We start from the raw sequence: 288,358 nt of genomic DNA on the forward strand, positions 1-288,358 counted from the left end.
GTAGGTTCATGTAAAAGGAAGCTTACAGAGCTCCACAAACAGAAGCAAAAAAGGGAGTCACCTGCATCACCCCATCAATGCGTTTCAGAAAAACTATTTCATTTGTTCATGTGATAAACATCACAAAAAATCTGAGCCAATTCTCTGTAAATATCTAAAAGAACTCTGAAAGACGAGGTTGGCAATGATTAAAATACAAAATTCTATAAAAAAAGTTGAAAAAAGGCCAGATCTTGATTTTGAACTAGATTACAACTGCATTTTTGAAACAGCAGTTAAAGACCTTATGTACTCAAGAAAAAGAAAAGCCAGGTTTTCCACACATCCCATCTGTCCAGGGATGCATCTAAACCGTGGAATAGGTTGATTGCAGCTCTTGATAAGCTTGGCAGTTCTGCTCTCCTCTCCATCCTCTAGAGCTGCAGTCCTGTTCCTGTGCCTTCACCTTCTTTCAAGGGGGAGTGTGGTCATACATGGTGCCCCCTCTAGGCCTGTCATGAGGTATACAACGATGTGACTAGAGAATGATCCTACATTCAGATAACTTGAATACGGTCTTGGGTCTCCCCACTCTCACAGCATTTAATCAGAGACCCGTTAAAGATTAAGAGGCCAAACTGTACAGAAGGACAGACTATTGACTTGCACACAGATCTGGAAAGGTGGAATAATTAAACTGGAAGCTCCCAGTCCTGGTACTATTGTAACTACGCATCGCAGCCAAGTCACACTTCCCTACATGGATGCATCAATTCAGTGTAGCTGTGGCAGAGAGTCAGATCTCAAAGCACTAAAGCATAACTAATTTGGTCCTACAACGTCATAGTTCATGAATCAGTAACAGAACCTCAAAACAGCTGAGGTTGGAAAGGACCTCTGGAAGTTGCGCTCCGACACCTTTTGAGGGTACTTTGGTGCTGTCACAGGCGCTCTTACAGATCCGACACTCTGACAGAGGGGACTCTGCAGCCCCACTGGGCAACTTGTGCTAGAGCTCTGTCACCCTCACGGTAAAGAAGCCTTTCCTGCTGTTCAGAGGGAAGCTCCAGTGTTTCAGTTTGTGGCCATTGTCTCTCGTCCTTGCACTGAGCACCACTCAAAAGAGCCTGGCTTCATCCTCTGCACCCTCCCTGCAGATGTTGATACACATCGATAAGATCTCTCCTAAGCCTTCTGTTCTCCAGGCTCAACAGCCACAGCTCTCAGACTTTCCTTCCAAGAGAGGTGCTCTAATCCTTTAATCATCTAGGTAGCCCTTCACTTTGCTCTCTCCAGTGTATTTAGGTCTCTCTTGTACTGAGGAGCCCAACACTGGACACAGGACTCAAGGGGCTTCACCACTGCTTAGCACACTGAAAAAAGCCACTACCAGGTCAGTAGTGGCTCTGTGCAGGCAACTTGGACAATGAAGTCAACTTTTTTTTAAATCATTCCAGCATAGAGAACATTTTCTAATACCACAGAACCTGACTGTTGTACCATTTTGCTTAAAAAAATGATCTTTGACCACATTAGTGACCTAGATTTTAAATCATAGAATCATTTGGTTGGAAAAAACCTTTGAGATAGAGACCAACAGCACAATGGGTTTAAAACAAATTGTCCCTTATCTGTTTAGTTAAACCGGTAAAGTGTGAGATAACATAACATGAAGTCTCTTCACAACAAAGGAACTTGTAAGACACTGATTTTTAGTTTGGGTCACATTATTTAAAACAACTAAATGCCATTTAGTAGTCAGAATATGAAGTAGCTGCGTATCTAGAACTACGTCCTAATGTGGAAAGCAGATAGTGAAAAGGTCACCTCAATAAAGTTCATGTAGATTTTGATTATCTAGGGATCTTTTCTTACTGTCACTCACTAAGAAACGCTATTCAATGCACAGATAACGAAACCATATCTACTTTCAAATTGAACTCTTGATGAGGGAGTGCAGGAACAGGGGGAATGGTTTTGAGTTGAAAGGGAGATTTAGGTGAACTATTAGGAAGAAATGTTTTCCTGTGAGGGTGGGGAGGCCCTGGCCCAGGTTGCCCAGAGAGGCCGTGGCTGCCCCATCCCTGGAGGCGTTCAAGGCCAGGTTGGATGGGGCTTGGAGCTGTAACTTTGAGCAGTTACATTGCAATAACGTGTTTGGGTTTTTTTGCAGGGGTGGGGAGAAGCAGGTAAACACAACTCTTAAAAGAAATAGTTCCAAAAATACAGTGCTGGAGCAGTTTCAAAAATCACTTCATCGACTACAGTTTTGCAAAGAGGTGAACCAAAAAGCAAATATAAAATCAGTGAGGCTAATTCCGCATTATGAACAAGGTGTTTATGACACAGGATTTCAGTTTCACTTGAAAAATCCTGATAAGGATCATATACTTCTCTTACAAAAAATTGCAATGACTAAGCAAACCACAGCCTGCTGGGAAGACAGCGTCTGCTACAGCTAGCCTGGTTTATCACATTACTCTTATTACCTTGACTTACTCACTGTTAGGATCGCTTTTCTGTTGTGGAAACTTCAGGCAGCCCCATGCTTAGCATCCTTTAATAAGTATGTGAGTACTAACTCAATACATAATTAAACTTCCAAGTCCAATGCTTTTTTTTTAAACATCCGTAGCAAAGAAAAACAACATATTCACCTTGGGCATATGTAAAGCTAGGTATTCTTACTCATTCTATAAGCTTATTAATTTCTTATTAATCAAACCACTTTGCCTTACAAAATTTCTATGTGATTCTTGCAAACCACTGTTTGTTTTCAGGCTTCTCCTATCAGTACAACAAAAAAATTACAGACCAAAATCTACAATAATCCCAGTAACTTAAGTCTTCATTCACAGACTTCCTTGTAGCACAATAACTTCACAGTTGTGCTCTCCTACTGTTTCACTTCTATTTACAGAATAGCATTCACTCAGCTGTTTTACACTCTTGTGGGGAGGCAAAGCAGCCTTTTATCTGACTTCTCCTCCAGGTTAAGGTGGATCTGTGAAAACTTTGCTTCACAAGAGTGAAAGACAACAGGTAGAAAAATAGTATGATTTGTCCTGATCTTAATTGTTCTTATCACATCAGTTATACCTCTGAAGCTATCTGATGGAAAAACACATTACCACATTACCCAATAGGTTCAACTCCTCCACCCCTATATTTTATTCTGTAATGTTTTTATTGTGTATGTTCCACGTATACCTGATCAACAGGTGTTATGTGACAAAGATGATTCATACTCATCCCATGATAATCCTTAGCATGCATCTGAACCTCATTTATCATCTCCTGTTACCAAAAAACTTCCCTAGTTTATTTGTCACTGGTACAGCACAATTTTAACAGAGTTTAACCTAGTACATGCATTGAGATAAAGTCCAATAGTAATTTTATGCAACTCAAAGTTCATAAAGTTATTGAATAAGAGGACAGGGCACTCAATCTGAGCCAAAATTCAGATGAAGCTCTTCTAATATATTGCTTTTGCGATACTGCCTCATTAGAGGTCCCCAGTTCACCTCTTCTATCTTTTAAGATGCATCTCAAAAGACAGACAACAGTCAGCTTCCTGTACCAAGGCAGACAAGGAAGTATCTATTCTTCCCACAAAAAACGTACCAGGAAATAATATTTTTTGAAAGCTCTCTATAACTTCTTATAGATTACTTAAAGCACTGATGGAGCTGTGATGGTCTGTGGCATTTGTATTTTTATTTTGATGCATAATCTTCACTCCCCAGAAAATCATTGTGTGCTAGAAAGACATTACATACATTTAGCTTCTCTCCCACTGCCCCTAGGTACTCGTGCAAAGAATAAATAGTGGATTTCGATTTCTGCTCTCCAAGCTCTCACAATACTTCACTACACACAAATAGCTTCCCAATTACAGGCTTGAATGCAGTGATCCGCAGGAAGGCTAATGCCTCTTAAGCTGATAATGCTTTAGGGAGATAAGCATCTAGCATAGATGCATATCAGAGATTTACAGGCTTGGCTAGGGGAGAATCCAGCCCAGCCACTGTAAATAGATTAGGATGGCACTGATTGCCCAGGATAATATCAGGCTATAACACGATATGGTGATTTTTGCCTAAGAGTAAGCACGAGATTAAAAAGAAAATTGCCTTCACCAAGCAGTTATTATTATACTATTAATAAGAACTGAACTATTTGTTCAGACCATCCTCAGGATTCAAAGGGAGTTTCTCTACACAGGGGACTAGCAGACTAGACTACTTGGAGGGTTATTTAAAACCCAGAGAAAGTTAACATGGTACCCAATGCCCCATGTCCTCAAATATTGTACAGGAAATCTGAATGCTCAGCACAGTTCACATCACATGAGATTATTACTGTAAGGTAATCTTGTATTCAAGCCTCACTGAAGGCCTTTTGGTATCTCAAATTAAAAACTTAATGGTTCAATGCTTAAATTCTCATCCTAGTTTTACCAGAATGCTTTAGTACAAAGAAGAAAGACTGAACATTCAGGTCCAGATCCATCCTCTCAGTTAAAATTATCTTCTTAAATAAATATTAATACTTACATGTATGATCTATTTATAATTGACAACTGACAGGAATCATAAATAAAACAAGTTAAAATGGAATCAAGTAAAAGGAAGATAGGTAGAAGTGGAAGAAGAATAAAGCAATGAGACCTACTAAAAAGCATGCGACAGAGTAAGCTCTTGTGTAATAAAGAAAAATTGCATGGGAATGGGAAAAAAAAAATCACACCATGGACAATGCTTAGTTTGAGAGTTTGACTTGATACGTTCTTTTGTAAACACAGTTCAGTGTTTCCCTCACAGATGATCTACTTGAAAAAGAACAGATTGAGATTTTTTTTCTCACTTATGCCTAGAAATTACCAACAACTGACTGAAGTGATTCTGAGAAGAATACAAAAAATTCAAAGTCTTGCATGTGGATATAAATACATGCGAGCGTGTCACCACAATGATGTAACGACATCATGGGCCTTCATCTTTACATGCTGAGATGACTATCATTCATAACCTAACATCAATACATCCATTTCGGTGTTCGGTTCCTAATATTACTGCAAAGAGCATTCTCAAACACTTAACCAGCTAGTCCTGCCAAAAAATCTTCAGGTAAAACCTAATAAAATTCCTACAGTAGCATTTGTGCTCTCTGCAAGAATTGCCATGTGCTTGTGAGGCAGTTTTTCATATGGCTTTGGAGCTAGATCATAGCATCTTAGAATCATAGATTCATTAAGGTTGGAAGAGGTCTCCAAGATCATCAAGTCCAAATGTCAACCCAACCCCACCATGCCTACTAAACCATGTCCTGAAGTGCCACATCTACATGTATTTTGAACACGTACAGGGTTGGTGACTCCACACTGCCCTGGGCAGCCTCTGCCAGTGCGTGATCATGCTTTCAGTGAAGAACCTTTTCCCAACATCCAGCCCAAGGAAGTACAAACGGAAAAAGAAAGGATGGATTCAACCATGATTAGGAAATAACATTATTCATCAACCACCACAACACCATGATCCAAGCACCAAGTATTACAAACACTACCTCAGAGATGAAAATCAGCTCAATAACAGATTGCACAAAATCAATTGGCTGACTTGCAAGCCCTCAGAACTGAGGAGAGCAACAGTCATTGCTCCACCTCCATAATTTTTTTTTTTTTTAGGGAGGAGAGGTTGGTTTATTTGGATTAAGGATTTTTGTTTGTGAGTTTTGTTTGTTTCAGTTTGTGTCTTTTAGTATTTCAGGAAGAACAGAATACCAGGACCATTCTTTGAGTTTCAGAGCTAATCGGCATTGCTGCAGGTCCCAAATGAGGTCAAACTTAACCAGGTAAGTAAAACCTCTAAACCCCAAGAGCTTAGTCTACAACAGCGATGTCAGAGCATTAACCGTAGCTTCCCATCTCATATAGTTAGTATATAAATTATTTCTCTAGCACATGATTTAACATTGCAACACTAATAAAACGGGCCTTTAGAAGACTAGTTCTAATAGTACCATATTATATCTTCCAACACTGAGCATTCATTTTTCTAATGGTGTGACTATTTACTCAATGCTTCATTTACTAGACACTGCAGTTTCAGAATAGGAATCAGTATTAATTTCTGGAAGTTTCACGTACTGACGTTTTACTTGTACTGTTCCTGCCTCAGCAACATTTTACGCATAGTGCATTTCCCCAACAGGCTTAGCTTATTTAGCTTTCATCTTCCCTTTTCTTCAGTCCATACATTTTCATTCCGTGTTTCCTTTCATGGCATATTCTGGCATGATAAATTACATGCAGTTGCATCTGATATGTCGTCAATACCTTCAGTTCAATGGTGGTGGTGCTAAACATCACATACACACAAAATAAAGAGAACATTATCAGCAATTCCATCCTCTCTCTAGTCAAAATAGTTGGTCCCTTTAGTTTCAAAGGCGTAAACAAGCCATGCTGCCTGTTTAAAAACACCTTGGCTCTGCTGAGGACAATGTTTTCCTGAAGAGTAAATAACATCACCTACATCGTCAAGAAACAGAGCTTGTTGTTTTCCAAGCCCAAGCAAATTTCCTGGATAGCTGCACTCTGGCAACTGTATGTCAATGATCAAGAACCATCCGAGGACTGTGCTCGCAGACCATTGCTGAGAGGACATAAGAACTAACACAAACGTAGCCTGGATGAATTTCGTAGCTCAAGTCCTCTGGAAAAGAAAACATGCCATTTCGTTCAGTCCCTCTCTAAAAAATGAATAATAAATATGCAATCTAAATTCATCAGAGCTTTAGCATATCTTCATGGTCACTTTTTCTTCATTAGAGCTACAAGAGAACTGAAAAACTTCAATATCCTTCTTGTGAAATAACTGTGATGCTGTCTGTCAGGCCATAGATGGAACATTCTCATCTCCAGTGCATGGCCATCCAAAGATCTACTGGAATACACAGTCTTGTATGTCAGCACTCAAATCTTGCTCAGAACTGTGGCGAAACTATACGGTAGAGTTTTGAAACCAGTATCAGAATGCAACAAAAGTGTCTAAATACATAAGAAGAGTTGCTCTAGAGATGCTCAGAAGGTTTAACAAAATAGATTTTTCACTGGAAAAATGTCCATTTTAAACAAAGCATTTTATGATAACACACTAATATTTTACAACTTACTTTGAAACCTAGAATGAATGGAAGTTTGACTCTGAAAGGCAAACAGAGCACAGATTTTTATTCAAACTTATACCTACAGCCTGGCAACAAAGGCCTTTAAGGAGCCTTAAAGATGCTAGTCCAGAAATCACTGTCAGTTTTTATACACAGTCCTTTATATAATCCCCCATTAGACAAACAAAGTCAATGATGAAAAATGCAAGAGTTAACTGAAATTCCTTTTTCTGCACTTGGAAAGTTTAGTGACCTAGCAAAGCTTGCAATATAATTTTAAAGTAGAGTCTACCACTACAACGCAAAGATTTGTTTGGTGTACACCTAATACTGGCTGTATTAAAAATTGCACAAGGCATCATAGGCACTGTCAATTGTTTAGCTTTAACTCTATTCCAGCTAAAACCAGGACAGCCACTCAGGCACACAAGATCGGGGTAGCCCTATCTGCAAGTATTTCCAGCTAAGTAGAAGAAGAAGAAGAAGAAACTGCAAGAATCTGAAAACCAACAGTCAAGAAACAGAAAACAATGCTTAATGTTTGCACTACTTGCTCAACGCTACATACGTGGTTTGATCACCTTAACCTACGAGCACACTTAAGTCACAGGTAATGCAAGTTTAATTTCATGCGTTTACCATGCAACTTCAAAGCATTTCAGCAAGTCCTGCCTACAACTCACAATTGCAGTTCACTACACAAGCACCGTGTTAATCATCCCGCTGTTTCACAGTTGCCTTAAAGTTTGCGTGATAATTCACACCTAGTTATAGTTAGGAGTCAAGTTTTTGAGAGTTATTTCTAATCAACACTTAAAATGCATCATGGGTTGCAAAAGAATTTGCGTCACTACTAATATCTTGCCTTACTGTAAAGACACCATTTCATTACCTACTTAGCTGATGTGACCTGACTTACTCGAGCACCTTACGCCTCAGTCCCATCTGTTCTGGCAAGGAAGGAGTGGTCCTTTTCAATGGCTAAGCCAAGGATTAAGATCTGGTGATAGCTCAAAGTTTCATGGTGTAAGGATACACCCTCTTTTATGACATGAGAAAACATTTACGAGATTTTTAACCATGGTAGACAAACTCTTGCTATATGTTTTGAAGACAAGTAACTGCACCTTACTTAGACAGGCAGTACCTACATCTTCAATCCTATCTGTCCCTGGAAGATTGATACATGCCAACCCAATTTTCACTGGGTTCTGCCATAATAGTAGAAGTTTTTATGCTAACAACTAATCTTCTGCCCAAGTTAAGATATTTAAATACCTTTGTATTATACTTATTTATAGTTGTGATAGATAAACATAAAACTGAGGAGAGATTTAGCTCCCTATACTTTAGATCTATCGTGCTCAGCATAATAATCAGAAAACAGCGACTTCTTGTTTCATTGCTGATTCTTGATCATACGAGACACATTGTTATCAGTTGGTTCAAAGACAAATGCAGGTTAGGCTGAAAATTATTTCTAGCATGAACAAGGTTAAAGCTATTATTTTAACCTTAGTAATCACATGCCATTTTCCTGGGTGAAAAAAAAAAATGCAGGATTTCAAACTCCTTCCTTTTTAAAGGAGCTCAAGCTCATTTTTTCTCTCCAAAAGCTCAGAAAAGTAGGTCATATCACACTGTAGGACCAGTCTTTCATCAATTACCTCTTAAAATGATCAAGGAGATAGTTCTTAAGTGCATACTTTTAATGAAATTGAAAGACACCTCTGGTACTCCATAATACGTTGACAAAAAGAAGGGAAAGTAGCACTATCCTGGGAAGGAGAGAGAGATTTTCAACAACCCATTAGTCAGAGGAAGTATTTGATCCAGGCAAGACAGCAAGGTGTGACACCATCTGTTCATCACTGTGGTTGTTGATGACGATGAAATTCAGCTGTTCATAAACATTTTCCTCTTTTGTTAGGAAAATCCTATATTTTATTTAAGTACTCAAAGTACCATTCATTTCATTGGGCTGTATGTATTTGTGTTCTATTCAGCAAGCAGAACAAATCAATTATTTGTGCAGACATAACGATGTCCATACTGCTGCAACCAGGTTGTCATGAGTACAATAAAACAACTATTGCCAACCTTATGAACATGTACAAGTCATCTGACAAATTCTTTGATGGCTTGTCCTGACTTCTCGATGAACTCTCCATGCATAAACGCTGCTGCATTCAGCTGCTTCAAATTCACTGACTTCGCATTCATATTATCCATGATTTATTATTCACATAGCACTATTTCTGGCTTTTGGTCCCGTCTTTAAGTAACATGTTGCTTTAGCAATGAGTGTCTGGTGAGTGGTAGAAGCACTCTTTCCTGACGGCCATCCTTACCCTTATTTCACATCCCACTTCACAACTGTGCACACATTGTTTCTCGGAATTAATCCTTCTGGTAGGTGTTTTCGTACTGAGGAGACTGCAATATCCTTTTATGTTTTCTACAACTTTGTGGTATCAAAAATAGCCATAAACTCAAAGAAATCGCCAAACCCAAACAGCTGAAGCTTTCCTCCATCCATCCCTGCTGCAGACTAATCTGCCTCTAGAGCAGATACACGGTTCCATTGGTACAGTGGCATCTACTTATCTAGCTATATTACAGCAATTATCTTTTATACTTCTCATATAATCATGTATCACTTCTTGGTGATCATTCCATTTGACTTCAGCTTCTTGCAAAAAATAAGCAGCATAGAGGTAGGATGCAGCCAATTAGTTTCCAAATGTGAACTGGGCTGGATATGAACCTGGGGAGATGCTTGAGCCTTATTTTTAGCAAAGGAAAAATAAGAGACATTTATCACAGAAAGCAAGCACTAAAGCAGAAAGAATCCTATTTCTAAACCTCCTGGTGAGCATTGACCACTAGATGGTGTATTCAAAAAGAAACAAACCCAAAATACTAGCCAAGGTCAACATGCCAGTACACAACAACAACAAAAAAATCACCACAATTAAAAGTATATGCTGTACACCATTGAACTGCCAGTCCTAAATTCCCTCTATGACTGAGCCACATTGCAGCTCTGCAACAGAGAAAAGAAGCCTTAACACACATAGCCATCATAGCACAGACATGCCAACAACAATGTATTAATAAACACTCCTAGGGTTTAATTGCTTCCAAAAAAACCAATACTGGGGCACAGAAAGAAGAAAAACTAGTGCAGCCTCTGGGCAAGCAGATGTCATTTTGAGATGATAGATGCATTACACTGAAAGTGACCTAAAGCCATCTCCATTACCACCTGTCATATTGCCTCCAAGTATAACACTGGATTACTGGGCTCAATGGCCTGGGAAAAAAGGAAAAAAGTTGGTATTTGTCCTTAGGAAGAGACACAAACTGAGAGCATTGCTGCTCATTTCCATCACTGAGAACTTTATCAAACAGCACACAAAGCTTGGCAATTACCTTTTGAATGATGCTGTACAGACACATAACTTATCTAGTTGGAAGCTTCAAGTCATATTGTCTTGCCTTATGCTTTAAACAGGTAATGAAGAGAACATTGCACAAAAAAATATATGTCTTAACTTCAGCCATTTTTACTGCCTTATTGTTTGTTAAGCCTGTCCAACTGAGACTCCTTGCGCTATACGCCTCTGGTTGCATTCCACTGGAAACAAAGGCATATTTCAGGGAAGTACCTCTCACAAAGAGGTATTGATGAACCAGAAATCAGAGTCTGGACAAATGACCATTTTTTTCTATAAACACAGCTCTATTGTTTCAGCTTTTCTTTTCCTAGGGAATAAATATTTCATTATTCAAAGCAGCGGCTGAAAAGCAAACGACTCCTCCCCATTCTACCAATAATCTTCCCTCAATGCTCGGAAGAAACACGACTCAATGGTTTCTCTGCAATATTTGTATTAGTTTTTTTTACCCTTACCTTGTCAACAAGGAAATTACTGTAGAGTTAACAAGAGTAGTTTCTACTGCTCTCTGACTTAGATCTATAGAGTGATTTCTGTGACCATTTGACCACCACACAGTAGAACCAGTTTGCCCTTTACATTTGCAACATCTATACTTAACTTTTGATCATGCTCTGCTACTACCAGCGCCTTCGTTTTTCACTAATCCTGTCTTGATTCTGTTTTTATTCCACCCCTCAAACTGACTCCTCTGCAATGGGTTCCTTCAGGACTGCTCTCTTAGCTGTTTCATAGCTACAAAATATATCAAAGGGAAGAAACACTTCTGCCTTCTCTCCAGCCTTTGCAGATCTTAGAACACTTGGAGTTGGAAAAGACCTTAAAGATGATCTGATTCCAAGCCCCTGACCTGGGCAGGGATACCACCCACTGGATCAAGTTGCTCAAAGTCTCATCCAACCTGGCCTTGATCACCTCCAGGTGTTCAGAGCTCAGAGGATTTAAATTCAGCCTCCAAACACTGTCCTCCTGGGAATCACAGTTCCTATTTCACACACACCCATCTGCACACATATTTACAAAATAGTCCCAAGCCTTGACTAGGTGTGGAGTGATACTTGCATGCTATCAGCCAAAATCCACGCACAAGCAAAGAGGGAAATAACACAGATGAACAGCTTCTCTAATGCCCCGTATCTCAAAAGAAGGCTGAGGGGAGATCTTGTTAATGTCTTGGACTATCTGATAGGGTGGCATAAAGAAGGAGCCAGGCTCCTTTGGCAAGTGCATGGTGATAATATGAAAGGTCATGGACACAAACATCAACACAGGAAAATCTGATTAGCTATCTACAAAAATTAAACCAAAACCCAAAACCTGTCACCAGGAGGGTGTTCAAACACTGGAAAGCGTTATCCAGATAAGCTGTGAAATCTCCATCTCTGGCCGTGTTCAAAATTCAAGTGGTCAGGTCCTAAGCACCCAAAACTAGTATGATCTGCTCTGGTCAGGGGTTGGACCTCCAGACATACCTTCCAATCTAAATTATTTTATCATTCCCATTCTCCAAGATTTCTCTTATACTAGTTATAACTACTCTGCATACACAGGATTTCCAGGACTTCATTCCCAAACTTCTGCATGGGCAACATCATGCAGCAGACTTCTCTTCTGCAGAGGAGAGATTAGTAAAGGCTTCCAAATACTCAAATCTAAATGTGAAACATAAATGGATTTTGGCACACTGCTCCAGTCACAGCACAGAAACCCAAATATTTCACTTGGTAATCAAACAATGAAAAGAAAAAAAATCCCTCACCACAGCGAAAGCTAAAAATAGATTAACTGCAAACTAACCAAGTTCTCCTATGCTTTATTAATAAAGGAATCAGCATTCCAAAACTGCTGATAGAAACCTAGCGTAGGATAGATTACTCATTAAACAAATGTTCTGCCCTAAACATACACATTTTACTGGCTAGTGCTCAGTCATTCCTACTAGATTAACAGGACAAATCAAAGTGTAACAGGTCACTACTCCAAACATCTCAATCCTCTTGCATATATTGAGCACAACCTTGGAATGAAACTGAGTCAATTTCCTTTAGCAAAAAATTCAATATATTATTTAAGGTCCCCCAGAGAGCTTTAATGTCAATGTACACAGCGAGAGACACTTAATAACCTCAATTAAATCACTGAAGATTCACTAGAGGACAAGGCCCTGCAGAAGAAGAGCATTCATATGAGGCAGAAAATACAGGAAACTTATTAGAGGGCAGCACCAACACAAGACTGCAGAGGAGCTAAAAGATTTCTGTACCAAGAACTGGTGCTTCTGCTCTTCCCTCTATCACAACTCAGGGCCAACACGTCTCTGTCAGCAGTTAATTATCCATGATAGTATTCCTGTCCCATTTCAGCTTCCCTGGTAGTTCATAAGCACAGATAGTGTTACATAATACTAGACTGTTTCTAAGCAGAAATGTCAGTCTTGGGTAGAAAATAAATTCTTCTCATTTCCCATTTCAAGAAAACGAAAATAGAGCTCAGATTTCCCAGTTCCAGATCTTAAAGGACTTCAGCCTGAAAATTCAAGCCTTTTCCCTGCATTTCAATTAATACATCTAGTTAATCTTATTCTTGTATGTAAGGGACAGAAAACGTATGCTCATGGCTTCTTTAGAAAACAAAGATGTAAACCACATTGCTATAGCAGGTTTACCTAAAAGAAAACTAAGGTTACATGGGCACAGCACCTGGCTAGGATTCTCGATTATGCATTTACAACAATGTTTAACTGTGAAGTTATAGGAAAACAACTGCAGTTTAAAGAACATCTTGAGTATTAATGAGCATAGGAGATGTAGAGTCATGCTTGTTAGAAGCGATGAATGAAATTCTCCATAGGTCACACATATAAGCAAACCCCAAGCTAAATCAATAATTTCATATCCACATAACTACACATGAGAATGCATTGATGGAACGACAATGCAAAATAAATATGAGAGGATTCATACAAGACAAGTTTCTTTCTCTCCTGTATGGGAAAAGATATTTCAGTAACAAAAATATTAGTTTAAAAACAACTTTCTAGAGTCAGTTTGTATAGAATGTCAGCAGTGATACACCTGTTCTACTTGTTTATAAATAACTCCCCTTTTCTATCCAGTACTCTTATTTTGATACAGCCTTTTAAAACTACATTATTCAGAACTACATCAAAACTATTAAATGAAACAAGTTCAAAGCTCAATGTCTGGGATAGTCATAAAAAAAGCTTGGATAAATATATATATGATTGCTTAAGATCTTTGCCTGAAAGAAAAATGGCAAGTACACCAACAGTGGGGCAAAAAAAGCCTAGAAATTTCTACTGTCTGTAGATTTATTAGGTATATCATGAACAATATCGATTCTTTTTATAGCCTACCAGAACTCTAACTTGTTATGACTATTCTTTTATAGAGTTTTGAGAGAAATGGGTTCTTGATCATCTCAGATATTTCGTTCCCATCTACCTTCTGATATTCAGTTCACCTCCCGAACATAAGGCAAGAAGGCTACACTGAAAACTCAATTAATAAGAGCATTTTAGAGGGAAAAGGATTTTCGATTTGCTCTGTGTCCAAAGTAGATCCACTTCTCTATATGACTCATCCTGTACACTCAAGTCTAAAAGCTTTTTGGTTGCTTCAAGCCCAGGCATAGCATAAAGTAGGTGGAAGAGGAACAGGGCAAATGCCTAACATGAGGAAATTGCACCAGATACACTCTTAAAAAGAGATAAAGCAGTACAGATTATTTGAATAAGTACATGCTGTATTTGTGGGAAATAGTAGAGCCACTTGTGCTAGAGGAACAATGTAAAATTACAGATCAGGTACTCCAAAAGGGGTAGTTTTAAAAACAAGATACAGTCTTAGTTGTGAATGGCTGTGGTCTGAAAAAAAAATTTTGATCTCTTTTTTGGAATTTGTGGAATTGCAGAGCATGGAGGCATTTCTTAAATGTGAGTAGAAGAAATTACACTCACTGTGCCTGGAGCACATAGATGCGATATCGGAAGAGGGACTGATATTTGGTGCAAGATGAGAAAAGACTTCCGCAGCATTCAGAAGAGAATTTGAGAGAATGCTTCGCTTACCAGGGCTGCTTAAAATCAAGGAAGATGGCATAGAGTTCATAAGACATACAGGAATGCACGAAAATGAAACCAGGACAAGAGAATTCTATGAAGATGACTATTACTGTAGAAACTGAACAACAAAAACAATTAAATGTCTAGAAAGACTACTTCTCTAGATGAAACAAAACGCTAGTCAAATACTTAAAATCGTAGTGATCTCCATAGGCCATTCTAAGAGCACATCATGATGTTTGCAGAAAAAAACAGGTACAAGCAAGGAACTTGTCTGGAATATCTGTCAGGAGAATGTGGTGCTGGCTACCCAGACACTGGGAAACAACACCTCGGGATCTACTACGTGTATAGTGATTTTGGCACTCCTCCCATCAAACCCAGCAGATGAGTAATAACAAGATAAATAGGCACTGCTAGTGAACACCCACAAGGATTTCAGTACTAGAAGTACTGACTAACCAAAGGACAACTACAGAGCTGTTGCAATATGCTCATGGCGTGCAAAATACCACATTCTGCCCTTGCTCTGTGGGCCTGCATCAGTGGCCACAATTTACTACATTAGAAGTCCTGATTAAACATCCTGTTGGGTTTTATATCCTATCAGTTGCTGGCAGTCCCTGTCCCTTGCCTCTCCTAGCTTTGTAAGTAAACAAGATATTTATATTAAATACTCACCTGGCACTCCAGCTTGAACTCAAAATATTTGCCCTGTACCCCTTGTAAGTGTTCCAAAAAAAGTTCTCAAATTTGTTGAAGGATTTAAAGGGGCTACATGAAGAGTGGCTAAAATCACTTGGTTTGTTCAGCCTGGAAAAGAGGAGACTGAGGGGGGACCATATCAGTCTGCAGCTTCTCGACAAAGGGAGGAGTAGGCACTGAGCTCTCCTCTCTGGTGATCAATGATAGGACTTGAGGAAATGGGAGGAACATGTACCGGAGAGGGTTAAGTTGGAGATTAAAAATACATTATTTCTCCAGAGTGTGGTGAAGCACTGGAACAGCTCTCTGAGAAAGCAGTCACAGCATCAATCCTGACAATATTCCAGAAGCATTTGGACAACACCCTAAGACACATGAGGTGAACGTTGGAGTTGTCCTACTCAGGGACAGGAATTGGACTCAATGAGCCTTGTGGGTCCCTTCAACTCAGGGCAACCTATGATTCCAAGAAAAGAAGGCTGAAGAATCCTGTTCTGTATTTTTTTTGTCTTTTATGACAAGGCACAGTGAAGTGGCATTAATAGTTTTAACACTTTTCTATGTCAAGGTACTCTGAGCCTGTGGTCAACAAACACCCAGGACAAAAACCTCCTCAGAAAGTTCCAGCACTGGCAGATAAAGAATAATAAAAGACGAGATCTCACTTCAGTTTGTTTATAAATGATTCCTTCTTCCTTTGCTAATATTTATGCTCAAGGAAACAGAATTTTATGTTTTGTAAACACGTGGGCTGCTCAGAGAACAAATGCAGGTGCATCACAGGATTCTCCTCTAAGTAAAAAACTGATTGAGATGCCCTATCAGTTAAATAGAAATTACCATTTCACACTTGCAAGACCTACAAAAACATAGCATGGTCATGCAGGAGTTATTTTTTTCTTGGGAACCATCATCCGTAGCTGTAATACGCGGTTATGGGAGTCACCTATAGAGGTAGAAATAATGGCACTTCTGTGTTAGTGTTGGTTCTGTGAGATTAAAGCCAACAGTTGCCTACAGCAAAGGCAGACACTTCTGTACAACTTTATTGTCTTTATGGGGATTGATGAACAAGGTCATGGATGTGGGAAGAAGATCTGGAAGAGACGGCTGTCTGGATTTAACGTAGTTAAATTAGGTGATATGCAAGGTCTGACACAAAAGAGCTGACACAAGGGCTCAGTGCTGGGTCCAACCCTGTTCAATGTCTTTATCAATGACCTGGATGAAGGCATCGAGTGCACCCTTAGCAAGTTTGCGGATGACACTAAGCTGGGTGGAAGTGTGGATCTGCTGGAGGGTAGGGAGGCTCCAAAGGGATCTGAACAGGCTGGATCCATGGGCAGAGTCCAATGGCAGGAGGTTTAACAAGGCCAGATGCCGGGTCCTGCACTTGGGGCACAACAACCCTGAGCAGTGCTACAGACTAGGAGAAGTCTGTCTAGAAAGCTGCCTGGAGGAGAGGGACCTGGGTGTGTTGGTTGACAGCCGACTGAACATGAGCCAGCAGTGGCCCAGGTGGCCAAGAAGGTCAATGGCATCTTGGCTTGGATCAGACACGGCGTGACCAGCAGGTCCAGGGAGGTTCTTCTCCCTCTGTACTCGGCACTGGTGAGACCGCTCCTCGAATCCTGTGTTCAGTTCTGGGCCCCTCACCACAAGAAGGATGTTGAGGCTCTGGAGTGAGTCCAGAGAAGAGCAACAAAGCTGGTGAGGGGGCTGGAGAACAGGCCTTATGAGGAGCGGCTGAGAGAGCTGGGGGTGTTTAGCCTGGAGAAGAGGAGGCTGAGGGGAGACCTCATTGCTCTCTACAACTCCCTGAGAGGAGGTTGTGGAGAGGAGGGTGCTGGCCTCTTCTCCCAAGTGACGGGGGACAGGACAAGAGGGAATGGCCTCAAGCTCCGCCAGGGGAGGTTTAGGCTGGACATTAGGAAAAAATTCTTCACAGAAAGGGTCATTGGGCACTGGCAGAGGCTGCCCAGGGAGGGGGTTGAGTCACCTTCCCTGGAGGTGTTTAAGGCACGGGTGGACGAGGTGCTGAGGGACATGGTTTAGTGTTTGATAGGAATGGTTGGACTCGATGATCCGGTGGGTCTCTTCCAACCTGGTTATTCTGTGATTCTATGAAAACAGTCCCCCCCCCCCAACTATTAGTTTGTAGGATTTGAGTATCACCTCCTAAAGCCTAACACCTAATTGAAAGTTAATGAGTTGTCGCATGGTGCATGAGACTGGAGAAACTTTAAGGAATTGTTTTGTATGTGGAAGTGGTGATTATGGACATGGTTTGGTGGTAGAGTTGGCAGCGCGAGGTTTATGGTTGGACTTGATGATCTTGAAAGTCTTTTCCAACCTAAACGATTCTGTGATGTCAGAAATGGAGGAGCTTTTAAAAGGCTCAATAATGAATATCAGGAGATGCACGTCCCAAATAAATTGGATTAATTTGAATGAAAGTAAAGTTTCACTTTCTATTCCAAGCCAACTTTACTAGAATAGAGATCATGCATTTCATTAACTTATTCAAATTTCATCTGCTTTCTTGTTTTGTCTGTTGAAACCTAAATCTTCATTTTTATTAAAGGAGTAAATTTGTCCATCAGATCAGAAAGACTGTCTGAAACTTATTTTCCTTTAAAGTTCATTACAAAATCTTCAATGAAAGAAGCATTTACCTTAGTGAGCTTGTGACATATTTTTGAACTCAAAACAAGCAGGAGAAAAGTTTGGATTTTAAAGTGTTGCCAGGCAAGGGGCAAATGTTATTCTTTCAAAGAAGTTTGCTGTCTGTCAGCTGTGAAATTACACTTTTATTATATAGGGAGTGAATAACAGGAAAAGCCTCCACACCTAAACCACGCACAGGCAAAACTAATTGGAGAATTACTGTCAGTATTTAAATCGTGATGGGTTGTAAGGGTGTTCCTCAGGTAGTGGAGATGAGGAGTGTTACATCCCTTTCATTCAGCCTTTCCTAAGCAGAGACTGAAGGGGCAGGGAGCTGAGTGTTCTTTCATGAAGGAAGAGAATTTAAGGGACCGTCTATCATTCCAGCAGCAGGAATCAATAGGGCAACTTCATTTAGCCCTAATAAAAAGGGGAAGGGTGGGGAAAGGCTCTGGAGTTTACGAGTGATGCTGGTTCTCCCACCTCAATCTGTGGGTAGGGCTGATGATGCCTGATTCTCGCTGCCGGTTGCACCAGTCCTGGGGGTGCTGGGTTCCCCCCTGTAACCTCAGGCAGGACTGGTGGTGGTGCCTCCTTCTCACTCAATATAAGAAGGATATGGAGCTGTTAGAAGGGGGTCCAGAGGAGGCTACAAGGATGATCAGAGGGCTGGAGTTCCTCCCATACGAGGACAAGCTGAGAGAGTTGGGGTTGTTCAGCTGGGAAAAGAGAAGGTTTTGAGATCTTATAGTGACCTTCCAGTGCCTGAAAGCAGCTACAAGAAAGCTGGAGAGGGACTGTTTACAAAGGCTTGTGGTGATAGGATGAGGGGCAATGGGTGTAAACTGAAGAGGGGCAGACTTAGACTAGATGTTAGGAAAAACTTCTTCAGCATAAGAGTGATGAGGCACTGGAACGTGTTGCCCAGGGAAGTTGTGGCTGCCCCATCCCTGGAGGTGTTCAAGGCCAGGTTGGATGAGTCTTGGGCAGCCTGAGCTGGTGGGAGGTGTCCCTGCCCATGGCAGGGGGTGGCACTGGATGATCTTACAGTCTCTTCCAACCCAAACTATTCTATGACTCCCACTCCCAACTGCTCCAGTCCCGGGGGTGCCGGGTCCCCTCCATCTCATCTCTCTCCTTGCCTGGCTGGGACTGGTGGTGCTGGTTCCCCAGCTGCAGGTGGGACTGGGGGTGCCGGATCCCCCCACTCCCTAAATTGAGGGTGATCCTGGTGATGCCCTATTCCTCCTTGCAGTTGCAGGAGATCCTAGTGCTGCAGGTCCCTTTCCCTCCTCAAACTGCGGGCGATCCTGGTGATGCTGGGTTCCCCCTTCCCAAATTGCGGGAGATCCCAGGTCCTTTCCCCCCAGACTGTGGGTGGTCCCAGTGATGCTGGGTCCTTTTGCCCCACTAAGTTGTGGGAGATCCTAGATCCTTTTTCCCCAGATTGTGGATGATCCGATTGATGCTGAATCCTTTTCCACCAAAAATTGCAGGACATCCCAGGTCCTTTTTCCCCAAATTGTGGGTGGTCCCAGCGATGCTAGGTCCTTCCCCCCCCCCCCCCCCCGCAAGTTGCGGGAGACCCCGGGTCCTTTCCCCCCCCAAATCGTGGGAGATGCCAGGTCCTTTCCCCCCCCAGATTGCGGGGGACCCCGGCTCCCTCTCCCCCCCAGATTGCGGGGGACCCCGGCTCCCTCTCCCCCCCAGATTGCGGGGGACCCCGGCTCCCTCTCCCCCCCAGACTGCGGGAGGCCCCGGCTCCCTCTCCCCCCCCAGACTGCGGGAGGCCCCGGCTCCCTCTCCCCCCCCAGATTGCGGGAGGCCCCGGCTCCCTCTCCCCCCCAGACTGCGGGGGATCCCTGTGCCTCGTCCCCCCCCCATCCCGGCCGGTCCCTGTGCCGTGCGTCCCCCCGGTGGTGCGGGCGGTGCCCCGATTGGCGCGGCGGGGGCGGTCGCCACCCTGCGGGGGCGGTGGCCGGGGACCTGCCCCCCTGGGGAGCCGAGCCCGCTGCGCAGCTCTCTCCGACAGCCCCGGGGGACGGAGGGGACACCCCCCCCCCCCCCACCCCGCCCCAGCTCGGGTCCGTGCGCGGAGCCGGGGCAGAGCGGGGTGATGCGAAGGAGCTGAAGGAGGGAGCAGGAGGGAGCGCTCGGCTCGCCCCCCCCCGCGCCGCAGCAGGTGCCGCGCAGCCCGGGCGGAGGGGACGGCGGCTCCGCGGAGCGGCCCCCGGCCCCACCGGGGGAGAAGGAGGAAAGGAGAGGGGCGAAGCGCAGCGCCCCGGATCGGGCTCGCTCCCGGCTTTCGGCTCGGCTACCGCAGGCGGGGAGACGGCCCTGAAGGGAGAGCGGTGAGCGAGCTTCGGGGCGACGCGGGGGGGGCACCACTGGGAAGCGCTGCTTTCACCTTGCGGTTTTTTTTTTTTTTTTCTTCTCAATTATTCTTCTCTTCCTGCTTTTTTCTTTCGATTATTTCTCTTCCCCTGCTTTTTTTTTCTTTTTTCCAATTATTTCTCTCCGCCTGCTTTTTTTTTTTTTTTTTTTTTTTCGTCAATTATTCCTCTCCTCCTGCTTTTTCCGCCCCTTCCTCCTGTAATACTTAGAGGAGGCTCTGGGCGCCCTGCATCACCCCGAGAGGGAGGGGTGGTGGGGCTGGAGGAGGCAGAGCCGGGGGGCTGGGGGGTGTTGCGGGTCATGAGGGGAGTGATGGGGCTTGGGGGGGAGCGAGGGAGCTGGGGGGTGATGGGGTGACTGGGGGGTGATGGGGGGACTGGGAGAGTGAGAGGGCTGGGTGGTAATGGGAGAACTGGGGGGAGTGATGGGGCTGGGGGGGAGTGAGGGAGCTGGGGGGTGATGGGGGGACTGGGGGGAGTGAGAGGGCTGGGGGGTAATGGGAAAACTGGGGGGAGTGATGGGGCTGGGGGGAGCGAGGGAGTTGGGGGGTGATGGGGGGACTGGGGGGAGTGAGGGGGCTGGGGGGTAATAGGGGGACTGGGGGAGTGAGGGGGCTGGGGAGTGATGGGGGATTGGAGGGTGTGAGGGGGCTGGGGGGTAATAGGGGTCTGGAGGGAGTGAGGGGGCTGGGGTGTAATAGGGGGACTGGGGGAGTGATGGGGGATTGGAGGGAGTGAGGGGGCTGGGGAGTGATGGGGGATTGGAGGGAGTGAGGGGGCTGGGGGGTAATAGGGGTCTGGAGGGAGTGAGGGGGCTGGGGGGTAATGGGGGGGCTGGGGGGTAATGGGGGGACTGGGGGAGTGAGGGGGCTGGGGAGTGATGGGGGGACTAGGGAGAGTGATGGGTTTGGAGGGGGGTGATGGGGGAACTGGGGGGAGTGATGTGGTTGGGGTGATGGGGTGCACTGGGAGGGGTGATGGGACTGGGGGTTGATGGAGTTGAGGGGGGTCTGGGGGAGGGATGGGGCTGGGGGGTGGTGGGATCGGGATTGGTAAGGGGATAGAGGGTTGAGGAAAGGGATGGGGAGAAGTATGGGGGAAAGAGATGGACTGATTGGGAAGAAACCGCAGGATACCGGGAATTGGCGGCGATGCGGTGTCCCTGAGCGAGGGGACGGTGTGACCTGAAAGGGGGATGGGGGGGGGAGCGCCGTGTCCTTGCGGGGGTGCTGAGGGTGGAAAGCAAAGGACACCTCGCACACTGCTCTTTACCCTGAGGTCAAGTCGGGGGAGGAGGAGGAGGAGGTTTGGGGGCTGCTCTTCCCTGGGAGAGGGTTCCTTAGGGCACCTGTGAGGAGGAGGAGGAGGCTGGGGCTGCAGCGAAGGCTCCCCAGTGCTGTGCGTCTCCCCCCCAAAAAGTTATGTAAGCCGGGCAGCCTCTCTGGATGCCTTGGGAATGTTTTCCTTGAAGGTGCAATGTGAGGGACCTCTGTGAGTCGCGGTGGTGCTATGCTTGCCCTGAATGTTAACTGAGTTTCCATCAAAACCCTCCTCGCCTGGGCAGGGAGAACATTGCATAAGCGCTGCTGTGCCCTCCCTGTGGGTTGGAAAGGGAGGAAAGAGCTTAAGAGTGAACTTCTCAGGGAATACATCAATAAAGCTGCAGGGTTAGGACGGTTATTAAAGGGTATCTTGTCTTTCGCGACTTGTTTGCGTGCTGGCAATAGGAAATAATGACAAAATACACAGCCTGTTTTGCATGCTCGTCGGAGTTGCCTGGGGATGAGCAGCAGTGGGAAACTTGAATAGTAGAGACTCTTGAATTCCCCTCCCCAGCCGCCTTGAAGGCAGCGGGTTTGGTTTTCATCCTGCGACCGGGTGACTGAGTTTTGGGAATGGTTCAAATAATATCGCTTGTTTCTAGGTATTTATCCTAAAAATTGTCTTGGTGACGTTTCCTGTCTGAAGGTGCCAGCCTGCTTTTCCATGCAATTATCGCACAAGGTCACTTGACATATTTTAGCTGAGCTGGTTTTATAGCACCAACGCGACAGAGTATGCAATTAACCTTTACTTCACATTTCCTCGGTTTTGTTCTTTTGCTTTGGTCCTTGATCCAGGCTGAGCACTGGATACTGCAGTGCCTGGTTTTCCAAAAGTGCTAACCAGTTCGTGCTAGGGTCTTGTGCTCTTTGAGATGGTTTTTATGCTGTTATAGAAATATTTTTTGTTGAAATACAAGGGAATGACTACTTGGCCTCAAATACTCGCATCTTATTTTTGACTTTTGTACAACATTTGTTGTCAGCAGAAGCTCTTTGCAGGAAGCCAGAAAAGAAAATTATTTTTGTCATGTGTGTCCAAGTATACAGGCTGTAAGGTGTGAATTACGTTTGAGGACTTTGTAAACGCCCCTTACATTTCATATTCTTTAGGTGCTGTAAGTGGTTGGCTTGTTCTGAAGCAAGATTTGGATGGAGAAACCTATGGGACTAACCAGGGCTCGAGGAGGGGGCGTTTGAGACAATCCTTGTAGCACCGTCCTGCAGAGTGGTGTCATCTGAGCTCCATCAGCATCCTCTCCTTGCCTGTGCCAGTGGAGTGGAGGATGGTTAACTCACTAAGGAAACGGTAGCGAAGCAGCGGGTTGGTTTTATACACTGGTGGCAACCTCAACTTGGTGAAGAGGAGGCTGAGGGGAGACCTCATTGCTCTCTACAACTACCTGAAAGGAGGTTGTGGAGAGGAGGGTGCTGGCCTCTTCTCCCAAGTGACAGGGGACAGGACAAGAGGGAATGGCCTCAAGCTCCGCCAGGGGAGGTTTAGGCTGGATATTAGGAAAACATTTTTCACAGAAAAGGGTCATTGGGCACTGGAACAGGCTGCCCAGGGAGGTGGTTGAGTCCCCTTCCCTGGAGGGGTTTAAGGGACGGGTGGATGAGGTGCTGAGGGACATGGTTTAGTGTTTGATAGGAATGGTTGGGCTCGATGATCTGGTGAGTCTTTTCCAACCTGGTGATTCTATGATTCTGTGATTCCAACCTGGTGATTCTATGATTCCATGATCCTATGAATGGCTCCTAGCTGTTGTAATTCATTGGTGGCTGTTGCAGCTACAGCTTGGGCTTGGCCTAAGATGAAGGCAGGACTCTTATAACTTCAGTTAGGTTCCCTACAATAAACTTAGCCAGTTTAGTTATTGTTTATAGATATTGAGGGTCATTTAACTATCGTGGATGTGACATTTTAATGCCGTGTTTATTGTATCTAAAATGCTATAGAGGTTGTTATCCTTATCAACCCTTTGGAAGGGTAACTACTGTATTAGACAGTTTGCTTGGAGGAACTGTATTGGGCTGGTAAATGAACACCATCAGTGCTGCAGATCATGACAACGTCCTCGAATTAGTTTGTGAAGAAAAGGTAACAGAACCTGCCATGTTTCTCTGCTGTGTATCGTTTGCTACAGATAAACTTGATTGATTGTAGCAGTATGGTTTATTTCCAGTAAGGCAAAAGAAAAATGTATCCAAGTCTTGTCTTTGTGGTAGGTGTGTGTTACTACATATGCAGACATTGGGTGAGAAGGTGCTATGGTCAGTCTCACTGCCCAGAGAACAGGGCCACTGAGAGTAGCTTTGTGTATGGCGTTCTCTGTACCTGTTGAGACTTGTACAGAGGAATTGTTTTGCTGCAACGCTCCTACCATTTAAAAAATGTTTTGCAATTAATTATAGTAATAACTAACAACAATGCCTATCGTGACTCAGTTAATTTCTATTGATTTTATTGAGCAAGAACAAAATTATTTCTGTCTTTAATTGCTGGTTATTTTATTACCCACACCTATTTTCTTTGTGTTTTCCACTTTGGGATTTTTGAAGCACTTCTTCCCATGGTCTGTTTTAGTCAGGTTGGTTCCTCTAGAGTAGTACCAAGAGTTCATCTCTGTTTACTCCATCTCAACTGAGTCCCTTCTCAGTCAGTTACTTAGTAGAATAAAACCACCTTATGGTACTAAAAGCTATTGAGGCGTTTGTAAGATTGTATTCAAGAGATGCTCAGCAAATGAAACACTTTTTCTGTTCAGATCCTAAACCTTGGTAGAATACTTCTCTTTGTTTTAGTATTATAATATTTATACGGTATTTATGAAGAGTGTTGGATTATATTTGAGAAACGCTGATGCATTAGAAGCAGTTGAAGTCATGCCCTTTGTTTGGTTGGGATTTTTTGTTCTTTGGAAAATCTTCAACACGGATTTCTCTTGGTTTTGTTTGTTTGTTTTAAAAAGTGCCTGAACGCTTTCTGATACAGCACAAAGCCTTTGTGAGCAGGCATTGTAGAGGGTTTTTCCTGTTTTCCAGGAAGTAAAATAATCTTAGAGCCTTTTAATATAGTTCCCTGTCCTGAAATGTTCGCCCAGGATAACTATGTTTAGAGTGAGTTTCCAAAACTTGTGACACGAGGTTTCATTTCTTGAACCCTTTGACAAACTATTTATCATCTTTTATGAAATTTGGGATGCATTTATCTTAAATACTCAGCGTGTGAGGTCCTAGTGATGCTCCTTGTATGGAAGAAGTCCTTGCATTTTCTGTACCTCTGTAAAGAAAACATCTTGGGGATTGATCAGCACTATTTTTCATTGCAAATCCATTAAAATATTTTTATTCATAACGTTTTGTCATCTAATAGGAGTGGAGTTTTCAGCTTTCCTTTTTGCTGCAATTCTTGAATGTTTTATTTTGCTAATTACATGAAAGATTTTGTGCTACAGTTCTTGACTTCAAGCCAGTCTGCTGGAGTAGTAGTGAGTCCTTTCTTCTGGAAGCTTTTGAAATTCTTTATTTTTTTTACATAGTTTTGTGTGTTTACTTAATTCCTAAATATGGGAGGAGTTGATGACATGACCTGTGGTTTTATGGAATCACTTCATTGTTCAGCTGTTAGAAACAGTAAACACCTAATCAACTAAACCTGCAACTGAGGGATATTTACATCCTTGCTACATCTTGAACTATTTGATCAGTAGATGACTCTTTTAGTAAAAGAATAGCTACTAGCCCAGTTCAAAAAGTTGTGTTTTATATGAGAAGAAGTGATAGTAAATGGAAAAAGTACCACCAAATTTTACAAATACAGTTCAGAGAAGTGCAGTAGTAATGATTTAAAGGGTTTGAAAGACAATATAAATAATTGCTTTCTAAATGGTATGGTTTGGAGTTGCAAACAGTAGTGTTAAACGTGATTTATTATGACAATTTCTCTTCAGTAGGACAGTTGTCATGCACATAATTTTATTTGTATAGGGGAACAAATATAGCTTTCTTCTTTGCTCCGTGCTGTTCTTTCCTTCGATGAATGGATGGCTTGGCTTCATGAGAAAAGTGGCTTAAGACTATTTTCCCTTTCTACTCAATAACTCAAGAGAGAGTTAACAGGAAATCTTGGGTCAGCTTCAGATTATGAGTGGAGTTGTAAATGAGCCTTGATGCCCTGATGAAACATGGTGCTTTTTAAAAATAAATAAAAAAAAAAAATCTGAAAGTTGTCTTGCAGTCTCTCTAAGGAGAGGTAGCAGGGTGAATGTGAAAGGCGGAGGACCTTCTGAGTTCATTAAAGGTGCTGTATTCCATTAGAGAAGCTGTTTCGACCCATAGATGAACACAAATCTTTAAAAAAGTTATTTCATAGATTTGTTAAATATGAGGATTGAGTGCATAGCTGTAGCATAGCCTTCAAACATTAAATTCTGATGTTAATTTGAAGACACTGATTAAAATGCAGTTCCGTATGCTGAATCTGATGATCGTTTCCCTCCCCACTTGCAAGTCAGAAGTCATTTGACTTTAGTCAAACCAATAAGGCTCTGTAATTTAATGCCAGGAACACCAATTCATTTAATGAAGGTATTTAAGCAAGAATTGTCAAAACTTTTAACAAAAGTAAAGTACTAGCATTAAAAAAAAACCCCAACATAGACAGTACTCGTGTTGTAACTTACCTTTAGCTTTCTTTTCAGGGCATCATTGGCCTCCCAATTTAATATTTTAAATGAGAATTACTCAAATTCAGAGAAAAATCGGATATTTCCTAGTTTACACCATGAACAGGATTGAAGAAGCATCTGTCTCTGAATGAAATCTGGGTTAGGAACAAGGACTTTGGCTAGAATACTGCTTGAATCATTAGGATAATTTAAATGGCACGTAGATGCACAGCGTGCTTTTGAGGTGAGGTGGGACGTGTTGCTGAGGAGCCTGTTGCTGCTGTCAAACCCAGCAGCACAGTGGGATGTGCTTTCTGCAACATGCAGTGCCTGGAGAGGGAATCTGCTCTTCAGAATGCTGTTGCAAGGTCTCCTCTCGGCTGCTGTCCTTGAACTGACTAAGAATGCAGATTTAGTTATTAATTCGATTCTTTTGTTTCATGGAAAGTAATGTCTTCCCTCCCCTGCTACTATTTGATTACATATTTTTGTGTCAGATAAAAGGTGGGAAATAAACCTAGGAGTAACAATGCAAACATAAGAGGTGTTGTGCCTCATGTATAAACATTTTGTACTGCTGGAAGTTCTATAATGAAATATTATTTCAAGTGAGCACGTGATTTGGCTTCTCCCTTCTTACTTTTAACAACTTTACTGTGCCGTAGTAGTAGTCTTGTATCTGTTCCAGATGAATAAGATTTAGTGCTTTCTTTAAGGGGTTGTTGTTAGAGAATGTAGATGCTATATACGTGTAGGTAAATGTTGGTTTTGTAAGTTTGCTTGGGAAGGTAGTTCTTCCAACTTATCATAATGTAAACAAGGTGCTGAAAAGTGCTTTTTTTTAATAGCATGAGTGCTCTGAGACCTTAAACTTATCTAGTATCTTTCTTGAGGGTGTTCTTGACTAGAAGGTTGTGGCTAGTAAAGAACTTGCAGGTGAGATTTGGTGTTGGCATTACTCAGGGTAGACTGCATGCTGCAGGGGGAACGGAGGGGTTAACCATCTGTGATGCCCATGGAGTCTGTAGATCGGAAGTGTTGGCTAGAAAGTTGTGTGGCTCTCTTTTGTCCCAGTCCTGTACGCATCAAAGGATGATGGTTCCCCATCCTCTCCGGTAACCTTTTCTGGTCCCGATCTTAACTTTTTAACCTGCAATTACTGTTCCTTACACTAATGGCAAAGAGATAGCCAAGGAATGGTTGGACTCGATGATCCGGTGGGTCTCTTCCAACCTGGTTATTCTATGTTTCTATGAATTTTGCTATGGAGCTAAATGGGAAGATCTGACAAGGTGGATTGGGTAAACTGGAAACAAACACATACCCTGATGGCTCCTCTCTTTTTGAAAACCATTGTTTCTATCGGGTTGCTGCCTGGTTGCCAGGTCTGGCCTGTGTCTGTTTGTGATGGTCCTCGGGGCACCAGCTGGAATTGTGTTTATAGCTTCTAGGCTGTAGGTGATGCTGGCTGCGACTGTTCTTGTGGTGTGAGAGGTGGGTCAGTCTTTCATGCAGGAAGCCTGCTGTGCAGCTCCTCTGAAATGAGCCATGGATTGTGGAAATCTTGCTGTGGTTCCACACCTTGCTGGCAAAAAAAGATCTCAGATTTCTTATTTCCAAGTTGAGCGCTTTGTAAAATAGATCCCAGTCTCATGTGCAGCGTGTCGAATTTAATTGTGCAACCTAAAGCTGCCAGATTTCTTCAACCAGTCGTAGTAATGAATCTTTAATTAATCTGCTTTGTGATACTTTGGTAACTGTTTTGCTTATTTATTAATTAGCTTTACATTCCTGAAAGTACAAGAAGACTGGATTATTCCCAATAAATTTAATCTCGGATGACATTTTTTTTTAATAAGCAATCTTGTGTCAAGCTGTTTACTAGTGAAAGAACTTGATAGCCTATAGCAGAACATATTTCTGTTACAAACCCTCACCGAATGTTTGTTATTATATAGTTATAGTGTTCAAAAAGTTCTAGTTGCTTTCCAGAAGTGGAGGGTGACCTTCCTGTCTCCCAGAAAGTGTAATATCAGTGGGCAGGAACAGACACGTGTGCACATGTACAAGCACTTGATACACATCTCGATGGTTTATTGTTGATTTGTTTTGGTCTTACACCCAGACCATCCTCTGTGAATTGCCTTTATCTTGCCCCTCTGCAGCTATTGGATCTCTCTTCCCCCCCTCCAATATTTGTAAAGCAGCAGATTGTACTGAAGTCTCAGATTCTCTTTGAAAATCTGCAAACCCTTTATTTAGACCCTTTCCCTTCTGAAGTTATAATCCAGTCTTAGTCAGCTACTGATTGTGGGAAGTTTGTGTATTTGTCTTCATGCAAACTACTGCAAAAAACCCTGAGTCTTTTCTTAACCCTTACTAGGTGTCGGTAGCACCTCTCAGAAGGTTTTGGAGTTGATTTCTGTCCTCACCCACTCTAAGCCATGAGGTCTTGCTCTTAAAAACCAGAGGCTCAGGACTAAACTACATAGGTAGAAATACTGTTAGAATAAGGATAAAAGTACAGTATTGAACAACCAGATTCTAGCAGAACAGAGTTCAGAGCAGACGCTACAAAACCCAAATCTGGAAGCAAAAGACAATTTGCTTTAAATAAAAAAATCCTACCTGTAAATTCCAAAGCAGAATCTAATGCTGAACAGACTGAACAAGGTGAATGTTGTTGGAGTGTGTGATGTTGCTGCATGGTCTTGAGCAAGTCAGTTATTTTAATTGAGCTGAATAAGAATGAAACGTTAAATCAGCTATTTTAACTTTGAATAAAGTTGTATCTCCCATTACAGAAACAAACCTGCTATAGTGTCTTTTGTGATTCTGTTTGTGTAGTTTGTTAAAATGTAGTTATTTGCTATAGGATGAAGTCAGAAACTGAACAAAGGAACTCATTCAGTGCTTCTAGGTGTCATGTGATGGCGTGACCAGAGAGAGCTTGTACCAAGCTGAAGCCAGCTGTAGTCAAAAACTGAAGCATCCCCCCCAAACAATTCCTAAGTTTAAATAAAATCCCGGTCAAGTGTGTTGAAGTTTAAAACTGATGTTGTTTCAGATCCTGAAGTTCATTCACAAGGCAAAATTCATGCTTGTGTGATGATAGTGTAGAAGTACAGGCTACGTTTGTTACACCAACAGATTTAGCTTACTACAAAGTTGCGCCCTACAATTTCATCCAGCCCCTTTTTGGAGAGTGGTTTTATCAAAGGAGAATCTCTCGCTGATTTAAATGTTTAAAATAAGGCAGAGTTGGGATTTTACTCGTTTCCTTTTCTTTTTTTTTTTTTTTTTTTTTTAATGCTTCATTCATCCTGTGTTTTAACCTGTCTTCTGTCTTTTGATGCTAATGTGAAAGAGAAGGCTTCCTGCACAGCTTCAACCACTCACTGGAGTTGTCTTTGTCCACATCAGCTGCTGTGGCACTAAAGCCTCTCTGCTCTCAGCAAGTGGACGATCTTCCTATTCTTTCTGCACTTATTCCTGTAGCTCCTGGCTGTGCAGCATGAAAAGTTGATGTAAGTTGTTCTGTTATCAGGCTCTTCTGGGCAGTGCAAATGTCACGCAGCAGGCTAGAGCTTGTGAGCCAGTAAGTTACATCTTGCAAAGCACTGCTAAATGTGCAGTAACCTGTTGGCTTCCCTGTGAATACCCCCACTCCTCAATGTCACAGCATTACTTCTTGTTGCATTCTTTTCCAGGGGCTGGAGAACAGGCCTTATGAGGAGCGGCTGAGAGAGCTGGGGGTGTTGAGCCTGGAGAAGAGGAGGCTGAGGAGAGACCTCATTGCTCTCTACAACTACCTGAAAGGAGGTTGTGGAGAGGAGGGTGCTGGCCTCTTCTCCCAAGTGACAGGGGACAGGACAAGAGGCAATGGCCTCAAGCTCCACCAGGGGAGGTTTAGGCTGGAAATTAGGAAAAAATTTTCACAGAAAGGGTCATTGGGCACTGGAACAGGCTGCCCAGGGAGGTGGTTGATTCACCTTCCCTGGAGGTGTTTAAGGGATGGGTGGACGAGGTGCTGAGGGACATGGTTTAGTGTTTGATAGGAATGGTTGGACTTGATGATCCGGTGAGTCTTTTCCAACCTGTTTATTCTATGCTTCTATGATTCTATGAAAATGGTTGTAGCAGGTTGAGAAACATTGCTTTCCTCTAAGTACAGAGGAAGGGTCTCGAGAAGTCAAGAGGACTCTGTCAAGGATATCTTGGTGCCAAAATACCGCATCTTCTAAGTTCACAGTAGCTGTGAGGAAGATGTATAAGTTGTCAGAAAACATGCTTGTGTTGTTTTAGATGATCTAGACAAATCTCTCCACAAGGAATATACGTGTCTCACCTTCAAACAGATGGCTTTTCCACTATGTGTAGTCAGCATTTATCTTTCCGAGGTGCTGGGGGTGCAGTAGGCATGGGCAGCAAGGAAAAGACTTGGATAATAGTGCCAATGCGGAGAAATCTGAGCAGCTCTCATACTGAGTCAGGCTACATTCAGTTGAAGGTCCATAGGTTTTGGAGCAGACTTCTCATTTCTCAGGTTTCTGCACTGGGCTTCCTTTTCATCCCAAGGTCCGGGATGGCACATCAGCTCCATTGCAGCACCATGTGCTTGTGTGGTCAGCTTTGCTCTGGCTTAGGGCCTGAACTGTAATAACAAACACAGTATATATTTTTTTTAACTGAATACTCTTTGCTTGGCTCTTGTGTGTATTTAGAAATGTAAGCTGTGAAGGGAAAAGTACCTTTGCCCTGTTATAATGTACATCATATTATGAAAACGTTTATTTAGACTTTAATCCTTTACCCTCAGGTAAATCTCTTCTTGACTGATGCTGTCAGTACTACGATATCATCATCCCAAAGTATGCGAGTCTTGCTGTGGTTTATAAGTGACTTTGGTTAAAAGATTGATTGTATTACTGCTAATAACTTTAGAAATCTGATATGAATTTAGAAGCTCTTCATAGAACAATAAAGGCAATATTTGTAAACCTTTAATCTTTTTAGATACAGTTAATCTTTTCGAAGTTGTTTTTCATAATCATGAAGACTCATTTCAAGCCGTTCTTTCAGAAAGCCGTTGGCAAAGTGCTAGCATGAATGTTATAATTCGGTCACTTGCCATAAAACCATCTTAATAGGACGTTGTGCCTTGCATGAGAGTTCTGTTCGCACATAAATAATTAAAAAAAATCTATCTACTAGTGTGCCTGTTGCAAATACTATGTGTAAAACCTGTATGTTGAAAGAGAAGCACCTCTTCTTTCCTACTGTGCTACCTTTTGAGTGAGATTTTTAAATCATTTTTCCACAATTCTGAGTACAAAAGCTCAGGTAAAATCCTTCGAGGTTTGATAAAACTTGTTGCACAAATAAGTTTTTACTCAAGGGGCTTTATAACATCTATATCTTTCTTGACTGCCTCTTAACTCCCTTGCTGTTTGCATAACCAACCCAGTAAGTCTCTGCCAGATCGCTACAGCGACATCGTAATCCCTATAAATCTTCCTCTCACTTTTTATCGGTAGCGATGATGTTCCTGCACTTACTGAAATGCTCCAGTCCTTGAACAGAAGGATGTAGTTGTTCAAGAAGCAATACAAAGTAAAAGCAAAAGCCTGCCCTTGCTTTTGCGCATGTGATTTCTTAATAATCATTTCCACTAATTTATTAATTTATTCATTTGGTTGAAACAAGAACCTGTAGTTACAAGCCAAATCTTACTGCTTATCTAAAACGTTGCAACAGAAAATAACAATCATAGCATACACTTCCTCTGCAATTAGTAACAAGATGTGTGATAGGAAAACTTAAGAATATAAATCCAAAGGTTGTGCAATTCCTGTTATCTGAGTCTCCTCCTAGATAATCTAATGGCTTGCTGCTCCAAGACTCTGTGCTTTCAGACATTCCTGATGCTTTCATCTCTTTTACACACGAGGGTTCTTAGTTGCAACCACTTCTTAATCTTCAACTGTGATTTATTGCCTCAAGTCCACTTATGGGCCTGATGCGCTTTAATGCTCGTAAAGGATAATGGAGTAGTATTCCCTATTACCTACGGAATATGTACTGTGCAGCAAGCAGTGTTATAGGTTAAGAACATATTTTACAATTGCCAGCTTAAAGGGTTTGTTGGACTTTTAGCTTGAAGAACATGGTCTTTCGCATTGTTGTTTGTTATGCCACTAATTAAAGACTTCCTGCGTCTGTAATAATTGGATCATCTTCTTAGACTGGCTGTTAGACCTGATCTGGTCAATGCATTTCTTCACGTGGGCTGCATTTTAAGGCACGGGTGGACGAGGTGCTAAGGGGAATGGTTTAGTGTTTGTTAAGAACGGTTGGACTCGATGATCCTGTGGGTCTCTTCCAACCTGGTTATTCTACGATTCTGTGATTTCCTTACTCTGGTGCTGAGCACTGGTGTGGACTGGTATTGAATCTTAAAGACAATGTTGTGAGAGGGACTTGAGAAAATAATTTGTTTGGAGAGATACCTTGGAGGATGTCACAAATTAAGACAGACCTCTTCTTTTCTCTGTTTCTCTAAATTAATGCACTGCGTTCATGCTTGTGTGCATGTATATTTTTGTCTTTATTACCAGCTGCTTGCATGTGGCTGATACATGCAGCTAAGATTTGGCTTGGGTGCATGTATTTTTAACTCTGAATCATCCTGTAAGCAGCGTGAGAGAACCTTTTATTTGTCTTGGAATATTTTCTTCCTCTTTCAGCTTCGCACTTAACTGGAGGCTTGATAAATGCTTTGCTTATGGGGCCTTTGGTCGTGCAACTAGCATTGTAGGGCTTGGTTCTGTGTGTGCTTAACTGAAATATTTACAAGCCTGTGAAGGTTGGATACCATGCTTTATCTGTAAAACTGAGCTTAAGAACAACTAAAGCAAACAGATTTGCACAGAAAAAAGTTAATGTCAGTGGGATTTTGAGTAGGCGGCGCATAACTGGGGCTTCAATAAATCAGGTAACACCATTAGGTAAAAATCTGAGGTCCATGCTCATTTCTTTCTCCTCTTTAACACTTCCTTTTTACTAGGAACAGTAGTAAACCATAGCCTGGAGTTGTTTGTGTGCTTTTCAGATGCAGTTTGTGGTGCTCTTCGTAACCAGTTGTCTTTTGGTCACAGCCTAGCTCAGCATTTTGTTTACCATGTTTTCAACCACATCTCTTCTTAGATGCTTTAAAAGAAGTAAACACGCTCTACATGTTTACCTGTGGTAAATGCTGCTGTTGGGCATAGTAAGGTGGGATTGGATGCTGAAGCGATACTGCGCTGCTTACGGTTCCGATTTCTGACCTCAGACAGAGATATGAGCAGGTGGGGTAACTGATGCTGAATGTGACTTGGAGAAGAAAAAGCAACCGGCCGTGCAGCAGCCTGGCGTGCAGCCCACCGCACGCAGTTGCAGCACAGAACTGCTCGCTAGGCGAGATACACGCTGCATCAGGTTTGCAGCTTCTGATAGAAGTTTAGGTGCTGATAAAACGTAATTTTCACCCCTTTTTGATAATTAGGCTCCTGTGGTGCGCGTTGTTACCTTGCCATTGGGGCATAGTCACACATTTGGGGCTTGCAGAGGCGGAAGCCTAGTTGGTGAGCTTGCTCTTTTCAGTGTGTGCTGGTATCTGTTAAATTGTAATGAGTAATGTGAGCTCATTGGGTAAGGTGAGAGGCATCAGCAGCTAGACAGATTGCTCCTTTGCTGTCAGTACCGTGCTGCGGTTTAGTATGAAGGGCACCTTTCTAGGCAGAGGTCCCAGGCTTCTGACCAAACCGCCTGGGTAAGCTCAACGAACCTTAGTGAATCTAAAGAAGGGCTGAAAGGAGGGGAAGAACTCGAAAAAGGTAATAGCTTCACTTAGCTCTGTAAAACTTCATTTGCTGCTTTAGAAGTCAAAAGCATGAATAATAAGCACTCCGTTGTTACAGTATATGTAAGTGTGTAAGAACTGTTCACTTTTCTAAGTAGCGATAGATGTTCGTGTTGTTTGAATTCAAGCTGTGCTACAAGGTGCTTGAGAACCTCTTTTGCTTCTAGATTTCGCTATGATGGAGAAGAACACTGACAATGGTGTTGCTCGCTTGAAAGTGGCTGTTTCTTTGAGATTTAGAAATAGTAGTTAGGCAGCCAATGAAATACAGTAGGAAAAAACACAGATGTGCCTGTAAGTTTTAGTGATGAGCAAGTGGCTAAGTCTTGACAGTACATCTAATCTTTGATACGTATTCCAGTCCTGTAATTGACTCTTACATAAATTATTAACTGGAATTATTTTAAAACCACTTCTAGGGTTGAAATATAAATTTAGTATTAGTTCAGTTTTAGAATATTAATTTAAACATTAAGTCTTTCTCATTTAATTTATATGACTGTAAATGTCATTTAGTTTCTTTCCATGTTGCACGGTTTTCAAGTGAAAAATGTAGGGAAAGGATTGTCCCCCTTATTTTTTCCTCTGAAAGTCACCCATTTCTGTGTAGTTACACTTCTTGTGCCAGGTCCTGCTTGGTCTTTCTGGGTGAAAGATGCTTACTTAAAAAAAAAAAAAAAAAATCACGATTTAGAACTCTTTTGGTCAATTGAAAACATCCCTCCAGCAGTCTTCTGTCGAAGTACTCGATTTTCTGCAACACACTTTAAAACTCAAACTTTCTCTTTCATTTAAAACAAAAATCCCCAAAACCAAACCAAACATGTAGGTTGTTAACTTTATGAGAAACCATTGGAGTAGGTTTAATGTTTAACCTCTTGGTATTTCTTTAATATTTAACTTTTTCTTGCTGCACTCCAATAGGTGAGTCAGCAGTTGGTTTTACTCATACAAAGCCACTCTGCTTGTTTGTTTGTTTTTTTGGGTTTTTTTTTCCTCCATGCCATTGCTTTTAGGGTTTTTTGTCTGGAAGTAGTAATGGCTTCAATTTGGTGATAATTTAGTGGGGTAGAGGGCTTTGTTGGGGGTTTTTTTGATATAATTTTAGAAAATTTATATTTTTCTTTTCATCCTCTGTTATAAAAAGATATTTTATATTAGCTCAGACACCAAAACCATCTTGTTTAATGCAGGTAAATCCTAAGCAGAAGGACTTTAAACAGAGGTAGAAAATGATTTTATATTGTTAACTGTCTTGGAGAGACATATCCTCTGGCTTTGATTGTTCTTCTTTTCTGTCAGGACACTTGACAATTTTTTTATGCAGCCGGTATTCAGATGTGGGGAGCAGTTGCTTTGGATGTTGATCTTTCTTATTTTGGCAAGTGATGTGTTCTGGTAGTTCACCACCAGAGCATGGCTGCAGGTTATTGTGAGGAGTCCCTGCTGCTCTCATTTTGAAGAGCTGAGCACCAGCTCATGATTTTACTGACCTCTGTACAGACCTTCTTGCTGCTTTCAGAGCTGAGCCAGATCAAGGGTTCCCATTGGAACAGGTGAGACTCTGCTGCTCTCTTCGTTTTGGTGGAAATGCCTGATATGCTGGAGGCATTCGTTCCTGAGGGCAGTCAGAGTGAAGGGGCGTCTGGGACTGAGCCTGGAGCTCAGCTTGCATAGTCACACGTTGTTGCCCTGCTGATGGCACTGAGCAACCACCTCTTCTGCCATCCTGGTCTGCCAAATGGGAATTACGCTCGTGATTAACTGTCTTACAAAGTGCTGTTACGTATTGCCCTGGTTCCTGCTAAATACAAACATTCCAAGAGATGAAATGATGAAGCTTCATCCTGCAGGTTCCTGCCAAAAGTCCAATACATGGTCGATGCCAATTTGCCTAGTAAAAATGTCACTTAATTGGCAATTCTCTATTAGCATCATGTATTTAATATCTCTATGGCTTGGCAGGTCCTGCACACACATTGTGGGAGATGCTTGCATTGAAAATACATTCATAGCATAATGCGTTTTTGAGAAGTCGTTATTTTTTTACAGTTCTGCATGTACCGCAAGGTACCGACCCCAGGGGAGGCATGTTGTGTTGTTTCTGGATGCTGATACGCCTAAAGAAGATAAAAACTTAATGTTTGGTAAATGGCTGATAGTTACATTGACAGATTTTCATGTTGGGTAGGTAGCGCTGTGTAAAGAGTAAGGTTTGTAAAGAGCAAAATATTCAGTGTGATTCTCATTTAAAAGGTTGCTGCTGGGTGGATAGGAAGTGGTGGGGTGGTGCTGTCATCCTCTCAGAGAAGTACAAGCAGTTCCTGTGGCTTTTGGTGGCACGTGTATAACCCTGGCTGTGCTAAACACACCTTGAGGCTAAGGACTGTATCTTCCCGTGCTGTCCTCTGGACTTCTGTTGGGTCAGGAGATCAAAGTACTGCTGCCATCTGGCAACCTGTTGGATCACGACTCATTCTGAGGCTCCTGGTACCTTTGATTTCTACCGCTGATAGAATTGTTTACTGTTTCTTAGCTTCCCAATCCTGCACCTCCATTCACAGGTTTGTAATATTGCTGTTGTGGGCAGGAGCAGTAACTTAATACTGTGGGAATGCTTACAGAATGGGGACATGTAATCAATGTTTTTTTTTCTTAGTTTGATTAATCATTTTTCTTGGGTATTTCATTGATGAACAATTATTTACTTCTCTTTTAATATCCCACCTACTTAAAGAGTACTATCCTCCAGTGGAGCCCTGTTGACTCAATCTGAATGTAGCTTGTTTGTACTGATATTGACTGTGACACCGACCCCATGTACTTTCACACTTGCACAACCCTCTGCTGCGGTTTGGGACGCGCAAGTTTTACAGACAGGAGCAAAGTGGGATGATGAGCGGGGCTCGGTGCTGGCATGTCCTTCCAACGACAGTTTCCAGCATCCTGATTGAAGGAGCTAAGATAACAAATCAGTCTCTCCAGATGTCAGAACCAGTGGTGCAGTATTGTTAAAATCTAATATTATACTGGTAATATTTGCAGCAAGTGATCTCCTTCCTCTTCCCTTGAAGTGTTACTTATCTCTGTAAAACTGAGCTTTGTGCCTAGAAACCATGAAGCCTCAGAGTACTTTGTAGAACACTATCAGCTTGTGAATAGGATGGTGGCAGTGAGGTCTTAAATTCTCCATATTTCAGTTCCTTACTACTTGCCTGTGGGTACTGCAAGGTTTTTCTGTGCATCTTTGGGCTGTGGGCTTTGTCTTGGGAAACAAAAAACCTAAACCCACAACAGCCTTTGTGTCTGCCTGAATACTTTGTGTGTACTCCTGCTGGTGGTAATTAATTTTGATAGGAATGGTTGGACTCGATGATCCGGTGGGTCTCTTCCAACCTGGTTATTCTATGATTCTATGATTCTAATTTAAAATTGATAGAGTTCTCTAAATGATGGCTGGTAACCTCCTTGCAAGTGGCTCACAATCTCTGAAGACAAGCGTGGAGGAGGTTTCAAATCTGGTAAGAAACCCCATGTGAGCAAGTTGATTTAAATAGTCCATGTACCTTGTGGTTGTTTTCCAACTTTACTACTTGGTGCATGATTATGAATGTTTCAAAGTCAAGCCACTTGCAGAAGCTGGAGTAGGAGAAAATTGGGGCATCTTGCAGAAAGCCAAGTATTATGTAGTAGCAATATAAATCTGAGATGCTATGTTGGTGAGCTGGTAACTCACGTAACATTAAAGAATAAATAAATCTAAAGGAAATCTTGAGTGATCTGTTGAAGGAGAATTATAAGACTACACTGAAAGGAAGTAACAAGGAATGAGTAGCAGTATTGCCTGTTTCTGGTGTGCTCATTTACCAAGGACACTGCAACAGAGTTAGGTTTCCACTTAGATCAGTTTGGCACAAGAGAAGAGCAGGTAGCTTAGTTTGGTGTGTACTTGTTCCTCCATCCCAGGAGGGTTAAAGAGACTGAGGAGCTTTCTGACTTGCCCTCACTGTGTTTGTAATACTTTAATCTAGCACATATGACATTTTATAGGCTTTGCGTACTAAAGCATGGGGGAGAAAAGTGTTTTCCCTTTCCTTGGCAGCCTACTACTGTCAGGATCTGTGTGTCTTTAGGGGTAGCAGCGAGGCTTCCAGCAGAATTTAAAAGTATATGCTTGAGTTTGTGCTCCAGCACTGATTTAAATAGATTCATAGAATCAAGTACTTCTAAAAGGGCTTCAGTGGAAGTTGTGATGTTCCTGTGTAGCACTAACTTCTGTTATTTCACTTGTTCTCAAACAGAAAGTGTAATTTTTGAAAGCTCCCAGTAGTTAAGTTGGTTCCTATTTGACAGTAGCATCTCCCTTCTGTGTTTTGACTTTCCACCCTGATGCATCTGATCAATGTTGATACTAAAGAAAAACATTGCATGGGTTTTCATATCGTTTTAGGAGAAAAAAAGTCTTTATCTTGTCTATTCCCATTGGCTTATATGAACTAAAATGGGTAGAAAATGTTATCCTTAAATCAGAGTGGAGAGCTGCAGTTGAAGGAGGACAGCCTGATGGTGGGGGTGACTATGAGACACTATCTTGTGGTAGAAATGGTCCTAGCCATGTTAACAGTAGCGTGAAGTGTGGATCTTGCAAACTACAAAATTAAAATGGAAATACAAGAAGTTCCAGTTGAGGAGGCAAGACTGAGCTGTATTTATGAAAGAGTCACATTATGTCCTCTGCTCTGAAAATCACCAGTGCGTCCTTTGGGTCTCGCATGAATAAATACAGAATTTAAGCCTTTGTGCCTTAGAACATAGCATCTTTCTTATTCATTTAAATTTATTATAGGGTCAATTTTGAAGTCGTGATTTTAAATAAATCCCAAATAGTGTGGATTTCAGCACTGACTTCAAGTTGGAAGTTGGATGACGTGTATAATTCGGAAGTGGTGCACATGGTATCTCCATGGGGGGTGCCAACCTCACTGTCTCAGCTGGTTTTCCAGCCATTTAATGCAGGTGCTATATTGGTGTTGGTGTTGAAAGAATTCTTGTTTACCCGAAATGCCAGATGGGAAGGGAGGGGAAACAGCAGATCTTGCTGGAAACTGAGCACTATCAAATGTGCTCTGAAGCAGAGTGGCTCTTTTGTTCCCCATGACCACTCTAAAGACAACCTCGAAATGGGAAGATGTGATCAGCTTTCATGGGACAGCCATGTAATAACTTCTATTTTAAATTCCAAGGTAGCATAGAAACCTGTTTTCTGTTGATTGTAATGCTTTTATTTCTTGTTTCAGCTATGAAGCCGTACGCTCCAGCTTTCATTCTCCTGTGGAGTTTTGTCGGGATAGCAAGGGCTGCCAAAATCGTTGTTGTGCCGCCAATTATGTTTGAAAGCCATCTTTATATTTTCAAGACTCTGGCCTCAGCCTTGCATGACCAAGGTCACCAGACAGTGTTTCTCCTCTCTGAGGGCAGAGAGATTCCTCCATCTAATCACTATAGACTTCAGCGTTACCCAGGGATCTTTAACAGCAGCACCTCAGATGATTTTCTCCAGTCCAAGATGAGGAGTATCTTCTCTGGGAGACTGACAGCCCTCGAACTGTTTGATATCCTGGATCACTATTCCAAGAACTGCGACATGATCGTTGGCAACCGAAACCTCTTGCATGCTCTGAAACAGGAAAAATTTGACCTGCTCCTGGTAGATCCCAACGAGATGTGTGGATTTGTTATAGCTCATCTTTTAGGGGTGAAATACGCCGTCTTTTCCACGGGCCTCTGGTATCCAGCAGAAGTGGGTGCTCCAGCTCCTCTGTCTTATGTTCCAGAATTTAACTCACTGCTCACAGATCGCATGAGCCTATTTGAGAGGATTAAAAATACAGTTGTTTATATTATTTCAAGATTTGGAGTCAGTTTTTTGGTTCTGCCAAAATATGAAAGGATAATGCAGAAATACAAGGTTCTGCCAGAACGGTCCATGTATGACTTGGTTCATGGATCCAGCCTGTGGATGCTTTGTACTGACGTAGCACTGGAGTTTCCAAGACCTACGCTACCCAACGTTGTTTATGTGGGAGGAATCCTAACCAAGCCGGCCAGCCCTCTGCCAGAAGTAAGGTTTGCTGAGCTTTACAGTAATTTCTGTGGCATCTGGTTGACCTCATATGACGAGTGGCAGCTTTTAAGTGATGAATTTCAAATGGGATTTAGTGTTGTGTGTTGTCGCTTGGTCAAATATACCCTTAAAAGTCACTGGAAGCAGCTTGCGGTAGTGGCGAGGGGAACTATTGGACAGGCTCATCAAAATGAGTCCTTTGTGGTTGCAGGAAGTGTTTTGCTTAATGGTACAAGAGTTAAAACCAGCGCGTGCTATCTTGGAAATTACGTCTGTAACTTCTAACCAGGTGTGGGTTAAAATGGGAAGAAGGGTGAATGGATGAAAACTGCCTACGCTTAAACAAGTCTGCTGATAGGTTTTGTTATCTAATTTCATGGTATTAATGTTTTTTATGGAGAGCTTGCTTTCCTTGGTTTGATAGGTAGAAATGTGTTTAAAACTGGGTGTATATAAGCATGAAGAAACCGTAGGGGCCAGAAAACGGAGATGATGTGAGCTGATATAAACGGCAACACTACCGTACTCGGGTATGAGTTTTTACTATACACTTATTGGCCACCAGGACCTGAACTTGAGACTGAGATCGTTATAGTGACTGGATTGATTCCAGAAATCCTGGCTGCACAGATTAATAATTGAGTTTGATTACTTCAGTGTACCAAGTGATCTTTGATACCCGATATCGATGAATGTGTCTGTCCAGCAACACAGTGGTAACTGACAGGCAGAGCAAAATTTCACAGAAAACCGTGTCGCTTACGCTTCTATTTACACAAATAGATCCTGAATTGGTGATGATTATTAATAGATGCTTCTGGCTGGGTTTTAAATCATAGAATAATAGAATAGTTAGGGTTGGAAGGGACCTTAAATGTCATTTAGTTCCAACCCCTCTGCCATGGGCAGGGACATCCCACTAGATCAGGCTGCCCGAGGGCATAGGTAGGTAGGTAGACCTGCGGTGTTCAACAATTTACTTCCAAAATTGCCTCATTCAGCCTTTGCTTTTTGCATGAAAAGTACTTTTCATCTGTTTTAGCCTGAAAACTTGTCATGGAACGCTGAGGGGGATGTGTGTGTTTTCATTCTTTGCACTATTGGTAGTGTCTTGGCAGTACCTGTTTACATCTACTCGGAAAGCATCAGGAAACTCTCTGATTTGGGCTGCACGATGTGGAATGCTGAGCCAGTTCCCTCAGCTGTTTTTTTTTTCCTTTCTTTTTTTTTCTTCTTTCCCTTCCTGTGTTCAACTTCAAATGCATCTGAGCTGAATGAGAGCAGGCACTCCCATGGCACTCTGAACACGTTTGTGGTTATATCCCAACATTCGCTATTGCCCCTTCTCCAAGGTGTTATCAGAGATGGCCATAGCAATGCTGCTTCTAACTAGTCCTTCCTGTGGGTACATCAATGCATGTGTGTTTAGAATGTGTCAGGCTGCACAGATCTCCTGAGAGGGCAGAGAAAAGGTAGCCTTGTGATGTCTAACAAAGTCCAGCCCTATTCTCTCCAGGACAACCTTGCTGGCTGGATTAAGTTTCAGCTCTTCATTTTTCAAACCAGTGTTTTCTTGTTCCATAGGAAGAAAAACATCTTTGCATGATCAATTTGGGCACTGCGTCAGTGTTGTCTTATTTTTTGTTTCTGTAGGTTGGTCTTTAAGGGAAAAATTGTACTGAAAAGCAGATACTTTCTTTGCTATAAAATGGAGCAGAAGAAAATGAAAGAAGCAGTTTTGTTTCAATGTTTTGCTAAAGGGATATGTGTATGTGTTTGTGTATAGATACATAACATTTCTACATATAAATACTTATTTGGAGCCTTTTGAGAATATATTTCTGCGTACTCCCTAAATTTACTCTGGACCCATAGAGGTTAACGTGTTACAATACCTCACAATGAAAGAAGGTGGAGCAATAAGTAAAATGTTTAATGTAACCAGACAGTGACCTTGAAATAGACTTGTAGGTCCAGTACGTGCTGGCAAATAGTTACTACAGGGGAGGGGGAAAAGCCTGTAATTATTGTTGAACTGAGACATTATTTACCTTCTCTTCAGTTTTATCAAGCAATTCAGTCTTACCGTGTTCCGAGTGTGGGATTTGATTGAATGCAAAAGAGACAAGAGTGCGTTCATCTTTTACTGTGTTATTTGCCCATGTCTAAACTGTTACGCATAATCCACCTAGGTATGTATTGTAGATAAATTATTGGGCAATCAGTTCGGTTTTACTGAACAGTTAGATAAAATTCCTGACTGTCACTTTATTCTGGGAGATTCAAATCGGATAGCTAGTGCTGCGACTGTTTTCAGTTACTGCTGCACCTCTGAGGCAGGAGCCTTTGCTAATTTATTTTCTGCAGCTTTTAGCCTGGTGCATCAAGGTAAGCTGGGAGCAGAGCTTGTACACCGTGCTGGGCTGGAAATGGTGATGCTTCAGGAATTTTCTTGTAAGCTACTATTGCAAGCCATTCAGGTCTGTTACATTTTCCAAAACTGGTTATAACTAACCTAGTCCACTTGCTGTGATAGGTACAAGGCAAAAAAAAAAAAATCTGTGTTGTTTTTTCACCTCTGAAATACCTGCTCAGCACAAAATACCCAAGCACCTCAGCAGTGGCATGGCTGCCTCATCCACAGAGAGAATTTCTTATTTGTGGGAGGGCAGGGGGTGGTGGAAAAGGTAAAAAGTAGTTTGTTTAATCAAATCAGAATTCCTGCATGTAGCTGAAGAGCTCTAGTTTTCTGCTAGTAAGTAAAAACTTGAAAAGAAAAGGCGAAGAGTAATAAATAAACGATGAAAGGAGACAGGTCAAAGCTTTTTTAAAACTGTTATGGGATGGCTGGTTTTTAATTCTAGGGGATGTGGTAGCTCTGTTTTGTGGTTGCTTAGAGCCTGTACCTGTGTTTTCCTTATCTTTAAAGAAAAGTTGGAAAAACACGGCTTTAAAGGTGGCAGGGGGTGTGCTGAATATCCATGTCATAGAATGGAGCCTATATCAGGGGAAACAACCCTGCCTCTTGCTTTTCTCTGTTTTTGTCCCATCAATATTTTGGTTTAGAGCAAAGGGTTGTAAATCCCCCAATGATCCTCACTTACTGCATGCAGGTTTCCTTTATAGAGTATTTTTGGTGCACGCAAAGTAGATTTATTTTGGAGGGTGTTGAGATGAAAGTCTTATTTCACCTGCAAACAAAATGCTTGCTAGTGTTTGGCAGGAGACACAAGGGTTTGTAGCCGCATTTGGCATTTGGGGAGGGCTTTCAGTGACACGCTTTGCAGGGGGGATGCTGAAATCGGGGACCGCAGTATCTATAGCCAAAGGGACGCTGCTGGAGCGTGCACAGTGCGTATGCAGAGGCTCTGCCGTGCTGGCACGGTGCTTGGGTTAGGAACAGGCTGCAGTCCCTGCAGGGACTCTGTGTTAGCTGCGCATCTCGCGCGTCACCTGCAAAGGGAGCTTGGCCTTACTGGAGCACATCCTTACTGCCTTGCACAGCTCAGAAATCAGCAATGGCTGATCGTGCGGTGAGCTCACATGATGGGCATGATTTTTAGCAGCTTCTGAGCTCTAAAGCAATTACAGCTGCAGCGCACAGCACTTGGCTCTGGTATACGAACTGCAAATGTGTCTTTGGGTTGCAGCCTGCCCAGACGCCTCAGGAAGCCTTCGCCAGGCTCCAGTCCTCCTTTTTTTGCTCCCCCTCTAAGGCAGTGCCCTATGTCAGTTTGCACTTGGCGCAGTGTCCCTCGGCCGGGTTGCGTGTGGAGGAGCGGGAGCCAAGAGCCGGCGAGGAGAGCAGCAGGTCCTTTGGAGGTCAACACGCTGCCCGGCTGCCTGCGGCACCCTGCGGCACGGCACGGAGCCTTCTCCTCGGCGTCGCAGGGTTGGTCTTGCCCTTTACAGACACAGTGTGTTAGTCAGTGACTCAAATTCCCAATGATGGCACATTTCCTCCTATTACTTCCATCCCTGCTGCAGGTGGATGAAGCTGAGCACAACTTGTGTCTTCTTCATCGTGGTGGAAAGGCCAACCATCTCTTTTCAAAGCTCAGCGTAGGCAGTAGACACCATGCAGGAGTTGTCTTCTATGGTACTTACCATGCTATTTTCCTTAAAGTTTGTGGATTTAGAAGCTCCTCTTTGCATAAATAGCGTGCTTGGTAAATGACAAGGAGATGGTTAATGTGGCCGCAGGGAATGGCCTCAAGCTCTGCCAGGGGAGGTTTAGGCTGAACATTAGGAAGAAATTTTTCACAGAAAGGGTCATTGGGCACTGGGAGAGGCTGCCCAGGGAGGTGGTTGATTCACCTTCCCTGGAGGGGTTTAAGGCACAAGTGGATGAGGTGCTGAGGGACATGGGTTAGTGTTTGATAGGAATGGTTGGACTTGATGATCCGGTGGGTCTCTTCCAACCTGGTTATTCTATTATTCTATGAAAATCTTACACGCACATGAGGAAGAGTCCAGGGTTTGTATAGTTAACTCTAGACCTGGTGTATTTTTTTTCTAATTGCATAGAGGACAGTGCAAGTAGGATTAGCCTTAAAAGATCAAAAACTAGAGACAGACTGAATATCAAGTCTTTAAGGTCATCATTGACTTAAACTATTAAGTGTACCTGGCAGTGTTTTCCAGATAAGTGGCACTGGCCACTAGGAAAGTAAAAGGCTTCTCTGCCTCTTTCTTGGTACGCTTCTCCAGAGGGATCTTCTGAAGCTCAATGAAGCTGGCTTTTTAAAGCTACACACATTTTAAGGAACAATGGGGAAGCTTCTGCAATGGCATTGATATCTTGAGACCAGTTTGATATGTAGTTAAGCATTAATCAGCCTGATAAGATATGTCCTTGAATCAGCGTAGAAACTGGTGGGGTGCTACAAGCAGCTGCCTTGGGAAATACCTGGTCCCTGGTGAGGAGGGGGCAGAGGTCACAGGCTTCCAGGGAAGGAGTCACGGTACCAAGCCTGACAGTATTCCAGAAGCACTTGGCCAACACCCTCAGCCACAGTGTGAATGTTGGGGTTGTCCTGTGCAGGGACAGGAGTTGGACTCTATGATCCTTGTGGGTCTTTTCCAACTCGGGACATTCTGTGATCCCATGAAAGCTGCTGAACGGTGTTTCCATCAACTATTTAGTAATGTAGGTTCATTTGGATGTTGGTTGGATCCTGCAGTTTGGATGCAGTTGTACTTGAGATAATCTCTATTGGTGTTTACAAACGCCACCACCCACCTTCCCCCCCACCAAACTAAACTGATGCTACCCTGTAGTTTGTAAGTTGAGATGCTGCTTCTTCACAGTTTTTAAAGTTTCATAACTACTGCTGGGTAACACAATGCTCTCTTCAACTTCTTGGGACTCGATGCTATTTGTCCTTGATAAGAAAAGAGAAACAAATGACATGTGGGTGGTTTTGGTTTTTTTTTTTCAATTCTTCCGTAACTGAGTAAACTAAATTTATGCTCTAAAGGAGGCTGTTCACATTTCAGAAGCAGAAGCTGTCCTTTCAGCAATAGCTGTCAACAAATAGCAATTCCAGTAGCTTACTCGCTCCTCCCTGTCGATCTCATATCCAATCCTGTTATGTGGATCTAGATCTGTGTAACAAAATGGTGGCATTGAAATATCTTCACCGAAAAGCTAGGGTGTTTTTCTGAGTCTTGCTAACAGTTGTATGTTTGCTAGGTGTGTGTAGCTGATGCTGGTAGATTAAAATAGGGTGGAAGAATAATTTTATTCCTTAAATCAGATTTTTCTCCTTCATTCAACTTCAAGGACACTGCCTATAAGCACTTGTCGACAGTAGAAGATTATTTTTACGCATGATGCAGCACTATCATTTTATTATTTTTTTAAATTCTGGGGACTAGTTCTTTAGAGACACTTCCAACAGTAAATTTCTGGTGATGTGAAGCAATTGTAGAGCTGTTTGGAAATGCCTGTGATTGTCAGCTGGGGAGGCAAAAAGTCATAGAATCATAGGATGATGGAGATAATGTGGCATGGTGTAAATTCTGTGCTGAACGATGTGATCATGTATTTTGGCCCTGAAATATACACATAAATATATACATAAATATAGACATAAAGCTTGTTCCCTCCCAACAGTTCATCTTTTGCTACCCATGTAAGCCTTGCATGAGCTCTTCAGGTACCCACAGCCGTAAAACTGCCATAGGCGCCTCTCTCGGATGCTCCTGTGCAGCTAGGGTGATGAACCATGTCTGTTCCTGCTGTACTGCTGCATTTTAAATTAAGGAAGATAAGTGACTCAGCATCTACTAGTACAGTATAAGACACAGGGAAAAGGATGCAGGGCTGATGACAGAAAGCAGTGGAGGATCTTGGTCTGGAAGACCCTCCAAGTACCCATGCCAATGGAAGTTGACATCCAGAGATCTGATGAACAAACACCAAAGCTCTTTAACAAGGCTGTACTGTCAATCAAAATGCAACTTGATTTGGCTCATGTATAGTAGTATGAGGTGGTTGGTTGTTGAGCTCAAGTGATTGCATTTTCCATTTCCGGTATACGCACGGTTCAGACCTTGGATGTTGCATAGGTCAAATTGGGAAAGTTAAAAGAAATATAAATTTTTGTACTGTATTTCTTTATTTTCAAAAAAAAATCAAATAGGTTAACATAAGCTACTATTGTAAACAAGTTTTCTGTTTTTAAATATTCTAATTCATCATTTTCATATTGAAACTTGCAAACTGGCCAAGTTTATTTACTTTGGTAATGAGCAGTACTTCAATGGCGAGAGTCACTTGCAAGTTTTTAAGACTGACCTCTATGTAGGACAAAAAATGTTGTTTGGGGTGGTGAGGTGTCTGCGACAGGGCCTCCAGGAGATGGTGGAGGCTTCTGCAGGGGGAATGAACCTGACTAATGGGGAGCAGAAGGGATGTTCCCATGCCTGGCTCCCTGTCCCAGCATTAGCAGCTGGAGGTGGGAGGGCATGGAACCTCTTCTGTGGCTTCAGGCACCTCTTACCTGACCTTTGGGAGAGTGCTGAGAAAACCAGTAAAGCATCTCCAGCTTCTCTGCCTAAAAAAGCATCTGTCTTCCAAATAATGCAGTTCTCGTTAAACGCTTGCCTTCATGGGAGTCATAGGCTCGGGGAGTCAGTTCATGTTTGGCTGAAACCTGATGTGCAGTAATTTTTTCAGGGACTAGGTTCAGAGGATGTACTTTACAGGTGACCTTAAATAGTCTGCTGTTGTATCCTGTCTGAGCAATCCTGACAGTGGGCTGCGTGTAGGTGACAACAGCACCTTGAACAGAAATTTAATTATTATCAAAGTTGTCCTAATGCTTTCATTTATTTGTTTCTTTGGGTTTTTTTTTTCTTACACTTCTGAGTGGAATTAATCGGAGTGGAATTAATTTTTAATGCAGCAATATACCTCTACTTGAATATTAACCTTCACCTGCTGATTTACTGCTGCTCCGTTGCATCTCCTGGTGTTTTCCCAGGCTGTGTGCAGCCTACAGGGGGATGCTGTGGGGCAGCGTGCTGTGCTGGGTCAGATAACCCTGGTCTGATGGAGTCTGGATACCTGGCACCTGCTCAGGGATCCATCCTACCTGCATCCAGACCCCTAAGAGGTGAAAATAGGAGATTGCTCAGCTAGTACTGCTGTGTTGCTTGTTCTCTCTTTATGCTTTTTGCACCAAGGTGAGAAGAGGGCACAGGTAGATGGGGTGCTTCTGAGTGCAGTTCTGGTCACCTGAACCAAGTGGAGGAACAGAAGAGGAGATTAGGGAGGATTTGTGGAAGGATGCGAGATCTTATTGCGTAAACACAGGCTCAGAAGGCAGCTCATTTTAAGCTTGTTAAAGGAGTGGTGATTGACCTGTTTAAAGTACATGAATGTTACATAAAAATCTATGTATAGAGTCTACGTGTGTCTGTGTATATATATATATGAATAAAAAAATAATAAAAAAAAAAGCGAAGAAATGAGGGGTGGGAAGAGAGCTCCAGGGGGAAAGACAAACTATTTAACTTGAAGAGGAAAGGCAAAAGACCTTGCTATTATTAAATCCAAGCTGCAGGTTAGAATTCTATCTCCTACCACCCACAGAGCACAGGTGTCATACTGGAACAGCGAAAGGCAAAATTTCCCACCTAAATCAGTTTATAACATGGATTCATGGAGGTGGCTCTGTGTCAGTGTCTGTAATGCAGAGGTCTGGGCTTAAAATTCAGTTCCTTTAAGTTTTCTTCTTCCTGTTTTTTCTGCAATTTAATATGACCCGATATTCCATGGATGAAATAAGTAAAAACATTCTCCATAGTTTAAAATCAGTTTAACTGTTACTTGTTCAGCGTTTCTACTACATTAGCAGCTACTGCAACTGGAGGAGGGGAATGGGGAAGCTTTGATTTTGATTTGTGTTTAATAATCATAAGCCTTTCTGTGCATGCTTAAAAGTTGTACAACAGGGCTTTGTACTTAGGAAAGAGGAGGAGGTTTTGGTAATTTGAACACAATGTTGTCCCTGTGGTAACGTCAACAAGGTTTTTATGTGAATCCTGGATGTGAGGGTACCTCTGCACCTACTATTCTATGCAGTGATTTTAATAACCTCTCTTGAAGGGCAAGCTTCTTATTTTCTACTACCTTCCATTCATTTGAAAGGCAAGGTTGCTTTCCCAGAGTGCTTGCCAGAGGTCTGGTGAGTAATGGATTTTTGATGGAGAGTGTTGCATCAGGGAAGTACTTGCGCGGCAGTTTTCTGGTTGACCTCTAGTTTTAGGTAGACTGTGTTCTCAGAGGCATCATTGGCTGCGCCTGTAACTCTAGAGAGGGCTGAGATATGGGAAGAAAGACAAAGGCTTGTGGTACTGTATTTCTTGCTTGCATTTTTCAGTCTGAACTAAATTCCTTTCTAAAGTTAAATGGATTTAAAAATTCTGGTGTTGGGTGTTAAACAGGAAAAGGTAGTAGAGGACAGGGAGAAGAAAATGCAACGTTTTAGACATTGGAAAGCTTCATAAAGCTTTAAAGACTTTTTTTCCTCCAGTGCATTTTGATAAGCCAAATATCCACTGCATATATGTGTGTGTGTGTATATATATACACACATATGAAATAATTAGTGAGAGACATAAGTGGAAAAAGCCTCTATTTCAGCAGGGCTGAATCTGTGTCCAATGTTATTGAAGAAGCACTTGATCAACAGCATCGTTAGATTAATATGTGATGACAGTGCACTGAGTGCTTGGGGTCCTAATAGTAAACAGTTCAGATCTTACAGCTTGTTTGGCAGCTGGCTTTAACCAGCAAGAAAACAGGAGTTGAGTTTAATGCCGTAATCTGAATATGCTTTTTTAATACCTACCAATTACTGATTTTGGAATTATTTTACTCTATGCTAATATGAACTACAAAATAAGAAAAAATTATTGTGCCTATTAACTACATGGGCTTTGTTTCTTAGATAGAATTTGATTTATTAGCATCTTAATAGCATGTGGTGCAGGTCAGCCAACACCAGCATATCTGGGGAAGATAAGGTATAAAGCTTTCTGAGACTTTACAAATACCCTGCCTTTTGCGTTTCATTTCTAGAAGTTTCAGGTTAGCTTCAGACAGCAGAGAATACATGAAGGGAGAGGAGGAAGACCAGAAAAAAAAAAAGTTTAGTTAGAAATTCACAACAGCGACTTGTACCTGAGAAACATAATTCAGGGGGAATCGGGTGGGGAGGGATCTTGTGCTGGTTGGGTCCAGCATAGCTGCTGTTAGTTGAACTGATGGAGCTTGATGATATGAAAAGGAACAAATCCTGATAAAAAAGGGATGAGCACATTTGCCTCATGGCCATCGCTTTTAAAAGGCAGGAACTTACTTAGTGGAAAAATAACCTTCAGTGTGTGCCTTAAGCATTTGCCGATGCAGAGATGTTCGGCTGAGCCAGCAGAAAGCAGCTGGATGTGTTGAGTCAGGGAGGTGCGAGCCGTCCTCTGCACGGGGGAGGCAAGTGTTTGCTCTGGTGTCCCATGCCCTTTGCTTGTTAGAGCAAATAAAACCCCACTATTTTTGGTTGTAGACTGATTTAAAAATTCATGGTGAGTAACTACAAGCAGCATACTTTGCCTGAAGTGATGGTGTTTCTCTGGGTTATTTTATAACTTTCAGACTATAGGACCCTGTTTGCTCAGTGACAATAGAGATTGTATAATGGCATCTATATGACCTTGAACTGCCTGTGCTGAAGTGTTGTTGTTTGGTAAAACTTGAAATGAGGTTAAAAATGTATTAATGTAACATTTCAGTGTTTCACATGAGGAAAGTACTATTTAGAAGATGCCAGAAGAGTTAGAGCACTGATAAAAATGGTCTGTGTACCTTTCTGTTTATTTAGCATTGAGCATCTCCTTTCTGAAGATCACTTTATGTAGCTTCTTTTTATTTATTTTGAAATAGATCCGGTTTTGTCTACTCTGAGCATCGTTTGGTAGCAGAAGTTGCATAGCATGCCTGTGCTTTCCGTTGGGGAATGGTGGTTTGCAACCATATTCAAAGAACAGACATTTGTGCTATTACACATTTGAATCGAGCAGCTGAACAGGGAAAGCTTCGGATATTAAACCCGGTTATGTTTGTATTTGTGTACTTTGTTTATCTGAAACAAAGCGCAGTATTAGGCACCACTGGTTACTGCCAGCTGGGTCCTCACTCTATAGTCACAGCTGTGCATTTAGCATCGAAGCCTGCTAAGAATAGCTAATTAGAAAATCAAACAGAACAAAGCTCACATAGTAGGGTCGGCACAATAGCATTCCTGTCTGAGAATGATAAAAAGATTTATTTTATTTTTTTTTTATTTATTCCTCCTCCTCTCATGCCTATAGTGCAGCAGAGATCAATAAGTGCTTATTCTCCTTGCGCAGGCACAGGGAGGACTCAGTAAAAGATCAGTAGGTACTTATAAACCTTCACTTTTCACTTATGTAGTGTCACACTGAAATCGTTCCTCATAGGCAACCAAACTCAGATAAGAGAACAATGCCTAGTCTTGGTGTCTGCTGCTGTAGAATCATAGAATCATAGAATAACCAGGTTGGAAGAGACCCACCGGATCATCGAGTCCAACCATTCCTATCAGACACTAAACCATGTCCCTTAGCAACTCGTCCACCCGTGCCTTAAACACCTCCAGGGAAGGTGACTCAACCCCCTCCCTGGGCAGCCTGTTCCAGTGCCCAGTGACCCTTTCTGTGAAGAATTTTTTCCTAATGTCCAGCCTAAACCTCCCCTGGCGGAGCTTGAGGCCATTCCCTCTTGTCCTGTCCCCTGTCACTTGGGAGAAGAGCCCAGCACCCTCCTCTCTACAACCTCCTTTCAGGTAGTTGTAGAGAGCAATGAGGTCTCCCCAAATGTCTCTATGCCAAGCTAGGCACCCACAATGGAAAAAAAGAGAAGCCTGCTTAGGCAGCCTTTGAACAGTGTATATGACAAAGTCAAGGTAGTGTTTTGAAAGCCAGCATGTAACTTTTGAGAGGGGAGAAAAGACTATGAGGCCAGTCCATTGCCGCATAAAAGCTCCTTGTTTAGGGAAGGAAGGGAATAGGAGCTGTCTGACCACCTTTGCTTGGTCTGTGCAAGTGCCATACCTCTCTGTGAGACCTGTAAGCATGTTAAATTATCATTTATTAAAAGGGTTTAGAAAGCCCATCTGATGGGGAGTATTGCTGAAGATGAATCACTGCCTCCTCTGGGAATCGGTGTACCAGGATCAGTCAGTCAACACAAGTGAAACCAAAGATTTGAATGAACCAGTAGGGAGGTTTGAAAGAAAGTTTTATCATTTCAGTCTCTCAGTCTTCTTCTATTTTGCCCCAAAACCATGCATTTGCACTGAAGTTACCATGAGAACAGGCAGGGGCCTGACAGGGTTTGGCACAGCATTGTAATTTGGACTCCCTTAAATAGTTCATATCTTACTGTGTACAGGTTTTTTTATTTTATTTTAAAATCACTTAAGTGAAAATGGTAATTAATTCATGTCTATATGTGATGATATTTTGTTGGGAAAGTATTTTAAGCTGTGATTGGATGCAAACCAAAATTCGGTTTGAAAATGTAGTTCACAGCTCCTTTCAGAAACCTAACATGTGCTATAGTAGCCTTGATGGGTTTTCTGTTCCTCACATGCGCTAACCCCATCTGAGGTCTTACTGTGCCTCGTGAGGAGGTGGAACCAGGCAAGAAGAGAGGTGATGTGTGTATCTGTAGGTGCTTGGCTTTATCCTTTGGATGAGCCTCTCCACTGACTGTTGAGATGGCCTGGAGAAAACAGGCTCGCTCACTTATGTAATTTTTGCTATTACCTCTCCTATCGTAGACTCTTCAGCTGTAAGGGTCATAAAATTTATGGAAAATCCTGTTATACGTCTGTATATCCAGCCTTAACGTTAGCTTGTTTTCAGTCTGAATTTTGAAAGAAGAATAATGGTAGTTTCAGTGCTTCTTCAACTGCAAGTTATGTGAGTGACTGCTCCAAGTTTTTTTCAGAAAATCTATTGAAAATTTTGCTTTCGAGTTTGCTTTCTCAGTGTTTGGGGGTTGTAATTGTTTGAGGTTTGATTCCTAGTTTGGAAGGGGAAGGCTGGGTCTTAAAAACTGCCCAGCAGCTCAGATAAATTTGTAGGGTAGCCTCAGCGAAGACATGTTACCTGCTGGCTGTGCTAGGACTTTATGTAATTGAGACAAGAGTTTGTCTTTCTACACAACAACACCTGAAAGCACTTAGAGGTGGAAGAAAAAAAGGTGATCAAGTGGTCTATTGCAGTCACCAAAAGAGGTAATCATTACGATGCAGTTGTAAATTTTAATTTAACTCCCAAAGTCAAAGGTGTTGCCTTCTCACTTCTGTGTTTAGCTGAAGTTTGAAGAAGAGTTTGAGGAAGGCTCTACAGTGCGGTTTGCCATGTAATAACCTCCCTGAGCATCATTTAAACTGGAAAACAGGAGGTGGCTTTCCTGCTGCAAGCAAGGAGCTGTAAAATGCTGCCCGAACAGGGAACGCCGCTTATAACAAAGGTGGATTTAATGACTCATACTGACTCAGTGTGTTTTCATACGGTGCGTAATTAGATCAGGAAGGCAGAATGTGCTGGAGGTCACAAGTGTAAGTGGATTTAAGAAAAAAGAATGAGGTGAATTCCTAGGTGTTGGCCATTCACTTGGATTTGCTTTCACTACATCTTGAATTTAGAAAGTCAGTGCTAAAATGCTGTCAGGAGAAATAATTTTAAGTGTTTAAAACAATGTGAGAAAAACAGACTTGTCCATGTCACAAAATCAAGGAACCCTACAAGAAGGCAGCGCAGGTCTCCTGTTCTTCCTTTCCTGCTTTTTAACCAACACTTGCGTTTTTAGCAACTCTTAGTGATCCCATTTAATGAAGGCTGTGTTGTGCCAGGAATTACAGATGTACATACGCAAGGAAACCCCTTGTCCTGACAAGTCTGTAATTCATTTTCTGCAGCCCATGCACAGTGCTGACCTCCAGCACCCTCTGGGGAAGCAGAATGGAATGGGGCTGCAGCTCAGGAGGCAGGCAAGCTATTCCTCTTATTATCAGCATGATGTAAATCTTAAATAAAATTAGGACAAATTTGAGTGGAGAGAAAAAGAACCTTTCAGCTGATGTGAAAACACAGTGAGCCAAGTAGAAGCTTGTCTGGACCTTCTTGAGGTTGGCAGAGGTCAGTTTTGACCGTGACCATGTGAGCAATCAAAATCCTGCGCATCTAATTTAGCATCCTAAATGAAACTCTGAGGAAAACTTGAAGTTCCTTTCAGGCGCACGCTCTCCTGGGTGGAAAACTGGTTGGCTGGAGGGCCCAGAGAGTGGTGGGAAATGGCATTAAATCCAGCTGGAGGCCAGTGACAAGTGGGGTTCCCAGGGCTCAGTGCTGGGTCCAGCCCTGTTCAATGTCTTTATCAATGACCTGGATGAAGGCATCGAGTGCACCCTTAGCAAGTTTGCGGACGACACTAAGCTGGGTGGAAGTGTCGATCTGCTGGAGGGTCGGGAGGCTCCAAAGGGATCTGAACAGGCTGGACCGCTGGGCAGAGTCCAATGGCATGAGGTTTAACAAGGCCAAGTGCCGGGTCCTGCACTTGGGGCACAACAACCCTGTGCAGAGCTGCAGACTGGGAGAAGTCTGTCTAGAAAGCTGCCTGGAGGAGAGGGACCTGGGGGTGTTGGTTGACAGCGACTGATCATGAGCCAGCAGGGGCCCAGGTGGCCAAGAAGGCCAATGGCATCTTGGCTTGGATCAGAAACGGTGTGACCAGCAGGTCCAGGGAGGTTCTTCTCCCTCTGTACTCGGCACTGGTGAGACCGCTCCTCGAATCCTGTGTTCAGTTCTGGGCCCCTCACCACAAGAAGGATGTTGAGGCTCTGGAGCGAGTCCAGAGAAGGGCAACAAAGCTGGTGAGGGGGCTGGAGAACAGGCCTTATGAGGAGCGGCTGAGAGAGCTGGGGGTGTTTAGCCTGGAGAAGAGGAGGCTGAGGGGAGACCTCATTGCTCTCTGCAACTACCTGAAAGGAGGTGCAGATGACCAGCTTGTAGCATGGTAAACCTGATTTCACTTCTGCCTTCCCTGTGTGCCTGATTTCTGAAGTGAATTAAAACCTTTCCACGCTAACTGCTGTTGCTTGAATCCCACTTTGGGAGCTTGTGAGTGTGTGTTTGTGTGTTGCCATGCTTAGAAAGTGGGTCAGGAGGGGGAGCACTCAGATAAAAAGGTTCAGTTTATATAAAACAATTTCTTTTCCATTGATTTATATTTTTTTAATGTAATCCCATTTAATATAGCAAACAAAATCTTCTGAGCCTGATGACAGGATCTTGTCTTGCCTGTCAGGATTTTAAGTTCCTCTTTGTATATGTCACGTTCTACTGAAGCAGTAGGATTGCCTTCAAAGGGAAGGGTTCTGAGAGTTTGGCTATGAAATTGGCCATAATAACACAAAGCAGGTTGCTTTGCTATTGTACAACAATAAAATGCAGAAGCCTTCATGTAGGGTGACTCTAACTCCGTGGTACACATTGAAGTTCCTTTCTTTTTATCACCTAAACAAAATTCTAAGCACTTAATAGCTATTTGTTATTAAACCTGGGGATTTTTGAATGCTGTTTGAGAAATTCCATTATAATGAAATATATTATACCCCCTCTACTTATGCATAGTGATGTATAGTTCTTACTGTGTGAATACATCCGAGTTGTTAAGTCTCACAGAATTTCTAATTAAGCACAGAGGAGAAGTAGCCTTGGGAGCTGTTCCTCAGCTAGAACAGACTGTTCTTGAGCAGCAGAAAACACGTGTCTCAGCAGGCATAAGCAGTCACAGGTAGGACTTCTGATGCCGAATGAGATTAGTGTGTATGAGGTCCAGCAGAGAGTCTCTCCTTGTTGGTTTCTTGAGCCCCAGTGTCATGGTGCTGTCAGACCTCCAGGTTTTTTGCCTCTCCAAAAACCCCTCTCCTGGGTTTTTGATATCACCCAGATATCAGGGTGGGCGAGCTTCCTGGGAAGACCAGAGCCTGAGTGCTGCGTTTCTTCCAGTTGTCGGAAGAAAAGCACCATGTAACTAACAGGTGACTTCAGCTTTCAGAAGGTAATTCAATCAAATGTCACAAATGGGCAGACAGCTGTCGTTTACAGCATGGTATTGATTTCTTTTCAGAATGGTTTGTCCTAGAGCCCACAAAAGGATATTTTCTGAGCTTTAAACAACAGATAGGAAATAGTTTGAGATCTAACTAGTTGAACCATTAAGTAAAAGCAACTCTAATGTAATTACATTTGCAGCATGCCTTAGGTCCTTAAGTAAAATTCAAGGACAAACTTGAAATAAATCACAAAACCGCTTGGAAACTTCCATATCAGAAGTTCAACCCATAATAAATGATTCAGCTTTGAGGCAGGTTGCAGGCCGTTCCCTTCCTTCCCCCTCCCTCTACAAACAGAGGAAAAAAAAAGGGAGAAGAAAGTGCACTGGAAAAGGATGAAGAAAAATGAAAACGTGGATTCTAGAGAAAATGGGAAATCCTTTCTTAACTGTAGAGCAGAGACTTGTGTACAATTCCCAGCGTAGTGTGCGGGTCATCTTTGCGCCTGCTGGGTTTTCTGGTAGCTTTTGTGGTTTTGTGCTCAGATATGATAGCGCAGCGTTACTCTATTACTGTCTGGCTTGCTATTTATTACCCGGACAAGAGGGGCATTATGAGCAGGGCTCTTGGTTTTCGTTTTGCTCATTTCCTATTGCTGTACTGGGGTTGAGCAAGCTTACGCTTAAATTTGGTGAAACCAGGACTACATCCTGGGAAATACCAACTATTCTTCAGCAGACTGACATGTCTGTGTGTCAGTGGCATCATTTTTTAGTTTCCAATGCCAACGGTGGCATTGCAAAAACAGAGTTTAAATCTGTGTTTGCAAAAGCAAAGGTTATGCTGAGGATTTTACCCTTTTTCATTCTATAATTACCCGTGCCTCTGAAGCTGAATTGACACTGTTCTTGTGTCAGGCTTGTTTATCTGGCAGCTCTGCTGTCTCTCAGATGCTAGGAAGGTTTTTTCTCTGACCCTGCAGAGCCCTGCTGTCCTGGTGGTGATCTGTAACGGTGTCTGCTGCCTTGCCTTGTTGCCAGTGACACAAAACCCATTTCTGCAGTTAGCTCCTAATATTTGGGTGTTGTGCTCTTCTTTGCAACTTAATTGTGACTTGCCCAAAGTATCAGTTGTGAAGGAATTGTCTGCGGCTGGACCCAAGGCACTGAGGTGTTCAGCGCAAGGAAACCCTGGACCAGTTGTGGTTGCGCACGGGGTGCTCTCACTAGTGACCAAGTGGGGCTGAGCGTCTCTTGCTGAGGGCCCCAAAGCCTTGTGCAGCAGCAGAAGTGTCACAGGGTGCCCTGCTGCCACCTCCGAACTTGAATCTCACGACGTGGCTGTCAGGTTACCCCCAGGAGAGTGATGATTCTGCTTTTGGAGTGCTTCTGACCACAGCTGGTGCTCCAGACCTCTGCTTTTGGCATAGTTGCTTTCCTTCTCCAAGTTGAGGCAGCCCTTGAGTCAACAGGATGAGCAAAAATTGCGTGGCAAGAGACGCAATTTCAGAGTAATTATGGGAGGAGGGTGGACTTAAGGGCGTAAAGGGCTTAGACCTTTGTTACAGTTGTGATATGCTAGTTACAAAGATTATTATTGTTAAAATAATACTGATAACTGGTATTAATAATATCTTACTAATAACTTGGTGTGCAAGAGGCACACAGGTCTAAGTGAGATCAAGCATGCAGGTCCAAGAAAGCAAGGCATGCACCCTGTACTTGCTGTAGAGATGCAATATTGTTCCTTGCTCCTTTAAATATTGGAGCAGTAGAAACCAATGGAGTGTTTTGAAGTTCTGGTTTCTTTCAAGCTGTGTTTATTATTTTTATATAAGTGAAAGCAAGCCAAGCCTTTTGAAGTAGTCTCGCTTTAAGGCTGGAAATCACACAATTAAGCACCAGACTTCATTCATGTATTTCCTGCGGTCTCCTTCCAGGCTGATACTGCAAGACAGATCTATTTATATTTTACTGAGTTAAAATGTAATGTGTTAACTTGTGAATGTATCAACTGATCGATTAAAAAAACGACAAATTGCCTTACAAAACTTGTTGTTAATACGAAAGCTAAAACAAACCTGGAAGGATTTTGCTGCTTAGACTGTGGGTTCCGAATCATGGACTCATTGCCCTCGGTGATGTCTAAAATGTTTGGCTTTTGAAACTTGTGAAGTAACCTGGGGATCAACAACTGCTCTTCCTGCAATGTGGATTTAATCTCTTTCTGTGGTTTACCTATGCTCAGTATAAATTTTCACTTTAATAGGATCTCCAGATGTGGGTGAATGGTGCTAATGAAAATGGCTTTGTCCTCGTCTCGTTTGGAGCTGGAGTGAAATACCTGTCAGAAGATATAGCAAATAAGTTGGCACATGCTCTGGCCAGGCTGCCTCAGAGAGTTATTTGGAGGTGAGTGCAATGAGAGCTGTACTTGGGGTGATTTAATTCACGCTCATTTCCTGTTGTGCCATCTTCATATAGAGTTGCAGAAACTAAAATTGAGACAGTCTGGGTGACACAGAGGATGAGACTTTTTTGAAAGAGACTCTTTCTGGAAATGTCGTAGTCCCCTGGTAATAAGGAGGAGCAATGGTTTCATGGCAGAATAAGTCAGAGGTTACACTCACAGGCTGGGTTTATATCCTAGAAGGATTGGGGCAGTGAAATCAAAGTCTGAGGTCATAACATTTGTGACACACTGTCATAATTTCTGATAAAGAAGCCACCATAGGGAGCAAGAATGACATCCTGCTGACGTTAATCTTGGGTTTTCTTTCTAATTTATCTTTTTCTCTCTTGTTCAGGCTCCTTCTCCTCTCTGTCTGTAAATATAGCTTTTCATTATTGCTCTTCTCACTTGTCTTTATTTGTGAGAAATTGGAGGAAGAAAAATCTGCAGGAGTGAAAATCAGTAATAAGCTTTCTTGACTCTAAAAACATCTTGAGTGGCTCTCTAAACTTACTGTAAAAATCCAAGGATTGCTTAGTCAGCTCTGCTTCCCATGGAGCGTCACTCTTATACAATTCAGGAGGGTTCGTGTGAACCACTGGTTTCCAAATAATCGTTGTCTTACAGTTTGCTGTCCTTGCTGCTCTTTTGGAGTTGTATTAGCAGTCTAGGGTCCCGTTCCCTGCCACCTCTTAGGGACCATTTTCAACTTTGTGTGTAATTGAAATATTGAACCCCACTAAACAATAGGAAAATGGAAAATCTTCAGGCACAGAACCTTTGGTAGCTGCAGTGAAGATCTCATCCAGTTTTGCTTGGGGTAGGGGCGCTGTATCTTTGTTTCTTATGAGGGCTGCAACAGTGCATGGCTTGTAATTAATTATTAGTCCCAGTTCATCTTACTGTTTTTCTTTTTTTTTTTTTCTGTTATGTTTTCCCTGGAATGTTTTTCTGTAGGAAGCATCCACTAAATAAATACATTTTAATGGATTTTTCTGAGGGATAGTTTTTTAAATTCAAAAGCAACAATTTCAGTGGAAGCCTTTTGTTAAAATTGTTAATTTTTCTTGCTGGCATTTTGTTATCAATGCTTTTTTGTGGGTTTTTTTTTTGTTGTTGTTTTTGTTGTGGTCTGGTTTTGTTACCTACAATCTATTATTTGCTGAGTGGCTTTTTGGGTACGAGAACTACCTCCGGTTTCTGTCTATCATGATTTGTGGAATGGGAAGATGTCCCTGGGACTAGTGTAAGACATGGTCTTTGGGAGAGCTGAGCAAGAGGCTTTCACTCAACCCAGTGGTAATTTGAGATCCATAATCAAATACCTAAATATGAAATGATGAGTCCAACTTGACTTGGATTATTTTTGCTCTTCGAGTCTGTGCTGGACACAAGTGGGTTTTATTTTAGACACTTCTAAAAATTAAGAAGACTGTACTGCTTGGCAGTTCTATGTCACAAAGCCAAATCAAGGAGATCTTTATAGTTCATTATATGCTGTTGATTATGGAGTACTAGTTAGAGCCCAAACCAGTAGCATAGTTCATTTGCTTTTATATAACTTAGCATAAGTAACAGGCTTTTTTTTCAACATACAGAATGTAGAAGCCAGTAGGTTGTTTAACTGGGAGTATTTGAGTGATTCTCTGTGAAGTTACAGTTCTAATGCTCTCTAATAACCAGAATGTTTTTATATGTCACAAACCAGCTCTATTCTCTAGTAATCGCTGGTAATTTTTTCCCTCTTTCTCTTCTGTTTAGAATGTGTTTAACTTTATGCGTGAACTGTATATAAAATTAATACGTAAATCAGTTTGTACTTTGAGCCTGTATTTTATGGCCTCAACTTTTCCAGCAACCTCAGGTGAACAAGAAGTTGCTATTGGGCTTTGGGCAGTTGAGCAAGTAAGAAAAGTAAAGTACTTGTCTCATTCCGATCCCAAACTTTCCATCAGTAGCTCTTTGCCGTTTAAGCTGAGCTGTCAGCCTTTACCTTCCTGATGTTGGTAACTCCCTTTAGAATAAGACTGTGATAGTTGTCAAGAGCTACAGGAAGCCAGCAAGCTGAAAGGGAACGCCTCGGGTTGAAGGTACAGGTGATTATTTGTGTGCTGATGGGAAGTTCTCACTGGAGTTTATCTATTACCAGCCAGAGTTTCCAGTAAAACCATGAAGTTGGAACCATAGAAAGGTTATAAAGCCTCCTGCCGATAACACTGGTAAGAGTTAGATATACTGTGAGAAGGATCTACATTGCAAAGAAACTGAATGATGAAAACATGAATTTGGAAGTCATTACCCACTTACAGCACTTTGGTTGAGTCTGTTTTGTTTCCTTGTAATAGTGAATAAACAGCGTTCCCATGTAGCTGGAAATTGCTTTAGGGCTCGTCGATCATTTGCTTTGATTTTGTGGTTTGAGTTTATTGATTTTGGGGGTCTTGATAACTCAGCTTCCCTTTGATTTTATTGTTTTAGGTTTTCAGGAAATAAACCAAGGAATTTAGGCAACAATACGAAGCTTATAGAATGGTTACCACAAAACGACCTCCTTGGTGAGTATGTTCTGATCATCTGTCACTTACTCTCACTCAAATACAGATTGCTTTTCAGATTCAATGTTCTACCTGAATTAGAATTTTAAAGGTAGAATAATTCATGTCTTGGAAGTCCTAGAACAAGAATACAGAATTTGTCAGAGTTTCAAGATGATGAAAACAAACACCTTTCTGATGTTAGTTGTCTTTCCCTGCTATTAACTTTTTTTTCCCCCTCCTAAGTTAATAATGTGGAAGGACATAATAATTCTGAAAACTATTAGACTGTTGGGCCTAAGAAATCAAAAAAATTGACAAGAGTTTTCTGTACCATTGGAGCTATGGAATTTGAGGAAAATTAATTATTGAAGATAAATAAGTAGGAATTTTCTTGAATATTTTGGGGAATTCATGACTAACTACTAATTTCTGTTACAACAACAAAAAAATCATGGTATGGTGTTCGCTGGTCTCTCCAGGGAAGAGTCAAAAAACTGAGCGTACCAAGTCTGTTCGTGTTGCACCAAAACTGTATATATACACATTTATTTATTTTTTTTCCAAAAACAGCTCGAACAGAACTTGGGCACAGGTTGCAAGCTGATAATAACCTCTCTATTTAACCAATCCGAAGTACTCCAAGTTCTCAGGTGCAGACACAAAACCTCATATTCTTCTATCTCTCAGTAAAGAGATATTAAGTCTAGGTATTTAATTTTTTTCTCTTCATTCCCTGTTGAAGGATAGCTAAATAAATTGCAGATCCAAGGGCCACAGAATATTTATGGCTGTCTCTGGGATACCTGGATGTTTGTAAAAGAGCTCCAGTGCTACAATGGGTGCTGATGAATTCATTTCGCATGTGTGTGCATGACAGCTGGAGTACTTGTCACAATATAGTGATTAGACAAATGACTTTTCAACCAGGTGAATTTGTTCTGCTTACTAAATTGCCCTGAGGCAGTATCATTTCGCATAAGGTTGTTGTCCTTATTGTCAGATCTTGCTAGCCTCAAGTAAGGCATGCGAAGCTTTAGAGAGAATGTAACATCAGTTGTCCTGTCACTAAATAGCTTGTATTTCATATGAGTAATGAGGAAAAATGTGCTCTCCGTGGCTCATTTGTACTGCTAAACTGGTGGCAGTCACCACCTGCAGCTACTCACCAGTAAACAATAAATATTAATTACAACATTAATAATTTCACACAACTCGTAGACGTGAGAATTTTCTCTGTATTGGAGATTGTTTGTCTCTCAGTGTATAAGGAAATCATCTAATGCATGCAAAATTTCAGCAGAGAGGGTTTCAAGAGAACTTCAGAACAAGCTGCATTCGTTTTTGTTTTTCTGAATTGCAGCCACAGAAACACGGTGACAAATGGGTTGAACCCAGTTTCTTCAATGCCTTTACATGGACGTGTGTTTTTTAATCTTGGTGCCTCCTCCCTTTTCAGGTCACTCTAACATTAAGGCTTTCCTCAGTCATGGAGGATTGAACAGCATTTTTGAAACCATGTACCATGGGGTCCCGGTGGTGGGGATTCCCCTTTTTGGAGACCATTATGATACTATGACTCGCGTGCAGGCGAAAGGCATGGGAATATTGTTGAACTGGAAGACCATCACTGAGAACGAATTATATGAAGCCCTAGTAAAAGTCATTAATGATCCCAGGTATGGAATGGTTGGTTGTTTCTTGCTTTCATTTTAAGTTATTGTTACAAGGTAGAAGAGGAGGCTGAGGGGAGACCTCATTGCTCTCTACAACTACCTGAAAGGAGGTTGTAGAGAGGAGGGTGCTGGGCTCTTCTCCCAAGTGACAGGGGACAGGACAAGAGGGAATGGCCTCAAGCTCCGCCAGGGGAGGTTTAGGCTGGACATTAGGAAAAGATTTTTCACAGAAAGGGTCATCGGGCACTGGAACAGGCTGCCCAGGGAGGGGGTTGAGTCCCCTTCCCTGGAGGGGTTTAAGGCATGGGTAGACGAGGTGCTAAGGGGCATGGGTTAGTGTTTGATAGGAATGGTTGGACTCGATGATCCGGTGGGTCTCTTCCAACCTGGTTGTTCTATGATTCTATGATTCATATACAGAACCTTTTATGCGAGGGACAGAACATGTGTTGCGATTTGTGTGTACAGTTGGGGCAAGTCTCTGGATGGTTGTCCCATTTCACAAGATTACTCAATCCATCAGGTTTCTGCATAGGTTCCAAGCTCATTGCTCTGCATACCCAAACTAAATTGTCTCATGTGCCTTTTGCCACAGTCACCATGTGAAGGGCAGAAAGGTTACAGAAACAAACTTGTCCTGACTCATTCCTTATTGCAGACCAACGTCTCCTTTGTGTGTGTCTTGGTTGCTCCATATTTAGCCATCTGTCTGTGCTGCCGAAGGGGCCTGGAGCAAAATCTGTATGGTTGTAGGGTGGCATGTCTGGATTGTAGCTAAAAATATGGATGTGTTCAAAACCACTGACTCTTCTAAAGTCCTATGATATGAGGTTTTTAGGAAAATAAAAAAAAAAATCCTGTTCAGTCTGATAATACCTCTCTTAGGGACAGGAAAGTCATTTGTTTGTAGCAGTGACAATATTCTAACAAATTATTCTGAATATGAGGACTCGAGTCTGTTCTTTGCAATTTTTGTAGTTATTCCGATGGACTATGTGAAAAATCTATGAATTGGATTTTATAACTCTTTCTAATTCCAGCAAACAAATTTATTCAGGGGTATTAATGCATTAGGAGAGTCGCTTTACAACTTCTTCAGAAACAGTTTAAAATATCTGGTGATGTTCAGACTGTTTCCAGATTAAAAATAATGACATGTTAGCTGGTGGTTTGTTGTGTTCGGCTGTAGTTCAACATATATGCTTCTTGTTTTTCATGGGAGCAAAGCCTTTAAGCAGCGCTTGCCTTGGGAAAGGAGAAACCTGTAAGGAGCGAGCAGCAGAACCGCAAAAGGGAATGTCACTGAGGGCATCCCGATAACATCAGTTTCATCACCTTTCCCTTGTGCAATTACCCTTAGTAGAAAGACAAGTCCTGCATAAATAACCTGTTGGCCCTGCAGCTGCCGGGAGAGGGGAGAGGAGGAATTTGACATCATGGGCAGACTGTTGAGAAAAATAAATAGGTTTAGGGTGAACTATGGACCCAAGCAGAAATAGCGCAATCAGAAATGAGTCGGTTACTTTGTTCTGTGTTTCTTCGGTAATTCAGTTGCACAATTACATAAATGAGCAGTGTGTTAGACAGGGACAGGATATGTTGCCACTTCATGGTGAGAAGGGCAAATGTGTCTCACTCAGTAGGATTCATTTTGGATGAGATAAGATTTCCCTTTAGCAGCAGGTCAGCTTGGCTCTTGATGGCTTTGCTGGAGGGTGGATTTCTGCTTTTAGTCTTTCATGGGTCTGCTTTTCTAGTCATGCTTTATTGGTAAGCCGTAACAAGTGATTCAAAGACAGATTATTTGCCATGTCTAGCCCTCCGTGCGCCTGTGGTTGCAAGGGTGCTGGGGCAATGTGCTGTTTGATCTGCAGAGGCTTAAGTATATTTACATCTGCAGCCTTGCACCGCACAGAGCGCTGACAACGATTTTTCCTTTCTTCTCTTTTTCTGCCCCACAGCTACCGGCAGCGGGCCCAGAGGCTGTCTGAGATCCATAAAGACCAACCCGGTCATCCTGTTAACCGGACTGTATACTGGATTAACTACATCCTCCGTCACAACGGAGCCCAACATCTACGTGCCGCTGTTTACAGCATTTCTTTCTATCAGTATTTCTTACTGGATATTGCCTTTGTTGTACTAGTGGGTGCTGCCTTACTTTATTATATTTTGGCCAGGATAACAAAATTTATCTGCAAACAAAGCAAACATATTTGGTCCAACGACAAACATAGCGCTGTTAATGGACATTACCAGAACGGGATACCAAATGGCAAGTATAGAAGAAATGGCCACATTAAGCATGAAAAAAAGGTGAAATGAGCCAACTGCCCCATGTAAAGTAGTAATGAATCAGATCAGTAATCGAATTTTATTGCTGTAACTTAATCTAACAACTACTTAAAACCTCAATAAGCAGTTCTAACACTCCCCTTCAGTATGTAACATTATGTGACAAGATTCTACGGAATTAAGAGAAGTCTTTAAAAGGAAAAAAAAAAAAAGGAAAAGCAAGCACAACCTAAAAAGGAAAATATTTTATTCTTAATACTGATGCAGAGGGGTTATTTTGGCACTGAAGTTTTTAGAAGCCTTAATTCTCTAAAGTTATAAGATGCCGGTATTTATGAATTTTCAGTTTTTAAGAGCTAAATGTGTGTGTCCCAAATGAGGAAAGGTTTCTTTTTATTTGCAGAGGTTTTTTCCTTTTATTTTTTTATTATTTTAATATATCCATCTTTTAGCTGAGAGAACTTTAGCGTTAGCTGTGTTTCCTTTGTTGAAGGTTCAACGCATTGTATATGAATACAGTTTTGAAAAGAATAGTAACTTTTCCCAGTCTTTGTGCAAGAAATAGCAAATTGCGGACTGAGAACACAGACATTTTTGAAAGAACCAACCTTAAAATGAGCACTGAAGAAAAATGGCAAAAATATATACTCCTTTTACTGTTAAGCTGCATGACTCTTCTGCTCACTACCAGTACTTTGGACAAAAGGGTCTAGAGCAAGCTTACAATATGTCTGAATTTTTAATTTATACAAAATTTTATTTGTTGCCTTTCTCTGCATATATAATTTATGCCATGAAAATATTAGGGCATTCTATTTCAGTTTAAAGTGTGGCTGTGTGAGAAGTAGATTTGCAGAACTAAGAAAAATAAATGAAACAAACAAACATACAAACGAAAAAGAAAATCTAGCCCTGTGCTTAATGCAGAAGGTTTCGTAATGGCCCAGAGCTGTGCAGAATCAAACCACTCTTCGGGGTTCGTTTAAAAAAACAAACAGCAACCGTCCCACTCCACCCTGAAGTTGAATGTCCTTCCTATTAATTCTCATTATTATTAAGTTTTTTTTTTCTAAATCGTGGTGTTGTAGATGTTCTCTTTCAATGGTTGTATCTGGAAAAAATAATACCTTCTATTAGTCTGGGCCACGCAATCCATGTTTTGCATAGTTGCCAATAAAAATTCTCCAATGCGGGATGGGAGGCTGCTCTCCGGGGTTGGGTGACCAGCCTTCTTTCCGAGCTCTGACAGGACACGTGGAGCGGAGCCTGGCCACCCCAGTGTGAGGTTTGCAGAGGTGGTCGTCTCCCCCTTCCCTGCTACGGCCCCTCCCTGCAACAATCTCCTTCAATCATTGTCGCCGATGTGGGATGCTGGCGGTGGTGCGCACCGAGGGCAGGGACGCAGGGTGCTGGTCATAAAATCATAACTGCCCCGCGGAACCAGAGTTGGCAACTATGAGTTTATTTCCATGTCATTCTGTTTACTTGGCATTTGCACTACGCACGTCGTGAGTGTATGCTTTATTTATTTGTAGTTTGAAATCCCATGCCTGAAAGAGAAAGGAAAGAAACCCATTTACCTAGTGTTTTTCACTAACATGGGAAGAGTTGTGATGATTACGGGATGCTGAGATCATCTTCATACACAGTGATGCAATATTTCACTATCATTCCATCAGGAGCCTCTATCCTATAGCAATAAATAACAGTACAGATATGTTTCTAATTTACAGTACAGCTACTTGTACTGCTTTCTGAATACTTGAAGAAAATGGTATTATAAATAAGCCTATTAGCTATACCTTTTTACAATCTTGCAGTTTGTGGCAACTAGAGGAGCACACAGAGGCGATGAATGGTGGGATGGTGATAAGACTTCGAGTGTATGAATGACTTGGTTTAAATGGTTTTTTTGGCATTGAAGAAGGTACAAAAGCACTGACCGGATGATTAAGCATAATTTAATCTCCACTGTGATAAAACTTAAGCAATAAACATGGATTTAATAGAGAAATAATGTTGTTGGAAGTACATTTTTATTCAGATGAATGCTGTTCTTTTTGAAGAATCCAGTGTGTGTGAGTGTATGTAACTGGATGCTTATTATGATACACAAATTCTTTTTTCTTTATGCTATGATGTGCAGTACCGGTTTGAAATTGAAAATTGTTGTATTTTGTGAATGTAGATCTATTTCCTGCAGGAGGTTGAATCAGTGGAAGGATGGAATACTTTATCAGATTTCTTCTTTAAGGCAGTTAAACTTTTGTTTATGTAAACATTCCTAGTAAAATGTGTTCTTTTCTATATGGGTTAAGTTACACCCATTTCTCCGAAAGCAAAGCCAAGAGATTTTTCACAGTGATATTAGATGAGATGATTGGTTTCTGAATAGTCTTCTTAGGTATAAATATGCTTCAATTCAGTTGCAAACCCAGGAATTTTCTGCATTACTAATTGTATTTCTAAGCTTCTAGCTGGGTCTGATCCACCAAACCTGTTTGGTTTTGGTTTTTTTTTCCAAAGTTGCTTTCTTGTAGGTTCCAATATGATTGGATATTGAAGTAATTTTTCATTTCACCCCTGTGCAGTAATAGAACCTGTATTAAATTAAGTAGGCGGATGAAGGAGGCCTATAGGAAAGCTGGGAAGAGGCTTTCTGTCATGGAGTGCAGGGATAGGACAAGGGGAACACATTTAAGCTGAAAGAGGTCAGATTTAGAGTAGATAACGGGAAGAAATGTTCTCCTGTGAGGGTGGTGAGGCCCCGGCCCAGGATGCCCAGGGAAGTGGTGGCTACCCCATCCCTGGAGGTGTTCAAGGACAGATTGGATGGGGATTTGAGCAACCTGGTCCAGTGGGAGGTGTCCCTGCCCAAGGCAGGGGTGTGGAACTGAATTATCTTCAGGGTGCCTTCCAACCCAAACCATTCTATGATGGTTTGTTGGGAACACTGCTGGTAAGAATCTGTCACGGGAGGAGGGTAAAACTAGTGTAAAATCAGTCAGTTCATAGCCGTGCCTGGGGTAGGTGTACAGAAGTTGCTACGCAGCACAGAACAGCTGTGTAACCTGCAGCCCTCACACAGTTTTCTACATGGGTTTCACTGCCCTCCCTACTATCTGAGTATAAAGAGAAAGGTAGTTAGAGTAACTGTAATCAACTATTCTTCTGACAAGAAATAGCCACAATAGGAGTTGTAGAAGATGTGCTACTTGAATAAAGGTTTTCAAAGCAGCTTGAGACCCCTGGGCACTGGGCAAAGGTTTTGGCGTTCTCTGCTTCTTGATTTCCTTTGAATAGCTCAATGATTCAAGAGGAAAGCAGCAGTAAGAACAAGATTGTTTAATTTCACCTACAGAAAGATGTTCCAGAGATGGTTACCAGGTATTCGGAGTTTAAGGAAATCGGTGAATGTGCTTGCAGTTTTTTCTTACTACCTAGATTATCAGTTTTTTCATACTGTATTAATATCTTTTTTTGATGCTTCTGAAAGATCCTGCTTTTTGTCAAGTTGATTATGTTCTGATTTCATCCTGCAGCACAGTAATAATGCAGTACTTGCTGTGGTTGGTCTGATCCGTACACCTGAGTTGAAGAGATGCAATTCCAATATTAGCGTGTGCATGCTACAGTCAAGCAAAATTTTGGCCCTCTTATTTCCAGGGTGCCAAATTTTCTCCCTTAATTCGTGTAGGCACCTACAAGTGGGTTTATTTGTGTATGAATTCTCATACATGCGCTCTTCCACGTGGGTAGTGATGAAGCTGTAATTACATAATCCAAGGGCGAACAAAAGACTTCAGGACTTTGGGATGATTGGTGAGGGAATCTGAAGCACAGGTTATTTTTTTTAGCTCTCCCCTTCCAGTTGTGGGCGGTGACATCAGGAGAAAACAGATGGCCCCTGTCTGCTACATGGCTCTGTGGCTGGTGTCACTGGCATAGATGAGGGGTTTTGATAAGAGGGTGGCCAACGCAGCAGCAGGCTTACTGGCATCTGGTGGGATTCATCTTTATCAAAAAAGAGAAAGAGGAGGCTCCTGAGGTAACAGGAGCCAACGGAGGGACACTTCCGAGCGTGTTCCTCTAAGAAGGTGACATGACCAGTATTCCAGTGGAAGCACCTCTACACCAATGTGTGCAGCATGGGCAACAAACGAGGAGCTGGAAGCCAACATGCTGCTACAAAGCTATGACCTTGTTGCCATTACAGAAACTTGGTGGGACAAATCCTGTGATTGGAGCATGGTTAGTCAGCTACAAGCTGTTCAGAAGGGACAGGTGGTGCAGGACGAGTGGAGGTGTTGCCCTCTACATCAAGAAATGGATAGAGCATGAAGAACTGTCTGAAAGATGGACACAAGCATGTTGAAAGCTTATGTGTAAGAATCAGGTGCTGAGGCAATAAAGGGAACACTTGCTTGGTGTCTACTTCAGGCTGCCTGATCAAGGGGAGCCTGTTGATGAAGCCTTCTTACTCCAGACAGAGGAGGTGCCATGCTTGTGGGCTCTTGTCCTGCTGGGGGACTTCAGCCACGCCATCGTCTGCTGGAAAAGTAGCATGGTGAGCTGTAGACAATCCAGGAGACTCCTGGAATGCGTTGAGGATAACTTCGTAAGCCAGGTGATAGACAACCCAACCAGAAGGGAGGTGATACTGGACCTGATGGTCACTAACATAAGTGAGATCATCAGTGACATCAAGATTGGAGGCAGCCTGGGCTGCAGTGACCATGCACTGCTGTTTGCAGGCCTGAGGGTTAGGGGTCAAGTGAAGAGTCAAGTCAGGACCTTTTCAGGAAAACAAACTTCCAGCTCTTCAAGGAATTAGTCAGAAGGAACCCCCTTGGGAAACTGTCCTCAGGGACAAGTATGAAGAAGGGGGCTGGCAGATGTTTAAGGATGATTTCCAGAGAGTGCAAGAGCTGTCGATCTCCAGGTGTAAGAAATCTGGCAAGGAAGGTAAGACTTGCATGGCTGAGTTGAGACCTGCTGGTCAAACTAAAGGGCCAGAAGAAAATACACAGGCAGCAGAAGCTGGGACAGGTTTCCTGGAAAGAGTATAGGGATGCTGCCTGGTTGTGTAGGGAGGGGGTCAGAAAAGACAAGGTGTGGCTGGAGATGAACTTGGCAAGCGATGCAAAGGATAATGAGGTGTTTTATAGGTATGTCAGCCAGAAAAGGAAGGTCAAAGAGAGTGTACCCCCCTGTGTCATGTGCATCCACCCTGGGGAGTTGGTCTAATGGCATGGTACAGGGTAGCGGGTGTCACATCCCCAGGGATGCATAGGTGATGCGTCATTCACAGACAGTGACTTCTGACCCTACCAAAAGACCGTCCCAACCACTGAGAGCCATCATGACCATATATGACCACAAGCTCCAATTTAACTTGGAGCCCTGCTGGAAGACTTTGATCCAGTCTTTCTCAGAGGGGTGGATCTGCCATTGGGGACTCCCCACCTTGAATCAGGACGCCATCCAAGGAGATTCCCCAGGGCTGATTGTCCTTGCATTACAGGTGAGTGTTTCCACATTCTGAGTTACCATTCTAAGCTTAGAGTTAGCTATTAGTTGTGTAGTAATAGTTCTTGACCGACTTCCTGAACTTGTGATTGAGTAATGCTTGTTGAAGTGTTTGTAGAATAACTGTTATTGAAATAGAACCTTTGCTCAAGTTACCCATTATGTATTTGTGACATTAAATTGGCATTTGGAACATATCCTTTGTCTGATTTTCATTGTTAAACCCTTCTGTGACAGCCCCCTGATGAGCAAGACTGGCAAACTGGTAACAACAGTGAGGAGAAGGCTGCGGTTTTCAATAACTTTTATGCCTCAGTCTTCACTAGCAATCTCTCTTTCCATGCTCTCGAATGGATGGACTACAAGATGGGGAATGGGGGAGCAAAGTCAGAGAGAAGATCGGGTTTGTGACTCCCTGAGAATCCTGAAGATACAAAAGTCTGAGACCTGATGACATGTATGCTAGAGTCCCAAGGGCTACTGGCTGATGCAGTTGCCAGTCCGCTCTCTGTGATATTTGAAAAGTCACAGTAGTTATGTGAAGTGACTAGGAGAAGGGAGGCATCATAGCCATTTTTAGAAACATTAGAAATGAGGACCCTGGGAACTACCAACCTGTCAACCTCACATCTGTGCCATGGAAGATAATGGAACAGATCCTCCTAGAAGCAATGTTAAGGCACGTGGAGGACAGGGAGGTAATTCAAGACAGCCAGCATGGCTTCACCAACCTAAGTCCCAAATTTAAGTCCTGCCTAATCAACCTAGTGGCTTTCTATGATGGAGTGACAAAGGAAGAGCTACAGATGTCTATCTGGACTTCTGTAAAGCCTTTGGCGTGGTCCTCCGCAGCTTCCTTCTCTAAATTGGAGAGATGGATTGGGTAGGCGGACTGTTCAGTGGACAAGGAATTGGTTGGATAGTTGCATCCAGAGGATAGTGGTCAGCTGCTCAGTGTCCTGATGGAGGCTGATTGTAAGCGGTGTTCCTCAGGGGTCTGTACTGGTAGCAGTGCTATTCAGTGTCTTCATCCATGACTGCGATCAAGTGCCCCCTCAGCAAGTTTGCAGATGACATCAAGCAGAGTCACGCTGTTGACATGTCTGAGGGTTGAGAAGCCATCCAGAGGGACCTGGATAAGCTTGAAAAGTGGGCCTGTGTGAAACTCCTGAGGTTCAACAAGGCCAAGTGCAAGGTCCTGCAACTGGGTTGGGGCAACACCCAGTATCAATATAGGCTTGAGGATGAAGGGATTGAGAGAGGCCCTGAAGAGAAGGACTTGAGGTTACTACTGGATGAAAAGCCGGACATGAGTCAGCAATGCGTGGCCAACCCTATCCTGGTCTGCATGAAAGAAGCCTGGCCAGCAGGTCGAAGGACATGATTTTGCCCTTCTGCGCTGGTGAGACCTCATCTGGAATACTGTCTCCAGCTCTCAACACAGGAGGGACGTGAACCTGTTGGAATGGGTCCAGAGGAGGGCCAGGAAAACCCCAAACAAAACCAGCAACAATCCCCGCAACCTTCCAATGCTTTGGTGCATATTCCAAATCTGCACTGTGCATAATAATGGGAAAACTTCCTTCTCTTCCATAGCAAGCAAATATTCCTGTTTTTCAACACAAAGAGTCTAGGAGAAGTTGTTGGTGATGCTCAGCCAGTGTTGAAATCAGCCCGATTGTTAAACGAATGTTAAAAAGGCCTGTGTAAAAATACATGTGTAATTCCAGACTGCATACTGAATAACGATACCGAGTCTGAGGTTTTAGTCATCGGTTTGATCAATCCTATTTGTTATGCATTGAACAGAGAAGGCAACCTTAAAAGAAATGGCGTTAATCTTTCGAGGCAGCCTTCTGCCATTGTTTGGAAAATACTGCAGACCAGTTGAGACTTTTTTGCTGTAATGAAAATTATACCTTTCAGTGGTAGAGAACTTATTTATGTGTGGGGGTGGGTGCGTTTGCTCTTTAAAAGAAAAAAAATAAAACCAATGCTAAATTTTATTTCATTGTAAAATAACCCAAATTAGAGCATTGTGCATCTCTGTCTTCTCAGTTATTCTTTAATTTAACAAAAGTTAGTTATAAAAGATTGTATTTCACATAAGTTGAGGGATGGAAGCTTGAACAACAGAAATTGTAAAGTATTTGCTGGATATTACTCTTCTTCTCATGTGTTCCTTGTGGCTAAGAGGATACGTTAGGTTTATATTACTTATAAAGTCTATAGGAGCTAGAAAAATGGAGAGGCAAGGAATAGCAAAACTTTCTTCATAGAACCATAAAATATTTAGGGTTGGAAGGGACCTTAGAGATCATCTAGTTCCAATCCCCCTGTGATGGGCAGGAACGTCCCACTAGATCAGGGTGCCCATCCATTCTTGGAATGTGGTTGTGAGCCAGTTCAGGAACTGCTCCTTAGAAGAACAGTGTTGTACTTTTTAGTATGAACTGGGGAAATTTGGATTGAAGGATCTTGATGAAAGTATGTCAAATTGGTGTTTGAACCACAGAGAGCAGCCTAGATTAGGAGTGCTGTCATGAAAGCACTGGTCTGCGAAACATAGAGACAAAAGCATCAGCTTACAAACAGAGCGTAATTGCGCAGTGAGGAGCATTAATTGGCATTTTAATGATAGGATGATTACATGTTAATGAAATAGTTGTATGTCTAGGCGTAAGGACTGAGGCTGGTGAGGAGGGATTACTAAAGCAAGAAATAACAGGTAAGATTAGTTCTGGGCCCCTCACCACAATAAGGATGTTGAGGCTCTGGAGCGAGTCCAGAGAAGAGCAACGAAGCTGGTGAGGGGGCTGGAGAACAGGCCTTATGAGGAGCGGCTGAGAGAGCTGGGGGTGTTTAGCCTGGAGAAGAGGAGGCTGAGGGGAGACCTCATTGCTCTCTACAGCTACCTGAAAGGAGGTTGTGGAGAGGAGGGTGCTGGGCTCTTCTCCCAAGTGACAGGGGACAGGACAAGAGGGAATGGCCTCAAGCTCCGCCAGGGGAGGTTTAGGCTGGACATTAGGAAAAAATTCTTCACAGAAAGGGTCATTGGGCACTGGCAGAGGCTGCCCAGGGAGGGGGTTGAGTCACCTTCCCTGGAGATGTTTAAGGCACGGGTGGACGAGGTGCTGAGGGACATGGTTTAGTGTTTGATAGGAATGGTTGGACTCGATGATCCGGTGGGTCTCTTCCAACCTGGTTATTCTATGATTCTATGATTCTATGTTTTGCCAGATTATTTCATCAAAGATGTCCTACTGTCTATTGAGTCTCCCGGCAAACAGCCACCTTCATTTTTACAATACACCTCCAGCTCTGCAGTGAGTATCTCTCATTTTTTCAGGATGTGTGCGACATTCAACCCTCCGAGGCGCTGACTGACCACTCAGTCCTTGTTCCCAGTACAACCCCGTCTCACCCTATTGCAAAGGGGGCAATAAAAGACTCTTCGCAAAGTTCTGCCTTCCTCAGAGCATTTCTCTAGAGCAGTTTTGGACACCTTTCACTGATGTAGTGCTTGATAGACCAGTGTATCGAAAATTATTTCTTCTCTGTAAGAAGGTATTTTTGCATGAGGTCCCTCACACCAATTAACATACACAGATGCCTGATTATCTGCTTTGCCAAGCTTAGATTCCCTTGCAGGTGTACAATTTAAACTGTCTTTATTATTTGCTTCTTGTACTTTTCACTGAATGCAACTAAAACAGTTTTAAATGCCATGATATCCATACAGGCTAACCTTTGGGAACAAAGGTCCCATCTAAGCTGTAGATGTAGTCTCAGGTGTGGGATTCCTGTCGCCTTCCTTCGTCCTTTTCTGGATGGGGAGAGTGAACTCCGTCAAAATTCTATATAAGTTAGGATGAAATAAAAAAAAACCCCTGCATATAGAAATTTTTATTCCAGATTAAGAGACTGGAATGCATCTGGCAATTGGTACATCTCACATTTGCTGAGCATTGACACGTTTCCCAGGGGAGTGGTGGAGCCTCCTTTCCTGGAGGCATTCAAAAAACATGTAGATGTGGCATTTTGTGACATGGTTCAACAGGCACAGTGGTGTTGGGCTAGATGATCTTAGAGGTGTCTTCCAACCTTCATAATTCTATGATCTCTGTACCAGTAGTGATGATACAGGCGACAGAGAGGGAGTTGCCCTGGCGTGTGTCAATTCATCTTGTTTTGCTTCTGATTGATGATTGCAATGCAAACCCAAATTTTAACAGAATTTTATATATATAGTTCATTATCTGAATTCTATGGAAGTAAACCTTTTGCTACATTCCTGCATATTTAAGAATCGCCCAGGGCAAACTAAAGGTCAAAATTTTAATTTACTATCTATGTTTCTAGTCTCTGTTATGAAAGAAAATAAAACCTTGGTAGATCTCATAAAACTGTGACTTTACTTCTAAGGGCTGTGAGGTAACGGTGCTAAATACATAGGTTTAGTTTCCTCCTTTATAGAAAGATCTTGCACCATGGAAAAGAAATTGGTGAAGCTGAGATTAGGAAACCATGGAGGGGTGGGGGTGAAAATGTAATGCTTCTTTGGAAATCAGGAAGAATTCCTTGTCACTCTTTGCCTGACGCAGTGTTGCACTTACTGGGCGGAACAGTGTAATAATTAACTTGGGAGAGATATAAGTGGCATTTTGTGCGTTCATCTGTGCTGGTGTTCTAAGAAACTGCATGAGTACATCGGTTGTTCAAAACTAGACAGGGCAAAGGTGATGTAGGAACTCCTGCCCCCAGTAATTTGGGCACAAATGTGAAGCAAGGAGAGAGGAAACTGAGTCTGTGTCTGGTTTGAGATGAGCTGCAAGAGGTTGGTATAAAAATTCAGCAGCCTCTTGGATGTCTTAATGCTCTACCATGATAAATCTGCTGTAATGAAAGGATCTAAAATAATAATACTCAAAACCAAAATTTACCTCTTGCTCTCTCTCTGTCTTTGAACCCTTTTAATGATCTTTGTCCTTCAAAAAAAGTGCATCCTGTAGCCCTCCACCGGCCAAGCTAATTCAGGGTGCAATCTTCAGCAGTGTGAAGTATTTTCCCCATTCTGCTCCACGATGGAAGGGGTTATTTACACCACACACTGGCTGATCTTGGGCAATGTCATGTTCTCTGTAGGGGTCCTCATGGATACCCCTCACGTTCTCCCCTCTCACACCTGCATCACTCCCTTATGGTGTTGACTGTGATCATGTGCTGCCATAGATGTTCTTAACTGCCATTTTTGAGCTATTTAGTGAGTTTTAGACCTGTACCCTTCTGTGCAACATCTTTTGTTTTGGTTATGTGCCTGCAACTTAGCAGCTTGCTGTTCTGCCTCTGTTAAAATGTGATCTTTCTGTGCAATGCCTTGCCAGATGCTTCATTTCTGGGAATTATCAGCTTATTAATTTCCTTATGTTATGAAGAATTATGCTAATGATACTGCCGCATTGCTCCATCTTTCCCCCCAGTCTCATTAGCAGACAGGTCTCTTTGAGGATGATGCAGGAGAAGACAAGTACCCTGTGCTGTGTGGGAGCCCTCAAGCATGACGAGTTGGGACAGCTGGGTTGCAGATACCTGCTGGGAGGAGATATCCCTTTTCTCTTACTGATGGTGGGGAACACAGTTGAAGTCCCAGCGGGGAATAATGGAGTTATGAGTGTCGGTGACGTATGAGCATGACTGGAGACTGCCCAGCAGTTCAGGTCAAGGTAAAAGGAAAATATCATTCACACTGACAGGCTTCAGGAGAGTACTTAGTTAAGCAAAGTATAATTTCTTGTCACTCTCCTATAAGTTTAATTTCCCAAGGCTTTAGCTCTCTGACTGTAGGCTGTCAATTGTAACTATATTCTAGGCTGAATTACCTGAATCGTCACAATCTTTGTAAAAAGAAGGTAAAGTTGTAGGTCCACCTTTGGTGTCCATTGGAATCACAGAATCACCAGGTTGGAAAAGACCCAGAACAATTAGTTCTCAGGCTGAGAGACCTACAAGAACATCATGTCCAGTCCCAGCCAAATGCAAGATCACAAATAAGTACATTGTATATTGTGTTAGACAGATTATTATCTATTTCAAGATACCAGTCATGCAAAATGAACCAGCATACTTTTTATTGACATTTTTTTGGTGTGTGTAAGCTCTATTCAGTTCAGCTGAGGTGAAACCAATATTCCTACAAATACCAAATCATTGCTACCCTCTCCTTGCTGCCTTTATTTTGGTTTTCTCCTCGTACTTGTCCTTACTCCCTAAGGAAATCTGGGGAGAGAGTGATCTCCTAGAAAAGACCCTGCCCAATGCCAATTCACTTTCACCTCCCCAGCACCAATGCCATGAACGTGAATGTGGGGGGAAAAAAAAAATAGAGAGGCTACATATTTGGGAAAGGGGGAAAAATGTGCTGCCTTCATCTGTTAGGTTGTGAAATGAGGTGTTGAATACTGAGCATGCCTTTTGTGCTGTTTGGGTTTTCTGGTTGGATTGCTACAGTGTATGCTTGAGGCTCTGCTTAACAAACCTAAGACCAGATGAGTAGCTGAGGAAGTGCTTGAAGAATATCCAGCTCCCCAAGAAGGACTATGAACAGAGATGCACAAGATAAAATCTTCGAGTTTGATGGAGTCACAGGAGGAAGGAGCTGTCAGGAAATGAACCCTGAAATACTTAGTGAACAAAGGTGGAGGGGGCTGCGTGGACTAGCGGCAAAGCTTGGGGACTTACGGTATCCAAGATATTTATGGGAATTGAGGTTGCTAAGGTCTCAAGGAAGCTTTTCTGCAGAGATTAAGTGGGCTGCAATACAGTCACTTTTAAAGCTGAAGAAGTCATACCTGATGGCAGTTTTGGGTCAAGGTTGCCTTGTTTCTCCCAGCTGCTGCATGTCACCTGCACAGAGTTTGAATGCTGCTGTTTGTTCTAAGGATTGCTCAAACACTCGATCTGGGGCACGGTGATGACCATGGGTCATCTTGTCCCTCTGCTCATCTCACTCGGGGCCAGAAGTCGATGGAGAAGTTGGGCTACCCCTGGCTCTGGGAGAATCTGAGACACGACTTGGCTGGGAACTTGTAACGAGCATTTTGTAAAAGGGAAAAAAGTGAATTTGCTGACACTGAAAGCATCAAATTAAGAAAAGGAGAAGCAAGTGTCCAATCTAGCCATAAGACAAAGGCTAGGAGGAGCTAAGATTATACAGCAGTGTGACTTGGGGAGGTGTTTTAGCCAAGCCATGATGTTGAGGCAAAAACACATAGGTTGAAGTTGGCCAGGAGAATATTTAGGTTGGCAATTTTCTGATTTGATCACACAGGACCAGAATAATCTTCTAAATGGAATTACAGGAGGAAAATGCTTCTTCGTTTCATCCTAAAGGGTGATAAAGGGTGAAGGGGCTGGAGAACAGGCCTTATGAGGAGTGGCTGAGAGAGCTGGGGGTGTTTAGCCTGGAGAAGAGGAGGCTGAGGGGAGACCTCATTGCTCTCTACAACTACCTGAAAGGAGGTTGTAGAGAGGAGGGAGCTGGCCTCTTCTCCCAAGTGACAAGAGGGAATGGCCTCAAGCTCCACCAGGGGAGGTTTAGGCTGGACATTAGGGAAAAAATTCTTCACAGAAAGGGTCATTGGGCACTGGCAGAGGCTGCCCAGGGAGGGGGTTGAGTCACCTTCCCTGGAGGGGTTTAAGGCACATGTGGACGAGGTGCTGAGGGGCATGGGTTAGTGTTTGATAGGAATGGTTGGACTCGATGATCTGGTGAGTCTTTTCCATCCTGGTGGTTCTATGATTCTATGATAAACTTGCAGCCTGCACCTCCTGCCACACATACAGACTGAAAAACCCTTTCCACTTCTTGACTTCTCGGCATTTCTGGGCTGGGAAACAAGTTGGCAAGAAGTTTTAAGTGCTGAAGGAATCTGCTCCCGTATTCCCTTGCATAACCTTTGCTTCTCTCTGCCATCTGTTTCCAAGGACAGCCTTCCTCAGAAATCCATGCTATTTCGCTTCAAAAGGAAATTTTTAAACATTTAAGCCTAAACAAAACATGCTAAGCAGCCTAAGCTGCTCTTTTTCTTTAAACACCCGGTTTATGGCATTTTTTTAAAATTCGTGTTCATTTTGTCATTGAGGAGGAACAACAAATGTCCCTGCATCCGTGTGCTTGTCCCTGCATCCCTGTCCTCTCTGCCAGCCCCTCCACAAGGTACCTGGAGCTGCTCTTTTCAGGGGCTGGAAACACTAGCATCCCACGAAGGGTTTTCCCGCAGGAGGGCTGCATTCCCAGCAGGCAGCCTGTTAGAAACCCATTGCTTTTTTTCCCCCTCTGCCTTTCTTCCTTCCCCGGATCCTTCTATTTTCCTTGGATGCGCTGCCACCTGGCGCTTGCGAGGAAAAGTGCTTTTCTTCTATTGCCTTTAACACCTCCCCTGCCCTCAACAAACAGATTAAAGCCCTTATAGGAGAACAAAACAAACTGAAGTAGAACGACGTGGCTAACATCTCGCAGAAAGCTGGACCTGCCTCATTTGGAGGAGGTTTGTATTAGATTTTATCATGTATTCTTCACTATATGTTATTACTAGTTTGTTCAGTTGGGATTTCAGCACTTCTGCAGTATCCTTCCCCCTTTCTTTCTCCTTCCCCCTTTCTTTCTCCTTCCCCCTTTCTTTCTCCTTCCCCCTTTCCTGTCCCTTTCCCCTTTATCATCTTAGACTCCTTCAAACATCCCATCTGCATCACCCAACTGGTGCCACCCCAGGTTTTAAGGGGTCGAAGCTTGGACCAATTTACATCAACTGGGTTGTGAAGCCTCTGAAAGCAGAATTAGGCTGCTGTCATGCCTGGCTTTGGAGTTGAAGGCTGGCAAAAGATATGGATAATATTTATCTTTCTTTAGCAGAGTTTAAAATGACTTTCTTTCACAAGAAATCTGCCTGGCAAATACTAGCTGCTCTTTTAGGGTCTTCCTGTTTTCAGGGATGGTGCCACATCTCAAAAGAGTGAACAAGCATTTTCCCTCATGTGAAATCCTGGCAGAGCCTTTTTCCTAAGTAGAAACTAGAATCGTGGGATAGTTTGAGGTGGAAGGCACCTTAAAGATCATCTGATTCCAGCCCCCTGCCATGGGCAGGGACACCTCCTGCTGGATCAGGTTGCCCAAAGCCCCGTGCAACCTGGTCTTGAACCCCTCCAGGGATGGAGCAGCCACAGCTTTTCTGGCCAACCTGGGCCAGGGCCCCACCACCCTCACAGGAAAAAAGTTCTTCCTAGTATCAAATCTCAATCTCCCCTGTTTCACCTGAAAACCATTATAGAATCATAGAATAACCAGGTTGGAAGAGAGCCACTGGATCATCGAGTCCAACCATTCCTATCAATTCCTATTATTGCTTGTCCTATCCCTACACTCCCTGATCAAGAGCCTCTTTCACTACTGGGAGGCTGTCTCAGCCTGTGTTCACAGGGGAGGTGCTCCAGCCCTCTGATCATCTTTGTGACCTCCAGTGGAGTTTCTCCAATAGATCCATGTCCTTCCTGTGTTGTAATCAGTAATCCGAGTAATCAGTGCTCAGGGTAAACTTCCAGGGCAGAGGGTTGAATCACACCCGTCTTTCTGAAGCATAAAGTAACAGGATAACTCTCATTTCCAGTCTGCTTCATCCTAAATAATCAACTTCCATCAGCCTGTGGCATCTTGTGACAGACACCATTGAACGGTGCTGTATCCGATTGTGTTTAGAACTGGTGGTACCACCGCTGAAGTGGAAGTTTGGGGACTGAATAACAGTGACTCTGCTCTGCAAAGATTAGAAAGAAATCATTGCTCCCTCTTTCAGCCCTGTACAGGCTTTTTCTTCCCAGTGCACTGGGGAGATGGTCAGAGATGCTGTTTTGCAAAACGCTTGATAATACTGAGTGCTGTCTGTAACGGAATACAAGGCAGTAATTCAGGGAGATGTTTCTGTTGATGCCATAAAACACAAAAGCACAATTCAAATGGAGCAGCCGAATCGTGGGGATGAAATTGCAGCCCATGAATTGTGCTGAGGATGAAGCCTCGTTTTGCTAATCTACTGCAGCTCTGCAGCAGTTCCATTTTAAATCTGAAGAAAAGAAAATCTGGATGTAAATGGAACTGTGAAAACAGTTATTTATTAATGTTACAGCTCTTTGTCATCCATAGCTGGGATATGCAGGCAGAGATTTAATTTGGATGGGGGAATGACATCCATGCATGCAAGCATGAACTGAAGTCTCCAGTTTCTTTTACCTCCCAGGGAAATCATCCTTAAGAAATAAGGGTGAGGAGTGGTGCTGTGCCCTTTGGCAGCTTGATTTTGAGGTTTGCGAGGTTATGTCTTACCCTTTCATTGTGCTGCATCCTTGCTCTCAGAAGGTGTGTGTGCTTTTAAACTATATTGCCACACTTGGTTTTGGTTGTTTGGTTTTGTTTTTTTATTTAATAAAGGAATTCTTCACCTTCTTAGGTGAGAAATGAGCGCATTTTTTTCATTGTGCTCTCCCTTGCTGTCAGATGCAAAAACAGGATGGAGTGTATTGAGTACATTGTATGATCAGGTACTGAACAAAGTTGCCATTTCAAGAGTTCAGTATAGTCCATTCCTCTGTCCTTACTCAGGAAAGATGCAAATGAGTCATGGAGTGGAAGTCACCAAATATTGCCAATAATATTTTGTTCCTGATAAATTTACACAGTAACCTCCTCAAGGCAATGTTGAAGGTTGTTCAAAGCATCGGTGGCATTGTTGAATTGCTTTTCTGTGACATTCATCTTGAACCCATGTGGATTCTGCAATAGTTTAAAAGAGGGAAAAAAGTGATTTAATACTTCAAAGGCTCAAGAGGAAGTCTGCTTGGCTCGACCTTGCTCATTACAAAGTGCCCAGGAATGTTTTATTTCTTAGAAATGCCCTTTTAGAGAGCTGTGGTTTTACACCAAGACAAAACAGATGTAGCAGTTTAGTCATTAGTTCAAAAACAAATTAAGTTGGTAATAAACAGTCAGGGTCTGCTGCATCTCTGAAGGCTGAATCCTGGTGGCTGCTGCTGCAGAGCTTGGCAGGTCTGATGCTGTGCCTGCAAAGCCAAGGGGCTACTTGGGTAGTTCAGGTCAGCAGCCTGTGCTTCAGGCTGGATCTCGACAGCCAGGATTTTGTAAGATCCTCTTATTGAGGCAGAACAGGCAAGATCTTCCATGATTAACCATTCTTCTGAGATTTCAGATGAATTTAAATCCACAAAGTGGGGGGAAAGTACTCCAGGTTTTATAGCTTAAGCGGCACATTGGGTCTTTTATCAGCAGAAATGACTCAGACCATCACAGAAGTGAAGGCTGTTAATTCCATCTTTGTATTTCAGTTTATCCCATACACAAACTGTTGTGCTATATCAACACAGTGTGTTGTGAGACGATTCATGTGGCAGATATGGTTCTCCCCTGGACAGGTCTCCTCCTGATTTTGTTTGTAAATGTGTGGGTTTGTTCTAGCAATGTTTTTTGCCCCAAGCTTCATTAATTCACCAGACCTGGGGGTTCTGGTTGACAGCTGACTGAATATGAGGCAGCAGTGTGCTCAGGTGGCCAAGGTGGCCAACAGCATCCCGGCTTGCATAAAAAAATCTTCTGGCCAGCAGGAACAGGGAGGAGATCGTGTCCCTGTACTCAGTGCTGATGAGAATGCACCTTGAATCCTGTGTTTGGTTTTGGGTCCCTCACTGCAAGAAGGACACTGAGTTGCTGGAGTGCGTCCAGAGGAGGGCGATGAAGTTGGTGAAGGATCTGGAGCACAAATCTTATGAGGAGTGTCTGCAGGAATTGGGATTGTTTAGCCTGGAGAAGAGGAGGCTGAGAGGAAGACATTATTGCTCTCTACAACTACCTGAAAGGAGGTCGTAGTGAGGTGGGTGCTGGTCTCTTCTCCAAAGTAACAAGTGATTGGATAACAGGAAATGCCTTTAAGCTGTGCCAGGGGAGGTTCAGATTGGATATTAGGGAAAATTTCTTTACTGAAAGAGTGGTGAAGCATTGGAACAGGCTGCCCAGGGAAGAAGTGGAGCCTCCTTCCCTGGAGGTGTTCAAAAAACATGTAGATGTGGCCCTTTGGGACGTGGTTTAGCAGGCACGGTGGTGTTGGGCTGACAGTTGGACTGGATGATCTTAGAGGTCTTTTCAAACTTTAAAAAGTCCACAATTCTAATACAATAGGATATTCACCTGTACCAGATGGTGCTATTTAACTGCTTATATAAAGGAAAAAGTAATGCAAAGATGAAAACCCATTCTGTATATAGCCAGAAGTTCTAGGGGCTAACTTCTACTCAGAAATGCCTCTTAGCCTATTAGAAAAGCTGCAGTGCAAAGACAAAAGCTGCAAACATGCAGGTCCATTACTGGTTTTACGCGAGGATAGACAGGTTTGAAAAAAGCACAACACTTAATTCTCCTGCTGCAGTGTTGTTCTGCTGGCCTGGTGGAGGTATTGATATAAGGTGATATTGATATATGAGGTGAATGATATAAGCGAAATCCTCACCCTTCTGAAGTGAATTCAAGCTTCAGAGGTTTTTAGGTGCAGGTGTACTATCCGTGTGTATTAAACCATGGCCACTATATATTTGCTACCTGCTATGAGACTGCATGGGGCCATGCAATTGATGACACAGGTTTTATTAAACTTTTAATAAATTTTGCATTGTCGGTTGGCTTTTTAATAGCTCTGGGCTGGCAGTTTAATGTGTAAAAATATGTGTCAAGTGGCTGATGAGGATAAATTGCTGAACAATATAGGCCTGTGAGGCTGGAGGATGCAGGAGAGAGACATTTCTGTCTTCCGTATTGAGCAACTGGACTGTGAAATTAAGCGCATGGTTTTGCAACCTTGTTATTTTGCCTTTCGTTTCTTGGAGTTCCATTGCTGCAGACATATTCAATTTATTAAGACACCCAAAGAGATAAGAAATCCCTGTGACAAAGACCAAAATGCAAACAAATGAATGGAAAAGCTATAGGAAGGAGGCTAAAGAGTACAGGAGCCTGGTATGGCTCCCCATGTAGGAAAACTCTAAGCTAGGAAAATAGCCCTGCTTACGTTACTTAACTGAAATCTTGACAGCCAAAATAATTTTAGTGGCCAAAGGCTTTGAGAATAATATTTTGTCAAATTCCTGATTATAACAAAGTCGTAGAATAGACACCACTCCTCAATTACAGAAGTAATTTCAATCACTCTTCTACAAAATGACTACTCAGAAAGACAGTTGACATGACTAAATGTAAATGTAAACCAGAGACTTCATGTTGCTTGTGAAATGGGAGCCTATGGCATCTGCAGCTGAAGCACACGAGGGAATACAAAAGTTTTAACGTGGAAAATGTTTTTGGGAACATCCCCATTTACAAAGCATTCTGTCACATTTTGGAGACGGGCCAAATAGATTATCAAGGAAAGGTTCATTTACTCTGGAGGGATGGTGCTTTCTAAAATAAAATGCCATCAGACAGATTTTTATCTGACACAGAAGCTACCTTGTAGACAAGGACTTCGTGATAGATGAATTTGGAGCTCCGAGCCTGAGCAATTTGACAGATTTCCCAAGATGACCAGAATTTCACAAAGCGCAGCTATTTTCTCAGTGCTTCAGCACATTGCACAGCCGCTGTGTGAGTATCTGTGCACCACAAGTGTGTGCCAGGGGTCTGGTGGCTTCACAGTCTGTTTGGGGCCGTTTGCCTAATTATTTTAGTGTAGGTAGGTGAAAAACATGGGAAAATGCATATTCCTCTTCTCTGCCATCTGCTCCTTCGTACCACTAGCACCGCCAGTTAAAGATGACAGAGCTCAAGATCAGTTAGAAAAGAGTTTAGAAAATGTTTCCAACTGTACTGCAGGTTTCTGTGCATTTAAAACGCTAGAAGAAATCATTCAGCCTCCCAAGTGGCAAGTATTGATTCACTGCATGCTTGCCCTCTACCACACTAGTAGTCCCACAGCCTTTATGGGGTGCCTGAGCTCATATTTGCATTTCTTCTTCCCTGAATAGGATCTAAATGCTCATTCTTGTAGGACTAAACCCCCATTTAAGGAAGCTGTGCTACAGTGGCTAGCCTAGTGTAATTGAACTGTTCAGCAATGAGAAAATGCCCAGCATGTTTTTGCTTTTGTGAGGATCACCAATATTGTGTTGGTGTTAATCCAGCTCTTGGTGATAAACTCTGGAAAAGGATTGGGTGGATGGCATTTACTACATATTTTTGCTTTCAGTCGGTCTTAAAATTACCAGGAACTCTTTGTTTTGCATTCTTCCAGTGGTACTTCCTTGGTAGCCCCATCTTCAGTTATGTTTTGGAGGAAAACACAGGAAAACACAAAGGTATGTGTGCCAGTGAGCCTGGGGGCACCTGGGGATCAAATAGTGAGGGACGATAGGATGGAAATAGGTAGGGAGTTGAATGTAGTGATGAATCATAGAATCATAGAACAACCAGGTTGGAAGAGACCCACCGGCTCATTGAGTCCAACCATTCCTATCAAACACTAACCCATGGCCCTCAGCACCTCGTCCACCCGTGCCTTAAACCCCTCCAGGGAAGGGGATTCAACCCCCTCCCTGGGCAGCCTCTGCCAGTGCCCAATGACCCTTTCTGTGATGAATTTTTTCCTAATGTCCAGCCTAAACCTCCCCTGGCGGAGCTTGAGGCCATTCCCTCTTGTCCTGTCCCCTATCACTTGGGAGAAGAGGCCAGCACCCTCCTCTCCACAACCTCCTTTCAGGTAGTTGTAGAGAGCAATGAGGTCTCCCCTCAGCCTCCTCTTCTCCAGGCTCAACACCCCCAGCTCTCTCAGCCGCTCCTCATAAGGCCTGTTCTCCAGCCCCCTCACCAGCTTTGTTGCTCTTCTCTGGACTCGCTCCAGAGCCTCAACATCCTTCTTGTGGTGAGGGGCCCAGAACTGAACACAGGATTCGAGGAGCGGTCTCACCAGTGCCGAGTACAGAGGGAGTAAACTTAAGCACAGTGGCGGGGAGGGAGGGAAGCTTCCTTAAAACTAAGATTTATTTGAGCTCTTAATTTCTTTTTCTCGAAAGCTTGCGGCATTGGTCATTGCTGGGATTCACACTGTGGAGTAGCTGATTGACAGCAGGGATTGACATCTGGTAAGTGTGTTCAGTCAGTGGCTTTATTTGCAGTGTGTACAAAAACGTGAGTCAAAATTCATATATGAATGAGGGCAAACATGCTAAGTGCATCGACCCATGCTTCACGGTTCATTCTCCAGCCTGCCACTTTCTTCTGGAGTGTCATTGCATACATCCTCCTCCCCTGATCATTGCGTGCAAAATGGAGACACTTTTGATATGGATAATAAACCCATATCGAAGATCTGGGATTTGCTGTCAGGTGGAAGGAGGGTGATGCCAGTACTGGCTAGAGAAAGCTGTGCTTTTCATCTGATTTTTGGTTCCCCAGAGGCAGCTGACAGAATAGTGATAGAAAGACGACAGTAGTTTTTATTGCAAAGGGCTACCACTACACTGGGAAAATGAAAAATGCAAAATGAACAAGAGATAGAGTCTGCAGGACACTTCTTACTGTTTTCAATTTATGGAATGTTTACTTGTCAAGAGCCCAACAGGTATTATAATGAAACCCTGTCAAATTATTCTTCTGCAGTAAACTGGGGATGTGGCAGCAAGACTGCCCTAATTGCAAAAATCTCTTCACACGGCAAAAGCCTAATACTTGCAGAGGTGTCTATAGCAGCTGGGTGAACACCAGGTACTCACACAGCAACTATGTCTTCTGGAACGAATCCTTGATGATAGCTTAGCATTAACGCATATTCCTTTACTTAAAAATGCTCAATAACCCAGGGCCTTCCATCTGAACCACCCACCACCTCACGGTCTAGATTCTTCACATCTTTCTAGGAACTACCAGAAGAGAACAAATTACTCCAAAAAGCAAATTTTGGGATTTTCACTTCTTCCATGGTTCTGAGAGAAGTGAGAACAGTGTTAACGTTATTTTTTAAGAATGGCTACACAAGTGGAGAGAAGTAACATTTTTTTCCTTCCTAATGGGTATCCGAATCACTGTCTCTACAAACAAATATTTACAGAAATTGTTAGTTTACAAATAACTACGAAACACAGTAAATGCAAAATAAAATTCATAAATAGTTGCTAAATTAATTGCTGTTTGCTCCCAGTGTAGCAGATGCAATAATTTCTGCTAAAATGTTCTTTCATTGCTCACGGAATATATATGGAAAACATTCAAATCTAGTGATAATGAAAGCTTAACATAGGTTATTCTTTTTTTTCATAGAATCATAGAGTAGTTTGGGTTGTAAGGGACCTTAAAGCCCATCTAGTTTCAACCCCCCCTGCCATGGGCAGGGACACCTCCCACTGGATCAGGGGCTCCAAGCCCCATCCAACCTGGCCTTGAACCCCTCCAGGGATGGGGCAGCAACAACTTCCCTTGGCAACTGGGCCAGCGCCTCACCACTTTCATGGTGAAGAAATTCCTCCTTATGTCTAGTCTAAATCTGCCACTCTCCCATTTAATACCCGTTACCCCTAGTCCTTTCACTCCAAGCCTCTGTAAACAGTCCCTCCCCAGCTTTCTTGTAGCCCCTTCAGGTACTGGAAGGTCCCCTTACTTTGCCCACATTGCTGATGGGAAGGATGAATAACCTTGTTTATTCATTATCCAAAGCACATTCTCATGACAGAGGTCTTTATAATAAATCGCACCAGGAGCTGCACAGTATTTAACCACTCCCTGTAAATACGATGCTACTTTAGTTTGTCTCGTCAATCTTAGATTCACCATCCAGAAAATGACAGAGCCAGGGAGGAGTGATCGTGTAGTCAGAGCTGAGATGGCCAGCAGCACTCACGGATGTCTGCAGAAAGCTTGCTAACATGCTTAGAGAAAAAAAAATCCCCTTGTCATCAGGTACTTTGTGGGAGTTAGGGAATGAAACCCTTTTGCACATCAGTTGCATGCAAAAAAAAAAACCCGCAATCCTAAATAAGATAAAAAAGTTCTTTGCCAAATGCCTGATTCACCCAGTTCAAAGCTAGAGAGATGCTTGCCACTGCAGGCCACAATCTGGACTATGGAGAGTTTGGCCTTGCCAGGTAATTGACAGAAAATCTGTGGTTGTACAGAGGGAAATCTGCCAAGTAATGGTGAAGGAAGGTCCCTGAGCTCCCTGCTGCTCCTGCCCTGTGGGCGAGAAAAGAATTCTTTCAAGAAAAGAATAGGCATTTGCTTGATATTTCTTGACCTTGTCAAGCTTTTAAGTAAAAGCAGCCAAGCCCTACCTGATGAGTCTCAAAATTACTGTCCTGCGTGAGGCTGTCATTACCTCACCCCTGGAACTCTTTCCCTGTCTAATCCACCAGCCCTGAGACCCTGTTGGAGGGGTCCCATGCTTCTGTGGAGGAGAGGGACAGCCCCGGTGCATCAGCATGGCAGCAATACTTCCAGCTGTTATTTCCCTTGTTTCAAAACAGCTCAGAAGTGTATGGCTCTCTACAACTACCTGAAAGGAGGTTGTGGAGAGGAGGGTGCTGGCTTCTTCTCCCAAGTGTCAGGGGCAATGGCCTCAAGCTGTGCCAGGCTAGATATCAGAAAGAAATTTTTCACAGAAAGGGTCATTGGGCACTGGAACAGGCTGCCCAAGGAGGTGGTTGAGTCACCTTCCCTGGAGGGGTTTAAAAGACAAGAAGACGAGGTGCTCAGGGACGTAGTTTAGGGGCAGATAGAATGGTTGGACTCAATGATCCAAGAGGTCTTTTCCAACCTGGTGATTCTATGATTCTACAACTAAAACAGAACAGCACTTTGTCTGCTCAAGGGACTCTCCTGCATTGTTCTGCCTGAAGCTCATACAATCCTCAGGACAACTGGGACCTGGCAAGGCCATGGGTTTTGTACCTGCAGGGATTTTCTCTGTAAACATAGTGAAGGAGCAAAGCGTGTTAAATCTGCCAGCCTCTAACTCCGAGTGCCTGGTGCTGCTGCCCTTGGGATATCGTGGCTGTGTAAAGCCTTCAGTTGCCCTGCAGATAGCCTCAGTTTAGTTCCAGTTCATCCCTTGCTATGAATCATCCTAACGAAGATGGAAAACAAAAGCTGTGGGAGCAAAGGACACAAAGGACAGTGCACTTCTCCTCAAAAAGAAGTTCAAGATGTAACTTAAATTGTTGAAGGAGTTCAAACAAAGAGTGAGAATTTCAACTGATCACCCAGCCTGCAGGTATGTGCCTCAGTGTCAGAGCACTTTCTATCAGGAGAGTAATTTTATCGGTGCGGTCACTAAAACCCCTTACATAAAATAATAACTGCTTTCATATTTCTCATGCACTTACATCTGTTGCAAAGTCTTTATTCTGCAGAAAAACATGTAGCCTGCAAAATCATATCTTCATCTTTACCTGATGATTGAAGTTTTTAGTTTTGGCTCCCTCACTTGCTATTTATTCCCACATCCTCCTGGAGGGGCTGTTTTATCTGTAAAGGAAAAATATTCAATGCGTTTCAAATAACCTGCATGAAATTAGAAGCTGAGTGGGAAATGTTCCCACAAATGTTCCTTGGAATTCATAAAAGCTGGACATCAAAAATTATGAAATTATTTAAGGTTTTATTTTCTGTGGCTAGAACAACACCAGATAAATCAGAAATGACATAATGTCTTCCAAGTGTCTGGAACGAAAGCTGTTGCAATTTTGTGTGCATCTGTATACCAGAGACTGGAACTATTTCCCTTTCATTCATATGCAGATTCCTCTTGCAATACGCCAGGAAATGAACACATCTGATATTTAGCGGGTAAACATTTACAGAACAAAGTATTATAGTTCCCAAAATAATTTCAAATTGGCCTAGCTGTAAATTACATTGACTGATGATCATCTGTGGGTCCAATAGGATGCAAGTAACATCCGCCAAAGTCAGCGGAGCTGCAGGGGTGGCTGTGATTAAGTTTGGGGAAGATGCCTGGCCCCATAGAAGGGGAAAGAGGAGATCTAGCATGGGTTTCAATCTGAAAGCCTCCTCCATCTCTTCTAGTGGCTCCTGGGCTTTGGGGTCCTCCCCCCAAGCCCCTTGCAAGCCTGTGGCTGCTGTGCCTGCTAATGACCACTAATTGTTGCATTAGATCCTGGTTATCGACCAGAACACAGGGGAATGGGCACTGCTCAGCCTTTTTCCTAGTGTCCCCTACTGATCAGAGATTTTCAAGTGGCTTTAAAGCCAATTTGGTTAAAGACTTTGTTTTCTCCCACGTGTACCTAGGATTACTGAGTACCCCAGTCTGACAACGTAAGGTAGATCCTTTCTTTTGCCACCAGCAAAAGCGTTGTTTGGCAAGCTGGACACGACAAAATAGGTGAGAAAGAAAGGATTTGTCGGTGGTAGTGATGATGATGAGCCTGTTTACCACAAGCCAAGGTAAGTGGTTTTATTCAGGGAACAATTTAGCCATCTCTTATAATATTTACCTATCCAGCAGGTATGCTGCAGAGATATGGAGGTCTTTTACTATTAATTATGAATAGTAATGGCCAGCTGTTGCCCATCACAAGATACCTTTGCTTCTCCTCAAGAGCTGATGTCTTTGGTTTAGTCATTAATTTTCTGGAACATAGTTTAGTTACGTTCAGACCTTTGTAACTTTTCCCCTGCTGAAGTGTTACTATGAAATGCATACGGTGCTTTCCTGTGCTGGATCTGTTGGTGGAGTCGTTGGAGGGGGGAAGAAGAAGCTCTGAATAATTTGAATCAGGGCTATGACCCCCAAACTAAGAAAAGCCAGTTAAAAATTCAGAAACCTCTTTTTCGAGGAAGTGTTTTATGAGGTGGCAGAATATTGATGAGTATAGCTGATGCTAAGCCATTCTCCCTAGCAATGGCCAAAGCAGATGATGTTTGGATCAGGATCGAAAAAGAGAGCCCCGAGGCTGTGTGGATGGTTCTGTTTCAGCTATAAATCTCCCAGTGCTTGTCGTCATGCTATCGCTTTTATAATTCACATGTACTGTTAAACCGTCAGCACATTTCTTCCTGTTAATAAGAAGTCTAAAATGGGTTTTGTTTTTCATTTCTGAGAGTGGAAGATTTCAGATGATGCTAAAAAAAACAGGTCATGACATTTTTCTCAGAGGAGGACGCCAGACATTGTAATTTTATATTGCAAAGATATATAAAGGAAGGGAGAGAATTAATTACAGGAAAATAAATGTGCAAAACTCAATTCTTTTTCAGAAAAAAAACCAGTTTATTTTCCAGAAGAGATCATGATTCACGCAGACATTTAACCATCTGCCCAAAATTTAAGGGCAGGAATATTCCTCTGTCACATATTCCTTGCTTTAAGCTAGACATGTCCTTAAAAACCTAAGTGCCTTGCTTTGGAAAATGGAGGGAGATAAAAGTTATGTGACTGACTGCATAGGATAAAAAGGTCAGTTTGAAAATCTATGCCCAAGGTCAAACTGCTCAGATTGAAGACCCAGCGACCCTCAAGAGAAAATATGTCCATAGGAAACGTTTCTCCCCATGAAGGCCTGAGGAGAGGATGCTCCTCATGGGGTCATGGGGAGAGAGAAGACAATCGGCTTATAGTAGCAGTGGCCGTAGCAGGGGACAAGGGAGATGTAGCATCTCCCCAGCATCTTTGTGTTTGCTGTGTTGGCAGCATTGCTACAGATAAGGATTGATATGGGGAATTGCAAGGGATGTGAGATTAATAATTTGACTGCAGAGGAAAGGGAAAAAGAGACACAATAAGAGTTCTTTGCTCATAGCAATTTTGTTGACCACTTATTAAATTACATCTATTGTATGATTTGAAAGAACTCCTCCTTTTACCTTGACAGCCGTTGGGATTGAAACAGTAATAAAAGTCTGTTGACAAGTGCCACAAAGGTGACTTTGTTTTCAGAGCCCCTCTTAAATTTCTGCTTGATCAGAAAGCAAATAAACCAAATGAAGTTCTCACTGGGCAATTTTAGGAAGAGGAGGAGTGTTGTAAATGCTCATTTTAGTTTTGGCTGACTCTACTGGAAGACAAAAGGAGTGCTTTAATAGCAGGTTATGTGTATACTCTAAGCCTGCAAAAGCCAGAAGTTGAGGCGGAGAGGTTGATGTACTGATGACAGCTTCATACAGATGACTCAGAGGCTCAGTCTGTTTAACCAGCGCTGCTGAAAGCCCCCATTATTTATGCTTCTTTGGACAAACTTTTTATTGAGGCAAGACATGGGGCTGTGGAGGGAGTCTGCCCTGCTGACTTCTCTGCTCCAGGTGTGTAAGGGTTATTGGACGCTCACAATGGGAGATGCGGGAGCAACCACTTCACATGAAAGAGAAATGCACCGCCTGGTTTCTCTCTAGTGCTGATGAAAAAAAAAGGCGCTGCAATATCACTAGAAATTACATTCTTCATGGATGTTTTTGTTGGCAAAATTTCCTGGGGCTGTGTGTGTGGATCCTCTTATCCTCACACCTTGCTCTACTGATCTCAGTCAACCTTCTCTTCCTGGAGAGTGAAGGAGCAATGGGCTTACCCTCATATCCTGGGATGCTCACCCTGCCGCAGCCACAGGTAGAACCCAGGAGGGATTTCTCCTCAGCTCGTTGCCCTGGCATTGATGCCACATGTGCAATAGCTCAGCTTTGCTGAGGGAGAGGGGCTGCTGGTGTCTTCTTGTCCTTCCTCACCACTGGAACAGAGAAGCGTGCAAGGGCAGGAATACAACAAAGCAAATCAGGCTGTGTGGAACCCTTACTGCAGATATTGGAAATGGTATCTGATAATTTTGAGATTGCCGAGGATAGAGTACATTTAAAATCACAATATTATCAAACTGATAAACTGTTAATCACTGCCTGTCACAGAGGTGAATAAAGACAGCAGAACGAGGGTCACCACATCTTGACACCATCTATATAAACACTCTCTGTACACCTATATGGAGTCACTGGATATTTTATCACATTTTTTGACTCAGTACAAGACATTTTATAATGAGACTAGCAGGTGGCCCTACAGAGCAAAGCCTCCTACCTGGTAGCACATAATTAATACATAAAAAATAAAGTCAGGTTTTCTCTTTGGCAGCTTATAAGTATTCCAGGCACTGCAATTTTATATACTTTATGACCTCTTTGAGCTTAAGTTCAATAAAATTATATCTATATTCAAGAATTTAATTCTAAGCATTTAGAGATGATAAACTCCAAGGGTGAGATTTTCTGCTGCCTTACACCTCGTATGGTGTATGTGAAAAGTAGGTTGCAATCTCTGCCTGTCTGGCACAACAGTGTTTGCTGCCTGTAGAGGGAAATACCGACACCCAAAACAGGGGTGTAAGTGTATAGTAGCTCCTGCAAAATTGATAGAGATGGACCAGGGGAAGGCTAGAAGGACCCAGTTCTGTGGCTTTATGCGACACGATGGGCTGCTACTGCAGCAAGAGCCTGCCACCAGGCTCTGGGAGCAGCTCATCAGTATTCTGCTCCTGGCAATGATCTAAACACCAGCAGATTTCCTAGTTCAGTGACTTCCTGAATCGCTGTTGGAAAGTTCCCAGGAGAAGCCCCAGTGTGGCCTTGTGCAATCTCTTTTTGCCAGGGAAAATGGTCTGTCAGTTGCCTGTTCTTACAGTGCATCAGTGACAGGCCAGGGATCAAGGCTCACACACAATTTGAATTTATTTATGCCTTAAATACTGAATGACCAATTTTTGTTTCTCCTTTATGATGTTAACTCTTACATTCTTGGAGCAGTCATTCAATGGAGGGTTTGGAGCAGAAGTGGACAGTCCTGTCTCTTCCCTGCCCTTCACCGTGGACTAGGGAGCTGGCTTCTCACCCCTGCAAACTATAGCTTCTGGTGATGTGTTTTTGTGCTGATCATTTAGGATACATGCACCTAGAAGTCTCCTGCACACACAGAGCATGGAGACATCCTCAGTGCATCTGGAGCGAGTCCAGGGAAGAGCAACGAAGCTGGTGAAGGGGCTGGAGAACAGGCCTTATGAGGAGCAGCTGAGAGAGCTGGGGGTGTTTAGCCTGGAGAAGAGGAGGCTGAGGGGAGACCTCATTGCTCTCTACAACTACCTGAAAGGAGGTTGGGGAGGAGGGAGCTGGGCTCTTCCCCCAAGTGACAGGGGACAGGACAAGAGGGAATGACCTCAAGCTCCACCAGGGGAGGTTTAGGCTGGACATTAGGGAAAAACGTTTTCACAGAAAGGGTCATTGGGCACTGGCAGAGGCTGCCCAGGGAGGTGGTTGATACACCTTCCCTGGAGGTGTTTAAGAGACGGGTGGACGAGGTGCTAAGGGGCATGGGTTAGTGTTTGATAGGAATGGTTGGACTCGATGATCCAGTGGGTCTCTTCCAACCTGGTTATTCTATGATTCTGTGATCTTTCCCGCTTGCTGCTGATCCTCCTGACTTGTCGATGGCTTTGACATGCCCCTCAGGCCAGCCACTTTCAGGCTTAGTAGGACTGGAGACAGAGATAGGAATAGTTTACAGCTGAGCACTGAAGAGAGCTTGTAGGTTTTGGAAACTTGGTCAGGTGTTGTGGCGCCTCGGTGCCTCTGGGAAATGAGACTCGTTGAACACAGAACATACCACTCAATGCTACCAAGCGCTCACATTCACAACTACCAGTAGTGATTGTGATGCCGTAGCCAAATAATCAGAGAAATTAATCCAGCAATGGGGCAAAGTCCTGCTGTCTTGCTGCACAGCCAGCTGGTGCCATGGGTACGGAGATATTTTTTCTTCTAAGTTCTTTCTTAATACTGAATTTAGATATCAACTGATTCTATCCTAACTATGTGTCTGGTTATAAGAGCGCTTCTGTAGCTCATGAAGACCAACACTGTGAAGGGAGTTTGCCAGTGCTTATTTGACCTCCCTCTTCCTGCACAGGCAAGCTTTGGGCAAATGTAAATCCTGTATTTTCTCAAACATCAGCCACCTCATGTACCGTTTGAAGTACTGATAAAGAGTGGCTATTTTTCCACTTTTTCCTGAAATGGTCACTATCCTTGGCACAATAAGGTGAGTGGAGAGAGGAGAGTCCATGCTGCATGTTATCCAAGACTCTTCTTTGAGTTGTAGTTCATATCCACCATATCCACTGGATTTCTTCCAGAATTTTTCTGCCAAGTTCTTTGAAGCCATATATCCATTTTATAGACAAGAAAGCTGCAGCCCAGGAGGTATTGTTCAGCAGTGGAGATAAGAAAGAAGACCTCAGGGTCTGCTACCCATTTCCTCTGTGCTTGCATGGGAAACGGCAACTCTGGAACAAATGAGCCCAACGCAAACTGTGTGTTAATAGCTGGGGTTTGTTGTGGCTGGATGTGATCCTTCAGATTAAATCAAACCCAAGCTTGTGGTAAGTCAGCATTAAACTTGAGAAGATGCTCTATTATGCTAGTTGGGATTACTTGAAATGATCATGGATATTCAGATGTCATGATTTAGAAAATGAGCTCATTTTGATAGGAATGGTTGGACTCGATGATCTGGTGGGTCTCTTCCAACCTGGTTATTCTATGATGCTATGATTCTCTGAACTCATGATGCATGATTTCCTGTGTAAATGTTTTGAGGTAAAATCTAACTCCTACCCTCATAAGCACTCTGTTTTATTTTTGTTTATTTATTAACCATAAACCACTAGAGAAACAAGGGAAGATTTTGCTGCTTTATTTGTGGGTAGATAACGAGTAGATAGTTAATGAATCTTAATATACGTCCTGAGCACTACAAATGTATCTATCTTGAAGTTCACCAATTTAATGCCATACCATCTAGGAATAGCCTTTCATTAAATAAGTTTCAAGATTTTTACAGCGTTCCTTCTTGTGGAATTTTTCTAAAGGGCATAAAAATGATAGCTATCTTCTCTAGCATTGCCCCAGAGAATTGACCTTCCCACTAAGAGAGCAATCTTTCAGCAGGAAATGTTTGGGCACGTTTTTCCTGCCCTTCAACTTGGTTCTGTTGAGCACATCCACAGAGTCTCAAAGCAAGAACAGATTGTTGCTATTAACCTTATGATGAAACTTGATATTAACATATGTATAAGGAGTATATAAATGATTAACAGATGTTATAAGTCTGTAGTGGCTATGCAGCCTGGAGTGTGTGCATATTCTAGCTGGGTAGGTGCTTTCGAATGGTAAGTATCATGAAGTGCCAGCAACCCTTCCATCACATTTTTGACCTTAATAGATTGTCCTGTCTATTAATCATTTTAAACCTGCTGATTATCATAGAGTCATAGAACGGTTTGAGTTGGAAGGGATCTTAAAGCTCATCCAGTTCCAACCCCCTGCATTGGCAGGGACAACTTCAATTGCATCAGGTCACTTAAAGCCTCGTCCAACCTGGCCTTGAACACCTTCAGGGATGGGGCAGCCATCACTTCTCTGGGCAACCTGGGCCAGGGCCTCCCCACCCTCACAGAAAAAAAAAAATAAAAAATTCTTCCTAATATCTAATCTACATCTCCCCTCTTTCAGCTGAAAACCATTCCCCTCACCCTGTCCTTGTACTCCCTGATCAAGAGCCCCTCCCCAGCTTTCCCGCAGTCTCTCTTTCAGTACTGGGAAGCTGTTCTAAATCCTCCTTGGAGCCTTTTCTTTTCCAGGCTGTACAACCCCAGTTCTCTCAGCCTGTCCTTGTTTGGGAGGTGCTTCAGTCCTCAGATCATATTCATGACTCTCCTTTGGACTTGTGCTATATATATTTCTGCTGAATCTTTCTATACTGTACAGTATAGATAGCATGGTGGGAGCAACACTTGTCTGTTTGTACTGGTTTTGATGGAGAAGATCATAAAGGGAGTGAGGGCTGTAAAGGTCCCAATGGAGAGTCACTTCTCGCACCTCTAAAGGACTCACCTCCGAGCTGTTCCTCCCTCTGTGCCCAGTATGCCTCCAGTACCACAATCGGGGATCCGTTTTGGCTCTTCTGCCTGCTATAACAAATGAAAGGCTGCATCATGCTGGTTTTGTTATCAGCACCCATTCCTGCTACCGGGAACTCTTCCCACTGCTGAGAGCACTTACGCCTTCCCCCTTCTCCTCATGCTTTCCCTTCTGGGAAGACAAAAAGGCCATTTTCATGTAGCAGATAATGAACCCTGCTGAGAATGCAACAGGTCTGGAGCCCTGCTTCAAGGGGGGAGGTTTGAAGCAGTGCAGTGATATTAAGGAATGTTAAGTTGAGACGAAAACTCCCATTGCTTGGTGCTCTGTCGAGGTGAAAATTGCAAGTCTGGCTCGAGTTAGAGGAATAAATGCATTAAAGTTATCTTATTTGCTCCTTTCATGTTTGTGCAGACTCTTTCCCAGCACTAGTTTCTCATTGTTTTAGACTTGTGTTCGTATCACAATAATTTCTGGGAAATGAATTTTCTCTGCTGGAAGCAAAGTTCCTTTTTTCGTATATTATTTCCCTGCTGAGGCAGCAATGCCTCTTCCTGTGGAAAGCTCTTGAGGAGCACAAACTGTGTTCAGGTATCAAGGCAGTTGGCATACTGAATTAAGATCACAAGACAGTGATTTTTTTTGACCTCTGGTATGACTTTTCCCCTGGTACTGTCCCATTTCCCCATGCACAAAATGGAAATACGGTACTTCTGGACTCTGCCTGTACTCAGCAGTGATAGATGTCCTTCAAGGTCTTGTGTCTCCTGGCCTGGGATGTTGCTGAGCACTGCTTGTCCTTGCATGAGCTCTGTGCTTCCCCCCCACACCGAGGAGCAGCAGTTTTGCTGGAGCAGCTTGAATAAGTACCTGCATGTGTTCCTCCATTGTCTCAAGGACTACAGTGATGCTTGTTGCTTTATAAATGCCTCGTTTAAACAGATTATTATTATTACCTGATAGTCTCTTCTCCCAAGTAACAAGTGATAGGACTAGAGAAAATGGCCTCATGTTGCTCCAGGGGAGGTTGATTGGATATTAGGGAAAAATTCTTCACTGAAAGAGAGGTGAAGCATTGGAACAAGCCAGCCAGGGCAGTGGTGGAGTCACCATCCCTGGAGATGTTCAAAAAAACACGTAAATGTGGCATTTCAAGACATGGTTTACTGGGCATGTTAGTAATATGTTGATGGTTGGTCTTGATGATCTTAGAGGTCTTTTCCAGCTTTAGTGATTCTATGAAAATACACGGTGTAGCTGATCCTGCTCCTGTAGCTGACTGGTGCCTGGACAGCTGTCATAGGCCCCCTTCAATGCTGGTTCTTTGATTGCATGTGAGAAAGCTTGGTGACATTTTAATATTTTGTTTTTTGTTCTACACTGGATATTGCTTCTACAGAAAGCTATTTGTAATATCGGTGTCATTGATTTCCTTTGTGCTGCTCTGAATGTGAGTGGTATTGTCTTTCGCATCTCTGTAACACCAAAAACCCATGCAAGGCAATTCTGGATATGTTAATACGTAAGGGCTGGAATGAAATTGTTACTAGGAGTCCTATATAAAACCGGGAAATTCAATGAATGCAATAAATGCTGCACTCAATAAATCCAATAAGCTCCTCTGTGCTGTTTCTACCCATAAATGCCATACTGAATACATACTTGGAGCTCAGCTGAATTATACATCGCTGGTTAGGCACATCGTATGGAGCCCTTTTCTGCTGCTTCCACTTGTAGGCACAGCTTCTACACAGGCTGGACCTAAATCCTGTCTCCCTCTCGTGCGTCGCAGTGGAAAATATTATTTTTCTCTGTTCTTTATGAGACTGAATAACACAGTCTGACCTGTAATTCCTTCACTGCCTTGTGCTACTTCGCTGGGGTTTAATGTTAATCTAGTCTACGCTTTCAGCTTCCCAGGTTTGCATCCTGACGATCTATAGCTGTATGGCAGTGGCTATCGGGGAGGATAGCAGAGGAGATGTTGGAGGCTGGAGGGAGGTGAAAGTCCATAAACCACCACATTTCACACCTGAATAATAAACGGACCCTGCCCGTAATAAGATTTTAGATAATAAACAGTGCACATGGCTGGTCTCCCCTGCTCCCTTGGTTTATATATATATATAAAGTATATAAGTGCCATACTCAGTAGCTCCCTGAGAGTCCCCTAGGTGCTTTTTACCCTCCTTTTTTCACAGGTCAACACAGCTGAAAAACAAATATATGCCTATAACAGGAGATAGGTAGCTCACTGCAGCACCTGAAAGCTTTTATAATCCTGGGAACACCACCCAGGTAATTAATTCCCTGGGCTGCAAGGGGAAAGTTTGTTGTCTGTACTAGGAGGGGTGGTGGAAAGGTAAGTGCTTTTCTTTTTTGTTGGGTTTGTAATTTTAAAGGAATGTTTCTATGTATTGTATGGGGATTGGAGATGGCTATTTCTGAAGGATGTGGTGGCTCATTTAGGAAGGGCAAATCTCCCTTAGAAGTTGGTAGCCTGGATCTGCATGTCCAGGATGCTTATGGGGAAACTGAAGTGGGTCACCTAGCAAAAGGCATAGCAGGTATTTTGCAAGAATAATATCAAGAAAGTTGCCAAGAAGAGAATGGGTTTGTGTAAGTCTAGTTGCTTTGCTGTTAGGAATGAAGATGCTGCACGTGCAAACGTGGCTTCTAGTGTGCCTGGGTGGCCTTCAGAGTTTCTGCTGCTGGCTTTCATAGTATAATCTGTTGCTGGAGGAAGAAGCAGTGGCATTAGCATCTCTAAGCAGGAATGAGAGCAGCAAAATGCTTATGTGCATCTAGACCATATGGATTAATTTATATCTGAATGCTGCTTTTAGGTTAAGCTGCCACTATCAACAATTTTCCCCTCCTTTTGGTGAAGAGCTACATATACCCAGAAGTTATAACAATGCAAAGCTCTAGTCCTAGGGCCATATCTGCCTTCTGAAGGGAGGAAGGCTTCCTGTTTGTGCCTCGCATCAGGATTCATGATGAGACTGAAAGAAAATTATTCAATTCTCCAGGGTCTCTTGCTGCTGCAAAATAAATGGGCAAGGTGGCACTGTGGAGCTTCTTACCCTGGATGCCTGATAGTGAGAGTAGAAGGTATATGTAGCATTTTAGCTATATTTTTCTATTTTGCTTACTGCTACCTCTCTTATTTTACACGAAATATAGCTAAAACACCTCATCAAAAGAGGGGGGAAAGAAAAGGAAGGAAATGCATTTGAACCTGAATAAATTCTAGTAGGAAAGAAGACAGTTATTTGCTGCTGTTCTTAAAGGCGGAGACAGAAGAATTAAGGCCCTTCAATATAAGAAGATGGTTATCTCATGAGCAAGCTAAACTAGCTTTGTAAAGATATAAGCCCAGGCTAGGGAGGTGGGGAAAAAAGTTCTCTTTTGTGGGCATTTTTGCCCTCTGCTTTTCCTTATAGTCGTGGGTAAATTCCTTCTGTTTTCTCATTTCTAATGGAAAAGGACCCTAACCAGCCCTGTGGGAGGAGCAGCTTTAAATACCTGAATTCACAGAGTGGTCTCTTCCTTTCTACCCATGTCTGTGTGTCTGTGAAGCCATATGCCTCTCTCCCTTTTTCTTCTAATGGATCTGCAGTAGGAGAGACTTCCACTCTCTTGTTATTCCTGTGGCTTTTCTGATGCGTTGCGACAAAGCTGTAGCTTCTATGATTTGCTTCAGGCATCCTCTCAAACACTGAGGGTTTAGCTGAATTGTCATCCTGTAGTTTTGAAAAGGAGCAAGGCTTTTTGATCAGTGTTACGTTCAGAGTTAAAACTGCTGGTGTCACATGGGTAGATATTTACCATTAATAGAATATTGGAGATGCACATAGAACGTGTCCATGAAAACCCACGTGGTTGAGTGTGAGCGTAGTCTCATATATTTTAAAGAAAAAAAAAAAATCCAGTGCACATCTGAAGTCACAGATCAGCCAAACACTTCAGTGCAAAACTGCTAGTATTATTTTGTGAGGAGAGAAGATTTTCCACAATTGGAGACAGGTTATATCTCACGCTCCAAAGCGAGCTGGGAGAAGAAAAATCTGTTCGATATTCAGTCAGCTAAAATGAGCCATAGAATTTATTCCCGGAGCTGTCTCTTCCCTAAATATCAGATCTCTGTAAGTATCAGAGGTGCTTCCAACCAAAGTACCATGCCTTCAACATCAATAAAAGACAGGCATCTATGGATAACTCTTCCAAGATGGTTTCATAGTTAGTTAATCAATATATCACAACAGACATATTGCCTTTTATTTTCTGTTTATACACCACCCAGGATCCTTGTATATGGTGTTGACGCCAGCACAAGGATACAAGAGCTTAGAGATCAATATGAAACACTTCTTCAGGTATATTGATTACCAGCTGCTAAGAAAGAGATGACTATAAATTTTTGTATATTACCATTCTGTCTGTGAGCCTGTTAAAAGGAAAGAAATGCCCTGTTTTTCTTTGCTATTTCTCTCTTCTGAGCAGATGAAAAAAAGGTGATGAGAGCTCGGGGATGTTCAGTTTTGGTTGTTTTTTTTGGTTTTTTTTTTTTTTGAGAGTGGGAGAATTCAATATATTTCTTATTTGATTTTTTTGTTGTCTTTTCTGTCTTGGGAGAAGAGAAAACTAGGGTGACAGCTAAAAGGGAAAGAATGCCAAAAGAGAAAAAAAACAAACCCCAAACCTGAAAAGACGACTCCTGAAATTCTTTTATTAATCTAATCAATATTTGGTTTAGTATTGCATTATTGAAAAACGAATTGAATTACTTTTCATTGCCATGGAAAATGGGAGCTATGTACCGCAGACTTGTGTAGCACCAGGATGTAACCTTATTTCTGCAAACACTTGAGACTTTTATTTGGCATGATTTTTCCCACTCCAAATGCAGAGGCTCTCTGAGCGTGGGCTTACTGGGTGTGCTCAGCATATTGCAGAATTAGGTGAGCAGGAAGGCCACCCGCTCAAGGACACTCATCTCCGGTTTATCTCCTGAATTACGCTGCAGAAGCTGGAATTGTTTCCATCAGCAAGCACCTCTTGCACTTCACAGAAGCTCTGTGAAGGACACAAATGAAAGAATCGGAATATTCCGAGCGTGGCGGCTTTAATAAAACTTAGTTATTATAGTTAATTTCAGGTAGTGTGTGGTGGCAATGTTAACACTGAAGTGTTGCATTGCTCTGCACGAACACAACATCCTGAAGTCACAGTGCTGGTTCTCATTGGAGTCAGACAGAAGCCACTTCTGGCTCTTGTTTGAGATGTTCATAGGTGGAAGTAGTGATAGGAGCAGCGTGCGAGTGGGGCATTAGGTCCTTAATATCTGCCCTTTTTTCATATGAGGAAAGAAAACCAGTGAGCTTGCTAAAGGAAATTTATAAAACAAAGCTTGTTCTTCAGATATGCCCCTTGCTTGTCTCAAAGAATTATCATACAAACATTAAAGATTCGGAGTGTGCCACAGCATCTTGCTGTAAAACATCTACAGTTAATGTTGCCTCCTTTTTCTGCTGTTCCAGTACATGTATTGGAAACTGAAAATTATCCAATGATGCATATGTATATGGACATCATAATTTGATTGTTTTGCGAATATTTTCATAGCTCTTTTATTAAGTTGAGCTGTTTGCTTGTTTGTTTTAAATAACTGTTTTGGGATAAGGAAGAGAACCTCAATTCTGTCTGACCCTTTGAATTACCTGTGCTGCCCTGGGGGGCACAAGCAGCCTGGTCCATTCATCCCAAGCCAAGTGTCAGAAACCAAAGTCTCTTTGGAAAAGCAGCCATCTCTCTTGAATGTGGGTTTGGTCATTGCCTATCAAACAGGATTTCATGTCTGGGGATCATAATTCTGCAGCAATACAAATAGTAAATCAGCTGAGAGAGGAGATGGAGCCTAGAGAAGAAAGTGACTTGTCTAGAGAGGTATTAGGAAAGAAAGAGCTGAAGCTTTGTGCCCTGTTTCCTAGTTCCCCATGAAATATTGCCTGTCACTGAAAAGTTCCCCGTGGAAACATGTATGGCAGTGCAGCTCTTCACTGAGTTACATCTGCTAAACTTTTTGCCCCTATGGAGAAAATTATGCTCAGGAAAAATAACTCTGTCTATGACAAGTCGGTGAGCTTCACAGCATCATCCCACAGCAAGTGGAGATCTCTGAGCCAGTGTGCATTTCTGGCCAGAGCAAGCCACATTAATCATCTAAGAAAGTAGCAGTGCACACAATAACTTTCAAGGGTGTTAAAGCAATGTTCTTAAATTTCCTGGCCGCTGGCGCTCAGCCAGAGCATCCCTGCATCCCTGCCCTGACAACTTAGCCTTGTGGTGAGCTCCTCCAGCAGACTGGATGCTGTGGCTGTGCTGCATGGCCTTGAATGAGCCATTTGGGCAAGGAAAGCCAATCACAGCCCAGTTTGGGGAGGGGAGATTGCAGCCAGTTCTTGGCCAGCAACCAAACTTTCTGGCCATTCCATTCATATCATAATCCATATTGCTCCCGTAAGTGTTCACCAATCAGAGTTAGGTAAGAAAAATCATCCCTGCTGGGGCAAAAAAGAGGTTTCTACCTTCTCATAGATTTTGAGTAGAGACTACCAGAGCTATTTTCTGTGAGTCTCTAATAACAAACCTCTCTATCAAGGTCTCTTATAACCTGGTGAAATCACCTGATTTTGATTTTTACATGCGTACAGTGAAAATGGTGAAGTGCTTCGAGGAACTCAGAAATCTGGGTGTATGAGAGGCTGCTCATGAAGCTGAATTAATCACTTTGTTCGACTGAGTTGAAGTTTGGGATTAAAGAAAAAGCTGGAACCAGCCAGGGGGGAGGAAGCGTGTTCCTTCTGTCAAAATCGTCACCTTTGTAATCTGCAATAAACCCAAACCTAAAAAGCCTTCACCAAATCAGCTTTATCCTTCAAAACAGAGGTACTGGTGAATCCCTTCTGTGGTATTTGTGAAGACATGTATGTTGGTGGGTTGCCGCCTGGAAAAAACCCTTTCAGCATGTGCTCTGTGCACCCTGCCTGGCGATCGTGGATTTTTTTCTTGTATTCACTTTCAAAATATGTATTATTCTCTCCTCTCATAAATATCATGTGCCGTAATCTCTGAGTGATGCTAGTGACTGTCCCTGAAGTGAGACGTTATGTGTGTGGTGAGGGAGGTAGAGGGGATGAGGCGCTGCGGTACACGGAGCTCAGCTGACTCGGGGACCTTCCCTCTTCTGCAGATCCTGGGCATGTCTGGTTGTTGAAAGATGTTCATGTTCATACAGGGCTTGGGAAAAATCATGGTGCTCGTTTTGGATGCCGTGGTAATTTCCTGAGTGGTTTTACACCCCTCTGATGTATGATCTATGACCCCATTCTCTGCTAGGGTCACAAATAACCTCTGAATAATGTTCTGTGTTCATTTTAACACCCACCCCACAACCCCACTCACCCTTGGCCCTTGCCTTTTTCATATTATAAATACAGAATAAAAAGGGCAGCTGGTCTTTCATGCCATAGGTGAGTTAGGATGGAGCAGCACAGATCCTTAGGCTGTTAAACCAGGGACAATGGGCTCTGTGCTTTGTCCCAGGCACTTGGCAATCAGCCCCATTGGCGTACCCTGACTCCACGGGCAGGCATCCAATTCATCATAGTCTAATCACACTAGGACAAGGGTCTTGCTGCTCAAATAACAGTGAGGTAATGCTGGGCTGCTGGTGTAAATTATGCAGTTCAATCTCAGGAAGGCTGCGGGAAAGACAGTCTATCAAAATGCCATTACATGGTGTGCACAACTTGCTGCTGCTAGTGGCTGGGCAGGCAGGTAGCTGCAGACTCTGTTTAATGACAAATTTAATGATAGACTCCTGAAGAATTACTGTTGATTACTCTTCTCGTATTCGTTTCAACCTTTCTCCCCGTGGACACAGACTGGCAGACAGCAACCCAGCTTTAAATCACCCTCCAGCCCTGTGTGAAACCACTCTGAGCACCAGCGGGAAATAGTGAGGTGTGGCTTTAAAGAAAAAAAAAGAGGAAATGTATGTATATTAAAGAGCCAGAATGCCTCTCAGGAGAAGGGGATGCATGTGGGGAGTTAGGGCTAAGGATGTCTGACAGATGTAGAGGTGACCATCCCTTTGAGGTCTGGGAGGAAGGAGAGCCCATACGCTGCCCCTGCCTGCCCTAGGGGCATCATTGGGAAAGTCTGGCTTTCCCAGGATGTCAGCCTCAGCATGGGAGAGAGGCATCATAAAGGAGCTAAATAAGTGATTTAGGACAATTCTGGTGAAAAAAGTTGGAGCTTGGGCACAAAATTAATAAGCGTAGAGTTTCCTGTTAATTTATGTCCTAAATTCTCTGCTTCTCAGGCGTTGCCTCAAGTCATCTTTGCAGAAACAAAGTGCTCTGTTGCACCATCCTTGCCTAAGATTTCATCCAAGGCCGGGGAAATGAAAGAGGGTGGGATCACTGGCTCAGAAGGCTGCTTCGTGTCATTTTGAAAATGCATAATGGCAAAGCACATGTACACATATACATATGATAAAGATGTCCATAAAGCCATGTCCATGAGAGAATTGGGAATTTAAGACATTACATTTTAAGTGACAACAACTTGGCTATTAAAAATTAAAGCTTTATTTAATCCCGTAGAATGATAAGCATGTTTTCCTTTATTGAAGAATCCTCCTGGCACGTCTGAATAAACTAATTCTCATTTGCTTTGCACTCTGTGCAAGGCACAGCTTTTGGTGGTACATGAACAGCAATCCAGCTAGAGCCTTAGCCTCCCCTACTCCATTCCAAAAAAAGGATAAGAAATTTATCTAATTTTGTTAAGAGGGTTTGATTCTAGCCAAGGGAGGTAATTGTCTTGCTCTGCTCTGCACTGGTGTTTCCTCACCTTGAGTACTGTGTGCAGTTTTGGATGCCACAGTGTTAAAAGCATCTAAAGCTTCTGGGGATGTCCAGAGAGGGGCACAAAGTTGGTGAAGGGTTTAGAGGGGGAACAGCGTGAGGAGCAGCTGAAGTCACTTGGTCTGTTCAGCCTGGAGAAGAGGAGACCTCACTGCACACTGTGGCTTCCTCACAAGGGGAGAAGGAGGAGGAGGAGCTGAGATTTTCTCCCTGGTGACCAATGATAGGACCCGAGGGAATGATAGGAAGATGTGCTGGTGGAGCTTAGGTTGGATCTAAGGAAAAGATTCTTCCTCCAGAGGGTGGTGGAGCACTGGAAAAGCTCCCTAGAAGAGCAGTCACAGCACGAAGCCTGACAATATTGTAGAAGCATTTGACCAACGTCCTCAGACACACAGTGTGAATGTTTGGGTTGTTCTGTGCAGGGTGAGGAGTTGGGCTTGACGATCCTCGTGATTCCCTTCCAACTGAAGATATTCTATGAATCTATGATCCCCAAAAGCCTCTGGTCTAAGAGCAGCCCACTTGAAATTACATCATCTCCCATCATAGAGTTCCCTTGAAATTTTATCATTGCTGTTCCCAGTGCAAAGTGTTGCTCTTTCATGGCCTCTTTGTGTTCCCCAATCTGACCGCTTCAGCTATTAAAAATGAATTGTCTGTGTTACCAGGGAATAAAAGCAGCAGAAGTATACTGAGAGCTGCTTCAACCCAGAAAAGCATAAAGTTAGAAATTACCTTTTTCAAGAAACATACACAGTTTTGTTACGACCCATTTTGAACCACGTATTCATTAGTTTCAAAACCAACCGCAAATCCTAAAAGCACAATGAGGAAGAGGTGGAGGCAAGGTGAGGTGGGAGGCTTAAGGGATATGGGCTGTAAGGGCTTTCAGGGGGACATCTGATGCTGGGTGAAAGAGGGTAGAGTTGGACCATCAGTTGGGTCTGATCCCATCTTGGTAAGTTCCTAGTGACATAAAACAAACTGGGTGAGGTCTAGGAGCCTGTATTTCACAGCCTCCACCGGGCCAATTGCTCAGGATGACTGGTAACTAGAGATGGATAAATTTAGGCAAATTCATGCTACTTTCCTCCTCGTATCTCATACTAATACATTGAAATTATGATTAAGACACAATTAGCAACATAGATTTCAGCATAACATCATGATTGGTGCTGCCAGGGCTTATCATTTTGGTTGTCGGGGGGTTTTTTTTGTGTAACAAGCTTTTGCTGTAGTGTTGTTTTATGGACTTTTTTGCTTGATTTGCCTGTTTTTTCTAAATGTTTTACAAATGTCGCTGCCATCGTTTCATTCCTTCTGAAAAAGCTTTGTTATTTGAAGAAACTGCAGCATGTCAGATTAAAGTGCAAATACCCACTTCAAGGCTTTAACAAGTTCTGTGCCACTAAAAGCCTTTGATTTCTGCATTTAATTATGTCTCATTGGATTATAATAATCCTATTCCTCCTTGTTTCTTGAACTCAGTTTTCCATACTTGTCTTGCACTCAATTAAAAGTGCCTTTTTCGCTGCTAGGCTGGTAGCTGGTAGTGAAATTAAGGCTGACACATGGGGGAACTTTGCATCTGGAGGGATCTTATTTTTAACTTCTAAACCTCAGCACCTGCAGGGCTCCTGGTGGGTGAACTTTTATTCTAATATTGTGAAATCTGACAAGAAAACGGTCCCTTCTGTGTTGCTGAAAGGTTGGATAAACTTCCCCAGAGACCTGTCCCAGATGGTGCCAACCTTCCGAAGTGTTTCAGAATCCACAGTGCTGTACGTCATTCAATTGGGTTTTGCTCTTCAGGCTTGTAATTGCAGATGTGCCCCAGGGTTGAGAAAATAAGGGAGAGTTGACACTAAGTGGTGAGACCCGGAGGCTGGCAGAGTTCTGGGGTAGAAGAGCCTGGACCACCCGGTCATCCCTGCCAAGGAAGCTGGTGGTGATATAGCAGCCTTTGCTGGTTGTGGTCCCTGTCACAGAAAATAGCCAGACTCTGGGACTGCTGAATCATGGAACGGTTTGGATTGGAAGGAACCTTAAAGATAATCCAGTTCCAACTCCTCTGCTATGAGCAGGGACACCTCCTGCTGCATCAGGTTGCTCAAGGCCCCATCTAACCTGACCTTGAACATCCCTCCAGGGATGGGAAATCCATGACTTCTCTGGGCAATCTGTTCCAGTGCCTCATCACCCTCACAGTAAAAAATCCTTTTCCAAGCATCTGCTCTAAATCTACCCTCTTTTAGCTTAAAGCCAACCTATCCTCATCCGATCACTGTGCTCCCTGATAAAGAACCCCTCACCAGCTTTTCTGTAGCCCCGTATACGGCATCGCTACCTTCACAGTGCTCTGTGCTGGCTGAACGCTCAGGTTTTCTTCTGGCATATCATTTTACTATGTAGCATATTGCCATGTTATTAATCCTAATCAAGTTTTGTTTCCTCATTTTCTTTCTGTAATTGTAAATAACATCTACTTTGTATTAGTATAAAAAAGAGTATAATAACATCGGTCAGTAATTTTATACAATATTATGGATGCAATCAAAACATCTTGAAAGTTGTCTGCTCACAACACATCAGAGACATAGATGGTCTTTAGTTTTCTTTTTTATTTTCTAGTCCTGGGTTTGTTTCTGACATGCCCCTCTCAGCTGTCAATGGATAAAATTTCCCCATCCCTGGAGGTGTTCAAGGCCAGGTTGGATGGGGCGTTGGGCAGCCTGATCTAGTGGGATGTCCCTGCCCATGGCAGGGAGTTTGGAACTAGGTGATTTTTAAGGTCTTTTTCCAGTTGTAATTATTCTATGATACTACGAAATTCTCTATTTTAAGTAGTAGGTATTTAGGTCTCTCCAGAGAAACCAGCTTTTCAGAAATTTGGCATGCTTGCAGCTGCTCACACACACACAAAAAGGATGTTCTTGGGTTTTGGCTCTCCATTTTTTGTTTTCTGGGAGCAAAAATACACATATTTATCCCAGTTTCCATTCTTCCCTTGTGTAAAGAGATACTTATCACAAGTCTAAAAAAGTGAAAGGTTCTTCTGGAAATCTGCTGTTAAACATTTGCAAGATATTTAGAGGTGCAAAGAAAGAAAAAGATGAATATCGTGCTAATTTCTAGCTAAATTTGGCTAAACTCTAGCTAATGTCTTGGCAAAGCTTTCCTCACCTCCCCTTTTTCTTTTAATAGTAGCATTTTATGATTAGTGATGAGTTTGGTTTTGACCTTTTTCTTTGCTATTGAAGAAGCTTCGTAAGCAGAGATGGAAGAAGCAGCAGCACTTGACCCTTTTCTGAAAGCTGGGTGCCTGGGAGAGGAGGGCAGATCTGTGTAAAGCATAAAGAATCAGGTGGGGATAAGAAAAAAAAATTGGAGAAGTAAAAGAATCACAGTGTCCAAACCAATTTTTTTAGGGTAAGGGTGGGAGAAACAGAAAGTGTTTGGTATTCCTGCTGACTGCAGGATGGCTCAGTGAACAAGAAAATCACTATTCCACAAACAGTGGGCTACCTTTATGTATTGTGCATCACTGTTGCAGTCAAGTAGTGTTACAGCAAGGAAAAATTTTACCTAATGCCTAAACTCATTGCTTTGTAGAATCATAGAACCATTAAGGTTGGAAAAGACCTCCAAAATGATCCAGTCCAAGCATCAGCCCAACCCCACCATGCCTACTAAACCATGTCTTGAAGTGCCACATCTTCACACTTTTTGAGATTCCACCACTTCTCTGAGGAGGCTTTTCAATGCTTCACCACTCTTTTGGTAAAGAAATTTTCCTGCTATCCAATATAAATCTTCCCAGGTGGAACTTGAGGCCATTTCCTCTCTCCCCATCACTTATTAATTGCAAGAGGAAAAATTATTATGGAAAATATTGATCGCTATCCATGCTACATAACCCCTGTATGGTGCTACAAAATCTATGACGTTAAATGCAGATGACATGAGCAAAGTAATATGGTTTGTGTGTCTTGTAAATGTACCATTTACAGTGCTTTTGTCCAGACAGTATTCAATGTACGTGAATGAGTGGGAAAGAGCCTGCAGATTTGAGAGGGAGATTTTATTTATTCATTGTAAAAGCTTGTACTCATTTTATATATTTTAGCATTTTGAGTTTCTAGCTGCTTTGAGACACAATATGTGCTTTTGAGGTCTATGTTGCTTATGTCTGAGTTATCTGGTAACTTTCAGCTGAGGCAGGTAGGTAAACTTTTCAAAATTTTACAACTACCTACAGTTCTTTTCAGTTCTAATCACCTTGTTGCAGGTTTATTGGAGTGGATTTTCCTATGTGACCTATGACTCAAGACCCTTGAATCATCTCGGCTTCTCAGGATCAGCTGAAGGATTTTAGGGCATTAGGCTTCTTATCCCTGAAGCAGTGATTTGGGATTTTTGAGATTAATGCGGCTTTTCCCTTTGATCCCTATTTTCTCCTTCCTCTAACACTAGAAATGAAGATATGGATGTGGCCCTCCTCCACCCTAGCTGTACCCACAGCCACGTGGCTGGGTTTTCAGGAGGCTTTTCTAAAGCATTTCTAGCCCAAACCAACCGCTGTGCTGCAGGGATCTGATCATTGTGCTGACAGTCATCTTTGCTCTGGCAGTTAAGGGAGAGCATTTGAACTCTGCCACCGTAACAGGATTAGGCTTTTATACCCTGAATGATTCAGATTTGGAATCCCGTAGGCTCTGATTACTTTGGGAAGCTGATGAGTGATGGTGCGATTCATTGAGCTGTTTACAATGAGGCATACAAACAGGTTTCACACTGGAAGGAGTGGACCTTGTTGGAGAAAACCAGCTTTGGCTTTCCCAGGAAGCCTACAACGACAACAACAAAAAAACCTTGCAAGCTGTCAAATGGGTCAGTGCTCCAGGGTTTTCCCTTCTCTGTGGTGGCTCTGTGGGTGATGCACGTGGTGGACTCCAGGAGCTCCCACAGCAAGGAAAATCCCTGGTGATACTTTACCTGGCTGGTTTTGCTTCCAGCATGCTGGCTCGTGCCTGAAGCCATCTCCCTCCTCCAGCAGTACTAATGCAGTTAATAATATGGAGTATTTAACATGGCAATTGCTCCTCTGATCTAGTCCCTGTAAAAGTACCTCTTAAGGTAGGACATTTAATTCACCTGCCACCGAATTCCCTTTGTTGAAGACTCATACTTCATGCTGCTGCCAATTTTCTCCTACTCTCACTTGCTAAAATAATACATTGCACTCACCTCTTAAATTAGACACAAGCTTAACCGTCTAACAAAGTTCATGAAGCCTGTTTGTTGCAAGGATAGATATGAATATGTTTTTTTGCTTTGGGAAATGGCAGATGTATGGGGTCTGCCAGCTGGCTTTAACGTGAAAATTGTGGGGTTTGATTTTCCTGAGATGTTTTCCTAGGATTCCAGACTTTTTCTTTGCCATGGACAAAATCTCCCCACCCTCTGGGGGAAGAATCTTTCCCCAAGATCCAATCTAAACCTCACATCTTTCTGCCCTTCCCTTGCATCCTGTCATTAGTCGCCAAAGAGCAGAGATCAGGGTCTGCTCCTCCTCCTCCCCTCGTGAGAAGCTGTAGACTCTGATGAGGTCTCCCCTCAGTCTCCTCTTTTCCAGGCTGAAGAGACCAAGTGACTTACACAGAAGAAGGAGCGGTATTTGTCCCAGAATCCAACTTGTCTTTTATTGGAAAAACAATAAAGCTATGAAGGGATATATTATTAAGATAACTAATCAACAGGTGGCAAATGAAAAAGGCAGCCGAAATGAAATTATCTGAGGACAAATGAGTAATTTTAAATTTGTTCTGAGCTTTATAATTGAAGGTGTAAGAGTGCAAAACTTATCATGGAAAGAAAACCAGAAAATGGATGTACTTAAGGCTGTGCATCTATGAAAGTAGTTTTATTGCACATTACTAAATTTCATAATGCCTTCATTGTATCACTGTTAAGTGTCCAGAATTCTTCTTGTTTAATGAGTAAAATAAAAATGTGCTTAATGTGCCAGTATTAAATAGGTCCATAGGAAAGGCAAGTCTGCAAAGGATATTTCTACTTTAGTACTCGATATTTTGTCAGATGATGTTTTATGGAAGACATGGAAATAGAGAGGAAAGAGTGGACTGTTGGTAAATGCTTCAATTCTTTCTCCTTGGAGCTTAATTCTCCAGGGTGGTATTTCTGAAGGAGATCAAAAATTAATTTCTCAATTACAAAGGAACAATGTTATGGCTGCCATGAAGATAGCACGGGCAGGTCCATGTGCAGTTTCATCAGCAATTGACCGCAGGGAGAATGGAGATAAATTTCACAGCATGTATTTTTCTGACAGTTTCTAATAGCTCGAGTTTTCAGACAGGGCAGAGCTGTAAAGCCAGTAAGGTCTTTGTGTAAATTTTATTAAAACAGTTGCAATGTCCAAGAGGACACAGAATTATCTTCTTTAAGGATTCCCCTTTAAAATAAGCATATTTACAAAATTGCCTTCAGAGCACTTTTTCTGATTTCTCCTTCTGCTATAAGCTCGTTTATTTACTCAACCTGTGAACATCACCATTTATGCTGTAGTGGGGGACCAGCTGCAGCTGCTCTGGGCTGTCCTCTGTGCCAGCTCAGGGCATGGACAACTTCATTTTGGGGTTCAAAGAGTGTTTGTGGCTTTCTCTAGTTGCAGCGGGAGGGTGGGTTGAGCCCCAATCCTCTTTTTCCTGTGGGATTGCTGTTTGGCCCCCGTGCACCCCTCCTATGGGGGCCAGAGTGGATGTGGTTATTAGCATGTGATTAGTGTGTGCTTATTAGTGTTGGATCCTGTGATTTTGGACGCTTTCTCTCATTGCACAATTCACCTCATTGCCTAATTCACCTCATTGCCTGCTTAGTAGTTAGCTCCATTGTGTGAACGCACTAAGACTTAAATTAAAGTACTTGGGGCTTATGAAATTGTAGATATTTTCTGGAAAAAACTCTGTGTCGCTACAGAAATGGTGATTTAGGATCTGCACTAAAGCTTTCAGCTGCAAAGCATCTTCCTATGGTCATAAAAATTCTTCCTTATACAGATGTTTTCCACGCCAGAGCAAAATCACTGTGGCAAGATGTCACCATTATAAAACACATCTGTCAATTTTGTTCCTTAGTTTTTTTCCCACATGGGGAAAAAAAATTGCTGCTTCTGAAATGGGCTTTAGAAACACCAAGATAACATGGTCTGTCATACAGCACTTACACTAAAGCTTCCTACAGTGATCCAAGCAACCCTTGAATTAGTTCTTCTTCAGCCAGATGGTCTAACATAGAGGGAAAGAGAAGAGGTGTCTTCCTGGCTGTGCATCTGACCTTTGGAAAAATGAGAGTTTTTTGACTGTTCTGATTGTCCTGGCTGCTTTGGATTGCCTCCCTGTATGTTTCTAAGCTAGCAATGTTTTTATCTGGAGGTATTGGATCATATCTTTTAAGAAGATTGAAGGGAATTATGTCTCCAGGCTCAATGCTCTCCTCTTCCAGGCAGCTGACAAATTTTTGTGTGTTCTGTGTGGCAGTTACTGGAAATAGCTGAAGTCTGCAGAGGATGAACCGGGATCTATAAAAATGTTCTTCCTACTTAAGATGACAATTTATAATTTAACTGCAGCTCCCAACTTAATGATGGCACATTTACACACGATGCTATCCAACTCTGCCTTGCTTTAAAGCTGAGTAGCTTCTCTGGATTGGTGCTGAGCACCTGAACAATGGAAAAAAGTGTGGAAATAATGCAGGAAAGCCAGTAAGAGCCAAAAAACCCTCAGCACGCTCCTAGTACACTTAATTAACTAGGATATTTAAAAGTAATTAAAGTAGGTATGTTTTAGGAAATGAAAGATGATGCTTACTTGGGAGATTGGTGTTTCTTCCTCTGTGAAAGCTAGGAGCACAGGAAATGAGTAGAGAAACAAATTCAGTTGGCACTGAAAGTTAGAGGTAAAATAATTGATCAGGATGGTGGGAAGTAGCCCCAAGGAGGATGGGTAGGTAGAAAGAAATGGAGGGGAATCGAGTTACAGTATAACAAGGAGGGCAGCCTTTTAAGAGGAGAGAAAACTTTCTCCTTAAATAAAAAATTCATGGTCTCTGTATTGCCATACAATAAACAAATATAAGTGAAAACTATTTCAATACATGGTTTTATTTTCCAGTATGAAAAGACCTTGTTTCAGTTCATCTTGGGTTTTATTGCCTGATGCAGTATAGAAGTCTGATGCAACAGTAGAAATAATAACTCTCAGAGATTTCGTAGGCTTTTAATGTCCTCCCCAGCCCTGCAGAGCAAATCAGAGGTCCCCTCGCAGAAGGGAACTCACCTTCACTCCATGAATTTAGACATGAGCATTAAGCAACCGTGCCAGCGACTTTTACTGCTGGGTACTGCACTGGGGATAATCAGACAAGAGAGACATAGACTACTGAATATAGCTGGGACACTAAATTTAGGAACTCTTCAACCACAAGTTTGTGGTGTGCTGTTTTATAGGCACCTCAGGCTGCTGGAAGGCATGACGTCCCTGCCTAGCAGTGAACCAGAGCAATAGCAAGTTTGGCCTGGGGTGGCAATCTGAACGTCTCTCCAGCTACATAGTGCATGGAGGATTTCATATTGATAAGATCACTGGGTTACTCAGTCCCTAGTCATGATGGGTACCCAAAAAGTGATTTTTTTTTTTTTCAACAGAGATTGTTTATGAAATTTTAAGCGCTTCACGTTGCAGTACAATTTTTCTTTGTTTACTTGGCGTGATTACACAAAGCTCTGTAGGAAGTTGTGCTTGTAACTACAGTGCCATTAAACAGCATTTTCTGTTGGTGGGTTTATTCTCTCCTTCATGATTATACTTAATTGTCATTGTTGCTAATGGGAATTGGGTGTCTTTGGAGGACATGCAGACTAATACTGAGATGATTCCCTGGCCTAGGCAAACACAGCGGAAAATAAATATTCAAGGAAAATTCTGTAAATAAGTATTTGCCACACAGTAAGTTCTGCAAAATCCCATCCTCTCATATAGCCAGCTTTTTCTTATAGTTCAGCTCATACTATGGTTAAATTACCCAACAGGGAGTGTGTCTTACAGATAAGTTCTGCAAGACAGCAAAGCGTACACCAGAGTTAAAAAAGTAGTAAGTCCAAAGCCAATTGAATGGCATGCAATTATCTCTCAAATTACAAAGTGCATTTTTGAACTCCCATAGCATTTTATGGAATCGCAAGTTAGATTAAGGAATCCCATTCCCCCTACTGCTGACCTTCCTCTGGCTGAAAATAACCTCTGAAAAAAACCCAGGATGATTCTAACTACTAGCTCATAAAGTCAGTTGACCTTCTGTGAAGAAAGCAGATTTGTGTATTAACATGTCACATTCCTGTTCTCAAAGAAATAGGAGCACTATAAAAGTCGCCTGTTTGATTAGACTTAGCTGTATCAGGACAAACAGCTTTGTAAACCCAACTAAGTGGAAGATATGGGTTTATTTAGGTTTTTTAAATGTTTTTCTCCCCACCCAACATCTGGTTTTCTTTGATTCATCATGAATGGAAATATGACTATAAATTACATGTAGAATTCCTTTCTGTCATGGAATCATGGAATGGTTTGGGTTGGAAGGGACTTAAAGCCCATCCATTTCCACCCCTCTGCCACAGGCAGGGACACCTCCCACTGCACCAGGTTGCTCCAAGCCCCATCCAACCTGACCTTGAACACCTCCAGGGATGGGGCAGCCACAAATTCTCTGAGCAACGTGGGCCAGGTCCTCCCCACCTTCCCAGTAAACAATTTCTTCCTAATATCTCATCTAAATCTCCCCTCTTTCAGCTATAATTCTATAAGTCAATTTCTGACTGGAAGTTGGATATTTACATGCACGAAAAAATGGTCTTCCTCTCCTCTTACAAACTGCATGTAGAAAAAGCTCTTTTTACAGATGGGTAATCTCAGATTTTTTGTTACCAGTGGTCTGGGAGGGAATAGTCTGATTCCAGAAGCTAGAAGGGAAAATGCAAACCTTAATGAACTTAATAGAAGTGGTAAATTTTTTGAAAGACTTAGTCATGCTTCTATGAAATAAAACTCAGGCACGAACCTTGACTGAGCCTGGGAAGATTTCTGGTTTCGACAGAAACCATTCAGGTTCATTGGCAGGTGTCAGCTGTGGTTTCCACATGGCTTCCTTTCCCACACAGGGGATATGAAGGAAACACAAGAGGTGGCCAACAAAGGACACGGATCTGTGAGTGACTGATAAAAACTAGCTGTATTTTTGTTTTTAGTAATCCCTTCACTTAGATGTATAAAGGCATTTGGGTTCCAAAGCAGCAGACAGGTTAATGTCTGTGAGTGCCTGTCTGACTCTCAATTGATAACAATTATGATAGAAAGCTGATGGCTTTTTAGTTTTTAAGGACCTACAAATCATTTTTTTAAAAAAAAAACAGGATATTTTGAAAACCTTACCTACTGCATCTTCCTTGGCTGAAAATGTCAAGCAGATCCAGAAAGAAGCCAAGACTGGTATTAAGATGTCTGTAATGTCACTTCTAATTTGCTTAACGGTAAAGCTCTAGCAAGGCATAATTTACTATTCTGTAAAGTTTGTACTAAGAATCCTTGACTCTGATATGATTTAACCTCATTCTGACACAGATCTGTAAAGCAAATGAATATTTTATAATAAAAAGTGGGAGCATTAAGATATTTTAGGGGAAAAAATCAGTATCTTGTAATTCTGAGCCCACAGTTTAAGCCACCTTCAAGGCAGTTTGCATCAGCTGAAATCAGGTCCTTTTAAGATTCCTCAAGCAGAGCAGAGCAAAAGGCTGGTGGATAGTTAGAGAAAGAGCTTACATGGGGCTGTCTAAATGTCCCCACCCCTCACTGAGTGCAGGCAGGCAACACTTTTGAAAGGTAGACTCATAAATGTGTGTGATGCAGCATACAAAATACGTAAGTGTCAGACTTGCTTGAATTTATGTTCCCTGCCCTGGAGGTAGAGGAGGAAAAGGAGGGAGGCAGAAGATGAGGTCGATGGCATTCCCAGCGCTGGTGCAGCCTGCGCTGTAAATCCCACGGTGGCAGGGTTGCTGTGTTGAGGGCAGGTGAAAGCCTCGAGGAGTTGCAAGAGAAGCTGAGTCAGTGCACGACTTGAAATATACGGCAGAGGTTGTTGAAGAGCAGATTTTGGCTCAGGAAACAGCAAAGAGGATTTAAGGAAAGAAGAAAAGCTCTCTCTATAATATACCATCAGAAGTGTTTATTCTGTGGCAGTGAGAAGAACAAATAATAAGGTCTGTGCACATCAATTATTTAAAACAATCCCAGCAAATACAGACTTTGACCTCCCTCACCACCACCCCCCAACAAAAATACTTTGAGTGATCAAAATTTATTTTGATTCCTTTTTCTTCAACACCAAGTGTGGGATTTTTTGACTGGATTTGCTGTTGCCATGTAGGAGGGGAAAGAAAAAAGGAAAAAAAAAAAGAGCTAGGGCAAGACAGTTAAATTTTTCCTCAGCTCTGTCAAGATGATGTCTTTTGTTTTGAAATACTGCAGAAATGATAAGTCTTATAAAAGTTATCCAGTCACTGGAGCGCTGAACACCTCAGAATCTGTGTCGCTTGCAAATCCTTAATTATTTTTGGTAACTTTTCTAGATAGGATAGTGATGGAGGAATCGAATCCATAGACAGGTCCACGATTTTGCAGTCACGCTAAAAGGATGAACTGGAAGGAAAAGAGAAAATAAAGACAATGTAAGAAATGTTGTCTGACAAGGAAATTCCTGGCCCAAGAACATACACTTAAATGGAAAAAAAAAGTCACCAAAGCAACAAATCCTGTCAGATTTATGCAAAGACGTAGGAGCATATATACATATTTATATAAAATGTTGGACAGATTAATGATCTGATACTGATGACAAAAAATACAGCGAGGTGATCAGATGAGATTTCAGCTCTGTGAGAAAGACACTATGTACTGGTAAGAAAGAGAGAGCACTGCAATCCAAGAGCTAAAGGAGAAGAGCTAAATTGCATGCGCAAAGAGAGCTTCTCCTGACACCAGCAGCCAACTTAATCTTACTTAACTGCAATAAAATTAGACACTTAGCCTCCGCTGATTTATACACCTATGTTGTAGCAGTTTTACACAGCTGTCACACGTTCACACACCTATTATAAACATCAATATTAAACCCATTATAAACATAATTTGCTACTGATGGGAACTAAACGAGGAGTTTGGACTTGATGTCTGACTTGAAGGTGGCCCAGCTGAGGGGAAATGAGCACTCTGCACCCAATTTATTCTCAGCCGATCGTTCTGGAGATGAATAATGTTCCCCTGTCTCACGGGCTCTGCCCGTTGTGTGCTTTTCAGATGTGCTACACTGGCTTAAAATTTAACACAAATGGGAAGGAAAAGGACAAGGAGGATGAAGAAGAGAAAATATTCAGCTTCTGCTTTTCTATTCAGGGCATGTCCCCGCTGCCTTATTATCACATCAGAGAGTTTGGACCCATCAGCGCTTTCATTACGCAACATTTTTCCTCCCCCAAGAATTTAAAATTCTGCCATCTTAATTTGTTTTGGGCACACTTGGCAGTCTGATTCCCTATCAGAGAGAAAATTTGTTTTATTAGAAAACATCTATAAGCAGTTAATCCGGCAACTTTTTTTAGACCTTGGGAGGTCAATGCATAATTTAGAAGGTTTTGGATTCCATTCTGATTGCTTCTTGCTCAAAGACAACCTCTATTATACAAACTCAGTTTTCTGAAGGCTGAAGTCCTGATTTAATTGTCAAACATGCTGCCATGGACCCTGAAGCCATGGTCCATAATGTTTTCTATTTCTCATAGCCAGTGAATCAGGAGGATGGAAAGGAAAAGGACACATGCGGTATGGCGAGACCAGAAATGGTGTAGCTCTATGGGGTGCTGGGGGTGGAGGACAGCTTATAGCTCTAACCATTGCAGAGCACAGACCATGAGAGATGGGGGGAAGAAATCATAATTGGTAGTAGAAATCAAACTAGTGATGGATTTCCAGGAGTGATAGGGTTATGTGATACTTGAAATACAGGGATTATCCCTTGTGAAATGGGCTCCTGGAGATCAGCTGGGTTCTGCTGGAATGAATAGGAAGACTTCTCCTGGTCTCCATAGGCACCTAGGTCAGGTCCTCAGTGCATTAAGGCTCCTTCAAACCTCTGTATTTCCAGAGGAATGGGAGCAAATTAAGCTGCAGCTGCAGCCCTCCAGTAAAACTCCTATTGATTTACAGCCTGCACCACATGAAGGTATTGTGGAGATGTATCCTGTAGTTTATGAATAGGAAATAATGGTCAGTGCTATCTTTCCCAGCTACAGCCACCTTGCCATGAACAAATGTTTCATTTTTATTACATTTGTTTTGCTAGTCTTTAAGAATACCAAAAATTATGCGGTCAGTGATATTAAAGGCATAAAAGAAATCGAGATCATTTACAGCCAGTTCACAAAAGCTCCTCTATAATCCAGTGGTCCAGAGAAATTCTGTGTTGATGGGTTCTATTACAAGTAGAAGAAATGAAACTTTGAAATACCGTTATATGACACGTAATGAAGTCAATTCAAATGTCAGTTTTCAATGGAACATGAGATCTCTCAGAAATTTGATGCCCATTCAAACTTTAAAAATAATAATGGCGTACAGAAATATCTGGTGTGTTTTAAGGACATGATGCTATTACAGAGCTGAGAGTTGGCAAGACTGAATTCTTTTTTTTTCCCCCTAAATGAAAAGCTAAGAATAAGAACTAATTTTCCAGATTTTACCGTATTTGTCTCATTTCCTTGAAAAACTCCTGAAGCCAATTTCATGTTTATTTAGCTTTTAATCAAGAAGTTATGAAGTCATCTTTTAAATAATGGTGAGCCAATTCTAATGTGTTTTACTAGCTAAGATTTTATCAAATGGTTTATTTAGATGGTTATCTCTGACCAAGAATTACTTATCCAAAATTCTTACTAGACTAGGCATCTTTGGCACTGTCAGTGCTATAAGTTAAGAGAGTGAAATTGGAACAAAATACTTAACTGACACCCTCTCACCCTCAAATAGTCAACCCCCTTCACCCCCTCCGAGTTTTCTTTTATTTGACATTTATTTTGCCCTGGCTTATTTTGATGAGTCCTCCTGGTCAAAACATAAGAACTAGAAAAATTACTTTAAGGAAGAAAACAAAATCAAAACCTTCCCTCAGACCCTTCCAGTTCCCTCTCATCTTCAGCAACTATAGCTGTGAGATGAAATACCATCTCCTTTCAGCTCACCTAATTTTAGACCTATACAGCCGAGCTCTTCCTCTGAACAAGTTGTCTATTGTCCTTTTACAATCAATAGAGAGGCAGAGCCAAGATTAATCTCACTCATTTAAGCCTGCTTTGTGATGAGGTGAATAGTCTCCTAGAAGCACTATTTCCCCTCAGCATCTATAAAATTTGGTAGATGTCTCACTTATGTGAGATGAATCCCACTTCAATATTTAAAAGCAAATATGAGACAGCCCCATGGGCTGTGTGTGCAGGACCAAGGAGGGCAGTGCCAGCTCCTTGCACAGGTGAGGTACCTGGACCAGGTCAGTGCCAAGACTGAAAAAAGGCTTGGAACAATGTGGAGGGAAGAAGAAGCCAGGCACATTCAGATGGGCAGTGGTGGAGGAATAAGCTGATGTCGTGGTCTTGGTGGTCAGTCTCGTGATTTAGCAGTTTGGGAATGCTAAGATAGATATCTACATGTATCAACTGGTTTGAAATCTATATTAATTAATTTAAGTGCCCTTGGATACCACAGCCCATGTTGTGCACTGATTATTGTTCCCTGAGGCCACCTCTCACTAGTCTGAATTCATGGTGCAACTCCAGTGTCCAGTTCTGTCTCCTGAACTAGGAGGTAAGGATCAAATTCACAGGGAGGGAAAAGCACAAAGCCTCTGCACCACCTGAAATGGCTTGTACCTAGGAACCAAGAAGGGGAAGTTTGAAAACTAAAACCTACTCCATTTTGTGCTGCATAAAGAAAACGTAGCAAAGCTTTGCCAGCTTTTGTTTTCCTGAGAAAAATTGTTACAAAGCTAAAATGCCTAAATGGTATTTGTTTGCTGAGCTTAAATGTACCAGGGAGTTTCTTCCCAGACTTATGACCTTGCCCACACTGATCTGAGAAAAAGACACAGTTTGTAATATAGTTTTTTGGTAAACAATCCTTTCAGTTATCTGTGGGCACAAAAAGCATGTATTTAAAACTAAGCATATGCCTGTTCTAGATATAGGGTAGGTAGATATGCAGGTATAAAATTATATGCATCGTATATATGTGATATATAGTGAATATGCTTGCCCTTTCAACTCCATTAAAGTTTACTGCAAGACTTTATTCTTCAATAGACTTTTTCTTTTTTCAAAGCCTTAACAAATACTTTGGCCATTAAGTGGGTTTTTTTGTGGTTTTTTTTTTCTGTAGTAGCTTGCAGACTGAGAGCCTAAATGATTAACCCAATCTCTTACTTTGAAAGCTTAAGAGCAAAACCATCAATTTCCAGATAGAAACATAATTGTCAATATTTAATTATAGTCAGTACACTGCTTGCATATCCTGCTTAGATTTTAAAAGGTTTCAATAGTGTTTTAAGGGGCCCTATGGGATTATGACAAAATATTTGATATGATTTCATATCACAGAGCTGTGTCACAAGTGCTCTAGGAACCCAACAGATGTGATGAAAAACTTTGCCAGGGTGGCAAAGTACTAGTATCCAAAAGTCAGGCAATGGATTTCACTGAGATCTGGGAGGATGGCAACCATGCTGCCTTGCACCTCAGCAATCCATTTGACTCCAGTAAATCAGGATATATCTTGTTGTGAAGGGGAGAAGAAACCCAACAGAAGAAAGCGCACAACTTTCATCAGGAAACAGGTTAGGTGAGAATTTAGCCCACTTCTTTCTGCTGAGAAAGCAATGATGGTGCCTTAATACTACATAGATCGTAGAATCATAGAATAACCAGGTTGGAAGAGACCCACCGGATCATCGAGTCCAACCATTCCTATCAAACACTAACCCATGGCCCTCAGCACCTCATCCACCCGTGCCTTAAACCCCTCCAGGGAAGGTGACTCAACCCCGTCCCTGGGCAGCCTGTTCCAGTGCCCAATGACCCTTTCTGTGAAGAATTTTTTCCTAATGTCCAGCCTAAACCTCCCCTGGCGGAGCTTGAGGCCATTCCCTCTTGTCCTGTCCCCCGTCACTTGGGAGAAGAGGCCAGCACCCTCCTCTCTACAACCTCCTTTCAGGTAGTTGTAGAGAGCAATGAGGTCTCCCCTCAGCCTCCTCTTCTCCAGGCTCAACACCCCCAGCTCTCTCAGCCGCTCCTCATAAGGCCTGTTCTCCAGCCCCCTCACCAGCTTTGTTGCTCTTCTCTGGACTCGCTCCAGAGCCTCAACATCCTTCTTGTGGTGAGGGGCCCAGAACTGAACACAGGATTCGAGGAGCGGTCTCACCAGTGCCGAGTACAGAGGGAGAAGAACCTCCCTGGACCTGCTGGTCACGCCGTTTCTGATCCAAGCCAAGATGCCATTGGCCTTCTTGGCCACCTGGGCCCCTGCTGGCTCATATTCAGTCGCTGTCAACCAACACCCCCAGGTCCCTCTCCTCCAGTCAGCTTTCTAGCCAGACTTCTCCTAGTCTGTAGCACTGCACAGGGTTGTTGTGCCCCAAGTGCAGGACCCGGCACTTGGCCTCGTTTAACACAACCATTAGGGATCCTGGCTGCAAAGTCCTGAATACTGCCCTATAAAAGGATAGGCAACTTGCAGGACTGGGGGAAAACCCAGTGAAAACAAGCATGGAAGGACCCCAGCAGGTGACCAACCTCACAGTCCAGCGAGAGATGTTCCCATCCTTTGCTCATGTCCTGACAGACTGCAAGTTGTCACGTACACTGAAGTCAATCCGTCCTACACACAGTTTCTGGTGCTTCCTGGTGAACAGAGGAACTAGGCTATGCACAAATCCTGGTCTGGATAAAGAGTAATGCCACGTAGCTCCATATTATTTCCTGGAAGCTGACAAAAAGGGCCGATGCTAATAACTGTCAGCGCGTGCATATAAACAGTTGTTGGGTTTGGGTTTTTTTCTTCTTTTGTGTTCATTTTATTTTTCTTTTTAATAGAAAGAGTGTTGTTCATGAGGTCCTCTACTGACGATCACAAGTGAGTCGGAGAAGCAAGGGGTTTGACAGTGAAGGAAATTGTCCTTGTTTGGGTCCCCCACCCTTGCCTGCTACCTGACTTTCTGTAGCTCCTGTCTCAGCCAGGAGGGCAGGGGCTGCCCTAGCCTGTGCAGCAGCTTGGACAACTCCACGTTGTGGTCTCTGTAGTAGCTTGATAGAAACGCTCGAGACTGAGAAGGATGAAAAAAACCAACAGTCAAACAAGGAAAACTCATTCGATAGCAGATTTTTGGCTTGTGCTCCTGTCTGGGAGCTAGAGCAATGCTCCCAGAGTGGGGTTCGTAAGAGGGAACAATTCATCTCCTGTCATTCAAAGCTCATTAAAAGTTCCTAATTTTAAAAAATATCGAGCCAGTTAAAATAATAATAGCAAAGAAATCGGCGTGTTTATTTTAGGAGTTAAACACAGCCTCAATATTAAAAAATCTTAACTTAAATCTCTGGAAAGCCCTTACCTCTTGGTCCATTGGTGGGTATTTTCGACCTTTGCTTTTTCCCAGGCACTTTGTTTTCCCTCCTTCCAATAACTGGCACCAAAAGCCTTTCTGAGGGTCAAACCTACAGAGGATTATACTTTTTGAAAGACCTTGCTACAGAAGAATCTCCCAGCTACTAAGATATCAGTGTTAGCCAACAATTATTATTGCACACATGTCTCTAGATAACTGAAATACTAAAGACAGAGTGGGAAATATATTTCCTCTCTTGTGAAAGCTTTAGGAATTTATTTTTTCCACGTTTGCCTTGGGAGTGGCTAAAGACGATAAAGTTTCCACATTGTGCCTTACCTATGCTAGCTAATTTTTGTTCTATTTGTCCAGCATAGAAAGTACAAGTTTTAAGCACATCTGTAGGATGCCAGTCAAGATCCAGAGCCTCACTCTCAAGGCTCTTACATGGCCACACTCCAGACTGTGAATTGTATTTTATTGTCTGGTTCTGGTCAGAGATTTTGTTCATGTCAAACTGTTCTCTGTATCCTTGTGGGATGCTAATGTTTTGATAAATTGGCACTTGAACAAAGAATGTTTTGTTGAAAAAAACCTACTGATCAGCTTTTTTCCTGGAATTAGATGTGCCGTGTTCTCAAGGACATCGTTAACTGTGCTCAAGGAGAGCTCTTCATTTGGCCAGTTGGAGCCAATGCTATTGTAGGTCAGCAGTGCCAGGGTGAGAGGGGTTGAAAAGTGGAAAGGGATTGAGTTGCTAGCTCCAACAAGCATAGGCTCAATCCCTAAGCCTGTTCATATAGAAGAGGCTGTGATTGTTGCATGATTACAAAGCAACGAGAAATATAAGATTTAAGTGTTGTATGTTGATTTTTGAGTGAAAATTTCAGGTCTACTGAAAGAACAACTGTTTGATTGTTGATAATTTAACTGCACCCAAAAAGCTGGATGTTCCATATCATTAGACCTAAATATCGTTTTCATTCCAAAGATGGCATTAGAGCATAAACACTGTCTTAGCAGTCTTATCTGAAATATGCAATTTGATTTTGATGTTTAAAATTCAAAGATACTGGAATTTTAGATTAAGGCTTTAAAACACGTCCTCTGTACGGAATGAACAACATGCAGTGTTCAGTTTTGAATTTATTGCTATGGGACTTGCAGCGTGCATAAAACATTGAAAAGGCTCACATTTCTGCTATTCAGCAGATGTTTGAAAAGGATGAAGTATAATTGGCTGGAACACAGAGTTAATTAGTTACAGACTACCTTTTTGCCCTGGGTCTAGCCACACGACACGGGTGCACCTGCAATTTGCTTCTTTATGTAATTGAGTTGGTTTCTGGAGAAGGGTGAACCTCCTTCACATTTTTTGTCCTGCCCAGCCTATTATTGCAAGCCTGACCCTTGTTTCCTAAATTGTCTCAGCAGCTACAGAATTAAAAATAAATAAATCATTGATTAAATGGATAGATTGATGATAGATTCACTTCTACTTTGCCCTTTTCTATATGCTTGTTGCATGGTGAAGTGCTTTAGCCAGCTTGCACTAATTTCTCAAGGGAGGCAGAAATATAGTGTGCTGGGTGAAAGGAAAACTGAAAAACTATGCTCCAAACAATATTTCTGCCCCAGAAGGATCATAGTGAACATTATTAAGCAAATGTGCAAATTTTGGTAGGGAAAATGAGGGTAAGAGCTCAGGCTGGATTCAACCTGTTGCATTCAGGTGTTACGAAACTCACAGGACTCCTGAAAGCATAATTGGGCACAATAGGAGTGTTTATTTAAAAACAGTGATAGCCTTAAGGCTAAAGTCACAAGTGAGCTTTTTGGAGCAGTCAGCTGAGGAAAAACAAAGGAATTTTCCCCTGTGAGGCTGGATGTAGAGCTGCTTCTGAAAAATAGCGTGGCATGATGAGCTGGGCTGGGGCAAGCAGCATTTTGACTGCCCTTTGCCAAAGCAAAGCTCTGTCCTGCCTCCCTTCTCTGCTGCCTGCTAAGAAAAAAAAAGGAACAAGGGAACCACTGGCCCACGCTATCCCAGACTGTGAGTCATCTGAGGATGTAGGGCACAAAATACATATTCCTAGCAGTCAGTGGAGCTTCAACAGGGTCGATTAAAAGGAAAGGTCTTTTGTAACTTTAGTTCATGTGTCCTAAGTTTCTGTATATTAAGTTCAGGCACTTTGGATTGGAAGGGACCATTAAAGGTCATCTAGTCCAAACACCTGCAGTGAGCAGGGACATCTTCAACTGGATCAGGTTGCTCTGAGCCCTGTCCAACCTGACCTCAGATGTTTCCAGGGATGGGGCATCTACTAACTCTGTGGGCAAGCTGTGTCAGGGTTTCACCACTCTCATCATAAAAAAAAAAGTCGTCTTTATATCTAGTCTGAGTATAGATCCTCTTTGGCAGCGTGTTTAAGAAGCAACAAACTAGTTGCCTGTTTCAGCTGTGGCTCTTACTAACTTGGTGGTGTGTGCAGTTCTCTCCAGATGCCTGAGCCCTGCCTCTGTTTCCCCCCTGCTCTCTTTCCATGGCTCATTTTGCTCTCCTATAAGACATTCACATAATTATTCAGGTTGATGAACATGTTGCTCACTAGTGTTTGCAGGACTGGGGCCTCAGGCTGCTTGGTGACAACGTTAAAAATGTGTGGTATACAGTTATTAGGCAGTAATGACTCGGAATGAACCTATGCAATCTTTTTTACTTTGGCAGTCTTACCATAATGCAAAGACATTGTTTAATGCATTTTTCTCTTCCATCCTAAGTCCATACAGAAATGTGTGCTTCTGCACCATATTTGCATTCTTGGTGCCTCTAAACAGTGGTTGTGTAACTTTATAGATCTGTTTATAATCCATTTTTTCTGTCCAAACAAATATGAGAAGCCAATTTTTTCATGATGTGTGACTCCACTGACTTTAATTTAGTTACAGAAAGGAAGATATATGTATGTGGGTGTGTATTTTTAAAAACCTAGCAGAAGGCACTGCAGATGTGTGGCAGCCGTTGTTTGAACATCAGTAGTTCAGCTGTGTATTCAAATTCCTCCTCCATTTCATCCGCTTTGGAAACCAATGACTTAAAAATTTACATTCTGCTATCCAAATTTTTTCCTTTAGAAAAAGGTTTTGGCAGAGCAAAATTCTTAAGACCCAGAGAACAACAAGCACTCAACTCTCACTGTGTTATATAAGTAATCATAACCCTCCAAGTGAAGGAAACTAACCATAAGCAGAGAGGAGGCAGAGTGGAATAGATGGTCTCTTTTTCCCACAATTCTCCTAGTACCAGCCTGCGTGGAAAGTTAGGCTTTTCTACTTCCCACCCCATGTGCAGGCTCATCCTCTCTGCTTGCACACTGACTAGGAAAAACCGCAAAGCCCCCAGCTCCTCAGCCTACAGATGTCCCAGGGCTCTCCCAGCCCAGTGCTTCTGGCCATAATGAGATGATGCTCCTCATCCAGAAAGGCTCAGTGAAAAAGCTTCTTACAGTTTTCTGCTGGACTAAGAGAGGAGAGAGATTCAGCCCACTCCCACCCCTGCAAGGCTCTGCCTTTCTGCAGGGAACTGAGAAATGTCAAAGAGAGAGTGCCACACAGGCCATTAATCCCCTTTCACAGGGAAAACCTCACCCTCCGGGTAGCAAGAATGAGAAATGTGATCCAGGCTCATGATAGCTGCCTTCGCTAGATCGGAACCAAAGGCTGTGGGAAGTCAATCAAAAGGCTTTCCCTAAGTTCAAGGGACCTTGATTTGGGCTCCTGCAGAGTTCCTGCAGTTTTGGCATTGACACTGCGAGCCATGAACAATCAGGCTTCTAGGTCTTAGGGTTTTGTGCTTTGTAGGCAAATTTGAGCTTCTCCCTGTGCTCCAGGTGCCGTGCTTGAGCCTGGAATTTCCAGCTTAGGGATCTACTGTAAGTAGCTGACAATTTTAACAAATTTAGGGTGTATTGACTAAATTCTTCTGTGCCGTGTGTCTGGTTACTACCAGGTAAAAGGTTGTCAGAATGGCTCGAACATATATGAAAACAGAATAAAAGAATGATATTGTTCAAAGCAAACTATTAAAGAAACTATGTGATCTGATCGATCTTACGATACTGAGTGCTTGTAACCCAATCTCTCTCATTGGACTCCTATATGAATGTGATAAAGACATTGAAGCCAAAGTTTGCACACCCAACACTATGTTGTCTTCAGCTTCTGGAGACTGTCATAAGGTTCAACAGTCTGATGTGCAAATGTGGGATGAGCTTTTACCTGAACAAGCCACATCAACTGAACATACATTTTAAACAGTGCATCAATGAGAGCAAAACTAGATACCCTTAGAAAACAAGCCATGGGCATCTCTGATCAAACGCTCAAACTGAGCAGACAGTTTTTACATGACTCTAGGCTTTTGTTCTGCATCTAATAGAAAATACTGAGCAGTCATTTGTTCTGTGTGTTGTGCAAAGTAGAGTTTTCATGTGGAAATATACACAGTTATGCAGTTAAATTCTGTGGTGTATTATCTATATGCAAGTTAAGGGGAAACTGGATGGGTGTTAAACATGACTATAAGAATACTCCAAGATTTGAAAAAATATCATTATTGTAATTTTTTTTGTTTATTTGTAGTTAATAATCAAGTGATCTTTGTAGGAGGGGGTGTACACCATGATCCCATAGGGCAGATAATAAAGAAACAGACTCACGTTAGAGCTTCAGAGTAATTATAGTGAGGAGAGACTCCAAGAAACTTCTGCACTTCATCCATCACAGTAGCTGGGTCACTTCTTAGCTGCTGTCCATCAATAATAAGCAACTGTAGGGGTAAATATGGTAGTTATTTAGAAACAGGATTAAAGTTAACGAAAGAATAGCATTCTTTCCCTTCTGTGACAACACAGATCTAAGTTAGCGTGTGACTTTGTACAGTGCTAATAACAAACATATGGATGAACTTCTTTTAGAAGTTCTTTTTCAACTTACCACCAGCCTATCAATCATGTAGGCTTGCAAAATTGTTAGCAAAGAGGTTTTAGGGGTTTTTTTTGTTTTGTTTTGTTTTTAATTAAAGATTGATGTGATTGACCTTCACAAGAAAATATTAAGACAATGTATCAGGAGTCTACTGGAGTACCAAGCAGCATTACTAATAACTGTTCTGGGCAGACGTGTTTTATATTTATTGTGAGGCCTTATTATGAATTATTAAGTTTTGGAGTGCACAGACTGAGTGAATGCACATTACCGAGTGCCCATTAGTAAGCACTGTGAGTGCACTCCCTGCGTGCACCTTATTAAGAATGAGTGCATTTTACTGTGTATCTTGTAAAATTAATCACTGTAACTATGAAACATGAGTGGTTACAGGTTTTACAAGAAATATGTCAATGTGTCTCTTGAATGTTTAATAAGAGGGCTGTGCTTACACTTTGCTACAGCAGAAGAAGGGGAAAAATCTTCATGAGAGGGGGAGCAGCCCTGGGCGAGCGTGGAGAAGGAGCATAGGTAACAGGGAATGGGATGTTCAGCACCCTTTGCTTGCTCCAAATTTGCTAGAACAGCCTCTTTTCCTTCAGAGGAACAATTTGGGAGATGGTGGCTGATGAGATGTGTCCTGTTTGCTCCTAGGGCAATACTGCTCAAATGCTTTAGGGATCCTTCCCCATTTATGAGAGAGAGGAAGGACATACAAGAAAGAAGAAACTAAATGATCAACAGAGACTTTTTCTTTTCTCCTGGAAATGGGATTGACCTGCTTCTCTTCTTTGTAGTACAGCTGAGACTGCATAAAAAGAAGAGAGAGGACTGCAGAAAGAGCTTCTATTTGTTTTGGGTTGGTTTTTTTTTTCCCAGGTCCCTGTCTAAACAAGCAATGTTCAGTTCTGCTTCCTTTCAGCAAAATTCTCTCCCACATAGAGCAGTCTCTGGAGACACATGTTCATTAGGCTCATTAAGTACCTCTTACAACTTTTTCCTACAGTAGGTAGACCTCTGAACTAATCTGTGGACTATACCCATAGGTAAAGAGTGCCCATGCATATATTTCTTAGTACCAAAATGTTTGCTTTATCTTTGTATCTATACACGCTTTTTTTTTTTAGTAATGGGAATATTCTTTAGGTCCATGTGTTTATGTAAAATTTTCTTGGGAATGATTGTAAAAGCCAATTCAATGAAACATCTGAATAAGATGAGGCAAAAGAAGGAATTTCTGCTCTGATGTTGAGAAAGGCTAATTCTATATCAGGATTAAAAAAAAAACAACCTGAAATATTCTATGAAAGGGAGTGAGTGGGAAGCAGAATGAAATTTCTTTATAGAAAAGGCCCTGGCATTTTCTAAATGAACTTGCCAAACCTTCCCACAATGTCTCAGTCTGCAGCTGCTTGTTTCTTGGGACCCAGAAGCCCTGACAACCTTGGCTGATGCTGGAAGGAAATCCCAAAGTCCCCCAGCAAGCTCATGTGGCCACAGTTCATAGCATCTTTTCCATTAGAAGACAGAAAAATCAACAGGCTTCTGCCAAATATCCTGATCTTGTCAAATCTGTATTTCCTAACAGCTAAGAGTTCCAGTGGGAAATATTGCATCACCTCTGTTGAAGAGGCCGTGCTTATTTTGAGGATTCCTGAGAGTCAATGAGCTTGGTGAAACAGCAGGTTGGAAATTACCTGTGAAGCAGGGTAATGAGTTAACCATCTTTCAATATGGACAGCGTACCACCCCGGTGTCAGGCATCTCTTCTGGAGAGTCCTTATCTCTGAGGGCGCCCAATGGCTGGACGTAATGACTTCATAAAAATTGAATTTCAGGGCAGCGGGGTCCTCATGGGATCGCTGATGCTGAAGAGAGATATTTAGACAGGTCACAAGAAGGCTGAAGATCAAGCCATAAGCTTTCTGATAGCTGCTAGGAAGGATGCGCTGGCATGGCCAGCCTGGCTGCAGCCACTGCTGCTTCTGTCAGGTAGGAGCAGAGAGAGCAAGGAATCAGGATGGGGCCACTCAAGGACCCCCCTGGGACAGGTGAGGGGTAGCTGAAGGGCTAAATTCTGTCAAAATAGGCACAATTCCTTGTCCTGCTTTCATCTCACGTCAGCGGTTGGAGAAGTGCACATGAGATAGTAAAAAGGATGCAAAATGCAGCCCTAGGCCATGTTTTAGTCCTTGCAGAACTCATAATAAGAGGATCAGAAATGGTGAATTTCATGCCTATTGCAACATCTTCAATTTCTGTCTGATTTAACACTGTTTTTAGTATTTCCTTTATCTGTAATACTACGCCATACTTTAAATGCATGCTTAAATGTCTGTTTAAAAATAGTTTTTTGAAAGAGTGCAGACTTTGTGTGGAAAGATGTGGGCTTAGTTAAAGGCAAGAAAGAGTATCCTAGAGTTCCCTCACGAAAACAACAGGCTTTCTTTTGTTTCCAAGGAGAGAAAAAAAAAAACCCTCTCTAGACACAGCTCTTTTTAACTCCTTGGAAATTTTATAAGACACTGCATATATTTGTACATCACCACATACTGTTTAGCTTACACACTGGTGGATGGTTTGAGGTGCCAGATTCTCAGCATCGAGAGCCCTGATTTTCTAGCTAGACCGTGCTCATTTTCCCCCGTATAACTCCCTGGGCAAGGAGCGCCGATTTTCCTCTATGCAGTGTCAGCTGTAATTGAGATTAAACTGTTTGTTTACAGCGAGTGGCAGCTCTAAGCTGAGAAGTTTCATCATTTATGACACTAGTGTCACAGGTGCCAACTGCAAAAGCTGGCATTCAGCGTCCTTCCACTTCTACGCAGAGCAAATGCTTTGCAATAAATCCCATTCTTGCTCAAGGCCACAAATTCCCACTGATGTTGCCCATCATCCCCTGTCATTGATTTCACAATCTGTGTATTGAAGGCAGGGTGTGTACCTGGTACCACGAATACGCCCGATCAGATGGGTCAATGAGGATGGTGATGATCTTGGCCTTGGGAATGAGAGAAGCAGCTCGCTTAGGGGCTTCCTCAGAATGGAAATAGTTGGCACTTTTCTCAAAGAGGAGGTCGGTGGTGATGTTGGAAGGAGTGGGGAAGAAATCCATGTACCTGGAGGTGAAGAATCTTGTTAGAATTAGTAGCATTACAAAAGGGTCATATCCCTGTGCTGCCCATTTCATGGTAGGTGAAAAGATGAATTTTCAGATATAATGCTCAACAAGCAAATTTGAATTTCCCAGCTCACTCCAGAACTGAAATAGAGGGAACACATCTTGGCTCTTACATGGTGCTGGTAATAGCTAAAACCTCCATGAAGTCAGGTAATTGGGTTTTTCCCTTGATGGATAGGCTTTTTTGCTAATAAGTTCAACGTCAAAAGACTATCTTTCACCAATTTGGGGTGAGTTCAATTTTAGCTGCAGAAAAAAATTGGAAATGCTTCAAAATGTGAACCATTTAATTTTCACATTGTTGAAATATTTCATTTTGGAACTGGCAAAGCTTTCCCTTTAGACGTTTTCAGAATGCAAGATTTGAATTTTGGCTTTGAATGGTCTTTTCTGCCTAAAACTGATTGGAAGTAAAAGTAATTAAAGCAGAAGGTTCAACTGAAATGGTGAAGAAATGAGATGAAGCAAAAGTTGAAGTTAGGAAAAATTTCTTTACTGAAAGAGGGATAAAGCATTGGAACAGGTTGCTCAGGGCAATAGTGGAGTCTCCGTCCTTGGAAGTTCAAAAAACATGAATATGTAGCACTTCAGGACATGGTTTAGTAGGCATGGTAGCTTTGGTCTGACAGTTGGACCTCGATGACTTTGGAGGTCTGTTCCAACCTTAATTATTCTATGATTCTAAGTTGTTTGGGAGGCATTTTTCCATCCCATTTGTTTTCTAAGCTTTTGAGAACTTCCAGTTTTGGTGGGACTAACTGTTTTTCATGTCCCTACTATGGAAATGAAGTATGCGGGACCTCACTCAGCTCACAGGACCCTACTGACTTTTGAGCATACAGGCACCTTCTTCCTCTACATGTTGTGCAAAGGGCTGCAGAGGAGACACCCCCCATCACTGCTCCTTCTTCTCCAAGTGTATTACAGCACATGCTCTACGATGGATACAGCTGATCTCTCTCTTTATGCAGTATGGAAAAACAAGCACCAAACATCGCTTTTCCTTTATTCTTTGTAACAATTTGAGCCAAGAAGCTGGTCTTGTAATTATGGGGACAGGCTGCTTTTATTAGTCAGTCTCATTTGCTCCACACACTCTCCATGCCGTACAGGAGCAAGGAAAACTCATCAAGATTAATCTGTTTCTGTGTAGTGTGATGCTTGTGTTACACTTCAGTTTTCAGGCAAGGATAAGAACTACTATTCCCTGTGGAAATGGAAACCTTACAAAAATGCTTTTCTTAAGCAAAAATAGTAAAAGCAATATTTAAATTTGTGATAGGAACACCAACTGAAATGCTTTACAGCTGTTTTTCTCATGAAGAGATAAATTGAATCTTCCTTCATGAAAAGGTGCTTTTGAAGAAAAAGACTATAATTCAGTATAGATACAGATATGAAAAGTCAGAGATGTTATTCAGCATGAAGACAGACATAACTGAGCTGGCTATTGTATTCAAAACTAAGAAAATTGTTACTGTAATATCTAAACAAAATTAAGGACTTGATTAAATGTCCCATCATTGCAAATTAGTTTCTCCTTCTGTCTGATAATGCATAAAATTCATCCAGTAATTATGTCGATGTCATACATGCTTTTGTAATTGTTCCATTGTGATTTGCCTTGTATTAATAATGAACACTTCTTTTTAGTTATTCTTCCTACCAGTCAATTCCCTTGTGGTAGTTGTTTCCATTGAAGAACTGAACTTCTTCAAAAGTTTTAGGGCTAGGGAGATTACTGATAATGGAAGGATGCATCAGAAGAAATAAATAAAGCGCTGTTGTTCCTACAACAACAAAAAGAGATGTCATTAGGAGATAGAAAAAAAAACCACCTTTGACTTAATTAATTCAAGAAAGCTCTTTAAATCAATGGACATTTAGATATAACATTAAAATTCGATTACCCTTAATAAGAAAGTCACCTATTGATGAAAAGGCTATGAAAGCACAAGGGGCTTTCAAAGGGAGGGGGAAAAATGTGCAGATTGCTCTGCTCATTGAACCTTTCCCAATCCAGACCCCACTCTCTGCTGCAAGCACGGTGTTGCTCTTGATGCCATTGCTTGCAGGAATGTGTCTTTAACCAGTGAGGGCATTTGGCCTGAACGTTTTTGCTTTCAAACTGTTTATATTGCACATAACATTTCAAGAGCACTAATTGTGGGATTATGCTTTTGTTGCTCCCAGAACTGCACCTTTCTCCTGTTTATTTTTCCTGTGGGTCTGCTGTTGAGGAATAAATTGTCTATTTCAATGATAACAAACCTACATGTAATAAGTATGCTTTAAACCCCCAATAATGGTACACTTTTATTATTTGTTTGACAAAAACAACTGGAAATTATTTATGGTGTGAACAAAATCTTGGAAAAAGTGTCTTCAAACATGCTCTTCAACGATTTCATGCTCTACAAGCTGTCCTTGGACAATGAATCAAGACATGCTGTCTCTCTGTCACTGTCATAGAATTTCTATATGAACTGGGATTAGTCATTTATTTCCCTGCCTCAACATCCACTTCTGTACTATGTCTACAGAAGTAATATCTATCTCAAGAGTGGGAATACGTGGCTTAATTCAAATAGTGCCTTGAGACCCTTAGAGGGCCTGCAAGGTGCTGAATGCATTTATTGTCAATTAAGGTCTCCAATAATTTCGAAAAAAATTGGTAAAGATTTTAATAGTGATCTTAACATAGGGCAGCCTTACAGCATGTTTGGGTTTTTTATGGTGAATGAATGCAGTTTTACTATACAAACAGTTGGTCCTTTCTTTTTTGTTCAGTTTCTATCTGAATCCCATATTGATCAGGAATGGACCGTCTCTGTAGCAGGGTGCTGGCTTCGGGGTACAGATCATAAATACGCAGATACAGACCCGAGGGACTAGCTTCCATTACAAATTCATTATCTTTTACCTGTTTTCTGGGGACCTATCACCAGAAATTTGGGTAGGTGGTCACAAGTTTTGTCTCTGGACCAAATATCCCTGTGTCGTTTATCATCACATGGATTCTGAAAAAGAAAATGTGGTTGTGTACGTCACACTGTGGGTATCCTTAATTTTTGCATGCACATGGGTCTTCGAAGGATCTAAATGTTATGCACTAACACCAGAGCCTTACATTAGGTAGTAAAATCCATTTCCCCATAAGAGTTTACTCTTGACAGATACTGAGCACTCTAGTACAGATATACGGAAGCATTCGGGCATAGAGGTACTAAATTCCTAGGTATTCTTCAGGACCAGTCCTTCCAGGGGTCCCAGTGAAGTCAGTAACACTACATAGCTGTGCAAACCCTGGAAGGATTAGTGTCTAAAATCCACAGCCTGTGAGATTACTGCATTCCTTTCTCTCTATTTGTCAGGCTTAGCTCATAAATTCAGGGTCCATAGACACGTAGGTGGGTGTGCGTGAGTTCCATTTGACTAAAATCCAATGTGTACATAATGGTTTTGCATGACTGAGGATTAAGTTCAGTCATTAGGAAAAAAAAAAAGAAAAGAAAAAGAAGAAAAAAAAAAGGATTAAAACATTGATTTAATCAAGTTTTCATTTGAGGTTATACCAGAAACCTCTGAATAGCTTCAAGGCATTACTTTCTTGGGTGACAAAGTGGTTTCAAATGTGTAGGACTTAGTGCCAATTTTAATTTACATAAGAAGCCAAAAGGAAGGACAAAATAGAAATGTGGGATATTATTCATCTTCTTATCTTTGTACTAGGTATGAATACAAAATAAAAATGTGTGAACAAAAGGCCCCACAGAAAAGGTTAGGATTGACTGCTCTTTAAAGCAGTTTTCATATAGATAGGGCTTTTGCATAGTATTGGCTGGTAATAGGAGAAACAGTTTGCTGGTGAATAAAAGTAACAAAATATAATGGAGAAAATCATAAACTGATGTGAATCGCTGCAGCTTCACTAAACTCAATAGAAATATTACAGATTTATAGTTTTTTTACGTCTGGGCCAAAAATAACAGGGCAATTTTCTGCTCCTTTTTGCCAGTGTAAGCCCCAAATGACTGCACAGCTCTCTGTGGTGCCCTTCTGTATTTATGCCTGTATAGCTAAAAGCACAGCATGGCACATTGTATTCTGAATAAGAGAAGAGCCAGATATGTGTAACAATGATTAGAAAATTACAATGTTGAGATTACAAGCAGCACTACTGTGCATTTGAAACAGAGCGAGAAAATAGTCAGGCTGTGCAGGAATCTTTTTCCATTCTTAAAATACCTAAAATAGCTGATACCTACATTTGCTGCACTGACTCCTTCTGCCCTCCCTTTTCCTCACTGTTTCATAGAATCATCGAAAAGTTTAGGTTGGAAGGGACCACAAAACCCATCCAGTTCCAACCCCTGCCATGGGCAGGGAGGCTTTCCACTGGATCAGGTTGCTCAACCTGGCCTTGAACACCTCCAGGGATGGGGCAGCCACAACTTCTCTGGGCAACCTGGGCCAGGACCTCACTGTTCATTTCATTGAAAGTTATTCGGATGCTGGGAAATTCTCCTTGTAGCTGCAGGGATCCAACATTACTGATTCCCCATTAAGGGGTGCAAGGAATCTGCATTGTTTGGCCTTAGAAATCTCTCACGATCCACTGGCTGCAAGCGTTTTACTAATAGTGCAACACAATTAGTTAACACAGTGCAATGCATTGCATGAGGAAAGCTACAAATAGGACGGACTAGAATGGAAGCTTTCTCTCCCATAAATAGCAATTAGATGCTTTTAGTAAGCCTGATTTGTGGCAAGTGGAAGATAATCCATTTCCACTCAAAAGCAGTGGTCTATCAAGGAAATTTAAATAATCTAAGAAGGCATGCCAGAAGAAACATATCTGACTGTCAAGTGGGATTTTTAGATTAAATATTAGGAAGAAATTTTATACTATAAGGGTGGTGAGACATTGGCCCAGGTTGCCCAGAGAAGTCATGGATGTTCCATCCCTGGAAGTGTTCAAGGCCAGGTTGGATGAGGCTTTGAGCAACCTGATCCAGTGGGAGGTGTCCCTACCCTTGACAGGGGGGTTCAACTGGATGATCTATAAGGTCTCTTCCAACCCAAACCATTCCATGATTCTAGGGATTTTTTTTTTTTTTTTTTTACAGGTAATGATTCTTATTTCAACAACAAAATGTAATAAAAGGAGGAAGAGGCTGTAATGTTACCTGCCAAAGAGGGTCCATCTGCTCCGGGAAGAGCTCAAAGTACTTCTGAGCCAGCTGAACTGGGGGTAGCGTCTGCAGTTTTAGGTTAGTTGAGCTCTTAACAAAGTTGGCTAAGTTCGTGAAGGTGTATAAGCCCAGGCGGTCATTCCCATAATTAGACAAATGGGTCATGAAGATGCTGATCTGGAAGGCAAAAGAAACCTTTCAGTTGCAGAACATCAGGAGATGGCAGCACCAGGATGGAAGAGCGGGCTCCTGGGAGCTTTGCTGAATGCTCCCTCCCCCCACCCAAAGCCAAAAGAAGATAATAAAAACATTAAACTATTTGCATTTTCTGTGAGCATCACATCTCCAAACTTGTCATGTATGCATCATTTCTTTAAAATCCCCCTCCTTATCAGGGATGTCTCTCTCATGGGTTCCCCAGGGACTAGGATTCAGGAGATGATCTCAGTGATTTTTTTTTTTTTATTCTTCTGTTTTGACTTCTTTTTACAAACAACATAAAAATTGTTTCTTGCATGCCTCCTGTTTATTTCTCTCTTCCTCATCCCTGGGCAAGTGTCCAGGCAGTGCTGGTGTATGTGACTCTCCAGCACCTCTGAGGGAGCCAGCTCTCTGCTCCTTGGATATGTAGGCAAAGCTAAATTTCTGGGCTGATATTAATGGATTAACTTGAAAATCTGACACACTGTCTCCTCTGAGTGTGGGGTTGGCTAGTTTGTTTAAAGTGGCACAACTTTAAGGAGGTGAATAAATTCTTAATTGTAAATATTTCAATCCTATCACTGTCATTGTTTTTTTTGTTAAAGCTAATATAACTTCTGCGCTTTTATCAGCCTTACTATGGTCCTTCTTTACATGCTTTGTCAACCTCATAATTTTTTTCAGAGGGATAAAGAGAATTTGTAAGAATAATGTGGAGAATAGATTTTCTGCTGTTTACATGAGATGATTATACACAGTTTTGTGGATGAAAATGCATGGTTTATCTGTAGATTGTCATTATTTAGTTTTACAAAGATGCTATTGAACTGGGTGTTGGTATTTGACTGTTTTACTCAATGCATCAGCCTACGATAGGATGCACAGTCATCATAGAATTTCATTACACTGTTATCAAGAAATGACATACTAGTGGTAACTGAACAGGGTGCATTTTTCTTCTGTTTCAGCACCATCTCTGAAGCTGACAATCAATAACTTGCAGTAGATCACAAGTACTAATTAACTAACATGGCCACAGCAACTGGATGAACAGGATGTCAGACAATGCACTTAATAATGATATCATGCTTCAAGGAGGCCCTGATGCGAGCTAAAAAATCATAGAATAACCAGGTTGGAAGAGACCCACCGGATCATCAAGTCCAACCATTCCTATCAAACACTAACCCATGCCCCTTAGCACCTCGTCCACCCATCCCTTAAACACCTCCAGGGAAGGTGACTCAACCCCGTCCCTGGGCAGCCTGTTCCAGTGCCCAATGACCCTTTCTGTGAAGAATTTTTTCCTAATGTCCAGCCTAAACCTCCCCTGGCGGAGCTTGAGGCCATTCCCTCTCGTCCTGTCCCCTGTCACTTGGGAGAAGAGGCCAGCACCCTCCTCTCCACAACCTCCTTTCAGGTAGTTGTAGAGAGCAATGAGGTCTCCCCTCAGCCTCCTCTTCTCCAGGCTAAACACCCCCAGCTCTCTCAGCCGCTCCTCATAACACCTGCTCTCCAGCCCCCTCACCAGCTTTGTTGCTCTTCTCAGTTAATAAGTTGCTCTTCTCAATTAATAAGTATAATTATTTATAATATATAATAATTATATATTAAGTATAATTGGTCACAGCAAACTGCAGAATATGTTGGTGGGAAGTTTGGATATTAGGAAAAATTTCTTTACTGAAAGAGTGGTGAAGCATTGGAACAGGCTTCCCAGGGTAGTGGTGGAATCTCCATTCCTGGATATGTGCAAAGAACATACTGATGTGGTGCTTCAGACATGATTTAGAAGGCATGTTGGTATTGTGTTGATGGTTGGACTTGATGGTCTTGGAAGTCTTTTCCAACCTTAATGGTTCTATAATTCTGTGATTCTAAGTTTAGCAGTTTGCTGTCCTGCCCTTAACGCAGGAAATTTCTGGACGAGGGCAAAAAAAAGCGTTGGTTGTGTGAAAGACAGTGATCAATTCACTTTCAGGCTGAACTGGGTTCAGAATTGGGACAGGCTCAGCACTCTGTCTCCTAGCCTTTTCTGTGCCTTGTTTCCATTAGGTAGCCGGTTCGTAAAGCCTTGGGAGGGCTTGGTGCCTAAAGACTGATGTGAGAAATAGCTAGTCTGCTCAGGCACTTGTGTTACTTGTACCAGCAAGGGTGCAAGCCTTCAGGCAGGGCTGGGGGTTTAAACAATGTGTATTTTGGGATCTGAAGCACCTGATTGTGAAGAGAGTAGTCATCAGGATTGAGGACACCTGATTCACAGGTAAGTTGCTTGCTTTGCAAATATCTATGTCCAGCTGAGTGTCTTTTTGAATGATTAAGGACGGGAACTGACAGCACAGCTTGGAGCTGGGTTTAAGTTTATAAAGTGAAGTGCAGGCAGCAGAGATGGGGCAGTAGGAAAGGGGGTATTTTGAGTGCTTTTTTCCTTTACCAGCTACATTAGGACACCTGGATTTCCAGCAGTCTGGGTACATGCTCAGGTCAGTGAGCCTTTTTTTCTTCTTCCTCCTGTGTCTCAAGGGAAGCTGGATGAATTTTGAGTGACACCTTGCACAACCCAAGTATGGGAGACAATGTTTAGGCTACAGTCCTTTGAAGCGTATATTAGATATGCTGGAGATGTTGAGGTGTGCGTTGTCCTTGCTGGGGGTAGTTTATGGCTGGGAAAGCAGGTTGGCTGTCCTGGCCCTGTGGTCCTTGCACTTCTCAGGCAGGCTGTTATTGCTGATCCTCGTGGCTTGTTCTTGCTCACTATAAAGAGCTTTCCAAAGCAAGCCACTTTTACCCCCTGAAGGCGAAGTTTATTCTTCATTATGTAGCTGCTCTGGGGTTCCAGGCATGAACTCTAGCAGAAGAAAGTGCTGCTGATAGAAATACTGTGTCCATACCACACTGGGCCATAATGACTTTCAAAATAACCACAGCAGAGAAAGCCACAAGCTTTCCACTTTCACCATCTTGCTCTGCCTGTGTGGCACTTCTTTAAGCAACAACCCGCAATGTTTAAAAACATGCACATTAGTTTGCTAAATTATTAATGAGGCTTTTAGTACTTCTATAAGGAGAAGATGGATGGGGCTTAGAGGAAAGTGTCCCTTATGGCCCATCTGCAGGGTGTTTGCACTGTGCCCACTTTATTTCACAAAAGGTAATTTATTCTTCACTTTTATTCTGTTCTGAGCCTCTATTGAGCAAAGATTGGCAACTGTACAAAATCTCTTTTCAGTCAGCTTGACTTTGTGGATTCCTGTGCATTTTAATACTGAGAATGTTTTATGTAACTGGAGTGAACACTAAAATTACTCTGAACTTTGTGCGTGTCTGTATGTGGTACTCCAGTAACTTATAAGCAACATAATGAGTCTTCTTTGGGTTTCCAGTCTAATGAACTTCTCCTCCACCTTCCCCAAAAACCCCAACACAAACATATGCTTTCTAGTTTAGAGTTCAGCTCCTCCAAATGTGACAAGTGCATCCTGCAAACTATTTTGAAATGATGAAAAGGAAAATGCTCATAGGAAATGTTGATTGAGAACATCATCTTGTCTCTGAAGTGCTTTTTCATAAGTGCTAAAGGGTCTTTCAATAGCATTTAATATTGTTGTGGCAGTTTAATGTTATTGCAGCAAATAAACTATGCAAGCAAATCTACTTGCTCTTTTTGCATCTTTTTATGCTTGAATTTGAGGGAGATGGTTTTTTTAGGTAAAAAGATACTTATAGAAGGTGCATATTAGATTATTTTAAGAGTTTCATTAGGCTGCTCTCCAATTCACATGATCCAATTGATCACTCTTTATGGAGTCAAAAGATATTGGATCTTTTTCTTGACTTCCTGTGCTCCATTGATCTTTTCTGAAGTGAAAAAAACCTCTATGTAATGCATTATACATGGGATAAAACCATATCTAATTTTTTGCCATCTATCTCCAAATCACTTGAGACAAAGGAGATGTGTATTAACTTTTCATGTTTACAGCATGGATGGACATGAGAGTGTGTTTTCATGCTGATGCATCAATCCATAGAAAGTGTGATAGTTTAGCGATGTGCTGAGACAGCATAATCATAGAATAACCAGGTTGGAAGAGACCCACCGGATCATCGAGTCCAACCTTTCCTATCAAACACTAAACCATGTCCCTCAGTGCATTGTCCACCCGTGCCTTAAACATCTCCAGGGAAGGTGACTCAACCACCTCCCTGGGCAGCTTCTGCCAGTGCCCAATGACCCTTTCTGTGAAAAATTTTTTCCTAATATCCAGCCTAAATCTCCCCTGGCAGAGCTTGAGGCCGTTCCCTCTTGTCCTGTCCCCTGTCACCTGGGAGAAGAGGCCAGCACCCTCCTCTCCACAACCTCCTTTCAGGTAGTTATAGAGAGCAATGAGGTTTGCTGTCCTGTTTTGGTGGGCACAAAAAGGCTTCAAACTCTGTCTCAAGGATGCGAGTGAGGAAACCACTGAAAACCAAGGAACAACCCTTACCACATTGCTCTGAGCAAAATAGGTGAAGAAAAGAGAAAGAGCTTTGTTTTCATACTTTCTGTGACAAAACATAAGCTACGGCACACAGACTGACACTAACCAGCAGGCAGCACTTCATCAAGGTAGAGATAATGCTTTTAGGAGGGAGGCAGGAGGCCGCTCTGTGCAATGATGTGGTACAAAGGCAATAAATTGTTTCAAATTCCTGAGGCTGGGAAGAGGGCTTTGGCTGCATCGCCTTACTCTTAACGTTAAACTAGCATAAGCAATCGGCATTACACAAATGTGCAGAGAGGCACGGAGTAAGTTCCCTTGCTGTCACTACGCAATCTATACCCAACAGGCTATGGGAAATGAGATTGGTTTGTGTTTCTTTGGTGCTGGCTGTGTTCCCCCACTGGTGCCAGAAACAGACACTCTGCAGGACAGCAATGTTCAAGTGATGCTGTGGTTTGTACCGATGCAGTATCTTATTAGCATTATCTTATTAGTTTATTTCCACTTCTGTCCCCATCAATATGATCGGTCATGTTTTGAGAGCTCCAAAGGGCAAAGAATGCTGAAGGTCTAGGTAGTGAAGCTTTCTTTTTATTTTCTTCTGTTTTTCTGCCATCCAACCACTGATATGGATCGTGGTCATTGACTCCCTCCTATACCCTGTTATCAGTTTCCCTTTTCTGTATCCAGGGTTCTTTTCTTATGGAAATACAAATTATATTTTTAATGCCCAGTTTTGTTGTAAGAAGTAAAAAAGAATTAAGCATTTTACATTTTGCTCCTGGCAAAATGTTGCATAGAGGGGTGGTGTGATTTGTGAAGAAATTCCTGGAAAAGGGACCATTAATGCTCTAGCTTCCAGCTGAAATATAACCATATAATATTATAATATTTGATGTTTATGTTCTATTCTATATAGAATAGAATATAAATATAGTCTCAGTGACATACCTGGCCAGTTTCAAGGATGGGCTCTCCAATGTTAGGAATGAAATATCAGCTAATACCTTTTTATGTTGATGTTTGTGACTATGTCTATCTATCAATCTTGCACTTGCAATAAAAAAATCAATTACAAAACTTATATATAAATGTGCTCCATCTCATCCTCTCACCTATTCAATGATTAAATGCGATCAATTCTCCCTTTTAGATCCTTTCCTTGTGCTCATCCTTTGGTCCATTGCTGGAAAGCCCAGGAACAGAGAAAAATCTCACATGTGAATCCTGCTGCTCTAAGAGGAACTCGTTCACTGTCTTTGACAACTTTTTTCCTAGCTTCTACATCTCTTGAATAAAATTTGCAAGAAAGGAAGAATTAATGCATGCAAAATAAACCAGGGATATAGTTCGGTCTTGTGCAAAACAAAGACGTATTGGGAAATAGATGGTGCAGGCGTCCTGTTCTTGTAGAATTGTGGTAGTATGTTTAGTGTTCTTCTCTGCTTCTCTCTTGCATGAACGTTTCCCAGAAAAAATGAATTTTGCTATTCCATCTTTTTCCATTGTGCTCTGAAAATACTGTGCAGTTGCTCCAAGTGCAAACTCTCATAATTGGATCTAGATGGCAGGGTGTTGTATTTCTGAATGTGTAAATGGGATGTCGTTGCTGAGAAATGCAAAACTGTCAAGTGTCCATTTACTAATACCAAGTAGCTCTATGCTAGGCTGACCACAGAAATACCTCTTTTGGTTTCAAGTGTTTAATATATTTTGCATCCTGACAGCCTCCTATTGCAGTTTACAGATTTTCTTGTACCTTATGAGGCAGAGCCCTATTCAATGATAATGAATCCCGGAACAGTTGGGCTCTTTAATGCAGCTGTTTGTGCAGCAGCACAAAAAGAAAGTTGGGAGTGAGATTTTTCTGTTGACAAAGCACTAATTTTAATAATGACAAATTGTTTCTCTAGAATTCAGCACTATTCATATTCATGACCCTCCTGCTACTGAAACAAAATCATTTCTATGCCAGAAAATCGCTGGGGTTTTTTTTATTTTTTCTCTATTTCCACTCTGCACATCTTTTTATATTTTAACACTCTTGACAGGATAATCAAATATTTTCCAAACATGATATATCTAAAGAAAGCAACAAAAAACAGTGTTTAGAAAGAAAAAAAATGTCTTTGATTGAAGGGGAAACAAAAATGTTGAGTGGTGTTTTATTTCCAAAGCCAATATTCATTACAGTGTCTGTATTCCACCCCAAGTCCTTCCAGCAATAGGAGGGGAAGCTGCTGTCACTCGCTGATGGCACAAGGCCTTGGGACAGCTATACAAATGCTGTCATGTATCTATGTTGTTTTAACATTCTCTATTCAAAGAGCAAAATTGTTTCTCATTTACCCAGGAACGCTTTCTCCTTTTCCATTATTTAGTTGGTATGATTAAATGAATTCTTTATTATTGACAGAAAAATCCTGTGCAACGTTCCTTTCCTGATGAGAACGATGTTGCTATGTTTGTTTTTAATTTTCTAAAATCTACCCATGTCTCATCTCTAAAATAAAGTCTATATCATGACCACATTCCAAATAGCAACTGTTTCCCATGTTATATTGTTCTTTGATACCCCTCATGTATTGTCTCCTAGATAAAGGAAACTAGTTAGGATGTCCCTTTCCGTTAGTTATTAATGTATTTTTTTAAGTCCTGAAATTAAAGAAAAAAGGAGGGGTGGGCTGTGTGAGTTTTTTGACTCTTAGAGCATGTTTTCAGAAAAAATAACTGCTCAGCCAATGACTTTAAGCTATCATTGCAGAGCTGCATTAGGACGGGAAAGCTAAATGGATTATTTTGTCTGTTCATTTTTAACACTTGTATAAGTCATCAGCAGTACATCTAATTGTAGCCAAAGTTTAATGAATTCTGTGCAAATGTGGTGCTACCAGTCACATCTGTGGGCCCCATGAAGTTTTCCAGAAGTCTAGAGCAATTCAATCCTCCTGTTTTAAGCAAATATTTACATTTTTAAGTGAAATTCATTATATAGGAGTTGGGTTTGTTTCCATTTGTGTTTTCTCATTAAAAAAAACTTCCTTAGACTACGAACTTCCTCTAAAAAGCCCAAAATCTCGTCAGTTCAGAATCAAGCGTAAACCCAGCTTCAGGTTACACAAATTAACCAGGTGAAAATGGATTTGGGAACGATTGTCTTAAGTCAGATTTGTACAACAACCATTTCTAACAGAATAATAGAAGTATAATCAAAGACACAGCTCTGAGAAGTCTCAGATGATTTTGGTCTTTGGTTCTGAATGATGATGGTGAGGGGGCTGGAGAGCAGGTCTTATGAGGAGCGGCTGAGAGAGCTGGGGGTGTTGAGCCTGGAGAAGAGGAGGCTGAGGGGAGACCTCATTGCTCTCTACAACTACCTGAAAGGAGGTTGTGGAGAGGAGGGGGCTGGCCTCTTCTCCCAAGTGACAGGGGACAGGATGAGAGGGAATGGCCTCAAGCTCCGCCAGAGGAGGTTTAGGCTGGACATTAGGAAAAAATTCTTCACAGAAAGGGTCATTGGGCACTGGAACAGGCTGCCCAGGGACGGGGTTGAGTCACCTTCCCTGGAGGGGTTTAAGGCACGGGTGGATGAGATGCTAAGGGGCATGGTTTAGTGTTTGATAGGAACGGTTGGACTCGATGATCCGGTGGGTCTCTTCCAACCTGGTGATTCTATGAACAAGGGAGTTTTTATAAGGCCATAGCTATCAGTAACCCTTTTTCCTGACCATTAATGTTGCATACACCTTGTTAACTTCTATCAAGCAACTACAAAACACTGGTTGAGGCTGTCAACCTCTTTAGTCATAATCCTCTGCAGATAAAAATGAGTTCAGCTTCAATTATTTTGTGCCAGTGAATAATGTATTACTTGGCCTCAGTTTATGGTACCAAATTATCTCCCACTCTGGCTGCATCCACAGAAAGTCATGAAGCTTACTCTATAACTGCACTGCAATAATGATGGTTCTCTCTCTGTTCTTAATGTAGCAGATGTTGTCCTGACAGTACTGCCATCACTATGTCACAAACTCTGGTCTGCCACATGGAGCAGGGATTTAGAGGGTAAGGGACATCCAGGCAAGGGTTGTGAGTGATGTTAAAACCCTGTTAAACCCTGTTAAGTACTGGGTGGGTGGTGATATTTTGCTCAGCATTGTGTACAGGTGTATGGGGAGATGACATTATATTGGAGCGCTCAGGCTGGAGCCATGACCACCAACCAGCCTGTAAGGCTTTGCTGCTTCTACCCATATCAAGTTTTCCCAACGCTTGGCCTTATTTCTAGGGAAGGCTCAGCTTTGCTCTCTTATTTCTGCATGCTTGTTCATGAATGCTTGATATCTAATTAAATAATGACGTTTCAGTACAGGTAGATATTGCAGATAATCCTGGAGGGATCACTTTTTAGTGTAGATTAACTATCTTTGCAGCAAATCTAATTACATTTCAGAATTTCCCAAATATCTTCTGGGGCCTCTTACTTGTGTGAGTGAAAAATAGAAAATTTCTTCCCATTTGACTTTTATTTTAATGGAAATAACCGTAACTCTCATTACTTTGAAGAAATCGGAATACAATGCTGCTGTTTTAAGCAACATTAAATCTTAGTTATGTAGAGCATGGATGATATGTTGTGATATAATTAAGAGAGAGTTTGCTCTCCACACAGAGCACCTGCATGGCTGTGGTTCCTGGATAAGGGGAGGAGACTTTGCCACTCAGGAATTTGTGTAAACAACTGGACAGCATTCAACCAGGGGAGCCAGCAGTGGCCAGGCTGCCAAACAGCTAATAACAGTGACGATAAATATTTATGGATGCTGCACGTGAGCCAAGCTTTGTGCTTTACTCAAGCCCCTCTGTGTACACACTGCGGGTCACCTGGGAATGCTCTGTCAAATTCCTCTCACCTGTGGTGACCTGGGGTTAAAGTTGGTCATCTCACAGCTTGGAGACCCCCCCAGGATACTCTGACAGGTTCTCGAGAAGGCAATATTTCTGGGCAGGAGGAAACTAGTCCTGAAGTAAACATTGGCTTTTAGGTTGGGGGACTGACCACCTTAAGAAACCAAACATTTGTGTTAGCACTGCAGGTGCATAAAGTGCTTTTTTTTTAAAAAAAATGGATCTTTAGTAATTTTTCTCTCTCCTCTTCTGATCAATGAGTTAAAACAATCCTCTAGCCTAGCTGAACTTTGGGTGAAATGTACTAATCTCTCTGCTGATGGCAAATAGTGGTCAAAATGATTTTTACTTTGGTTAAGCATCTATAAATGGCTGTTTCTCTGACATTTCCCTTTATAGATGCGCTTAGATAAGAGTGAGTTCTAACTGTATTGAAGATGGAATGAATTACGCCTATTGTCATTAATGTAGCACTTCATAGTGTCTAGGCTAAAGAAGGTAAAACCTCTCAGAGCGATACTGGTATTCCCTGTGGGAATTGCTGCCCAGGACACTGCACAGCACACAGTTGTAGAAAACTGTAAATCATCCCATTTAAACTGAGCCCTCTTATAAACATTGAATAAGAATTTTCACCAAGATACATTCTTTAAAAGTGCAGATAGAGAGATGGCAGAGGAGGTGATTTGGATTGAAGATGCAGGAGATTTATCATTTGTTTTTATAACTGTTCTACTGTCATGTTGCTATTCTAGCAGTTTTGTGAAGAGCTGACTGCTCTATGTTGTAGAGTATTCATAAATGATGATTAATTAATCCATTTTGGTGGCCTACTCTGAGCAAACAAACCTCAGAGTTAATTTAATTCTCCACTTTTGGTTTCAAAGGGGAAAAAAAATACAGCATTTTCAGTTCACTAGAGGATATGATATTCTCAAATCAGCCACTTTCCGATTAATTTTGAATGGTGAACACAGCAAGGAAATTTTGTTCCTGTCCATTTACTTCTATTAAGGATTCATTTTCAATAATCAGAATTCTGAGTCAGCTCATTTTTACCTTAAAGCTTCCTCCTGACACTTTAATGAATTAGCGTATGGTGTGTGCTTGAAGGTAACAGATTCTTTTTCTCTTTGCCCAATAACCCTCTTGTTGACACATAGTCATTTATTACTATTTCTGCCATCACCAAACTTGCTGGGAAGTAATTCTGCTAAAGTACCAAAATGCGTGGTATGGGGAATCAGTTTTCATGAAGAAGGAAAATGTCATGAAAGAAAGGAAGGAGATATGTTATCCTTGAAATATTTCCCTCACGCTCTGAGTTTCAAGCTAATTAGTTTCTAAATATGCTGTTCAAGTCTTGAGTTTCATGGGATAATATTTTCCTATACTGTCTCTTTGCAGCTGGTGTAGCCATGTGGGTGAAGGAAAAAAATACGATTTACAGAAGCGAGAAAAGATTCAAAAGCCTGAGCAAGGTTGGAGTGGATTTAGTCATACACCTGGACATGGAAGATAAAAATGGTTTCAACTTTTATGTTTCTTTATAATATTTCTATCATGTTATCAGTTCTTACAGGACTTCTAGTTGCAAAAGGAAATATCTTCAGGGGAAAGGATGATTGTGCTGTAGATACAGGCACTTCTGTACTGTGCTATCTTTCAAAACAAATGTATGTAGGGTGTATTGAACCTTAATACGTGCTGTGGTAGGAAGAAAACAAAAGCGTGTTTGACGGCAAGCATGCATGGGATGCAAGTATCTTTCTGAATAGAGATGAGATGCTATCCTCTTCCTCAAGCAAAAGGTAAGGACTGCATCCTGCAGTTATGCTGCATACCCAGGCAGCTCAGGGTGTGGTGGCCCAGAGATGACAACCCTGTGGCCCTCTCTGCAGGGACAAGCATCTTGCCCCTCTTTTGTGCTTTACTGTAATGTTCACTTAATGAAATAAAATGGTTCTTTACATTATCCTGGACAGGTTAATGGGCCCCTGTAGAGAGAAATGTAAGGCGCAGTTCTTTTTTCCTTTTGATTTGGTATGTCTGAGTTCATTAAGAGAAATTCTGATGTAGCTGGTTAATAGCAAAGCTTCCTTTTAATTTGGTAGAATGCACACCTCCCATTCATCACATTGGATTGGGACATGCCTGTCCCCATAGGTAGTCACCTGCTAATCAGGACTCGACACGTACTGATGTTTTTGAAGTGGGGAGGTTGCTTGCGCTCTGTTTCTGAAATATGCTGAGATGCTTTTTGTTCACAGGGCCCTTAGTAGAACTGCATTATGAATTACTTTTGGATTGCAGTGTTTCCTACAATGCCCAAGGTTATTTTTTATTCTTTCTACAGCAATGCTCAGAGAAACAAAGCAAATAAAAAGAAAAATATTATTAACACTCAAGATGTTTCATAATAACACTCCCAGATCTCTTGTGGAATGTATAAATTAACCCCTCTCTGCATTTACTTTTAATATTCTGAAGCAATAATATCTGATTCTCATCTCTTTTTGAGATGAGTGAGAGCAGGAAATAAGAACAAAATGTTCCAAGTATGGCACTTGTGGGACGTGCAGAATCTAGATCTAACAGACTGGAAATGAACAATAACCCTATAGTTATGGTACTAGTTGGAAAATATAAATGCATCTAAGTGGCCTTCAAAATTAAAAGTGTCCCATGACACTTGCAAAGAATTTGCCTACCTCCACAACATGTGATCATGCCTTATTCGAAGTTAGAATATTAATGTAACTTACTATGGACTGTCTTCTCATGAGTTGAGTTCAAAGTTACCTTTCAATCACAAGCCTGATTTCACTTTCAACAACCAAATTCCCACAAAAGATGATAACCTTCCTCAAATTCCTACACCACAGTTTATCTTCTTCGCAATGCTCGATTGAAGTAGGAAGAGAAATTTTAAGAAGTGTTTAACTTTCCCCTTTTTTTTCTGCTACTTTTCTCTTTTTAAACTTTAAAAATGGCTTGATCCGTCGTCTCCAAATATGCCTTACTTGTTAACCTTGTAGACAAAAAGTGTTCTTAGCAGGGTATGTGTGTGTCTGTAGATAATATATGGTGATGCAGGTACAAATCTAGAGTGAAGAATTTACACGCATCTAAATAAAAAGCAGGAATGGCCTGTGTGAGTTCTTTTCCCAAGTGACAGGGGACAGGACAAGAGGGAATGGCCTCAAGCTCCTCCAGGGGAGATTTAGGCTGAATATTATGAAAGTATTTTCACGCAAAGGGTCATTGGGCACTGGCAGAGGCTGCCCAGGGAGGGGGTTGAGTCACCTTCCCTGGAGGTGTTTAAGGGACGGGTGGATGAGATGCTGAGGGACATGGTTTAGTGTTTGATAGGAATGGTTGGACTCGATGATCCGGTGGGTCTCTTCCAACCTGGTGATTCTATGATTCTATGATTTCTGATGGAACTGTGAAGAGGAGACAGTGGGAGACTGATCCAGTGAAAGGTGCCGTGGGCCATGGCAGGGGGCTTGGAACTGGCTGATCTTTAAGGTCCCTTCCAGCCAAACCGTTCTATCATATAAGTAACAATCTGATCCTTGCCAGAGATCTTTAATTTAGACACCTCTCAAGGGATATTTGGCCTTCACCGTTCAGGCTACAGCAAATCTTATTTTTCTGTGTTCAGCCGTGACCAGGATAGAGATGTGAATATTTTGAGATGGTGGGGGTCTCATACTAGCTCTCATTTTCTGCAAGCTTTTCCAGTGTTTGAATGTGGCCAAAGATTGGGTCATACATCACAAGGGACTTTGCCCTTGCTTACACAGCAAGGTCTACAATTACTATGGTTTCAGCGCTAGCTCACCAGTGTCTCTAAGAAGGAGTTGCTTGATGCAGACCTGAAATGGGGCTAGAGCAGTGCAGAAAACAGGAAAGGAGCCACAGGAAAGCGGGTGGCAGTATTAGGGGTCATCCATTAGGTTTTTGAGGTGAACAGATAATGAGAAAAACATGCACCAGGTGGCCAAAAAATCCAATTAACTGACTTCTCAACTGAGCAAGTGTATCTTGTTGGTTCTTCTCAAAGCCTGATGCACTCATTTTGGCTTTGGTGTTTGACTGAGGTGCTTTTTTTGCTGTCACTTGCTGGCTTAATAAAAAGGTCTCTGGTTTAAAGAGATCTTTATTTTTTTTAGGAGAAATTACTCTCTCACTCTTGTTTGTAGGGGCAATAACATTTAGGGCTGTATTTATTAGCTTATCTTGGCTATTAAATGTTTATGACTGTTCTTTATTGTCTGTGAAGCAGGGGAGTAAAGGAGCCAAACAAGAAAACAGATACTGGAAGACCTTGTGGATGCTGGAGATGTGATATATAGAACAATTTGTAAAAGCATGCTTTAAATATGCCAGAGCCTTTCTCAGGAGACTGAATGAGGGGCAATGGTCAGAGAACATGGACTGAACCCATTTCGTTTTGAGCCTGACATTTGGATGTGGAAAATCCTCCTTAAATTTAAACTCTGACAGAGTTCTCTAACATTTCCGATGAGAAACTTGCTTTTTGCGGCTGGAAGTTATGAACTGTATGCTACCAACGTCTTTTCTTAATTACAAATTTTCATGGTTTACATTTTGAAGCAAAGCAAGGGATTTGCTCTGCTCATCCCATTTGCTCGCTCCACCTCATGCTCCGTGTTTGTTCATGATAGCGGATGATGTGACTGTGCCTTAGAAAATACGTTACTCTGATTGGCACATCAGAGCTGTTGTACCAAAGCTCTCTTTCAAAGAAAGAAAGTACCTTAAAGCAGGTTGATCTTAATGCCAGTTAATTTATCTTTCTCTACCGAGTATGTCAAAGACAGAAGTGCGTGTAAATTTGGTTAGAATATATTTGGGAATTGACGGAATTATTCTAAAGGGTGATTAAGCTAAGTAAATGATGTAAAGTAGAATTAAAGAAAAAATTGCTGAGAATCAAGTGTTGAACTCCTTGAAATGCTGTCAATTTTTTTTACAGTTCTCTAACCCAATGAAGCACACAGTAAAACCAAAGTATCTTTGAAACCTCAAAGCACTTCAAAAATGTTGCAAGGAATTGGCAAGCTTAAAGGAAGAGAGAAAAGAAAATGGTACTGTTTGAAATGGTTTAAAAAGTAAATAAATTTTAAAAAAATCTTAATTTGAATTTGTTATTTCTGTTGAAGCAGTGGAATGCTGTATAACTGCAGAAGACATGAATATTTTTCCACAAGGGATCAGGTTGCTACGATGCTGGTCAAAACCAGAGAATTTTCTGTCTCATTTACGTAGCTGGGGAGTGTTATATTCAGGTTAGGGACATAGTATTGGTTTTGTCTGATGCTCTTAGGTATTAAATTCCTGGCTTTGAAGATACATTTTGAGTAGTGAAGTACTTCCTTGAGTAGTAACGTACTTTCTTGTTTTAATAACTAACTACTGTTAATACAGATATAAGTGCTGTTGCACCACAGTGGAAGTAATCTTCATCTTGCAGAAGTTATTTTACTGTTAAAATTAGATGAGGCAAAAAGCAGTTTTGTAAAATGATTTTTAAATTTTTAAGGAAATTTTATGTGTCTTTCTTACCTATTTCTACTGATTGTGGTGGATTTGCTGCTTTATGTTCAGCACTGACATGGAAGTTCAGATGCTGAGGTTCTGTCCTCATTAGGATTTTGTGAATAACTGATTTTTTGATGTTGTCTGTCAAACCACAAAGTAAATAACATGGATGATGATAATACCATAACACTGAACAGCTAGGTTTGGTCCGGCAAGGGTGAAAAATACATTTCAGTTGAATGTTTTGTTACTTTTCTTGTATCAAAGAGTAAAGGAAAGCTCCAAGGCCACAGTAATATCTCACAGTAGTGAGCTTTGCTTTGAAACATTTATGCAAAGAATAAGTACTCCAAACTTTAGATGTGAGCAGCCTTCTGCTTTAGCTGGATCCTGGAAAAGCCTGGCTGGGATCCTTTTGTAACCCTCATTAAAACTGAAAGGAAATTTTGTTTAATTTCTGTCTGTCTTGGTGGAATTTATGCCTCCTCTGCATACTGCTAAATCATCTCTATGAGACGTGACTCATGTTCAACATTCATAAATTGAAAAGTGAAAATATTTGTGAGCCAAAAAGTATTCAGTAAAAGCCATTTAAAAAAAAATCATTGGAAGATTTCCTGGACAATCTCTCTGCAAACTCTTTATCCTAATGCAGTGTCACTTGGGTATTTTCTAATTTAACCATCTATGTTGCTGCTTCATGGAAGTGTTAAATGTGTTTGGTACACAAGCTTAACATTTGTTTGTAACTTATTTCCTGAAATTGCGAACTCCAGCCTGAGTAATGGATATGATCTCTGTAAACCACTTGCTTTTCAAGGTTCAGGAGGGAAAAAAGAGAATTTGCTGGTAGTCTCTGTTGGTGGCCTGTTTATAGTCAGGGAAGGCTGGCAGATAGTCAGTTCTTGAGTTTCCTCCCATATGAGGACACGTGGGAGAGTTGGGATTGTTTAGCCTTGAAAAGAGAAGGTGTCTGGGAAACCTTAGAGCAGCTTCCAGTACTGAAAGGGGCTGCAGGAAAGCTGGGGAGGGGCTCCTTATCAGAGAGTGCAGGGACAGGATGAGGGGGGAATGTTTTTAAGGTGAAAGAGGGGAGATAGAGATGAGATCTTAGGAAGAAATATTTTCCTGTGATGGAGGTGAGGCATGGGCACAGGTTGCCCGGAGAAGCTGTGGATGCCCCGTCCCTGGAAGTGTTTAAGGCCAGGTTGGAAGAGGCTTGGAGCAATGTGAACTCTTCATGTGTGAAATGCAGGTAGTATAGACTAATGGAAGAAACAGCGTTGCAGTCAATGTACTGCAATGTCAATGTTACTGCTCACCACTGTCATTAAAAGAGTTGCAGTCCCTAAATTAATTGTAAATAAACTCTTCCTATCTAATACGTTATTTCTATTTCGTGAATTTGCTTCCCCATGTTTAATTATTCTTGGAATGTGCTTCAGTAATCAAACTAATTGAAAAAATGTTTAATCAAAACTTGAGTATTTCAGTCGTGTTCCTATTTGCGCTTGTTTGGATGGATGGGATAAAAGATTATAAATAGATGTCATAACGGCCTAAGGAAACATGAACTTCTATGTCCGATCTTTTACAACCCATCCTCACTGCTGAAATCCTGTTAAAAACACAACTACAAATCAAGTTGCTGGTTTTTGCCTGGAAACTCTGGTCTACATCAGCCAGGCGAGGCGCTTTCCCCAAACAAAGCAGGTTCATAGTTCAAATGCCATGGCCATGCAATGAAAAACAACATGATCTATTACTTGTTTTTAAACTCTGCTGTGGGCTGTTTCAGTAAAATGCGATTGACCTGTTCAATGTATTGATGCCAACAGAGAGAGCATTAGGTTGGTGATTATAGGGTTGAAAAGCAGGCAGTAGTCGTCCTGGAAGATGGCCTTGATGTTGACTTTGGTTCTGTTGTGCAGGGGCTGCTATTCATGTTGAAGTTAATTCATCCATTTATTGTGCATGTGGGTCCCTTCATAACAGCTTGGGTCGCCACTTACTCAGACTTCTGTGTTTCTCTTTCCCTGTCCCTAACATCTTAAGGTGGAAAGCCACACGTAGCTGACTTTCAGTTTGTTTTTAGACTACTAAATTACTGTAATCCACAGCAAAATATGGCAATGTGCTGATTTTAATCAGGGCACTGCGATGACTTCTAAATTTTGAAACAGTTGGTGTCAAGGGGGAACTCTTGGACTGGTAAGATGAAGCAAGGAAGCTGGTGAACCAAGCAAGGAAACTGAATCTGTGCACCACCTCTTCACACTTTTTTAGTTAGCATTACTAGTCTGTTTCGTAATGGCAATAGAATCATCTACGTGTCTCTTCAAGAGGGCAAACTGGAGGTGTGAGATGTTTGTGGTTTTAGTGTGATGTCTTACAGCAAGCAATGCATTGTGTATGCGTTGGGGTATGAGATGTGGAGCGTGATACTGTTCTGTATCCACTCAGGGAGTAAGCTCATACCATCAGTTTTCCCACCACATGATGTTTCTGTACACGTGGCTCAAAAATATAATAATTATTTTGTACATCTCTAAGTGTCTGAAATAACCCAAGAACAATGCTGTTGCTTTAGAGGGATATTTTTATGCACAACACCAGTAATGTGTGCTGGATATAAAGCAAAAGAGTGAGAAGATTTAAGGATTGAAAGTGCAGTGGGAATGGTGTTAGAAGTCTGTGGAAAGCAAAAGCTAATGCATCCTTGTCCTGACTGGCTTTTGGGAACTGGCCCTGAAGTAAACCCTCCTAAAAATCCTGGTCCAGGGTTTAGAGCAAATGGACACCAGAGTTGTTTTGGGAAGGTGTCACTGAACTGCAAAGCTCACTTTTTTTTTGGCTTAGAAAGTATATTAGCAATTATCTGTACATTTGTTTTTATAGGGAGAGCATCTAGATTTTTCAAGCATCTAAAGCCAAAATTGGAATTGTTGCCTAGCTGCTATTAGGCTCATCTGCAGAAACACACCGATGTAAAAATTGGATGGTCTTAGAGGTCTTTTCCAACCTTAAAGATCCTATGATTCTAAAGAGACTCAAAAAAAAAAAACAAACCCAAAAAAACCCAACAAAAACCAAAACCCCAGAGAAATAAGATAGACGGGCAACAACCCCCAGGCTTGCTCAGAAACTCTCTTCTGACTTCTAGCCTACTTGGTGATCAAGAAGGCACCTCATAAAATGATAAAACAAAATGGTCATCTGCTGTAGTTCTAGAAAGGGCTCTGCAAAACCAGATATTCTTTCATTTGGTTGGTTTTGTTGTTGTCTCTGTGCTTTTCATCCCAGCCAGGGGTAGTGAATGACACCGTGCACCACAGGGTAGATAACTAGCTGCATAAGGAGATTTCTATCCCAGTCTTGTTCTCTGGAATATGACCTGTTATGGTATCACACACATAATTTGTGTACAACTTCAGTTGTCATGGTGGCCTGGCAGTGCTGTGAGAGTGCACATGCATTCTTTTTCTGCACACACAAGCAGCTTTATACTGTCTTCACCCTCCTGAAGAGCGCACTGCCTACGTGGAAGGGTTCCCTTTTCTCTATGGAGATAACTCCCACTAATGCTGGTTCCAATTGCACAGACCTACTTGGGACCAGATCCTAATGAGCAGGAGACTTGTGCAATCGTATGGCAGTGGAATTAACAGGAACCTCTGTGTTTTTGTGAATCTCCTACACAGCAGGTAAGGGTCTGGCTAGAGATTTTAAAAAGTAAATGAAACGTATTTTTAAACAATGTCAATAGTGCAAATATAAACAACAGTACAGGCAATCCCTTTCCTGCAAAACTTGAAGTAGGATAACTACAAGGATGTGTAAAGCAGCCTGCATGCTAGAAGACAACGGTGCATTCTGAAGGGAGTTGGGTTTTTTTATGGTTGTGGTTTCTATCCATAGACTGCGTTTGGCATTTCATTCAATATAACTCAACAACAATAATATTTTAAATTATAGTTTTGAAAAAGCCTTTACGGTCCAGGCAGTTGCTCTTTTCCATAATCTGTCTGGAGAGCATGTGCTGGTTTATGCGGTACTGCTTGTGGTAAACCCCTGAACTGTGCTCATCATAAAGCCCTGAACTGCACCCGCTGATATTCAAATACTAGGGAAACTTATTAATGAGGTGTATAAGAAGCTTCTAGGATATGAGACAGGAAGTCTCTTGCTGCTATTCCTGTACGTGCTGCTGCCAGATAGGAGAACATATCACATTCAAAGCATATTTTTTTAATTCAACTGAATTTGTGATTGAGCAGTGGAATAGGCACACTATTGATCCTTTTCAGAAGGTACATGATTTTAGGTAGTATACTGTATATTTTTTAAATTAACCACCAAAGCATTACATCTTCTCTTCGGATATAAGAAAGATCATCTAGTTTGTCCACTTGTGTGCTGTCCAAACTTGGTGTTTGAAAACAGAAGTGTATGAATATAGATGATTTTGTTTCCTGCTCACACAAGTTTTCTTCTGAGATAAGGCTGGATTTTGCTTTTACTGTTGTCAGTCAGTGCATATTTCATAGGGTAGTGTACCAACCTGACTTGAATGATGCTAGGGTTTTGTGGTATATCTTACTTCAGCTCACACATGTGATTAAATTATATTTCTTCCTGTCTGAACAAGTACATAATATTGGAACAGATTCATAGTTAACTCAGAGATAGAGAAGTGCACGTCAGTATTTCACTCCTGTTGCTTAGCTCAGTAAAATATCAGTTTTGATGAGGTAAAGATAGAAAATCATATTAGTAGGGGAGGGAGAATCAAACATCAACAGTATAGAAAAGCTGTTCTTTTCTAATCCAGCCCAATAATACATATTGCTCTCTCAAGTTATTGGAACACAGCTTGGTCAAAACAATGACCTCATGTACTGAAGAACAAAGAAAATCTTATTTCCTACCTCTTGTCTTTGGAAGAGAGTCTTCTAACTCTGTCATGAACACTGATGCATGATTAAATCTGGAATGCTTTGCCTGCTGTTACATATTGCCTTCCTAAGAAAGATCCTGTCTCTGTGATATCACTCCTGAAACCTAAAAGGGAAAATCGTAGACTGCTTCTCTCAAGTGTTGTGTGTAGGGCACCAACAGCACCCAGCTGTGCTGCAAGACCTGTCTAGGGAGGGATTTGGCCCTTTTCTATAGGAAAGAATTAGTCCCAGCTAGGGGAATACTCCTTCAGGGCCAGCATAAGCAGCCAGGAGTGTTTAGAACTACCAGAAAAAGATGCTTTAGCACCTCCAAGGTTGGCCCCACTTGGGAGATGCCTGGAGAGCTCAGGTTAATGATTATGGAGAGTGTAAGAAATGGTGGCATGGGTCTAATTGATTTCATTTAGAGATCAATCATGACCTTTAAAATAAGTCTTGGACTAATTGAAGAACTACTCTGCCCCATCGTCTTAGCCTCTCTTTGGGAAAAAAAATTTAGATTTAGTAGTTTAAGAGACCTAAAGTCTGAAATGTCTGGTAAGCAACTGTGAGCTTGTGCCTTCTTGCTTATTTGCTGCTAGTGAGAAGAAAAACCCTGAAACAGGGAAATGGTGAGTTGTGGAGGAGGAAGTCAGAGTGGCCTGATGATGCCCACAGGTTTGGAGACAGTGATTGACTGAAGACTTGGGGCTATTCTAAGCATCTCTTGGGGAGTAAAATCATACTCTGCTACAGACTGCTGCACTGCCTAAAGCTGAAGAAATCTTTAGATAGTGAAAGATGCACAGGTATTGATCAAAGTATGATAAAGCTAAGGATAATGTCCAGCAGCAGAATCCCAAGACAGTGATAAGCTAAGTTGCACTTAAGGAATCTATGGTAAGAAAACCAAAAAAACCAGCCTGACAGAACTGCAGGTAATGGAGAGATGAGATAAAGAACAGGGATAATTTTTTGTTCTCAAATTAGGAGTTGTGTGTACAACACAGAAAAATTCTTAATAGAAATGTCCCTTTTCTTTAAATCCACTCAATCTTTGATTCAGACACCAGCTTAGCTTCTCAGACAAAATTTTCACTTAATTATATAATAGTGAAATTTATATTTAGGTCTCTAAATAAGTGACCTGGATTTCAGAGCTAGCTCCACCTGAAGTTTCTTTACCTCTGCAGAGAAGTCAATGTGTATCGCAATTTAAAACCACTGAAAATTAGGCCAGCTGGCAAGACGCAAGACATTTATCTTGTGAGCAGTATAGATTGTTTGGGTGGAACAGGAAGAAGGGAGAACAAAGGCAGAATTAAGTGATTTATAGGTTTTCCTTGTTGTCCTTCCACCTTCCACCTCTAGGCTGCTGTCTTAAATGGCGAGAGACTTACCCATAGACGAGAGAACTTGGACTTGAAAATATAACATTATCAGTCAGGTAGCTTTCCTCCTTGATCCTTGGCAAACCTAATTATGCCTATTCACCCACTGACGTTATGTTGTTGCGTGTGTGTATATCATAGAAAAACCAGGTTGGAAGAGACCCACTGGATCATCGAGTCCAACCATTCCTATCAAACACTAACCCATGGCCCTGAGCACCTCGTCCACCCGTCCCTTAAACACCTCCAGGGAAGGTGACTCAACCCCCTCCCTGGGCAGCCTCTGCCAGTGCCCAGTGACCCTTTCTGTGAAGAATTTCTTTCCTAATGTCCTGCCTAAACCTCCCCTGGCGGAGCTTGAGGCCATAATATATATATATATGTGTGTGTGTATATATATATCAGCACAGGGTGGTTCAGGCTACTTTAGTAGCTGAGAGACTGAATTGCTGGATAGCAGTGCAAATCATTGTGAAAATCTGTGACACTTTTGACTAAACCATGTGTATGTGTAAGTTTAAACATATCTAAGTTGTTTTTATGTGTACATATACATACATATATATTGTTTATTGTTCATGTAGTGTTAAAAAAGGAGAAGAAACGCAGTCCTGAGCTAAGTTAAAATGTTAATTAGAAAGCTAAATACTGCTTGGGGTATTTTTCAGCTGCATGAAACCTATTTTTGAGCCAGCAGCAGGGGAATAATATCAGGCCTGAGCCCTGGGGTTCCCATTGAGCTGTATTAGAAGTGCCTGAGGAATCAAGCTTGTGGAAAATAGGAAAAGCGGAATAAGATCACACAATTTTCTCTACCCTCGCTGACTTCTTTCAGTCTGCTAGACAAGCCAGTGCACTCTTTTCTCACAGGGACCTGGCTTCAGGGTTGGGAAACAGATTTGGAGCTCAAATGAATGCATTTTCCAGTAACTTGTTGCATATAGTTGTAGTTAGAAATTAGCAGAGGACTTTTTGCTGCATTCTTCATCTTCTTGCTGCCTCTGAGCAAGTGCTCTTGACTCTTGCTTCCCAAATAAATGCAAAGAAAACTGATCTTCCCTTCTGCCCTCTCTCCTCGTGTTAGTCAGCATGCCCATAAAATAGCAAAAGAAGGTACCTACGGGATTCAGGAGAATGGTGAGGAAGAGTTCACCCCCTCGGATACTTTTGTCCAGCTCCTGAGGACCCCCAGGATATTCCTTGTGAAAAATAGTATGAGTGAAAAGGCCACAGGTCTGTCGAGGGAGCACCTGAGAACAAAAAAATAAAAGCTGTTGTGACATTAACTTCTTTCTGCAAACTTACCCTGGCAAAGCCACCCAAATCCCTCCAACAGCTCAAAAAAACTGCAATCCTTTCTGCCTCTGTGTTTATTTATGGGCTTCTTTGTGCCTTCTGTACTCTTGTGGTAAGCAAGCGCAGTCCTGCAGATGTGGGAAATTCCAGATGTCAGCCCTGAAAAGCTGTTGACACACATGCGCTCGGCTTTCATGCAAACGGTTTCATTTAGCTCATACACTCATAAGAAGTGTTCGTTTCCTGGCATTTAGAAGAAGAAGAAACCCAAAAAGCCAAACCTTTCTTCCCTTAGCAAGGTTAGTTTATTAGGAGATAAATAGTGCTTCCTGGCCATCATTGCTAGTCAGGCAATTTATCTTAGTGTTGTTGAGACGTCGGACTGAATTTGTGTTCAAGGCTGTAGACTATGAATGACCCTCAGTCTCAGAGGGTCTCAGATCCTCAGAAAGCCATACTGAGTCCCTCATTCCTGTTTGTCAAACTTTTATGGAATTAGTAGGATGGTCGCATGAGACCAGCCTGAAGTCTGCATCCCATCCCCTCGTAAATCAAGAGGCTGTGTCAGAAACAAGCAGGCTAGCGTGTGTAGTAAAACAAACTCCGAATTCTAGAAAAATGTCATAGTTTGGGTTGGAAGGGACTTTAAAGATCATCTAGTTCCAACACCCCTGCCATGGGCAGGGACACCTCCCACTGGATCAGGGGCTCCAAGCCTCATTGAACCTGTCCTTGAACACCTCCAGGGATGGGGCAGCCACCACTGCTCTGGACAACCTGGGCCAGGGCCTCTTCACCCTCACAGGAAAACATTTTTTCCTAAGATATTATCTCAACCTCCCCTCTTTCAGCTTCAAACTGTTCCCCCTCATCCTATCCCTGCATTCCCTGATAAAGAGACCCTCCCCAGCTTTTATCTTGGGGAACTAGCAGAATAAGTTACATGATATGCTGGGTACTAGCAAACAGTTGTGGTAAAGACAACTGTCAGGGCTTACAGGTATTGCCTAACCCATGCAGAGGTAGAGTTCACCTGGGGAAGGCCTTTTGTTTTCCTTCAGCCAGTATTTTTGCTTTTCTACTCAGTTAAAAGAACAAACAAAACCTACATTCATCAGGGGACTTTAATTCATGTGTAAATGCACTGTGGAATTTGAGTCTATTCCAATAGTAATTGGATTCTCTGCAGCGAATTTGTGGTTTTGATTAAGACACAACTTTTGTCTTGTTTAGGTGATCACAATTTTGACTTTATATGTGCATAAAGAATATTTGAGTCAATTGGGATTTTAAAGCATCCTGGGAACTGCCCTTGAAATATTTCTCACTTCACTCATGCATGCTCATTTTTTGAGTTTCACCCATCTTTAGGGCTTCAGCTGGCTAGTAAGACAGGCCAAATAATTTTCCTGCTCTTTCTCCAGCTGAAATGCCTGTGAGGAACTTTTCTTTCCGCACACAAATATGTGGTCTGGAAGTACCTGGTCCTTGGCTCTGGGAGTTTCAGAAGAAAAGCTCGGATGAAACTTTGGCCTCAGGAAAGTGTCGTAGTTGCTGGAAATTACTTACAGCTGCTCACCTTCCCAGGTGGTGGATTCCTAATCCTTTCATGCATAAAGATGAACCAGAGCTTGAAACATAGGTCTTAGGCAGTTTAATGAATTTCAAAGTATGCATTTGTAACTCGGTTGATAGTTGATGGGACTACGAGTACATTTTGTTTCCGAGGATTACATTTGCAGTTTTGTTTAAAACTGGCTGCATAACAAATACACTATTTTGGCATCCTTACAAATCCTTGATCACAGAGAATTTTAATGGTTGCTGTAAAACTTGGAGCGTTTGATAAAAATAGCTTATTTTTAGTCACTTGAAGTACTATTGCTATGAAGCATGGAAATGCAGTGTACCATGATGCCATTGTGGATGAAGCCCCGTCTGTACCGTGCAGGCTTCAAGTGTGGATATTCTTCTGTGCTGGTCACTCGGATGTGCCAGACCTTCTTCCAGGCCTCGTACAGCTGGATGTGAACCGGGTAAACCCCGGAGTGGTGTGGAGCTACTGCGTACCCCATGTCAGTCGGTATGCCGTGCTCCTGCAACACAGCAGAGGGAGGAATATATTTAGGAACAGGCAAAAAATACGTAATAATTCAAAGTTTATTTTTCCTGCAGACAGCAGCATCTGAGAAACTGTTGGCCTTGGACAGACTTGCATCTAATTGTATATAGTACAAGCTAAAAATGGGGGGGAACATGAGGAGAATGAGAACTGCAGAGTGACAAATAAGCCTCTTGGATTATGTTGTGTTACCCTGATACAGAATAGATTTGCCTGCCTTTTTGTTACATATTTTGTGTATTCTAATACGCATCCTACCTGCTTGGTTCTTTTAAAAATAATCCAGTAAACTGATTCAGCTTATTTACCAAGCTATCAAACTGCATTAGAGTAGGAAAGAGATGGAAAAAATTGTTGCAGTTATGCGAGTGAGATTTTTTGTTTTGTTTTGTTTTATTTCAGATTTCTGGAATAAAAGCAAGATCCTTACTTAATAAATAAATAAATATCCCACATAGCCTCTGTATCTGTTCATATTTTTTTTTCCATGGTATTAAGATTGTTAGCAAAAAGAAGCTGGACTTTGGTCATACTTGTCATTTCATAAATATTTATTTTGCTCCATTTCTATGAGGAAATAGGTTTATTTTCATGAGTATGAGCTATAGGCTATCTTGAAAATGTCTTCTGATGGCACAATGAGATAGTTTATGTGCAGGCAGAAGGAATTAAAGAAGCAGCTTAACTACACGTGTGCTGGGCATGTTCCCTTCACTCCTGATGCTCTCTTGCCTTTGTTCTGCTCCTCATCCCTCCCAACTGTGACAGCATGGGCTGCCTGAAAACTCCATCTGATGACAAGGTGTGATAAGCACATCTATAGACCAGGATACATTTAAAAGAGAGCAGATTATTTGAAATGTAAGCTATACATGTGAAAATGAGGTAATTAGTTCCATTGGTCTGAGTGACTATTCAGAAATGCATTCAGGGTTTAGCATCAGCTGCTGGCTCAAAGAAAGACTGAGCTATGCTGCTTCTCCTGAGTCTTGTTTCCAGCAGGTCCACTAAAAACCCTTTTTAACTCTCCAGGCTGCAGGTTGTCCTGCCACTGTGGCTCTCAATGGATCCCTTCCCACGCTCTGGGTGTTCACTGAGCTGATTTAACTCCTGGTACTACAGGATACATCAGTTCTTTTCTCTTCACACAAAATTGATGTTCAGAGGGAAATAGCAAAAACATGAGACTATTTTTTGTCCTTCCTCTTTGTCACATTAACCAAGAACTGTTAATTAATTCCAAGAACAGGAGGTTTTGCTGCGTGTCTTGAAGGACTTCGCAATGAAAGGCTTTTGGTTCACTGAAAAACCAAGGTTAAACCTCTGAAGAACACTACTTCGTATGTCATGTAATCCAAGCACTTAAAATTATCCATTTCTTATTAGTGAAGATCTTGGGTTACTGACTGATCTAAGAAAAAAGAAACCCAAACTCCCTATTTCATAATGTACTGAGAGCAAAATTTAATTTCTGCTTATTAATGTTGTTACCTACCTGAAAGGCATGAGTGAAAGGCATGTTGTTACCTACCTAAAAGGGTGAAATGTGGAATAACACTATGACAAGTGTTAAATCACTCTCTTTTTCTTGATTTTTTTCTTTTTTTTTGCCATGAACACATATAAATGAAAAGCTATACCTCAAGGTTTCTGAAAAGTCTGCCTGAGTTATCTGCCTGAGTAGTCTATGATGCTTACATTGTCCAATATGCTGTGTTAACTTAAATATACTGTATTAACTTGATCTACAAACCTTCACCAAACCTGTGTTGCGGAGTATAGAGACACATATATGTAAAGCAAACGTAACTTGAGTTAGGTAAAGTATGCTGCTTTGAATTATAAGTCCAAAAGTAGGGATCTAGATGAATACATGCAAAATCCTGTTTATATACTTACTATTTGCTGCTCGTATTGCCATAGCAACAGAATAGTGAAATGGTAATCTGCCAGTCACAAATAAAATAAGACAGCTTTTCATAAGTTTTCAATATAAAAAGCTAATTAGCCTCTGAATAAAACCTGCATGCTACATAGTTCATCACACAAATGTATATTAGTCATTCAAATACCCAATAAGTTTTTAAGAAGAAACAATGGGCAAATAATCAGATTTTCTTTGGTCAGTTTCTCATTTTACTTGGGCAAATTAAATATTTTTGTCCTTTTTTAGTTATTTGTTGCTTTGATTCCTTTTTTCATCTCATTTTGTTAATGAATTCAGTTTGGAATTATGAGCTACTATGTTCAATGAGGAGCACACGTTTGAATCTAAGCTACTGGATAAAATGAGAGATTCTTATAGTAAATGTATCTTCTCATTTATTCTAAGGAACGATTTCCCACGAGGTTTTATTGGGTTATTTTTAAATTCAAGACTTTAATTGATTTTTCTTTTTAAGATTTCTTCAGAAACTTTGTGTGTCTGTCTAGTTGGAAAACCTCTGGCCCTTTTGGGCACTAAGAACAGCAGCATCACATTCCTTTGACACTTAAGCTGGGACCCAAAGGTGTTAATTTTGGGCACAATAAATTTGTATTCCTGTTTAACTTGTGCGTTAAGAGACTTCGAACGCTAATTTAAACGGCAGTGTGAGCTGAAGCTGCAGCAGCAGATAAGCTGAATCACTGTTATAACCTGTCAGATAGGAGGATGATGATTAAAACAGTTACTGCTTTTGGGGAAGAAGATTTTCTGATTTGTTGCTGCTTCTAATGCATTGGTTTGCATCAGGGAGCAGTCTGGGACTGTGCTACCTGCCTTGTTTTGAGGGCTAGACCAGACTATAGGATGTGTTCCAGGAGCACACCTTGTGTCCTCCGGGCACCAGTGGGCACGTGTTTGTGGCTCAGACTACTACCAGCTCAAAATAAACCTCCCTCTGATGCCTGCACATGGCCAGCACGTCTGGCCAGTGGCAGTCACCTCATGTGGTAGAGCCCAGGGAGCTGCTGGCTCATGCTCCTGCTGATGCACCCAAGCCAGAGCAATGGGAATTGGAAACTTCAGTCCTGCCAGTGCAGCGTGGCTCATCTTTGCACTCCCCAAAGTTACCTTGCCTGGAGCCCATGTGCAGGACAAGTACTTCTATGGGTGATCTGAAAGGCTGCAGCAATCTGCTAAAGCTTCTTATCTTTCTCAATTATCAGTTTTGTTCAAGCAAGTGAAGATTTGCTTGAAAATCCTAACCTCTTTTGACCTTCCTATTTGTACAGAAAGGAGCTGTGTTCGCCGTGAGTCAGCATGTGCTGTGTAAGTGAAAAACTCCTCTGTGCCCAAAGGCAGGTGATGCAGGATGCAGACTGCTCTCTAGAAGGAGGTATGTTCTGAACAATTAAGTTTTTATTCTTATAGCAGATTTTCTGTGAGCAGGTGTTGGAACTCTGGATAAAAAAGAGCACCTGGAAGACTGACTATTTATATTACCAGGATCTTGTCCAATATTAAACAAAAACTCCAAAAAATAAAAAAAAAACACCAGATTTTGACTACATCAAATATCCCATTTTCTTGTTAAAATGCAGTAAGAAATAAAATGAAACAAACCTAAAACCTGTTCTTACACAAGCGCCATTCTGATATAGTAAACTAAGTACATTTCAAGAAGTTAACTTCCACAGTTAAAACAGTTACATAAACTTTGCATATTTTTAGTACTGAGATACGGTTTGAAAATTACTGCATGTGGGTGAGGTTTCCTGTAAGAGATTGTATGTTACTATGTCAGTTTAAAATATTTAGTAATTTTTCTCGTATTTAGTAAGTAAATGTGGTATTTTTGCTTGTCGACACTCACAAAAAAGTTCTTGTATTTTATTCCTTATGGGCATATGAGTTTTGTTCTTATACATTTCTGAATAATTTTTTTTAATGAATATTCTGGCTTTCAATTATTTTAGTTCTAGTCTAAACTTGAAAAATACAATTAAAAGTTCTCTAGCTAGAGAAGAAGGCTCAGCAACCAAGAGGTGATTGCTACAGAGATACAGGGGCTCTGTGTGTCGGTATTTGCTTTCACCTTTGTTCATCTCCATGCGGTGCCTCCTTGGATGTGGCTGTACAATGCACCTAGCAGACAGTACAAGCTGGGTTTATGAAGTAGGGTTCGTGGTGCTGGCATCAAATCCAGGATTAACAAGGACATGGGAAAAAGTAAGTTTTCACCCGTCTTACTTAGGAGTCTCCCAGATAGCACCATGACCCCTATCCTAGGCATGCTTTGAGCTGTAGCAGGCTACTAGGAAGCAGAGAAGATGCTGAGATTTAAGATCTTAGGTTTCTAAGGATGCAAAATGAGGAAAGGGAGTCTAGCACTGAGGAAGATAGACGTGACTAGGAAAAGTGTAGGTTCTACATGCGTGTGGTACCAAATAAAGCAGAGAAAGTAGAGGCAGTCTTAAAGATGTACTGTGAAAGCACACTCCTGATATGGACAAAAACAACAATGAAGGTGGGCAATTTCAGAAGGATGTTAAGATTAACTGGAATAAATCTTATTCTGTCTGAAAAGAACAGTGTTATGCTACATATGCAGACCATTTTCAGAACATTTTTAGAGGCGATTTCTAGTGGACATCTCTCCTTCCCAATGTTAACTACAGATATTATAAATGGGGCAAATTAGACTCTATTTTCATCACATGTGTATACTTTGCTTTTGATGCGTGGTCACTGGTCTTTGCATTCTTAGTCTTTAATAGGTATATTAAAAGCTCATGGCTTCTTTGTGGTTTGGGCAGCTCAAAAGTTTTAGGTGGAGGAAGTGCTGATGTGCATCTGTATTTGGTTTATAAATGGGACATGGAAGCCAAGGAGTTACTAGACAGGGTCTGAATTTGTTTGTTTTATATAAGTGTATCTCTGAATCGATGTGCTTGTTTTGTGTATGTCTCTCAATTCTTTATATCAGATCACAGATGCCTTTTTACAGTCGATGATAGTTTTTTGCCCTGTATCTACTGTGCTTTGGGCACAGGTGCTCACAAATGAACACGGAAGATAATCACTGAGCAAATAAATCGTGGGACAAAATAAAGAGCTATAGCTTTAGATTAAATGTATTCTACTTGTTTTTGTTAGATAAGGATGTACAAAAGGGAGGAGGAAAGATGTCTTGTGTTTAAAGATGGCAGTGAAAACTTGCTTTGTTTTGTTTTTGGAAAATGTACTCAGAGAGGCCTCTGCTTGTGAAAGTTGTTTACTACTTTGTGTATCCTTTGCATTGCCTATAAACAAGGAGAATAATACTTGAGATAGTATCAGTTTGCAAAATTTAATCCAAGGCTTAATCCATTAGTGTCTTTAAAGGATTTTGGGTTCCTCTGATAGGAAAAATCCCTACAAAACATGAGTGTCAAACCCAACTGATAATCAAAATAAACGTCATTTGCCATTTCCCTCTCCAGGCTCTGAAGCACACCATCCATATCTACATAAATTAGATGACACTGGGATAGTGAAGTTCTGGGTAGTCTGCAACTTTACCAGTTAAAATCTCTGGCTCTTGTTCCTCTGATGCTGAGGATATCATGAGTGCTTGTGAAGATATTTGGGAATGGGGCAATGGATGGGGGCATCTATGGGGTTCATGCCCAGGCATTCATGGACAAGGACTTTCCAGGCAAAACTTCCCATATTGTCTGAGCAGTGGGGCAATAAGTTATGAAAGATGTGAGAAAGTCTCTTCCTCTCACCAACAAGGCATGAAACAGCAGAAATGATAAACATCTCGGTGACAAAATATAGTAATTTGGAGGGTTCTTGTTAAAGGCAGTCTCCTAGTTCACAAGGAATTCAAACGTAAGGGAAAACTTTGAAGTTTGTTGATTTTACTAAGCTTCAGATACACAGAGGTATGAATATTTGCACTGAAATCAAGGCAATTAGATACCTAATTAGCAATTAGTTGTATGTATACAAAGCTGTTGAGATATCCAATTTCTACGTGTATTTTGTGATACAGCTGTTAGAGGCAGGCAGCAATTGTAAGCCCCCAGTTTACAGAGCTTCATTATGAGGTACGATACATCTGTGTAAAACAGAACAAGGTGTTTTCTCTAGCTGTCAGCTGTAACACCTGTATTTCTTGCCCATGTTCAGAAGACCGTATGTGTACTTGAGCTCCTGCAAACCAAAGGTTATGCATACAGTATAAATACTAGAGTCAATTAAAATTATGCTTATGCACATTCACTAATATCCATGAAATATTTTTTCAAGTGCAATGGTTTGTGTTTACTAAGCTTGACTTTAATTCGCAATACTCAAGAGAAGAAAATTCCTTTAATGAATCCTTTTCCCCAAGTGATCAATGTTAATCCCAACTCTGATATCCTCTTGTGTGGAGAAACTGCTGACTGTGATGGAATTTGGGTGCAGGTTTCTGGATAGTGTGACCTATTTTAGCTTTATTCAAAATTGATAAGGCCAGCAGGAATCCACAGGCCTTGATTAACAGAATTTTTGTTGTGGTCTTTATCATAGAATAACCAGGTTGGAAGAGACCCACCAGATCATCGAGTCCAACCATTCCCATCAAACACTAAACCATGCCCATCTTTAGGATCTTAAAGCAACCTCGACTGTTATTCTAGGGTATCACGATGTGATCTCCCATTCTGAAGACCCTGTCTATCTATCTTCTTGTCCATGTTTAAAAGAATCACAGAATGGTTTGGGTTGGAAGGGATATTAAAGCCCATCCAGTTCCACCCCCTGCCATGGGCAGGGACAGCTCCCACTGGATCACGTTGCTGCAAGCCCCATCCAGACTGGCCTCGAACACCTCCAGGAACGGGGCAGCTACAACTTCTCTGGGCAACCTGGGCCAGTACAAATAAATTCCACATTAGGTGATATGTGATCATGTTTCCAAATTATTATTGTGTCTTTCCTTGCGCAAACTGACATGAAGCGTCCTCTCTACTTGTAGCTAAAACAGGAGCTGGGGATTTAGGAAATGCAAGAGAAGGTGGCATTGGCATCAAGCTGTGTTCTCTTGAGTATAATACTAAATAATGATTTTTAGAACACAAATAAAGCATGTATAACATCCATTTTCTATGTATTGTTCTAGGTCTTTAATTTAAATTTGGATCCACACTGTGAAGCCAAAGAACAGTGAAAAGGGGGTTGCTTTTACTTTGGAGGGCTTGCAGAAGCTGTAGCATAGCGAGTTCCTTTCCCAACTAAGATGTTATGCTGAGGATGGGAAAGCAGGGGAGGATACAAAACTACTCTGAAGTCATGGCTGGGACCTCTCTGATAGCTATCAGGAAGACTGTCATATCAGGAAGATAAATTTCTCCCACAGGGAGGTTTTCACAGGAAGCCTTTTGAAAAGAAATGTTCACATAAGTAAATTGTACAGCTCATATAGATTCAAGGTTAAGAGGTTGGTACAACCCCTGTCCAAATGTTAGCAGGAAATAAAACTGTAATAACAGCAGCCTTTCACTGACATCAGCTCCTTATTTATAGGCACCCTAAGGAGTCTCTACCCTTCAGTGGTGATACGGCAATGAGCTTTATCTTTCTGTAGCTGAAGTTGCAAACAGATTCTATTGCAAGCTCTGCTTTCAGGCTATGCTATAGATTTTACTCCTAGAGGTGGTTTGACCGAGAAGACTTCACATTTCCTGAAAATATTAGGAGAATTTCTCTGTAGGTTTCAAGATGAATGGGGCATGTATTTTTGAGATACAGATTGTATAAAGAATTACTCTTGCATTTAAAATCTCAACTTTGTTTGGGTTTCCATGCCAGGCTGCACAAAAGGCATGAACAGGGCATGCCAGGAATCAAGGCTGTAGAAAGGAAAAGACGGCGTCCAAAATGCCTCCGTACGAACACTCTGCCAAGCAAGAGATGGGAAGGGGGGGAAGGCTGGCAAGAACGGTAAACAGTTAAGCTGTTTTTAAATGAATTTTCATTAAAGTTTGTTAGGAAAGTATTTGTGTAAATAAGGGAATAATTTGCATCCAACTGCTTGTTCAGGCATCTGTCTCTGCTGGTTTCCTGATGCGTCTTGGCTCGTGTGAGGGATGGGAGGAAGGGGCAGCTGCTGGCTGGCTTTTCTGCACTGTGAAGGGCTGAGACTTGTGTTCCCCTAGCAGCAGAGAAAGCCCCATTGTGTCATTCTGCTTTTCTGAGTGGCTCTGGCTGCTCAGCTTTTCTAGGACTTGTCGAAGACCACACGTCTTTTCCAAAGCAAGCAGTTCTAGAGTTCAAGTTTTCTTTGTCATGCTCAATAAGCAAGTAGAATTACCCTGAAAGGTCTCTAAATGGTTTCCACCTGACCTCGAAGCACAAGTACTCTGAGATCAGGGCAATGCTAGAAGGATAGCTCTTGTAAGTTAACAACACAAATGAACAAAAATGAAACATCATTAGAGATAAGTATTAGTGGCAGGTCAGTTACATAAAAGGTGTATTTTCAAGCATAACATCTAAAACAGGCACACTGAAATCTAGCAGCTTCACTTATCTGCTTCATCAGCTTGAGATATCTTAAATGATATCTAATGTTTAGGGTTTGCTGGGACCTTCTCGCTCCCCTATTGAGGATATTTGCACCAGACTTGAGGAAGCTGATAACCCGTATAAACCCCTTCTTAAAGCTTGAAAGGTCAGCCAATATCTGCTGAGATTTCACTGTTTGTGATCCGTATGGTCTCACAAAGTTGCTTGGGTGAAGGGCTGCTACCTCTCCACAAAGCCTGTGTCAGTGAAAAAGGCTAAAAGAAAATTCAGCCCAAGTTTGAGATACAGAAAGGCTTTTCTGGGGGCTGAGTTTCCAATCTTGCTGCCTCGTTTGCCTATCTAGATAAATGTATACTTGTATAATGCAGATAAAAATAAAGCCGTGTTGGAAAGCGCAGATATAATATGCAAAGCTGTCCTAGTGACTGTTTTGGTGGTTTTTACTCACTATTGCAAATTCTTTGTTGAGGATCATCTGCTCCACCAGTGATGACTCATTGTGGAAGAGGTGAGGCTGCATGTGACTCCACATATGGGGAAACCACCAAAACTCATCTACAGATCTCAACAGCAAGTCGTCGCCTTCATCTTCCTCTTCAGTCCCTGCAAAAAACAAAAAAAGTAATGGAAAAACAATAGCAGAAAATACCCATAATTGTTTTTTAAACACAGAAGAGGCTGGCATAAAACCTAATGTCCTTGGCTTGGATGTCTCTCTGTGCTGCAGATGGGCTCTAGCACAGCACAAAATGAGTGAGGTGAATTACCATGAATAGTAGCTATGGTGTTAACTGACAGAAATTCTAACAAGCATTAGTTTTCAGGAGCTGCTTATTGTGCTATGGAATCCACTAAGAGTATCTAGAAGCTCATGGAAGTCGAGATTGGATGGACTTGTACCCAAATGCTTTGGTCTGCTCGGACACTACACAGTTGTAGCTGGTCAAGGAGATATCACAGAGAGCTGTGTGCCAACATCTTACCACCTCACATACTCAAATCATAGCTACCTCATTATTAGCCTCAGTAAATTGTTATCAGATTATTTCCGCTAAAGTGTGAAACAAGTTTAAAATGGTTTCAAAATATTATTAGTTAATATTTAGTTAAAAAATAATTATCATGGAAAACAAGAAGCTGTAATAGCAAAGGAATTCTAAATGTTGTTTCCTGTGGTTCAGTATTCAATTTTCGCTAGGTTTAATCATGAAGGAAAACCAATAAAATCTCCTATGTTAGTGAAGAGTGTCTGCTTCAGGCAGAAGCAAGCACGTATGGTTATTACAAAGAAAACCTTCCATTCAAGATACGATGCTGCTTCTACCATCAACAGACGTATGTCTGCAGTGTTTTTTCAAATTGGAAAGGCAATGTTACATTTCACTATCTTCACCCTCAAATTACTCAGCAGTATTCAGTTTATTAGCAGCCTTCCTTTTTGTTCCTTTACAATTTAAATTCTTTGGTTTAGCTTCAGCAAAAAAAAAAATAATTGTTAAATTCAGTCTACTGATGCAAGCGTAGATATCTTTTCTTCTTACAAGCCTTGCAGTGTTTTGCAAAACTCATTGGAAGGAAATGCTCCATGGTTGTTGTTTATTTTTGTGGTAGGTACATACAGAGGTGGCTGTTTGATGCATGCACTTCAGCTCTTTATTTGTATTTTTCACTTCTGCAGGGGTTTTTTGAAGAATGCTACTACACAAGGGGAGCATTACTTTGAAATTTTCTCCTGGTGTCACTGAATCAGTCTGCTCCCCTCCCTGCAGTACTCTGTAAGTTCTAAAAAAGTTGATCCTGCTGATGGGAGTGCTGCTAGAAAAAAGAAAACAAACTTGTTTTTTAGGTAATTCCTTATTGAAAATAAAGGACTGATGGCTGCTCCTTCTGTGAATGTCTTCTCTTGTGTAGGAAACTTCTGTTACTGCATCTGTTGAGCAACCACTTTCTTGTGTTTTAGAGTCTGTGGTTCACATACCATCACCCAGTCCGTGCAGTGGAAAGGAGATTAGGGGAAGAGTCTTAACATATGCTTTCAAAATAGGACAAAAGAGAAAGGGATGGGTGTTTTTGAAGCTATTGAAGATCTCTTTAGTAACCCAAAGATAGAAAACTGAAGGTAGAGATGAAGAGGAAAAAAGTGGATATTTGAAATATATAAAGATCTACAATCACTGGATGTAAGATTCAGGTCAAAGTATAATTTAGCACCTTATTAACATTTGAAGTAGATTATGGTTCTTGAAATAATTTCATTAGTAAAAACTCTATTTTAAAATCTTATATTTTCTTACTAACTTCTTTGGTACAACTAGTCAAACTTCACACTTTTTTTTAATGTAACAAAACCCAAACAAGATGAAGAGTAACACTTCTCTGTTCAAACAAAAACAATTCCACTCTGTAATGGCAGAGCTGAAACAGAAAGCTTGGAAGTTTAATAGTTGGTGATAGTGTCACTTTTGCAGATAATTTTCTTTACAAGCCTTTAAAAAGTGTTGTTTGATTTTATAATTTCTGAAGTAGTGTTATTTCTAAAATATCTTATGCAAAGGTTTAATAGATCATTTGATAAGTGCTTGTATTGTTAAAATATTTTTGCCCGTTTCCTTATTCGGAGTATTGGAGGCAAAACAAGGGATTTTGAGGCTTTAGTTTCTTGTACAATCAACATTCTTTATATAACTTTCTGTCTTCATTTAACAGGAAATCTGAAAAACGCAGTAGACCCACGATGATGGAGGTGAACAGTCATCTGCTTTGAGATGCAGCATACACTTTACACAGGTAGGTGTAAAATAATTCGAAGTAATTCAAAGTGTGTGCATAATAAATAACCCCATATTTTAAAACCAAAACATAACTTAGAGGTCTCTTGAGCTCAAAACTGAAACTAAGTTTGAAGTTGCTATCAATAATTTAATAAATCTTAAATGCAAATCCTGAGAATGTCTTAATATCTATTGTCAGAGCACGAACAAGCCAAACGTGTTTGCTAAAAGTGTGTAACTAATACAGCCTATGCAGATTTTGCTAATAGCATTACCTCTACAGTGCATAGTTTACCAGTGCCATAGAAGGGACTGATGGTGATGGTGGTGACATGATGAGCACTCAGGCTGATAAGTCATTGCACTTGTGCATGGGCAAACCAACTAGAATTTTTGTTTGTAGTACCACTATCAGCAACATGTTTGGATGAAAATATACTCACTTAATCTGCCAACACGTTCCCATGCTCGTCTCCCTCTTGTAGCTTTAAAATGATCCAAGTTTTGGAAAGGATAGCAGAATCACACATTAAGGAAGTCAATAAGGCACAGAAGTTGCAGTGTGCTGATAAAAAACATTGAATATCTGATACTAAAAGCCTCTCTGGGTAAACAAGCCATGCTTACAGTAATTAAAGAATACCTTTCCGTGTTTTATTTACAATTAGTCAATAAAGCGTATATTGCATGGAGAATACTTTCCACTAAACTGATTTGACAAAACACCATGGCCAACCTGTAAATGAAGTGTTCACCTAAAAACTCGGATGCATCGCTGAGTAAGGGCAGCAGCAGGTCCCTTAATAGAGACAGTGACATGATTCAACTCATTAAGTAGTTCTGTGCTGTTCTTGTAAGCCTTGAGAGCCTTAGGAGGACAGGCATACGTGTGCCTTCTCCTATCTTCCCTCTCTACAGCACTAGCAAGTCTGAAAGTGGTCAGCGCTGTATCAACTGGACAAGAAAATCTGTGACAACTGTATGGGGGCCTTTGGGATGAACGAACAACAAATGTATCAGCGTGTCGGGGGGTTGATTTTGTAGGAAGGCTGCACGTGTTGTGCCAGGCGCTGTTCCGTACATCATAGTATTTGTAACGTTATCTCTTTCTCCACCTCCTCCCCTCTTTGAATTACCTTTCTCTGCAGTGAATGCTGTGATGTCTGATACCAGCCTTACTCTGTAGATGGCTGCAACCGAGCAGCATCCTGCATTAGAGTGGCTTGGAGCCTTGGGCTATTTTTGTTTATTTTGCTGTATTACGTGTGTGTCCAATTAATCTCCAGAAGGAACAACTACACAGACAGGTCAAGATGAAGTGAGGAGAATACTGAAGTTCTGCCTTCATTGTTGCTCTCTAATCACAGGTCTGCCACTGGCTTGTTATATGACTCCAGGCAAGCAATTCCATCTCTCTATGCCTCTCATTTTTCTCAGGCTCTACAGCCTATATCTTTAGCCTGTAAGGTTTCCCGGGCAGCAGTTGCTTAGCATTATGTGCTTGCACACGGGGAAAACAACCTGGACTTCTAAAGCGACAGCACTACAAATACATAGTTTTAGTTTACTCCTCTCTCTTCAACCCTCAAATGCTTCCTCATCTCTTAATCTCCCAGGGACCTCTGCACTCTCCTAAAAAGGGATGAGATTGAGACATAAGAGCTGGGAAAGCTCATCTATTTGGTATTCAAACTCCAGCAATGAAAAGGAGGGAGTACAGCTACACCTACACAGAGAGGGTTAACCTGCCTTATTCCACAGCTACCTCATGACCCATGACGGCTGGGACTGCATCCTTCCTAGCTTTTAAACTTACTCTCCCATCCTCTTGCTGCTGTAATGCCCCCTCCTCCTCTCCAGATAAGCTGCTCAGCTTCACTAGCATCACTCGCTGTGCAACAGCAAATGTGCCTGAACAGATTGAGAGCAGAGGACTTTGGAAATGGTTTTCAAAGATGGGAAAGGTATGTGGTTTGGAATGGAGAAGGAGAGGAGGTGTCTCCTTGGAAGCGAGTTGCTGAATATGTCTTTTCTTTTGGCCTTAGCAGCACTAGGGAGGAGCATGGCTCAGCGGCAGCAGAAGGAAGCCGGAGTGGAGGTGGGGTAAAGTGTTAAGGAGAAGGGAAAAAAATACAATTATGAAGAAAGGGGCATTGTACTGTGGAGAAATGGAGCAAAAGAGAGAATGGAATCAGGAGGAGGAGAAGATGTAAAAGGGCTTTATCTCCCACAGAAATACAGTGCAAGTATGCAACTTGTTACTGCATGGAGTCTGAAAGGAGTGGGGTTTCAATACAAATTTCTTCTCGTTTTTATTTCCTTTTGTCATCCCTCCTGATATACAGGCTGCTGAGATAGATTACCTTTACAGTCATAACAAAATCTTGTGCATCCCATTCAAACACTTCTGCCTCTTCAGAGGTTATGAGGCATGTTTTTTCCAGTCTTTAATATTTCATCATACTTATCATACTGGAAAAACCTTAGCATCTCTTCTGTGCTGTACTGTCTTTTGTGGAGTTACAAAGAGATCTTAGTAGGTAATTTGCCTCTTTTGTAACCCTAAGATTGACTACTATACATCTTTCAGAAAAACCCCAAGGGCATCTGAATGTTCCTGAGAAGCTCAGCTGTAGCGTACATTTACCCCTTTGGATGCTGAATTAGACACTGGATGATAAAATTGTGGAGCATGTATTTCCCTCTGCTCCACTGAGTCAATGTGTTATTTAAAAAGGACATGTTTAAAGCTAGGTTAAAATCCTATCACCTATTTAACTGCAGCTACCTGAGAGCATGAAGTTTCTTCTTACCTGTGTGGTAAAATTTTCCTGAAAATCCAAGGTTGAAGGTAAAATTTGCAACCTGAGTGCGCAGTAAATTTTGAGTCTCTAGCAAAGCCTGAAATAAATAAGAAATTAACATGCATTTAGAAAAACGAATATCAGTTTTTGGAATGCCTCATTTTAAATTATGTGTCCAGCTGAGGAATACAAAAAAAGTTCCTGTTAAATGCTTCACATCTTATTTTGCCCTCATTTTTATAAGACAACTACAGTGAGCTTAATTTGTTCCATCAGAGTTTGATGCGCTAGCAATGCTAGTAATAGTACCTAGGTACAAAAGTAGCTGATGGTTCTTTAGCTTGGACAAAGATACAATAAATGGTTTGTGGTGATCTATGGCTGGACTTGAATCTAGCTGTTCAGAGGCAGCAATATGCTATATCATGAAGTCACCTATGCTTTTTTTTAAAAAATGACACTTGCTAAAATGTGCTTAAAACCCAAAGTGAAATTAGGACTACTACTTGTCATCCAGATGTGGAGGTGCTGAGATTTACTTACCTGCAGAAACATTTTTGATTGTGTCTGAATACCAAATTCTGGCTTAAGTGTGAATGAGCAAAAGTCCAATTTTGACCTATGGTGTCGAAGTAGTGTCCGTGTCAGGAATTAAATCCCTGTTTATTCTCATTGTCTTCTCCAAGCAAAAGGTAAGATAAAGCTAAATTAAGTGGAGGAAAAGAATATTGTTTAAAGAAGAAATAGGTGTTGTCTTGGTCATTTAGGTTTTTTTTTCTTTGACGTATTTTGAGCTGCTTGTGAGAGAGAAAAGATGGTTCAACCTGCATGAGCTATCTACACATACTGGTAGCTGCCAGCTCTGCACTGGTTATGAAGTTAGTCCTTGCTGGACAGATGTCTGTCTAGTTGCAATCACCAGCCCATGTCATTCAGATATGCTACACGTGAAATGGATAGTGCATTTATCTACCTGCTGGTCTTGTCAATGTTGAAAGGGCTCTAAGCTCTATTTTCATCAAATTTCCATGTCTCAGTTACTAGACTCTTGAGAACTTTTCCCATTATCTATTAATAACATTTCTATTGATTGTATGTTCATGTTCTTGCACAGTTAAAAAATAAAATGAACGGAGCAGTTTAGACACAGTTTGAGTCCAGATGTTTCCTTTAATTTGAAAAAAACCCACATTTTGTATCACCATAAGTAATTTCACTTAATATTACAGGAAAACAATTTTAACTTTTTGCTTATCGCACTGGTCTAATATAAAAAACAAGAGCAAACTCTACTTGTGATCGTAAACCAAAAGTCCCATGTAAATGGTGATGACAGGATTTAAGCAGCTGAGATATAGACTGGTGCCCTGGGCAATCCTAGTCCGGAGTGGAGCCAAACTAAGCAGGTCAAGTTTCTGTAAATAATAAAGTAATCTAATGACAGTAAATCTTGTGCTTTAGCATTAAATATTAAGAGAGCAGTACGGTTTCCAGCTTCTCTTGCCAGATGTTTAATAAGTTGATCATTTCAATCCTGTGACAATTCCACATGTGGGACTGTATTTGAATAATATATAACAACTAAACGTTCACTAAAATGTAAAACCTTAGAAATCAACAGCACTGTTAGCTAAGACATGGAGAAAAATCCCCAGGTGGTAAAAACTGGCACTAAATTGACACCATTAAAGTCATGAGCATAAAAACTGAGTCACTTTATTTTAGAACATAATTTTCTGAGCTATTTAGAGCATTTTATATATGTTGAGAAAGACTGATGGGCTGAGAAAAATCAATTAAATTTTCCTTTGAGGAAAGAACATTTTGAGAAATTATAATCACTTAACATATAGTATAAGCAGTGCATGAAACAAACATCATTATATCCCTACATTTTTTCTCTCTAATTTCCCTCACACTCATGTCTAAAAAAAAATGATAGAACTGTGGGAAAAGCAGACGCCTTCCGGCCCAGTGAGGTCTCATTAAAAACACAGAATGAGGATTAAGATGTAAATCCCTTAACCTGTAGTGTGTCAGGCATTTTTCTCTGTATAAAGGGCAAATCTGTTACTCAAATTGGATTTGGCTTGGTCTTAAAGAATTTTTTTTTATTGCAATTTCCATATATGCATGCTAATTTACATAGTGTGGAACTAAACTTAATTTTAATGACCTCACCTAATATTAATATTAAGATTGGCTGCCCTGTCCCTGGAGGTGTTCAAGGCCAAGTTGGATGGGGATTTGAGCAACCTGATCCAGTGGGAGGTACCTCTGGCCATGGCAGGGGAGTAGAACTGGATGAGCTTTAAGGTCTCTTCCAACCCAAATCATTCCATGATCCTATAAGAAATTGTCCATTAAATCAGTCCAGACTTATTTTGTCACTACTTGCCTGTTTGTAGAGAGGATTTACCATCTTCCACATGCTTAATATGGAAAAACAATCTCTGTATTGGTGATTAGGGTCTGCCTTCCCTATTTTTAATAAATACATATTCAAACAAAGTTGCTAATGGCTTATGCTGTCTTCACTGGCAATTGTGCACAGTAAATAATGAGAACTTTTGTCTCCTGCACTAGGTACAAACTTTAACAGCACACAGCACAGAAAAGTACTGTGGCCGGAGAACAGCAGAACAACCTTCTTTCATCACCCTTCTTTTGCTCTCCTAGATGGGTGAACCCCTGTTTGTGGGGATAGCTGCTGGTTGAGCAGATCTCTGGCTCCTGGACAATGCGGAGTGGAGGAGATGGACGCCTCTGGCATCCAGTGCCAGAAACCTTTCCAGGACTTATTCAGATTTTGTATGTGGTGGAAGGTATTTATTTTATTCTCAAGGTGTTTGAAGGATGGAGAAGGGCTACTGAATGTTCACAGCTGGAAATCCTACCTAATGACAGCTGCGAACACAGCCATTCACACTCTGCCATCCACGGCTCCCCTTGGCAGCCTTCCCTCCCTGGGGATTCATGTTTCCCATCCCCAGTGGATGCTGATCTCAGGACTTTGCTGTCTTCACTGAAGGAGAAATGGTAGGGGCTGCTCACAACTTCAGCAGATGGGAAATTCATGTGGATTTTAAAAAAGAATCATAACAAATCTTATTTTGTTGAGATTTTTCTCCTGGATGTTTCATCTGACCACAGCATTTAAGTGTGTTAAAGTAACAGCTGGAATTCACTGTTGTTTTATTTTTGACAGTTAAATAGATCATGCTAAAGAATTGTGATGGGATGAGAGGAAATGGCCTCAAGTTGCACCAGGGGAGGTTTAGATTGGATATTAGGAACAATTTCTTTACTACAAGAGTAGTGAAGCTTTGGAATGGGCTACCAAGGGAATTGGTGGAGTCGTCACTCCTGGAGGTGTTAAAAAAAATGTGTAGATGTGGCACTTTGGGACATGGTTTGGTAAGCTTATTGATGTTTTGTTGATGGTTGGACTTGATGATCTTAGGGCTTTTCTCCACCCTTAACTACTCTGTGATTAGTTGTTGTTCCCCAAGGAAAGAACCATGGTGCACACCTGCACATGGACAAATATTCTTGCCTCAGTGCCAGCCAATGCAAAGGACGCGTTTTTTTTAAGGTAATCCAAGCTGTTCTTTTAAATACAAAACCTTAATTGTCTGCAATTTCCTAGAACTTGTGGATTTCATTTTATTAATTGATTCTTTCCTTTGTTAATGAGGCTTCTGTCTGTGACAGCCACAAGATATGGTTTCTTTTTTTTACGTTGCATTTACATTCAGCAGTCTTTTACATTAATCCATATAATTACCTTTTGTAGATTTGAAGTTGCTGTGTCTTTATTCTTCATAATTGGTGCATCTATTAAGCAGAACTGATATTTTCCTGCTATGTCCTTGTTAATTATAACTCTATACTTCATTTACATAATAAACTTTTTGGGGCAATTTCTGCAGTAACATTTCATGCCTAATAGGAAGCAATTTGCTTTCCTTTATTAAGTACATTAAAACTTCATGCCCCAGACATCATTGACTGTAAACATTTGATTCTGCTCAAATTTAATGCACCGAGGCATTTTGCTCTGCCATATTAGGTTTATTTATGTGCTGTGTTCTGGATTGTTAGCTGCTAATGAGACTTCAGCTCTTATTGCTCTAAGGCCCGAACACTAACCTCATTTTAATGAGTTCATTATTTGCTGCCTTCTGAATGGAAGACAACAAATTTTCCTTTTAATTAAAGGTCAAAACACCTCTGGCTAAGGAAAGTATAGAGGTTATCAAATCCTTTGAGAAGGTAAAAGCATGACTTTTTCTGATTTTGATGCCAAGCATGGGCAAGCCAGGCTGAGATAAAAAATGTTTCTCTAGGGATCAAAGCTCCGCATCTAAGTTAAACAATAACAATGCTAAAACATGCTTTTGGTTTTCCTAAAATATTAAAAAAAAACAAAAACAAAAAAAACCCCAAAACCCAAACCCTGAAAGTCAACCAAAGTAATTAAAGAGGCTTTACTCTTAACCTAAAGGTCTGTGTGGATCAATAGTGCTGCTAAAGCATGGGCCTTTCTTTGCATGTGCAATGATTTATAGGGTGCAGAGGACAGATGCCAGATTAATTGAGCCAACACAAACTAATCTCCTATTTCTCATCATGGAAAGTGAGGCAGAAGTAATCAGAATTGGATGTTGGTTTTAGTGAGATCGAGGTATACGCAATTGTGCATTTATGTGTGTGCAAATGCATGTAAAGGGGATTTTCTTTGAAAATGCAGTGTGGAAACTTTAGTCAAAATGAAAAAAAAAAAAATAGCATTAATTACAGGAGTTAATACGCAGATTCTTGTCCTTTGACTAGCATTTTATACCTGGGCACCATCTTATAGGTAGGCTAACAAACACTGGTTCATGTGCCTCCCATTTGAGAAGCTGCTCACATCGCAGATAATAGTGTACAGGAATGGTATTTGGGAAAGAAGGGACCGGTGTCTCTGAAAACTTAAATTTGGTTTTGGAGGAAAATCCTGTTTGTGAAACACAGACAGTGTTCAGCATGAAAATTGAAATTGTCAAGTATCCTTATTACAGCTCTAAACTTTATTTCTGTAAAACAAACAAATTTCTGATGCTTGCAGCTGTTTTAAGGCATCTTCCCAGAAGTTGCTGAACATGTCTGAGAATATCAGGAGAAGTCTAGGAAAGACCTGTGATTTTCAGAACTCGATATTACCCTAATATGGAGCAGGAAACCCAAAATTTCATTTGAGACCCTGGTCATACATGTGGCCTTCCGCAGGCAGTATTTTGAATGTGAATTTTGGGAAACACAAAAACCTCAAGGTCTTGGACGTTTCTGTCTCTGTAGTAGGGATGTCTGTGGTCACGGTGCTCAGGGTGTTCTGCCTATGGGGAACTCCATTAGGAAGAGCTGCCCAAGGAATCATCATCCTGAGTCACTGCATAACCAGCCCATGAAGACTGCACAATGTGGAGGGCAGATGAAAAAAGATATAGTTCTTCACATAGTCTGGATGGAGATCAAGAGAACGAGAGGAATTTTGTTTTTCAATGTATCCATAATTTGCTGTCATCATGAATTATTTAATTCCCACCGACTCATTCTATAAAGTGCTTTTGGGCAGAAGGATGTACCACTGTCTGGTGTCCCAGGGCTACATGGCCAAGGTTACATTACCCCGTCACTATCTGAAGGATGTGACTGAGAATCTTGTCAAAAATAGGTTAACTTGCCATTACTCAGTGTCATTATTCATCTGGGAATGGAACTTAGTGCTGGGTAGATTCCACTGCTGCAGGTTTTTTTCTTTTGTGTATGTGCACAAAACATATGTGTTCACTATATACACATTACTATTTATTTATAGGTAGTGTAGATACAAAATATGTGCAAATATACAAATGTAGATATTCTTCAGTAACTCTTTCTATACCAGATTTTCTATACAAGCTTATATACACTGCTTAGTAAAGAGGATCTTTTGCTTGGAACAGGTTGCCCAGAGAAGCTGGGGAATCTCTATTCTTTGAGATATGATCTGACATAACTTTGAAATCACATCTTCTTTGAGTAGGTTCTTGGACTACATCACCCGCAGAAATCCCTTCCAACTAAACTAATTTTAACATTTGATAAAAATTTCCTCTGCTTTTTTTCACTTCAAGAGAGTTTTCTCAGGCTTCTGTGGTACATACTTGTTATTGATACCGAGAAGTCTTTTAACTCATTTATTACTTTTTGTTCCTAACATCTGTCCTTAACATTTTCACAGTTACATAGCCCTGAGGTTCATTCCCAAGCTGTTGTGTACAGCAGTTTGTTGGTGGTCTGTGGAAAGTTAGAGGACTACAAAATAGCAGTTCTGCTCTTGATTTCCAGCTGAAAATTCATAGAGAAAACAAGCAAAGAATGCTTTCAACAATGTTTCTTCCCACAGCAAGCAGCTGCTGCCAGGATGTGATTTTTGATCGCTTCCTTCCGTTCTCACTCCCTCCCTGAAACCTATGCTAGGCAAAACTCTGAGAATGCCTGATGTGGTCTTGGCAATCTCCAAAGCCAAGACAATCGTCATAGGACTACAATGAAGTAGTAATAATCACAGTAACCGTCATAAGAATTATGTGAAATAATGATTTACTGTTTTTCTGATAGGAAAACTGAAAAAAAAAAAGTGTTATCTAGCCTGACCTTAGTGACAGTGTCACTGCAAGACCAGGACTTCAGGTTCCTTAGTTTCAGCTTTCAATTTGGAGCACAACTTTCTTCCAAAAGGTGGACAATCAAATGAACTGTATCTGTACTTATTAAAACTTGGTGAGGGATTTATAAACCCAATGAAGCTGAGTCGTTAATTTCTGTGCGATGAGGATTTTGGAGCACTTCACGTGTTTATAATAGAATATTAATCGAAAATTCTTGGATGCTATAATGCAGAAATTAACAAATTCATATTATTGGCTTGCTGGCTAGATTTTTAAAGGAGTTTAGGGGTTAAAATTAGTCTAATCTCTAATGGGAAGTTGAAGTTACCGTGCTATTTACCCTGTGCCAAAACTGATTTGAATAACTGTTAACCAGGTCAATGAGTAACTGTCAGCCCTCACAGATTTACATCCCCTCTTAAGACACTTTTCACCCAGTGCGGTTATACAAACAGCACAATTCCTAATGCTGGCTGCTGATTGTTTGCCACATCCAGTGAGGGGAGCAGGGCTTCAGCCTCTGCCCTGCCCTCCTGAGATATGGAACTTTTTGTATTTCTTCCTGTGAATTGCTATGCTAATCTATAGTGCCATATAAATAATGAATAGGAAGGTCTCTGATGGTACCGAACACAGCCAGCTCTGTCTGCAGATCTATTTTTTATTATAGAGTTATTACTTGAGTCTGTTCAGCGTTTCCCTTGAGCAGCTGCCTTAGTGTGAGGTCTGATATGCAGGTTCATTTGAAGCAAGAAAAAAGTCATGTTTTGCACTCACATTTAATATGTTTATTGCGAACAGAAGAATTTATTTTTCCTTGATGAGTGGAATACACAATTTATCAGAATTATTTCTGCTGCTATTTTATAACTCCATCCTAGAGTCAGAAAACTGGCAGGAGTCTAATTGCATTTAATTCAGCGCAGAGGAATGCATCTGCTCCAGTAAAGGTTCACCTGAGTGAGATGAATGGGGTGATACTGCACCAACTTTACTAGCTGCTCATGACTAACTGGCTAATAACATCATTTGAGAACTCAGAAGGCAGCTTTTGTTTAAGTATTATAGGAAAGATGATCCTGTGACTATGACACAGGCGGCACAGCAGTGAGAGCACCTTGACTACCGAATCATAGAAGGGTTTTACTTGGAAGGGTCCTTAAAGATCATCCAGCTCCAACCCTTCTGCAATAAGCAGGGACACCTCCCACTGGATCAGGCTGCCCAAGCCCCATCCAACCTGGACTTGAACACCTCCAGGGATGGGGCAGCCACAGCTTCTCTGGGCAACCCGTGCCAGTGCCTCACCACTCTCATCGTGAAGAAATTCCTCTTTATTTCTGGTCTAAATCTGCCCCTCTTTGGTTTATAGCCATTAACCAACCACACACACGTGTGGGTGCACATATCTGAATAGCCATGGCAATTATTCCATCTCTCTTCTTGGAAAAAGGAATTCATAACCAACAGTCTTGTACTTATTAGAAGGTCTAGCAACAAAAAGCTTAATGAAGAGCAAGGAGGCAGTTTTAATAGGGCAAAAATTATAAATGAAAAATAAAGAGCATGAAAAAATTGCAGGGTTTATTTTAACCAGGACTACAAAGATGAGTCAATGTATTCTTTCCAGTTCTCCTGCAATATCTGGCTGTGGAAGATCAAAGACGTTAGGCAGGGCAGTGAGCAATCACAGGACCCGCTCCTGGTACTGTTGAAGCAGGTTATGTCTGGAGTGGTTACTTGCTGTCAGCGATTGCAGTTCTGTGTTGGCATTATACACTGAAAAGATTTACAGCCTGTTTGGGAAATCACTGAGCGTCTTTAATATAAATCACTACATATTTTGAAGGATATTTCAGGAATGCTAACGAAATCTGCTCAGAAATCCTGGAAGGGGGAAGAAGCAGCACATGACCAGGCTGAGAGTGAGTGATGATTCCCTGTGGTTGTGGGGAGGGCCCTCTGGGGCTAGACCTACAGCTCACTGAGGTCTCCTTGCAGGTTGCATGCAGCATGGACAGAAGGTGGAGGCACTTACAGCAGAGCAGTGAAGGGACTTAGAGCTTATTTCTTATCAATTCTCTTTTTTAAAAAAGCTTAAGCATTTTCAGCAGAAGAAATCTCTTGAAGAAAGGCTATTCAGGCTTGGGAATCAGGAGGAGATAATCTGCCAGCTGTAGATGATAGATTTTTGGTCCAGTTTTTAAAATAAACAAGATGGTCGGGAATGCTTAGTCTAAATATCTGTCCCATCTTCTGCCATGCCATCTGCCCACTCTCTGGAAAAATGTGGTATTTTGCTCTCTGAATGAGATTACAAGCCAGGTACAAAGACCTTGAAAGGGCATGGCCCCTTCTTCCTTCTTTGTTATGTGACAGAAATATCAATATTGGCAACATCACAACAGTTTATCGTTCAAGCCACAATTTAATGGCCATAGTAATAGCTCAGCTTTCTGGGAAGGAACTGAAGAATCTACATGGTGTCCATCAACCTTTACTCCTCCCGCTGTTGCAGAGCATGCTGGAAAATGTGCTGAAATATGAGACTTCCACACTATCTCTTTCTTTCAATCTGTTCAGCTGCAAAGGTTTGCTTGGCTCCAGGCAGAGCTGATAAAGGCAGCCCTTCATTAAAAGATGCTTGTGTGAAAAGGAGGTTGAATCTGTAATTTTTTCTGCTGGTTCCTTCTCCCCTTGTGCATAAGGGCCTATTTGCCTTGTGCCTGGATCTACCTCTGAGCTGGGGTCCAGTGCTCTCCCATCTCAGGCTTTAAGTTCACAGCTGATCTCAGCAGTGGGATGCTTCATCATTGCTAAGTTGGTTTCTCCTGCACGTAGCCTGAACCCAACACAGATTTGGAATTACAGTTTGGAGAAAGAGATGGTCTATGATTCCCACAGTGTGGAGGCAACAAACCCTGCTGTGTGGTGTGCTGCAAGAGCTTTTCCTCTGCCAGGATGAATGTTCCACCCCTTCACAGAACGGAAAGTCGTTTCTCTTTCTTCTCTCAAGTTATAAGTGATAGAACAAGAAGAAACTGCCTCCAGTTGCACTGGAGGAGGTTTAGAATGGATAAGAGGAAAAATTTCTTCACTGGAAGGGTTGCCAAGAATTGGAACAAGCTGCCCAGGGAAGTGGTGGAGTCACTATTCCTGGTGGTATTTAAAAGACACACAGATGCAGTGCTTAGGGACGTGGCTTAGCGGTGGAGTTGGCGGTGCTTGATTAAGGATTGCACTCTATGATCTTGGAGGTGTTTTTCAACCTAAGCGATTCTATGATTCTTTGCTGTCATAATTCTGGTGGCAGCTGTCTGGGGAGCATCAAGTGCAGCCTTAATGCTATTTTCTGCTGTTTTCTACTTTCAGAGGCTGTGGCATCTCTAAAGAGCAAGAAGTCCCAGCTCCCATACTCCCTATGGCTGCAGCTCTGCTTGGCCACTACAACAGCCACACAGAGGAAAGTGGAGATGTTTCCTGCCCTGTATCTGTGTCTGCACGAGGCAGGTTTGTGTCTTCATTCTATTGGAATGATAACGTGAGGCTAGAAAGACAAAAGCTTTCATCTAGCTCTGATCAATCACAGAAAAAAACTCCAAACACCTAAAATAAGTATTGAACAGGAAAACAATCTCAGGGGTTTAAAGGGACAATGTGGAGATTTAAAATAGTATGTTAATAAAAAATTCATGTTCAGAGATCATGATCCTGTTGCTGCAAACTTTGCTGGTGTTAGTCATTGTGCTGTATGTAACTTATGGTAGAGAGACTGGTATTTACATTTATTCTGAAGTAATGTTTAGGCTGTGCTAAAAAAAGATCAACTTTGGCAAAATACAAATACAGCATAAAGAACAAGTAACATCCACAACTGCAGTTTCTTTTAGTTGTGTGCGTTATCTTTCTTTCTCTTGTTTCTTAGTTGTTCAGAATTGCTTCTTTAAGCAAAAAACCCACAACAACAAAAAAATGACCCTGTTATAGGTGGGCACTCAGTTGTTATAAATTATTTAAAGACTGGACTAATGGCAGGTACCTTATTTATCTCTTTAATTTATGGATTTGGACGGGCTAAGGTTTAATCAGAATGTTTCTCTGTTCCTTTACTGCCCTTGGAAATAATTTACTTGGGTAACTTGTCATAAAAATAAAAATTCCTTAAAATTCTCATCATGGACATTTATCACAGAATTCTGAACTCTTACCAGCAAACTCAAATTTCTACTTTAAATTTACTGCTTAAAAACTAACTGATGTATAAGCTTTGTGGTGGAATTGCACTTTTTTTCAACACACATTCAATCATAAAGGGGAGATTGGAACAGAGGTGATATATTCAAAATTCATGTCTGTCCTTCAGAAAGGGCGTGTTTGCATGATGATGGATATAACTAGTAGCTTTAAGAGGGTGCCTCCATATGTTTAAAGGGCATCTAAAGCTTTTATCCTGGGACGGGGAACAAGGAAACCACATCCTTTGCTAATTTCTCTGTTCCTGTTCCTATTGTCAATGGTAAAAAAAGGGAATGTCTGAAATATCAAAATGCAGAGGGACAGGGCAGAAGCATGACTTGCCCTGGAGCTCTTATATCTGTGAACAGATATTTTTAAACTCATGTGCTCATTGTGCAGACTTTTCTAATTTTCTTGTCTTATTGTTAATTGCTGTTTTTCCTTATAACGCTTCTAAAGTTTGTAATAGGAATCTCAAATAATTCAATCAAATTGTTTCTATACAACTTTCACATCACTCCTAGCACCTACACACCAGCTATGTCTGTGGTCTGTTGCTTCTTTCCCCTTTAAGTCTATTCATTGCCCACTCTTTCTGTAAAAATCAGAAATCAGAGTCTGAGTTAATGGGATACCGAGAAGCACCATAGAGTCCAAAAATTATTTACGTTGGAAAAGACCCTTTACATCATCAACTCCAACCATGAATCCAATGCTGCCACTAAAACATGTGTCAGGGATGCCTTCCACTGGATCAGGTTGATCAAAGCCTTATCAAACCTGGCCTTGAACACCTTTAGGGATGGGGCAACCATGATGTCACTGGGCAACCTACTCCAGTGCCTCAAGTTACAAGTAATGCACTTGTATCACATAGTCTCCTTTGTGTTTACTCTCAATGACCTAAGAAAGCTTTTGGTTTTATGTAAACAAATTGTATTTAATCAATCGATTTGTTTCTTAGGTCCCCTTTTATCCTCAATGGATTGCAACTAGATATCTGACTGCAGTATGTAAAGAATGTAACCGTGCTAGAACAGGAGTCCCTAAAATTGTGTAGGCTCACAGAAATCTGTGCCAGTGCAATGTTTGTCTTTGTTCTCAAAGAAAAGGATGTCTTGCTAGAAAACTCCTATCACCCATCTTTTCCTGGTGGTGCTGTGGAGACTTCTATGTTTGTATCAATTATTCTGAGAACTGGAGTTTGCAAAATCTTGACAGGTAAGGATATTCTTTAAAAATTGCTAGGATTAAGTGCTGCTTTTTAATATTTTTGAGATGTTTGATACTTGTCTAGCAGAGCTTAACTTTTTGACCCTTCTTCCTTCTTCATGACACTGCCTTGCATTATCTGGGGAGCTCACTTCACCATTTTGATTGTGTTTGTTAACTGGAATTGCAAGTTTCTCCAAAATGAAAAGAGAATTGCAAGGCAAATGTTCTTGCCTCACACCATGCTTGTCTCTTTTACCAGAGTTCATACTGCTTCTGCCACTCCTACATGCTTCAAGATTAGAGTGCTGCATATGAAGCCTATTCTGTCCTCGAGGATGCATTCAAAATAATTCTGTCCTAGAAAAATCCTCCTGCTAGCCACTGCTTTATTATCCTTCCCAGCCTGAAGGCAGCATAATGAGTTGTCCAGAGAGGAAGCTGGAAGATCCAAAGCAAAATGGCAATGCCCGTGGTAAGTTTCTACTCAATTCTCTTGAATAGAAACATCAAAGGCCAGTATGTTCTCCAATAAAATCAAGACAGATCACCAAATAAGGCTGAAAAATTTGACATGAGCCATTTCAGAGGTTCCAGTATGTTATTGTTTTGTAAAACTAAGGAATTTAAGTAAAAATGAGAACAAATTTCTATAAGAGCCAGAGGAAATGCTTCAGGTCGTAGATATATGATTAACAAGTATACCATACATTTCCAAAATGTGAAAAAATTATACTCAGAGTAAAACTGAAGTACTCCCTGTCTTCAGATTGCTCTGGATTCGAGACTTGAAAAAGCCTCAGACCAGCACCCTTGAGAAATTCCAGTGGTACAACATAATTGTCAAAAGATATGAAATCTTTCAACCCTTCCAATAACTTCTAGTAACAGGAAGCCCTTCCACCTGGGCAACACAAGCCAAGGCAGGTCCACGAGCAGCAGATAAGTCCAGGCATCTGCTGGCTGAGTCAGACGAAGATAGATACACAGAGCACTGGATGTGTTTCTGCACCTTGTGTTATTTAGAATGTCACACCAAATTATCCCTCTGGTGCCCTCTGGCCTTCCAGCATAACCATCTGTAGGTGCCCATAGCAAGCCAGCCTTGTGAGCAGGTAATAGGACCAGCTGGCTCACTGGGATCAGGAGAAGACCCTGAGGAAAGAAAGTAGCTGCTCCTTTGCCCCTTCAGTGGGAGGCCTGGCAGGGAATTTCAGCCACCAGAGAGCAAAAGTGGTTTTGAGAGGATTTCCTACCGTCTGATGAAGCTCATCCCTTTCTAGATACTACTAAATCATTCTTGACAGAGACAACTTATCCCTAGGGCTTCTGAAATGGCTTCAGACAAATAACCTCTTTTGGTATTTGAATGCATTGAATTTCCGCAAGCATCCTGCATTGGTGAAGTATTTCCTGCTAGAAAGGGATGCTTGCACTCTCTTTGAGCCCCTCATCCTTGATTTTATAAATTACGCAGGATGAATGCTGTGCTTCACCCTAAGTACACAAAGTGAATTATTTGGAAGGGAGAGTAAACATTTCTAGCAAGCATTTTTTAATCAGAGAGTGTTTACTGATGTCTTTTATGACATGTTTTCTTGGCTGCTTAGAAGAGAGTGAGAACATAATTTCGAAATTTCATATTTTTTCCCCAACTTATCATTTCTATGGGAACACATTCCAGAGGTATAAAATATAGAGCCTTCCACAGAGAATAGTTTTTGGAGAATGATTCAGCCCATACCCTAGAAGAAGGATACTTCTTCCAGGCGTAATAATATCTGATGACAATAGAAATACAGTGAAAATCAGTGTATCTCACGTTTGTGATCCTTTCATAAGTTGCACAATAGTTGAACTTTTTGCTTTTTTCTCCCTTATGATGTATTTGAGAGCAGTAGCTGCCCATCTTTAAGGTGAATAAGTTTTGACACTTAGGAGCAGTGAAGAAAGCTAAGCTCACCAGCATGTTAAATGCCTCCATAATATCTCATAAAACAAAAAAATGCAAACAAAGGTTGAGGAGGGAGGAGAGACTTTTTCTTTTGTTTTAATTTAAAAATTATTCTTATTTCAAAACCAGTGTGTGCTTTGATGGCCAGTAAAACAGCATTACTGAGCCAGTTAACTTTTAAATTTAGTTGGTTTTGATCTTAGTCATTATAGGTCATAATTTTCTCTAAAAATATTCCCCTTGGAAACTGTGCAGCTATTTGCAATGTAAAGTATGAATCCATGTAACTTAAGATCATTAAAGTGAGGAAAATACGTTGAGCAAAGTATCAACCTTTTAACTATAGGTGTTACACTAAATTTCCACTCAGTTCTGAAGTGAGAGGTTCTATTACTCTCCTAGCTGTGGTAGAGTGCCGTGATTTTATTTATTAGCTATTTAAAGATAATAAATATGGGATAATTCTGCTAGATTTTACTCAGCTAATTGTCTACCATCCAAATGGGATTGTTTGACAATGTATACATTCAAATCCTTAAAAGAATTTGCAACAGTAAGATGAGAAATATCTAAAAGGAGGTGGTATTTTTCCATTGTGGAAGTCCTACTTATTCCTCAGCCTCTTCTGTGGGTTCTGCATTCCTCATTCTTTGCACCCTCACCCTTCTGCTGGGATTTAGCACCCCTTAAAACTTTGTCGTCTAAGGCTGTAGCACCAGTAAGCAGCCACTGAAATCACTAATCCCAGAATAATTCCTATATGATGAATATCAGCTGGGTTTGATCAGTTTAAGGGTAGAAGATGACAGTTGTACTGTGAGCTTTTTCCAGTCTTCGTGCACGCACGTGGATGTAGAGGCACATAGACATGCCTACATATTGTGATGAACTGTAGCTTTTCGCAATCACAAGCTCATCCTGTCACAATGGCAGAGCACAGAATATTGTCCAATATAACAGTAAAAGAAAGTGGGGGTGGTACTTACGAAAATACAAGATATGGCCGAAAACTTTCCCCAACATGTCTGGTCAGTTAAAGTTTCAAGTTATTTTAATCTTGCACGGTGAGCACTCAAAGTGTGTTCAACCATCGCCACGCTGCCCTGTTGGACCTTCATGCCAATGTATGGACTTTTTATCGCCTTTGGAGAATGAGCAGTGCGATAAACAGGGGCTTGTTGGCCATTCCCCCAACATAAGCCATTACAGTAATGATTAGAGAGTAATAAACTCCCTTTCCTATTTTCTCTTCCCCTATGGCTTAGTCTACTGTAATATCAACTCTCAGCACAAGAGGGAAGAGAAAGGATTTTTGTCTCAGCCTTCACAAAATCTTGTAAGGAGAACAAAGGGTAAACTGAGTGTAGATAATTTTATATCGAAGTCTCAGCTGAGATCAGTCTTTGGAAATTTCTAAACCTCCTCCCTTCAGCATTTTCCAATACTCCTTAAATCAATATGTGTGCCATCAACTCGAAATGTTTCCTGATGTATAGGAAGTTGTCCCTGCCCATGGCAGCAGGGGTTGGATCTGGATAATCTTTAAGGTCCCTTCCAAGCCAAATCATTCTATGATTCTATGGTATTAAGCAAACAATTGACAAGGAGTCACCTGTCTAAGGCTTTGTATCTTGCTGCTGAGCTTTGAGACGTACTTGCTGTCTCAAGGCTGAGAGCAAACCCTCTCTGGTCCTTACCACGGAGATGCTCTGTAACACCCACCTTACAGCAGTGATGGGTAGCTTTTATTTCCTGCTAATGCACTGGCAGCATGTTCCCAGTTACTAGAGAAATAATAGTGAAAGCGTATGGGAAACCGTATTCCCTTTCCTAATAAGAAATACAGTGGAATTACACTTTATAATACCACAGACATTTGTTTATGACGCACATAAATCTTGGGATATGTTACCAGGAAGACACATGCAGAGCTTTTATATTAAAGAATTCACATTCTGCAGCTGAACCTATTTTTTTTTAAAAAAGAAATGCATTATTATTATTATTAACCATACAAAGCGTAGCCTCAGCAGTTCATACTTATGCCTGGAGCTCCATTAAAGATTTCCTAAGTTAATAAGATTATAGAGTATTTAGTCTTTATTAATTATAGATATGTATAGATTAATGCTTATTTATCCACATATACTCAATTAATTTCCAAACATTTGTGCTAATTTGTTGAAAAATCTACAGTAAATATCATTACAAAGGAGGTCTTCAGTCTAACAGCCCTTAGGGATTAAATATCACTGGAAAATGGAGGGAGCATAGCTCTGATCCATGATCCCTTGGATTGTAGCTTTGATCCTCATCCCTTGAGCCTTTCTCCCATGTCCTTCTAGTCTTCAGCAGAATGTTTTTCCCCCAGTACAAACTACTGCCCATGGCATCTCACCACCCATTTCCCATCTAGGATTCCTGACACTTTCTGCTTGCACATTCACAGCAATAGACCAGGCATAGGTAGTGGCTCTGGACTGTCTTCTTTTTTTTTATAGCTGTTTTATCTGTATTGATGACTACTGGAGAGAGGGTCAGGGAGCTCCTAGGGATGACCAGCTGTGGCATCCCTCCTTCCCAAAGCCCTGAGGTCATGGTCAGAGCTGCTCATGCAGACAATATGAAATCAATATCAAAACTTCTATGAATTACAACGATCCTAATCTTGGCTGTATTTACACTGTTAATGAGCAGGCTAATGCACAGACCTAGAGACTTCTGAGAACCCAGGGAATGGAAGATTTACCCTGCTAAAGCAGTTGGACCTCAACCAAAAAAGCACTTGTGCTTTCAAGAATCACTGACAGTTTTAAAAGCCAGTATTTCATGAGTTTGGGGAAGGCAAGCAAATACAGCACACTGTCAAAAACGTGAACTCAAACATTCTTTATACGGCCTTTGCTTGAAGGTCTGATGTTTTGGGGTGCAAATCATAGGTCCTTAAAGCCCACATCTTTGGTTCAGTCTTACTCAGCCAGGGCCGTTCAAGCAAATTATTGAGACAACTTTCAGAAATTGCTTAAATGTTGATATTTTGGATTTAAGATGTCATGTAAAAGTTGTATTAATAATTCTGGGTTTTACATAAAATGAAAAGGCAGTAGAAACCTGAAATATCCATTTCCTGGGATATTCTCATATTAAAAAACTCTCTCAGCAGAGGGTGAATTATTTGCATTTTTTAATTTCTGGAAGATCAGAAAGTCCAAAGCTCCATTTAATTTTGATCTTTTGGAATTATTTTTTTATATTGTTCAAACTGCCCACTTTTTCTTTAGTCTGTCAGAGCAGAAGAGCTGGCAGAATATAATTTTGTTTAAATCACATTCTGGTGGAACATTCTGCGTTTAATAAATGAACATTTTGCCATGGGAAACGATTTCACTGTAGTGTAGTCTGAGTTAACTGAGTAACAAGAACATAAGCTTCATTTTCCCCTACCTTGCCACTTTGCCATTTTGGAAGGATTTTTCACCCATTTAGTCCAAGAATAAATGATCAAACAAGCTGCAAGGAAGGAAAACTAAAATTCTAATCTCTAATTCTTTGAATGTCATGTGCCTGGTGAAGGAACTGGAGCACTGAGATTGTTTAGCCTGAAGCAAAGAAGGCTGAGGGGAGACCTCATCATTGTCTGCATTTACCTGAAAGGAGGCTGCAGCGAGGTAGGTGTTGGTCTCCTAAGTGAAAAGCAATAGGATGAGAAGAAATGATGTCAAATTGCACCAGAGGAGGTTCAGATTAGATATTAGGAAAAATTTCTTCACTGAAAGGGTTATCAGTCACTGGAATGGGATGCCCAGGGAGGTGGCTGGGTCACCATACCTGGAGGTATTTAAAAGATGGGTAGGTGAGGTGCTCAGCAATATAGTTTAGTAGTGGACAGATGTGGTTGAACTCAATGATCTCATAGGTCTTTTCCAACCAAATGATTCTATGACTCTATAAGTTGGCCATAAATTATTGGGAAGTAGGTGCTAGTTTTTAGTGCTGGTATTTTGAAGAAAAAGCAAAAACATAGAAAAGAGTGAAGTTTACAGATATCTAGAGAAACTGTCATGGCTTGGTAAATAGTATTTATACTTTCTGCTCTTGCAGGGGAAAAAATATCATCTGTGCCTTTATTTCCTCAAGAAAATGTATTATCAGAGATTAACATCAGGTGATGTTTTGCTAGTAGAGTATGTTTGAGGAATAAGAAGGTGTTAGTTTCTTCCAGGTGAAAGTTAAAGCACTGGCTCTGCTTCTCTAAAATGAGCCAGAGGCAGGACAACAGCTTTACAGCTCAAATTTTATGGCCGCAGAAAAGAACAGGCTATTCTCACCTTCACTATCTTGTCATAAACCTTACTGTTAATTAAACGAAAAAAAGATCTTTATGTTTTTAAAGGCATCTAGGATTTAGGAGACCCTGTCTCACCAAAAGCAAATTAAGAAAAAAAATAAGAGTTTCACTCAACTTCAAGAGTTTCAGCTTGTTGAAACTACTTTTCTTCTACTTTATACTACCCGTAGAGGAACAGTTAGGAGCTCTATGGACTTGGACAACAGACCTGGGCAAGACAAACTCTGGGGTCTAAACAGACAAAGTTGCTCTTAAAGGAAGTCTTAGATTTGAAGGATACCACATTGCCTCAGCAGTCTTTCTGTGCCAAGCTTAACTGGAAATACAAGAGCTTTTTATTGTATGCTATACTAATCAATAATAAATGCTGGAGTTTTAAACCAAAAAGCTTTAATACATGCACTGTGTAATAATATATCAAATCGTATTGAGGAAAACCCCTGTTCAGAAAACTCCAGTATGTTTTTACTAATACACTGGTTTGCAGGAAATTATGAATAACTTATCCTTTCATTTTCATGTTAATTTTGAAAATGAAATGCTTTTAAGGTTAAAAGAAAAACTTTTTGTTTGTTTTCATCCTGGCATTTCTTAAAAGAAATTCTTAACTTTTTATAAAATATTCTGTATAAAATATTTTAAGTATTGAAATTATAATTTCTCATATTTAATATTTCCATTACAATTTATTCATTTTGTACACACAAAATGATATCTTTAAATCACTAAATAGTCTTACATTATAATTACCCATGAGACAATAATATTGTCCTTTTAAAAAAAATTAATAGCAAACATAATTTTTGTAAGTGTTGTAGAATTAGCAAGGTTTTCTTGCAGTGTCATTGTCAATGAGAATGTGAAAAAAATTATTTTAATAAATGAAAGGACATTTGTACTGTAAGGTCCTACATAGCTGAATATCATAAGCAGTTAGAAACCTTGATTTTACAACCACTGCATACTCTGGCACAGATAGAAGATTAATTATAAAGAGAAGTATTGCTTTATTAGAACAATATTTCCAGAATGAAAAGTTGCCAAGAAAAATTAAATGTAATGCGCGACTTCCTGTCTATGGGTGGTGATGCTATTATGAGTAGTAGTCCTCAAATTACTTTTGTTTCTTATCTCTAAGAAAATCTCTGTAGAAACATTGCCCTGTGCATTTGGCCCATAAGAAACAAAGTGTTATTCCTCTCATCTCCTATATTTATGTAGTAATTGTGTTTGCTGCCTGTAGGAAATGATTACTCTTGGATACAAAGCCATGCTACATCCATGAACGTCACTTGGAAAGGGTATCACTGTGCATTCTGAACAGGCATCGTAAAAGAGACGTGTAGATAGCAGTGCTAATAAATATATAGATAAGACATTAAAGGCCACAACATTAAAATGAAGGCTAAGCTAAAACTGATGTTGCCATCCTGCTACTGAACTGAGAATAGGCTGTCAATAAAGGAGCAAGGGGATTTACTGGAGAACCTTGCTGCTGCTAACCTGTGCAGCAATAAACAAACGGGAGATCTCCTGACCTGACGAATGAATAATCTGTACTGGCAGCAAAAAAAGGAGTGAAAAAAGTGAGATTGTTTCTGTGAGGAAGCCATCTAGGCATGCATGCACCTCAAATACTGTCTTCAGGTTTGGGCCCCTCAGTACAAGAAGGATATTGAGGTTCTGGAGCACGATCACAGAAGAGCAACAACGCGGTTGAAGGATCTGGAGCAAAAGTCTTATGAGGAACAGCTGAGGGAACTGGGGTTGTTTAGCCTGGAGGAGGCTAAGGGGAGACCTGATTGCTCTCTACAACTACCTGAAAGGAGGTTGTGGCAAGGTGGGTGTTGGTGTCTTCTTCCAAGAATCTAGCAATAGGATGAGAAGAAATGGCCTCAAGTTGTGCCAAGGGAGGTTTAGATTGGATATTAGGAAAAATTTCTTTCCTGGAAGCATGATCAAGCATTAGAATAGGCTGTCCAGGGCAGTGGTGGAGTCACCATCCCTGAAGGTATTTAAAAAACACGTAGATATTGCACTCTGGGACATGGCTTAGTAAGCATGATGGTGTTGATCTGACAGCTGGTCTTGATGAACTTCATGGTCTTTTCCAACCTTAATGATTCATTATGGGAGTCTATGGAAAGTGCATATTTTTCAGGAACTTGCCAACGGCGTGGTGTCCACATTTCCACTGTTTTGGTAGTTCATCTTTCATGGGTGCTGCAAACTTTGAAAGCCCTAGTGATACGGCATTGCTACAGGGTCTGGTATAAAGTGAGAGATTTATAGACACCATTCAGTGCCCAAGACTCCCACATGTGTATCTGTTCACACGAGCTGGCCTTACTGTGATGATAGTACCTATGAGATCTTCCCAGGAGATTTGTTAAACACTAGCAAATAATGAAGGGTTTACACATCACCTGCCTCTGGTGCTCTTGGGTCTAAGCTGTACAGGCTTGTTTTACATCTCCTCAAAGGGCTGGAGAGTTGCCATGCTCGTGGTCATAGGTCAAAACCCATCAGGTCTAACTGGCATCTGATAGAAAGTCACAATGCATAATATAGTGTTTTATCACAGCTTGTGCCTCCACAACAAACACTGGATGCTCTGAGCAATTTTATCTTCTTTTGCTTGGCCAGTCCAGATGGACACAGAATATTATCTAGTGACATAAACATGAAAGGCAGGATCATTTTGTTATCAAATTTGATTCTTTGTGTGTGTTCTTATGATCATTGCCAAAAAAAACCTCAATAAACTCTCTGATGCCTAGACATCCCCTTCAGGAATGAAATAACTACATCAAACTGTCAGAAGTTCAAATGTTCAATTAAATATTTTTTTTTTGTTTACTTATTAAAGTAGCTGCACACAGATCGTATGAAATTTCCTAAATAAAATAGTTTCTTGTGAAGTGAATTTCTCCAGATGAATCAATGTGTTTGTATGCAAAACACTGTTCTCCAACAAGCTCTGCTGAAAGCAATATATGACTCATTCTAGCTATTCCAAGCAATGCATGACTCATATTGAACGATGGAGTCAGAAGGTCATTTGTTCTTATGTCTCTGCAAAAGTATTTGGTCTCTGCATATGCCCAGAGGAAAAGGAAACCCTTATGAAAATCGTTCATCCCTTTGGGGAAAGCCTAAATCTTCCTGTAGATGAATACATAGCTCATTAGAAACAGTGGTCACATCCTAGATTTTGACCGAAGCCGTTTTTTTTCTGAAATGAAGTGGGAATTTTAGCTAGAAATTTATCCCATTATCTGGTATCATAATCTGCTTATGAGATACTGGTTTTCAAGTTCCACGTGCTGTGGAGGTTTGGCTTGAGGAGTGATAATTAATAAACAGTGTCCATCTACTAGAAAGCAATTTCGTACTTTAGAGGGACACTAAGCCCGGTGTTTGAGGTACGGCTCTGGGTAGATGCTTATTCTACTCTCTGCCTAGTTTGGAATTTAGTAACTTTTTCTTTAAAGCCCTTACATTTTTCTGCCTGTATGGAAAGAACACAGGTGGTGATGTGTAACATTATGAGTAAATGTATTAGTTGAAGGGGTCTATGGCCACGTTCATAGAACAGACAAAGAGGATCATAAGATTTAATTTGTGTGAGTGTATGTGTATATAGGTCTATGCGTATATTTATATAGTGAGACATAGATATATGTCTCGGAATTTGAAATTGTGTATTGAGGAACATTTATTTTAATACTACATTTTGATACAGAGTTGGGCAGAATATGCCTAGTTAATTATTTTTATGTATTTTTAATTCCAAAGTTCTCCTTTTCTCTTTAGGATTTCCTCTGTTATCTCATGTTTGTCCTTCCTTCCATCTAGTCATCCTCTTTCTGCACATTGCCATTTTCAAATCATTTGAATAATGGTAATGAAACTAAATGGAGCTTTTGTTCTAAGTATTGTTTCTTGGGCTCACATTTGGATGACAAAAGCATCTTTAAGGTTACTTAAGTAACGCTGCTGCTAAAGTAACTGCATTATATATGACGCTCATGGTAACGTGCTTATTGGTGCATCAAGCACTTTTAAAGCAATAATTATGATTCCTCTTTAAATCTGCATTGGCTGGCTTTCCTAGAAAGGTATTTTATCATTTCATGAAGTGTTATTTTGCTATGTAGGAAGCAATTGCTTTTTAACTAATACGCATTGTTTTAAAACTCAGGTTAATGTAGGCCCCTTGAGAGGTTGATATAAAGCAGCCATGGTTTTTTGGCTCCTACGAATTCCCTAAATGTTATGAAAATGCTTTAAATTCAGTTAAATGAAGATAAATTAAATAGAGTACCACGTATATACTGGAAATATACTCCGGTATGAAACAACCTATGACTTCAGAATTATTCGGAAATCAGTACCAATACAGGAAATCAATGGAAGCATAGACAAAGGAATGTGTCACAAGACACTGATGGTAAGCACAGACTGTGAGAACCAGGTGTTTCTGAAGAAGACCAATAATGAAAAAACTTTTCCCTTTCCTTATATTATAAGGTATCATGATGTTTCTTAATTTTTCATAATTGTTAATCTTTTTCAAAATTAAATTCTACCTAGTTCTTACAGCTGGATAAAAGCTGGAAGAATGAAGGATATTTTTCTCTGTTTTTTAATTAATTTGCTTGTCTTCTAAAAGATTAAACTTTTTTCATTGGAAAAAAAATTTGAGATTTGTGATAATTCAGTGGCATACGTACAAACAATATCAAATTGCACTGCTTGCAGTCTTGTAACCCTGCAGACAGAAACCAGTGTGTCCTCTGGGGCAGGAGAACGCTAAGCACAATTACAGGCTGAGTGGAGAATGGATGAGAGCAGCCCTGAAGAGAAGGACTTAGAGGTGTTGGTGGGTGAGAAGCTCAACATGAGTCGGCAACATGCACTTGCAGCCCAGAAAGACAACTGTGTCCCGGCCTGCATCAAAAGGAGTGAGACCAGCTGCTTGAAGAAGATGATTCTCCCCCGCTACTCTGCTCTTGTGAGACCTCACCGGGAGCCCTGCATTCAGTCCTGGAGTCCCCAGCACAGGAAGGACATGGATCTGTTAGTGTCCAAAGGAGGACACAAAGATGCCCATGGCAGGAGTTGGAACTAGATGATCTTTAAGGTCCCTTCCAACCCAAAGTATTCTATGATTCTGTGATCTGAGAGCAGGAGCACCTCCCGTATTAGGACAGGATGGGAGAGTTGGGGTTTTTCAGCCTGGAGAAGAAAAGGCTCCAGGGAGACCATGTAGCAGCCTTGCAGTGATTGCAGTGGGTGTACAGGAAAGCTGGGGAGGGGCTCTTGATCAGGGAATGCAGGAACGGGGTGAGGGGAAACAGCTTTAAGCTGAAAGAGGGGAGATTTGGATTAGATATTAGGAAGAAATATTTTCCTGTGAGAGTGGTGAGGCACTGGCCCAGGTTGCCCAGGGAAGCTGTGGCTGCCCCATCCCTGGAGGTGTTCAGGGCCAGGTTGATGAGGCTTTGAACAACCTGATCCAGTGGGAGGTGTCCCTGCCCATGGCATGGGAGTTGGAACTGGGTGATCTTTAAAGTCCCTTTCGACCCAAACCTTTCTATGAATCTGAGTTTTCAAACATTCAGGAAAATCTTGCTTAGACCATGCGCCAGAGATACCCTTCTACTGTGCGGGACACCTGGCAGGAACACAATGATCTAAACTAAGGACATTAAGGACCTAGAATATTAGAGCCACCAGAATTTGTTTTCTGGAATACTGTATAAGCACTTCCAAGACCTAACGTATCTTCAGTGGAAAACCTGGCAGATGAGAGAACCCCCGATCTTTTATAATTCAATCAAAGTACTTGGATAGACAGTTAATCCCTGCCAAGAAGTAAAAGAAATGTTTTGCTGATGGCAAAAGAATTGTGTTTTTTAACTACATCAGTACTAAAATTCTGAATGAAAGAACAGGCTTATTGAAACAAAAGAAGTATGAAACATGTTGTGTGATCTATCTTGACAAGGTATTTGAGCAGTATTCAACACTTACATTATTGAAGAAAGAGCTGGGTGATTCAAGAGACCTGAACAAGGAAAATATTGAATGAACTGTCATCTCTGCTGAAGTAGAATGGAGTACGTGCTCCTGTTTTTAAAAAGATTGTCTGATTATTAAATTTTTCTTGTAATGCTTTCTCAGCTGCTTTTTAAATTAATTTTTAACATCTTTAAGACCGTCCAAAAGTGGGAACTCCAGAACTTTGCTTCATTGTGTTCCTCACTACCACTCTCAAATATTTTTAAAGGTGGCATAAGGGCAATGTAGCCCATAATGACTAGTGCTTAGCTGTCCCCTTTAGCTTCCTATGCTCATACATCTTCTGTTTTTAGTTTCTCCCTGCATTGTCCATTGGAGTGGTTACTTTTCTAGATGCAGTTTATTACTATAAAAGGCTACGTGGATGTCTATTGTATCTCACAATATCAGCAAGGAAATGATAGCTGTTTTCAGTTTCTGCTGAAGGAAAAGGCCGCAGATGAATGAAAAATAAAATTAAAAAAAGAAAAGTTTTGTTTCTAGTGGTTATTTATAGTACCAGGAGTTCCAAATTTTATTCAGGCACTGGAGACCTTGGAGACGAATATTGAGTACACATGGAAGTAAATGGATGCTGAAAAAGGTATTGGGCTGCTGTAACTTCCATCATAACCTTCCCTACAGTTGAGTGTGAGTGTAGCATGGGTGCAAGAGAATATATGAGCCAGGGAAACTCTTCAGAAACTTGAGTTAGAAATGCAAGCATCCACTGTAATCCCCTCTGCCTCTTAAGTCTGGTCTTGACTGTGGCTGGCAAATTTCTACAGAGCCAGAGGTGCTCCATGACACTAGATGCCAAATTCTATGAAGGGATGCAGCAATACATTCTAATCTATTGTTCCTTATCCACACGCGTGGCTTGAGACAGTGCTACCAACTCCAAACATGCCAAGAGGCAAGGCACCTCAACAGAACTGAGGTGTGAAGAGTCATTGGTCTACAAGAGCTTTATTAAATTCCTTCTTTCCAAGGGCATTTGGACTTTGCATGGACAGGGAGGAGGGTTTGCCCACCCTGTGCCCACCTGCAGCTTCGTAATGACTACCATTCTGCCGTGCCTGGTGATGTGGCCCAAGCATTTCTAATTATTCAATCTGAAATCAATCGTCCTTGCAAAAAGATCAGAAAAAGCATATGCTGGAGAGGTTTAGTTATTGAGCTCAGCCTCCTGCTGAGCCAGTACTCTTTAATTCAGAATTATCAGAAAAGTTGCAACTCCAATGTGAATTCTTGCCTTTAAAATACTGAAATGAGCAAGAAATAATAGCCTTAAAATGCTCAAGGCATTTTAATGATGGTGAAGGTCAAAGACAACGTGCAGACTTGTGGAAGTGAGGAGGTGTCAAGGACTAATGTAATTCTTATTTTCACTGAAGTAAGTGGACTGAAGCTTAGAGTGGAGGGAGGAGGGAGAATGCAGATGGGCTATTCAGTGCTGCAAGGAGAAGGGAGAACTGCAGTCAGCAGTAACACAAAGGACATGCCCAAGTATTGCTCCATCATTTTACAGTATCTCAGAAAGCACAAGGATGCTCCTGCCCTCATGACAGCAATTAGAGGGAATACAGAAAAGGGAAGTGTAGCTTTTACAGAAAGGCCGTTTGTGATAAGATGGTGCTGAGCTGAGTAATTTCTCTTAGATTATCAGCTCCAGCTGGGAGAGTGGGTGAAGAGCAGGAAGCAGGTGGCTCCTGAGAAGGAGCACCTGGCAGAAGGTTATAAAAGTCCTGGAGTTAAGAGGAGAGTAGTGAGAGATTAGGGTTTTGTGTTTTATTTATTGAAAAGTAAGGGGCCTAGCTTATATTGTGATCTTGTGGGGGGGTTGAGTTAATGACAGAGTATTTGTGAAAGGTGTTGAAAAAGCCCTGGTCACTGCATTGAGCTCTTCCTGGGTAAGTAAATATTTTGCTAGTTTATACTATAGCAACAAAAAGAAGAAAGGTTTTTCAAGTTCTTAGTATGTGTTTGGGTAATGAAGCTCCGTTTCTGCTCAGTTAAAAGGAAACTTTAAAGAATTTTTTCCTCTATGACCATCCCAGATACAGTGTAAGCAAATTATTCTGGCTTCTTTTGCTAAATCACTGATGCCAGTGACGCTGTAGTTGTTGTGTGGCTAGGAACCAGTATGACTTGCAAGTACATAAATTCAGTAATTCTGCAAATTAAGTGATGAATTCTTGAGTCTTTTGCCCTCTAGAATCAAGCAGTGAGATAATAATTGGCAGGAGGAAAAGGGAGAAATTCATTTGCAGATGCTTGCTGGGCTCAAGATAGATCTCTGCAAAGCTCGGGAAAATAGCTTTCTGTGGCTCTGCTGAGTTCCTGTTTAATTACTTAGCTAGATATGACCTTGCGTAACTTCTGTATGACAGAGGACCAGGAGATCTTTTGTGGTAAACAGAGCCCTTATTAACTGTTCTCTAATCTCTGTTTCTCTAACCGATGCTACCCTCTATATAACTCTATATATATATATCCCTGAAGCACCTAATTGAGAAATGGCTTTGTGAGGGCATAAAAACCATTTGAGTTGCAGGTAGTATTTACGCAGGAACAGTATTCCTTGTCTTTTTATTGTTACATACAAATACTGTTATCAGAAGCCTTATTTTTAGTCATATGTCCTTTGAGTTGGCAGTTATTATATGTTTGGGCACTGGAAGGAAATGCCAAAGACGTCGGACAGAGTAATGTTGTGTTGTTTTGGGATTTTTTCATAGCATTTGCTGTTTTCTTGCATGCACCTGAGAATGTGCAGTATCCCAAGGGATGTGGGTGTGCATGGCAACTTAAGAGAGCCTAACAGATAGCTCATATAACTCTGCAAAGTGAACCTACGTTATTTGCAGTAACAAATGCCAAGAACAGAAGGAATGGGAGAAGTAATGATATGGCATAATGCAGTGGACTGTACCGTGTTGAGAAATTGTTTCATTACAAGCACTGCTTTGTGTAGTTCTCTTGTTTTCTTGCAGTTTGGAGAGCACTATATAAATAACAAATATTTTCTTTTTTACTGATGATGCAAATGTTTTAAACTTGCATTGTGGGAGACAGGATGAAATTAGGTTTGAGGTGCATAACACTATAAATGTGGACTGAAGGGGTTTGTGGGTTTTTCCCCCCTTTAATTCTTTTCTTTGTTTAGGGGAGGGGTTGGTGCTATGTATACCTGTAATATGCAGATCTAGAGAGAAAGAATCATAGAATCACCAGGTTGGAAAAGACCCACTAGGTCATAGAGTCCAGCCGTTCCTATCAAACACTAAACCATGACCCTGAGCACCTCATCCACCCGTACCTTAAACAACTCCAGGGAAGGTGATTCGACCACCTCCCTCCCTGGGCAGCCTGTTCCAGTGCCCAATGACCCTTTCCGTGGAAAATGTTTTCCTGATATCCAGCCTCAACCTTCCCTGGTGGAGCTTGAGGCCATTCCCTCTTGTCCTGTCCCTTGGGAGAAGAGGCCAGCACCCTCCTCTCTACAACCTCCTTTCAGGTAGTTGTAGAGAGCAATGAGGTCTCCCCTCAGCCTCCTCCAGGCTAAACACCCCCAGCTCCCTCATCCGTTCCCCATAAGGCCTGTTCTCCAGCCCCCTCACCAGGTGATCCATATTCTGCCTCTTTCTTGTTGAACAACATAGAGAACCTGTGCTAATCCATCTGGCTATGGAAGCCACTCATGGTTCCACTCATTTCCTATCCCTGCAGGTCAGACACAGCCCGCACCTCAATCTCCCAGGATCTCCCTGTGTCAGAAATAGCCTCTCACCTGCCAGGAATCCCCAGTCTTTTCTGAGCTGCTGGCCAAAACTGCTGCTTCAAAAAGCATAGCAACGCTTTGACGTTGCTTAAATATCAGCCTCTTAAATATAATCTCCCTTTGTTATTCTTGCCTTTCAAGCAAAGAAGCTGCCCTGCTGTAAGGGGTGAAGGCAGGCCCACTGGTTCTTAATTGCCTCCTTCCCCAAGTGACTTGGAAGATTGTTCTCTAACTGGCTGTAATTACCCTTTACTGTAAACCAACTCAAGTACGCTCTGATTTTGGTGTTATGTTCATCAGCAAGCATCCTGTCTTGAATGTTAATGTATTCTGGGAATGTCCAGTTTATAAGAATGGACTGATGCGTGTAGCAAGTGTTTGTGAAATACCCTGAGGGATGAATTTGTACCGGGTAACTGATTTGAAAGGAAATCCAAGATCATAGAATCGTAGAATCATAGAATAACCAGATTGGAAGAGACCCACCGGATCATCGAGTCCAACCATTCCTATCAAACACTAAACCATTCCCCTCAGCACCTCGTCCACCCGTGCCTTAAACCCCTCCAGGGAAGGGGACTCAACCCCGTCCCTGGGCAGCCTGTTCCAGTGCCCAATGACCCTTTCTGTGAAGAATTTTTTCCTAATGTCCAGCCTAAACCTCCCCTGGCGGAGCTTGAGGCCATTCCCTCTTGTCCTGTCCCCTGTCACTGGGGAGACAGATGTTAAGGACAGAATATCAATGGATGGTCAGGTGGCGGAGTGGATTGGTTTGCGAGGGGTTATGGTCTTAAGCTGAAAGAGGGGAGATTTAGGTTAGATATTGGGAAGAAATTTTTTCTCGTAAGGGTGGTGAGGCACTGGCACAGGTTACCCACAGCAGTGGTGGAATGAAAGTTTCCCTCATACATTAACTTGAACGTAATGCAAAAAACCAAAACTTACCACATTTTCTTTAAAATAAAAATAAAAAAAAAATTAAAAAATGTCTGAATCCTAGCATACACTTTCTCTTGTTATTTTCAAGATGTTCAGCAGTGTGCACTGTCCAGTTTTCAGATGAGTAAATGTGTGCAGCATGTGAAAGGGATATTGAATGCTTTCAACTGCTACAATTCTGCCATCCTGCTCCTGGTTAATCCCCTGGATCTGGAGTTTTCTGCCCTGTCTCTTATAATGAGCAGTGAAGCATGGCTGCTCTGCCAAGCACAGGTGGAAAGGTTTGCCTAGTAATGTTGTCTATAGCTGGATAATAAAGGAGGCGACTTGGGGTTTTTATGCCGAGTGAGATTATTCCGGTAAAAAGCGTGATTTGAATTTCCAAGTGACTGTGTGGACACTCTGCTTAGAGTAATAGGGGGGCTTTAACCAATATAGAGTTACAGACTTCCTTGGTGGAGGAAACCACAGCAGGAAAAGATGCTCTCAGAAATGTGCAGGTGGAAAGCCATTGCTGAAAAATTTGTTCCACAATTGCCTTTTCAGTTAATTTCCTCTTGTGTAGAAGCTCTTTCTGGGAGCATTTTACCATGTATTTTCAGAGAGAGTGCACTTGATCACTGAGCTTGTGCGTAGTGCTTGGATCTCGAGGCACCAGGAGTGCCTGCTGCTAGAAATCAGCTCTGATGAGCATTCATATGCCTGGCTTGGCTAATAGAATTACCTGAAGTGTTCTGGTGTGCAAAATTGGTTTAATTGTATATGAGACTATTGCTTTTGCTGGGTATTTTTGTACCTCTCTTAAGGAGGCTGATGGCTATGGAAGATGTAGAAATAGAAATAAGAATCAGAAGAGAAATCAATGTTTAAAAACAAAAGGCCTTCTAATCGCTCATGAGAGCATTTGCTTATTTACAGGAGGAAAAATGTATAGAATAAAGGCTTTAGAATGTGATGTTGCATGCTTAGGATCTTCAGTTGGTCTCTGAATATGACTGTTCCCACATGTGGAAAATTGCAAGGAAAGAACTGTCATGCTGTTGAATTTTGTCTATACTTTCCAAGTTGCATGCATCTTTGAAAACTACTCTGAATGAATCTAATGGCATCCCTGGATACTACAGCCTATGAAAATAAGTTTAAAAGAGCCCCTGAAGAATAGTCTGTGGGCTTTTCACCAGATTAGATGGTTATGTCACTTGCCAAAGTGTAAGCTATGCTTCCATCCTGTCACTGGCAACTTTAAATGCTTATCTGTTAGTCTGCTAAGAAAAATGATCCTGTGAATTCCTGTAAGTCAAAATGTCACTGTAACTATTTCAGGCTTTCCCCCTACTTTTTGTCCTTTTGTTCTTTTTAAATATAGTGATAATTATGTAAGATTTTGATGACAACCATCTTCTGTTTTTCTATCCGTTTTTCAGAAATAGTAAAAGGGAAATAATACAGAAAATGTCTACAAATGATATTAGGTATATGCTACGTACATATATGTGTATGTCTGTGCACGTGGGAAAACAAATTAATGTAGTGTGAAAATGTGTTGTTATCTAAAAATTCAGATATCTCAGCAGCAAACTTGCTCTAGAAAGAGTGATCACTTTATTTATTTTATAGCAACATCTCTCTTATGTGAGGTATAAGAAATCTTGCATGTTATCCAGGTGTTCTGGGTGAAGCCCTTGAGCAGAATCTATATGATAAAGAAGCAGCCAGTATATTCACTGTATGCATTACTGCACAAGACCATCTCTACATATTGATGTATATATACATACATGCCCACATCTCTGTATGTACGCGGGTAAACAGACTTTTAAAGTAATATTAGCTAATGGTGTCTATATCTGCTAGCTACAATTGTGGTCTTTCAATCTAAGAAATGGATCTTGCCATTGTTTTTAAGCTTTGTCTCTTTTTGAATAACCATTTGCACATGAATTTATTTGGGATGTTATCCTCAATTCTTGCCTTACCTTCACATCGTTGATGTTCATCCTCGTTCCTTCCTTCCCAACGAAGATGTCATCTATGTCAACCAGAATGTACCTATCCAAGGACAGAGTTAGCTTCATTCCCGACAGGAAAGAGATGGCATCGATAAAGATCAATTTGTGCAACCAGAAGGTCAGGTTGTTTCCAAAAAGGACTCTTTGAATCCCATCATGAAGCCCCAAGTCTTGGATGACGGTTGCATACAGAGCAGCCTTTGACAAAGCTGTAGGGGGTGGTCTGGAGGTTTGCAGTTCTGTTAAAAGCACAGGTTGATAGGTGGAATGGTTAAACTGGAAAACTGTCCAGTCTTCGCCGGGGAGAGGACCGTTCTCAACCATTGGTGCTTTGGTAATGCGCAGTAGGGGAGACTGCGGGTTTACCACACAGTCTTTGAGGGCTACGTTATTGTAAAGATGTAATGGTAATCCTTTTAGTTTTGTAGTAGGGGAGCTGTTCTCGTTGGCTTTATGAAAACCAATTATGCTAACACTGTATTCCACACAGTATTTTTCCAGAAGCTCTCTATTCCATGAGTCCATGGATGCATACTTCAAAATATTCTCGTATATAACAATTGTGTATTTTCCTCTTCCATTGTCTGTGAGAGGGGGAATATCCCCCTTAGCTGGCGCAATGACCATGTGGTACTGAAATCTGCTGGACTCAAGGATGGCTATGATGTCTTGTCCCAGCTGGGAGTACTGGCTTTCCACAAACAGGAGGATAGTAGGATCAGTTTTGGATGGATCAATTGGCTTAGCAGTTCTGAGCTCCACAGACCTGTATGGCAGAAGCTTGATGTCTTCACACTCCACTTCTCCAGTGGTTTCCACAAGGGCCATTTCCTGCTTGTAGCCAGTGTAGAGGTAATAGGCAGAAATGATGATACTTGCCAAGCAAAAGGTTGCCAGGAGAATGACCAGTGTTCTGAAACTTCTGCGGAGCTTCACGATTAGATTCATCTTTCACAGGACTTCTAACATCTGTTGGACTTGCTGCTTTTTTGGTTTTCTCTTCCTAAAGTGCCATAGGAACGAGGAGATGCAGAGGTTCTGATTCCTCCCCCAAGATGTTCATGTGACCATTGCAGTGCATTTATGAAGGTGTCGGGGAGGTTATAAAGCTGTTGGAGGGGGAAGTCAAAGGATCTGGAAAGCTAAATTGAAAGATATTTTCTCAGAATACAACAGCTGCCAATAATCAAGGAAGAGGACTCTTAACATTATCTGCAACAAGAAATAAAGGAAGAATAAATAAAATAAAATCCATAAAGCAATTAAACCCACGCATTAATAAAGACAGTGATTGATACTGTTTATCTGAGTTAAAAGGGAAGTTGATGAACAATTCAAGGAGCACTTAGTGTCACTTGCTTTCTTGATGTGCTAAGATAAGCTGCATTAAACAGCTTTCCCATATACTTAGGGTATAAAAATAAAGTCTAAACATAACTTTTGAGGATATTTATCTCTTCATTTATGGGCATTTCTTATCTAAAATGGTTCATTGATATTACAAACGGGTATGACTGAAGAGTGCAGGATGTAGGACAAAATTAGGGCAAAGTAAATATTTGTTAAACAGTGGGGCCATGTTCCATATCAAACTCAAACTACATAAGGATTTTGAAAGGGGTAGCAAGTCCCGTGTTGGACTAAGAAGCTAGTGAAACCAAAGTGAAGCATGCGAGAGGACATAGAGGAAAGGTTTGTAGGACTTTTCCCTCCAGTTTCCATTCTGTACCTCGAGGGATCAGTACTTTACAGTTTTAACCCTCACTGCCTGGCCAGCCCTGAAGTCTTTATACAGTTCTTGATAGTCCTACCTAAATTCAAGAAAAATTACCATCAGTAACAATAAACCATATGACTCAGAGGCAATTAAAACTAACTAAATAAATAGCCCATGCTGCTCTATGGATCTAAATAGGAATTAACATCTTTCTGAATTATTTATATTGTTTACCTATTGGAACAATGTGAGACTGTAAACAACGGATGATTTTTGAACTGCAAGGAAGAAAGAATCTTTCCAGGCAGATACTTGTCTGTTGATGTGCCCTCCTCTGTTAACTCAGATTACACTTTTGAGTTTCATTTTGAAAATTATTAATAAATCTTAAGCTTTACACCTAAAACTGGAAAATCCTTCTAAGAAAGGTATTGAAGAACTTGTCTAGCAGTATGTTTTATGACTGTGCCATGCAGTTCTAAGGAACATCTTGATTGGGTCAGTTCAGGATCTTAAAAATGCAAGAGCAAATTTTTAATTTTGATTTAAATGCTTTGTGTATCCCTCTCCTCGTTTTACAGTGCTCTACTGCTTTAGGGAGCTTATCAAGAAATGAAGAAAATTATGGAATTATAGAATGGTTTGGCTTGGAAGGGACAAAAGTTCATCCAATCTCAACCCCACTGCCATGGGACACCTTCCACTTGATCAGATGTCTGCTTGCTTAAGAGAAGCTTGTTGATACTCATGCAGTTTAGGGAGAGGGAGTTGTTGGTGAGGCTGTTGGGGACTTTGCCAGACTCAGGTATTTATCTGCTTTCCTCTTCTCACTTGGAAGTTTGTTAGGAGATTCTGTATTGTGGGCTGCTTCATCAGTGACCCTGCTGTGCATCACACAGCAGAAGATGAGCAAGGAGGATGATTTGTCCACAAACAGAAGTAAGCAGAAATGAAAAAAACGTTCTGTATTTAGTAATGCCTTGTGTATGAAATAAAGGAATCACTGCTATCACTAGGAAATTAAATTCATCCTGTTAATTCGAGGAGTATTTACCCCCTCTTTGATACTTTCCTTGTTCTGTGGTTCTGTCTGCTTGCTGGGATCTTGCTTCTTATTAAACCCCCAATTAAGATTTTATCAAGAGATAAAACTGGATCAAGCAAAACACTCTCTGTGAGGCTGAGTTCCAGTTTTGGTGACAATGATGAGTCACTCAGCCCCACTCTGAGGGTTCACGGAATCAGCAGAATTGCTTTCTGCGGGATGGGCAGCCTCGCAGCACGAGCAATTTAACTATAAACCAGATAATTGCAACCAGCCTTAGCTTGGTTAGTGAGACAGGCAGGTATTTGGGAAACAATAATCAAAACCCCTCTTGGACTCTGTATCCTCTACTAGCTTTCAGCACTAGAGGGCAATATTTTCTTGCTTTTTAGCAGGCAGCACCTGCTCTCCCCTCAGCTCACAGAGCAGGCAGTCCTGCCTGCAGGAAGGCTCTTTCCAGAAGCCTCTTGGAAATCCTCAGGGCAGGTAAAGCACCTTAATTAAGACTCTTATATTTAAAAATAAACAAAAAACCAGGACTTCTGCTCTAAGAAATCTGCTACTAAATCACACGAAATACTTACCAAATGTCTCAGCCTATACCTGTAGCACAAGGGAATAGCAGGCAAAGAGACCTAAAACTGCATGATTTTTCCTCAGTGTCCTGGCCTGCTGGATCTCTCAGCTGCTGACATTGCAAGCTGTCAAAACAATACACTTCATGAGCAAGATTTGTCCTGCTACTATTGCTTGTATTACTAAAATGTGAGAAGCCTCTGGCTTTAGACTAGGTAAACCAAAAACATGGTCCTCATCTCAAATTATTTGATCCAAATAACATCGGCAAAATCTCTTCCAGTTATAATATTAGTAATTGGATTTACTGTAATGTGGTAGATCTGTGGTATGAGGGTGTTGTGACATGTGTAAGTATTCACACTAGGTGTCTAAGTATTAGAACTGATAAAGAATTTAAGTTTGCATATGGAAAACTGGCATTGGAGCAGATCTTTTTTAGTTTGTGCATTGTGTTTGAACTGCTCTGTTGAACTGATTATACTGCTCAGTTAAAAAAAAAAGTGTGAAGTAATTAAAGTTTATGAAAATAAATCAGCTATATTAGCCATTAGTGGGACATTTTCCAAGGCATAATTGGAAGTTAAGTGCCATTTGTGCCTTTGAAACTCTCTCCCTTAAAGTTCAACAGCTTTATATTCACTCAGGAATTCAAATATCTTTGGAGTATTTCTGTGCTATATTAATTTGAAAAACATGAAAAAAGGTCATATTTCATAATTAGCGTTACTAATGTAGTTTCATTTTAGAAACTGGTGTTTGGGGTCCTGTGTTCCTGTGGTTGCTGGTCAGCATTCATTGATTCTTGAGGGACAAATCCCAAAGCTGGGTAGGTTTAATCAAGGAATCAAGGTTACATTCATCTTGAGTTGGTCCTCTTGCTTTCAGCTGACTTCCTGTACATAGGGGCTCCCTTCCCCAGGAGGAGCAGAACTCTGTAATATAACTCTGTGATGTCATATCCATTTGCAGGAATGGTAATTTTTCTTTAATTCAGGCAGCCAAAGAAAAACAGAGGTTTAAAAATTGCTACCTCCTTTCTAAATAATACTTCCTGCTTCCCTATAAAAATGCAGTTGATTGATGATTAGACCGTAGTGATTTTGAAGATGATTGATTGGGAGATTAGGACTCAACTATTTAAAACCCATAGCACAATAGCGAAGAGAAACAGCTCCTTGTTAATACCATGTGTTGACATTGCATCAGGAATTAAAGCTGATTTTCTTGAGGTCCAGTTCCTATGAGCAGAGCATCTCACAGAGCTTAGTGATTTAATGAGCATCTTGACCAAATTAGATGTACCTAATCAGTGGGGGAGGGATACAGACATAGTAGAAGGCAAATACATATTGCTAAGGTAGCTGGTAATTGCTCATTAAGGGTAGCTGAAACAATGAAGTTGTTGCCTGGGTAAATAGGGAAAGCTCCATTAGGAGTGAGAGTTGCTGGTGAGTACCTGGTGCATGGGCTGCCATCCTGACCACGGGGCTGTAAGCTCCTCTCCTTGTACACTGGCTAAGGATCTCGTATCTAGTTCAGCTTACGGAACGCGGCAATTGCGATGTTAAGCAAATGGTTGTGTTTGTCCATGCCACAGATCAAGCTAATACACTTCATGTTTGCAGCAGGGTAAGAATGTATTGCCAATTACAACGCTGAGGAGAGGAGCAGGACGTTTGTGTCATTGCTGTGTGGTTCTTTCTAGTCTCCTGTCTGCACCAGGGTGCAAGGCTGTGTGAAACACTCTATAGGTATCCATCTGGAGAGAAGCCAGATGTTTCCTCTCATCCTCTTCCAGCACAAATCAGAGGTCAGAATGTCTTTATATATATATATATATATAACTTCCCTTTAGGCAAAAAGATTAATGTAAACTCTTTTCTCTTTTCCTTCCTTTCTAAGCTTGTGTGACTCCTGCCGTTTATTAGCAGCCCAATGATCCATGATGCCTACTTGCTACTCCTTACGTATGACTGCTCATTCGGTACAGAAACAAGCAAACTGATTGGAGTGAAAAATTACTCCTAGCTGGTGACTGTTAGCAGAAGTTCAGGGTTTTTATCCTCTGCAGAGGGAAAAAACAGCTTTTTTTTTTTTTCTCAGAAAAGTTTCCAAGAGACTTCCCCCCCCCCCCCCCCTTCACCAACCTCAGGAAAGTTGGGAGCTAACTATTTTCTTTTTCAAGCTGAACAAAGTTGTAATGTGGGGTTTTTTTTGTTTATAAACATGGCTTTGCCCATGAGGGGTGTTGATGCCAGCTGCTCATAGCTGACCACAAAGAAAACCCTTATCTAGGATAAAGACAGCTTCTCAGCTCATAGAAGACCTGGAACGAGCCCAAAACTTTCATCTCTCTTGTTTGTTTTCAGTGCATTATAATCTTTAAGTTAAAACACCAATCTTTTGGTATTTTTAGCAGTTTCATCAGTCTACATTGTATGTACAATCTTCTGTGATTACAGAAAGCTAAATGATGCCAGAGGTTGAAGTTGATAATCAATGGATATAAAGCAAAATACCTCAACTTGTACACTGAATGAAAGCTGGCATGATCTTACACATGAAACAGTACTTAGAAGCTGGCTATTTGACTCTTTTGACTTCTATCTTTCTTTGGATTTAAACTTTTCCAAATGACTTCAAAGCATGGAGCTTTGAAGAAAAAAGGCTCCCTGGTGGAAGGATGGGTAAAGGCAATTTTGGGGATAGGTTTTACACATATGCATATTCTCATTTGTGTATGCACTCACACACCTTAGAATCATAGAATCACCAGGTTGGAAGAGACCCACCGGATCATCAAGTCCAACCATTCCTATCAAACACTAAACCATATCCCTCAGCACCTCGTCCACCCGTGCCTTAAACCCCTCCAGGGAAGGTGACTCAACCCCCTCCCTGGGCAGCCTGTTCCAGTGCACAATGACCCTTTCTGTGAAAAATTTTTTCCTAATGTCCAGCCTAAACCTCCCCTGGCGGAGCTTGAGGCCATTCCCTCTTGTCCTGTCCCCTGTCACTTGGGAGAAGAGGCCAGCTCCCTCCTCTCTACAACCTCCTTTCAGGTAGTTGTAGAGAGCAATGAGGTCTCCCCTCAGCCTCCTCTTCTCCAGGCTAAACACCCCCAGCTCTCTCAGCTGCTCCTCATAAGGCCTGTTCTCCAGCCCCTTCACCAGCTTTGTTGCTCTTCTCTGGACTCGCTCCAGAGCCTCAACATCCTTCTTGTGGTGAGGGGCCCAGAACTGAACACAGGATTCGAGGAGCGGTCTCACCAGTGCCGAGTACAGAGGGAGAAGAACCTCCCTGGACCTGCTGGTCACGCCGTTTCTGATCCAAGCCAAGATGCCATTGACTTTCTTGGCCACCTGGGCCCCTGCTGGCTCATGTTCAGTCGCTGTCAACCAACACCCCCAGGTCCCTCTCCTCCAGGCAGCTTTCTAGACAGACTTCTCCTAGTCTGTAGCTGCACAGGGATGTTGTGCCCCAAGTGCAGGACCCGGCATTTGGCCTTGTTAAACCTCCTTAAATCTTCTTACTATCTATATAATATAGCTGGGAAAAATGGTGTAAAGGCACTTTAAAAGTGTATAAACTTTTCTCTCTTGGTAAACTCCTAACATGCAATTACTGCAGACAGATGACTGCAAAGTGAATAGTTTCTCTTACTCCAGGACCACCAAAGCCAATCTGTTTTTATCCTGGTTAGTATTGCGAAGTGTGATTTGAAGCAGATTAACAGAGTGATTTTCTTTATTTTCAGTGTTTTACTTGTCTTTCGACTGAGTAGAATAATTGGGATTAGAGGAATCCTTGTAGTAATTATTTGTAATACTGGTAGCCACAGCTGACTTGCTACAAGTCCCACTTTCTAGAACACATGACAGGTGTACTGTCACAACAGAACGTAAGCAGTTTTATTTTGTTCTTTAATTCTCCTTAATTCATATGTGATCTGAAGTTGCTGACTCACCAAGTTTTTTTCTTATTGATGCTTTTAGACAGGTAACCATAAACTTTGCTAATGAGGCCCCCAATCCGAAGATACTGTATGTGAATCAGTGGGATGCTTTTACAAATGTGAACTAATGAGACTATAAGGAAAGTACTGTTCTTTCTGCAAATCTTCTCCGACAAAATTTGCCTCTGATTCTGTAGCCCTTGAGTAACATTTCACATTACTTAACTCCAAGTAGAAATTTATACTAAGGCTTAACCACACCACACTTCTGGTGAATGTTGGCTGATGTTCAGCCTCAACAATTCTTTTTTTGACCCATATATTTCCTCCAATTGGCACAATTGACACAGTCTCCAACACGTAAGTGTTTTTGAATGTAAGTGGTTGTAATATGTCCTCAGAAATATCATTGACTGACCTGATTGTTAGGGGTGGAAGCTCTTAGAAAAAAAAAAAAAAATTCTTGTTTCTTTATAGAGTAGTTCTGGGCACCATTGCAGCTGGTAGGAGTTAATGATGACAGCAGCTCCATATGTGGCAAAGATGTTGTGTAGTGATATGAAAACAACACAACATTTTGATATCATCATGCAAAACCCTTTAGCTTTGTGGTCAGACTTAAAATTATTTCATAAGTATAGTCTAAATGATGTTGCAGATAAATGTGTCCATCTTGCTTAAGTGATGGTAGTAAGATCTATCACTTCTCACCAGTAAATCACCAAAAATTCAAATAAGCTAAGTAGTGCTGTGCTTGGGTATAGGCCTGACTTTTCCAAGGTCTTTTGGCAGACACATAGCTGTGCTGGAAGTGATAGGTGTCTTTACAACCCTCATGACAGCTGTAGAAAAGTAACTGAATTACCAAGGATGAAATGAAGGTTTTGAGAGATGATCTGAGTATCAGAAGCTTACTGCTTAAGCCATTATCAGAGAGTGCTGTGATAGGAAGAGGTGGGGATGGTTTTAAGCTGAAAGAGGGGAGATTTAGATGAGATATCAGGAAGATTTTTTTTTTCTTGCAATGATAGTGAGACACTGGCCCAGGTTGCCAAAGAAGTCATAGCTGCCCAATCCCTGGAGGTGTTCAAGGCCAGGCTCAAAAAGGCTTTGAGCGACCTGATCCAGTGGAAGACATCCCTGCCCATGGCAGGTAGGTTGGAAGTGGATGACCTTTGAGGTTCCTTCTAACCCAAACAATTCCATGGTTCTATAATAACAGAGACAAAACGCCATGGCAGAAAGTAGTGGCTAAAACCACAGTGATTCCCATGGTACAAAGTTGTATGTGACCTACAGGTTTGTGTCCTTGGATCTGAGACTTTGCTTTCCCAGTGGGATTAATGGAGATTGCAGGTGTAATGAACATCTAGCGATTGCCCTAGTCCTTTAGAATTAAGCTGGTGAATAAAAGCAGGCTTCATATGTTTTCCTGAGGCAGTACGAAAACGTGCCTCCTGACTTGATGCAACTAATCTTCTAATCTTGCTTGGTTAATGGCTCTTCATCACTTTTCAATTCATAGTTTAATGCTTCAATGGAAGCCAATTTGAATTCATTTAACTTTTCAAATAAAACTTTTGTGAGATGCTCTATCAGATGTTTTATTACAGTCCATCTATTATGTTACTGTTTTCTACTTTTATAAGGCTGTCAATTAGTTATCCTGTTCCAATAGAATGATTTGTGTTGTGAATTCAGTTGAGAGACAACATTTGTGCGATATAATGGCTACCTAACTAGAACTCCTTAAAGTCAGTCAATGCAATAGTCACACTCTTTACATCTTTTTTGAGCATATATAAAAGCTAAGGCATAAAAAACAATTAAAAAGATATTTTTTAGTTTGATTTGCATTTAATTAACTGCAGATTTTCTGTACTTATTTTGAAAATTTAGCAAGGTTTACAGAATTTCTGGGCAGCTATGGAAATTTTACTTTTTTGGGCATTTCTTACACAAAAATTTAAAAGCTCCCTTTTTTACTGAAGAGGCCCTTTGCCTACAGGACTTCATCACAGGCTCTGGAGTAGCTTCATAGAAGCCAAACTCTTTGGTCTTTATACTTTTTCTTTTTTAATAGTTGTTAATGATTTCCTGCACTTTGTTTTCCTATTGGTTTTATGGGGTCTAAAGCTGTTTGCCACCATACAATGTAATTAAAATCTCTCCACCCTTATATCAATGACAACATACTTCACTGAATAATGTCTTTTGTGGTGTCTATATCCTGTCACTGGGACTAGTTGTGAGAAAGTCTGATGTGGTCACATCTGTGTTAGGAATTAAACGGAGGCCACTAACTTATTTCAGAGGGACTATTGCTGTCACATAGTATTGATCTATTACCACTGCAAAGGAAGTCTACTTAAACCCAGATAACAAAAACTTTTTACCTAATTCCTTAGAGCAGCACGTTTACCACGTGAGACTTAAACAGACGTTTATTCTGGGTTTACTCTAGCCATGCTCCAGCCAGCCAGAAACCATTTTCAAGCTCTGGTTACACCACCTTCCCTCTATTTATTTCAGTAAATTTGACTGGAGTCTCCTCTCTCCATCTTCATCCCTGTTGACTGAAGGTTTTTCTTATCATTGAGGGGCAGGTTGTCATCTACTAGCAGCCCAGTGGAGGGTGTCCCTGCCCATGGCAGGGGGTGGTGGAACTGGATGGGCTTTAAGGTCCCTTCCGAACCAAACCATTCTATGAATCTGTTTTGTTAGAAGAATGGGTAGAATATGTAGTTAGTGAGTTTGGTCACTGTAATCTCTGATCAGAGCTGAAATGTGGGCTCTTCCATCTTTTCTGTATATTTCAATTGTTTAGTTTAGCATCTTAGTCCTGGACCATATTCCAGGCAGCCTTTTAAGAAAATTCTGGGTCTTATTACCAGTTCTTTAAAACTGGAAAGATTAGCTTTTTGTGGGAACCAGTTATGGCTGCACATATTACCGTTGTCAGTGAAACTAATCTAGAGAGAAAAGCTTCATCATGTACTAAAAATACTACAATACCCAACAGACTATATCTCACTTTAATGTATTTAAGCATTTCAGACACTGCCAAGCAGACAAGATAGTCTAAGGAAATTTTATGGAAGATATTAATATAAATTCAACTTCTTTTTGTCTTGAAATTATTGGACAGTTATTGTTTGCCTATTTAGAGGAAAAATGCCTAGTGGTGGGTGAGATGATGAGGCAGGAAGCTGAAACTTTTCAGCTCATGTATTGCCCTCTGGAAGCTACTGATTTGTGTTTAGTACTTCAGTTTTCCTGTCTGCATTGTGGGAATAATACCCTTTTCTACCTTTACATGGCCATTAACTGTAAAACATTCTATGATGATTCATGTTTGGTTCAACTGTGTATAGCGTGGCTATTGCAAACGGCACATTTAAGAAAGCCAGTGCAAAATTCATACTTTCATGTGCAGTCAAATGTATTTGCAGTGTTTGCTGCTTTTTTCTTCTTATTCTTTGTCCCCTGCTAAATCTCTTTTTTTTTTTATTTCTGCCACTGTTTCATGTTTTTGTTCTGAGAGAAGCCCCTTTGTCAGTCAAGTAAAAGATCTCTTTTGAGATTTCTGGTGTGTCATCTGTGACCTATTGATACTGTTTTTCTTTTGATTCAAAATATAAACAAATGTTTCCTTTAAAAAACTCTACTCTTTGGTTTATCTATATAAAATTCAATTTAGAAATGCTTCCAGTAGCACAAGGGTCCTACTTGGGGATTCAGAGGATTTTTTTGTTGAATCATGCTAAGGTTGGAGACTGGAAGTAGAGCTAATGGCATTAATGTGATAGAATAGCGAGGCTTTGATTAACATGTTAATTTTGGGAAAAATCTGCTTGTTGAACTACTGAGGCATTAACTTATTTTTGAAAAGGAGGTGTGGAAAAATCTTTTTGAATGTATTATCCGAGCCTGGAATTAGTTATGTCTCTTTATATTCCTGTTCTCTCCTGTGGATTGAATGTACAACTGTACCCTGCTTTCCAGGATGCATCTTGGAAGAGAAAATTCAGCCTGGCTTTCTGGTTTATGGAAGCAGCTTACAAGCCAAAAACCAAAATATTGATGTTGCATTAGTTGGCATAATGATATGTTATCATCCATAAAGTTCTGTTATAGACTATATATATATAGATATTGAATTTTTTTTGCCTGAACATAAATATTTTCTGTGGAAGAGAGCGCCTTTTTGGAGGTACTTTACTTAAAAATCAGAATATGCAGAATGACTGCTGTTGATTCATCCTGGCACGAGGACCTCGCTCCAAAGCTAATGAAGAGTTAGTCTTATAGGACTTTGAGCATCAAGTGTTTCGAGGCACACGCTGCTTGCTTTGCTTGTTTTGTGGACAGTACTTACTACAGGTCTCTTGATCTTTAACTGTGATTTTTCAGGTAACGCGCATACCTGCAGGTAATTTAGAAATAGCAATGTATGGAGAAACAAGACTCAATTGATCTTGTGTTAGAAGATGCTCCAGAATCATTGTTTTTCAGTTACTAATGAGATAGACCTGACCTTATGAAGGAGGAAGGGTCACTCTGTCATTTCAAAACAAACTTTGAACCCTCTGTTGCTAACAGTATTTCCTGACTTGTACAGTGCCCTGTGAAGGAGGGGATTGCACACTGTTTGCATGTGTGGTTCTACCCTGAACAGTGCAATGGTCTGAAGGTAGAACAGTGAAGCTGTTTAAAATGGCACGATAAATACAGTCTACTGACCAGCAGTAAATAAAAATGCCCTAGTCTGTTATTGGTAGGCAGAGTGCAGGTACCTGGATTTGTGTAAAGCATTTGACACTGTCCCACATGACGTCTTTGTCTATAAATTGGAGAGATAAGGATTTGAGGGATGAACCGTTTGGTGGATAAGGAATTGGCTAGATAATTGCAATCTAAGAGCTGTGGTCAGCACCTCAATGTTCAAGTGGAGACCAGTGACAAGTTGCTGTTCTTCAGGAGTCTGTATTGGGACTGGTGCTGCTTAATATCTTTGTCAGCAACAAGTCAAGTGCTGATAACACCAGGCTGTGGCACAGAAGGTGTGCTGAAGGGAATGGATGCCATCCAGATGGACCTTGACAGGCTTGAGCCTGTGCAAACCTCGTGGAGCTCAGCAAGGCCAAGTACAAGGTCCTGCAGCTGGGTAGGGGCAATCCCAAGCACAAATATAGGCTGGGCAAAGAATGAATTGAGAGCAGACCTGAAAATGAGGACTTGGGGGTGCTGGTGGGTAAGAAGCTTGGTGTGAGTCGCCAATGTGTGCTTTGCAGCCCAGAAAGTCAACTGTATCCTGGGCTGCCTCAGAAGTGTGACCTGCAGGTGGAGGGAGGTGATTCTCCCCCTCTACACCACTCTCATCAGACTTCCCTTTGGGGTACTGTGCCCATTTCTGGGGCTCCCAAGATAAAAAGGACATGGATCTATTACAACAAGTCCAGAGAAGGGCAACGAAGTTGTTCAGGGGGCTTGGAGTACCTCTTGTATGAAGACAAGCTGAGAGAGCTGGGGTTTTTTAGCCTTGAAGAGAAGGCTCTAGCGAGACACCTTATAGCAACCTTCTAGCACCTAATGAGGGCTACAAGAAAGCTGGAGAAGGAAGTTTTGCAAGGGTCTATAGTGAAAGGACATGGGGCAATGGCTTTGAAAGAGGATAGATTTAGACTGGATATTATAATCAAGTTTTTTACTGTGAGAGTGGTGAGGCACTGGCACAGGACACAGTGGGATGTGTCCCTGCCCCTGGCAGAGGAACTGTAACTGAGTGATCTTTAAGGTCCCTTCCAACTTAAATCATTCCATGGTTCTAGTCTGGCAAAAGTATCAAGGTTCTGCTTTTGTTTCTTTAAGTTTTCTTGGAAAAAGATTATACGAGAGCTGATATGTAATTTCCATACCTAACCCAGAAGCCTAGACAGTCCTGGATTTCCCTCTCATTTCCAAAAATTTCTCTGTGAATCACCAGCCACCTGCCCTCCCTCCCAGGGGTCTAGAGGGTGATAAATATCCCAGTGGTAGAGAATAAATTCAAAGAATACCCTGAGGCTCTAGAACTCAAGCTCTGGCCTTTTCCTTGCAAAACACAGTCCCATGCAAAAGGAAAGAATGTTGGATAAAGCATCCCCTGAAACTAGAACATAGAAGTGGGTGCATATTTCATGACAGACTGTTTTAACTTTCCAAACAGTCGCCTCTTTTATGGCCAGCAGCTACTATTAATTATTTATCAGAACACTTATTTATACACTAAAAGCTAAATGCAATCCTTTCAGTGGAAGCCTGGCAGAGTGTGGGTTGAAATAAGTAGTTGTGGATAGTCCTTCAGGAGGGTGTTTTGTGCACAGTTCTGCTCAGGGAAGAGCCCTTTCACATTATTCTGTCTGCTGTGTGTTTGATCATGATCTATACGTACAGGAGTTTAAATCTCAGCCATTAGTAAAACTATAGCTGTAGATGCACCAGCCCTGAGTGTTAGCTGCGTGCACATTTCTCAGTGCTCTTGTGGGCTGTGACAGGGTGGCGGATGCTCCACTCATCCCATGGCTGTGTAAAGACTAACTCTGAAGTTGTAAGATGGTCCTAACTGAAATTCTGCAACACTGGGTGCAAAAGCACGAGCTACTCTAAGTTTTAGCTATACTCTGGTCCAGGACAAGTGCATCAGCAGCTATACGTGTGCAGATTTCAGATGGCTGTCTGCATTATACTGCCTGTTTTGGGGCTGTGCTGCGGAATACCTTGTCTTAGCATGTTTTTGGGGAGGAAAGGAGCTTGTCTGGTAGCCTTCAAGTGGCATGAAGAAGCAGGGATAACAGGGACTTCCTTAGGTTGTGAAAAGCAAGCCAGATATTCAGCAGGATTTTCCCTGGCCACGCTAAGTAGTAAGAAAATCAACTTCCAAGGAAGAAGTAACCCCTTTCTTTTTGCTTCTTTTCTTATAAAAGTTCACTCTTCCATGACTTCAACTTCTGTATTTGCTCTGGCTCTCAAAACCCCTCCTTGCAGCAGAGAAGGTGACAATTAATCTGCTCCACTTGCCTGCACTTGGGGGAAGCAGTTGTAACCCTTGCTGTAGCCACAGGGAAGGAAATAGGTTTAAATACTTCTCTGCTCCTTTCAGAATTGAGTTTAAATCATCCCATCACAATACATTACTTCTGATGCCAATGTGTTTTCTTCATCAAATGCTGACATGGTTTCTACACTGTTGTGCTGTTGCCATGTGATTCTGATGGCTTTACTGTTTAGGTAAAATCTTATTAGTTTTCTATAGCAACTGTTACAGAAGAATCTGATTTCATTGTAATTATTACTGACAGTGGTTGTAATAAGTGTTTTAGTTTGATGTGCATGGTTCTCATTTTCTTCCAGCACTTGATTTTTATTTTTATAGCTCAAACTATTTTTCTAATTTAAATGTTGAGGTAGATGGAAAACAAATTCTGTATTTGTGTTTACTGCTCTTACGGGTGGCTTTCCCTTCATGAGGGGCAATGCTTTAACATCTCCATAGAAAAGTAGACTTGTTGCTTTGAAAGGAGCATTCTGCAGGACACTTTAACTTAATGCTCCAAGCAATTTCCAACACAAAGACCCTACTCCTCCCTATTGTCCAGCCCTTTAACCTGCTCTAATGGTCCTCAAATGCATCCCAGCCCTGAGTACAAGGGATCTTCTAAACTGCTGCCTTATGCTGGACTCCTCAGTCCTAGCAAATAGTTTCAAACCCAGGCTCCTCTCACCTTGGAAAGTGTGGAGAGCACTTGGATCATCGTAAGTTCCTGAAATGACTCCACGAGCTGGGGAAATTGCAGCTTTCTGCACAGTTCTGAGTTATAATATCCCTCAACCACCTAGGCCCCAGCTTCTAATGCTCTACTGCTCTTAGCCCAGGGTTTGCCTTGTTCAGAAAAGCCCATTTTGCAGATATGGAAAGCAGTTTCTTGGATGCACCTAGGAAACTGAAACATTATGAAGGCTTTGCAAAGCAAACATTGGATGGAAGCAAAGCAGCCAACCCTATGGTCCTAGAGGCAGTCAACTTGGAACTGTTTGTGGGCTAAATTAGAAAGATTTAGAACAGAAATAATGTCTTTTTTTTTTTTGTGAGAAATCTTTATATTCTTTCCCTCATTCCTTGTAGGAGAATGAAATGAGAAAGAAATCTTTTCCTGGTATCATGGGGTTAAGTGTAATTTTTTTGTTTATCTAACTAAAAACTTGTAGACGCAACTACTAGTAAATCCTCAGCATTTTCTTTGACCAATATTGCTCTGGATTTGCAATGTGGCCATGTTTTCCTTAAAGTATCTAATTATACCTCTGAGAATTCCTGTTCTGTCAGTGTTCAAAAAAATAAGATCTTTACTGTTAGCATATTTTTCTCCCACTCATACTGAATGATGGTTGAACTTTAGAGAAGCTCATGATTCCCTCCATGCTGCTACATCAGCTAAGTTTGATCGGTACCATTACAAAGAGCAATATAGCAGACAGCATAAACTCTAAACATCCATAAGGTTTTAATAGAACTTCCAGAACTTTATAGCATGAGTTAGCAGTGTGTTCAGACTGAAATAGAAGTATACGTCGGGGCATATATATGTGTGTGAGCAAATTTTCAGTCACTCGATCATTCTGCTCTATGCTTAAATCTATCCCTTTTGGACTTGATTTACTTCAATAAAATGAAAGTTAGAGGAGCATTTTCCCAGCCTCACAGAAACTAGTGGTATCAACAAGACATTAAGATGCTCCTGCTTTCATTTCTGAAGCTTTCAGACATTATGCATTTATTATGAATTGAAAAAATGACCACGTTCTAAGGAAATGGCACAAAAACTATTACACAGTCTGAAACTACTGCGCAGAGCAATGCCATTAGGAACATCTAATCTCTTTGAGCTGATCATATTATTTGAATTGATAAGATTCAGAAGAAAACTGGAAGCCAAGCATTTCCTTAGTTAAATGCAACTTGGCATTTCCCCCGCCTCCCTTCTTTAGAGCAGCATTTCAGAAAGTAAGGCAGACAGCCCAGCTTGGCTGATGGTAAAATGTGCCTGCTGAAAGTACATAGATCTGATGGGGCAAGACAGGGAAGCACCTGTCAACATTGCCAAATGTTTAAACTTCACGAACAAGGAGATTCTGCTGTTATTCTGTAAGCTGAGCATCTTACAGCAGGAGGATCATAATTGAAAACTACCGGAGGAACAGGGCAAAAATGACTTCTTTCTCTTTTTATCTTTTGCTGTGATAACAGTCAGAGGTGGAAAAGGCAGAATAACCTGCTACATGGGGTAGGCCAGGTTCTGCAGCATTTATTCGTGGAGAGGGAGTCCGCTCAATGTGATTGAGAGCTGCAGGAGTTAGTAAAAAAATGATATGGTAAATTCCCTGGGGAATAAGGAACTTAATGAGTGTGGGTTTTGTAGGTATGTGTGGTTACATTAGAGTAGTGCTTGTAGGAAGAGACTTATTCACCTCTAAACATTTCTCCTTTGAGTGTTTATTCCCAGCAGCAATGACTTGGAGCCGGTGTGTCAGTTGTAAGATAAAAACACTGGGCTGCTGCTGTGCTCTGAGTCTGTAGTCATCTGAAGAGCGAGCATCGATAGCTTCATTTTACCTCTTACTACCTGAAACAATCCTTGCTTCCACACTACGAGTGATCATGCTGATTTAAAAAAGAAAAAAATAAATGTTGCTGACGTTTGTTGTTTGGATATCACAGTGCTGAAAGTGAGCAGCTCGGCAGGTCTTGGCTTCCTCATAGTAAGTTACTCTTGCTTTAAATAGTACATGTTTACTATTTATCCATGGAAAGCTTTCACATTGTCATTTTAATACACTAGTTTTGCTTAACTTTGCAAGATGGTAGCAAATAAAAGCAAAGTATATGGATCAGACTAAAGGAGAACAGCAACCTTAGTGTCTCTTTTCTTCACGTAACTTCCCATGCTCTAACTTTGGTGTCTTTCATCTATTTAGCCTGACAACTATTTCCCCTCGGAGGGCACACATCTGTTCACATCGAGGGCACTTGCATGCAAACACAGCGAGGACTATCTCAAACTTTCAGATCATCCTTTCATTGTCAGGCTCTAGGCAGCTTTCTGAAACACTCGGTATAGAGAATTAGGTTCTAGGCAAACCATTTTAGACACCATGTGGATATTATTCCTGCTCAGGAGCTGTTTTCTCGTCTCTCAGCTCAGGCACTGTCTATACAGCCACACGAATACATACTCAGAAGTATAGGCTAACGTAGCGATAATGTGCAGAAGCCGAGTAGCTTACCTAGAGAAGAATTTCTCTTCCTAGCGTGCAGGAAAGAGAGGCATCTGCTATTCAAATCTCTTCACGTGGCTCCAGGTAAACTAGAGAGAGTTTTTCGATTGATAGCAGCTGTCTGAGCGGCATCCCGGGAAGGTTCCTCTTGCTCCAAGCCCCAGAAACTGAACTCTACCGGCACAGTCACATCTCATTTATACACAGACTGTCCTTTTCAAAACAAGCAGCCAGCTGGAATGATTCAAACCTCTGTTCAGCACACCGTTAAAAATGCGGCGTCCTTCTTGGACACGGGGATTACACCGGGGAGCAACCAGGCTACAGCGAAAAGGCTGCGAGAACTATTTAATCACCCGAATACCAGCTGCTCCCGCTACTACTGCCGGCGCTGCCTCTCCCCTCATATCTACACGAGTATCGAGGCGGCTTTGCAGGGTGGTGATTGGCAGAAGCGGCCAATTTCTCCGGCTAATCAACCCCCAGACTTTCAAGGACTCGAGGATGCTCTGATGTCATCCCGACCGCGGGGGGATGCTCCACGCGAGGACGCTAATTCGGAGATGAACCGCGTTCCTCTCCCACCGCTGTGATTGATGAGATGCTCGGGGAGGATTTGCATAATCTGTCATTGTGCAGCTGGACCACCTCCCCCCTCCTGCCCGCCCCAAATGCGGGAGGAAAATGACACTTCCAGCTTCTGGTTTTTACACCTGACGCCGAAAACTGAAAGCCTGGGGGAAAAGGAAAAGTTGAAAGAGTCGTTTTCCGGCAGGAGAACGCTTGAACCCCTAACTCCCCTTCCCCTTCCTTCCCCTACCCATGATCAAGAAAATTACCATACTAGAAGACTTTTTGGTGCCTACTATAACAGGCTGCCCTGGAGGTGGTTGATTCACCTTCCCTGGAGGTGTTTAAGGCACGGGTGGACGAGGTGCTGAGGGGCATGGTTTAGTGTTTGATAGGAATGGTTGGACTCGATGACCTGGTGGGTCTCTTCCAACCTGGTGATTCTGTGATTCTAGTCTTGTTAAGACACTGATAAGATCACCGGGTGCAACAAAAGGTGGTTTTTAATGCCTGACCAAAATCAAGCAGAGGTCATCCACCAAATCGGTTACAAATGATCTCCTTGACACCACCTCTAGGTAGAGACCAGCAAATGTGCAGTGCTCAGAGGTGCGAAGTGTTTTCCTACTGTACAAGACACAAATTCCACCTATTTGTTGCATAATTTCTTATTAAAATCCTTTATCTCATCCAGCTAGAGATGAAACCTACTTCCATAGCCAAGAAACATGATTGTTATGCGACTTCAAATTATATTACAGAGTAAAACATAAACACTTTCTACATTAAAAGAATTAGATTTTATACCAATCTAATTTTCAATTTTTGCCAGCTTGACACCTTTCACTCCAAAACTGTTCTTTGTACGATACACCTTGGAATTGAAATTCAGCCAATTCTGTGCAGCAAATGTGAGGAGAAAATAGTTTTGTTCAAGGAGACTGGAACAAACCCATTCTGAGATGATGAATGACGCTGTAAACTCAGATTTGAATCATAGGAGGGTCAGCTCAACCTTTCATGTTTCCAAAACAGTGTAAATAAATGGTGTTCCATGCAGTTTACCGTTTACATTCTTCAGCTGGGACCTTCTATGTGAAGAGCTATTTCCTCTCTGTGAATATCCATGTTTCAAAGATGGTAGATATTCCTAACTAGGGAATAATTTATTCCTTCTGGTTAAATGAGAATCTGAGGGAAAATTATAATTCAAAGTAAGTCTGAGTCATTTCCTGCATTTTCTAATTACAAAGCATTTGCTGAGGGTCTTTTAAAAATGCCTTACACCTATGGCTGTTTCTGGATTTTGGATTTGTTTTCCAAAGACTACTATGAAGCTTGGGTGTGGGGTTCACATTGCAGCTGGGTTGCAAGTGGGTACCTCCTTGCATCCAGGGTGAACAATAGAACTTAAGACAGGCTGTAAACTAAAACCTCCAAATCAAGTGAGAGAGTCTTTTCCTAACGTAAGGAAGACTTCTGGTGCAATTGATGGAAAACCACTACAGAATGTGAGAGCTTCCTGTTACTAATCTGATGGTGTGAGAAGAAAAAGTCCAATTGCTTTGTTCCTCTTTCTACTCGTGCATTTGACTCCTAGCTGTATTTCAAACACTGGAAGACATCTCTGTGAGCAGAAGGATTTGGCTGTGGGGTCTAAGCTTGCTGCAGGATGGCTCTCAGCTGCCCACAGATGTGTGGGAGCATCAGTCCATCGCTTTGAAGCTGCTACTGCAGATGTTCCCAAGGCAGACTAGTGGCCAAGTGGCTACACGTAGTGTTGAGAGTGTATTTTAATTAAGACGCTAAAATAATTCTTTGAACTTAAATCCTTGCTCTAAGAATGTGTGGTGCCAGATGAGTTCAATGTCAAGAAGCATGGCGGTTGATTCATGCTGCGACAATATCTTGTTTGCTTTGTTAGTGATTAATTGTAAGTGGAGGATCAGACGACTTTCTATGCTAGGTTCTCTCTGTATTAGAAATGTATGGAAATCAGTTAGCAAGGTTGCTCCAACTCTCTTTATTTAACAAAAAGAGCATGCTAACTCTTGGGGAAAAGATGGTATAATTTGAATTTTCACTTCTCTCTCTTTTGGGTCTTAACAAGAACTCTTCTTGCTCACACACAGATGCACTTGAGTTACCTAGAACGTCCTTCCAATCATAATATTATTCTCATGCACTGCTTTAGGGAAAATATACAAGAAAACAAGCAGGACAACAAAAAACAGAAATGAAGTATGGGTGGAAAGAAAGAGGAAAAGAGGGGAAATCCTAGTTAGAAATAATATTAAGAATGTACTGAATTTATGCTGAAATCTTTATCCCAGTATGTGTGTTTTTCTGGATCTTACCCACAGCACAGATTTTATGTTACCTGGAGACGTTATAGTGACCTTCCAGTACCTGAAGGGGCCTACAAGAAAGCTGGGGAGGGACTTTTTATAAAGGTATTTAGTGATGGGACTAGGGAGAATGGGTATAAACTGGAGAGAGGCAGATTTAGACTAGTCATAAGGAGGAATTTCTTCAACATGAGGGTGGTGATGCCCTGGCCCAGGTTGCCCAGGGAAGTTGTGGCTGCCCCATCCCTGGAGGTGTTCAAGGCCAGCTTGAATGGGCCTTGGGCAGCCTGATCTGGTGGCAGGTGTCCCTGCCCATGGCAGAAGGGTTGGAATCAGATGATCTTTAAGGTCCCTTCCATCTCAAACCATTCTATAATACTTGTGTGATATTTCCCCCCTATATAGGTAGGCAATTACAACCATCTAATCCTCCTGTCTCAGTACTTCAAAAGTTGTAGGAGAAACCTACCAGTACTTTGCCCCAAACAAATATCACCTCTCCAAAACATGACTTTTTGGGATTTTTGTTTTATAACTGTGGGATTGTTCAAAGTTTTTTGTTTGGTTTTGTTGCTTTGTTGGTTTAGTTCTTCACGCTCCCTAGTGGAAGCGTTGTTTTGTTCTGTCCAAATTCTCTTGGAGCTTATGCACGTTACAAGGCATACAAATGCTTTACTTCACTAAACCATGTGCTTTCACATAGACTTTCTGCTTAGCACTGTATGAGTTAAAAAGATTTTACATCATATTTATTTTTATGGCATATCCTTATTTACACCGAAGGCAGCTGCTGGATATTCAGCTTCCTCTTATTTAGATGCTTAAATCCAGACTCTAATGCTCATAGTTATCTATTCTAAATATTGTATAATCTCTACGATGCCTGCACAGGTATTTTTGATGTGTCTAACTTCGTAGCACATTATAAAGCATAAACCCACAGTTCTTACAGTTCTATGCTTAGAAATATGATATAGAGCAAGCAAATACTTCCAGAAATTGATACGTATACTATGTGGTTCACTCTTCTAGACTGTCTGAAAACTTTCACTGAAATATTTGTATTGATATTATGTTGTTGTTGTGTCAAGCTTTTGTTTTCTTTGACTGCCCCCAGTTTTCTCACCTGTTGTTGCAGTGCCCCGATGACACTTTAGTAGGTACTCTGTGCTGCTTGCTAAACCCACCTTGAAGCACAAAGTCCATGCTTCAAAATTCACTATAATACACATAACTGCCTCTGTCAGCTAAAGACGTCTTTACAGTCTTTATTGAAAGAAACACAGCTTTTGACACTTAAGTTCATAATGAGTTTGAAAGAACAGAAAATGACTATTGATCAAAGGAAGAGCTTTTCCTTGAGTTGTGGTGGCTTCTTATGAACTTCCCTGTAATTAAACAACATTGTGCCTTTTATTAAACACACAGAGCAGTTCCTCAGCTGGTACAAATTGTCAAAACATTTGTTGATTTCAGTGGGACTATGACAACTTGTAAGAATTATAGATTAGACTCTAATTCTCTACCAGCTCCTTGAGATACGCAGAACTTAATTACGCTCACATCAAAAGTGCAAGAAACATAAAGGCATGCAAGAATTTGTGCTTTTTTTTATGTTATTTGACGTATATTTCATTAAGGAAAGTCTGTTTGGTGTTTTTGATGTCTTAATAAGTTTTTTGGTTTTTAAATCTGAATATTTTGGCTCTGACTTAAAATGTGTTAGAGGCTTTATATGAGCAGAAATGTAGGGATGAAATATAGATACACTTGGAGCCGTTTCATGCATCACAAGGCAGTTAAGGCATTCATGTCTCCTACTGGAAGTGCCTGCCTCATCACAGGTTATTCTTATTTTGCAAATGACAGTGGAGAATATGCTGCTAGTAGTCCACTTAAGCATGAAACACTGTTTCGAAACAACATCAACAGCAAAACCGATGCAATCTTAGAAGTAAAATAAAAAAAAATAGTAAAAAAAATATGAACCAGACTCCCTGACTTCTGATTTTCTCCAGCTACGCAGTTTCTATTCAGCTTCTATTATCCTCCTCTGTTTATGGTTGAGCACACTTCTGCAAATGATAAAGGCAAATCCGTGCATACCAGTTCTGTAATGACCTTTATCTTTGATATCCTAGTGATTTTTTGTTCTTCTAAGGCTATGGATGTATTAGTTTCAGAGAGTGTGTTGATATAAACTAATGTTGAAATGTCTTAAGCCAACATACATTCATTAACATCTAGCATTAGAGCTACTCCACATCTTTAATTACATTACTATTTTATGTCTCAAGTGCTTACTCAGCTATAAAAACATCAAGTCTGGTCTGTTTAAGTACTGTTATCAAGATACTATCACAGCAAAAAGAGATTTTGTTCTGTTTAAGCCACAGTCTGATCTGTGTCACTGCGTCCTGCGTTTTCAGCTCACTGCGACACTGAGACAAGAGTTCATGTTGTGTAACAGAGAAGCATGTCTTTGTGCATCTGTAAAGCCTTTTGGGCTCTTTCCCACAATTTGTCTTACGGAATCCTCCCTGGCGTCAACTTTGGCCTGAAACCAGCAGAAAGCTCCTGGGATGTAAACGGGACTGGAGCTTAGAAAGGCCACGCTTTAATGAAGAGGGAGAGACTGAAGCACCAGGGAAGGTTTATGTTCTGCTCAGTCCCCTTGTGATTTTTTTTTTTATGCAGCTGTAACACCTTAGCAATGTACAGGAGCTGTTTCTTATTTGGCCTCTTTTCATGACAACGTTCTTGTGACCTCCCTGCTGAAAAGGAATTTAGTCTATATTTGTAAATCTTCACAAAAAATAGACTGAAAGCAGGTCCAATTGATCCAATTGCCTTGCTCAGAAAAACTACTGCTACCTCCACTGTGTTGCCAACTGTCACAAAATGAGCATTTGTTGGTCTAGAAGCTCTGATAGCACTCCTATATTCTCTTTCTGTGAAGGTATGAAGAATCATTCATTGTATTTCTTTCTCCTGTGTGACTCACGAAGGTTATCCTTCACTGAGGATTATCAGATAGTTTCTTCCATCCCCAGCACTGCAAGCAGAAGTGTTGTTCTCCAGTGATCATTCAGAACTCAAGTTCAGGCTGGGGAAGCGACTTATTTTAGCGGGTGATGCTTTTTGTACAGCATTGCTTGAGGAACACCTTACAAGAATATTGTGTAATACTTTTCTCTGACATGAACTTTTGCAGAGCTATTTATCATCTCCTGATGATCTCCAGAGAACCCACCATGATCTGCACTGATTTATGATTTCCATAAAATGAAAAGAATACCCTTTGACTTGAAAAGCATGCACTGTGATGAGGAATGGGCAAAAATTGCTTAATTCAGCCCTGCTTCCAGTAGGGAAAGAAGACAGCCTAAGAGACTAGGCGACGCTGCTGGTGTGGGAGAACTAGTCCCCACTGCATCACTCTCCTTTAAGCCCTTTTGCTTTCTCTGAGTATAAATGTACTGGAGCTATTTTTGGAAGATAGAACTAAGGGAGGAAACCAGGATGTGCTTGAAGGAAAGGTCTGCAACTTGGCTGTTGGGGAGTAGTATATATCCGCCTCCCTTCTTCCCTCTCCCCTCACATTTTAAGAAACAGTTATCTATCAAATTATGACATTATTTGGGGGAAGAAAGAGGTAATTCATTCTTGCTACTCTATCACATCTGAGACCATGAGAACAATAATCTCTGTGTAATACCAATATTTGGTTGCCATGTACCAGCTCCGTATCTGAGCTTTGGTGGCTTTGTAAGCAAGGAAGCGGTGATGGAGTTGGACCGCTGCAGTATGTTGTTTTCCTGATGGACAAAGCAGCAAATCAGTACCTTAGATAAATTCTTGGAGGATCCAATGTCTAACAGCTCATGCAAGAGAATGAACAGCGTAAACAGTGAAGTTGTAGTGGGGTTCATAAGATGCGTAGAGGAAGGTAGCTTCTAAAAAAGAAGGAATCCAAACCAACTGTTCGCAAAGCCATTATCACAAAGAACAACATGCATAAAACTCATAGCGTACAAATCTTAAAACGAGGCATTTTTTCCTTGATTATTAAAAATTAAGAAGCTTGAACTCTTGGTTAAATGTATTAAGTGATTTTTTTTTTTTTGAGTTATTAAAACTCTGGAAGGATTCATAAAGTAGCATAATTAGACCATAGCTCCAATGGGAGTCCCCTTTAGCATGTCTACAGAGGCTCTTTAAATACTCTAATCCACTACTGAATAAAAGGTGAAAGCAGGAATGATGTTTTCAAAGGAGTAACTACAGAGAGCATTTATCTTTCTCTTTTTACTTTTCTGTCCTTGCAATCTAGATATCAAGCTTCCATTACATTCTGAGGATGACTTTTTTCCTTAGGTTAGCTCTCACAAGCATAGCTTTTTATAGACCCTAATTTAAAACTTAAAAACCCCCTCAAAGTGAAAAATCCATTACTAAACCACTTTCAAACTGGTATTCTACATTTATTGTAAAAAGTGGATCCTGTTCTACAGAGTGTTTTGTTTCACTTCTTGCAAGTTTCTTTTATTTTAGATAATCCCATTATCATTTGTTTTTTTGGCTGCATTTAGTCCTACAGGATGAGATCTCATGCTTACGAGCTACTTCTGCAAATGCTCTGGCTAGCGTGGGAAATCTTGATGTTGAACAAGTGTTTTGTAAATCAGTTTCTATTCTTTTCTGTGTCTTTCTCCTTTGCAAATTGCTGCTACTCTGAACCAGGTCCCTGATACTTCGCATCACCTCTTTTAAGTAGACTGATTTGCTCCTAGTGATTGGTTTTTTCCCTCTTCTTTTCACATCCTGCTTAGTTCTGGTGACAACCTCATTTCATGAAAGGGGGAGGTGTTTTTGTCAGATTCTTGTCTTTCCCCGCAATATGTGGTGTGCTTATCCCAGCAAGTAGTGGAGTCACCATCCCTGGAAGTATTTAAAAGACTTGTGGTCTTAGGGACATGGTTTAGCGATGAACTTGGCTGTGTTAAGGGCTGGACTCAATGATCTCAGAGGTCTTTTCTAACCTGAAAGATTCTATGCTTCTATGAATGTTCTGTACTTGAAAGGTCTCCAGAATGTGTGGCATAGCCTTTTGTTTTAAGGAATTGTGTTTTTCCTTAGTTTGTCTTCCCAAGATGAGTACCTCTGTTAGCTTGAGTGGGATTAATTGTGTAAGTAAAATAAATACTCTGGGTACAATGTTTTTATGTTACAATAACTGCTAGCAGTTCATTGTGGAAACACTTTCAGTATGAAGACTTTCAAAACTCTGCTGGGATTTTGGCATCCTCTCCAGACTGGCAGAAGCTCTAGTTTATACTGGTAGGATTTTAGGTTGGTCTAAACCCTTATGGGCTGCCCTAGTCCATGAAATGTGACACATAACCCTAAAATGGGAAGATGGGAGTATTGCCTGAGGTCTGTTTTTAGACTGACACAACTATGCTCTGTCTCAACATTAAAAAAAAACAAACACACAAACCTGGGTTCAATAGAAGGAAAAGTAACATGCTTCAAGGAATTGTGGCCTGACAAAGGAAATCAACATCATGATTTTATATTTAGTTTGCACTGACTGACTCTGGAAATGTGAAATCTCTTTGCAGTGTCTGTAAGGAGAACAGAGTTAATAAGATTTTAATATGCTTTTAATGTCTATCTGCTATTGATTCATTTTTCTTGAGGTAGGAATTTCTGACTTTCAGCACTGCTCTCTCAAGTCAGATGGGCAACAGAAGGATTATTTTTTTGGGAATGTGCAGTACTGCTCAGTGTGCATGATGCACATTGATCATCATTTTTCAAACAATCATCTTTGGACTAAGATTCCTTTTAAAGATATTTTTTTTCTCATGGAAATAAAATAAAGGTGACTTAATTAAAATGATCAAAGAAAAACATAGATGGAGTAATCAAGAGTGAGAGCCCTCCAAGTGAATAACCTCTTCATACTTGACTAAACTCTTATCATGCTCATTCCATCTCTTTTCATGCTACTCATGCTCAACAACTTAGATTTGAAAATATCTGTTTCTCTCTGTAATGACGTTTTGGAATTGCCTCTTTGCTTTCTGAAGATCTCTAGGCTTTAGAAATGATATTCAAAATGTGGTTTGTCTATCTATACCACTGGGTTGTGTGCATTTTGATTGAAGGTTTGTTTTCTTTTTAAAGCATGGCAGAAAGGCAAACACTATAAGCAGTGACTCTGTGAACTGAAATTACCATATAAAAGCTAAGCACCAAGAGGAGATATATTTGTTACAATAGGAAATGTAGGTTAGAAAGAAGTGCATTAAATGATGAGAGGGTAGTAAGTTGGTTTTCCTGATGGCATAAAGCTTTTATGCTAAAAGAAGTCTTTTAAGCTAGTAGATGTAATACACAAAAAAAAGTTAATAAGACAAAACAACAGCAGCATACTTATTCCAAACCTGTTATATCCTGTGCTCCCATAGAGGGCAATATTGTATAAAAGATAGGTCTAAGCCACGTATTAGGGATCTGCCAATTCATCAGTGTTAATATACTTCAAGAAAAAGTGCTGTTACAATAAATTTGACGTTGCGTTTCCCTTCAGTCAGGCTATGACTAATACGCAAAATAACGCACACCAAACCACATAACAGAACCTCATTGAAGGAGAAGGAAATTAATTTTGTAGATTACCTAATTGTAGGTTGTAATGGAATAAAAGTCACATTTCGGCTTACAATTTTCTGTTCAGTAACTGAGTCACTGTGAGTGCGTTCTTGTGCTCAAGTTGGTTGAACAAACCCATAAGAAAAAACAGACTGATTTTCATTGTCATTGCTGGAAAGAAGATTTGTAGATAGATGTGTCATGGGTACAGTGAAATCATCTGTGTTTCTATTTATACCTGATTTTTTTTACATGTGGAATGCATGGGTAAACTTTTTGTAATGTTTTTGTTTACTTTTGTGCTCCTCTTTCTTCTGTGTTGTCAGCACAAGACCCATGAGTTTAATCTTTCTCAGCTTCCCGCACAGTTAAAGCATGGAAAGATCCATGACCCTTTAAAATAACCTTATATATTAAATTTCTCTCCTATACATATTTACCTGCTTCACAAGCACTACTGTAGAATTCTGTCACAATAACTTTTTCACATTATTTGCACTCGACATAAGAGAGGGTATGAGGGTCTAAGTTTATGAACAGTGATTGGAGACAGGCAAGTTCCCTTTTCAGGGAAACAGGAGTCTCACAGTTCTATGTGCACAATTAAAAAAGTATTTAGTCCCCAGTGTTTCAGTAATATTGTTTTAGGCAATGACAATAAAATTCACATGAAGAAAAATCCTTTACAAATGTCCTTAAACGGTGCAGTTGGATTGGGGATGACTTTGGTTAAGCCTCAAGGGGAGTTAAGTTCCCAGATTTTGACTGAAATCAGGTTGGTTGATGTATTGGTGAAGGCCTCCTGAGTTAATCAGTGATAATTACTGCTCTGAACGGTATGCTGTTTACCTCCAAACCTCCATTAAAAATTAAGTTTGTTTAATGACAAATATTTGCTTAAGACTTAAGGGATCTATTTTTTCTGTGGAAAGGGAGTGCAAATTGCTTTAGCTAAGTGTGAAAGATGTGTATTCTCCACTGTATCATCTCACCTAAGTTGTAGAAGTACAATCATGATTACATTCTTTTCTTATTTTCCTTTTTAATCTATATTCCAGCAGTGATACTGATGACAAACCCCACTGTAAATGTTATACTCAATCCTGGAGTTCAGCCAGTGAGACTTAAGTCCATGGAACTACTTGTTGTACTACCTGTTTACAAACATAAGTAGTCCAGGGAGGCTCACAGTAGTTTCTCATTTCTGTCATCTCAGAAATCTTCATGGAGTAGGAAGGAAAATCATCTAACAGCAACAGATAAAAAAAGTAGTTCTCCTGCCCATTGCATATGTTTCACTGCCCCTATAGGGATGTGAATCCTCTTTCCATCTGCTAAAAATCAGCAGAACATAACAAAACAAAGGAAAAAAACCCAAAGACTATTTTATGTATCTATGGTATGATCTTACTGGATGCTGTATCTCGCTGAAGGTGCAGACTGAATGCAGAACGTTGCATGAAAACAGACTGTAAAGAAGGAAAGTTCATCAAGGATGGTGTGGCCTTCATCTAGGGTGCTCCACATGATGTCAGGGAAGAGAGGCACTGGGAAGAGAGCAAGAGCAGTTTACTCAAAAATACAGGGAGAGGAGCAAGCCTGATGTAACTTCCAGAAGAAAACTGACATAATCTCATAACTAGTTCAAGGAAAATTATGGGGAGGGGACCTAGTCAATAAACGCTAATCCTATTTAGTCCCATTAGTGCTAACACACTGAATGGAAGAGATATTAAAATGTCTGCTGAAGAAATCTAGGGCAGGGTTTTATTTTCCCTTTTTTTCTTATTTCTTTTTCGTATTCTCTCTTTTTTCCCCATATAACAGGTCTAAGGTCCAAGAAGACTTATTGTTCCATAATGAGACATGCCAAGATTAATCATATTCCCGATAGTTGGCTTGGAGATATCCCAGAGATATAATCAGGAGTGGAAAAAATAAAAATCTTTGTCCAGAACTTGAATAAGGGGTATCGAATATTTTGACATACAAGTGCATATATATACACACATATATATTTAACTCTGAATTAATTATTCCATCCAGATCTCATATTTGAAGCCTGGTCTCCACTTGGGGGTCCAGATGCAGCCATAGGGGCTCACCTCTTGCTGCAGCTGAAGCCTGTGCTGGCAGCCAGTGCCTCTTCTGAAGCTATATGCCTTATTTTTTGCCCTCCACTACTTCAGGAATCTGGAAGGAGGGAAAAAGAGACATTTATGGCTGTCTGTACTAGTCAGGCTCCAAAAATAGGTAGATTCAATGAAAGAGAAGAATTATAGGAAATTTGCAATTAATATATGGGTCTATGCTCTGTAAATGATAATTTTCGGCTCAATATTTGGTAGATTGTGTTTTTCTGTACTCCTGTGGAGTTCTTGTCTCATTAATTTGCATGTTAATTGATTATTTAAAAGTGAGTTAATGACACTTTGTTGCATTTGTATCCATCAATCTACGTTATCCTGATTTAACATAGTATAGCGGTGGAGTATTTCTGTATAAACACACCTTGAGGTTGAATATTTGTATTTACTCGATAGACACAGCGTTTAACATTAGTTAAAGGATTTCAATGTTTATAAATACAATAGGGAAAATAAGCTTTTTCCAAACATCCCTTTACATTGGGAAATAGGGGAGTCTGTATATTAGATATAAAATAAAATGAACTCAAATTTATTTGAGGCTTTCTAGAATGATATGTTTTTACGGTCACATACACTACTGAAATGGAGGATGAGAAAGAAGGAAGCTTAATGCTTGCTTTGCAAGTGTGATTTCTGTTCTATTTAGGGCTAAATTCAGGCCTGACATTTCAAATATTGTGTCTCTAATGGAGTTGCATTTGACTGCACTGGATTCAAACATGATGTTGACAGAAATACACATTACCACTAAGCAACAGGTACCTTTAGCATTTAGTTATGGGAGAGAAAATGAACAGAGAGCTTCCTGAAGTACAAAATCTCTTGATTACCTTTTCCCTTCCTTCTTAACTCCTCAGCTGTTAAAGGAGACAAGAATCAAAAAGATTCTGCTGGATTTTTTTTCCTGTCTCAGATTCTGCTTTAATGGACTCTAATCAGCCTTCCCCTTCCTGCTTTCAGCTGGGCTATAGTCACTTTCTGATCCTTTTTCACTTCTCCCTCTTCCAAGAGTTGTCTGAAAAATGTAATGATCTATGAGAAAAACCTGAAAGAGATAAATACATGAAATTGTTCCTTTTTTGTTTGTTTGTTTGGGTTTTTTTGTGACAGATTTGGTAAATCCCAGCTAATCAAAGCATATATTTTTCCAAGATAGATGTAATTTGAAAAATAAATAAATTAATCATATAATAGAAAACTCCATCTTTACCTATAGAACAACTCCTAGCTCTAGTACAATTTGAATAAACATGAATACAACTTTTAAGAGCGTATTATTCGATAATTCTCCAACACTGATCTTTTTACCGTTATTTTACTGCTAATAAGTCATCAGTAGCGACGTTCCAGTGCTACAAGTACATGAAAAATGAAGATGTATCAACTGTATATATTGAAAAATTATGTAGGTCATAAATAATAACACTAAATATGGCAATGGATCTCTCTCTCATTAGATAGGAATGAGGTGTGCAGTAAGGATACTAGTAGTTTCTTGAGAGCTCTGCTGTATATAACTATAGGCAATTCGCATAAACGCTGGGCTTTGGATGATCCTGCTGTAACATGGACATAAGAATTTTAGGTCCACTGTAAAGCTCCATTATTTTAAAGGCTTTGTGCAGCTTGATGTGCACTATTATAGCACTACAGCTGAAATGCTGCCAGCAGAATTATGGGTGGAAGAAGAAAACTTGAAGAGAGATTGGATTAGTGATGGAAAATTACAAAGTAAAGTGTGTCCTAGAAGTTTAGTCATGCAAAAGATTCACTGAAGTTATAAGTTTTGGGTTTTTTTGTTAAGTCATAGCAGATTTCCTCTTCACAATGATGGAGTAAGAAAAAAAAACCCAAACAAACTTTTTAAGAACTTCTCATTTTGACTTGATTTTCATGGAGAATCAGGCCTGGAGAAGTTGGAAAGAAAACATAATATTTGTATTTATAGTACAAGAATAGGGAATTATTTTCATTCTGCACAAGGCTGGAGGTGAAAACTCTTTTGGGGGCATTGCAGAAGATCTCCATCCTGCCCCTTGGCACTGCCAGAAGAAGAAAACCACCTGTCCCCCCATCCTTGTGTTTCAGCTCTGGCCTCGCTGGCACAAGAGACTTTGGGGTGTGATTGTCTTGGGGCTGGGAGCTCTGAGCACCCTTCACCCCAGCTGGGACCCTGCGGGCGGTAGAGAAATTGGGTGAGGTCGAGTACAGCAAGCTGTCAGCTCTTCAACCTCTCATTCAAAATGCTGGTGATTGGAAGCCCTCCAGGTCATAAACAAGCAAAGCCATCGCATTAAAAACCAGGAGGTCCTTTCAGTCATTTCCTGCCTTTTAATCCTCATCTTTACCTTTCATAGGCACTGCAGTATGTCTGACAGAGATCCAGCTTCCATGAGTGTCTCCTGCCTCATGCATTCCTGTGCTAACAAGTAGGACAGAGGCGGACAAAAATCATGTAGTTTCAACTCAGATACATCAAATACTTTAAATCTATCCAAACCAAACCAATACAATTGCAAAGTCTGCAACAGAATATTTGGAACTACTTTTTTTTTTTCTGGCATAGGTTTAGAGACCTTTCACTGTATGTTTGGGAGGCTGACAGCTCAGAGTAGAGAATGGGTAAAAATACAGATAAACCTGACCAAAAGATTGCTTGTCATTCACTGCAGCATGGGAATAGTGAGAATCCAGTTTAGTAGAACTCGTTCCACTTCAGAATAAATCACAGTTTGAGGGTGTACCTGGTGTGATATGCTTTCCATGATTCAAAGATCTTTTGTGTCTGTCGCAGTTAATATATCAGCAGGGAAAAATACCCTAATTAAAAATGTAACAGAGGATGCAAAAGGATTCGAGATTAACTAAACAGAGATTCAAAAAAGAAACAGTTTAAAAATCATCATTGATTATTCTCCGCTGCTTTTCTTGTTACGTGGCTACACAGGCATGTAGAGGAGACGTTACTAGCAGGAGATGCTATTTAAGTCAGCATTTCACATCCTCTTTTCCAGACACCAAGAACTTGTAAAACAAAGATGCAAATTTGAGATGAGTCACAACCTTGAACTCAGTTCAGGTAAACAGCAAATGTAACAATGTGCCAGAGCACTGAATGCTTGGTCCCTCAGCTGTCCAGACAGAGTTCGCATTTTGCGCAGACAAGGAACATAACCTTAAAATGGATTTTAAATATCACAATGGTTATTGCTTGGATCTATTTGATGCAATCACTAAAACTTTCCTGAGTCAGCAGCCAAGAGTATGTTTATTCTCATGCCCATTGTGGGCACCAATTCTGTTTCATGAAAAAAAACCCCACTTCAATTTCAAGGAAATGCTAACTTAATTTAAAAAATAATTTAATTCCTCACCATTCAAAATTCTGCTCACTGTTTAGCGATGACCAGAGAATATTCAGAGAAAACAGGCCTACTTAATTGTAATTCAGGACTGTTACACAGCTCTCTGTGCTGCAAGAATGAAGCAAACAGAGTCAGCTGAAATAGAAACAGGTGTTTCAAACCCAGCAAGAAGATATGAACATGAAAGCTCTGCTATTAGAAAGCAAGAAAGCTCATTTTCTCAGTGTTTAAACTTACTTTTTTTTGTGGTTGCTATGTTACCATCTCTGTACCTACTATACAGCACTTTGAACCATAGAAAAAAAAGAATTTTTTTGAAGAAAATGGGCCTGAACTAAGCTGAAAACCAGTGTGAGACCATCCTGTAAAGTTTTTATGTTGGGTAAAACTTGATTTTCAGCATTATTTAAATGGATCAGCCCAAGGAATCAGCTAGCCATTTCCTCCTAGCCCACTGGACCATTTTTCATTTTCCAATACATTTTACATATAATATCTTTTACTAAGCTTGTACCACCAGTGTTATCATTATTTGTTTCAGGGTGTAAGGCAGTTGCAGCCACTGACAATAATAACCATTATGTGTCTTTTAATATACATGAGAAGAGATCAAACTCTCACTAAAAAAAAAAAACCTAAAAAATGCATAATGGGAAAAAATAGCCTGTGTTCAGATGATAGAGTGCTAGCCAAGTACTCTGATATTCAGAAAACAGAAAGTCAATACTAGGCAAATGGTCTAAAGATATTCAAAAGCTTTAATAAGAACATTGGTATGATAAGATGTATGAGAAAGAAAGAGTAACCTTTGGAAAAATAGGAGATGCAGTCAGCTATGTGCATAAAATCACGATGACAGATTCCTTTCAAGGACATGTTTCCGATAACCCTTTTAGGGAAAAGAGACGTAATGTTAAAGCAGAATGAAGGAGAGTCATATGTGAAATCATGAATTTCACATAAGGGGAAACAGTAGCAAAAGACTTGAATGCTGGAGCTGAAGGAGACTTAGAGGGGAAAAGGGTGAAGCTCATAATGAATACTTCTGCATCTCAGGTCCTGGTTCAGTCAGTTAAGGAAGCACCGTGGTCACGGCAGCACTCTGCTGGCTCAAGTTGATCCTAAAGCCCTGGAGCTTAACCATGGGCTCAGGCTTTAAAGTAGACAAGCAAAGAAATCCTCGTTTAAGGCTTTTGCAGCTAAATGCAGAAAATGTGAAGCAATATTATGCAATGCCTAATGGCAAAGAGGTAGACACGATCACCTCATATGCTTTGTTTCAATTCCAGTTGATTGTTTCTGTTAAGTGAGCATTAATAAAATAGCATAGCGATAGATCCATCTCCCTATTCTCAAAATGCCTTAAAAGAACCTTTCCTCACAGGAGAATATTAGTCCTGCTGAAAATACTTTCTCTTTTTCCTTTCTTTGTCCATGCACACACACTTGCCATTGTTAATTCCTACTTATGCCTTTGAAAGTCTTCTTATATGTGATTCCTCAATTTATCAAGCAGACCTGTTATTTTTCACACAGCAGTCACTTCCATGCCTCCAAACAGAAGCAATAAGGAAGGGATGTATTTGTCTATAAATATATAACTATAGCGACAATAAAGATGGTGAGGAATTATTGAGTACTTAAAGGATCTAATGGACTGAAACTAGAAAAAAGAAAATTCATTTTATGCATTAGAAGACAAAGGCATTCTTAAGGGAAGGTCAGACTTACAATGGAATAACTTATCTAGAGCAAGTTCACCACCACCACAGAGGTGATGATGTGGATATTAGATACGGTACATGAGAAAATACAAAGGTATAGGAAAATAAAGCTGCAGTTAATACCTTGCAGAAAACATTGCTGCACTGATGAGCAGTGAGTTGGGAGAGCCGAGTATTTCTTTTCTATACTTTTGCTATTTAAGATTCTGCTCTTCTGACACTAGCACTTGTTAATAGGAGTGGGAAGGGAGGCAGAACAAGATGATCTAGGAGGCCCCTCGCAGCTTCAAAGTCTACAGGATTCATTTGGCTTCCTCTTGGCACAGGAGCGAACTCACCCCTCTCTGATTTATATATCTAAAGGTTTTATTTTAATATTCTTGCATGGAGGGGAAAAATATTACATCCTGACAGGAACTTAAAAAAGTTAGTTGTCATGTGAAGAAGTGCCTTCCTGCTGTTGTCACCAGATATTGCTTATTTTCTGCCCACTGGCCACAAGTGCATCGAACGTTCAGGAATAATAAGACCAGTAATAAATAATTATCGTAAGCTGCAATATATGCTGTGCAAAGGCTTTTAGCCATCATAAAGGTTACTTTCTGTACTGTCGGATTTCTGTGCTATGGAGTTACAAGGATTTATTTTACTGAAAAGAAAAAGCTGTCTGCTGATAAGATCACATATCAAAAATATGCAAAAAGTTCCTTTTACATTTGACTAAGGCAGAGACTGCAACCTTCTTCTGCATCCTAATTTGGAAACCCAAGGAGTATGGCAGTGCTAATGTAGAGAGCGCCTCATCAACGTGCTTTCCTTGTGCTCAACTACACGGGATCTTTGTCTACTTCTTCTGTCCACAGAGCACTAGGAGAGGGGTAGTAATTTTTATATAAGACCTGACTGTGCTTTGACTAAGATCAGTGTGCAATCTTGGGTCTTTGTTCTTCTCTAGAAAACTGAAATAGTCATGCAGGAATAAAATCTGGCCTCTCTCTTTTACTCCTAGTATGCACAGTGAGCCAAATGAAGAAGAGAATGGGAGGTGGAAAAAGGCCGTGTGTCCCTCTGACTTTTCGTGAACAGCTTTGTGGAGCACACACACTTCCCAAGAGAGAATCCATGACGAAGATATTCACAGAAACCATTTTCCTTGGAGTATAAGAAGTACCTGTTGTAACTCAGATTTCAGTAGTAGAAATGGAATAAATTGAAAGAGCAATTTTCCTGCTCTTCTACTTTTAAGATGGGCCAATCTGGGAAAAGTAGATGTTTGGTTACTAGAAGAGGCATATAATCAGATGTTCTAAGTGACTGTAACTTTGTTGACAATACTTTATGGAAAAGAAGGATACGCCCAAAGGATTTTGATCTTATGCTTTCCAGACTTTCCCCTAGCATGGTAACAGCAATTATTTGCCCAGTGCAGACAGACACATCCAGGATGTTCAATTCCCAGCAACTGCAAGGCAGCAGGTGTGGATAAATGTTATTTCCTGTTTATGTCTTGGTTTCAATCGTTATTTTTCCCAAAAGAACTTTCTTTTGTGCTTTGCTTTCCTCAGTGATACACAACATTTTGTAAGCTTTATCAGCACAAACCAGACCAGACTCTGTCCTGCCTTGTAACGTCAATGTACTTCTCTTCCCTTTTAAAGCTTATATCGTTGGGAATGCACACAATACAGAATTTGCAAGGTCCTTGCATAGTGACCTTCATATCTTATCTCTTCATCCATCCCTCTGGAGTCCTTAAACTCTCTACTGTCTTGTTACTTTATTACACATCCAATTCAAGTTTACACAAGTTTCTCAGATTTCTTCCCAATCATCCCATAGAAAAACTCAGACAAACGCACCTCGGTCTTAATGTCTACCATCACTGGCTAAACATTTGTTCTTGGTAATCCTTTTTAATTTTTGCCTTTTCCTGTGTTTTTGACCTCAGGTCGTAGGGCTGCTGTATTTCAGATTTCTCTAGAAACAAAGCAACTACTTGTTTGCTGCTCTTAACAAAAATGCCTTGCTTCCTACGGCAGCGTATAGGTAATTAATTAGCAGCAATATGCTGCCACAGGAAGGGATGCTGCTGTGATTGCCTGCGAGGGCTATGTACAGGTAAGCTCCCTCTCCCTGGAAGCCAGGAACCTCTCATTTGGAGATGCTGGTGTTAGAGATTTAAGAAATTTAAGAACTTGTCAGGAGAAATCATGAAGTAATGGAACACAAATGAGGGATGAATAAACCAGATGCTAGGGCTGCATTGCAACAGGATGTGTAAGCAGAGACATTGTCTGTTGAGTGAGATCCGTGTTTAAAGGCATAGAAGGTTCAGTAAATTGCTTCTGTGATCTGCAGATTTACCAGGTTATGGAAGTCTCACTTTCTTCACAAGTTGTCTTGGTTTTGCCTGAGATAGAGTTAATTTTCTTTCTGGTAGCTGGTGTAGTGTGATTTGTAGTGCTAATAATGTTGGTAACATACTGATGGTTTTAGTTGTTGCTAGGCAGTCAAGGACATTTCAGTTTCTCATGTTAGCCAGCAAGAAGGCAAGGGGGTTCTTGGGAAGCTGGGAGGAGCCACAGCCAGAATAGTTGACCCAAACAGGCCAAAGGGATTTTCCATACCGTATGACATCATGCTTAGTATTTAAATTCAGGGGCTGGCCTAGGGCAGGTGATTGCTGCTCAGGGACAGGCTAGGCATCAGTCATTGGATGGTGAGTAATTGTATTGTGCCTTACTTGCTTTGTAGATTCAATTATAATTATTATTATTGCTATTATTCTTTCTCCCTTTTGCTGTCCTCTTGAACTGTATTTATCTCAACCCACGAGATTTAAAATTTTGTTTTCATTCTCCACACCATCCCACTGAGGGGATGGAGGAGATGAGCAAGCAGCTGTGTGGTGCTTAGTTGTCATAGAATCATAGAATAACCAGGTTGGAAGAGACCCACCGGATCATCGAGTCCAACCATTCCTATCAAACACTAAAAGTTAAACTATGACACCAGTAAAATTTCAGCTGGGATCTCAGGATTCCCATTTCACTGCTTTTCCCATGAATTTGTTTTGCGACCATAAGCTTTTTCCCTATTGACTCTTATTAGGTACTTCCCTAGCACTTTCAACACAATATCTCTGTGCCAAAACAACCATGCCACCAGCTAAAATGTTACTACGGTTAGCTGCATTGTATGCAATGCTACCACACTACATTAAGTGGCACCTGCCACTCCAAACCTGTTGCTGAGCAGAGCCCGAGGACTGTCATGCTGCCTCCGAAGCACGACAGCTGCAAGAGTAACTGCACAGACAGCAAATTGCCACCTCTGAACTACCATCACGCTCAATCACCCAGTGAGATTTCACTTTTTGTGTTAGAGAAGCATCAGAACTTAGACGCGAACCGCATCCAAGCGTTGCAACTGTGCTTCCTCACTTAAATCCCATTTAAGAGAGAACAAAAACCAAAGGGAGGTGGGGACACAAAGATTTTTTTTTTTTTCCACTGTCATCCTTCTCCCAAAAAGAGTCTGGGAAAACTGCATCGCTCTCTTCTTTGCTGGGAGACCCTGCTGCTCTTCGCCTCATCCTCTAGTGATGGGTTGCTCTTCCCTGGGCTGAGATGCCAGCACGATCGACAGCTGAAGGCGCCTACTCCTTCAGACTACACCTAGGTCAGAAAACTTGCCAAAATGTCCCCATCAACATTATGAGGGAGCTGAAAGGAGCAGATATGACAGCTTATACGTATGTGTTTCTTAACTATAGTCACTGTAAGTAGGTGTAAATTGCCTACATTTTGAGAACATTTTCTTGTTTTCATTGACATGCTAGTGAATTTCTGGCAGTTTTCTTAAACATGATAATTTTGAGAAAAAAAAAAAGGCCTTTCAAGGGAATATGCACATCAAATGCAGCTTAATGTAGTGTTTAAAAATCCATTTGGCCTTTATCATTCTCTTTGTTCTGCGCTACAACCTGTGTCCTGAGAGAAACGGCTGAATTAATTGAGCAGCATTCCTAGTAAATGTAACTAACATCTGATTTAATCATGTTATACATTTTCACCCCCTTTAATTTTATACTAGATTCCTCTAGGCTGAAACCCAGCATCTTGTTTGTGAGTTCAGATTCGGTTCTGAAATGAGCTTATAGTTATTCAAGTTTTATTTTACCCTTTCTCAAAGCTCTTCCTCTGTCATCCTGCCTTCAACAGTAACATGTATGACAATATATTGAGTTTTTATTCCTAGGCCCCACTTTATTCCACGTTGCATGAAAAGATACCAGGCCAGGCCCGTAGGGTTATGAAAATCCTTGTGAGTGCCATGGTTTTGTTCCCATTTTTATCCTGTAACATCTTGCAGTCAGTTAGACCAAAATTATCAAACGAAGACAAAAATCTTGTCTTCGTTACAATGATCTCAGCAAGCAACAGCAAACAAAGAATGAAAATGAATGAGAATGGTCGTAGTGGCTGATAGGAATGGTTGGACTCGATGATACTGGGTGTCTTTTCCAACCTAATGGTTCTGTGAAAAACCTCCAGGACCGTGGCAGCATCCTCCACAACCAGAAGTCCAAGCATCTACCCTTTTATAAATACAGAGAGAACGTGAAGTGCTAATGATACATTGGACACAGAAAACAGACACCAGCAGGGGAATTTTTTACCTGCATTATTCCAACAGTGCTTTTGGAAATAATTATGCTTTTTTTATACTGTTTCAATAGATCCTCACGCCTACTGTATTACAACTGTGCAGTTCCGAGTACAAAATCACTAATTAAAATGTATTCACAGCAAGGTTATTTAATGAAATGGAATAGTCGGGGTGGACACAGAACACTCTTAAGACTAAATTAGACTTTCACTTATCAGTACAGCACAATGAAGAGAGAGAGGGGGAAAAAAGAAAGGAAGGACCCTGATTCTAAATTATTCTAATTTACTTGCATACTTGAAGAATTTTGAGTGAAAGAATTGTGGTATATTGCTGTCCAGCAAAATTATTTAATGACATTCCACCTTTCCATCACTGAGCCAGAGTAATTTTCATATAGTCTCCAAATGGAGGGAAAGGAAGACGGCAAAAAGGTAGAAACGGTGTTAAAAACCATTAAGCTGAAAGGCTGCTACTGTCCCAGATGCCAGAAGGAGCAGTCACACTGAAAGTTGCCAGAGGACAGAGCAGATGGGAATGTTCCTTGTCTGAGCAAAGCATGTGCCCTCAAGCAGGGAACAGGGTAAATGGGGAAGTGAGGGGAGTACAGTTACGAGTGTATCTCCTCTCAGTGATTAATCTGTCCTTGGATCTGTCAGATATGATTTCCTGTGCCAGCCCTGGCAAATATGACCCTTGGACTTGCAGTTTTATGGTAGAAACTTGTCATCAAAAATTGATGGAGAGTATTTTATGTCCCTCACCCTCCATCACTGAGTTCTTTCGTATTTGAACCAACTATGTTAGTTCATCTTTGTGGGATTATAAGCTGGGCAATGGGCATTAGTCAAAACAGACTCTTTAAGCAACAATTACAGAACAGTTACAGCAATTAAATTTGGATTGTGAATGTAAGCATCAAGGTTCTGGTTTTCTAGGAACTTGCAGACAGTCAGGGAGCAACCCTGTCAGGACAGTGCCAAATGCTTGATCCAATTTTCTTTGCATCAGAAGTTAGTTTCTTGTGAATAATCCAAAACCAAGGAATTAAACATTTTATCACACAAGACTGAATACTAAATATCTAACTTCAAATGAGTTCTTTGGTAGAGTCATGCTGTGTTTTCTCAATTGTGTAACTCACCCCTGTACTTGGTGTAGCTTACATATGGAGTAAACCAAGGTTGGTTGTTTTGCTAATTTCTGTGTGTCACATGATAAGCAGGAGCCAGGTTTAGCATGCAAAACCAGTTTGCTGCCAATATAACTGCAAAAAAGAGTACTTGTTAGTGAAAACTGGAAAAACTTCCTCTTTGGTGTTCTCCACTAGGAACTAAATAAACTGTAGCTGCCTCAAGATTCAAGACGCTTGTAATTTCTGCTCCTCAACTTAAAGAAATTTCCAAGTAGCTCATTTTCAGGAATGGTCTCTCAGCACTTTTGAAAGGACTCTACAACATCTCACCAAATGGGTCTCAGGTCTTCTGGGACTACAAAATCATCACTTGCTGCAGACAGTCTCAGTTCTTGCAAAGTGAATATGAATGTGCCACTGTGGTGTGGCAAGTGCCCAGTGCCACTAATTAGGGTTGCACTTTCGTTACCTGGGTCTCTTCTGCTTCATTTGGTATTCCTTGGGAAGTTTATTACTGCATTGTTTAGCTAGAATACTATACTATAAGGTCTGTTACTCTGCCTAAACTGCAGAGATCATTGTCTTAAAGGGAATTTACTCATTGATTTTTCTAGGAGCAAATGAGGCTAAAGTAAAACTATTTATGTCTAGGAGTACCTCTAGCTTTAATTCCAGCTGAGGACACAGCTCTAGCTCAACCAATTTTGATATTTAAGCTACATGAGTATTTTAAAGCTGTTTTAGCCTCAGAAAACCAGGTGGGAGGGGTTCCAGATAGCTCACAGCTTTAGCATTTAGGCAAGCTGCTAATCCAAACCTTCAATGCTTTTTCAGGTTACATTTTAACACCTTTTACAGCACGCTGTCCTTTCCATGTATATTTTCTGGTGGCAGCCCCTTCCATAATTATTCTCTTGTACACAGGTCCCTAAAAATGGATAAAAATTACACTGATTGTATTCATAATCTGCCATAATCCACTAAGTATTGACCTTCCATTTCATCTTGTTATAGCTAATAAATTTGTGGCGGTCACCGTGAAATTGCTTTGGAGACTTCAAAAGCATTTCAAATAACAATAACATTTTTACAGTGACGGTTACTTTGTTGAGTATGAATAAGGACCCACTCTTTCTACGTTATATATGATCCTTTGCTTTTAGATATTTTTCCCAGCACTTAAATAATTTAACAAAGTGCTAGTTTCCACCTCTAAATCTCACATGAAACAAAGGCTGAGCTGAAATGCCCTGAGTTACATGGGTGTCTAATATAGGTCATGCTATATTTTTGATTAAGCTAAGAAAAGACCTAAACCAAATGAGGTTGTTCTTTATTTCCTGAGAAGGGGACAGCATGCCTGCTTTTTTTTTTTTTTAAATATATATTTCCATTAACCAAACTTTAATAACCATATGATGGAGCAGTCTCATCCCATGTTAGTAAACCAACATATCTGAGTACAAATGTCTGCACACATGAATAAAAGTTCAGAGCAAGTGTTCTTCAAGATAATTGAAATAGTACATTTTAAAATCAGAATTACTTAAAAATAGCTGTATTGTTTACAACTATTAAGATATATTGGCTGTCTATAATATTATTATTTTTTTTTATGCTAGGAGTTTGGATTCTTGACCTTACAACAGGAAAATTGTAGTCGCTCTCCTGCATCTGTTCAGCTTCCTCAATGCAACCAGACTTCTACTCTGACACACTGTGATGCTACCAAATGCCACCTAAAATGACACCTGAAAAGCTGCTTCTGGAGGATTTGTATCTACACTGAGCACTGCACACATCCATTCAGCACGTAAACAGGCATCGTCAGTGGTACTTTAATAAACAGTTATTCTGCAGAAACAGGTACTACAGCACATTTATGGGTGAAGTTCAGAGGGGTTGCTTAATTTTTTATCTAAATGCTTACACATAATTTTCTAAATTCCCAGAAATGTGTATAATATCCAATTTTGTGAAAGTAATAGTGGCATGATGCTGACACAAAAGGCTATATATATACATCTGAGAATGTGATTTTCAGTTTATTTACTGGCGTAAAGCAAGCTATATTTTTCTCTCCCCCTTCCCTTTCCTCCCTCATGTTTTGGTTTCTTTTTTATGGTTATTCATTTCCTTCTGGGGCTTGAACACTCCCTCTGTGTCCACCCAGCTTCTGTTCTTGCTGTGTATGTTTCTAATTATTGTTCTAAAATGTGGGTTTATAATTGTGACATAGTAGGCGGAGAGAACTGAGGGAAAACAGTACTAAAAGGGCATAATTATATTCAAAAGAAACAAAAACCGAAACTTCAAACATTCTTGCTTTACATTAAGTTTTACCATTGATTTCTGCATTAGCTTATTCACAGGGATTCTGAATTTAAAGTTAAATTATGTTGTCCATTATAAGTAGGGAGCTTTAGATCTCAGTTCAGCAAAACAAGTCTCCTTAGATGGTTAAAGTTTAGCATGTGCTTAATTTTGCCTTTCAGCTAGGATTTTAACAGCATTTCAGAGTTTCACAAGAACAGAATTTACGCCTTGCCTTCAATCCTGACATGGCTTTACCTCGCTTGAATCAAAGAGTTTTTACGGTGTCATGTCTAATAAAAAGAAGCAGCAAACAAATCATACGCAGCAATCTTGTCCTTTTGGAGTTGGTTTGTGAGTCTTTATCTAATTGTGGTTAATGTTTGTGGCTATGTCCGGTAAATGAGATAGTTTTGCTCAAGCTGAAGAATAAAAGCATCTGCAATGAAATATAGATCTTGAATACAGCAGAATAAAAATCAGTAATGGCCTATGGTGAGCTGCAAAATACAAACCTCTGTTGTACGTGGTACATATTTGATTCCTAAAGCTCTAAGAGCAGGGTTTGAGCATAACCATTGCTTATAGAAAAAGATCATAGAATCATAGATGGTGTAGGTCCAAAGAGACCTTAAAGCCCATCCAGTTCCAGCCCCTGCCATGTGCAGGGACACCTCCCACTGGATCAGGTTGCTCAAAGCTTCATCCAGCCTGGCCTTGAACACCTCCAGGGATGGGGCAGCCACCACTGCTCTGTGCCAATGCCTCACCACCCATGCAGGAAAAACCTTCTTCCTAATATCTCATCTAAACCTCTCCTCTTTCAGCTTAAAATCTCCCCTTTTTCAGATGAAATATGACCTTACAATGTTCTTTAGGAAGGGATGCAAAACCACAGCAAGAACTATGGTGAAAATCTGGAGCTCACAAAACTCAAATGCAAACTATTGATTATACTCATAAGACTCCAAGTAATACTTTTTTTCTGCTCCCTTGTGGAATGATAAAGTAAATTCCCTAGCGCTTAATGGTTCTGAATCTGATTATTTTTGTAAAGGTGCACTTTACTGAAGCTATTTATCTCAGTGCCAAATGAACACGTTATGCAGGAGTTAATACAAATCTGACATAATTGTTCCTGATGCTGGTAGGTGATTGTACTCCAAAGGAAGATATATATACAATATCTCTCTCTTTCAGCAGAAAACAGCACAATTTGACAGAAGAAAAAAAAGTACCCTGCCCAAAATGCTGCTAGAATTAATTTTATGATGTATATGTCCTAGTAATAATAATGAAAGATAAGTAAAATAAAACCAGTCAGATCTTCTGAGTAAAATTAGAAACAAGAATCATTCTGAAGCATATGAATAACTTAAAAAGAAAAAAAAAATGTTGTATTTCTAGAAGCCTGGTTACTGACTTCACTCTTATTTGGAAGGGCAAGAATGTGGCAGTCTGATAGATGGAGCCCCCCTGTAGTTTCCTCCCTGCCAAGAACAAGGCAGTACTGAAAATTTATTGATGAGGGATTTTCTTGCAAGGTTACTGTCTAGATTTCTGTAGAAATGAAACCCACATATTTTCTGATGCAGATCTACATTTTTTGAATACTTTTTTGCACACACCACAGGGCTACTTCTAAACTGTGGTTGGTTTCTGTTTGTAGAGCCAGCTGTACGAAGGAATGTTAGCAGAGCTTTGAGGGGCAGAGATCAAGCAGAATCAGTGCCTTTTCGGTGAGGTCCTTTACCCATAAAGCCAGTTGATTTTTTCCCTACAATGAGGCAATAAACCAGAAGAGACACTGTATGGACATCAGGAAATTTTAGAATCATATGGTACCATCCTCCCTGATACGTGCAGAGACACCTTCCACTGGATCAGGGGCTCAAAACCCCATGCAACCTGTCCTTGAACACCTCCAGGGATGGGGCAGCCACTGCTTCTCTGGGCACCCTGGGCCAGGGCCTCCCCACCCTCACAGGAAAAAATTCTTCCTCATACCTAATCTAAATCTCCCCTCTTCAGCTTAAAACCCTCATCCTATCCCTTCACTCCCTAATCTAGAGCCCCTCCCCAGCTTTCTTGTAGCCCCTTTAAGTACTGGAAGGCTTCTAGAATGTCTCCCTGGAGCCTTTTCTCCTCTAGGCTGAAGATCCTGTTGAAATTTTAGTATCTATTTCTAAGTTTCACAGGGCATAGAAAACAATGCAGAAGGCTGCAGTACCACTTATGCTTTCCAAACTTGTAGAAGAGAAAGTAAATTCAACTTAAAGTAATACCAAAAAAAGCCTGGGATGTACCAAAACCTGATTTGGATTATGGGGTTCTAACACTACAAAAATGCAGAAAGATAAAAGAAACAGAGGAAAGTGTCTGTGGTTTACTGACTGTTCTGCCTAAATATAAACTTCAGTTAATTTTTAATTTGATGCTTGGAACAGAAATATTCTGAGCATTTCACTAAGTAAACCCTACAGGAGTCCAGGTGGTAGCTGGATTGCAATTTGGATATGATGAAGGAGATAAATTTAGATGTCCAGAGTAGGCTGGAATGTGATTTCTCCCATGAAGAAACATATTTAATGTGGGTGCTGACAGAAACACTAATACAATTGATGCTGCCAACTTACCACCCAACAAAAGCAGAAAAAACACATGCAACAAGCCTGCTGCTTTGACTCATTCGAAAGAATGAGTCTTACTATTACCCAAATACTAAGGCTAACAAGAAAAAAATAACAAATGTGTTGTATTTTGCTTTTGTCTGCCTAGCTCTAAAGCTGTTGTTTAAACAATATAACCTTCCACGCAGTATGTTTGAGAAAGGAGCATTTAGTTATTTATTCTCTGGCGCAGAAGCATGCACAATGTAGAAAGTTTCCCTATGTCTAGCTGCAAGCATTGAATTACATTTATTTTAGAAGCACAGATGAGCCCTGGCTTAAAAATCATAAACAAGGCATAATAATAGAGTTATACTGAGCTGGAAAGAATTATTATCCAGCATTTTTTCATGAAGATTCGTCAATAGTATGTTCTTATCTAGCAGGTTCAGTAATTTATAGATCTACAGCATTTAAGGTTGTTGACTCAACCCTTGTTTGTTGGTTCTAAAGCTTTACATGCCCTCAGAGTTAAAAGTTCTGCCAAGTTTACATGGAAGTGAGTTGCTATAGTGTTTAATTAGAAACCTTAATCTAATTTGCAAATGTAACCCAGGGACTTTTTTATCAGGATGGAGAAATAATGTCAAGTAGGTTCATTTAGAGGCTAAAAGCTGGTCTAGTTTACCTGTAGAAATAGCTTGGTTTTCCTAGAAGAGCTCAAAAGCAGTTGACATACCTTCTAAATCGTACCAAATTGCCTTTTTGATTCCTGTTCCAATCAGTACTGTAACCTTATCACCTAGATTACTGCCACACCTGCTTGACTTTAAAGAGCTGGATTTTGCTTGACCCAGGGCATGTATTTTGGCTTAACATTCAACACTATAGCATTTCAGTTTAAAAATATATTTTTTGGAGGATTTAGCTTTTTTTTAATTCATTTGTCTGAATCATGCTTTATTTGTGTAATTAACTTTCAGGAAAATGCGTGTTTAAGTCAACAAATTTAGCTTACACTTAAATTATGGGCAAGTTCTATATAACCTCACACTACAAACTGTTTATTCACTGCTTAGTTGGATGTCCTTTGAAATGGCATCTACACATCAGGATGCTTGTCTACTTACTTGACTGTCCGAAACTTAAAATGTTTAGTACATCAGTACCTTTTTCTTCTACTTACTTCTGTATCAGGACCTGAAGTGCATCTCTCTGTGCTGGGAGCCTGGCTGCAGGGCTTGAGGCCAGCTCAGCACTCTGGGTGGCTGGTCCCACATGTGTGTTTGCAGGGAGAGGCTCCCCAGCAGTGGTATTGCTGACAGGGTGAGAGGAGGTTGCTGTGCTAACAGTGGTTAGCCTCTGTTGCCTAGATAACCAGCCACCTCCCTACCGTAGCCAGAAAGAAGTCTTTCATTGGCCAATATGGACTATTTAAACACAAAACCTTGGTCCTTTTAACTTTTGAACATTTTAGAGGCAGCACTATCTTCAAGAAGAGACGGAGCAATGCAACACAATTCTATGATGATTTTCTTTTCAGTTGTAGAAATTAATCACAACCACAAAAAATTAGATCAGGGCATTGGCTTCAATAGTTGAACGAAGCCACAACTGCATAAACTGAGAAACAGTATATCAAATTCTATAGTTCACACATTCTTATTGAGAACAAATTTAAAGACAAAAGAGAACTAGGGAAAAGGAAGTTCTACTGTAAATATGTGGACTGTAACTTCTCAGAAGGATTCAGAACTCATCTTCCTAGTTATCTGCATGCTGACAGTGCTGTGTGGATGTGATGCGAGTTAGATCCGATTTAAAGTAACTAAAATATCATTGTTTAGAGAAAGTCAGTGTTCCCGTCCCCATCCTGGCCCCCCTATTAATTTTGCACTTCAGCGTTGACCAGGAAAAAAGGTCTTGTTGCAAAGCCCCAAAAATTTCTAAGTCCTGAGAAGTACTAAACCAACTCCATCTGCCCCGAAATCTTTAACTATTTACAAATAGCATGCAACACATTTTAAGTAAATCTGAACTTTCCTGACTTTTAAAAGGCACCTTTAAGGTTTAATTGCAGGAACACAGAGGAAACTAGAGTGTAGTTTTATGTTGTGTTAAGTTTGGACTGGGTGAACACTCTTGCTCAGTGGTAAATGTGGAGCTGTGTGTATCCTTTTGGAGAAGAAATCAAACAACAGATGATTTAATCCAAGAATTCTAATATGAAAGCAAAATCATAAAATAAATATGGCCTTCTCCTGGCCATAATTCTGGAGAAAGGCATTCCTGGTCAAGAAGAGCAATTGTGTTTCTCAAGGTCTTCCTCTGCGAACAAAGGCCAGAAGCAATCTATTCCAAAGAATAGGAAGCAAAATAGATAAAACTGGTGATTATTTTTTTTCTTTTAAGGTTTAATTGCAGGAACACAGAGAAACTAGAGTGTAGTTTTATGTTGTGTTAGGTTCGGACTGGGTGGACACTCTTGCTACTACTTTTTATACTATTTATATACTACTTTTTATATTGTGTTATAGACTACTTTTTATATTGTGTTATTCAGCAATAAATAAATAGAAGTCCTGCTGACATCTCTGTACAGGGTATAGATTAATGATCTAAAGCTGATGCGGATAATGATATTTTGGTAGGAAACAACCATTATCTGATGTTCTAGAGAATAGAAATCATTGTCCATACATTATCAGTACTGAGGATTATGTATGTCAGAGTTCTTGGGAAAAGATGCTAAAGTTGAGGTTTCTCAGATTCCTCCAAATTTTGAAGTAGTCTTTGGTTGCTAAAAATATGTTTGGCATCCTCTCAGTCAGATAGGACAAGGCAAGAACGGATCTATGTGTTTTAACAATCAATAGATCCAAACCTGACCTACATAAAATTTGTAGCTATTACATTAAGAACTTTTGTTTGTGCTTTGGCTGACTTAAGGCTTTTTAACATGTCTTGCAAATTCCTATCAGAAAAAAATCTTTGGGCTCGTCGATTTTCTGCACTGTTATTTATTTTCAGGAGCACCTCATGTAGTTTATGTCCGTTCATGATTAACTGTGAGAAGTGTGTGGACACAGGATAAGTTTGAACAGTGTTTTTTATCTTTGGCATCAAATTATGGGGGATATTTGCTGGATAAATTTGTGAGGTCATGCAATGCTCAAAATAACTCCCTCCACAGGACTAAATATAACTTTTAATTGTTATGTAGCTGATATAATACCCTAATCAACATCATCTCTTAGGTTTATAGAAACATTATTATAAATACACAGATTTAACCTTCATTGATTTCAAGGACTCTGTCATTATCCCATTTTCCAGGGTGAGGTGATTTCTAATTACAGAGCATTCTGGTACTTAATTTCATGTGGTAAGCCTGAAACTAATAGATAAATGGTCTCACTTCATTTTGAGAACAAAATCATTCATAAAAAATAGAAAAGTTGCAGAAAAAACATTTGAGAGAAAAATCTGCGGGCACTACCTAAAAAGATATATTTCATGTAGCAAAACATCATTTAAACAAATTTTCCCTATAGTTTACTATTAGGCCACCAAGAAGTTTCCTCTGTGTGTTTTGTTTTTCTTTTTTTAGCACTCAGGATTTGTGTCACTCAAATGTATTATTCCCATCCACTATTTCCATGACCATGGTAGCCAAGTGTCACATTCTCAGCTCATTTAGTAATTGTTACTCCCCAGTACAGGTTTTCACCACTGAAAAATACAGCCAAAGTAACCATAATCAAGACTTTTTGGTGGTTAAAACTCTTCCCCTTTTTCTTTACCCTCTGCCCACGACCAGCTGTGCTTGAAACAGCTGGTCAACCTCAACTTAAAGAGTCTAGGGGACTGTCAGTGCTTTTCATTGTAACCATTCAGCAACAGGACTAAATTGTGAAATTGGGGATGCTAAATTGAAACTAAATTCCTGTTCTGACTTGATATCTCTGCAGATGTCAGCCCTTAGAACTGTGCTCTTAACTGATCAAGTGCCTTGTAATCAAGTGAGTGTCATTGATCTCTGCCCTACCTCAACACCTATTGTGTGACGTCACAGCATGCAAAATCTATAGCACCACAACTCACTGGGGACCAAAAGGACAGACACACATAAGAAAAGGTAAACCAAATACTTTTGGCCTATGCATTAGGCACTCCGTTGTACATGAAGTTAACAAGAAAATAATACAGTCTTGTATTATCCCATGACAGTAAATCCCATGACAGTGCGTTGAGCTGAATAATTTCTTTGCCAAGGAGAAATATCTCTGGTTTTCCAAGTCAGGTTTTGTCTAGGCATTCATCTGGTTTCTTTATTAATTGCATCTTTATGAAAATGGTTTAATAGTATATTGCATTGGAATTCTGTAGGTACCTTGGAGTTAGTAAAGAGTCAGCAAGGAGCCTTTTGTAGTATGCATAAAAGAATCTCCAGTTCCATAAACAGCAGTTTAGAGTTTAGAAACTCCTGGAAGGTACAAGAATATTTTACCAGCTGATAAAAATATACCAGCTGGACAAAGTCCATAGGTGTGGCAGGTGGACGTATCCCTGAACTGTCTAGGTGAACTGAAAAGACTTTGAATTCCTTTAGTAAGGACAATAATGCACCCTTTCTGAAAGGAAAAATCCTTTGATGAAAATATTTTCATCCTTTCCCTCCTGTTGTGGCATCATAGGAAGAGGACAAAAAACGTTGGCACAGTTCTTAAATACCACAAAGAGTTCTGGTTTTGTTCCTTCCCAGATATCAAATAATTCAAGGGTTTTCTATTAGCGGTGTAGGGCACAGACTTGGTGATCAAGATCAGATGTTTCTCTTCAGAGAGAGCAAGTCTTTTTATTTCCTGACAGCTAGTAGAGCTACTGCTGTAGCTTGAGGGGCTGAAAGACAGACAGATTCGTTCCTGTGTCTATCCCATGATATTTCAGGTATCTTTTTAGGGTCCGGCAGTGCATTACAGAAAAAAAACACCTCACAATGGAACTCAAAGTGTTGTGACTCCCGAATGCTCCAAAATAAATTGTCTAGCAAATTATGGAATGCCAACAGTGTGCTGATAATAGTCTCCCACTGATACCTAACCTGTGCCAACAAAGAACAGGCATGCTAGCAATTGATAGTTATCCGAGCTGTTTCTTTAGCTCGGATGCTGACGGCTGAGTGTTTTTTGTTGCTGAAAGTCACACAGGTGATTCCTGCTGAGCCTGATACAGGTATGCATACAGCCAGCAGCTGCTCACAGTACAAGACTCAGACACGTTTTTACAAGCTGTGCTCTTTGAATAGATGCAATTAATGTTACAGAAATGTGGACCCCTCGCAGCAGCAGGCAAGAGCCTTTCCTACATCGGGGCCATGCTCGATATAAAAGAGTATGGTGTAAATGTGCATCAGCACAATCTTGTGCATGACTTGGATTTGCTATTAATCATTCATCTTTGCACTGAATCTTAAAAAGGACTTAGAATCTACAATGCTATGTGTTCAGGTAGCGGACCCTTACATTAGCATTCAGAGCCTATGCAGGTTGTCTCGGCTTTCTAGACAGTGCAAGGTTACTGCAAAGATGTGCCTGTGCTGTGTATCTCAGAGAGGTGTGAGCATGAGCCAAGTACTGCAGCAGCATGGCATTTGGCTGACTGTCCAAAGGAATTCGACACAGCTGATGTACTAAAGAAGTCATCTCCTGAAATAAGACTGGCCAGTGCAGTTACTGAGAGCCATCCAGTGTCCAAGAGATGTGAATTTCATCATGTTGAAGCTACTCCTTAAGAAAGTGCTGCCTTCCATTGATAAACTTGGAGGTCATCTCCAGAAGGCTGAGATGTTTTCACTCATTTCTTCTTTAAGCATAGTTGCCAATGGAAGGTGATCAGTTAGGGAACTATCCCTCCCCTTCTCAGTAAAGCACTAAGGCTTAGAAAACACAGAACCATTTTTCATTTTCTGCTTTAGGTTTTTAGAACCTTCTTTGTTCCCTGCACTTTAAACACAAAGTGCTAGAGTCATAGAATCATTGAATGGTTTGAGTTGGAAGGGATCAGGAAGATCATCCAAATCCAAGCCCCCTTCCATGGGCAAGGACACCTCCACTGGATCAGGGGGCTCAAAGCCCCATCCAACCTGGCCTTGAACACCTCCAGGAATGGGTCAGCAACCTGGGCCAGTTCTTCATTACCCTCACAGGAAAACATTTCTTCCTAATATCTCATCTAAATTTCCCCTCTTATAGCTTAAAACTGTCTCCTCTCATCCTATCCCAGCAATCCCTGATCAAAAGCCCCTCCCCAGCTTTCCTGGAGCCCCTTTAAATTCTGGAAGGCTGCTCTAAGGTCTCCCTGGAGCCTTCTCTTCTCCAGGCTCAACAACCCCAATCCTGTCCTCATATATGGGAGGTTCTCTAGCCCTTGGATCATCTTCATGATCCTCCTCTGGACTAGCTGTAACAGATTAATGTCCTTTCTGTGCTGAGGGCTCTAGATTTGAATGCAGTAACTCCAGAACCGAATGCAGTAAACACTGAAAAAATTACCAAACGCTACCTCCCCAATTTTTACTTCAAAATTATTATCCAAATAAATGGACTAGAGGGACACTACAGGCAAAGGAGTGTTCAGTGATTCTTGCAGAATTATTGATGGATGGCACAGTTGTTGCATGAGAGCTCTTCATATTGACTGTGTTGTAGTGAGAAGCCATAGATCCAGCAGCACACCTGTCCTTTTAAATAAAAAAATGCATTACTTCTGAAAATATGTTATTCTTTGTCTCCATGTGTATAGGAGGCAAGTTTATCTGCATTTCAGACACCTTTGAAGCGATTTCTGTGTATAGTATTTTTAACATACACATAACAGCATGCACAAACCCATGCAGACAGATAGTGAAGTACTTCAGGATGTTTTGAAAAAAAGAAGTATGTTATTAATGTATTGCTAGTAATGACTTTGTCTCCTAATGTCATTTGTACAATGCTCAGAGTTATGCACCCCTTTAGTTTTCCATTGTGATTAAACCAGGCGGCTGTTTAGCTACAAAATGACACAGTGATAATGCTCAGCGCTATTTATTATCAGAACATGCATATGTATGTTTAGCTGTAAGTGCTGAAGTACTGCATTTAATTCTTGTAATGTGCAGCTCTGAGTTTGATCAGAGCTAAAATCTTGAACGTGGACTCTGATTTTGATTAGTGGCACTTACAGGCTGAAGCAGAGCCATTTCGTATTACACAATCTACATTTTAACTCCATTTGGCATAGAGGTAAAATCTTTTTTCCTTGCATAAAAAACTATAAATCTAATAAGAATTGATTACATTTGTTGGTTTAATGAAGTAAGATAGTGGATTTCTGACTAATGCATTGGAAAGTATTTATATAATAGAGAATTCTGCCATCATAAATCACTTTGTGGTGAATACAACAAATTTTTATTGGAGGTCACCAGAGTTAGCAGCAAAATCAATTCAAATCAAATCACACCGCTGCTGTATATATCAGAAGACTGCAAAGGAATTAATACACTTACATATTTGCTCACCATGCACGCCTAAATTAAATATTAACAGTTTGCATGAAGATGAAGATGTCTTGCATAAAATTTTATGCCAGGCAGTCCAGGTGCCTGTTCAGTAGACAGTGGTTGGAGTTTACATTTAATAAAGCAAACCTCATCCTGTTGGCTAAAAAATGCACTGACAGTGTTTTTCCACTATAGAGACAAGGATCCAGTTTTGAAATTGTGATGAATTGCTCTCACAATTAAAACGCTTCTTTTGGCAAGAAAAGTTAAGTTCTGAACTTCTAAACATTTTTTCTTGTTGTCTACATTAATACCCGTGGAGCAAAATTGCTGCAGTGGGTGTTGTTGAAGCCACTTCTGCTTCCTCTGTAGCACAAGTTCGGAGTCTGCTATCTCATAATTATGTTTAATGAGCAAATTCTAAAATACAAAATATTCTCCCACCTTTGTTTTGACAGAACCTGGCGTGAGGATACGTGGCTCAGAGACTTAGAATGATAGGTTTTAAACTTCTTTTTCAATAAAAACCGTAGCAGTTCTCTGAAAGTGAAAACTCCCGTGTAGTTATAAGGCAAAGACTAAAAAAATGTGTTTCTTCTGATATCCTTTTTTCCTATGGAAAAAAAAAATGAGTGTTTACTATTCAATTGATCCAAGGAAAGGGATCATCATGTGTATTACCTCTCTCCCCACCTTTATCTTCTTTCTGATAGTAGTTATTAATGCAAATTCTCAAACAAGTGGGTTTCTTGGAAGATTTTAGTGCTTCTGGTTTGAAATTATTTGAAGTTTCTTGTACCTGCCTGGGCTCAAGACTCCAGAGGAGATGATCCCATTAGAAAAGCAGCATGACAGAAGAGGGGAAGACCCATGTGACTGACTTATATCCTCCAGGACCGTATGATTAGTTCATATACTGAAGTATTGATGAGTGACAAAGGACATAGGGCACAGAATGGAAAATCTCTGGGAAAAAAATATAAATAAAAAAAATTAAAAGCGTCATCTTTTCAGTAGCAGAAATACTTTTGTATTATATTCTCCTGAGGAAGACTTCTAATATTCATGAGCAGCATCTGTTATGCAGAGGATGCTCCTAGGTTCCGATACGTGCAAGAGGGAGTCAGTTTGGGCTGTGCATGTTTTTGTCACCATTGCAGAGTTTATCGGTTTTAAGGGTGGAAACTCAACCCCTGTTGTGCTGAGTTCAACAACAACGTGGCTGCATGCTTTGTAGTGATGAACACTGGAACAAAATGAAAAACCTGACCATTCCCATGCTTTTTTCCATAAACTTGTTGAAAATGAAGGTAGAGGGGTACTGTTACAGCAACTTAGTGCGTTACTTGACTGAGAGAAACCTAAGGAAAGAGCTGATCTTAACAAGCAACTTCATACTAAGCCTTAAATGTCTTTAGGAATATGCAGGCTGTTTGTGGCTCGGCAGTGCCAGTTTGCATCCTTCTGCTGCCACTGCTACAAAGAAGTCAGTGGCTTCCAGTATGAATATTGTCAGAAGTTAATTGCTGTTTCACGTATCAGTAATATTGTAGACCTCCTAAACTATGAACTTGGTTAACAAAAAGGTCTCTGAGCAGGTGTCATTCTGAACTGCTCTGTTCAAAGTATAAAGCTGTAAGCTAAGTGACAGGAATAATTATAATGTCAAATAGATTAACAGTGAGACAGTTCCTGGCCATAGACCTACAGGATGTATTTAACAGGTCAGTGATCTAAATTTGAGAGCGCAAACTCCAGTTAAATGGACTACATTTAAATCTTCTCCTGGGTTCTGCAGTTGCATAAATGTAATTAAACAACAGTGTAGTCACTCGGGGAATTAAATAAGGCAAGAATTCAGTCCACCTTACTCTTACTCTTATTTATGAGTTAAGCTTCAAGTAATGTAGAAAGGACATGAGGAACAAAATCTGCTCTTTACTTACCCCTGTGTAGCTCCATTTGGCCCTAAGCCTGAAATGCCATTGAGAACAGAACCTCTTTTCACTGAGCTGTGGCCCCTTGAGTCATACAATAACATGGGATGAAACAATACAATATTAGATGAAGAAAGCCTTGAACCCATTCCTGAGCCCTATAGATGTGCATGAACTAAACAAAATCACTTTCATGTGTGCCACATCCTTGTATTTCATATCACAGGAGATAAATGCCACCATCTGCCATTACCATAAATAATTTCAGTCAAAATAGATCAGGATAGTTTTCAAATATCTGAGGTTCCTAGTGATAATGTTAATGAACTCCCCTTTTAGAAGCTAAAAATTCATTATATTTTATGGATTATATTTTAAATATTTTATATACTTTATAAACATAAATTATAAATAAATATATTTTTAATGATATATTATTAATTATAATGAGGCACCTAAATAAGGTATCAGCACCAACATATGATAAATGTGGATTCGTTTCACCTTAAACAACTATAATGGGCGCACCTTTTCCTCCAGTTATTGTTAACCCCTAAACTCCTGCTTTGTTTGCAAATTGTGTTGTTCCAAAGACTGAGAGAAGGCTGCACTTAGAAATATGTTGTTGAAGATAAGTAACATAGGAAGAAGCAAGAGGCCTACTGGAGCTGACTAATGGAATGTTTTCTTGCATATATGAATACCCAATGCGGTGCAGGCTGAAATCTAACTATTGTACATCACGCTGACAAAAAGCTGGTTCTTAATGCTAGAATTAACTTGACTTATGTGAAACATTCATAACGTGCAGTCTTCTTTTTCATTTTTTTTTTTTTGCTGGAAAAGCCATGCCTGATCTCTTCTGCTGTAACACATTAAATTTAATGTAACTGAACTTGATTCTGCAAAGTGGGTAGGCAGTATTTCCTGTGCTAAATTTACCTCTAACAGTGAGGTTACTCAGACTCAACCAATATAACTCATCATATGATGCATTATTCACAGTAGTGGATTTATTCTTAATCCCATCAACATTATCTCCAAAGAAATGGGATGGTCTTTTTGAGGAAATCTAATCTTAGAGATGTTCAAAAAAACTATAGGAGTAATGGCTGTGAAATGCATGGATTGAAAGTTTGGTAATTCTTGCCTTCGAAACTGGGTCTAATTTTTCTCACCTTCACTTAACACAGTTGTCTCATGTTTATTTTGGTCTGCTTAATCCTGTTTAGTCTTTCTATTACCGAATTTCAAGATGGAACTTATGGAAACAGGTAATGGTTTTGCTTTTCCTCAATATGCAAAGCTCTGCAAAACACAGAGTACAAAACATACCAAGTTTTGCAGAGTGCAAAAAACTATTAAATCCTACAATCTTTCTCTGTTAAAACTATAAGACTTCTTGCTGTGTGGAGACTTTTGTTTTTAATAACGAGATTATGACATAATGATCTAGGAAATAAGATTTTAAATACATAGTTGGTAATTAAAAAAATGAAATGGTTTGAAAGGTGATATTGCCTATGATATAAAATTAAGATCTCAAAGACTCAGCGTGCTAGCATACCCCTCACATCAGATAATTCACAGAAACGGAATGCTTGAAAATATGTTGTATTTGCATAGGGTAAATTCATAAATACCCTAGATAAAAGGGAAGACAGAAAAAAAATAACTATTTTCACCAGTAAAGGGTTTGGTCAAAATGGATCCTGCTCTCAAGTTCTGCCCCGTTCAGTGCCTTTGCACAAGTCCATAATGATGCTTGTGGTGTTTGGGATGTAGATGTGACTGAGCAAAGTCAGGTACCCCAGCAGGTAGCATACCCTGCCAAATTCAAGAATAGATGAGTGGTAGGACCAAGAAAGGCAATGTGCAGATGCTTGGTTTTCAGAAGATGGGTATTGGCAAGGAACTGTGACAAAGTTTTAGGGGTGACAAAATGTTTTCCACAAAAAATTCAGTGCCACCTGGAAAATGATGTTTCTAGAATAAACATTTCAGAGATAATTATCAGTGGAAACGTTAGATGAAAACCTATTGATCTGTCCCACTGGAGGAGTAAGTGTACCTATATGTAGTCTTCATAAAGTGAGCAAATCTGAGCATTACATAATAGGACAAGAGAATGATGAAAGTCACTTAAGGCTTCTGAGGACAACAATAAATGTAAATTCTGGTGCTGCTTTTCAGAATAAGAAGCATGTTAAGAGCTGGCTGTAGAGTGTGTAGAATAAAAACAGGTACTGGCAAACATGTACAGGTCATCAGGATTTTGATTCAGATATCAAAGTGAGAGATCAGCACCTTTCTGACCCTTTACTTTAATCTAAAATAAATCTCTGGGGTTTTACCACACATGAAAATGGCAAGCCGCTTACAAAAACTGTTAAGTTATGTGACTTCACACTACATCCCAGGTGAACTCTCACGGAAGGACAGAGAGTGGTAGGGGGATTATCTCTGGGATGTTTATTCTTTCCTAGTGGCTAGGAAATTCTTTTATTTGCATTCTGGTTTGTTCTCCTGAGTCAGGAGAGTCAATGAATGTGTCAGTGTGACATCATGGAGGGTATTCTCAGTATTACAGGAGTTAAACATGTTCACAGAGAGAATAATACCTTGTGATACAAATATTTAGATGCAAGTCCTTGAATAGAGAATAATGTAAGAAGCATTTTAAATTGACCGTGTCATTCTTGTGAATATTTTATTAGAATATTCTGTTGGTGCAACTTATGTGCTTTGCAGTAAAGAGGAGTGTGCCCTGAGCTGTGCAGACAGGCTGGGACCTGACCTATATGATATCTGGACAAAGGCTATCGAAGGCGGTGCCTGTTGTGTGCTGAATGAACTCAGGACTGGCAATCCTCACACAACCATCAGTGAGCACTAGGGCTTTTACTCCCTGAAAAGCAGTCCTAACAGACAGGCTAGAAGTAGCATTTCTCAATATGAAAGATGTAAAGATCCTGCAGGTTTGTAGAAGACTTTGCACGTTGATTGTTCTGGATCAAGTTGTTTTGGAGATAGAGAGCCTTAAGTTATTGTTTGAAATGCAAACTCATCACATGGTGGTTTTGTTCTCCTCTCGTTATAACACGGAGGAGCTGCAGTCTGGACAAGAGTGGTTGATGAGACCATTATTTGCTTCAGCTGTGGAAACTTGCTACCTGCCCACTTGTGGGAGATTAAGCAATTAGGAGGGGCTCTTGCAAAAGAGCTAGTGGGGGTGGGGAAGTCTTTTTTGGAGGGGCAATCTGATGTGAGCTGATCAGAGGAGAGGCAAAGATGAGCAGGACCTTTCATAATACTTAAGGTATGTGGTTTTTATTGGCCTGGTACATCAGTTCTGTTCAAGTTTGTGGAAAGAGATGTTGTGGGTTGCTATAGGGTTGCAGTGATTGCTCTCTGCTGTGAGTGTTGGGTTGTGCTGGGTGCAGCCCCAAGTGCAGGGGCTTTCACAGCTTCCCTCCAGCATCAGCTGTGGGGACAACAAGCCAGGGTCTCTTTGGGGTGTCTGTGTTGGCATGACCCCATCTCTTTGTGGGGCTCTCAGCTTCTCCTTCCTTGCTTCAACTTGTTCTTAATATCATATGGCCACATCAGAAACATAGCTATATGTGTATGAGGTAGGAAATCAATTGAGAGGGGGATTAATTTGCATATCTGAACAGTTTAGTTGGTTCTTCTTCTGCTTCCCAGTTAGTACAAGCTTCTTGTACATCTTCTGATAACAAAGCAGCCAGCTATCTTTTTTTTCCAAGGTACCTGTGGTCCTTGAAGTACATACTCTGTATAATTGTTAAATATATTTGAAAAAAGTGAGGGAAAGGATTTTTCTTTTTGACATCTGCTTTATTGTGTGATGTTGTGGGGCAGATGGATTTAGTAACTTCAACTTCAATACTGGAGTGCTTGGGCTGCTATGAGGGCAAGAGATTGAATGCTTGTGAATGGCAGCTGGGTCTTTTAGATGATTTAACATAAAAACAGCCCCACACATCCACAAGGTGACCTTCCCTGCTGTAGGGGTACAGGGCTCTGGGCTACTTCAGGAGTTACCTTGGTCTGATTCCTATCAGTGTCATCTCAGTTTCTGTCATGTAAACTTGCATAATTATATTTATATATTTTCTCAGAGAGACTTTCATATTAAACAACAAAACCAAAACGTTCTTGAGGAGAAAGATTAAAGCTCATTATGTTAAATACCCTCTTAGCGATAAGAGCTTAAAAACAATATAGATGATTCTGAAGTAGCTTTGGGCTATCTTGATTACTTTTGCAGCTGACTTCTGAATTCCTCTATCTAAAATGCATGTTTACTTTACCAGCATAAAACCACAAAATTGCGTGTCTCTACTGAGGGACATCATATCTACCTTTTGCCTGTCCTTTCCTTTTACGTATATATTTAACTTTAATTAAGACCAATATTTGTATGTTATTTACAGTAGGTTCTGTGTTTTCTGTTAACTAGCATAAAAATGTTTTCCTAGGAATTTTATGTTACCTTAAACCAGCGTGATAAGAATTAGGTCAAATGCTATAGCTCCAATCAATGAGGAAAAAAGAAATGAAAACTAGCCTTAGTAAGCACAGACAAAATATGCTTCTGGTTTTGGCAGTGAGGAAGACATAATATTTTGTATGCTGGTTGTGAAAACATTTCTCTTTGCAAAAATGAGTTGATACTATAATATTTAAAGTACAAAGTAGCTGTTGCAGGCTGAGTCACTAAAATGTGTACTGTGGGGGAAAGGAATGAATGCAAAAATTTACATCAAGCTTTTAGTGCAAGGAACTTCTTATGTCAACAAACCGCTAGCTTGGAGCCTTGAAATGTGTGGGCTTTGGGTTTTGTAAAGCTATTTCACATCCCATGAAGACTCTTTGTAAATACATGTTGGGGAGTTTTCAAGTCGGATGTGTAAATCAGTTCAAAAGATGCTGGGGAGGCCCCTTTAAGTTTTCAGCTGGTCAGGCTCACAGCTTGTCTTATATAGCTGGTCTCATTGAAAGCAGCTTTGTTTCCCCATTGTCAGATCCTATTGCAAACCATGCTTTGTGTTCCCTCTCAGATCTATGCACGGTTGGGACCGAGGTCTCAGTTTTGATGCAGCAAAATGAATCTTTATCTAAAGAAAACAGATTTCTCCCTTTTGGATACAATTTTGAGAGCCAGAATATAAAGTACTGACTGAACTGAACCAATTGGAGGTGGTGGTAAAATGTTCCAATCCCTGCCTGGGAAAGACTCTAGAAGAAACTTTTCTGTCTCTTTTTGACCCCCCTCTTTCTTTCTTTTGGTGAGAGCAAATGGCTCAAGTAGACTGCAGCAGGCTGTTTTCTCTGGAAAGGAAATTTACTGATGGGAACTGACAGCTCTTGGACTGTGTTGCCTAAACAATACCCATAATGGAGAAAGGCATATCATATGACTTTGAGTGTTTCATATCTTGAATAAGGTTGAACCTTAAAATTTTCCTTATGGAACAGAAAATGACAATTATTTCCTTTGTGCAGGGAGATGTATTTCATTGTCAGCTTGTGAGTTTGGCTAGAAACTTATGCATCAGTCTTTGTCAGTGACTTAATATGAAAAATAAATGCACACAATGCTATACAGAATGTCTATCATGAGAGCACTCTCCTGTGACATGTGGCCTAAAAGCTATAGTAAATAAAAAATTAATGTCCATTACAGTGTAGAAGACTTGCTTTCAATTAAACTAGATCTAGCACTTAATGAAAAGTTTAAAGGAGAACAGTTTTCTTCATAACTTTTCTGCAGATGTGTATGGATTACTTTGCAGTCCTATTGGTGGGAGCTGGTAGAAGCAATGTTTCTTCTAAAATCTTCTTTTCCAAGCATGCTTACTGAATATATTTTATTCTTTCTGTTGCTTCACGTTCAGGAAGCAAATTCTGCTCAGTGATGGGGTAGTTTACTCTATCTTCAGCCTCATCTGTTCTAAAATGTTTGTGCTACAAATTCCTTTTACATTCAAGTTTGCCCAATAAATATTTTTTTAAGGTTTTACAAATAACTCATCAACGAATAATAAAAAATGTTTGCTCCTCTTTAATAAATTAAATGTCCCTGATGCCTGAAAAGAGAAGCATGTTATGTTTTCTGAAAAGGTGAGGTGCTGTTGTCTGGTAGCCCTGGGCTGGTGTCAGTACATTTACTTAAACAATATAATAATAAAGATGTTATTTCTGTAAATATTGTACTGAAAATGGAAAAAGTGAGACTATAACAGGTTTTCTTAGAAGAAGCAATTCTGAGCTTTGTCTAATGCAGAGGGTCAGATAGCATGTGTCTCAGTTGCTGCTGTGCATCCTTCTTGGTTCTGGCCAGCTTTGGAGGCCCTAGCTGCGCATCACAGGGATGAGTAATGCAAACAAGGCTTTAAATATGCCAAGCATTTTACTCTTGTACGCGAATGCAAAGGACTAGGTGGTGCAGCTCTGTCACCTCCCATCCTTTTAATCTACTTCAAACCTGACAGAATCCTCAGTCAACTGTCCCATAAGGAAAACCCTTCCAGAAGGGAGTCGTGGGTTTCTCTCTCAGACCATGTATCTGATACAGAAGAGCTGAGAGGAAAATACGTAAGGAGTCATTAGTCTGAGTAAACAGATGATGTGCTTGCTCCAGTGTTTGCAATAAACAATGAAAACCTAGAGGTCATTCTAAAAATGTCTTCCTGATGTAATTTGGGTTGTAAAGTACAAACCAGCCTCCTACAGCTTATTGTAGCTGCAGAAAGGCTGGAGTAACACTCAATTCCTACTAAGCAATCTGAAACTTCTATAATACAATCACTGGATCTTGAACACCATCTCTTTTTCTTTTTTTTCTTATGGAAATGCTTTTAGTGAAGGAAGCTGTAGTGAGAGTCCTCAGTAGGAGTACATGTGGTTGTCTTTTCCTACACGACAGGACAGTGCTAACTCTTGCAGTGCTGGGTCTCATCTGAGGTGACTTACCAGCTTCTGCATGCAAGACTTCATCAAATGAGGATAGGAGCCTGATTAATTTTAAGGGAAATCTTAAGGTTAAGATGCAAGATAGTTTCCAGCAAGGCTGGCTGCACTAAATTATGAATGAAAGCTGCTCTGGGCACAAATGTATAGCCATAGGAAGAGTTCTTAAAGATAACTGTAAGCGTATGGTCTATACATGGGATTTTAAAATAGGCAAAGAAGGAAAAACAACCCAAACCATTTGCATTCAACTTTCTTTCTGAAAACTTTTCTCTCCTGCTGCGTTTTGTCAGATATTTGATGAATGTACGACACAAATGAGAAACCTAGAACTTTAACTTTTGATTGAATATTAAATGACAATTGTTTTTTCCACTATGCCAATGTCTTAATGAAAGTCTTCAGGCGTTGTCCACTCAGTTGCTCTGAGAAAGCTTAATGAACATAAATCTATCTTAGATAATGAATGCAGGAATGAACTGCAGAAAAGCCTGGCTTTTTTTATGAGGCTAGATCTGCTTCAGAAAGTTGGTGTGGAAGTATTAAGAAAATCAGTGCAGGGAGGGAACTTCTACACAGGTTGAACATATGTCCAACCAAGAAAACAGTGTTGTTTTCTTATTTCTGACCCAGACCTCAACCTCGTAACCTTAGGAGACCCTTAATTTCAGATATCTTGCTATACGTTATTTCAAACACTGAATTAATTCTGGGTTTTATTTTTTGTTTAGGTAGCTCTCATTAGTTAGATTTTTCTTTCTACTTTTGCTGTATTTCCAGGCTTCAGCATGACCCAGAAAAAAAATTCTACAGTGAGCAACAAGCATGTGAAATAACTAAACAAACCAGATACAGAATATTATAATTTTCAAGATTATTCTTTGTTAATCATCTAGACTGAACATTCTCCATGTTACAAGTTAAACCATGATATCTCTGCTTAGGGTGGAGTGGGGAGGAAAGCATTTTCTCCTTTGTTTTACTTTAAGAGATGTTCTGCCTTGTAAAACCTCAGTCAAACATAGCAAAAGACTTTTTAGTTTCAAAGGGATCCTATATTTTCCCTTGAAGTCCCTTTGCATTTTAAAATAACATTTTCTCTGATTTTTCAAAAATGGAGAGAGAGACACTGAGGCTATACATCGAGTCACAGTATTCCTACTCAAGAATTAACAGTGGTGGCTTTTCCTGGGCTTGGGTGCAGTGTGGGAGGATGAAATAAGTGGAGCTTTGAGGGCAGGGGAAGGATGAGGGAGAAAGAAGAAGCAAGAGAAAAGAGAAGCAGTGAATTGTGAACTTCCTTTACTTTGCAGCATTACTCAGACTGCCTTCCATAAGAATCTTTTTTGGGACTCATCAAGTCAGTTACACAGATGTTGATCTGTGGGTGAACTGGTTACTCACCTCTTTGAAACATGTTCATTGCACCTTGAACACTGTGTTCAGTTCTGGGCCCCTCACCACAGGAAGGATGTTGAGGCTCTGGAGCGAGTCCAGAGAAGAGCAACAAAGCTGGTGAAGGGGCTGGAGAACAGGCCTTACGAGAGGAGCAGCTGAGAGAGCTGGGGGTGTTGAGCCTGGAGAAGAGGAGGCTGAGGGGAGACCTCATTGCTCTCTACAACTACCTGAAAGGAGGTTGTGGAGAGGAGGGAGCTGGGCTCTTCTCCCAAGTGACAGGGGACAGGACAAGAGGGAATGGCCTCAAGCTCCGCCAGGGGAGATTTAGGCTGGACATTAGGAAAAAATTCTTCACAGAAAGGGTCATTGGGCACTGGCAGAGGCTGCCCAGGGAGGGGGTTGAGTCACCCACCATCCCTGGAGGTGTTTAAGCGATGGGTAGATGAGGTGCTCAGGGACATAGGAATAGGATAGGAATGGCAGATAGGAATGGTTGGACTTGATGATCCAAGAGTTTTTTTTTCTGACTGGGTGATTCTATGATATCTAGCTGGAAAGCATCAACTAGTATATTACCTGTGCAACTCAAATGCAACTTTACCTCATGATGCTGATCATACTCAATTTTTTTTTTCTGTAAGACCCTCCCTCTTTTCTCTGGAAGAATCAACTGCAAATAATCTTGTTTAACCTTGAGATGTTGTATGTCCAGCGCACAATCATTTTTTAAAAAAGCTTTGGGAAATTAGTGGAGGTAGACTTAAAATTTCTAATCAAACTGAAAAAAAAAATCTGTCTTTTTGAATTTTGATGAATGCTTGTAGACATAAAATCTAGTTTAATCTACTCCCAGATGATCTTTACCATACACCATCAAAATCCAGTCCCTTGTGCACGTGTATGGAAGTCTCATGATAGCTGAATAAAAATAGCTATAGTTCAGTATGGATGAAGTGTCTTCTAGGGTGAGGGAGAAAAGAAAAGAAGGTGAAGAGAAAAATCTAATCTTTCTTGAAAATGACAGGCTGTTCTAGCTGGAACATCCAGCTGAAATACTGGCCTGAGGCACTTGTCGAGCATGGACTATTACACTCCAACTGGTTTAGCTTTTGCAAAGCTATCAACAGCAAGCACTGAGAAGTGTCAGTCAGTATTAGCCATAGATAACAGTAAGTGCTCCAGCTAAAACGCTTGTGCTTCCATCATTGTGTACGGTGATGATAAATGAAACATTTCTCCTAGAGGTAAACAACGCCCTACGAGGGGAGAGGGAAGAGGTGAAAATGAGCGAACTGCTTGGCAGATCTGAAGTTTGGGGTGCTCAGTTTGGGGATTTTTTTTTTTTTTATTGCTTGTTTCGATATCTTGCTTGTACAGTTTGATCTGGTTTTGCCACTGATGCCCACAGTAACACATCCCATGGCATTTAGTATGACATTAAAAGAGGAACGTAGAATTAAACTTGTCCTTTGTGCAAGACTGAGAAACTGCTTTTGATTCAGTGTATAGTGCCTGGTTGAGGACATGTATTCAGGCTTGGGTGTACATCAGGTTTTCCTGTGTAGTTTTTAGAAGAAGAGAAAAGCTGTGTTCTGTCTTTCTGCAGTAAGTGACATTCTTTAAACATATGGCTAAAGACACAATCGTGGGCACCTGGAATACTGTGTTCAGTGCTGAAACCCTCATCATGAGAAGGATGTGGATATGTTAGAATAAGTCTAGACGAGGCCCCAAAGATTATCAGAAGGCTGGAGAACCTCCTTATGCTGAGAGAATTGGAGTTGTTGAGCCAGGAGAAGTGAAGGCTCTGGAGAGACCTTATAGCAGCCTTACAGAACTTAAAGGGGTTCCAGGAAAGCTGAGGAGGGGCTCTTTATCAGTGAGTGCAGGGACAGGACAAGGGGGAATGGTTTTAAGCTGTAAGAGGGGAGATAGAGATGAGATTGAAGTGTTTTATTGTGAGAGTGGTAAGGCACTGGTGCAGGTTGCCCAGAGAAGTCATGAATGTCCCATCCCTGGATGTGTTCAAGGCCAGGTTGGATGTGGCTTTGAGCAACTTGATCAGATGGAAAGTGTTCCTGCCCATGGCAGGAGGCTGGAACTGGATGATCTTTAAGGTGTCTTCCAACCCATGCCATTCTATGGCTCTATGATTTGTTAGAAGCACCTGAACTGTTTTCTGTTGCTAGGAAATTCTGCTTCACTGGTGCATGGTTTTACCAGCCTTCAAGCATCTCTGTTTGAATTCAAACTTGCATTACTCATTCTAAACTTTCTAACTCCTCCTATGGAGAACCTGCCCAAAATAAAAATGAAAAAATAAAATCAACAGGCTGGTATAGAAATGTGTTTCTTCTAGTGATAAAATGAAGTTGAAGAGTTGGAGGATGTTTTTCATGGTGATGTTCTAAAAGGTGAATTTTACATGCTGAAGACTATCAGAATTTTTCAAGTGATCTGAAAAGCATTTCAGTGTTCATTTGTGCTTGGCTTAGCAGAGAGACTCTGCGTATTACATCAGCTTTGAGCATGTTCTAAACTACAGAATTTTTAATAAAGTATTGTTCAGGGCAAATGAAAATCTCTGCAATTGTACAAAAAGCTTCCACTCCTAAGCAATGTACAGGGGTCTCCCATGATTTCAGAGCTTATATTGTAGTGTTTGGAAAATGTGAAGATAATCTAGTTCTGTGGGTAGAAAAAATAGGCAAAATGTGAGAAAGGAGAACCTAGACAATTTAGAACATGTAATCCAAAACTGGGATCATAGACATAGAAACCTCCAACAGAATAAACAAACCCTAACCAATATCCCTCACTCCTCTGAAAACCTGCCAGACTCAAAATGCTTGAACAAAATCCTCTCTTGTGAGGATTAACAAGAATGGAAAAGAAAGCACTTTAAACCTGAAGGAGAAGCATTTTTTCAGAATCTTGTTTGATTGAGCATGTTTCTTCTCCACTGGTGAGACCTGGTGCACTGGTGAGACTGCTGCTTGAATCCTGTGTTCAGTTCTGGGCCCCTCACCACAAGAAGGATGTTGAGGCTCTGGAGCGAGTCCAGAGAAGAGCAACAAAGCTGGTGAGGGGGCTGGAGAACAGGCCTTATGAGGAGCAGCTGAGAGAGCTGGGGGTGTTTAGCCTGGAGAAGAGGAGGCTGAAGGGAGACCTCATTGCTCTCTACAACTACCTGAAAGGACGTTGTGGAGAGGAGGGTGCTGGCCTCTTCTCCCAAGTGACAGGGGACAGGACAAGAGGGAATGGCCTCAAGCTCCGCCAGGGGAGATTTAGGCTGGACATTAGGAAAAAATTCTTCACAGAAAGGGTCATTGGGCACTGGAACAGGCTGCCCAGGGAGGGGGTTGAGTCACCTTCCCTGGAGGTGTTTAAGGCATGGGTGGACGAGGTGCTGAGGGGCATGGGTTAGTGATTGATAGGAATGGTTGGACTCGATGATCCGGTGGGTCTCTTCCAACCTGGTTATTCTATGATTCTGTGATTCACTGCAGAACTAGTAAGCATCTTCAGGCATGACACTTATTCTTACAGCAAATATAAATGCAGCGCTCTTGGATATAGTGAAAATGGAATATATAGAGTATTAAAACTTTTAACACTGTCATTTCCATGCATTAATATTTTATGGACTGACACACTAACAAAGATATTTCTAACAATGTGTAACGTGTTGGTAACTCTTGGTGATACGACTGCAAGATTCCAATCCTGCTTAGTTTGCAAAATGGCCTCCAATTTTTTAAAGCTGAGAGTCTGCCCACTATGTTATACAGTTGTCTTTAAGTTAAAACCCATGATGTTTGGTACCTTACTGCTATTAACACTGAAGACAGAAATAGACACGTACATAGATTTGAAAATATCAAATTGTTGGTGTTGATAACAAAGGCAGAGAAGTAGATTTAAGTTGTGGGTTGTTTTTTTTTTTAACTGGATGATGCTGTAACAGTAGTACCTGACTGCAGTAGAATTAAGAGGTCACCAAAAGATGAATGAGAAGTTCAAGGGGTTATGAGGGTAGGACTTTATACTAGTTTAAAGGATCTCATTTTTTAACTTTAGGGAAGCGTTGTTCATAACTGAACAGAAATCAAAAGCAACAGGAAAGCTTTACCTGCTGTGCTGCTCAGCCACTTCCTTCCCCTCCCTTCTGACGTGCACACTATCCTTTCTTCTCACATTCTTTTAGTTCTTTCTAGCAGTTATTCTTCTCTTATCCCCTTTGGCCTCCTAACAGGGATATTTTTCTTCCATACTTAGACCTGTCCCCTGTATTTCCATGCTTTTGTTTCCATTTATTCATTTATCCCTTCCACTAAGGTGATCAGGAAAGCGGAACAAGAATTACTGTAACGTGCATCTTCCTTGTATGCTAGAAAATCAGCAGCCCTGTGTGCAGGGGATGGAGAAGTGGTTAAATGGTGTTCCCACAGTAGCTCTGCTATGACATGTGTAGAAGAGGCAGAGCATGAGGAAGCAGGTGAAGAAAAAAGGTTAGTGTGAGCTACAGGGAAGCATCTTCCCTGACACCTTCAGTCACTGCATAACTATGGAAGCAGCAGCTTCAATATTACAGAGTCAGGCTTCTAGGTATATATAGGAAAGACAGCAAAGAACTGTTTTGGATACAGCCTGGTCTTTCCACTTGCAGCTCAGAAATGGTTCAGCAGCCAAAATGACACTGAGTGCCATGTACAATATAATTTGGTTCCAGAGCACTAGTAACCTTGAAGGTTTATAACAAAGTGAAAGGAGCTGGTGTAATAAAAGGAACATTCAAGGTCAATTTTTTTTCCTTTGTTTCTTTTAAAAGAAAAAAGTTGAACAATACCTTTCTTCAATTTATACTGATGGAAAATATTACTTCTTTAAAAAGAAATGTTCATCAGACCTTCTTGTGTGGATATCCATGGATATTTTGCTACAAAATAATTTTCCTTAGTAATGAAGGGAAGTTATTTAGCCATTAAATAGCACATCTTGGAAAACTTGATGCTTTTCTTGACATTTTAATCTCTTTCTCTATTCCAGAAAGCAAATAATATTGTGATTTTTCTCAAAGTATTTGTGAGATTTATTTTAAAGCTCAACAACCAAGCCATGTAAACAGATGTTAAGTCCTTTAGTGAAGGCTCAACTGTTACAGAGCTCTAAAGAAATAATAATTTTTTTTGTCAGAATGCTTCTAATCTCATGAGAATTATATGAGTTTCTACACCTTACTTAGTATTAAATTTTTAACTCTTAGAGTTTTTCAGAAGTGATTAAGGCTGTTTGTAGTGGGAGTCCGTATACAACTGGCTCATTGGTTAAAGACCATCTCTCTAACAAGTGGAGGACGTGTCTTTGAAGATTTTTGGAGTGTGCTAAGTGCAGTTGTGAACTGCTTGAGTGAGTCTCTCAAGGCACAAAAATACTGAATAACTTAGATCTGTTGTCTTCATTCCAGTGTCTCTGTTCTAGAAGATTGCTATCCACGACTTAAAATATTAAAAAAGAGGAAATTTAACATCCATTGCAGTTAGTCAAATGGTAGAAAAGTAGCATGTTGTTGTTAAATATTTTTATGGTATCCTACCTTGGAAAGACTGACATGTTTTTGCTACCTAGTGTAAATAACAATCGGCATCTATATGCTGCTGCTTCTGAGATTCAGACCCTCTGCAGTCTCTTTCCTAGCTGTATTTCATTAACTTTTATAAACCTCTTGCCTTCAATAACAGCAAATGAAACTCCAGCACTATGTCTCCCTCTAGGCCACAGACAACTCCAGCTTCCAATAATTCAGTGTTGGAGTTGAATAAAAAACAAATTATTCTGTCGTGTGTCAGTACCTACAATACATCAACCGGTAATACAAGGTACTTACTGTGAAAGAAGCGGGGATATTTTCAATTACTGCCAGCTACTTAATTATCTGCAGCGCAGGGTTGTGTGAAGGCGCCCGGATCGTTGTGTTACATAAAGCATCGCATCCTGTTTGGCTCCAAACCTTGGGTTTCCTGTGCCCGGGCACATGGGACCAGAAACAAAACTTTGAGGTTTCAGTGGTTTTTTGTTAGTTTAAGAAAGTACGACATGTGATAAACTTGGGTCTGTAAAAAAGAGATTACACTAAGGGGTGAAAAAGAAAGTATAGCTTCTGGATAGCGTCTCTTTGTGCACTGTGGAGCTGAAGTTGTGTGGAGCATAGTAACCACAAGCACTCAAACTTTTGCTTTCTTATAAGCAGACCTTATTTGATCTTTCTCAAAGCAAAACAACACATGACCTTTCCTGACAGTTTCATATAGTAGGTCACTGGTATCCTCTAACCCTCACTTATTCTCATCCTACTGGTCTAATGTACAGGTCTTGCATGTAGTACATCTGTAATGGTTGAGAAGTGATTCTGGTGGTGAGGCTGAAGAGCCACCCTTCTGATTAACCTTGATCTAAACAGTGCCCTGGTAGTGTCTTTCCCAGATAGATTTACTCTATTTACCCACTCAAACTGTTGCAGCTTGTTCTGTTCCCTAGCAAATGTTTTGGTCTTTTTTTTTTTTTTTTTTTAACTTCATAAAACTCCAGCTCCTCACTCCTATATCAGTTTGTCAAAGGCTTTGATGCTGGAAGGCAGCCTACTGAAAACTGTAAACTGTATACCACATAAAGAAAGCACTGTTTTTATATACTTTCCATTTCTTTGAAGAAAAAGCAAATGCTGTAGAAAATAGGGATTTATTTTGCAGAATTGTGCACAATATATATTTAAATTTGAGTTTCTAAAATGGGATTTTATCTTCCTGTAGGCTTAGATAAGAATCCTGATTAAGAATATTTTTTAATATACATGTATTTTCAGGATGGTACCCAAAATGGTTGACAGAAGACAGCTATTTATCCTGCACATCCATCGAAGAAATAGACTCGTTCATATACTTTTTCCTATTTGCTCATTCACCTTTGATATCTTTCAGAATTAAAAATAAGGTTTTCCTTCAGCAAGGCAGGACTCACTTTTAGGAGGAAGCTGAACCTCAGTGACAGACCAGCTATTGTGAACACTGGTCTGTCTTTGCCCAGAAAGGTAGCATCCCAGCGATCTACCCTGTGGAAATGATGACCCCAGAAACCACCCTGTTTGGGCTTCTGACTATTTATGAAGCAGTTGTTAAACAATTTTCATAGACTAGACTCAACCCCTTCCTGGAATGTCTTCTACAGAGCTCTCTTTAATTTAGAAAATCATCTCCCTTGCAGGCAATAAAAGGATACTGGCAAACATTCATTGCTACAACTTCTGTTTTTCTCATCTTTCTGTGTCCCTTTCAGTGAACAAACACCTGTTTTCACTCTTGCAATTAACTTCCTGAAAATTATTAAGTAGGAGCTGTTTGATTTGTCTAAGTACTTCAATATACTCTCTGACTTCAATTGGATCAAGTTTTCCCTCTGTATTATAACTCAGCAGTGAAAATAAACGTGTCCCTCTTATTTGAGGCTTTGAATATGGGTCTGTGAATGACAGTCATCTTGAGACTTGAATTCAAACAGCAAGGTCTCTTATTGATGAGCTTTTTATAGAGCAGGCAATGATTTGGGAAAAACAATGCCAAATATTGTTTTCTGTTTTTTGGAGGTTAACACGTCATTTCTCCCTTACCAACAAAAAGAAAAAAAGAATCTGAAAAAATCTGGTGTTCGTTTGTGAGCTTAGTGTGAGCAGATTAATAAGGATTTAGCCAAAACCCATGAGCAAAGGAGAGATTGAGGTTCTTGAGACTTTCTTGTTCTGGGAGATCTTGGCTTATTCGGATTTCAGAACATGAAGCACCTTGTTTGATAGGTGTTGCGATCATGTATGGTTGTGTGGTTGTTCCAGGTCTGGCTGGGATAGAGTTCATGTTCTCTATATTAGCCTATATAGTACTATGTTTTGGATTTGCGACTGAAAAATTGTTGATAACACACCAATGTGTTAGGTATTGTTGAGCAGTGCTTATTGCTCAAGGGGGATGGGTCAAAAGGCTGGGAGAAGATAAAGCCAGGAGACCTTGTCAGAGGGATTTCATAGAATCATAGGATGTCTTGAGTTGGAAGGGACCCATGAGGGTTGAGTTCAAATCCTGCCCCGGCATAGGACAACCCCAACGTTCACACCACATGTCTGAGGGTGTTGTCCAAATGTTTCTTGAATATTGTCAGGCTTGGTGCCATGCCTGCCTCCCTGGGGAGCTGTTCCAGTGCTCCACCGACCTCTAGGTAATGAACCTTTCCCTAGTATCCAACCTAAACCTCTCCTGGCACGTCTTCCTGCCATTCCCTTGGGTCCTATACCATACAGTATCGTGCCATGCTCAGCAGTAAAACTGTGAGCAGAGTGGGGAGTTTCCTTGGCTTTGCTGTTCAGGGACTGTCCAGGCAGAAGTTAGCTGGTGGTGATTGATAGCTTTTTGCCTCGCTTGCTTTTCTTTTTGTTTGTTGTCTTATTCTCTCTTAGTTGTTCAACTCTGTATCTCAACCCAAGAGTTGTCTCACTTATGCTCTCCCAGTTTTCTCCCCTCTCCTGCTGGGTAGGGAGAGATGAGAGAGCAGCTGTGTAGTGCTTATCTCCCTTCCTGCCATGACACGGGAGTCATGGTCAGTTCAGAAAACTTGTATTGGTTCTGGGAGTTAGAAATTACCTGATTTAATGCTGTCAGTCCTTAACTTCTAGTTCACAGAATTACACAAATTGCTTCTGTGATTTATTGCAAGGCTGATTATCAGGAGAGGACAAATATATTTCATTTTTGTTAAGTAATGTATGTACGCATGCATATATACAACAAGCTACTTTATCAATGTCACCTTAATTATGCAATAATATTGAACCTAATTCTTGCTGTAAACTTAGATGTGCATTTCCTTGCATTGTAATAAATTATGTACTAAGCCATACCTGTTACTGCAAAAATGTTTCTTGCAAAGCTCATCCCTGTCAATTAGCTTAAAAATGTATAGCAAGAGATTTCCCTTGCCCTTTATTTATTACTTCAGGTATTATAAATGTTGTCCTTTGTGTGGACAGACTTTGCTCTTTAATAAGCATTATTGTATGGTGGATGCAGAAACAGCAGTCAAATTAGTAGATTGAAATTTTATTTCCTTGGCCCAGATTTCAGTCAAGAACCTATTATCATTTCATCTAGTTTCCCTGGTTTAACACTGTATAAAGATAAATACATCAGTTCTTTATGATCTTTCATCAGGAGTCTCTGCAGGTGACCTTACAATAACTGTTTCAGTTTTGAAAACATCTTTGTACAAAAGAATACTTAAGCTGATATTTCTTGCTTTTATTTCTTGCTTTCTAAAAAAACAAGGGATGACAATCCCACCCCCCACCCCCCCCTCCAAACCTATGCTCTGGCGTTTCAGAGCTCAGAAACAGCATTAGGACTTGCTGTTACTCTGTTGGAAAGAACTGTGAAAATGATGATCTAGTTTTGCTTTTTGTTTTATGCATGGCAAACAAAAGAAATAGAACAAAGAGATAAGTTTGAAGAAATGTTGGAAGGTATTTTTGCAGTTGAAAGCTAGCCAAACCTAGTTACTGGCTGACTATCAAAAACCTTTAGATGTGTCAAAATACTAGAGTGTAAAAGAAGATGGACAAACCATTGCAGCTGATGAACAGGAGCATGGAAATGAAAATTAGGTTAGAAAAGTATGTATAAAAAATAGGAGTACTTTGTTTCCTGGCAACTTCCTAGCAACATACTGCAGTCCAGAAATGGTTCCCCTTTAAATTCATTCCTTGTGACAGTGATGTGAAATCTTACAGCTTGTGTTGTAAGCTATCCTTTTTATTCAGAAGTAGAATGCTCTACTCTTGATGGCACCGAAAAGAAACCCAGAAGGCGATAGGACTTCACTTCTAATTGGCAATTTTGTGTTTGATGCTGGTGTTAGTGATGAATAACCCAAACCTGTCATTAAAGATGCTGAGATGGCTTTTCTGTTCAGTTTCTGCCTTATTCAGTAGATATCAAGGGACCGTCAGGGCACAATTTTTAGTTCTCAGCCTGTCTAGCTCCATAATTGTTTGAAGTCATCCAAACTTACTCCTCAGAATATTACCTTCTTTCAGAAAGTTCTTGAGCAGGGATACCAATATGTCCTGTCTCCAGGTGCTCTTTCCTATGTGAACCCATGTGAAAGGATGATTGGTGAGGTGTGTCCTGTCAGAAGTTCTGTTTGCAAATATTATGGAAAATGGTTAATCAGGCTGAGGCAAGTTTTCTTATGCTTTCTGTGGGTTTACCTCTTGTGTGAAGGTTTTGGTGCAGTGTGCCCTGTGGACTAGCTCTCTGGGGGTTGGCTACGTCATATTTCACAAATTTCCCTTCATGTGGAGAAACTTACATAGCTGAAGAACCCAGATTATTTGATCCTATACATGGGTTAATATCATGTGCTTCTCTTCATCATGGCACTTGCACAGCGTAAGACAAGATTTGGTTAATGAGGAGACAGGTGTTTTTTTAAGAATTGCTGAGATGCTGTATGTCCCCCAGTTATAGTACAAGGAAATCATTGCAGCAAATCTGGCAGGACATGCTTCACTCATCTCTTAAGGCTTATTATCTGAACAAGCTTGCAGAAACATGTCGATGGATGCCTTAAACCATGACAGCTCATTAATCATGTAGTCCTACAATGAAAATAGACAAAAAATACATTCATTAATTGTCAAAAAGTTACATTGGTTGGGATTTTTTCTTGGCTAATGTTCAACGATAGCTGATTTTCTTCATTTTTTCTAAATAATTAGTAAAGTTTTAAGATAATAATATCTTGAATAACACTCATAAATATAGATTAATGAGCTTCTAAGTCAAAATCTGTGTCGAAATAGATATTCCTTTAAAATGATGCTAATTAAAGGTTGTTTTCCTGCAACTTTATTACATGATAATACTTTTTCAACTAAAGACAAGTCATAAAACAGAAGATACATAGTCTTAAAGATGAGAGTGAGCAATATATACTAGGTCAGTGGTTCTTCTTTTAAAACATGTTAAAAGAATTTTTCAGTCTCCTCCTTTGATGCTGGTTTACGTGTTGTATCTCCACCCGGGAACAGTAAACAAGTTTTATGAAAGATAGGAGTGGGCGCTTAGGCCCTTAAAGCACTGTGCATTTATGTTCTCTTTTTGATCTGGTATCACTGTAACGAACCCAAAGTTAGTATCTTTCCCTGAAAATGCAGTCTTTCAAAATTGTAGATTAGTAGACCATGCTAGTAGCCAACAGATAAAGTTTAAACGCGCATCTGTAGAGGGAAGAATATGCTATGAACTGATAAGCCTTTCAAAATGAACAAATTTGCCTAAATGCTTCAAGGATTTTACTGAATCACTGGGGCAAAGCTTGGTGTTACTTCTATGCAGTTTTTATTTTGTAGCTGAACTTCGAAAAAGTGAAGAAAAATAAAATTGGTGTGTAAAATACATAGAATGGATGTAGACCGAAATAAAATTAATGCTAAATGCAGAAGTGCTTTATAAGCATTTGCTTGAAGATATTAAACAGTCATCACAGGGTCTAAATCAAATACGAACCCTCTTCCCAAGTCTTAATTATCAGTCCTACTCTGAGAAAACCTCACCCCAATGAAGTCCGTAATCCTTTTGCCTTTGGCTTAAATAAAATGCAGGATTCATTCTTTTGGATTTTTGTCTTTATGGGATTTCTTTCAGTAGCATATTCTAAATTTAATGGGGCTCTGAGGTGTGAAACTTCGAGTGAAACCCTGTTTCATGTAAATTAATAGCAAATATTCAAGAACACCAGGAATTTACCCTTACTGTTTATCAGAACCAGCCTGGAATTGGAGAACAGAATAAACAGTTATTTAGGCGCAGGTTCGATTTGAAGTGTGTAGATGATTCTGGTGGCATCTCAATCTGTGAAGATGCTGGAGTCATCGGTGATATCGGAGCTGTTAGTCGGACTTAGCAATCAACTTGGCATTGCTTGCAAAGAAAGATATCATTCAGTGTGAGGAAGCAAACTATATATTAACCACTAAAAATGAGGTAGAACATGTGCACTTTCATCATGGTGATATAAGGACTGATAAAATATTGGCAAAATGCAGGAGCTCTGTATCAATTTCATTATAAATAATTTTCCCTTTTATATTTTTTCTTACGAGCCTGAAGAAACGTTTCCCTTCATTTGCTGCTTTTGATGATTTATCAGTTCTGGTTTTGAATACAGGTGTTCTGATAGTATTTACCAGACTCTAAAATAGGTCATCCTGGCTTGTGCCTGATAAGAGCAGCTGTTTGTTGGTCTGCAGTACAAATATATGTGAATTTAGTGACAGAAAACAAAGGAAAATGTGAATGCATTGATGTTTCCCTTTGGCTTTTTCTCTCATATTTTTTGAAAATAGTATCTTTCAGTGCCAGAACTGTAGAGGGGTCAAAAGGACCGGGGGCATATCAACTGTGAAAGCAAAGAACAAAGACGGGAATAAACTGAAGTGATTGAAAGACTAATCGGATTTATTTTTTGTAAATCATCAGACCTTGATGCTGTACCATGAAAGACCCAACAGAAAAACAGAAGCAAAGCAACAGAGCATACTGCTAGGAATTAGTCCAGGCATTAGGCCACATTATTTCTAGTGGGGTGTGCATGTAAATCTAGGTCAGGTAGATTGTGATCTTGTGTCCACCACTGATTCCTGCTGATAATGAAAGAGTTGTGCACTATCCCTCTGAATACCTGTCATGAGCTGATTATATATCTCAAATTTACAGGAGAACCTACTATGTAAATTGCATTATTTTTTTGACCTCGTTAAGAAATGTAACAAACAAGGGTACAATTCTCTTTGGACAGATGATAGTCTATCATGTGAATTCAGTCATTGACCACTCAAGCCATGAGGTTTCGTAACCTATAGCCTGTCACTCTTAGCCGTGCACCGATGACCGAAGTTAGTTACCCAGCCAACAGTGAGAGTGCTTGCTCATCCTTTCTCCTCCATCACTGTGCAGGTGCTTTCTGTGTCACACCAGGAAGCATGAAAGACTTGGCAGTCCCGCTGCTCTTAGATCTGCTTCAAAGGCTTTTTAGGTAAATTGATGTTTTTATACCTTCTAGCCAAGAAATTTGGTCTGTACTGTTTCCATGAGCCAGCTGATTTCTGGTAAAACTGCCTGACAGTCAATATTCAAGAAAAGTGGCTGCAGGAGGCAGCAATCTGTAGGTGACAATGAGCTCAAAGACCATTATGCTGTCTCTCTGGCCACCTCTCTGGCCTCTCTGGTGCTCTTGTTGTGACCTAATGGGGCTACTCTGCTAGGTCAGCCTGTAATCTGAGCAGGAGATGAGAGAACAGTCACAATACCCAGGGAAGTTCATTCAAGCACTTTGATACTGGAGCCATGTCCTGGGATAACTGTGGGGACTGCTGCTAAGTTGCCTGGACTGGGAGTGCTTTTGAGTCACCACCCCAGCCTTCATCAGGGGCACAAGAGATTTGGGAACCTGGAGCCTGCAGAAGAGCCCAGACTCATTGTTGTATCAAATTTTTTTTTTTTAAGGGAAAACAGTTTTAAGAGCTTGTCTTTTCTCCCTCCAGCATCCTCTAAATGCTAGTCACTAATCATCTTATGCAAATCTTGCATGAACATGTGTAAAAAAAATGACTTCACACAATATTGTTGCTGTGATGTTCCCCATTGTCTTTGTGCAGCAGGACATAATCAATTCAGACGTAAGAAATGGCAACGTATTAGTGCCACAAGGAACAAATTTAGATACTTCATGGAACTTCTGTTAAATTAGTGTAAACTGAAGATGCATTCTCATCATATAAAGGAATTTATTAAAGGCAGTAAATAAGCTCCAGCTTTTAAATTCAGGCAGTATTGAGCTTGACCTATTTTTACTAAATATTTTTCCTGTTCTGTATTAGAAGGCTAGAGACTTGGTACTAATTTCCTTTCCATTCTGAAATAGCGTCCTAATTTGGTTTATGATCATATACTATAAATTGTTATGTATGTCTCAGAAATAGCTGTAGATACTCAGCGCTTGTAGTCTCCAGTGCTTTCACATCCTGTTGGTAAGACCTTCGGGTAAGGGACGTATTGAGGTAATTGCACCTAAAAACTCTGGCCTATTACAAAACACTAATTCTGTGTTGGTACTTCCCATCTTAGGTGAAAGTTTTCTGTACTTTGATGTTGATTAATACTTAATTTTCATAGACTCTGAATTCATAGTAATTTCATTTTTGAAACAGGCATCACGCAAGTTGAAGGAGACCGATTTATTTCTTTTATTATTTTTTTCCTTGTGCAAAATCGCAAAGAATTCTGAAAAGCAGAGATAATCACTGTACATTTGTATGTTAATGTTGCCACGTAATCATCTTGAAAGACGGAATAAGATTAACACCTTGAATCATAAACTAGACAAAATGTACACCACTTGACAGGGAGTAAAACATTTGATACAATGTGAAAACATCTGGCCTGGAAATGGTTTTCCAAACATTGGAAATTATAAGCAATTATCAAGTATTTTACCCAACTATACACATAACTCTGTTTTAGTGACACTTTAACAGATATTACGCCTCATTTCTCGGCAGTCTGATTTTTGGATAATCACCCTAAATCTATGATTTACACTCTCTCATCTTTCTGCTTGATGTGCATAGCAAATATTTCTGTTGAGTACTTTAAGGGGACAATCAAGGCTGGAGATGTAATAAGGCGCTCTTGTGACAATTGAAGGGAAAAATCTTAATTTGGCAATTCTCATCAGTAAGGGATCTGACAGGAAATTCAGATGCCCCTAAATCAACTTGAGCTAAGCTTCTAGGGGAGTGAGTCTGCATATGATAATTTTCTTAGAATAACCTAGGTGCGATATCCAAGGCCTTTTTCTTGAGGTGAATGTTTGTACGTGCAACTTTGGAATGTGGCAAATTACCAGAGTATCGTGGCAGATCTGTTTGGTAACAGTAGCTTCAGATGACAGCTATGATGTAGATACCAATCTATAAACGCTTTCTGAAAAGAAAGGTCAAATCTATCCTCTGCATGCCCATTTCTGCTCAAATATGCATTTTTTGTTTTGTGTTACATATTTTCCCAACACACAGAAGGCAGAGTAACAGGGACAAAGGATGCTAGGTTTCTTTTGACTCCAAGAACATTTGTAGCTCATAAATCCAGGTGCTGTTTCTGGCTTGAGAATATGATGGTGAACCATTCATGATTTTTATTGTGCTAATAACCCTCTTTCTGTAGCTAGCCTTAGCTATTAAGTAGAAACTGTCTCTTCATCTCGGAAATGGAGCTTCCTATCTCAAATCATTCCAGGACACGCCATCAACCTGACATCCCTAGTGGCCATTTCTTTATCTCCTAGATGAAAGTTGCAGTAAGAAAAAAAAATGCACTTTGTCCCTCAGCAGGGAAGTTCAGAGTAGGTCAGATCATAACATTCTTGCACAGCCTGAGCAGAAAAGGATGTAAATTGGGTGGGATTGTTGAGGAAAGCAAGGTGGATTTTCATTTAATGCTTAACTGTTGTGTGCTTTATAAGCTATGTTAGGTTAACTATTGCGTTCTGTAGCATAACTCCCCACAGTACTACCTCAAGCAGTATTTTGCACGTGAGCCTCTAAGTTTATACAGCATAATTGGTAATTTAGTATCAAAGATAACATATTAGTGCAAAGTATTATTAGCTTTCACTTTAACTTCAGGTAATTTGTCCTCTTGGATGGCTGAATATTCCTAATCTATGATTTCGGTCATGACAGAAAACCATGTAAGTTCTGTTTGGAAAGGGGTCTACAAGAAAGCTGGAGAAGGACTGTTCATAAAGGCTTGTGGTGATAGGACGAGGAGAGATGGGTATAAACTGGAGAGGGGCAGGTTTAGGTTTGATAGAAGGAAGAATTTCTTCACCATGAGTGTGGTGAGACACTGGAAAAGGTTGCCCAGGGAAGTTGTGGCTGCCCCATCCTTGGAGGGGTTCAAGGCCAGGTTGAATGGGCCTTGGAGACCCTGATCCAGTGGGAGATGTCTCTGCCCACGGCAGGGGGGTCAGAACTCGATGATATTTCAAGTCCCTTCCAACCCAAACTATTCTATGATATTATGATTCTATTTCAAAACTTGATTATTACTACACTGATACTTTCATTAATATTTGCAGGTAAAGAAAAGATGCTTTTTTTCCCCCCAATGATAATTTCTTATTTCATGAGCTGGAAAAATAAAAGTGAAACTTTCAAGCAGTTTAGTGTTTTCAGCCTGAAGTATGCTGAAAAATCAGTCTCAAAACACTTCAAAGAAAGCCTGAAATAATAAAATGAACTTTGGAAAACGTTATTTTTCCCTACTGTTGAATAATTTATATCACTGCATACAATAGGATTAAAGATAAATGGAACAGAAGAATTTGAAATGAGAAAAAGAAAACTTAAAATGAGATAGTAAAAACATTCTGATTTCTGCATCTTGAATTTTACTTTTTTTAGTTATTAGTTGCAATCAGCTTATTCTACAACTATTCTGGTAACAATATAATGGCATTTTCTGTAGATAACCTGCTGGAAATCTTAACTGTGATAAGCTTGAAGATTCCTTGTGGAGTTCTGCTATGTTGTTTGACAGCTTTTTCCACACCTTATTTACTATACTGGATCCATATTTGCTTTAAGATTTGCTTTGTTATAACTGTTTTGGGAGAAGGAGTTCCAAGATCTCCAAGCCATAGGTGAATGCATTTTACACCTCCTTGTGTCACTTTAGGTGACAATTACTTGGGGAGAGAAAGACAGCATGAAGTGAAATTTGTAGTGGAGGCGGACTTTTGAGTATTAGTGATATACAGAAGGATTCACGTAATGGTCCCGTATAAGTTGTTTCAACCCAGAGGTTGTTTGTCAAATTCCCCTATGGTGGCATATCCGAGAGGTGACCTGCTCCTGAGCACGCTGGCCCTGTGCATGTTCTCAGGAAAAGCTTTTATTTCACTGCAGGAGCTGCAATTCTATCTGAGCTTGAAGTCAGCAAGTGTTTTAGTGCTGTATGGTGGCCAGTGTGCTCAGTTTCTTGCAGAGATGTGTTGTGTTGTTTAGTGTCACTCCCATGCTGTTGAAGTTCCAATACAGACATAAAAGGTGAAAACAAACTCGGAAGAGTTTCTGAAGGGAGTATTTTAGACCGCATATCCAAACAAGTGAGTCATGAATCTGGAAGGAGAAGACTACTTGGATATTTAGAAATTTCAGTTTAAGAAATCACTGTGATCCTGTTTTGGTTTTTGTTTTCTTCTGTTTGTCAATTGTTAATTTTACAGAGGAAGTTTTGACCAAGTTACTTCTTTAATAGTTCTGTCTTCAAAGGAAAAAGAAATTGCTAATTTAATCAAAAATTTGCAAAAGAGTAGGCTAGTTTTAAATTCAAGGCAGTGAATGAACATTGAATGCTCTAAGGACCTGGCCTGCTTATACTTTTAAGTGGCATTTGCAGTCGGATTTGAAAAGGGTCAAGGTAAGTGCAGGGAACTGGAAAGGTGTATGTGCTTCTGAATATTCAAAAAAAGCAGGAGGAATATGGAAGCCTGGTGTTTGAAATGAAGTGAAATATTTCCAAGAAATGGTTAAGAGTATGCATTACTGTGCCTTGTAAAGTTATAAATGTAATACCTTCAGCAACATCTATGCTTAGCTCTGAGCACAAAAAATCATCTACAATTTTTCTATTAGTTTAAAATCCCTGCTCCACATTACGCGTTCAAAAGTGTTTAGATATTCCATTTAATTCCTACACTCAGTTTAATCTGGAAATTGTGAGTCAAAGATGACTCTTTCAATCTCTTACAGACGTGTAAATGTATAGGGCATGAAAAGAGTAACTGATGCATAAAAATTGGTTTGAGTAAAGCAATCCACTAGACATCCAGAGACTCAATTGTGTATTTGTCTACCACTAACTGGGTGGCTCAGGAGAAGCTGCATTACATTTTTGCACCTTGGTTTGTCTTCTAGGAGGAAAAAGATATCGCTGACCTTCATGAAGTGTTATAACTATTTAGAGATTAGGTAATTATCACAGAATAGATAATAGAAGTACTAGTTGATGGACAATTATCTAAGAATACTGCAAGCAGAATAAATGGGAAAGACGTTAATAACAGCTTCATATTTAACAAGAGGACACCCAAATAAATAGGTTTTGGTTCTCAAATAAAATCACAGAATGGTTTGGCTTGGAAGAGACCTTTAAGATCATACAGCTCCTCCCCACCCCCTCAATAGATATTAACAGATTTTTTTTTCTGGAATCTTTATCTTCTCATTAAAGCGGTGATTA

General features: G+C 40.9%; 2 protein-coding genes across 4 annotated transcripts; one reads left to right on the forward strand and one right to left on the reverse strand.

The window, feature by feature from the left end:
- Positions 1-20,366: 20,366 nt before the first annotated feature.
- On the forward strand, positions 20,367-65,687 carry UGT8 (UDP glycosyltransferase 8). Of its 2 annotated transcripts, none has more exons than XM_069855121.1 (6): positions 20,367-20,420; positions 39,655-40,478; positions 58,406-58,548; positions 61,067-61,143; positions 62,582-62,801; positions 64,760-65,687. In XM_069855121.1, the coding sequence occupies exons 2-6, from the start codon at positions 39,657-39,659 to the stop codon at positions 65,121-65,123; spliced, it is 1,626 nt and encodes a 541-aa protein (XP_069711222.1). In that variant the 5' UTR covers positions 20,367-20,420; positions 39,655-39,656; the 3' UTR covers positions 65,124-65,687. The 2 variants fall into 2 exon arrangements, with proteins under 2 accessions (XP_069711222.1, XP_069711221.1); XM_069855120.1 differs by lacking the exon at positions 20,367-20,420 and adding an exon at positions 39,431-39,573.
- Positions 65,688-116,889: 51,202 nt separating this feature from the next.
- LOC138719757 (bifunctional heparan sulfate N-deacetylase/N-sulfotransferase 4) lies at positions 116,890-224,687 on the reverse strand. 2 transcript variants are annotated; one of them, XM_069855151.1, is made up of 15 exons: positions 224,542-224,687; positions 206,890-208,134; positions 175,686-175,773; positions 170,550-170,704; positions 161,408-161,593; positions 159,323-159,451; positions 136,704-136,886; positions 134,438-134,534; positions 133,181-133,304; positions 131,278-131,452; positions 130,031-130,201; positions 128,066-128,175; positions 123,354-123,456; positions 122,539-123,068; positions 116,890-117,346 (listed from the first exon to the last, which is right to left on the reverse strand). In XM_069855151.1, the coding sequence occupies exons 2-14, from the start codon at positions 207,868-207,870 to the stop codon at positions 122,949-122,951; spliced, it is 2,622 nt and encodes an 873-aa protein (XP_069711252.1). In that variant the 5' UTR covers positions 207,871-208,134; positions 224,542-224,687; the 3' UTR covers positions 116,890-117,346; positions 122,539-122,948. The 2 variants fall into 2 exon arrangements, with proteins under 2 accessions (XP_069711252.1, XP_069711253.1); XM_069855152.1 differs by lacking the exon at positions 123,354-123,456.
- Between the last annotated feature and the right edge of the window lie 63,671 nt (positions 224,688-288,358).

The sequence above is a fragment of the Phaenicophaeus curvirostris genome, chromosome 4, assembly GCF_032191515.1.
Source record: "Phaenicophaeus curvirostris isolate KB17595 chromosome 4, BPBGC_Pcur_1.0, whole genome shotgun sequence".
Lineage (NCBI taxonomy): Eukaryota > Metazoa > Chordata > Aves > Cuculiformes > Cuculidae > Phaenicophaeus > Phaenicophaeus curvirostris.

Excerpts from the sequence above, each read along its gene's own strand:
- UGT8 (XM_069855120.1), top strand. Across the intron at positions 58,549-61,066 it reads CCTCAGAGAGTTATTTGGAG|GTTTTCAGGAAATAAACCAA; the intron begins GTGAGTGCAATG and ends TTATTGTTTTAG. Across the intron at positions 61,144-62,581 it reads ACCACAAAACGACCTCCTTG|GTCACTCTAACATTAAGGCT; the intron begins GTGAGTATGTTC and ends CTCCCTTTTCAG.
- LOC138719757 (XM_069855151.1), bottom strand. The coding sequence starts at position 207,870 with ATGAATCTAATCGTGAAGCTCCGCAGAAGTTTCAGAACACTGGTCATT. Across the intron at positions 175,774-206,889 it reads TGAACATCAACGATGTGAAG|GCTTTGCTAGAGACTCAAAA; the intron begins GTAAGGCAAGAA and ends TATTTATTTCAG. Across the intron at positions 159,452-161,407 it reads TCATCCACAATGGCATCATG|GTGCTCCCTCGACAGACCTG; the intron begins GTACACTGCATT and ends TTTTGTTCTCAG.